Raw genomic sequence first — 288,358 nt, 5'->3', positions numbered from 1 at the left:
CCAAAGGCGTAGCATCAATTCCTCTCAATGGATTAGGATACTGCAAGGGCTCCAAGAAAAAAACCACAGCGCCTAGCATACTCCAAGTCCATCAAATTCAGGGCAGCGCCTGAATCCACAAATGTCATAACAGAATAGGATGACAAAGAACAAATCAGAGTAACGGACAATAGAAATTTAGACTGTACAGTACCAATGGTGTCAGACCTAGCGAACCGCTTAGTGCGCTTAGGACAATTGGAGATAGCATGAGTGGCATCACCACAGTAAAAACATAGCCCATTCCGACGTCTGTGTTCTTGCCGTTCAGCTCTGGTCAAAGTCCTATCACATTGCATAGGCTCAGGCCCATGCTCAGATAGTACCGCCAAATGGTGCACAGCTTTACGCTCACGCAAGCGTCGATAGATCTGAATGGCCAAAGACATAGACCAGCAGGCATGGGAAATCCCACCATGACATCCTTAAGGGCTTCAGAGAGACCCTTTCTGAAGATTGCTGCCAGGGCACATTCATTCCACTGAGTGAGCACAGACCACTTTCTAAACTTCTGACAGTATACCTCTGCTTCATCCTGACCCTGACACAAAGCCAGCAAGATTTTCTCTGCCTGATCCACTGAATTAGGTTCGTCATAAAACAATCCAAGCGCCAGGAAAAACGCATCAACATCACGCAATGCCGGATCTCCTGGCGCAAGGGAAAATGCCCAGTCTTGAGGGTCACCACGTAACAAAGAAATAATGATCTTTACTTGTTGAACAGGGTAACCTGAGGAGCGAGGTTTCAAGGCAAGAAACAATTTACAATTATTTTTGAAATTCAAGAACTTAGATCTATCACCACAAAACAAATCAGGAATTGGAATCCTAGGCTCTGACATCGGATTCTGAACCACAAAATCTTGAATGCTTTGTACCCTTGTAGTGAGATTATCCATCCAAGAGGACAGACCTTGAATGTCCTGAACCACCCAGAGGTAAAGGGGAAAAGAGATACAAAACACACTGCAAAGAAAAAAAAATGGTCTCAGAACTTCTCTTATCCCTCTATTGAGATGCATTAGTACTTTGGGCCACCTGTACTGTTATGACCTGGTGGTCAGGACAATAATGGACCTGGTGGTTAAGAGCACACGGAATGACCTGATAGTTACTGATAATAAAGGACGAGCTCTGGGACGTGGGAACTCTGCTGACTGCAATCCCTAATCCTATCACACACACTAGAAATAGCCGTGGATTGCTCCTAACGCTCCCTATGCAACTCGGCACAGCCTAAGGAACTAGCTAGCCCTGAAGATAGAAAAATAAAGCCTACCTTGCCTCAGAGAAATTCCCCAAAGGAAAAGGCAGCCCCCCACATATAATGACTGTGAGTAAAGATGAAAATACAAACACAGAGATGAAATAGATTTAGCAAAGCGAGGCCCGACTTACTGAACAGACCGAGGATAGGAAAGGTTGCTTTGCGGTCAGCACAAAAACCTACAAAAAGACCACGCAGAGGGCGCAAAAAGACCCTCCGCACCGACTCACGGTGCGGAGGCGCTCCCTCTGCGTCCCAGAGCTTCCAGCAAGCAAGAAAACAATAACAATAGCAAGCTGGACAGAAAAATAGCAAACCAAAGAAAAACAAGCAGGAACTTAGCTTCTGCTGGGAAGACAGGTCACAAGAACGATCCAGGAGTGAACAAGACCAATACTGGAACATTGACAGGTGGCATGGAGCAAAGATCTAAGTGGAGTTAAATAGAGCAGCCAGCTAACAAATTAACCTCTTCACCTGTGGAAGGAAACTCAGAAACACCCACAGCCACCAGAGGAGGTCCATAGATAGAACAAACCGAAGTACCATTCATGACCACAGGATGGAGCCCGACAACAGAATTCACAACAGAGGTGAGTAAGTTCTCCTTCAGTGATGTTGGAGAGGGAGGTTATTAGGGAAGGGCAGAGGTCTGGTATATGGAGTGGTTGGGGTGGTGGAACAGTAAAGGTTTGCCTTGTTTGTTCGATCTTGTTTTTGAAGTAGGTGGCAAAGTCCTCGGAAGAGATGAGGGGAGGTGGAGGTGGCAGTGGTGGGCAGAGGGGAGAGAGTTAAATGTGCTGAACAATTGTTTTGGGTTGTAGGATAATGAAGATACAAGGTTTGTGAAATAGGTCTGTTTAGCAGAAGTGAGGGCTAGTTTGAAGGCAAGTGTAGCTTGTTTGAAAGCAGTGAAGTCATCTGCCAGGCGTGTTTTCTTCAAATGCCGCTCCGCGACCCAGGATGCTTGTTGGAGTTTTTTGGTGAGATTGTTATGCCAGGATTGCCTATTGATTTGTCGCACTTTGCCATGCATGAGAGGGGTGACTAAGTCTATGGCTGATGTGAGGGTGGAGTTGTAGAAAGCGGTGGCACAGTCCACAAGGGTAGAAGAGAGTCTGAGAGTCTGTGAATGTGTAGGTGTGCAAGGTTTCTGCGAGGATGTAGTAGTGGCTGGACATGGGGGTGGGTGAGGAGGAAAAGGATGAGAAGGTGAGTAGATGGCGGTCAGATAGGGGGAAGAGAGAGGTTGTGAGATTAGAGAAGGAACTGTTATGATCCGGTGACCTTGGAGCCGCATGAAACTTTCTCTGGAGTAGGTGGTAACTGTACTGACCGCAAATTCTGAACTAACACCGCAACTAGAAGTAGCCTTGGGGTGTGCCTAACAAACCCTAGACACCTCGACATAGCCGGATGACTAAATACCCCTATAGATGAAAATAGGAATTCTACCTTGCCTCAGAGCAGAACCCCAAAGGATAGGCAGCCCCCCACGAATATTGACTGTGAGTAGGAGAGGACAGACACACGCAGGCAGAAAACAGGATTTAGCAAAAGAGGCCACTCTAGCTAAAATAGGAAAGGATAGGACAAAATACTGAGCGGTGAGTATTAAAACCCTTCCAAAAATATCCACAGCAGAAAATACAAAAACTTCCACCATCTAACTAAAGACGTGGAACGTATATCTGCAACTCCTGAGAATCCAACTAGACTGAGTAAATACTGACACAATCTAAGCTGGACAAGAAAAAACAAATGAATAGCACTGAATTATAAAGCACACAGCATGTGTGCCACAGAATCAAAACCAGACACTTATCTTTGCAGATTTGGCAGCAAGGCAGGAGGAACCAGATGGAGGTCCAACACCTCCCAAAAACCATGGACAACTGGCAAGGACTAACGAATCCTGCACACCTAAATACCCCAGTCAGAACTGCAATCAGCAGATACACCTGTGTTGTGAATTCTGCTCTTGGATTCCCTCGGGTGGTTGTAGGTGTCTGAGTCACAGTCCTGGCCAGGTGTATCTGATGATTACAATTCGGACTGGGATATTTAGGTGTGCAGGATCCTTTAGCCCTTGCCAGTTGTCAATGTTCCTTGTGAAGTGATGGATCACTTTCTGGATTCTCCTGCTTGTCGCCAAATTCAGCAAAGATAACTGTTTGGTTTTTTGTATCTGTGGCACACTGCTGTGTGCTTGTTTCAGTTTTATTCCTGCTCTGATTGTAGGATTCACTGGAGTTGCAGATTTACGCTCCTACATCTATTAGTTAGATGTAGGAAGTTTTTGTAATTTCTGCTGTGGATGTTTTTGAAGGGTTTTATACTGACCGCACAGAACTCTGTCCTATCCTGTCCTATCTAGCTAGTGTGGCCTCCTGTGCTAAATCCTGTTTTCTGCCTGTGTATGTTTTTCCCTCTCCGACTCACCGCCAATATTTGTGGGGGGCTGTCTATCCTTTGGGGATTTTCTCTGAGGCAAGATAGTATTCCTATTTCCATCTTTAGGGGTAATTAGTCCTCCGGCTGTGACGAGGTGTCTAGGTGTGTTAGGTACACTCCACGGCTACTTCTAGTTGCGGTGTTAAGTTCAGGATTGCGGTCAGTACAGTGGCCACCTTCTCCAGTGAAAGTTCTCATGCAGCTCCAAGGTCACCGGATCATAACACCCCTGACCAGGACTGCAACCCAGGGACAACTGCATTACCACCTACAACCACCGGAGGGAGCCCAAAGGCAGAATTCACAACAAGGAACAGAGGCGGGTGAAGATGAGGTCTAGTGTATATCCATCTGCGCGGGTGGCTGTGGAGGACCACTGATTAAGTCCAAAGGATGAAGTAAGGGCCAGGAGCTTGGAGGCTGCTGGCTGGTGGGTGTCAGTAGGGATATTAAGGTCGCCCATTATTATGGTGGGGATGTCAGCAGATAGAAAGTGAAGAAGCCAGGTGAAGAATTGGTCAATGAAGGTAATGGCTGAGCCTGGTGGTCGGTATATGACAACTATTTGGAGATTAGAGGGAGAATAGATACGGACAGAGTGAACCTCAAAAGAAGGGAGGATAAGTGAGGGTGGTGGTTGGATAGAGTTGAAGTAGCAGTTTTTAGAAAAAAGGAAACCCACTGCTCCGCCATGTCAGTTGCCAGAGCGAGGAGTGTGGGTAAAGTGGAGGCCAACGCAACTTAGTGCAGCAGGGGAGGCTGTGTCAGGGGGCGTCAGCCAGGTCTCAGTGAGGGCCAGGAAGGAAAGGTTGCAGTAAGTAAAGAGATCATGGATCACATGGAGCTTGTTGCAGATGGAGCAGGAATTTCAAAGTGCCCAAGAGAGGAAGCAGGGGGTGGGGGTCACTGGCACAGATTTTAAGTGTGAGGGGTTGCGATAGTTTCTCTTAGTGTATGGCTGGAGTCACACTACAGCGAGATACGGCCGAGTCTCGCAGGTTAAAACCAAGCTCTGGCACCGGCACTCCAGAGCGGAGCGTGCGGCTCCATGTATTGATATGCGGCCGCATGCTCCGCTCTGGAGTGCCGGTGCCAGAGCTTGATTTTAACCTACGAGACTCGGTTGTATCTCGCTGTGTGTGATCCCGGCCTGAGAAGGATAGTGGTGAGGATTAGTGGGATGTATGAGGCAGGGGGTGGAGGAGTGGCATGTCGCCAGCAGTGATAATGAGCAGAGAAAGGGAAAGCAAGTGGGTGAAGGAGAGCAATCGGCTTACCGTATATACTCGAGTATAAGCCGAGATTTTCAGCCCAAATTTTTGGGCTGAAAGTGCCCCTCTCGGCTTATACTCGAGTCAAGGTGGGTGGCAGGGTCGGCGGGTGAGGGGGTGAGGGCGCTGAGGCATACTTACCTAGTCCCAGCGATCCTGGCGCTCCCTCTGCCTGTCCCACGGTCTTCGGTGCTGCAGCTTCTTCCCCTCTTCAGCGGTCACGTGGGACCGCTCATTAGAAAAATGAATAGGCGGCTCCACCTCCCATAGGGGTGGAGCCGCGTATTCATTTCTCTAATCAGTGGTAACGGTGACCGCTGATAGAGAAAGAGGCTGCGGCACCGAAGACAGCTGTGACAGGCAGAGGGAGCCGGACGCCGGGACCAGGTAAGTATGTAATATTCACCTGTCCGCGTTCCAGCCGCCGGGCGTCACTCCATCTTCCCGGCGCCTCCATCTTCCCGGCGTCTGCACTCTGACTGTGCAGGTCAGAGGGCGCGATGACGCATATAGTGTGCGCGGCGCCCTCTGCCTGATCAGTCAGTGCAGAGACGCCGGGACCGGACGCTGGGAGCTGCAAGCAAGAGAGGTGAGTATGTGTTTTGTTTTTTTTATTGCAGCAGCAGCGGCGGCACAGATTTGTGTGGAGCATCTATGGGACAAAATGAACGGTGCAGGGCACTGTATGGGGCACAATGAACGGTGCAGGGCACTGTATGGGGCACAATGAACGGTGCAGAGCACTGTATGGGGCACAATGAACGGTGCAGAGCACTGTATGGGGCACAATGAACGGTGCAGAGCACTGTATGGGGCACAATGAACGGTGCAGAGCACTGTATGGGGCACAATGAACGGTGCAGAGCACTGTATGGGGCACAATGAACGGTGCAGAGCACTGTATGGGGCACAGCTATGGGACAAAATGAACGGTGCAGAGCATATATGGGGCACAGATATGGGGCAATAATGAACGGTGCCGAGCACAGTATGGGGCACAGCTATGGGACAAAATGAACGGTGCAGAGCATTGTATATGGGGCACAGATATGGGGCAATAATGAACGGTGCCGAGCACAGTATGGGGCACATCTATGGGACAAAATGAACGGTGCAGAGCACTATATGGGGCACAGCTATGGGGCAATAATGAACAGTGCAGAGCACTATATGGCACAGCTATGGGGAAATAATGATCTATTTTTATTTTTGAAATTCACCGGTAAATGCTGCATTTCCACCCTAGGCTTATACTCGAGTCAATAAGTTTTCCCAGTTTTTTTGTGGCAAAATTAGGGGGGTCGGCTTATACTCGGGTCGGCTTATACTCGAGTATATACGGTATATTATATTTTGGTAGGAGGGGTCTGAGGTTAAAGAGCAGGTCTGCAGATAGAACGAGGTGGGGAGGTAGGAGAAAGGGGGAGATAGGTATGTGGTTTGAGGGTGCAGGGGTTTGGGGTTAGCGAAGGAAAGAGAATTAGTGGAGCAAAAACAGTAAGGGCAAATGTGAGCATGGTTAAAGAGCAGGGGAAGAAAAGAAAGGCAAGTAAAATTAGAAGAAAGTGATTAGTCTTACCATTTGGTCGATTTCTGGACTATTTCTGGTATATTTCCGATGAAAAAAAAAAACACCATAAGAGGAAAAGCCTCCACTATTCTAGACAAAAAAACACCAGTACACAGGCAGAGATGCTTACCTGTCCAGAGTCTCCAAACAATTGCACTAACCAAGGTGCAGCGGACCCAAATAGAGATGGCAAACACACAGATGCAATAATACCGATAAAGCAGCCAGCCTACAATCAGGAATTGGCCGCTTGTACACCTGTGCAAACAAATAATCTGTATATTATTTCTGTATACAGCAAGGGTAGCAGACAAAAAAGTGGAATGTATGCCTAAAAAGCAAGAATTTGGAGACCGGAGATAACAGTATAACAGTATATAACAGTATAATATGTAGCCATTAAAAAAATAAATAAATAAACCGAAAAATTAGTAGACCAAGGCTAGCAAACAAGATACGTAAGCTACTTACCGGTAGCTGTGTTTTTCAGGAGCCCATGACAGCACCATGAGAGAGGGGATCCGCCCTTCAGGGACAGGAAACCTACAGACATAAAAGGGCGGCACCTCTCTCCCGCATCAGTTGGTTTACAGAGCATGAGAGGGCCTCCTAGGTTAGTAGCATAAAATCAACTTAATATATGGAACAATTCACCATGTGTGTGAGCTTAGCACTTAAAGAAAAAGAAGGTGTTGACCCATACGAGAAAATAGGGTAGGGAATATAAGGGTGCTGTCATGGGTTCCTGAAAAACACCGCTACCGGTAAGTAGCTTACGTATTTATTCAGTCGTCATGACAGCACCACGAGAGACTTTCAGAGAAGTAAAAAGGACTAGGGAGGTGCTATGACCTGGTGGTTAGGAGCACCCGGAATGACCTGATAGTTAAACCTCATACAGGACGAGCTCTCTGATGTGGGAGCTCTGCTGACCGCAAGCCCTAATCCTATCACACACACTAGAAATAGCCGTGGAGCGCTCCTGACCAGACCTAAGCGCCTCGTCACAGCCTAAGAACTATCTAGCCCTAGAGAAAGAAAATAAAGCCTGCCTTGCCTCAGAGAAATTCCCCAAAGGTAAAGGAAGCCCCCCACATATATTGACTGTGAGTAAAGATGAAAGTCACAAACGCAGAAATGAAACAGGTTTCAGCAAAGGGAGGCCAGACTTACTAAATAGACAGAGGATAGGAAAGGTAACTTTGCGATCAGCACAAAAACCTACAAAAGACCACGCAGAGTGTGCAAAAAAGACCTCCGCACCGACTCACGGTGCGGAGGGGCCACTCTGCATCCCAGAGCTTCCAGCTAACAAGACAAAATCATGAAAACCAGCTGGACAAGAAAAACGGTGAACAAATAAAGACTATCAGGAACTTAGCTTCTGCAGGAGAAGGCAGGTCAGCAGAGAGATCCAGGAGCGAACTGAACCAATGCAAAAACATTGACAGCTGGCATGGAGTAACGATCTGAGAGGAGTTAAATAGAGCAGTCAACCAAAGGATAAACCACGTCACCTGTGTAAGGAACCTCAGAAGCAGCAGCTTCACTCACATCCACCAGAGGGAGCCCATAGACAGAACTCGCCGAAGTACCATTCACGACCACAGGAGGGAGTTCGACAACAGAATTCACAACAGGGAGGGACAACTGCTTCAAGCACCCTTCTCCCAAACGTGAGATCAGAGGAGCTACCGAGATCTAGTCTATAGTGTTTAAAGAAAGTAGATGGAGAAGACCGTGTGAATATCACAGACATATTCAATGTAAGTGCCCCAAAAAAATAATAATTCACTGACTAAAGCACTAAATAATAAATAATTCAAATACACAATAAAACGTAACATTTACTAATAATATAGATAAAAACAACAACACTCACGACCTAAAAACGTCTAATGTTAGGCTGAAAAAAGGTACAGGGTGCACTCAGTCCCTAATACTCAGGCTATCTGTGCCCTACCTTGCCGCGGAGGTTGGCACCCTATATAACCTGCGCAATGGCGCCCCCACTCAACGTAGGCTCACCCTGACTCACCCTGGTAAACCCTCAAGTGTGGAAATAGAAAGACAAACAGCAGACCATACAAATCAGACAAACAGATAAATATAACAGTCAGATTCACCAATGTGCTATGTAACTAGAGCACATAAAATAATGTGCAAGACAGTGTGCTTTTTCTATAAACAATAACGCACGCTCAGTACATAATTGCACATATCCCCATATAGCCTATATCATTTCTACGGGATTTCTCTCTGCACCTAGATACGCTCTGCCTGCCTGCGGGGGTTGGCACCCTAAAGACCTGCGCAGTTGGCGCCCTAGCTCTTGTCGTCTGGCACTAATACGCCCTAACAATGCCTAATGGCAAAGATAGAAAATTATAAACCAATTGCAGACCGAGCGTACAAATACTAATAATGATTAGTGTTGAGCATTCCGATACCGCAAGTATCGGGTATCGGCCGATATTTGCGGTATCGCAATTCCGATACCGAGTTCCGATATTTTTGCGATATCGGGAATCTGTATCGGGATGAAGATTCATGTGTAAAATAAAGAATAAAAATAAAAAATATTGATATACTCGCCCTCGGACGCGCCCTGGTTGTAACCGCTGCAACCGCCATGCTTCCGTTCCTAAGAATGAGCGCGTGAAGGAACTGCGATGACGTCGCGGCTTGTGATTGGTCGCGTGAGCGGTCGCATGAGCGGGTGAGTATATCAATATTTTTTATTTTTATTCTTTATTTTACACATGAATATGGATCCCAGGGCCTGAAGGAGAGTTTCCTCTCCTTCAGACCCTGGGAACCATTACAGGATACATTCCGATATTTGTGTCCCATTGACTTGTATTGGTATCGGATATTGGTATCGACAATATCCGATATTTTTCGAATATCGGCCGATACAATCCGATACCGATACTTTCAAATATTGGAAGGTATCGCTCAACACTAATAATGATTATTAACCATAGCACATAATCAGAAAGATTTCAAATAGACACATAAAGTATGTTCATCTCATAGATTTCAAATAGACACAATAAGTATGTTCACCTCGACGCGTTTCCCTGAGATCGGTTCATCAGGAGACATACTAAAAAAAACACTTATCTGAATAAAGGGTAAAGAGGTAAATCACTATGGAGAAGTGTGCCCGATATAGTAGTGGGGAACGATATCCATCCAAAACCACAGGTTACAATCAGACCATGTGGCCGCCTTACAAATGTCTTCAATTGACACTTCAGATCTCTCCGCCCAGGATGTTGTCAGGGCTTGAGTGGAATGAGCTTTAACGCCTTCTGGTGCCATCTGCTGTATAAGCCAGAGATATTGCCTCCCTGATCCATCTAGCTAGTGTGTTTTTAGATACTTTAAGTCCCTTTCTAACTCCCTGGAAGGATATAAATAGGGAATTATCTTTTTCCCAAGCGTTTGTAGCTGAGATATATTTAAGAAGACATCTTTTAACATCCAAAGTAAGAAATTTATGTTCCTTATCATTAGTGGGATTAGGACAAAATGAGGGAAGGACAATATCTTGTAACCTATGAAATTTTGAGGCTACCCTTGGAAGATAAAGAGGATCAGGTCTCATAATAACTCTGTCTTCCCTAAACTGCATGTACGGAGGCTGTCTGGACAAAGCTTGTATATCACTAATCCTTCTCGCGGATGTAAGCGCAACTAAGATTTAGGTCTCATGAAACTTCGTTTTGTTTAATGATTGGTCTAGATCTCGTAACCACCTTGAAGAATCTGACTATCTAATGATTGCTGACCAAATTTCTATTGTATAGTGCACCTAGAGCCGATACTTGAACCCTAAGCGTACTTGTGGCAAGGCCCATATCTAACCCTTTTTGCAGGAATTCTAAAATTTGGTTAATACAGGGTTGCTGATCAATCCGTGTTTCTGAAACTGATAAGAATCTTCTCCAAATCCTAACATAAATGTTTGTTGTAGAGATTTTCCTACTTTTGAGTAATGTATTTACCAGGTCCCGCGAAAACCCCCTCCCCCTTAGTAATGACCTTTCAAATTCCATGCCGCTAGATGTAAATTGGCCACTCGTGGATGGAGGATTGGGCCCTGGGAGAGGAGATTTGATATTTCTGAAAGAATCCATAGTTGAGAAATGGACATCTTCCTTAGCCAAGGAAACCATGACCTTCTGGGCCAGAACGGGGCTATCAGGATTATTCGGGCTCCGTCTTCCCGTATTTTCCTCAGAAGTATTGGGATTAGGTTCAGAGGGGGAAACGCATAGGCGAGATTGAAGTGCCATGGGATTAGAAGAGCGTGTACTGCATAAGGATTGTCTCTGGGGTTTAAGGAGCAGAATTGATGTAGCTTTCTGTTTCCTTGGTTGGCAAAGAGATCTATGTCTGGACAACCCCACAATTGTATGATCTGATTGAAGATGGATGAGTTTAGTGTCCAATCTCCCTGTCTGAGTTGGTTGCGGCTTAGATAGTCAGCTATGATATTGTACTTCCCTTTTATGTGAAGAGCCGTGAGTGATAGTAGATGATTTTTGGCCATCTGAAAAATACGATCCGTGACCTCCATTAATGAACCGGACCAAGTACCTTCTTGATGGTAAATGTAGGCTACGGTTACCTGGTTGTCGGAAAAAAGTCTGACGTGCTGACTCTGTAGGGGTATAAGAAAACTACTTACGCGTGTTCTATCACTAATAACGACCACAGCCCCTGGACCCAACTACTTTCCAAGTGTGCCCCCCATCCCCTGGGGCTAGCATCTGTTGTTATTATCTGAGTGATATAATTTATCCAGGGAACCCCCCTAAGTAAATTTGGTACGTGTGTCCACCAATGTAGTGATTGAATAGATTCAACGGACAAAGAAAATTTACTGTCAAGATGAGCTTTCAGGTGATGGGAATTTTGTAAAAGTGCCCACTGTAGTGTTCTGGTACGATATTGAGCCCAGAGAACCGCCGGAATACACGATGTGAGTGAACCCAATAGTGACATCGCCCCTCTTACAGAGACTGATGGATTATTAATCAATCTAGTTGCTAGTCGCTGGATACCATCCACTTTTGAATCCGGCAGACTACACTCCTGCCGACTGGAGTCTATGGTAAGACCCAGAAACTCCTGAACTTTTAAAGGTTGTAGACGAGATTTTTTAAAATCAATAATCCATCCCAATTTGTGTAACACGGATGTCACCTTCTCCAATTGGTTTTTGCAATGTGACTCTGAATGTCCCACAATCAATAAGTCGTCTAGGTAGGGAACTATTAATATGTCCTGTTCGTGAAGGTGTGCTATAACTTCTACCATGACTTTAGTAAAATCCCGGGGTGCAACCATGATTCCGAAGGGTAGTGCACAATATTATAAGTGCTGTACTGAGCCGTTTAGTGAAACCGCCACCCTAAGGAACTGTTGTTGATCTACATGTATCGGGACGTGATAATAGGCGTCTTTCAGATCCAGGACAACCATAAAGCAATTGTTAAAGAGAAGTTTTATTGCCGTCTTTACAGATTCCATTTTAAAAGATGGGACCAGCAAAAATTTATTCAGGCCTTTCAAATTAATGATGGTACGAAAAGATCTGTCAGGTTTATTGACAAGAAAGAGAGGGGAGTAGAACCCTTTACCTCTTTGTACCACGGGCACTTTGATCAGAACCCCTTTTTTCTGAAGTTCCTGAACTTCCAACTCTAGTGCCATTTGTTCTGCAGAAGAAGAATGGATGGGTGTTAAAGTAAATTTATCATGAGGAATCCTTTGGAACTCAAACATTAGGCCAGTTTCAATAACGCTGAGAATTCATGGACTGTTGGAAATTTGTAACCAGGCAGGATAGAAGGCTGAAAGCCTACCCCCTACATGGTCCGGCAGTCATTGAGGTTTTTTATAGTCCCGAGAGGTATTAAACATATATCCTCTACCTCTCCTTCTATTATTATCATATCTGGGTCTCTCTCTATTCAACCTTCAGCGGCTAAACCATCCTTTATTGTAATCCCGTCTATAAGAGGGTCTTCCTAGGTAAGGGAACCGTTTCTTATTATCGCCCGCCTTTTCTAATAGTTCATCAAGAACTGGTCCAAATAAATGTGCCCCTTCACATGGAATGCTACACAGTTTTGATCTGGCTTGCAAATCTCCTGGCCAACATTTAATCCATAGAGCTCTACGGGCTGCATTAGAAAGGGCTGAAGATCTGGCGGCTAATTTAACAGAATCTGCTGACGCGCCTGACAGAAAAGCTGCTGCCTCCTGAATTATAGGTAGAGAGGATAGGATCTTATTCCTGGGAGCCTTATTCTTGAGTTGATCCTCTAAGCAGTCCAGCCACACCATCAATGACCGTGCTGTGGAAGTGGCTGCAATCGCTGGTCTTAAGGATCCTGCCGATGTTTCCCAAGCCCCTTTCAGGAAAACGTCAGCTTTCCTATCTAGTGGATCTTTTAGATTTCCTAGATCTTCAAACGGAAAAGAGGTCCTTTTACACGCCTTCACCACTGCTGCGTCTAGTTTCGGAGCCTTGTCCCATGAGGATAAAGCTTCCTCCTCGAATGGATATCTCCTCTTAAATGCCTGTGGAAGTGAACCTTTCCTTTCAGGTTTTTTCCACTTCTTTGTAATCAATGCATTTATCTTATCCACCACCGGAAAAGACCTTCGGGATTTTCGATCTAGGCCTTTAAACATAATGAATATATTTTTTCAAAACATAATTTGTGAGCACAACAGGACAAAAAAAATTATTAACTAATAATATAAAAACAATGTATATATATATATATATATATATATATCATATATATATATATATATATATATATATATATATATATATATATAAAAAATAAAAAATGGAACATGGTAAGGACTGGCCCAAAAATAAAAATAACCACACACAAATATAAATATACCGCAATACACACATAAAAATGACCGAAAAATAAAAATGATGCCAAAAATTGGTGATGAATAATGAAAGGCAGCAAGGAAAAAAGGGGGATAAAATATAAAAAGAAAAGAGAGGGATTCCAGAGGTAGTATATGGGAGACAACCGCCCTATCTAAAGCGCAACGTGACAATAATAAAATATTTTATATAAAAGGTGCACAAATGAAAAAACGTGCAAAATGAGCAATATTTGAATATAAATTATCAGTCACACAAGATTGTATAAAACAAAGTGGATTAGTGCAAAATAGCAAAAGACCATAAGGTGCACAAAATGGCGGTACATATAACCACAACTAAACCATCCGGCCAGAAGGTATATCCTGATGTCAGCAGACAATCAGCTGAATAACCAGGTAGGGCTGCAGGGAAAGTGCCATCACATAGTGCAAAAAAATGTAATTGATAAAGAAAAGCACACCATGCCTTTAAATAAGATCCAGCCAGAAAATGTATGCTGGTGTCAGCAAAGAAATCTGCTGGGACACCACATGCAGCTACAGGAGAAGTCCAGCAAAAAGGAGTCACACCACGAAGTGCAAAAGATATAATCAGTAGGGAGGCACACCATACCTTATACTGATATAATGAGGGTCAGCCTGGTCCTTGTGAGAACGCACCCCGACACGCGTTTCGGATCGGAGTCCTTCGTCAGGGGGTGGCTATTGGAGCGCCTAAGCGCAATATATATAGTCCCCAAACTAGCCCAGCGGCCCAGGTGTAGGCGGCGCATGCGCGGTCCTTTCGATTCCGGAACTTCCGCCGCCTGCGTCACGCAGCCGGACGTACGGGGGCAGAGTACCTGACGTCTCCATAGCTACGAGGACGCAGTGCGGCCGAGTCCCTTCACGCCGACCGGGCATGCGCACCACCGAGAGCCGCATCTAGAGTGAGTTGAAAACAACAGGGATAACAGCCGCAGCCGCAACAGCTCAAGGATGGTAAAGTTAACTGTTTATGGGCCAGATGATATTTACAGATGGTTAAAACCGAACGTCTCTGCTCTATATACAGAAATAGGCCAGGGATGATGAAATTTACTGCTTATGGGCCAGATCACATATACAGGTGGTTAGAACCAGACATCCCTGCCCTATATAGAGAAGTAGGCTGTTACAATCTAATATATAATTGCCTAGAATACTACTTCCTGCAATTTGTGCCAACTTCCGTGGCTTTGTCCGGAGCGAATGTCCGGAGCTAATGTCCGGAGCTAATGTCCGGAGATTAATTGCCTAGAATACTACTTCCTGCAATTTGTGCCAACTTCCGTGGCTTTGTCCGGAGCTAATGTCTGGAGCTAATGTCCGGAGCTAATGTGCGGAGATAATGTCCGGAGCTAATGTCCGGAGCTAATGTCCGGAGCTAATGTCCGGAGACAAGTGACGTCAACAGTGTCCAGTGTCTGATTGGTTGCCGCCTGCTGCGAGCGACCAATCAGAAATGTGCCGTACTGTGACACACTCCGCCCACCATTTTGGTGTGATTTTTGAATTTTTACCTCACAGCAAGTTTCTACTGCGTGGAGGCGGGCCCAGTGACGTTGCTCTTCAAGCTCCTGCCGAAATTCGTCAAAAAAATGATAATACCATTTACCAAAACTATATATATTTAGTTGTGAAGTGGTTCAGTGACATTTTCACACCAATTTTGAACTTTTGTTTGGTGTTTTCTCCATATACTGCCTATTATTCACTGACTGTTATACTGAGAGACTGCCGTTTATTAACCTCTTCTTTGCCACATTGGGTATATTGCTCTATTATTTGCCACATAAGGACATTGTCCATTATTGCCCAGCAATTTCTCTGCAATATAAACTGCCTATTTATTAATATCTGCATTCCTGCAAAGAACTATTGCCTATTATTAGCTGGCTATTTTCCTACTACCTGACACTGCCTCTTATTAACCTGTTGTTTGCCACCACCACGCTTAAAGCTGTTTAGCTTAGCCAACATGAGCTCTAATAGTAAGGATACTAATGACACAGAGCCCAAAGCTGCTGATGGCGCACGTAAGATTAGGTCTGATAGAAAGTATACTAATAATGCAGAGCAAAAAGACGCCGATGCCGCACGTAAGCGCAAACAGCGTGCTAACAAGAGTACAGAGGATAGATGCAAGCGCATGGACACTGTTAAGTATACTAATGACACAGAGTCCAAAGCTTATGATGGCGCACGTAAGATCAGGTCTGATATAAAGTATGGTAATGATGCAGAGCGAAAAGCCGCCGATGCCGGACGTAAGCACAAACAGCGTGTTAACAAGAGTACAGAGGATAGATGCAAGTGCCTGGATACTGTTAAGTATACTAATGACACAGAGCCCAAAGCTGCTGATGGCGCACGTAACATCAGGTCTGATAATAAGTATACCAATGACGCTGAGCGAAAAGCCACCGATGCCGCACGTAAGCACAAACAGCGTGCTAACGAGACTACAGAGGACAGACATAAGCGCCTGGACACTGTTAATGCTGCTTGCAATAAACGCATTACTAATGAGTCTTTTGAGGACAAAACTAATCGATTAAGTAATAAAGCTGCTGCTGCACGCTCTCAACGTTGCAAACATAATATTTCCACGTCCTCAGTCATAGATTCTGCCCACAATACAGCTTCTTTGTCTCCATTCATAGAATGTGTGCAGCTTGAAGCTCCTTTAACCGTTGGTAAATCTGCACGTAAGCGCAAACACTGTCCTACTTACACTCCAAATGATAAACGCCGTCGCCTGCACACTGTTAAGTCTGCTTATAAGATATGCTTCACACCTGACTCTTCTAAGGCAACAAACAAACCATTACCAAATGCAGCTGGTGCACGCCGTGAATGGCGCAAAAAAACCGCTTGCACCTCCATATTAATAAACTCTGACCAGGATACACCTTCCAACTCCTCAGTGATTGAATCTGTGGACAGTGAAGATCCTCTACCAGGTCCACGCTTTATATATGTTGGCTTACAGAAACATTCCAATGCTCCGTTATCACAACCTGTACCTCAACATCCTACAGGTTTTACTAAGGATGACAGTACCATAGTAGAACACTCCTGTGGTCCTATGAACTATTTATGTGAACATTGTCAAGCATTACATTTTAATGCTGAGATACCAGCAGATAAAAATTTTACTCTGTGTTGTCACAAGAGTAAAGTGCATATACCTATACCCCAATATCCCGAGGTCTTTAAACGATTGCTGACAGGGGAGAGTGAGTTCAGTAAGAATCTCATGGAAAATATTCGTAGTATTAACAGCTCATTTGCTTTCGCCTCCATGGGTGCCAATATATCCCCTCCACCTGGACATGGCCCTTACTGTTTCCGTATACATGGACAAATATATCATCGTACTGGAACTCTACATCCCAGTGATGATCAAGTTCCAGCTTATGCCCAACTGTATATTTTGGATACCGCTACCGCGAATGAACAACGTTTAAACTGTGAACAAAATCAAAAATGTCATCCCACTTTGATGAGTATAATTGCTCTTCAGTTAGACAATGTGAATCCCTTTGTTGGTGCCTACAAAATGTTACGAGATGTGGAACATGAAGAACATCTTAAAGCTGAAGCTAATGGCACTCTCATGCCAAATATCATCATGGCCCTTAAACAAGATCGGAATCAAGACCCTCGCCGATATAATAATCCAACTGTCAATGAAGTTGCTGTCGTATTTGAAAATGACAATGGAGAGCCACCATTTAATCGTGATATTTTAATACATTTACAACCGGACCCCAAAAATCCTTTGGCGCCAAGAACACAACAGGTCAGCATTCTACACAGTAATTTAGATGCTTTACTCTATCCTTTATTTTTCCCTTACGGAGACCAGGGCTGGCATGATGGCCTCAAGCAACAAGGGCAAAGTCCACGCAGAGTTACACAACTGCAATATTACTGCTATGTGCTGTCTGTCCGTAATCAGTTTAATCCACTCCTGAATGGTGGCAAACTCACTCAGCAGTACTTAGTGGATGCTTATGTGAAAATCGAGGCAAATCGCCTAAATTATATCCGTCAACACCAAAAGGATTTGAAAGTAGAGGATTATTGTGTACTCCAGGAACATCTCCAGAAAAAATCCATTGAGAAGGGCATCCCCATTGGAAAAACGGTCATTTTACCATCTTCGTTTGAAGGCAGTCCCAGGAATATGCAGCAGTACCAGGATGCCATGGCTATTGTGACTAAATATGGTCGTCCTGATCTATTCATCACCATGACCTGTAATCTGAAATGGAATGAGATTACTGAGAATTTGGAACCTTGGCAGCGTGTGGAACATAGACCTGATTTGGTGGCACGTGTTTTCAAAATAAAACTGGAAGCACTCTTAAAAGACATTAACAATGGATTATTTGGGAAAGTTTGCGCTATGGTTCATGTAATTGAATTTCAAAAACGTGGCCTTCCACACGCTCACATTTTGATTATTCTGGACAGCAACTCCAAATTAAGGACTGAGGAGGACATAGACAATACAGTGTGGGCTGAAATTCCCAATCCTACCCACTACCCTCAGCTCCATAAAATTGTTCTCCAACATATGATTCATGGTCCGTGTGGAGAACACAACCCAAATTCTCCCTGTATGGATCTGGGGAAGTGTACAAAAGGTTTCCCTAAAGATTTGCAACCAAGAACCATCATAGCTAAGGACGCCTATCCTACTTACCGCAGACACTTTGGACCATCTTTTCAACACCATTCTAACATGATTGATAATTTGTGGGTGGTTCCATATAATTCGTTCCTGCTATTAAAATACAAGTGCCATATAAATGTCGAAGTTTGTGGTTCCATTCAGGCTGTGAAATATTTATTTAAATACGTCTACAAAGGACATGATAAAGCCAATCTTGAAATCTGCCAGACTAACATCTAACATGATGAAACACACCAATTCATGGATTCAAGATATGTCAGTGCACCAGAGGCAGCTTGGCGAATATTCTCATATCCAATGCATAAACAATCTCATAGCATCATTCGCCTTGCTGTACATCTACCGCATTCTCAGCCACTCTATTTTCATGAGGATGACTCTATTGGAAACATCAAACAAAAGCTCCATCAAAATTCTACACTTATGGCCTACTTCAAGCTTAATCAGAACGACCATCATGCTCATATTTATTTATACCGTGAAATTCCCGAAAACTATGTTTGGAAAGAAGGTTCTTGGGAAGTTAGAAAGCGAGCAGGTGGTTCTGTGATTGGACGAATGTATACTGTCAGTGTGAAAGACCAAGAACGCTACTATTTAAGATTGTTATTGTTACATGTCAAAGGTGCAACCAGTTTTGACAGCATAAAAACTGTACACGGAGTCACACATGAAACCTTCAAAGATGCGGCATTAGCTCTTGGCTTACTATTTGATGATAGTCTGTGGAGAAATACATTACTTGATGCCAGTATTCTCAACATGCCAGCAGAGCTACGTGACATGTTTGCCTGCATTTGTATTTTTGGTCCTCGAGCTAAACCTCGGGACTTATGGGATGAATTTAAGGAACACTTTGTAGAAGACTACTGCCATGCATACCACTCCGACACTCTGGAGTGTGTCAATTGTGAAGGCTATGCTATGACAGATGTCCAACATGTTCTTAAAGCTCATGGCAAAACTTATATTGATTTTAATTTGCCACGTCCAGTCAAGAAACAACACCTCCTCCCACAGTATGATAAAGATTATGAGTTATCAGCAGCTGCTGAAATGAAAGCTACTCTAAAAGAGGACCAACTTTTTGCTTTTGATGCTATCACTCAAGCTTTAGAAGACACTAATTCTACAGCAAAGTGTTTTTTCCTTGATGGTCCTGGTGGCAGCGGAAAAACGTACCTATATCATCTACTCCTACATCAGCTAAGAGGACAAGGAGACATTGTGTCACCTGCTGCCACTACTGGAATTGCCGCCAACTTGCTACAAGGTGGACGAACCATTCATTCTCTTTATGGGATTCCAATTCCTGTGAATGAAACATCTGTTTCCAGGATTAAGAATGATACCGATGCAGCAAAAGATTTGCACAGCACTAAACTTTTTATTATTGATGAGTGCACAATGCTATCCAAATATGCAATGTCTTCCTGTCATCCCTCATGTGACAAGAACTGATGTTGTAGAGAGCTGTATAAAATATTCACAACACTGGCAACATTTTACTCGCCTGCCACTTATTAACAACATGCGCTCCATTGATCCTCACTACAGCAGTTGGTTGCTTCAACTAGGGAAATGGTGAACTATCTAATGAACATAACCTTGGAGATGATGTAATTGAAATTCCTCCAGACATGGTATGTACTGGCTCTTTAATAATTGAAATTTTTGGAGATAATCTTTGTATTGATGTGAATGACACCGAAAGTATAAATACAGCTGCATCTCATGCAATTTTATGTCCAAAAAATGAGGACGTTGAGAAAGTCAATTCCCAAGTCATGGATTTATTGATAGGTGACTATACTGAATATATCAGTGATGATTCCATCGATCCTGATGAAGCTGATGACCTCGATCAATACCCACTTGAGTTTTTGAATTCACTAACACCAACTGGTATGCCTTCACATCGGCTGAAACTTAAAATTGGCACCATTGTCATGTTATTACGTAATGTGAACACGAACAAAGGTCTCTGCAATGGTACGCGGCTCATTGTCACTGCCTTACATGCCAATATCATACAGGCTGAAGTAATTAGTGGGTCAGCAGCAGGAAATGTGGTATTCATTCCACGAATTGATTTGTGTCCATCAGAGACTGGATTACCTTTTAAATTAAGACGGAGACAATTTCCCATCAAGCCCGCATTTGCAATGACCATAAATAAATCTCAAGGCCAGACCCTCCATCGAGTTGGCATTTATCTACCAGAACCTGCTTTTGCCCATGGTCAATTGTATGTTGCTTTTTCCAGGGTGAAGCAATGTTGCAATGTGAGGGTTAAAGTGGTTAATACACCACTTCAAGGACAATTATTGGCTGATAGTACTAAAGTCTTCACACGTAATATTGTGTACAAAAATATTTTAGTTTAAACTTAATTTTCTTTTTTTTCATTATTCAGTTTTTCTAATAACATAGACAGCAATAGGCAAATTCTATGTGTAGATCCACTTGGTCTCCAATTTTGCAAGTGGTACACCAATTTCGCCACCACGTTCGTTCAATATGATGGTATCTATTCCCGTAAACTTTAGGCCAGAGGGGTCACAATTGTGGTGAATTCTAAAGTGTTTTGGAAGAGTTTTTAATTCCGATATATCCTCAACCTCATTGGCAGCCTGTATACCACGCACATGTTCACGAACCCGCACCTTAAATTGTCTCGTTGTCATGCCCACATAAATCAGTGAACATGGACACACGGCATAATAAATCACAGCCTTTGTACCACATGTGATGGCATGTTTGATTTTGAATGTGCGGTTCCCGCTAGAATCAGTGAATGTTTCAGCTCTTACCACATTGGGACAGGCTACACATTTCCCACACGCTTTACATCCAGTTTGGCGTCTCCCATTGTCCAAAAAAGTGGAAATTGTTGGTTTAAAGTCATAATGGCTTTTCACCAAACAATCACCCAAATTTATAGACCTACGATACGTGATGTTAGGTCCATCACCTATGTACTGTGACAAAATGGGATCCGCTTGCAAGATCCCCCAAGATTTTAAAAGTTGGGATCTCATCATTTCAGTCTGACCACTATACTGTGTGATGAACTTTACCATCCTTGAGCTGTTGTGGCTGTGGCTGTTATCCCTGTTTTCTACTCACTCTAGACGCAGCTCTCGGTGATGCGCATGCCCGGTCGGTGTGAAGGGGCTCGGCCGCACTGCGTCCTCATAGCTATGGAGACGTTGGGTACTCTGCCCCCGTACGTCCGGCTGCGTGACGCGGGCGGCGGAAGTCCCAGAAACGAAAGGACCGCACATGCGCCGCCTACACCTGGGCCGCTGGGCTAGTTTGGGGACTATATATATTGCGCTTAGGCGCTCCAATAGCCATCCCCTGACGAAGGACTCCGATCCGAAACGCGCGTCGGGGTGCGTTCTCACAAGGACCAGGCTGACCCTCATTATTTCATTATAAGGTATGGTGTGCCTCCCTACTGATTATATCTTTTGCACTTCGTGGTGTGACTCCTTTTTTCTGGACTTCTCCTGTAGCTGCATGTGGTGTCCCAGCAGATTTCTTTGCTGACACCAGCATACATTTTCTGGTTGGATCTTATTTAAAGGCATGGTGTGCTTTTCTTTATCAATTACATTTTTTTGCACTATGTAATGGCACTTTCCCTGCAGCCCTACCTGGTTATTCAGCTGATTGTCTGCTGACATCAGGATATACCTTCTGGCCGGACGGTTTAGTTGTGGTTATATGTACCGCCATTTTGTGCACCTTTTGGTCTTTTGCTATTTTGCACTAATCCACTTTGTTTTATACAATCTTGTGTGACTGATAATTTATATTCAAATATTGCTCATTTTGCACGTTTTTTCATTTATGCACCTTTTATATAAAATATTTTATTATTGTCACGTTGCACTTTAGATAGGGCGGTTGTCTCCCATATACTACCTCTGGAATCCCTCTCTTTTCTTTTTATATTTTATCCCCCTTTTTTCCTTGCTGCCTTTCATTATTCATCACCATTTTTTGGCATCATTTTTATTTTTCGGTCATTTTTATGTGTGTATTGCGGTATATTTATATTTGTGTGTGGTTATTTTTAGGGGTCGCTCCTACCTTTATATATTTTTGGGTCAGTCCTTACCATCTTCCATTTTTTATTTTATATATATATATATATATATATATATATACACATATATATATATATATATATATATATATATATATATGTATATATATATATATATACATTGTTTTTATATTATTAGTTAATAAAAAAATTTTGTCCTGTTGTGCGCACAAATTATGTTTTGAAAAAATATATTTATTTGCCAATCATATATAATAAAGGCATTTTATACCTACTCTCTGCTTGGTGTCTTACCTAGTACTGGTCTATACTTTGGTTGTGGTTGCCCTTGTCCCTTGATAGTGGTTTTGTCCACATCTTTTCTTCCACAGAGCACTGGTCACTCATATTGAACTACTCTAGTGTATAATTGCTATTATGGCACGGGTATAAGTATACAGTGTTGTGGTGTTCTGTGGATGTGTTTAACCTTTAAACATAATGGAATAAAGTGCTAGTTCCATCTTCATAATCATCAAAGAATCCTTGTACATCATGGATGCATAGGCAACGAAAAAGAAAGGTATAAGCAACGTGTTTCGATCAACTAAGATCTTTATCACAGCTATTGTATTCACTGTACGTTGGGTCGTCGTTGGGACGTCACCGCAAGCTATTAACGCGCTCATTTTTAAAAATGAGCGCGTTAATGGCTTTGAAAGACATAGCGGCTTGTGATTGGTCGCGTGGCCGCGACCAATCACAACCCGCTACGTCTTTGAAAGTCATTAACGCGCTCATTTTTCAAAAATGAGCGCGCTAATAGCTTGCGGTGACGTCGCGGCTTGTGATTGGTCGCGGCCACGCGACCAATCACAAGCCGCTATGTCTTTCAAAGCCATTAACGCGCTCATTTTTAAAAATGAGCGCGTCAATAGCTTGCGGTGACGTCGCGGCTTGTGATTGGTCGCGGCCGCGACCAATCACAACCCGCTATGTCTTTGAAAGCCATTAACGCGCTCATTTTTAAAAATGAGCGCGTTAATAGCTTGCGGTGACGTCGCGGCTTGTGATTGGTCGCGTGGCCGCGACCAATCACAAGCCGCTACGTCTTTGAAAGTCATTAACGCGCTCATTTTTCAAAAATGAGCGCGCTAATAGCTTGCGGTGACGTCGCGGCTTGTGATTGGTCGCGTGGCGGTCACATGGGCGGCCCGCGACCAATCAGAAGCCGGGACGTGTTTCTCAGGTCCTAAAAGCGCTGATTTTGAACAACGAAGCCTGCCGGTTACCCGCGCTGAGTTCAGGGGCCGCCGGAGAGGTAAATATATCAATATTTTTTATTCTTTATTTTACACCTCCCTATGGATCCCAGGGCCTGAAGGAGAGTTTCCTCTCCTTCAGACCCTGGGAACCATGAGAATACCTTCCGATACTTGATGTCCCATTGACTTGTATTGGTATCGGATATCGGTATCGGCGATATCCGATATTTTTCGGGTATCGGCCGATACTATCCGATACCGATACTTTCAAGTATCGGACGGTATCGCTCAACACTAGTCGGGACGAGTTCCGCACACCTGTGGTATCGGTGAGCTGGCAGAGGCTTAGCCTCTTTTTCTTTTGTTTTACTTTAAACATAATGTCCTGCATGGAGCATTCTGTCTGGGTCTCCTCAATCCCCATTGTGTTGTTTACAGCTTTAACAAGATGGTTCACTTTGTCTTGAGGCAAGCAGGAGTAACCGGACCCGGTCTCTATAGATGAAGAGGATGACGGAAAGGAATCAGAGATCAGTTCACCCGAGTCCGACCCCAAATCCAAAATTGGGGACCTAATATGTTCGCTTCTCCTGACATCCGTTTTCTGGGACATGGATTTAATAGAACCTTTAACTTCTTGTCTAACCATATACCTTAGAGTGGAAGTTAGGTGAGGGGCTTCTTCCTCAATTAAGCATTGTATGCAGCGTTTACATAGCTTTCTGTCATGGCCATCTGGGAGTGGTTCCCCACATTCGGCGCACTCCCTAAGTTTGGCTTTGGCGGAACATTTTCTCCCCTAACAAGGAGAGAGGGAATATAAGGAGGAACAGGAAATCACTAAGTGAACTTTCATGTTTGTCACTTACCCAAACGTGCAGAGATTGGTACCGTAATCAGTGAGGGGTCTCCCTAGCCGGTGATGTTTTATGGCTTGAGGACATGTTCTGCCTCGATTTTTGGGTATTCTTGCCTCCACCAGTGCAACTACTGCCACTAGAATGCCGCTGGGATATAATTCGAGGCTCCTCAAGGGCTGAATCTGCTGCTGCTTGTCAGGCAGTGGTGCTCCCTGCTCCAGCGACTCCATCATTACAATGAGTCAGAAGCACTCATCAGTCTTCAGACTCCTCATTAAATACCCCCAAGGTACCGCCCCCTGATGGGTGTCAGTAGGCTCCAGGTGATCTGCCCGGTATCGTGATTAAATGTTGGAGTGTCTCCCCCCAGGGCCGCTCCCTGGACTGACCGTAAACAGACCTCCGCCCCCCGAAGGCCTATCCGCAAACCTGCCCCCACCGCATAATCGCCAGGTACCAGGATCAGGTGAGGACGCGATAGCGACGTCATCGGCCGGCGCGGTCCCACTGCGCATGCCCCGCCGCGTCATCAGGCCATGCCACCAGCCGCATCATCCAGACACGCCCCTGCCAGTCACGACCACGGTGAGCGAGTTGACGCGTGGTCAAGAAAGCCAGCGCCACCCAGCCGACTCGCACATAACCACCAGGCCGTGGACAGACCCCGGGAGGACCCCCGGGCGTGGCCATGGCAGAAGACCCCCATATACTCACCTGGTACCTGACAGCGACGGATCACTCAAGAGGCAAGCATTTAGATAAAAGCTGCCCCTCTCTGCTTACACCGACACCAGCAGTTCCCCTGCCATGTGGTGCTTCTGGCGTCCTGGACAAACTGAGGTAGGGGACCCCCGCTACCTGAATCAGCCTGCCATGACTGGGTTATCTTCGTTTCTTCGACCTTCTTCATAAAGCTTGTCTGAAGAGGTTCCTCTGTCAGGGACAGGAAACCAAGTGATGCGGGAGAGAGGTGCTGCCCTTTTATGTCTGTAGGTTTCCTGTCTCTGAAGAGCGGATCCCCTCTCTCATGGTGCTGTCATGGCGACTGAATAAACAATGCAATATACGCTTGCAAAGCGAGTATTTTGACACCACAGATACACCGGACATCTGACGAAGATAACAGACTATTTAAATATGTGGTCTTTTTTAAAAAATGTTTTAAACCACTAAATGCTGAGTAGACCAAGGCTAGCAGACAAAAAAATACAATGTATGCTTGTAAAGCGACTATTTTGACACCACAGATACACCGGGCATTTGACAGAGATAACAGACTGTTTAAATATGTGGCCTTTTTTATTTAAAAAAATTGTTAAAACCACTTATACTGAGTAGACCAAGGCCAGCAGACAAAAAATGCAATATATGCCTTCAAAGCGAGGACTTTGACACCACAGATATACCAGGCGTCTGATGGAGATAACAGACTGTTTAAATATGTGGCCTTTTTGTAAAGAAACAAAAATTTTAAACCACAAAATATTGAGTAGACCAAGGCTAGTAGACAAAGCAATGCAATATATGCCTGCAAAGCGAGGATTTTGACACAACGGATACACCGGGCGTCTGATGGAGATAACAGACTGTTTAACTATGCGGCCTTTTTTTTAAACCACTAAATACTGAGTAGACCAAGGCTAGTAGACAACAAAATATTAAGTATGCCTGCTAAGCGAGGATTTTTACACCAAAGATACACTGGGCGTCTGATGGAGGTAACAGACTGTTTAAATATGTGGCCTTTCTAAAAAAAAAAAAAAAATTAAACCACAAAATAATGAGTAGACCAAGGGTAGCAGACAAAGCAATGAAATGTATGACTGCAAAGCGAGGATTTTGACAGTACGGATACACCAGGCATCTGACGGAGATAACAGACTGCATAAATATGTGGCTTTTGTAAAAAAAAAAATTAAACCACAAAATACTGAGTATACCAATGCTTGCACACAAAAATTACAATGTTTGTCTGCAAAGCGCGGATTTTGACGACACAGATACACCAAGTATCTGACAGAGATAGTTACATATAGTTACATAGTTATTAAGGTTGAAGGAAGACTATATGTCCATCTAGTTCAACCCATAGCCTAACCTAACATGCCCTAACATGTTGATCCAGAGGAAGGCAAAAAAAACCCATGTGCAAAGAGTAAGCTCCACATTGGGGAAAAAAATTCCTTCCCGACTCCACATACGGCAATCAGACTAGTTCCCTGGATCAACGCCCTATCAAGGAATCTAGTGTATATACCCTGTAACATTATACTTTTCCAGAAAGGTATCCAGTCCCCTCTTAAATTTAAGTAATGAATCACTCATTACAACATCACACGGCAGAGAGTTCCATAGTCTCACTGCTCTTACAGTAAAGAATCCGTGTCTGTTATTATGCTTAAACCTTTTTTCCTCCAACCGCAGAGGATGCCCCCTTGTCCCTGTTTCAGGTTTATGATTAAAAAGATCATCAGAAAGGTCTTTGTACTGTCCCCTCATATATTTATACATTAAAATGAGATCACCCCTTAGTCTTCGTTTTTCCAAACTAAATAGCCCCAAGTGTAATAACCTATCTTGGTATTGCAGACCCCCCAGTCCTCTAATAACCTTGGTCGCTCTTCTCTGCACCCGCTCCAGTTCAGCTATGTCTTTCTTATACACCGGAGACCAGAACTGTGCACAGTATTCTAAGTGTGGTCACACTAGTGACTTGTATAGAGGTAAAATTATATTCTCCTCATGAGCATCTATGCCTCTTTTAATGCATCCCATTATTTTATTTGCCTTTGTAGCAGCTGCCTGACACTGGCCACTGAATTTAAGTTTGTCATCCACCCATACACCCAGGTCTTTTTCATTGACGGTTTTGCCCAGAGTTTTAGAATTAAGCACATAATTATACATCTTATTACTTCTACCCAAGTGCATGACCTTACATTTATCCCCATTAAAGCTCATTTGCCATTTATCAGCCCAAGCTTCTAGTTTACATAAATCATCCTGTAATATAAAATTGTCCTCCTCTGTATTGATTACCCTGCAGAGTTTAGTGTCATCTGCAAATATTGAAATTCTACTCTGAATGCCCCCTACAAGGTCATTAATAAATATGTTAAAAAGAAGAGGGCCCAATACTGACCCCTGTGGTACCCCACTGCTAACCGCTACCCAGTCCGAGTGTGCTCCATTAATAACCACCCTTTGTTTCCTATCCCTGAGCCAGCTCTCAACCCACTTGCACATATTTTCCCCTATCCCCATTATTCTCATTTTATGTATCAACCTTTTGTGTGGCACCGTATCAAAAGCTTTTGAAAAGTCCATATACACTACATCCACTGGGTTCCCTTGGTCCAATCCGGAACTTACCTCTTCATAGAAACTGATCAAATTAGTCTGACATGAATGGTCCCTAGTAAACCCGTGCTGATACTGGGTCATGAGGTTATTCCTCTTCAGATACTCCAGTATAGCGTCCCTTAGAATGCCCTCCAGGATTTTACCCACAGTAGAGGTTAAGCTTACTGGCCTATAGTTTCCGAGTTCAGTTTTTGTTCCCTTTTTGAATATTGGCACCACATTTGCTATACGCCAGTCCTGTGGCACAGACCCTGTTATTATGGAGTCTTTAAAGATTAAAAATAATGGTCTATCAATGACTGTACTTAATTCCTGCAGTACTCGAGGGTGTATCCCATCCGGGCCCGGAGATTTGTCAATTTTAGTGATTTTTAGACGCCGCCGCACTTCCTGCTGGGTTAAGCAGGTGACATTTAATTGGGAATTTTTATCACTAGACATTTTGTCTGCCATGGGATTTTCTTGTGTAAATACTGATGAAAAAAAGTAATTTAGCATATTGGCTTTTTCCTCATCCTCATCCACCATCTCACCCAGACTATTTTTAAGGGGGCCAACACTATCATTTTTTAGTTTCTTACTATTTATGTAGTTAAAGAATATTTTAGGATTATTTTTACTCTCTCTGGCAATGAGTCTCTCTGTCTCAATCTTTGCTGCCTTGATTTGCTTTTTACAGAATTTATTTAATTTTCTGTATTTATTTAATGCCTCCTCACTACCTACTTCCTTTAATTCTCTAAATGCTTTCTTTTTGTCCCTTATTGCGCCCCTTACAGCTCTTTTTAGCCATATTGGTTTCCTCCTATTTCTAATATGTTTATTCCCATACGGTATATACTGTGCACAGGTCCTATCCAGGATGCTAATAAACGTCTCCCATTTTCTCTGTGTATTTTTGTGTCTCAGGATATCGTCCCAGTTAATTGCACCAAGATCCTCTCTCATCCGTTGGAAATTTGCCCTCCTGAAGTTTAGTGTCCTTGTAACCCCTCTACTACACATCTTTTTAAAGGATACATGAAAACTTATTATTTTGTGATCGCTATTTCCCAAGTAACCCCCAACCCTTATATTTGATATGCGGTCTGGCCTGTTGGTTAATATTAGGTCTAGCAGTGCCCCCCTTCTTGTTGGGTCCTGAACCAGTTGTGAAAGGTAATTGTCTCTCATGTATGTCAAAAACCGATTACCTTTGCTGGAACTGCAGGTTTCTGTTCCCCAATCTATTTCAGGGTAGTTGAAGTCCCCCATAATAATGACTTCTCCTTGAGTCGCAGCTTCATCTATTTGCTTTACGAGGATATTCTCCATTGCTTCCATTATTTTTGGAGATTTATAACAAACCCCTATTAGTAATTTATTATTTTTTCCCCCTCCCCTTATCTCCACCCACAGGGATTCTACATTTTCATTAAATTCACCTATATTATCGCGCAGGATGGGTTTTAAGGATGATTTTACATATAGACACACCCCTCCCCCTCGCTTATCTGTACGGTCATTTCTGAACAGGCTATAGCCCTGCAAGTTAACAGCCCAGTCATGGCTCTCATCCAGCCACGTTTCAGATATCCCCACCATGTCATAATTATGCTCCAACAACATTAGTTCTAATTCGTCCATTTTGTTGGCGAGGCTTCTGGCATTAGTATACATGCACTTTATGTTCCTCTCTGTACTTCTATTTCTTAAATTATTAACTGTTCTGACCCCACCCCCCATGCCACCGCCACCCCCAACTTCCTTATTTGTGCCCAGGACTCTGTCTGCACTATCTTCCCCTCCTATAAAATGAATACCCTCCCCCCCAATTCCTAGTTTAAACACTCCTCCAACCTTCTAGCCATTCTCTCCCCCAGCACAGCTGCACCCTCCCCATTGAGGTGCAGCCCGTCCCTAGCGTAGAGCCTGTAGCCAACTGAGAAGTCGGCCCAGTTCTGCAGGAACCCAAACCCCTCTTTCCTACACCAATTCTTGAGCCACTTATTAACCTCCCTAATCTCCCGTTGCCTCTCTGGCGTGGCACGTGGTACCGGCAGTATTTCGGAAAATACCACGTTGGAGGTCCTTGCTTTCAGCTTGCAGCCTAATTCCCTGAAATCATCTTTAAGGACCTTCCACCTACCTCTAACTTTGTCATTAGTGCCAATGTGCACCATGACCGCTGGGTCCTCACCAGCCCCTCCCAATAATCTGTCCACCCGATCAGCGATGTGTCGGACTCGAGCGCCAGGTAGGCAGCACACCGTTCGACGATCCCTGTCTTTGTGACAGATTGCCCTATCTGTTCCCCTAATAATTGAGTCGCCCACTACCAGCACCTGTCTGGCCTGCCCTGCTCTCCTATTTCCCTCCTTACTGGAGCAGTCACTCCTCCGGCTTTCAGAGGACATGCCTGGCTGCAGCAGTGCTACCCCTGTACTGGCACCCCCCTCATCTGCCAACTTAGCAAACTTATTGGGGTGTTCCAGATCAGGACTAGCCTCCCTGGCACTCTTCCCTCTACCCCGCTTCCTAACTGTCACCCAGCTTGCTACTTCATTGTCCTGCAGCTCCATCCCACCATCCCCCCCCTCATCTGTCCCATTGAGCGTCTGCTCCGTGAGCAGAAGACTCCTCTCCATGTTGTCTATGGATCTCAGTGTTGCCAGCTGCACATTTAGAGTCAGAATCTGGGTTTCCAAATGCACAACGTGCTCACATCTCGCACAGCAGTATGCACCCTCGATCGGCTGCTCAAGGACTGCATACATGTGGCAAGATGTGCACTGGATGGCATTAACAATCGTGGAGCACATTTCCTAATGGGGATTGCACCAGACAGAACAGTTCAATAAAAAAAAAAATAAATACAAAGTATTAATAAAAATCAGACAGCAATTCAGTAATTCCTCCCCTGAAAACTCCCTGACTCCAAAGTCACTGAATCACAAGTCACACTTACCGCCGTCCACACTTATACTCAGGCCACACTCAGCTCGCTCACACTCGCTCTGCTGAAGATTTATAGAGATTTTTTTTTTTTTTTCCTAGTTCCCCTCAACAGCAATCAACCTTGCTGTTCAAATGCACTTCCAAAAAAGGAACACAGACTGTTTAAATATGTGGCCTTTTTAAAAAAAAAAAAAATGAAACCACTAAATATTGAGTAGACCATTGTTAGCAGGCAAAAAATACAAAATATGCCTTCAAAGCGAGAATTTTGATACCACAGATACACCAGGCATCTGACGTAGATAGCAAACTGTTTAAATATGTGGCCTTTTTGATTTAAAAAAATTGTTAAAAACACTAAATACTGAGAAGACCAAGGCTAGAACACAAAAAATACAATATATGCCTGCAAAGCGAGGATTTTGAGACCACAGATACACCAGGCATCTGATGGAGATAACAGACTGTTTAAATGTGTGGTCTTTTTGTAAAAAAACTAAAATTTTAAACCACAAAAAAAACCCACAAACTACAACCAAAAAAAACACAAAAAAGTAGACCGCCTTTTTTAAAAAAAAAAAAAAAACTAAATACTGAGTAGACCAAGGCTAGCAGACAAAAAAATACAATGAATGCCTGCAAAGCAAGGATTTTGACACCACAGATAAACCGGGCGTCTAATGGAAATAACAGACTGTTTAAATATGTGGCCTTTTAAAAAAAAATATATATATATTTAAACCACTAAATACTGAGTAGACCAAGGCTAGCAGACAAAAAATACAATATATGCCTGCAAAGTGAGGATTTTGACACCACAGATACACCAGGCGTTTAAATATGTGGCCTATTTTTTAAACCACTAAATACTAAGTATACCAAGGCTAGCAGACAAAAAAAAACAATATATGCCTGCAAAGCGAGGATTTTGATACTACAGATACAACTGGCATCTGATGGAGATAACAGACTGATTAAATATGTGGTCTTAAGAATAAAAAAAATTAAACCACTAAATGCTGAGTAGACCAAGGCTAGAAGACAAAAAAATGCAATGCCTCCAAAGCAAGGATTTTGACACCAAAGATAGATCAGGTGTATGACTGAGATATCAGGCTGTTTAAATATGTGGCCTTTTTTTAAACCACTAAATACTGAGTAAACCAAGGCTAGCAGAAGACAATACACAATGTATGTCTGCAATGTGAGGATTTTGACACTAAAGATACAGCGGGCGTCTGACTAAGATAACAGTTAAATTTGGGGCCTTTTTTTCTTTAATTTTTAAAACCACAAAATACTGAGTAGACCAAGGCTAGCAGACAAAAAAATACAATGTATGCCTGCAAAGCCTGGATTTTGACACCACAGGCACATTGGGCGTCTGACGGAGATAACAGACTGTTTAAATATGTGGTTTTAGAAAAATATATTTTTAAACCACTAAATACTGAGTAGACCAAGGCTAGCAGATGAAACAATGTAATGTATGCCTGCAAAGCGAGGATTTTGACACCACAGATACATCAGGCATCTGACGGAGATAACAGACTATTTAAATATGTGGCCTTTTAAAAAAGAAAAAAATGAAACCACAAAACAATGAGTAGACCAAGGCTAGCAGACAAAGCAATGTAATGTATGCCAGCAAAGCGAGGATTTTGACTGGCGAGGACATATTGGTGGCCGCATATGGCCCGTGATGTCGCAGACTATGTTCGGGCATGTGTCTCTTGTGCCAGGAACAAGTCTCCTCATCAACGGCCAGCTGGGTTGCTTCATCCCCTGCCGGTGGCAGACAGACCCTGGGAGATGGTCAAGATGGATTTTGTGGTGGGCTTACCCAACTCTCGTAGCTGCACCATTATTTGGGTTATCACCGACCATTTTTCCAAAATGGTGCACTTGGTGCCTCTTCCACGGTTACCTTCTGCACGGGCTCTGGTGGCATTGTTTATCAAACACATATTTCGCCTACATGGTATGCCGGACAAAATTGTCAGTGACCAGGGTCCCCAGTTTGTGTCTCGATTCTGGAGAGAGCTTTATCGTCTACTCAGCATTGAGTTGAATCTCTCCTCAGCTTATCATTCCGAGACGAATGGGTTGGAAGAGAGGGTCACCCAGACCTTGGTCACATATCTTCGACATTTTGTCTCAGCCAGGCAGGATGACTGGGCATCCTTGCTACCATGGGTGGAGTTTGCGCTGAATAACTCCGTAGCCGACTCCACCGGACAGACCCCATTCCTCCTAAACTATGGTCAGCATCCACGGGTACCTGTGCCCATGCCCATGTCTTCCGCCGACTCCAGGGTGGCAGACTGGGCTGTGGAGGCGCGGGACACTCAGGATGCCATTAGGGCCTCCAAGGAGATGATGAGGTCCTCCGCCGATGCACATCGGTGCCCCGCTCCGACCTTTGCTCCTGGCGACTTAGTGTGGCTCTCCGCCTGTAACATCAGGCTGTGAGTTAAGTCCACTAAGTTTGCTCCTCGCTACTTGGGCCCTTTCAAGGTCCTCAAACAGGTTAACCCTGTGGTGTACCATCTGGCCCTTCCGCCACGTCTGGGTATCACCGACACCTTTCATGTGTCCCTCTTGAAGCCCGTATACATGTCCCAGTTTTCTGAGTCATCTGCCGGGACATCGGGTTCGTCTATGGACGATTATGAGGTGAATGCTATTTTGGGGTGCAAGGTGGTACGTGGCAAAAAATTATATTTGGTGGACTGGAAGGGTTATGGTCCTGAGGACAGGTCCTGGGAGCCTGCCGAGAATATTTGGGCTCCGCAGCTCATTGCTGCCTTCGAGCGTGGTGAGGTCCAGGGAGGGGGGGCCTAGGAGGGGGGGGTAATGTTAGGGGTCAAGTTCCTGCCTCTGCACAGGGGGAATCTCAAGCCATCTCCACTGCGGTCTCCCATTCTTTTCCTGCTGCAGTGGAGCCTGCTCAGCGGAGGCGTCGGTCCCAGCATCATGCTCAGCTCAGTCTGACACTGTGAGAAGGGTTCCTGCTGTCCTTTCAGCTTCTGCCATTGTAGCTAGTGCTGGTCAGCAGCGAGCAGACATCTTTGGGACTAAGTCCTACTTTTCCCCTTCTGAGCATGCCCAGGGTAAGATCTCTCATTGGAGATCAAGGGTCACATGCTCAGATACTGCAGCAAATCCTATTGGTCCTCTAGGAAGGTCCTGTAGGTGTTCAACATCTGTGGCAGCCTCTCATTGGTCCTTCTAGGAAGGTCCTGTACGTGCTGCAGCTATAAGAGGTGCGCATGACCGCACGGCCATACGCTAGTATCAATTTATGTATGAGCTCAGCGCCAGTGTGGTCATGTTTGTATGCAGTCAGGGACCCGGCTGAAATAAGCCCCTTGAATGCTGGCACCTCCGGCGAGGAGTTTCGTGTGTGTATTCAGGGACCTGGCTGAAATAAGCCCCTAGAATGCTGGCACCTCCGGTGAGGAGTTTCATGCTTGCATTTGACTGCATGACCACCATCTGCTCTACTAAGTAGCTGTGTGCCTCTGTGAGTCAAACAGGGCACAGCGTTATCTTTGCTAACAGACTCTCTGAAGTAACAGAGTATGTTCATACTACTATATTGTACCGCCATATCTAGCTGCAGGTGCTTTCCTGCACGGTGGATCCCGGGTTGCGAACGCACCAACTTCTTCTAATAAATATATATTCGGTGCGTTCCACCAACCCTAACAGTGTGTCCAAACTTTTGGTCTGTCCTGTATATATTATACCTATAATTAAATATTATTATGAAAAAAATAAAAGTACACATATTTGGTATTGCCACTTCCAGAACGACTCAATCTATCCCACTATTTAAACCCTTTCGTGAATACCATAAAAAAAACAAAACATGGCAAATAACTATGCTTTATTGTCATACAGCCAATTAAAAAGTGGAATAAAAAGCGTCCAAAAAGACGAATGTAAATAAAAATGCTATTGCTGTCATCTTGTCCTACAAAAATCAAGCTGCCATACAGCTCCATCAGCCCCAAAATATAAGATATAGCTCACAGAACCTAGCGATGCAAAAATAATAACTTTTTCTATAAAATAGTTTTTATTGTGCAAAAGCGGCAAAACATAAAAAAATATATAAATGGGGTATCGCTGAAATCGTGCTGACCCGAAGAATAAAGCTGCTTTATCAATTTTACCACATGCGGAACAGCATAAAAAAACAATTGCTGCATTGTTGTTTTTTGTTTATTCTGCATCTCAAAAATCGGAAGAGAATGCGATCAAAAAATGTCATGAGCTCGAAAATGATATCAATAAAACATCAACTTATTCCACAAAAAACAAGCCCCTATATGAATTTGTTAGCGGAAATATGGTAAAATTAAAGCTTCCAAAATATGGAGATGCAAAAAACTAGTTTTTGAAAACAAAAAAAGTGTCTTTTAGTGTGTGACAGCAGCTAAACATAAAAAAACTGATATAATCTTTGTATCGCTGCAATTGCACTGACCAGAAGAATAAAGTCGTTTAATCACTTATAACGCACAAAGAATGGCGTAAAAAATTAATAAAACCAATTCTTCACCTGCTGTTGATTTGTTCATTCTGCCTCAAAAAACCACAAAAAATGACATAAGGTCTATATCAATTATGAGAACCAACAAATTACAAAAGACCTAAAACAATAACTTTTAATTATAATGATCAAAATCTCATAGAAAAAAAACACAAACAATAATTGGCAGGGTACCTTATAGTGTGGTCCAACACTTGGTAGTACAGCCTAATTGCATATAAACAATATATGTGTATTAAATAGTTACAAGAAAATGGACTAGGGAGGATAGATGTGCCTTTCCCTGATAGAGTCCCTTCCTAACAGCGGAGGTTGGCACCCTGGGATACGATATGGGTGCCCCCGCTCAACGTAGGCTAACTCTAAGAAACCCTGGCAAGGTATCCCTACCAAAAAAGCCACCACCAAACACACCAAAAAATGAAAATAAAAGTGCTGTTAGTAAACAATTTAATATACAATCGCAAAAAATTCTATGGAGTATTTCAAGTTAGGTATCTCCTAAGTATCCTGACTATTGATGGTGTCTAGATATAAGAAAGTAAATTATGCAGATCAGCAAATATTGACACAATTGTCTATTAGTTATTATTAATCATTGCTTCTACTCACAGAGGTATAGCAATTCTTAAATGATATAGTAATTAGTGTAGATACTGACTACAGATTATCTAATGTTTTAAACCCGACTGAAGTTCAATAGATAATACAGTCTTATTGTGCATAGAATAATCTGTGCATTTATCTGAGTAACACAGAGTATTTTGTAATAGTAGAGTTTATAAATACAACAGCATCATCGCCAGAGAACAAAACAAAGTATAATATTGAGTAGACCAATATAGGAGCATAACAGCATCATCACCAGAAATATGGGCATCAACGCAAAAAAATATTCAACTGAAGTTTGCATAGTATCATAAAGCAAATGCACTCATGAATTAATGTAAACCTATATATAAGAACATGGGGGCATCATCGCCAGAAAAAATATGGGCATCATCGCCAGAAATAATAAAAATTGAATCACTTTTGCATATTGTCATATATGAAAGATGAGACCATGTGCAGACATAAAGGCATCATCGCCAGAGATATAAAGCCATTATTGCCAAAGAGATGTCATAGAGATAGATATGCAAATTGCCTCTTCTGAGAAAAAGAGGGCTTAAACTCTATAGCGCCACCTGTTGGAAGTAGCGATCCTACAAGTCACAATCAACCCTTTAACGAGTCGTGTAATATGACTTAGGATAAAAGCCAAATCAGTACCTCAATTCACAGACACGGTGTTCCGAGCTGTTGGCCCTCATCAGTGCGAAGCATGAGAACTGATTTGGCTAGGTGAGAGGCTCTGGACTGGGGTCTAAGGGATAACGTTTCTCCTTATGGAGAGTAACATACCAGCTGGCTTGTCAAGGTAAGGAGGCTTATTCGCAGTGCAATGCTCCTCTGGGAAATTAAATATGCAAATTGCCTCTTCTGAGAGAAAGAGGACTTAAACTCTATAGCGCTACCTGTTGGAAGTAGCGATCCTACATAGAGATAGAGTCATCTCAATCAACGAATGGTGATGTCTATGGGCATCAACGCCAGAAATAGCCAAAATTTTTCAGCTGAAGTTTGCATAGTAATACAAAGCAAATGCACTCATGTATTAATGGAAACCTATGTATAAGAACATGGGGGCATCATCGCCAGAAAAAACATGGGCATCATCGCCAGAAATAACAAAAATTGAGTCACATTTGCATTTTGTCATATATAAAAGATGAGATCATGTGCAGACATACAGGAATCATCGGCAGAGATATAAAGGCATCATTGCCAGGGAAATCATCAGGATGGAATCATCCCAATCAGCAAATTGTGATGTCAACAAAGCACACAAATATCAGCACATCAACCACACCAGTGTGTTTGTCATAATACACTTATTTTAAGGGATTAGTGTCCCATCCTGACGCGTTTCCCCCCATAGGCGATCGCACGGGGTTCATCAGGGGAATGCCAATGATAGGCAACAGGCAGCTAGAAAATGAAAGGACGCTGCACGTGGTCCGATGGTAATCCAAAAGATTGCAGAAAGGCTCAGCTCATATTTATCCTGCATTCTATGCTGAACGCTTGCACCAGGGTTTCTGTGTAAATCTCTGTAATATGTGTTTCAAATGGAACACCCAAGAGAAAATTCCTTACAATGAGGCAGATGGAAGCACTGTGGATGTCGTCTTACCTGTGATCCAGCAGTGTCCATCTTTTTATTAGGAGTGCATAAAAGTGCTGTTGGTCACAGTTTTCTGCACCTCTGATAAAAAGTACAACACTGAACAGAGGCCAGACGGAGTCCAGAGTAATTCTGCTGCCTCATTATAGTGAGTGCCTCCCTTGGGGATTTTATGTGAATTACAGCACTCAAATATTTACAGGGAAACCATGTAAATGCTCAATGTAGAGCGCCGGATAAATGTGATCCAAATTGTTATGTAAAATGTTCCCAATAAAAGCTTCAACTCAATCTAGAAAAAAGAGCACTCAGGTCCGTCATCTGTTAATGGAAATATAGGGGGTTACTGGTAGCTCAAAGGCTCTAGAAAAGTGAAATGGCCTTCGCTCCCAAGAAATTCAGCAAATTATGTGCTCCTAAATCTAAATGCCTCCTCTCTTCTGAGTCCCAGTGTACTTAATCCACATTTAGCATCCACATGTTTGGCATTTCTGTAGTGCTGAGAGACCACCTAATTTACAGGTGCATGAGCTGGGCACAATGTACGGGCACTGCAAAGTACTAGTCACTGCAATGGCAATTTGAAATTTTTACTCGGCTTCCATGGAGTCAAAATCATCACGACACCTGTAGATAAATTCCCAAATGGGTAAAATTTCCAAAATGGGGTCACTTGTGTGTGTGTGTGTGTGGGGGGGGGGATCTGCTCTTCTAGCAGTTAGGGGCTCTGTATATGGAATCCACAAACTATTGCAGAAAATTCTGCACTCCAAGATCCCTCCTGTATAACAGTACTGCTTAGCCAAATGGCGAGACTCGGGAGGGATTGAGTGCTATTTGTCAATAGTGATCCGTCCCTCCCAAGTCTCGCCATATGGCTAAGCAGTACTTGTACAGCCACATTTGGGGTACTTCTACATTCATCAGAAATTTTGATGCCATTTTTACCCATTTCCGCATGTAAAAATGTAAAATCTGGGGCTAAAACAACATTTTGGCTGTAAAAATATAATTATTTTTTTCTTCCTTGCCCTATGGTAAAAAATTCTGTGACTCACCTGTGGTGTCAATATGATCACTGCACCCCTAGATGAATTCATGGAGAGGTTTAGTTTGTATAATGTGGTCGGTCTCTTATAGGGGGTTCTGCTGTTCTGGCACCTCATGGGCTCTGCCAATGTGACCTAGCAACCTCAAACCAGTACAGCAGCATGTGAACTCAATGAACTTCCATTATGAGCTTTGTACTGTGCATCAAATGCAGTTTTCACCAACATATGGGGAATCGACATACTCAGGAGATTTTTCACAACAAATTTTGAAGTCCATTTTCTCCTGCTATAAATACAAAAGTTGGGATAAAAAAACATTTTTTTGTGGGAAGAATGTGCTTATTTTATTATTACGGCTCTATGTTATAAACTTCTATGAAGCATCTGGGGATTCAAGATGCTCACTATACATATAGATACATTCCTTGAGGGGTCTAGCTTCCAAAATTGTGTCATTTGTGGGAGTTTTCCTCTGTTTAGGCACATCAGGGGCTCTCGAAACAAGATATGACACTGACAGACCATTTCAGCAAAGTCTGTGTTCCAAAAAATGTCACTTCTACTTTTCTGACTCCTAGCGTGAGCCTAAGCAGTATTTTACTGCACATATGGGGTATTCGCGTACTCAACAAATTGTATGGTACAATTTTTCTAGCTCACCACAAATCTAGATAAGTTCCCTAAGGGGTCTAGTTTCCAAAATGGTGTCACTTGTGAAGGGTTTCCACTGTTTAGGCACATAAGGGGGTCTCCAAACACAACATGGCGTCTGCTAATTATTCCAGCAAATTTTGCATTCAAAAAGTCAAATAGGGCTCCTAACTGGTGACGAGTGAGCACTAAAATGCTCGGGTGCTCGTTGCTCGGTTTGAGCAGATTGGAATACTCAGGTACTCGGCCAGAACAACGAGCCCAATGTAAGTCTATGGGAGAACCGAGTATTTTTACTGCGATCCCTCCCGGAGGTCCTTTTAAGGTATAAAAATGTCTGAAAATGATGGAAACACTGCTCAAATGACACAGATACATCATGGGGATCGCCCCTGGAAGTATTCCTGACTCCTAGTTCACAGCTGTAAACTTTTTTTTCTGAGATTCATACCATTTTTCCCAGTGCCACAAAAAACACACTAAAACAAAACCAAAACGGATTTTGCTGTAAAATACGTCAAGGTACATCCTTTGCAGGTTAATGACTTGCCTGTAAGGCCAAATATTTAACCCCAGACTGAAAATGTCGTCCCCCACTTAGGCTTAGTTCAGACACAGCGTTTTTGAAAAAAGTTTTTCAAGTTTAACATTGCTTTCAACCACTAAAAATGCATTCACTGGGAAATGTCATTGTAACATTTGACAACCCTAGCTGCCCATGTGGTGTGTGACAAATAAGAAGACCCATCTTGTTTCATTTATGAATTAGGGACTCTTAAAGTCACAGAGCCTATTTTTACTGGTGCATCAGGCAGCATTAATCTTCTTAAAGGGCCATTATTAAACAGTGGGTCTCCTAAGCTGTGAGTGGATGGGCTGCCAAGAATTACGACTTACCACAATAGCCCTGTCATAAGATGTCCTGGGGGGACTCCTGAAAAGTGTTGCATTGAATTCAAGGCCTACCCTGTTACCAATTCATATGCACCCCATTAAGCCTATGAACCCACATACTGGATGGGCCCCTGAAAAGCCACTTCACAATATGCATTTTGTGCTCCGTACTCCTTTGTTGTACACATTGGCAGCAAAGCCAGAACTGCTGCATAGTCAGTCATATGCACCCCATTAGGCCTTGGAACCCACATACTGGATGGGCACATGAAAATCCACTTCACAATATGTATTTTGTACTCCCGTACTCCTTTGCTTTACACATTGGCAGCAAGACCAGATCTGCTGCATAGTTAGTCACATGCCGATAAGGCTGGCGGAACGCACGAGTATACTTAGATATAATTATTGGTGCGTTCGCAGCCCGGGGTCCACCGTGCAGGAGACGAACCTGCTGCTAGCAAATGGCGGCACAATATGGCAGTATAAGCGAACTCTGTTACTTCACAGAGTCGTACTGAAGGGAAAACGCTGTGCCCTGTTAGCGTCACAGGTGAACACAGCTGCCTAACAGAGCAAAAGCAATCAGTGGTCAGGGAGTAGCAAGCACATAAACACCTCCTCTCCAGTGGAGCCGAAATTCTAATGGTTTTACGCCAGCCCTGAATTCACCGTACAAAACTCTTCACTGGAGGTGCCGGTATTCTAGTGGCCTATTTCAGCCGGACCCTGACCACAAGCAGACAAGACCACTGAATAGCAAAAGCTCTTGACATAAGCTGATCCTAGCGCATGGCCATGCCGCCATGCAAACCTTTTATAGCTGCAGCAACTTCAGGACTTTCCTAGAGGACCAATGGGAGCTGTCACAGTATCTGAGCAACTTCAGGACCTTCGTAGAGGACCAATGGGAACTGCTGCAGTACCTGAGCGTGTGACCCCTGACCTCCAATGAGAGATCTTACCTTGGGCATGCTCAGAAGGGGAAAAGTAGGACTGGCTGCAATGGCTGAGCCTGGAAAGGTAGCAGTAACCATCCACACAGTATCAGGCTGAGCCAGACGCTGAGACCGACATCTCCACTGAGCACGCTCCATTGCGGCTGGAGAAGAATGGGAGACCACAGCGGAGATGGTTCAAGACTCCCCCTGTGCAGAGGCGGGAACTCAACCCCTAACACATGCACCCCATTACGCCTTGGAACCCACATACTGCATGGGCCTATGAAAATCCACTTCACAATATGCATTTTGTACTCCATACTCCTTTGTTTTACACATTGGCAGCAAGGTCAGCCCTGCTGCATAGTGTTAGGTGTCGAGTTCCCGCCGCTGCACAGGGAGAATCTCAAACCACCTCCGCTGCGGTCTCCCATTCTTCTCCAGCCGCAGTGGAGCCTGTTCAGCAGAGACGTCGGTCCCAGCGTCTGGCTCAGGAAGATATTGTGTGCTTGGTTACTGCTGCCCTTCCAGGCTCGGCCATTGTAACCAGCACTGATCAGCAGCGAGCAGATGCTCCTGAGACTAAGTCCTGCTTTTCCTCTACTGAGCATGCCCAAGGGATGACCTCTCATTGGAGGTCGGGGGTCACTTGCTCAGGTCCTGCAGCAGCTCCTATTGGACCACTAGGAAGGTCCCGGAGAGCTTCCACTATAAAAGGTTCGCATGGCCTCATGGCCATGAGCTAGAATAACCCTTTTATTGTGTGTGTGTGGATGTATGTTTGATCTGGTAAATGCTCCTTAGCCTTAATCATTCCCATTCCTAGTGTTGCTGAATGCTCGCAAATGTTGGCGCTACCTAGTGCCAGACAGTGCTATCCGACATGCAAGAGCACGATCCTACTGCATCAAACCAATTGCGACTGCCAGTGCAGCGCCGTGCGCAATCAGTGCGCTTTCATAGCCCTAGTTAGGGTGGTTAGTGGCGTCTGCCAGAGTGGTGCTTTACGGACTCTGTGCAGTAATCTTTAATCAGTCCTGACAAGTGGTCAGTGTAGGGTGGGAACTCCCACTTGATCTCAGCATCTGACTCAGGGCGTCCTCAGGTGCGGGCTCAAATGCAACCAATGGTCAGAGCGAGATCAATCAGCAGCATAGTGGGGGTGAGTTTCAGGGAACCCACCAGTGTCTATCTTCTGCACCCTGTGACTGCTAACAGCGCACAGCATTTCCTTTGTTTCCCTGCGACTCTGAAGCAACAGAGATCACATCAGTTCATACCGGGTGACCGAACCCGTGTTTATACTGGCGTAGTATCGCCATATAGCAGGTTCCATCTCTGCACGGTGGACCCCGGGCTGCGAACGCACCTTTTACTATCTTTATATTTATTCGGTGTGTTCCGCCAGCCGTAACACATAGTCAGTCATATGTATCCCATTACGCCTTGGAACCAACATACTGGATGGGCCCAGGGATTCAAGCAAAACCAGGGATTCAAGCTTCAGGAGGCTAATTTGCATATTCCAGGTGCCTTCTGGGAGAAGCGAAGTCTCCCTAAGCTAGAAGATCGTTGGGTACAGCCGGGACCAGCTGCTTCGAAAGCATCACCAAACCAGGGATTCAAGCTTCAGGAGGCTAATTTGCATATTCCAGGTGCCTTCTGGGAGAAGCGAAGTCTCCCTAAGCTAGAAGATCGTTGGGTACAGCCGGGACCAGCTGCTTCGAAAGCATCACCAAACCAGGGATTCAAGCTTCAGGAGGCTAATTTGCATATTCCAGGTGCCTTCTGGGAGAAGCGAAGTCTCCCTAAGCTAGAAGATCGTTGGGTACAGCCGGGACCAGCTGCTTCGAAAGCATCACCGAATTTTTGCCTGTAGGACATTATTGCAAGAGAGCTTGGCTGAGTAGATTACACAAGAAGGAAAACACACAGCAAGTCAGCAGGATCTAGGAGCAACATGGCAGATGTGACAACCTACATGGTGAGCTGCAGCATGTGCTACATGTTCACAGATCGACCAGAAGAAGAATCCAATTTCACCTGTCAGAAGTGTAGACTAGTGGCCCTTTTAGAAGAAAAGGTGCGGGGTCTGGAAGAAAGAATAGCAACTTTGAAACTCATCAAAGAGAATGAAGACTTTCTAGACAGAACAGAAGCATCTCTACTGGTCACAGAAGGTGCAAAAAGTGTCAGAGAACCTCCAAAAGCAGATGAGTGGAAGCATGTGACAAAAAGAAGCAAGAAGACCATGGAGAAATCACCAACCACACAACTGAAGAACCGATATCAAATCTTTGTAGAGGATGAAGATGGCACACCTAAGAATGAAGCAATACCAGCAAGCAAAAAAGAAAAGGGCACACAGCAACAAGTGACAGCAAAAAGTACAGCCAAGAAGCAACGAAGAGTGGTGGTGGTGGGAGACTCACTACTGAGAGGCACAGAAGCAGCCATCTGCAGACCGGACATAACTGCAAGAGAAGTATGCTGCCTTCCAGGTGCGATGATCAAGGATGTGACCGATAGGATACCAAAGCTCTTCAGCTCCAAGGACGTCCACCCATTTCTTCTGATACATGTTGGCACCAATGACACGGCAAGGAAGGACCTACCGACAATCTGCAAGGACTTTGAAGAGTTGGGGAAGAAAGTAAAGGAACTGGATGCACAGGTAGTTTTTTCTTCTATCCTTCCAGTAGACGGGCATGGCACCAGGAGATGGAACAGGATCCTTGATGCAAACAACTGGCTAAGACGATGGTGCAGACAACAAGGATTTGGATTCCTGGACCACGGTGTGAATTACTGGTATGATGGACTCCTCGCCAGAGACGGACTACACCTCAACAAACCTGGGAAACACACATTCGCCAGAAGACTCGCTACACTCATCAGGAGGGCGTTAAACTAGAAGAAGAGGGGACGGGAAGAGAAACATTAGACTCGAACAAAGACGACCCAGGAAAACATACTCAGAAGGGAGGTAAGAACATTTCTAAAACAATCCACAGTGAGGAGATTGGAACAAAACAAAATCCTCTGAACTGCATGCTCGCAAACGCCAGAAGCCTGACAAACAAGATGGAAGAACTAGAAGCAGAAATATCTACAGGTAACTTTGACATAGTGGGAATAACCGAGACATGGTTAGATGAAAGCTATGACTGGGCAGTTAACTTACAGGGTTACAGTCTGTTTAGAAAGGATCGTAAAAATCGGAGAGGAGGAGGGGTTTGTCTCTATGTAAAGTCTTGTCTAAAGTCCACTTTAAGGGAGGATATTAGCGAAGGGAATGAGGATGTCGAGTCCATATGGGTTGAAATTCATGGAGGGAAAAATGGTAACAAAATTCTCATTGGGGTCTGTTACAAACCCCCAAATATAACAGAAAGCATGGAAAGTCTACTTCTAAAGCAGATAGATGAAGCTGCAACCCATAATGAGGTCCTGGTTATGGGGGACTTTAACTACCCGGATATTAACTGGGAAACAGAAACCTGTGAAACCCATAAAGGCAACAGGTTTCTGCTAATAACCAAGAAAAATTATCTTTCACAATTGGTGCAGAATCCAACCAGAGGAGCAGCACTTTTAGACCTAATACTATCTAATAGACCTGACAGAATAACAAATCTGCAGGTGGTTGGGCATTTAGGAAATAGCGACCACAATATTGTGCAGTTTCACCTGTCTTTCACTAGGGGGACTTGTCAGGGAGTCACAAAAACATTGAACTTTAGGAAGGCAAAGTTTGAACAGCTTAGAGATGCCCTTAATCTGGTAGACTGGGACAATATCCTCAGAAATGAGAATACAGATAATAAATGGGAAATGTTTAAGAACATCCTAAATAGGCAGTGTAAGCGGTTTATACCTTGTGGGAATAAAAGGACTAGAAATAGGAAAAACCCAATGTGGCTAAACAAAGAAGTAAGACAGGCAATTAACAGTAAAAAGAAAGCATTTGCACTACTAAAGCAGGATGGCACCATTGAAGCTCTAAAAAACTATAGGGAGAAAAATACTTTATCTAAAAAACTAATTAAAGCTGCCAAAAAGGAAACAGAGAAGCACATTGCTAAGGAGAGTAAAACTAATCCCAAACTGTTCTTCAACTATATCAATAGTAAAAGAATAAAAACTGAAAATGTAGGCCCCTTAAAAAATAGTGAGGAAAGAATGGTTGTAGATGACGAGGAAAAAGCTAACATATTAAACACCTTCTTCTCCACGGTATTCACGGTGGAAAATGAAATGCTAGGTGAAATCCCAAGAAACAATGAAAACCCTATATTAAGGGTCACCAATCTAACCCAAGAAGAGGTGCGAAACCGGCTAAATAAGATTAAAATAGATAAATCTCCGGGTCCGGATGGCATACACCCACGAGTACTAAGAGAACTAAGTAATGTAATAGATAAACCATTATTTCTTATTTTTAGTGACTCTATAGCGACAGGGTCTGTTCCGCAGGACTGGCGCATAGCAAATGTGGTGCCAATATTCAAAAAGGGCTCTAAAAGTGAACCTGGAAATTATAGGCCAGTAAGTCTAACCTCTATTGTTGGTAAAATATTTGAAGGGTTTCTGAGGGATGTTATTCTGGATTATCTCAATGAGAATAACTGTTTAACTCCATATCAGCATGGGTTTATGAGAAATCGCTCCAGTCAAACCAATCTAATCAGTTTTTATGAAGAGGTAAGCTATAGGCTGGACCACGGTGAGTCATTGGACGTGGTATATCTCGATTTTTCCAAAGCGTTTGATACCGTGCCACACAAGAGGTTGGTACACAAAATGAGAATGCTTGGTCTGGGGGAAAATGTGTGTAAATGGGTTAGTAACTGGCTTAGTGATAGAAAGCAGAGGGTGGTTATAAATGGTATAGTCTCTAACTGGGTCACTGTGACCAGTGGGGTACCGCAGGGGTCAGTATTGGGACCTGTTCTCTTCAACATATTCATTAATGATCTGGTAGAAGGTTTACACAGTAAAATATCGATATTTGCAGATGATACAAAACTATGTAAAGCAGTTAATACAAGAGAAGATAGTATTCTGCTACAGATGGATCTGGATAAGTTGGAAACTTGGGCTGAAAGGTGGCAGATGAGGTTTAACAATGATAAATGTAAGGTTATACACATGGGAAGAGGGAATCAATATCACCATTACACACTGAATGGGAAACCACTGGGTAAATCTGACAGGGAGAAGGACTTGGGGATCCTAGTTAATGATAAACTTACCTGGAGCAGCCAGTGCCAGGCAGCAGCTGCCAAGGCAAACAGGATCATGGGGTGCATTAAAAGAGGTCTGGATACACATGATGAGAGCATTATACTGCCTCTGTACAAATCCCTAGTTAGACCGCACATGGAGTACTGTGTCCAGTTTTGGGCACCGGTGCTCAGGAAGGATATAATGGAACTAGAGAGAGTACAAAGGAGGGCAACAAAATTAATAAAGGGGATGGGAGAACTACAATACCCAGATAGATTAGCGAAATTAGGATTATTTAGTCTAGAAAAAAGACGACTGAGGGGCGATCTAATAACCATGTATAAGTATATAAGGGGACAATACAAATATCTCGCTGAGGATCTGTTTATACCAAGGAAGGTGACGGGCACAAGGGGGCATTCTTTGCGTCTGGAGGAGAGAAGGTTTTTCCACCAACATAGAAGAGGATTCTTTACTGTTAGGGCAGTGAGAATCTGGAATTGCTTGCCTGAGGAGGTGGTGATGGCGAACTCAGTCGAGGGGTTCAAGAGAGGCCTGGATGTCTTCCTGGAGCAGAACAATATTGTATCATACAATTATTAGGTTCTGTAGAAGGACGTAGATCTGGGTATTTATTATAATGGAATATAGGCTGAACTGGATGGACAAATGTCTTTTTTCGGCCTTACTAACTATGTTACTATGTTACTATGTTACTATGAAAATCCACTTCACAATATGCATTTTGTACTCCGTACTCCTTTGTTTTACACATTGGCAGCAATGCCAGCGCTGCTGCATACTCAGTCATATGCACCCTATTATGCATTGGAACCCACATACTGGATGGACCCATGAAAATCCACTTCACAATATGCATTTTGTGCTCCGTAGTCCTTTGTTTTACACATTGGAAGCAAGGCCAGCCCTGCTGCATAGTCAGTCATATGCATACATATAGTGATTACGTTATATGAAGATTAACTACATACAGTATACTTACATCATCCACAAGAGGTTTTTAAACATCATCCGTCTGGAATATCAGAGAAGCAAGACCAAGACAGATAACCCCTGTGAGATTACCTACACTGCATGGGCATCCCCAATTATGCAGGTAACAGCACACTATACATGTACAGATACCTCGGTTTTGACATCTGTCTTAGTCATGTTTCTCTGGTCTTCTATAGTGATTTACACTATGTAGTAGCTCTAGTTTCACCCAGCCCTTCAAGTGGCCAGCTTTCAAGGTTGTATGAAACTGAGATATCATAGAGTCAGACGAGGGGCCATAAACCCCTAGAAAATAAAAGCCACAACGATTTAGATCAAACCACCAAAGGCAGAGTTTCAGTAAACCTTAATGTTTTACAATGACAAACAGCAAACATATAGAGGCTTAGAACTGTTTGTGAAGTGAATAAACAAACATTTCTCAAGATTGTGTCACTATGAGCATTTTCTGTCACATCTGTAAATGTTTTACAAGAAATGCAGCTATGTGATTGAATGCATTCGGTATACAGTATTTTAATCTGGATGCCAAATCGCCATTTGTATATTCGCCATTTGTACATTTGAGGCAGCTAAAGTTATGGCTCTCAAGGAGAGAAACTAATATAGTCGACAAAGAAATATCTGCAATGAACTACTGAACCAAACTAACAGCATTGCTTTATCAAATTTATGTGAAGTGTATTGTGTCCAATGTGAGCAACCAGGCAACACAAAAAGGAGCTTTTCAAGTGAGCTTTTTAAGGTACACAAATGTTATGAAGTCTTTGCCAACAAGGATGTGGCTTCATAAATGGGGGGTACCTTTTTTAAAAAATATACTATTGCCATCACAGCCCCCCTTGCTCAAAGTTCTGGGGCCTATAAAAGTACAGAACATATTCATCCAGGTCATGTCGTCGGAGATAAGGAAGACACTTTGCAGGAAACAGAGTTAAGAAGTAGGCCCAATGTATGGGTGTGGGTCTCTGAGACTTGTAATTGAGGGCATGAGCAGACACACAATTCCCCAATATGGGGTCCTTTCTTTACTAAATAAAATAGTGCCATCACAGCCCCTTTGTCCAAAATGCACTGTACAGAGCACGTTCACCCTGGTGATCTAGTGGCAGTTAAAGGACACATTGCAGGAGACAGAGTTAGGAAGTAGGCCCAATTTAATGTCATGCCCAATTCCCCAATGTGGGGTCCTTTTTTACTAAATAAAATAGTGCCATAACAGCCCCTTTGTCCAAAATGCACTATACAGAGCATGTTCACTCTGGTGATCTAGTGGCAGTTAAAGGACACATTGCAGGAGACAGAGTTAAGAAGTAGGCCCAATGTAATGTCATGCTCAATTCCCCAATGTTGGGTCCTTTCTTTACTAAATAAAATAGTGCCATCACAGCCCCCTTCCCCAAAATGCACCGGCCTATAACAGTACAGAGCATGGTCACCCTGGTCATCTAGTGGTTCTGGATGATGAGGATAAGGAGTAGGATAACAGCAAACACACCAAATCTGGAAGCGTATACCCATGTGTGGTTGTGAAGAGGTGCATGAGAAAACATCTCCCCAAAAGAGAGAATGTATTTGAGGTTATGTTTCGCTATTTTCACTTGGTGATACAGTGGGGCAAAAAAGTATTTAGTCAGTCAGCAATAGTGCAAGTTCCACCACTTAAAAAGATGAGAGGCGTCTGTAATTTACATCATAGGTAGACCTCAACTATGGGAGACAAACTGAGAAAAAAAAATCCAGAAAATCACATTGTCTGTTTTTTTATCATTTTATTTGCATATTATGGTGGAAAATAAGTATTTGGTCAGAAACAAACAATCAAGATTTCTGGCTCTCACAGACCTGTAACTTCTTCTTTAAGAGTCTCCTCTTTCCTCCACTCATTACCTGTAGTAATGGCACCTGTTTAAACTTGTTATCAGTATAAAAAGACACCTGTGCACACCCTCAAACAGTCTGACTCCAAACTCCACTATGGTGAAAACCAAAGAGCTGTCAAAGGACACCAGAAACAAAATTGTAGCCCTGCACCAGGCTGGGAAGACTGAATCTGCAATAGCCAACCAGCTTGGAGTGAAGAAATCAACAGTGGAAGCAATAATTAGAAAATGGAAGACATACAAGACCACTGATAATCTCCCTCGATCTGGGGCTCCACGCAAAATCCCACCCCGTGGGGTCAGAATGATCACAAGAACGTTGAGCAAAAATCCCAGAACCACGTGGGGGGACTTACTGAATGAACTGCAGAGAGCTGGGACCAATGTAACAAGGCCTACCATAAGTAACACACTACGCCACCATGGACTCAGATCCTGCAGTGCCAGACGTGTCCCACTGCTTAAGCCAGTACATGTCCGGGCCCGTCTGAAGTTTGCTAGAGAGCATTTGAATGATCCAGAGGAGTTTTGGGAGAATGTCCTATGGTCTGATGAAACCAAACTGGAACTGTTTGGTAGAAACACAACTTGTCGTGTTTGGAGGAAAAAGAATACGACAGGGTCTGTTCCGCAGGACTGGCGCATAGCAAATATGGTGCCAATATTCAAAAAGGGCTCTAAAAGTGAACCTGGAAATTATAGGCCAGTAAGTCTAACCTCTATTGTTGGTAAAATATTTGAAGGGTTTCTGAGGGATGTTATTCTGGATTATCTCAATGAGAATAACTGTTTAACTCCATATCAGCATGGGTTTATGAGAAATCGCTCCTGTCAAACCAATCTAATCAGTTTTTATGAAGAGGTAAGCTATAGACTGGACCACGGTGAGTCATTGGACGTGGTATATCTCGATTTTTCCAAAGCGTTTGATACCGTGCCGCACAAGAGGTTGGTACACAAAATGAGAATGCTTGGTCTGGGGGAAAATGTGTGTAAATGGGTTAGTAACTGGCTTAGTGATAGAAAGCAGAGGGTGGTTATAAATGGTATAGTCTCTAACTGGGTCGCTGTGACCAGTGGGGTACCGCAGGGGTCAGTATTGGGACCTGTTCTCTTCAACATATTCATTAATGATCTGGTAGAAGGTTTACACAGTAAAATATCGATATTTGCAGATGATACAAAACTATGTAAAGCAGTTAATACAAGAGAAGATAGTATTCTGCTACAGATGGATCTGGATAAGTTGGAAACTTGGGCTGAAAGGTGGCAGATGAGGTTTAACAATGATAAATGTAAGGTTATACACATGGGAAGAGGGAATCAATATCACCATTACACACTGAACGGGAAACCACTGGGTAAATCTGACAGGGAGAAGGACTTGGGGATCCTAGTTAATGATAAACTTACCTGGAGCAGCCAGTGCCAGGCAGCAGCTGCCAAGGCAAACAGGATCATGGGGTGCATTAAAAGAGGTCTGGATACACATGATGAGAGCATTATACTGCCTCTGTACAAATCCCTAGTTAGACCGCACATGGAGTACTGTGTCCAGTTTTGGGCACCGGTGCTCAGGAAGGATATAATGGAACTAGAGAGAGTACAAAGGAGGGCAACAAAATTAATAAAGGGGATGGGAGAACTACAATACCCAGATAGATTAGCGAAATTAGGATTATTTAGTCTAGGAAAAAGACGACTGAGGGGCGATCTAATAACCATGTATAAGTATATAAGGGGACAATACAAATATCTCGCTGAGGATCTGTTTATACCAAGGAAGGTGACGGGCACAAGGGGGCATTCTTTGCGTCTGGAGGAGAGAAGGTTTTTCCACCAACATAGAAGAGGATTCTTTACTGTTAGGGCAGTGAGAATCTGGAATTGCTTGCCTGAGGAGGTGGTGATGGCGAACTCAGTCGAGGGGTTAAAGAGAGGCCTGGATGTCTTCCTGGAGCAGAACAATATTGTATCATACAATTATTAGGTTCTGTAGAAGGACGTAGATCTGGGTATTTATTATGATGGAATATAGGCTGAACTGGATGGACAAATGTCTTTTTTCGGCCTTACTAACTATGTTACTATGTAATACTGAGTTGCATCCATCAAACACCATACCTACTGTAAAGCATGGTGGTGGAAACACCATGCTTTGGGGCTGTTTCTCTGCAAAGGGGCCAGGACGACTGATCCGGGTACATGAAAGAATGAATGGGGCCATGTATCGTGAGATTTTGAGTGCAAACCTCCTTCCATCAGCAAGGGCATTGAAGATGAAACGTGGCTGGGTCTTTCAACATGACAATAATCCAAAGCACACCGCCAGGGCAATGAAGGAGTGGCTTCGTAAGAAGCATTTCAAGGTCCTGGAGTGGCCTAGCCAGTCTCCAGATCTCAACCCTATAGAAAACCTTTGGAGGGAGTTGAAAGTCCGTGTTGCCAAGCGAAAAGCCAAAAACATCACTGCTCTACAGGAGATCTGCATGCAGGAATGGGCCAACATATCAACAACAGTGTGTGGCAACCTTGTGAAGACTTACAGTAAACGTTTGACCTCTGTCATTGCCAACAAAGGATATATTACAAAGTATTGAGATGAAATTTTGTTTCTGACCAAATACTTATTTTCCACCATAATATGCAAATAAAATGATAAAAAAACAGACAATGTGATTTTCTGGATTTTTTTTTCTCAGTTTGTCTTCCATAGTTGAGGTCTACCTATGATGTAAATTACAGACGCCTCTCATCTTTTTAAGTGGTGGAACTTGCACTATTGCTGACTGACTAAATACTTTTTTGCCCCACTGTATATGGAAGTCTTTCCCAATCTAGCCCTTGTTCATTTTAAAAGAGTCAGCCTGTCAGCATTTTCAGTTGACAGGCGGATGCGCTTATCTGTTATAATTCCACCAGCGGCACTAAAAATCCTCTATGATATAACGCTAGCAGCAGGGCAGACCAGGACCTCCAAGGCGTAGAGAGCCAGTTCATACCACATGTCCAGCTTGGGTACCCAATAATTAAAAGGCGCAGAGGAATCACGGAGGACATTTGTACGATCTGCCAGGTACTCCCTCACCATCTTCCCAAACATCGCACTTCTTGTGACAGCCCCCTTTGCCTCGGTGCCATCACGATGGGAGGGTCTGAGAAAACTGTCCCAGAACTTGGCAATTGTGCATGAAAGTAACTCCTGTTCTTCCTCCTCCTCCTCATTGCCTACCAATCCACGTTGAGAAGACATGAGTCTGTGCTGAGTTATAATCCCCCTGTATGGTTCCTTGCTCCATGTCCTCGTGCTTTGCCTGCAATGCATCCTCTTTAATAGTGAGCAGAGAGGTTTTCAGAAAACTGAGAAGCGAGATGGTGATGCTAATTATGGTGTCATCGCCGCTCACCATCTTGGTACAGTCCTCAAAGGTTTGGAGGATGGTGCATATGTCGGACATCCATGTTCAGTCCTGAGGTCTTATGTGTCGAGTTGGAACTGAATATCGATGGCCTGGTTGATGTTGGTAGTCAACAACTGCCCTCTTCTGCTCACAAATCCTTTCACAGCGTAGAGTTCCAGCGCGTGGGGACATCACACACCAGCCGGTGAGCTGGAAGCAGAAAACGTTGTTGAAGCACGGCAAGGGCTGACTTTCTAAAACGGGCAGACAGACGGCGTACTTTCACTAGCAGATCCGGCAGCTCCAGGTACCTTTACAGAAAACGTTGAACCACGAGGTTAAGCACATGGACCAAGCAAGGTACGTGTGTGAGCTCACCTTGCCTCAGAGCCGCCACCAGGTTACGGCCATTGTCATACATGACCATGCCTGACTGTGGGTTCAGCGGTGTCATCCAAACATCTGACTGCCGTCCACAACTCTTCTGCATTGTGCAGTTTGTCACCTATGCAGATTAGCTTCAGCACAGCCTGTTGCTGCTTGGCTGAGGCAGTGCTGCAGTGCTTCCAGCTTCTGACTGATGTGTTGATTTCAGAGATGGAGGATGAAGAGGAGGAGGTGCAAGAGCTGTAGAATGTGGGGCAACCCTGATTGACGTAGGGCCAGCAATCCTCGGCGTGGGGAGTATGTGTTCCATCACAAGGTCCGACTGGGTCCTGGCTTCCAGTATATTAACCCAGTGTGCCGTCAGTGAGATGCACCGTCCCTGCCCACAAGCACTTGTCCATGTGTCTGTGGTTAGGTGGACTTTCCCTGTAACAGCATTGTTGAGGGCACAGGTAATGTTGAGGGACACATGCTGGTTTAATGCTGTACCGCACGCCGGGAAAAATAGCAGCGACTGGGGACCGAGTACCTTGGGACGGCTGCCGCCATCAGGTTGCGGAAAGCTTCCATCTCAACGAGCCTAAAAGGCAGCATTTCTAGCGCAAGCAGAAGAGAAATACTAGAATTTAGGACTGAAGCCTGTGGGCCGCTGGCTAAGACTGGGCTATAGACAACTGAAGGCTGTGCTGGGACAAGGACGTGGATGGGTTTGATGATGGTGCTGCTTGACTCTGGGCCACAACAGGTGCAGGGCTAGATGCATCTTCACATGCACGGTGTGCTGGGGATTGGCTTCTACGCAAAACAGTGGAAGAAGCAGTGGTGTGACCTGCAGACAGTGGTCCTGGAGCCTGGGGTTCGGCCCACAAAGTCGGGTGCTTTGCTGCCATGTGCCTGATCATGCTGGTGGTGGTCAGGCTGGTTTTTTGCTACCCCTACTGATGCGGGCAAGGCAGGTGCTGCAAATTACCTATTTGGGGTTATCGGCAGAGTCTTTAAAAAATAACCAGACTTGGAAAGATCTAACAGTTGAAATGGCAACTTCCCTCATGTTGGTGTTACGGGGAACAGATGCACGCTTTCTGTCTGTGGCCAGCACACTGCTTCTTCCTGCCTGTTGGGGTTATATGCCTCCTTCCCCATGTGTGCGGCTGCCCTCGCTCTGCATGTCCTCCTGCCAGGTTGGGTCAGTCACATAGTCATCCACCACCTCGTCTTCCACATCCGCACCCTGCTCCTCCTGATTTTCTGGCAATTGTGTCTCATCATCGTCCACCTCTTCTGACACTTTCCTACCATCGCCTTCGTGTGACCGGGGCTGGTCAAAGCTTTGGGCATCTCTATATGCGATCTCATCTGTCCGAACTTCAATTTGACCTGCCGAGAGTTCTGAATCTTGAAATGGAAAACTGAACAGCTCTTCAGAGTGTCCAAGTGTGGGATCAGCTGTCTCAGGGCACTCAGCATGGTGGGAAGAAGGAGGATCAGGGTGAGGAATATCATGGCCACACTCACGACTACTCAGACTTGACCGTGTGGAACACATGGTGGTGATGGTGGCTAAGTGACTGGAAGCATTATCCGGTATCCAAAAAACAAGCATTTCACACTGCTCTGGCTTCAATAGTGGTGTGCTGCGGTCCCCTAGAAACTGGGACAGGAAGGTAGAGTGAGAAGATGTGGGTTTTTGTTGTTGTCCACTTTCACCTAGGCCTCGGCCTCGTCTTCTGCATGCACCATCATCACGTCCACTTCCACATCCCTTGCCTCATGCCTTGCCCATTTTAAATGGACTACTTCTTTTTAAATGGACTACTATTTTAAATGCACAACACAAATATATTTATTAGTAGCGAAAAATATGTGATCAGTATGCTTGCAAATCTACGATTTTTCAAACCCAAACGCCAGGCAGGCCTCAGCCTGATATAACAGACTGTATTAAATTTTTGGGGGCTTTTTTGTGAAGTGTGTTGTGAAACACACAGATGCATGAGGGCTGTCATGGAAATACCGCACTGGCCAATATGTGGCCTTTTTATATTTTTTATGCAAAATAGTGCTGTATATAATTACGGTAACAGACAGCAAAACAAGTGGTACACCGGCCTACAATGACTAAACTTGGAGCACGCAGATATATGAGCATGCTCGCGGAAATACCACACTGGCAAATATGTGGCCTTTTATATTTTTTAAGCTAAATAGTGCTGTACATAATTACAGTAACAGACAGCAAAAAAAGTGGTCCACCGGCCAACAATGCCCAAAATTGGAACACGCAAATATATGAAGTCTGTCACGGAAATAACACACTGGTAAATATGTGGCCGCTTTATATTTTTTTATGCTAAATAGTGCTGTAAATAATTAGAGTATCAGACAGCAAAAAAAGTGGTCCACCGGCCTACAATGACCAATCTTGGAACACGCAGATATATGAGGGCTGTCACGGAAATACCACACTGGCAAATATGTGGCCTTTTTATTTTTTTATGCTAAATAGTGCAGTGCAGTGTATAATTACAGTAACAGACAGCAAAAAAGTGGTCCACCGGCCTACAGTACCCAAACTTGGAACACGCTGATATATGAGGGCTGTCACGGAAATACCATACTGGAAAATATGTGTCCTTTTTATATTTTTTATGCTAAATAGTGCTGTATATAATTAGTGTAACAGACAGCAAAAAAAAATGGTACACGGGCCTACAATGACCAAACTTGGAACACCCAGATATATGAGGGCTGTCACGGAAATACCACACTGGCAAATATGTGGCCTTTTTATATTTTTTTATGCTAAATAGTGCTGTATATAATTACAGCAACAGACAGCAAAAAAAGTGGTCTACCGGAGAACAATGTCCAAACTTGGAACAAGCAGATATATGAGGGCTGTCACGGAAATGCCACACTGGCAAATATGTTGCCTTTTTATATTTTTATGCTAAATAGTGCTGTATATAATTACAGTAACGGACTGCAAAAAAAGTGGTCCACCGGCCTACAATGCTCAAACTTGGAACACGCAGATATATGAGGGCTGTCACGGCAAATACTGGCAAATATGTAGCCTTTTTATATTTGTTATGCTAAATAGTGCTGCATATAATTAGTGTAACAGACAGCAAAAAAAGTGGTACACTGGCCTACAATGACCAAACTATATATATAGATATATGAGGGCTGTAATGGAAATACCATACTGGCAAATATGTGGCCTTTTTATATTTTTTTTATGCTAAATAGTGCTGTATATAATTACAGCAACAGACAGCAAAAAAAGTGGTCCACCGGCCTACAATGCTCAAACTTGGAACACGCAGATATATGAGGGCTATCACGGAAATACCACACTGGCAAATATGTGGCCTGTTTTTTTTTTTTAAATGCCAAATAGTGCTGTATATAATTAGAGTAACAGACAGCAAAAACAGTGGCAAAACGGCCTAAAATACAAAAACTTGGAGCACACAGATATATGTGGCCTTTTTTGGTTTATTTAAAACACCAAACAAAAAAAAAAGTGGCACAAGGCTAGCACACACAACTACGCTATGTATGCCTGACAAACCATGATTTTTAAACAGGCCTCAGTCTGACAAAACACACTGTATATTTTTTTTTTTGGGGGGGGGGGAATTTTTGGGAAAAAAAATGCAACTACGTATTGTAGCGATTCATCCACTACGTGTCTTGGGGGACACTCGATTGGCAGCAGAATAACCATTGACAGGCACGTTTTTTTCAGATAAACAGTCCATGTGGTTTATTATACTCAGCATAAACCACTGTAGGCCATGTTTCATATCACATACCTCACATAGTCCTTTACTTCATCATATATGGCTTTACAAATCATACATTATTCAAGCCTGTATCTCTCCAGTCACCGGGTGACTGCACAGTTCAGCAACTGTCCTATGTTAGCGCACACAGTTCTTTTCCCCATACCAGGGATTACCTCTTAGGAGCTCCTGCTCCACAGGTTGACTCCATGTCAGTCCAAGGTCCACAACAGGACCCACACCCTGGTCACATTACATACCTGTAACCACTCCCTTGGGTGGGAGTGTGGGTGTTTGTGGCTAGTTTGTCCCGCCCATCTCACACAACTGGCCCTGCCAATCTCCCATTAGAACTTACACATTTACATGTCCTCCTCTGCGACACACATACCGGCCATCTACAATTCTGCCAGTCACTGTTTCATCAGATTTATGCCTCCAAGCACATCTTGAAGCACACACACAGCGCCCCCTGGCTGTAACACTGGTCACTGCACCACAGTATATAGTAAAGAAGCTGCAGCAGCAGTAGCAGACAGTTATGGAGCTTTGGGAAGGATGCAGTGCGAGCTATGTACGCAGATACAGTGCCTGCAAGCTTGCACTGATGTGGATATGCTGTGCCCTGCCTACTTAGTGCTGCAATATTGGCACCCACGAATTAGCCCGAAAAAGGACTGTTGGTTTCTCAGGAGTTGTGGATTTAAGAGTTGCAGATCTACACTAACTCTAAAAACCAAGATTCTGACCCTATCTCCACAGCAACTCTCCCTACTCTCACTGAATCTGTAGCAGAATGCGGCGAGCAGGGCGGCGCCAGGTCTCTTATACTCGGGATGATGCTGTGCGGCCAAGCCAATCACTGCACGACCACAAAGATGGCCTGGCAGACGATCCCTGCAAGCGTGATTGGGTCTCTAAAGTTCGCCAAAAATGTGGGGTGGAGACACCAGTTACCGCCGAATAATCTCGGAAATGCTCGAAGCTCGCCGAGTACACCGAGCATAGTGATACTCGGGCGAGTAACGAGTAGTGGTGAGCACTTTCACTCATCACTACTTCTAACCTTCCAAGCCCTGCTGTGCACCCAAACCTTTTTTTTGCCACATATTGGGTATCAGCATATTCAGGAGAAATTGTACAGCAAACTGTATGGTGCAATTTCTCCTGTTACCCTTGTGAAAATGCAAAATGAGGGGATAAAAAACATTTTTGAGGGGAAAATGAGATGATTTTTTCACAGCTCAACATTATAAACTTGTGTGAAGCATCTGGGAGTTCAAGATGCTCACCACACATCTAGATAAGTTCCCTGAGGAGTCTATTTTCCAAAATGTTGTCATTTGTGGGGGTTTTTATTGTTTAGGCACATCAGGGGCTCTGCTAATGCAACATGGTGTCTGCTAATTAATCCAGCAAATTCTACATTCCGAGCCCTGACGTGTGCCCAAATAGTGGTTTTCCCCCACATATGGGGTATCGGCATGCTCAGGAGAAATTGTTTAATACATTTAGGAGTACCTTTTTTCCCCGTTACCTTTGCAAAAATAACAAATTTTGGGTCTATATTAACATTTTTGTGACAAAATTTAAATGTTCATTTTGGTGGTTTTGAGCACTTTGAGGGGTGCAGTTTTTATAATAGTGTCACTTTTGAGTATTTTTAGTCTTATAGGCAGGTTCTTCAAAGTCACTTCAAATGTGAGGTGGTCCCTAAAATGGTTTTGTAAATGTGTTGGAAAAATGAAAAATTATTGGTCAACTTTTAACCCATATATAACTTCCTAACAAAAAAATGATGTTTCAAAAATTGTGCTTATGTAACACTGACATGTGGGAAATGTTATTTATTAAGTATTTTGTGTGATACCACTCTCTGATTTAAGGGCATAAAAACTGAAATGAAAATTGCAGAAATTTTCAAAATTTTGCCCAACTTTCAATTTTTTCACAAATAAACGCAAGACATATCAAAGGGATTTTACCACTATCATTAAGTACAATATGTCATGAAAAAACTATTTTAGAATCAGTGGGATCCATAGAAGGTTGCGAAAGTTATTATCACATAAATTTACACTGGTTAGAATTGTAAAATTTGGCCTAGTCATGAAGGTGAGAACAGGCTTGGGGGTGAAGGGGTTAAAAAGGCTTTGTTTGCACTACAAAAATCAAACTATTTAGCAGACCCAAGAGGAACTCAGAGTGTTATATACATAGTTTCCAGGAAATTTGAGTTTTTTCAATTCTGCTATTTAATGCAAATTTATTCACTTAAAATGAAATTTCTTGGTGTATTCGACGAAGCCAGCAAATTCAAAATTTCAGAAAACCCGTTTATCTCCAATGGTAAATGTTATTTATTAATTATTTTGTGTTCTATGACCGTTGTAAGGTCAAAACAATTTAAATATTTAAAATTAAGAGTTCTTCTAATATTATTTTCATAAATAAACTCAAATTTTATCAACCTAAATTTAAAGCAAATGCAATGTACAGTGTTTCACAAGAAAACAAAATTATTTGGATATGCAGAAGCATTCCAGAGATCATACCACATAAAATGTAAAATGTCGGATTTGAAAATTTTGGCACTGTCAGGAAGGAGCAAACTGGCCTGAGCAAGAAATGGTTAAGCGGGTTATGATGCTGCTGTGGGCATCTCAACCCTATTGACAACCTGCAGAAACCCCCAAGAAGGTCATATTTCAAGGATGCAGCAGTATAGACAATATGAATATCAAGTAGGGTTAAAGCACTACTTAACAGTAGTGGACTAGCTCAGTATGTTACTTTGATTAGTAATTCATGTTGGTTTTAGCTAAACAAAATATATAAAACTAGATGGTGGCCCGATTCTAACGCATTGGGTATTCTAGAATATACATGTCCACGTAGTATATTGCCCAGCCACGAAGTATATTGCCCAGCCACGTGGTATATTGCCCAGCCACATAGTATATTGCCCAGTCACGTAGTATATTGCCCAGCCACGTGGTATATTGCCCAGCCACGTAGTATATTGCACAGCGACGTAGTATATTGCCCAGCGACGTAGTATATTGCCCAGCCACGTAGTATATTGCACAGCGACGTAGAATATTGCCCAGCGACGTAGTATATTGCCCAGTCACGTAGTATATTGCACAGTGACATAGTATACAGCACAGACACATAGTATATTGCCCAGTCACATAGTATATTGCCCAGTCACGTAGTATATTGCCCAGTCACGTAGTATATTGCCCAGCGACGTAGTATAAAGCACAGAGCCACGTACTATACAGCACAGAGCCACGTAGTATATTGCCCAGTCACGTAGTATATTGCCCAGCCACGTGGTATATTGCACAGCCACGTAGTATATTGCCCAGTCACGTAGTATATTGCCCAGCTACGTAGTATACAGCACAGAGCCACGTAGTATATTGCCCAGCTACGTAGTATATTGCCCAGTCACATAGTATATTGCCCAGCGATGTAGTATACAGAACAGAGCCAGGTAGTATACAGCACAGAGCCACGTAGTATATTGCCCAGTCACGTAGTATATTGCCCAGCCACGTGGTATATTGCCCAGCCACGTAGTATATTGCCCAGCGATGTAGTATATTGCACAGCGACATAGTATATTGCCCAGCGACGTAGTATATTGCCCAGCCATGTAGTGTATTGCCCGGCTACATAGTATATTGCCCAGTCACGTAGTATATTGCACAACGACGTAGTATACAGCACAGACACGTAGTATATTGCCCAGCTACATAGTATATTGCCCAGCCACGTAGTATATTGCCCAGTCACGTAGTATATTGCCCAGTCACGTAGTATATTGCCCAGCCACGTAGTATATTGCCCAGCCATGTAGTATATTGCCCAGCCACATAGTATATTGCCCAGTCACGTAGTATATTGCCCAGCGACGTAGTATACAGCACAGAGCCACGTAGTATATTGCCCAGCTACGTAGTATATTGCCCAGCTACGTAGTATACAGCACAGAGCCACTTAGTATATTGCCCAGTCACGTAGTATATTGCTCAGCCATGTAGTATACTGCCCAGCCACGTAATATATAGCACAGCACACGGAGTATATAACACTGCCTATGTAGTATACAGCACAGAGCCACGCGGTATATAACACAGCCCACATAGTATACAGCAGTGTGTGCACCATATCCCTGTTAAAAAAATAATTAAAATAAAAAAGTTATATACTCACCTCCTGGGATCCAGCGGAGCTCCGGCGGTACGCGCACAGCTGCTGCCATCTTCCGTTCCCAGAATGCATTGCGAAATTAACCAGATGACTTAGCGGTCTTGCGAGACCGCTAAGTCTTCTGGGTAATTTCACAATGCATCGCCGGGAACGGAAGATGGCGGCCGGCGCGAGCGGCTCAGCGGACAACGGAGGGTGAGTATAGCAGTTTTTTAAAATTATTTTCAACATTACATTTTTTTACTATTGATGCCGCATAGGCAGCATCAATAGTAAAAGGTTGGGGACACACAGGGTTAATAGCGGCGGTAACAGGACCGCCGGCATTAACCCTGTGTGAGCGGTGAGTGGAGGGGAGTATGCAAGCGCCGGCCACTGACTGCGGGTAGTAAGGAGCGGCCATTTTCTTCCGGACTGTGCCCATCGCTGATTGGTCGTGGCTGTTTTGCCGCAACCAATCAGCGACTTGGATTTCCAGGACAGACAGAGGCTGCGACCAATGAATATCCGTGACTGACAGACAGAAAGACAGACAGAAAGATGGAAGTGACCCTTAGACAATTATATAGTATATGGTTTAAAAAATACATACATACATGTGTATGTAGTCACTTATTGACTTAGCCATTACTAAAGGTTATCTGAGGCAAGACCCACATCTAAGGTCACTGTTTGCCTAGAGGATTAATTGAAGACAGTGGGACTTGCTACAGCTCATCTCTCATATTTTGGGTCCTAAATGTCTTATAAAAACCTTGCTTCAATTGATTTGTATTTTATAGTGATTTTCGTTATTAAGTATTTCAGTACTTCTCAGCATTATAACTCTATAGTATTTACATGATCATTATTCTAATTTTTTTTATTTATTTGTTTATGTGACCTTAGAAACCACAAGATATTCTGACTAGTGATGATGAGCGAATGTGCTCAGATAATGTCTTATTTGAGCATGCTTGGGTGTTATCCGAGCATTTGGGAGTACTCGTATATTATGTTCAAGTCCCTGTGGCTGTATGACTTGCAAATGTAAGACAGCCCCAACACATGTGAGGATTGCCTGTTTGTTAGGGAATCCCCACATGTTTTCAAGGTGTCTATCAGCTGCAAATTATGCAGTCGCAGGTACTCAAACCTAATATACGAGTACTCCCTGATGCTCGGATAACACCTGAGCGTGCTCAGATAAGACGCTATCCAAGCACATTTGCTCATCACTAATTAAGAGTGCATACAGCAATATTCATCATTTCTCTTAGAAGGAGACAAATTACGCCAAATATTTATTCATAGTATTACAAGAACATACCAATATTCAGAAATAAATTCACAATACTTTATTTATTAGCATTTAGCTACACCAAAATGCATGATGATCATGCCTTAGGCATAAATGACTATCAATTAATGGACCATGAGTCCCCATTAGTGGTTCCCTCTATTTCTGGTATATATTATATGAGATTTGGCCAGTATATACTGTATCTGTGCACATATGATTAACCCATTACCTGCCAAATAAATTTTTTTCACAACTACGGATTTTTCAGAAACGGGCGTCCCAATATTCATTTAAAAATGACAATAACATGATTTCCTATTTTGAAAACATTCATTTTACAAACACAACACAAAAAATGGACCTAATTTGAAAAATTATAAAATCTTAGTTGCTAGAAGCTAAAGATTAGGCGTCCCCAAAAAAGGGCATTGGTAGATAATGGGTTAATAGCAGCTTTATATACCAACATTGGTTCAGCACATAACAATAATAATGATAGTCATAATAACCATGATAATGATATGTATAGCAAGAAACTTTAAAATCAAAGATCAGTGGCACTTTCCATGTTTTAAAAAGGTTATACTTTATTCTACTAAATAGTTACTTTTGTCAGATTGATGTCATTTGTCTAGATAAGGATGGCTTCATATGTGAGATGTTGTCAGTGCTGTTGTTCTGTTCGCTTGGAGAGAAATCCAGAGAAGAAGCCCAAACAAAAATGCCATGTAAATGCTAATAAGGCATTTTTTTCTGGATATTTCTAAGTTATTTCATAATATTAAAATTGTCATGAGTAGCTGTTCATTCAGCATTTTCAGGTTATGTTAGATTGGGCTTTCATGTCATATTTAAACTGCGACTGCAATGTGCCAGCTAATCTTTACTGTAAAAACAAAAACATTCCCTTCGGTATGAGCTGGGCTGCAATACCCTGAGAACAACCGCTCTGCTTGTTCAGCATTGTTCACTGCTTACATTCAGCCACTGTCAAGATAGAAAACAGCTTTCCAACTTTCCAAAGTTGCTGAGTATTTGGTAGTGGTTGAGTGAAATCGATAAGTGTGAAGCATAACTAGTAATGCAATTGGCTGGCTGCAATGATTCCATGCTGGCTTGATCATCTACCATGGATCAGTGAGGGACTGAAGAAGTGAGTTCTGTTTTTAATACCCGTATATTCCGGTGTATAAGACGACCCCCAACTTTTCCAGTTAAAATATAAAATCTTCTCAAAAGTCGGGGGTTGTCTTGTAGGGTGGGTGCGGAGCAATTTGCAGTCAACGTATATAGTGGGGGGGGGGAGTGGTCCCGATGACGAGGTGAGGGAGCGCCTCACCAGGAAGGTGTAAGTGAAGCAATCTGTCAGCGTCTGGAATGCCAGGGGTATGCAAAAAAGAGAGAGCGGTGCTGTGCCTAGAAAAACACTCCTCTTTCACTCATCTGGCTCACCCTTGTATCCTATTATTTCCTTCTCTGCCTCTGCTTTACTTACACCTTCCCGGTGAGGTGCCCCCTCTCCTTGTCATTGGGGTCGCTCCCCCCACAATATGCGGCGACTGCAGATTACTCCGCACCTGCCCTATAAGACGACACCTGGCGTATAAGACGACACCCGACTTTTGAGAGAATTTTCAGGAGTTAAAAAGTAGTCTTATACGCCAGAAAATACAGTAATTTAAAAACTAGATTTGCTACATAAATGCACAATTCTTAAGGTACCATCACACTAAGTGACGCTGCAGCGATACTGACAACGATCCCGATCGCTGCAGCGTTGCTGTTTGGTCGCTGGAGAGCTGTCAGGGCCGCGCTTAGTAACCCGATGTTTACCCTGGTTACCAGCGTAAAAGTAAAAAAAAAAAAACACTACATACTTACCTTCCGCTGTCTGTCCTCCGGCGCTGTGCTTCTCTGCACTGTGTAAGCACAGCGGCCGGAAAGCACAGCGGAAGGTAAGTATGTAGTGTTTGGTTTTTTTTACTTTTACGCTGGTAACCAGGGTAAACATCGGGTTACTAAGCGCAGCCCTGCGCTTAGTAACGCGATGTTTACCCTGGTTACCAGTGAAGACATCGCTGAATCGGCGTCACACACGCCGATTCAGTGATGTCTGCAGGGAGTCCAGCGATGAAATAAAGTTCTGGACTTTCTGCAGCGACCAACGATGGCACAGCAGGATCCTGATCGCTGCTGCCTGTCAAACTGAACGATATCGCTATCCAGGACGCTGCAACGTCACGGATCGCTAGCGATATCGTTCAGTGTGACGGTACCTTTAAGCTATACAGCTAAATTAAATTTGGTGTATCTGATATGTTCTTTTTATAAAACTTTGGAAACATTTTTCCTTTAACATTTGGACTACAACATTTCATTATTTTACTTATGTTTTATCAAACAAGAAAAAATATTTCTATCATATGCAGTTGTAGCCTTAAACCTTACACATGGAAAAACGACTGTTTTATAAATAATTATATAAAAGCGTTTGGTTTCCCACAATGCTAACTGGCCTGCTTGTTCTAATCCTTGCCAGTTTCACATTAGCGTATTATGAGCCTTGTTTTTGTGCCCGTATTATGGTCAGTTTTTTTTTTTTTATCAAGTTACAATATTTATCTTTTTCTCATTTTTGGAAACCTTAATGGAATAAAATGTTACTATATTAATACATATTATTATTAAATATTATTAATGACTATAGCGATGTTTTAACCTTAATCAAAATGTATTTGCTTATTCAATAGGCGGTGAAGAGTTGAAATCTAATTATAAGAAAAATAAGGCTTAATATTTTAATACCACAACTTGTCTATTACCTGATTTTCCTACATAGTTATTTTAAACTAAACCATTGTCTTGTTTCATCATATTATTATCTGTGCAGCACAGTGGAAAAAAATGTATACATTTTGTAGCTGAAGATAATCTGTCTGCTATAAATATAGCTAAATAGTAAATGCTGTTCTTAGACAAACAAAAGCTCTAGGCCAAGTCTACCATGTTGGATGCATGCTTTTCTTAGTAATGGTACCGTCACACATAACGATATCGTTAACGATATAGTTGCTTTTTGTGACGTAGCAACGATATCGTTACCGAAATCGTTGTGCCTGACAGCGACCAACGATCAGGCCCCTGCTGGGAGATCGTTGGTCGCTGGGGAAGGATCAGAACTTTATTTCATCGCTGATCTCCCACTGACATCACTGAATCGGCGTGTGTGATGCCGATTCAGCGATGTCTTCACTGGTAACCAGGGTAAACATCGGGTTACTAAGCGCAGGGCCGCGCTTAGTAACCCGATGTTTACCCTTGTTGCCATTGTAAATGTAAAAAAAAAAAAACACTACATACTTACATTCCCGGTGTCTGGTCATGTCCCTCGCCTTCAGCTTCCCGCACTGACTGGTGAGCGCTGGCCGGCCGTAAAGCAGAGCACAGCGGTGACGTCACAGCTGTGCTTTACGGCCGGCGCTCCTTCAGTGCGGGAAGCTGAAGGCGAGGGACATGACCAGACACCAGGAATGTAAGTATGTACAGTTTTTTTTTTACATTTACAATGGTAACCAGGGTAAACATCGGGTTACTAAGCGCGGCCCTGCGCTTAGTAACCCGATGTTTACCCTGGTTACCCGGGGACCTTGGCATCATTGGTCGCTGGAGAGCTGTCTGTGTGACAGCTCTCCAGCGACCAAACAGCGACGCTGCAGCGATCGACATCGTTGTCTATATCGCTGCAGCGTCGCTTAATGTGACGGTACCTTAAGGCAAAATATTTATTGATAAGTAAATATGTCCCACTGATTTGACTGATAGGACAAGCCCTGCTGCTTACATGTAATTTTTTTGAAATATAAAATATTTAAAATATAGATATATCCTAGGTGTTGTTAGGACTGGAGTCTCAAGAAAATAGAGTATCTTAGTTGTATGATTACTATTGTCTGCTGAGACAATTTTAAACCTACATGTGCCCAGATTAGTGGAATTAAAATGGCCAGACTGCCCCAATATATTCTTGTAACATAGATGAACACTTTTGATGTTGCTTTTTTTTCTAAAATCCAGTAAAGCTATATTATATAGCTTGCTGATTTAGAGTAATTCATCAAATGTACTTGTTTAATCAAAGGTTGCTCAGGTACCCTAAATGATATGTTTGCCACCTAGAAAAAAGACGACTGAGGGGCGATCTAATAACCATGTATAAGTATATAAGGGGACAATACAAATATCTCGCTGAGGATCTGTTTATACCAAGGAAGGTGACGGGCACAAGGGGGCATTCTTTGCGTCTGGAGGAGAGAAGGTTTTTCCACCAACATAGAAGAGGATTCTTTACTGTTAGGGCAGTGAGAATCTGGAATTGCTTGCCTGAGGAGGTGGTGATGGCGAACTCAGTCGAGGGGTTCAAGAGAGGCCTGGATGTCTTCCTGGAGCAGAACAATATTGTATCATACAATTATTAGGTTCTGTAGAAGGACGTAGATCTGGGTATTTATTATGATGGAATATAGGCTGAACTGGATGGACAAATGTCTTTTTTCGGCCTTACTAACTATGTTACTATGTTACTATGTTACTTTGGTAGCAAAAGTACACTGTTTTCTTGAAGCATTGCTCTTCCTTAAGGAGTTATCCCCCTTTATGATTTTGAAACACATACATTTCAACATTTTTCATGTTTCATCTCAAATCACTTGTAGTGAGATACACCTATTGTAACTTGCAACTGAAACTACATTCTTTGAGATTCCTGATGATCTGACGTCTTTTGTGCTTTATCATTCTAATGAAGAAGTCATACTTAGAATCTTTATATAAAACCAAAACATACTGTATATGAAAGGGTATTTCACATGCTCTCATAAAACAAGTAATATGTCATTTTACACCCTTTAGGCTACGTTCACATTTGCGTTGCGGGGCGCAGCGTCGTTGACGCATACCAACGCATGCATCATGCGCCTCTATCTTTAACATGGGGGGCGCATGGACATGTGCCGGTATGCGTTGTACTGCGTTTTGCAACGCATGCGTCATATAGACGCACAAGATAGGGCGCAGAGGACGCTACTTGTAGCGTTTTCCCTGCGCCGAACTTCTTGATCTGTAGGGTCTTATGACAACGCATGCGTCGCAAAACGCTGCGTTGTGTATTTGCGTTGTTGGTTGCGTTGCGTTGCCGACGCTGTGCCTCGCAACGCAAATGTGAACGTAGCCTTAGAAAGTAGATGGTAAGAAATATTTTCGGTTTGATAGAGAATCATGGTTTCATTCAGGTTCAGCTGTAGGTAAAACTTTCTCAAAATTAAAATGACATTCTTAAAACAATTAGCAATTTTTTTCATGAATTGAAATACATAAAATAATCAACCACGGATTGTAGATAAACTTATCATAACCGTGGATCCCTAATTGCTAAATATTTCTGTTTAGTGTTAAGGTACCTTCACACATAACGATTTCGTTAACGATATTGTTGCTTTTTGTGACGTAGCAATGATATCGTTAACGAAATCATTATGCGTGACAGCGACCAACGATCAGGCCCCTGCTGGGAGATCGTTGGTCGCTGGGAATGATCAGGACCTTTTTTTTGGTCGCTGATCACCCGCTGTCATCGCTGGATCAGTGTGTGACGCCAATCCAGCGATGTGTTCACTGGTAACCAGAGTAAATATCGGGTTACTAAGTGCAGGGCCGCGCTTAGTAACCCGATGTTTACCCTGGTTACCATTGTAAAAGTTAAAAAAAACAAACAGTACATACTCACATTCCGGTGTCTGTCACGTCCCCCGGCGTCAGCTTCCCTGCACTGACTGTCAGCGCCGGCCGGCTGTAAAGCAGAGCACAGCGGTAACGTCACCGCTGTGCTCTGCTTTACGGCCGGCCGGCGCTGACACAGTGCAGGGAAGCTAAGGCCGGGGGACGTGACAGACACCGGAATGTAAGTATATACTATTTGTTTTTTTTTACTTCTACAATGGTAACCAGGGTAAACATCGGGTTACTAAGTGCGGCCCTGCGCTTAGTAACCCGATGTTTACCCTGGTTACCCGGGGACTTCGGCATCGTTGGTCACTGGAGAGCTGTCTGTGTGACAGGTCTCCAGCGACCACACAACGACCTAAACAGCGACGCTGCAGCGATTGGCATCATTGTCTATATCGCTGCAGCGTCGCTCAATGTGACATTACCTTAAGTGCAGCCAAATACTGTCTAGAGGAAGCAGCTGAGACCAAGACCGTTCCATTCTCATTATCAAGTCTTTAGATTTGACTACTCATTGCACCTACTAACCAAAGCTAATGGAAAAAGAAAGATTATCTTTCTTTTACTAGATGTGACAGAGTCAAATTTGGTTTATGGTGTTCTTTTTATTGTAATATTACCACTGCTCAACCATTAAGTCAATCAATCTGTTAATATTTAAGTCTGATGAGTCAAAGATGTCGGTAGAGAAAATACTATAATCATTGGGACTCCAAGGACCAAAATTGGAGGCAGATCATGATGTAATGCTTCTACCCAGTCTGCTGGATCAAAAGCCACAGTGGAAGAAGAAGATGAAGATGATGATGGTGACATATTGTTTTCCTAATGATCTGGTAAAGATGGCATTTTAATTTGTTCTTAAGAAAATACAGTGAAAACATTATCCTGGCTTGAAAGTAAATCATAGTTTCAAGGCATAGAGAATTCTAAATTCCAGAACTAGGAATAACTGAGGGTCAGTAAGAATCAATGCGACACTGAATGTTTTTTATGAAAATTAGCATTTTGGCATTCATGTAATGTAACCTCAGATGCTAAACATTTTTGTTTAGTGTAAGTGCAGCCAATATACTGTATAGAAAAAGCAGCTTTGACCATGGCCATCCCATTCTCATCATCATATGTCCTTATATGTGACTAGACTACATACATCTTCTTACCGTGGCTAGCAAAAGCTACAGGTAATAGAAAGATTATCTTTCTTTTATTAGGTGTAACAGAGAGAGATTTGGTGTCTGGTTTCTTTTTTATTTTTATATTACCATTGTTCCACCATTAAATCAATCATTCTGTTGATACTTAAGTCAGGTGAGTCAAAAATGTCAGTTGAGAAAATACTAGAACCAATAGGACTATTAGGACCAAAATTGGAAGCAGATCCTGATGTTAATGCTTCTAGCCAATCTGCTGGATCAAAAACAGCACTGGATGAAGAAGATGAAGACGAAGATGGTGACATATTGTTTTCTTGATGATCTGGTGAAGATGGCATTTCAATTTGATTTGGAGAAAAGACAGACGAAAGACTATCTTGACCAGAAAGGAAATCATAATTCCCAGACACAGGAAATTCTAGGATTCCAGAACTGGGCATAATTGAAGGTGACTCGATGCAACACTGAATCTGATTCACAAAATTATCATTTTGGGCTGCAGGTGATGTATTTTGATGATTGATATCAGTTTGCATATTTTCCATTGAGATACCATCAACATGCATTAACTCATCTGCAAAATGAAGAAGACAAAAGATTTAAATGTTTGACAAAAGAGATACATCATTTAAAACTGAAAAGCAAGGATGCAATGTGACCTCCCTCTGATGGGTCCCTGCTCTACCATACATGCCTCTCTTGGGCTATCAACCTACAACTTATGGACATTCATGTCACTCCAAGGCTAAGCCTCCAATTTATGGGCAGGTAGAACTGATTAGGCTGGAGGCAACCAACATCCAAAAGTTAAATATACAGAAAAACCTGACCAGCACCTCCTAATGTGAACAAGTACATGCTGTCAGACTACATTATATAGAGAAAAAGAGCACAGGAGCACTATGCATGAATCAAGGCCAGAGGGAGGTCACCTTTGCTGTGGTTGATGGACATACATGAATTGGCCAATTTGTGCACTAAGAACTAAGTTTTCATTCATAACTGTAAGTTAAAAATGTGTTTTGAAATTTTCTTTTTTTGAGTCGTAAAATCAAAATTGAATGTTTTTAATGTTGTTCAGAACATAGCCTGAATTCATGCATAGTGCTGCTGTGCTTTCTCTCTCTCTCTCTGTATGTATGTATATATATGACACTTTTTAGATGCACAAGATTAATTAAGATGTGTGCACGTCTTAAAGAATCAGGTGCCTCTGGTAACGCCTCCTCATCAATATCAACGTGAATAACAATAGCCTTAAAAAATCATGGCCTAAGTGTTTTGTGGCTTTTATTTTGCTTATGTAATTATTATAGATACCAACCTGTACATAATAGTGGCTCATCTTCTAATATGTCATCAATCGACTGAGAAATGGCCATCTATAGAGATACAAGATATTTAACATTTAGAACATACCATTGTAATATGTATTAATTCTCTTACATAAATTAATATTGTGCTAATTAATATCACGCTACATAAATTATTATGTCACTTAAAATTGTGTTATATACATTAATATTAATTAACATACCTGTGCTTTCTGTATGGCCTCTTGAAGTTCCTCCTCAAAGGACCGAGGCTTGTGGACAGGACTTTCTGGACTTTGTGTGATCTGCACTGGAAGCTCAAAGTCCTGGCCAATTGCCTCACAAGTGAGAGGATGCAAAACCTGGGATATTAATACATTAACATTTTCATTAATAAAAAAATAGCTTATTGTATGCTGATGGTTGAGAATTGCTAAGATTTCTATGATCTGCTTGGGAAGTTTAAAAAGGACCTATCAGTAAAAATCAAAAATTAACTTTTATTAAAATATAAAATATGTACACAATTATGTACTGTATATACTCGAGTATAATCCAAGATTTTCAGCCCATTTTTTTAGGCTGAAAGTGCTTATACTCGAGTCATTGTCTCTGGGGGGTCGGCGGAGGAGGGAGAGAGGCGGCTGTGACATACTCACCTGCTCCAGGCACTGTCCCTGCATTTCTAGTCTCCGAGCACTGACAGCTTCTTCCAGCGTTGAGCGGTCACATGGTACAGCTCATTACAGTAATGAATATGGACCTGACTCCACTCCCATAGGGGTGGAGCTGCATATTCATTACTGTAATGAGCGGTACCATGTGACTGCTCAACGCTGGATGAAGCTGTCTGCTCCCGGAGACTGGAGATGCAGGGACCGCGCCAGGAGCAGGTGAGTATAATGGGGAGGGGGAGCACTGCGCGATATTCACCTCTCCTGGTTTTATTTTTGACATTTAGGCTATATTCACACTTTGCGGATTTTGCTGCGGATCCGCAGCGGATTTGACCGCTGCGGATCCGCAGCAGTTTCCCATGAGTTTACATTTCAATGTAAACCTATGGGAAACAAAAAACGCTGTGCACATGCTGCAGAAAAATCCGCGCGGAAACGCTGCGGATTACATTCCGCAGCATGTCACTTCTTTTCTGCGGATTTTCACCTGCTCCAATAGAAAACTGCAGATGAAAATCCGCAGAAGAAAACGCAGTAAAAACCGCGATAAATCCGCAGTAAAAACCGCGATGGGTTTTCAATGCGGATTTTGCAATTCTGCTGCGGAAAAATCCGCAGTGGAATCTGCAGAGTGTGAACATAGCCTTACCGGTAGCTGCTGCATTTTCAACTCTAGGCTTATATTCGAGTCATTAAGTTTTCCCAGTTTTTTGTGGCAAAATTAGGGGGGTCGGCTTATACTCGGGTCAGCTTATACTCGAGTATATACTGTATATTTCTTTACTTGTTTTAAATAAATACTGCCTGCTTTGCAAGTCAGTATGTGTTTAAAACCTTTGATGTATATAACTGCTTTTTAAAGGATATGTGCTGCCATCTTTTGGAAGGCACAACTTCTTATCTCTCTGCAGCCACATATTTAACAATGTGTGCATGAAGGTGGAAAAAACATGGAGACATGAAGCACACTGCTGTTGGGAACAAAGTTTTGCTTCATTATAAAAATTTTCACTGCCGCTCTGCAGCAGTTCCTTGTCCATCACTGTCACCCTGCTAATGAAGTTAAACTATGTCCTATCACCACTACACACATTATTATTCACTGCACATTTATTTTCACTGAACAGCAAGGTTTGAAAACCAGTTCATCCACATGTAGTGTATGATAATATGGACACTGTTGTCAGGGGTATAGTTTTACTTATAGTAATTATAGTAATTACTAGATTGTGGCCCGATTCTAATGCATCGGGTATTCTAGAATATGCATGTCCCCGTAGTATATGGACAATGATGATTCCAGAATTCGCGGCAGACTGTGCCCGTCGCTGATTGGTCGAGGCAACCTTTATGACATCATCGTCGCCATGGCAACCATTATGACATCTACGTCGATACTGTGCCCATCGCTGATTGGTCGAGGCGAATTCGCGGCAGACTGTCCCCGTCGCTGATTGGTCGAGGCAACATTTATGACATCATTGTCGCCATGCTGTGCCCGTCGCTGATTGGTCGAGGCCTGGCGGCCTCGACCAATCAGAGACGCGGGATTTACAGGACAGACAGACGGAAAAACCCTTAGACAATTATACAGTGGGGCAAAAAAGTATTTAGTCAGTCAGCAATAGTGCAAGTTCCACCACTTAAAAAGATGAGAGGCGTCTGTAATTTACATCATAGGTAGACCTCAACTATGGGAGACAAACTGAGAAAAAAAAATCCAGAAAATCACATTGTCTGTTTTTTTAACATTTTATTTGCATATTATGGTGGAAAATAAGTATTTGGTCAGAAACAAAATTTCATCTCAATACTTTGTAATATATCCTTTGTTGGCAATGACAGAGGTCAAACGTTTTCTGTAAGTCTTCACAAGGCTGCCACACACTGTTGTTGATATGTTGGCCCATTCCTCCATGCAGATCTCCTCTAGAGCAGTGATGTGTTTGGCTTTTCGCTTGGCAACACGGACTTTCAACTCCCTCCAAAGGTTTTCTATAGGGTTGAGATCTGGAGACTGGCTAGGCCACTCCAGGACCTTGAAATGCTTCTTACGAAGCCACTCCTTCGTTGCCCTGGCGGTGTGCTTTGGATCATTGTCATGTTGAAAGACCCAGCCACGTTTCATCTTCAATGCCCTTGCTGATGGAAGGAGGTTTGCACTCAAAATCTCACGATACATGGCCCCATTCATTCTTTCATGTACCCGGATCAGTCGTCCTGGCCCCTTTGCAGAGAAACAGCCCCAAAGCATGATGTTTCCACTACCATGCTTTACAGTAGGTATGGTGTTTGATGGATGCAACTCAGTATTCTTTTTCCTCCAAACACGACAAGTTGTGTTTCTACCAAACAGTTCCAGTTTGGTTTCATCAGACCATAGGGCATTCTCCCAAAACTCCTCTGGATCATCCAAATGCTCTCTAGCAAACTTCAGACGGGCCCGGATATGTACTGGCTTAAGCAGTGGAACACGTCTGGCACTGCAGGATCTGAGTCCATGGTGGCGTAGTGTGTTACTTATGGTAGGCCTTGTTACATTGGTCCCAGCTCTCTGCAGTTCATTCACTAGGTCCCCCGCGTGGTTCTGGGATTTTTGCTCACCGTTCTTGTGATCATTCTGACCCCACGGGGTGGGATTTTGCGTGGAGCCCCAGATCGAGGGAGATTATCAGTGGTCTTGTATGTCTTCCATTTTCTAATTATTGCTCCCACTGTTGATTTCTTCACTCCAAGCTGGTTGGCTATTGCAGATTCAGTCTTCCCAGCCTGGTGCAGGGCTACAATTTTGTTTCTGGTGTCCTTTGACAGCTCTTTGGTCTTCACCATAGTGGAGTTTGGAGTCAGACTGTTTGAGGGTGTGCACAGGTGTCTTTTTATACTGATAACAAGTTTAAACAGGTGCCATTACTACAGGTAATGAGTGGAGGAAAGAGGAGACTCTTAAAGAAGAAGTTACAGGTCTGTGAGAGCCAGAAATCTTGATTGTTTGTTTCTGACCAAATACTTATTTTCCACCATAATATGCAAATAAAATGTTAAAAAAACAGACAATGTGATTTTCTGGATTTTTTTTTCTCAGTTTGTCTCCCATAGTTGAGGTCTACCTATGATGTAAATTACAGACGCCTCTCATCTTTTTAAGTGGTGGAACTTGCACTATTGCTGACTGACTAAATACTTTTTTGCCCCACTGTATATATAGATTGTCTAAAGGTTTTTCCATCTGTCTGTCTGTCTGTCCTGGAAATCCCGCGTCCCTGATTGGTCGAGGCCGCCAGGCCTCGACCAATCAGTGACGGGCACAGCGACGATGTTGTCATAAAGGACGTAGACATCCCGCGTCTCTGATTCAGCGACGAGCACAGTATCGACGTAGATGTCATAATGGTTGCCATGGCGACGATGATGTCATAAAGGTTGCCTCGACCAATCAGCGACGGGCACAATCTGCCGCGAATTCTGGAATCATCATTGTCCATATACTACGGGGACATGCATATTCTAGAATACCCGATGCGTTAGGCCTGGCGGCCTCGACCAATCAGCAACGGGCACAGCTGTCTCTCTGTCTGTCTGTCCTGGAAATCCCACGTCTCTGATTGGTCTAACGCATCGGGTATTCTAGAATATGCATGTCCCCGTAGTATATGGACAATGATGATTCCAGAATTCGCGGCAGACTGTGCCCGTCGCTGATTGGTCGAGGCAACCTTTATGCCATCATCGTCGCCATGGCAACAATTATGACATCTACGTCGATACTGTGCCCGTCGCTGATTGGTCGAGGCGAATTCGCGGCAGACTGTGCCCGTCGCTGATTGGTCGAGGCAACCTTTATGACATCATCGTCGCCATGCCAGAGACGCGGGATTTCCAGGACAGACAGACAGACAGACAGACGGAAAAACCCTTAGACAATTATATATATAGATGTTCTCTTTGCTCTAAGCATGGCAGATAGGTCATTTCAGTGCTGTGGAGGAGTCTCCTGGTACCGCAAGATGAAGTGCATCGAGAGGGAAAAATTAGGGACATATTTAGTGGGACAGGACCACACTTTGGTACTCTCCTTGTCAGGACAGGAGCCATCGCATGGGGCAGAACAGGTAGTTTATTAGTACCTGTGTCATTATTATCCTTTCCTGAATTCATGCCCATGGGCGTGAAATGCGGTGAATATTCATTCCTCTTAAGTAGTGGCACACGTGACCACCTGGCAGCTGCAGGAAGGCTCTGGCTAACACTTTGCTCACTATTAAAGAGCAATGAATAATCACTGCTCTCGACGCACACAGTCCCGGCATGTAGAGCAGTGAGTATTCCAGAAGCTGCCCTTTGGCTTGCAAGCAGCGCATGATGTCCCTGGCATGTGCTGTTACAAGCATAAACCAGATGCTGGCATCGGAACAAGGCGCTGTGAGGGAGCGCCCGGAAGATAAGTGTAATATGTTTGTTTTTTTAAATATTTTTCTAATGGGGCCATGCATACCAGGATGGGGATGGGGGGCCAATCATACCAGGATAAGGATGGGGCCATGCATACCAGGATGGGGGCCAATCATACCATGGATCCTATTAAAGAGAAATTAACATTCATTACCTTCCATGCCCATGGGCGTGGAATGCAGTGAATGTTCATTTCTCTTTAGCAGCGAACACACAGGAGTTAGCCTTAGCAGCCGGCTCCTGCCTGTGTGACCTGCTGCTCCACCGCTGCTGCTCCCCCACCTCCCCACAACAACCAGAGCGGTACATCCAGACTATAAGATGCACCCCCATTTTCCGCCAAATTTTGGGAGGAAAAAAGGGCATCTTATAGTCCAAAAAATACAGTAAGCGTGAGCGAGGAACCATCAAAATCATACAGCTGGGGTCACCTAATGCATGTCAATTAAGACATGATCAGAGAACAGGACTGTATATGCAAAAAGTCAGGGATAGAGATGGTAGCGCTTCTGATAGCCGTGAAATCATCCCCACCAGTCAGAAAGCCGCAGTTCCCATGCTGTCAAAAGACAGCGTGAGCACTCAGCTGTGATTGGAGGTATAAAGTTTACAGACCACAGATCCTATGGTCTGACACCTGCTGCAGCTAATAACAGTGAGAGCAAGAATGGTGGATGGGAATATTCATCAGCTGCTTCTGCGCTGTAAATAAATAATTTTAAAAGAAACTGGCATGAGTTCCCCTGTATTTTTGATAACCAGCCAGACTAAACTCACAGCTGGGGGATACAACCCTCAGCTGCCAGCTTCAAGAAGGTTGTCAATCAATAATAGACAGGTCCCCATGCCATATTTATTAATTATTTAAATAAATAATATAAAAACGGCATGGGGTCCCCCCCATTTTTGACAACCAGCCTTGCTAAAGCAGACAGCTGGGGGCTCGTATTCTCAGGCAGGTAAGGGGCCATGGATATTGACCCCCAGACTAAAACTAGCAGCCTGCAGCTGCCCAGAAAGGGCACATCTATTAGATATACCAACTCTGGATCTTTGCTCAGCTCTTCCCCCTGTAGTGGTGGCAAGTATTGTTCATATTTGTGGGGTTGATGTCACCTTTGTATTGTCATTTGACCTCTAGCTCAGGGATTACTAATGGAGAGGCTTCTATAAGACACCTTATTCATTCCTAATCCTATAGTTATATTATAAGTAAAGACACAGACAGAACAAAGTCTTTTATTACAATTTAGACTAAACACAGTTTTCCATTTTATTTAAAAATAATAAACACAGTTTTACTCACCTAACACCTAATTCCACCAAAGCCCTTGATCTCCTGTAATAAAACTAAGATAAAAAAAACAACAATATAGCATACCTGTTGGTCGTTATGTCCCACACCGTAATCCATGTCTAGGTGATTAATAGTTTTCAACCTGGACAGTGCCAAGATGTGACTGTCCGAACCACTGGTGAATGAGATGCTGTGAGCGCAGCCTGAGTGACATCACTGAGGTTGAGTTCCCAGCTGGGCTGAACTGCGGTGACCTCAGGACCATGGGAAAATGAGGTCACTACAATGGAGTGGCCTAGCCAGTCTTCAGATCTCAACCCCATAGAAAACCTTTGGAGGAAGTTGAAAGTCCGTATTGTCCAGCGACAGGCCCGAGACATCACTGCTCTAGAGGAGATCTGCATGGAGGAATGGGCCAACATACCACCAACAGTGTGTGTCAACCTTGTGAAGACTTATAGAAAATATATGACCTCTGTCATTGCCAAAAAAAGGATAAATAACAAAATGTTGAGATGAACTTTTGTTAATGACCAAATATTTATTTTACACTATATTTTCCGAAATAAATCTTGCCAAATCAGACAAGGTGATTTTCTGGATTTGTTTTCTCATTTGGACTCTCATAGCTGTGGTCTACCTATGATATCAATTACAGACCCCTCTCATCTTTTTACGTGGGAGAACTTGCACAATTGGTTGCTGACTAAATGCTTTTTTTCCTCACTGTATATATATGTATTCTACTAGCTGAAGAGCCCGGCGTTGCCTGGGCATAGTAAATATCTGTGGTTAGTTATAGCACGTCACTTCTCTTATTTTCCCATCACGCCTCATTTTCCCAATCACATCTTTAATTTTCCCCCTCACATCTCTCATTTTCTCCCTCACACCTCTCATTTTCTCCCTCACTCCTCTCATTCCCCCCTAACACTTGTCATTTCGACCTCACATCTGTCATTTTCCGATCACTACACTATTTTCCCTCACTCCTCTCATTTTGCACTCACACCTTTTCATTTTCACCTCATACCTCTCATTTTCACCTCAGTATATACATGTTTGTCATCTCCCTTATATATAGTATACACCTGTATGTCATCTCCTGTATATAGTATATACCTGTATGTCATCTCCCCTGTATATAGTATATACCTGCTGTGTGTCATCTCCCCTGTATATAGTATATACCTGTATGTCATCTCCTCCTATATATAGTATATACCTGTATGTCATCTCCTCCTATATATAGTATATACGTGTATGTCATCTCCTCCTATATATAGCATATACCTGTATGTCATCTCCTTCTATATATAGTATATACCTGTATGTCATCTCCTCCTCTATATAGTATATACCTGTGTGTCATCTCTCCTGTATATAGTATATATCTGTGTGTCATCTCCCCTGTATATAGTATATACCTGTGTGATCTCCTGTATTAGACCTCGTTAACACGTTATTTGCACAGTATTTTTACCTCAGTATTTGTAAGATAAATTGGCAGCCTGATAAATCCCCAGCCAACAGGAAGCCCTCCCCCTGGCAGTATATGTTAGCTCACACATACACATAATAGACAGGTCATGTGACTGACAGCTGCTGTATTTCCTATATGGTACATTTGTTGCTCTTGTAGTTTGTCTGCTTATTAATCAGATTTTTATTTTTGAAGGCTAATACCAGACTTGTGTGTGTTTTAGGGCGAGTTTCGTTTGTCAAGTTGTGTGTGTTGAGTTGTGTGTGGCGACATGCATGTAGCGACTTTTGTGAGATGAGTTTTGTGTGGCAACATGCGTGTAGCAACTTTTTGTGTGTCGAGTTGCATGTGACAGGTTAGTGTAGCAAGTTGTGTGCAGCAAGTTTTGCGCATGGCGAGTTTTGCGCGTGGTGAGTTTTAGGTCTGGTGCCTTTTGAGTATGTGCAAGTTTTGTGTGAGGCAACTTTTGCATGTGTTGCAAATTTGTGCATGTGGCAATTTTTCCGCGTGTGCAAGTTTTGCATGTGGCGAGTTTTCCATGAGGTGAGTTTTGCACTTGTGGCGAGTTTTGCGTGAGCCTAGTTTTTGCATGTGGCGAGTTTTGCGCGTGGCGAGTTTTGAGCGGCGACTTTTGTGTTTCGACTTTTATGTGGCGAGGTTGGTGTATTTGTGGTGAAATGTGTGCTGAGGGTGGTATATGTGTTCAAGCACGTGGTAGTGTGTGGCGCATTTTGTGTGTGTGTTCATATCCCCGGGTGTGGTGAGTATCCCATGTCGGGGCCCCACCTTAGCAACTGATCGGTATATACTCTTTTGCGCCATCGCTCTCATTCTTTAAGTCCCCCTTGTTCACATCTGGCCGCTGTCAATTTGCCTCCAACACTTTTCCTTTCACTTTTCCCCATTACGTAGATAGGGGAAAAATAGTTTGGTAAATTGGAAAGCGCGGAGTTAAAATTTCACTTCACAACATAGCCTATGACGCTCTCAGGGTCCAGACGTGTGACTGTGCAAAATTTTGTGGCTGTAGCTGCGACGCCTCCAACACTTTTCCTTTCACTTTTTTCCCCATTATGTAGATAGGGGCAAAATTGTTTGGTGAATTGGAAAGCGCGGGGTTAAAATTTCACCTCACAACGTAGGCTATGACGCTCTCAGGGTCCAGACGTGTGACTGTGTAAAATTTTGTTTCTGTAGCTGCGATGCCTCCCAACACTTTTCCTTTCACTTTTTTCCCCATTATGTAGTTAGGGGCAAAATTGTTTGGTGAATTGGAAAGCGCGGGGTTAAAATTTCACCTCACAACATAGCCTATGACGCTCTCAGGGTCCAGACGTGTGACTGTGCAAAATTTTGTGGCTGTAGCTGCGACGCCTCCCAACACTTTTCCTTTCACTTTTTTCCCCATTATGTAGATAGGGGCAAAATTGTTTGGTGAATTGGAACGCGCGGGGTTAAAATTTCACCTCACAACGTAGCCTATGACGCTCTCGGGGTCCAGACGTGTGACTGTGCAAAATTTTGTTTCTGTAGCTGCGACGCCTCCAACACTTTTCCTTTCACTTTTTTCCCCATTATGTAGATAGGGGCAAAATTGTTTGGTGAATTGGAACGCGCGGGGTTAAAATTTCGCCTCACAATATAGCCTATGACGCTCTCGGGGTCCAGACGTGTGACTGTGCAAAATTTTGTGGTTGTAACTGCGACGGTGCAGATGCCAATCCCGGACATACACACATACACACATACACACACACACACACATTCAGCTTTATATATTAGACTAGCTGAAGAGCCCGGCGTTGCCTGGGCATAGTAAATATCTGTGGTTAGTTATAGCACCTCACTTCTCTTATTTTCCCATCACGCCTCTCATTTTCCCAATCACATCTTTAATTTTCCCCCTCACATCTCTCATTTTCTCCCTCACACCTCTCATTTTCTCCCTCACTCCTCTCATTCCCCCCTAACACGTCATTTCGACCTCACATCTGTCATTTTCCGATCACTACACTATTTTCCCTCACTCCTCTCATTTTGCACTCACACCTTTTCATTTTCACCTCACACCTCTCATTTTCACCTCAGTATATACATGTTTGTCATCTCCCTTATATATAGTATACACCTGTATGTCATCTCCTGTATATAGTATATAACTGTATGTCATCTCCCCTGTATATAGTATATACCTGCTGTGTGTCATCTCCCCTGTATATAGTATATACCTGTATGTCATCTCCTCCTATATATAGTATATACCTGTATGTCATCTCCTCCTATATATAGTATATACCTGTATGTCATCTCCTCCTATATATAGTATATACCTGTATGTCATCTCCTCCTGTATATAGTATATACCTGTGTGTCATCTCCCCTGCATATAGTATATATCTGTGTGTCATCTCCTCCTGTATATAGTGTATACCTGTATGTCATCTTCTATATATAGCATATACCTGTATGTCATCTCCTCCTGTATATAGTATATACCTGTAGGTAATCTGCTCCTGTATATGGTATATACCTGTGTGTCATCTCCTCCTGTATATAGTATATACCTGTTTGTCATCTCCTCCTGTATATAGTATGTACCTGTATGTCATCTCCTCCTCTATATAGTATATACCTGTGTGTCATCTCTCCTGTATATAGTATATATCTGTGTGTCATCTCCCCTGTATATAGTATATACCTGTGTGATCTCCTGTATTAGACCTCGTTAACACGTTATTTGCTCAGTATTTTTACCTCAGTATTTGTAAGATAAATTGGCAGCCTGATAAATCCCCAGCCAACAGGAAGCCCTCCCCCTGGCAGTATATATTAGCTCACACATACACATAATAGACAGGTCATGTGACTGACAGCTGCCGTATTTCCTATATGGTACATTTGTTGCTCTTGTAGTTTGTCTGCTTATTAATCAGATTTTTATTTTTGAAGGCTAATACCAGACTTGTGTGTGTTTTAGGGCGAGTTTCGTTTGTAAAGTTGTGTGTGTTGAGTTGTGTGTGGCAACATGCATGTAGCGACTTTTGTGAGATGAGTTTTGTGTGGCAACATGCGTGTAGCAACTTTTTGTGTGTCGAGTTGCATGTGACAGGTTAGTGTAGCAAGTTGTGTGCAGCAAGTTTTGCGCATGGTGAGTTTTGCGCGTGGTGAGTTTTATATCTGGCGCCTTTTGAGTATGTGCAAGTTTTGTGTGAGGCAACTTTTGCATGTGTTGCAAATTTTGTGCATGTGGCAATTTTTCCGCGTGTGCAAGTTTTGCGTGTGGTGAGTTTTCCATGAGGTGAGTTTTGCACTTGTGGCGAGTTTTGCGTGAGCCTAGTTTTTGCATGTGGCGAGTTATGCGCGTGGCGAGTTTTGAGCGGCGACTTTTGTGTTTCGACTTTTATGTAGCGAGGTTGGTGTATGTGTGGTGAAATGTGTGCTGAGGGTGGTCTATGTGTTCAAGCACGTGGTAGTGTGTGGCGCATTTTGTGTGTGTGTTCATATCCCCGTGTGTGGTGAGTATCCCATGTCGGGGCCCCACCTTAGCAACTGATCGGTATATACTCTTTTGCGCCATCGCTCTCATTCTTTAAGTCCCCCTTGTTCACATCTGGCAGCTGTCAATTTGCCTCCAACACTTTTCCTTTCACTTTTCCCCATTATGTAGATAGGGGAAAAATAGTTTGGTGAATTGGAACGCGCGGGGTTAAAATTTCACCTCGCAACATAGCCTATGACGCTCTCAGGGTCCAGACGTGTGACTGTGCAAAATTTTGTTTCTGTAGCTGCGACGCCTCCAACACTTTTCCTTTCACTTTTTTCCCCATTATGTAGATAGGGGCAAAATTGTTTGGTGAATTGGAAAGCGCGGGGTTAAAATTTCACCTCACAACATAGCCTATGACGCTCTCGGGGTCCAGACGTGTGACTGTGCAAAATTTTGTGGCTGTAGCTGCGACGGTGCAGATGCCAATCCCTGACATACACACACATACACACATTCAGCTTTATATAGTAGATGTGTATATATCTGCTCTATCCATTCAATTCAAATTCAAATGAGCTTTATTGGCAGGACTAAGTACATGTTAGCATTGCCATTCTATTCTAACCTGTCGCTCTGTGATTTTACTGAGAGCGGCACATGAATTGCCGGCTGTTAGTCTATCTTTTACCAAATGTTACCGATTTTAAGAAAAATGCTTGTGTTACCGATCACGAATCCGAATGTACCATATTCATGCTGAATTTATGTTTGGCGATCGTTTTCCAAACATATTCGCTCATCTCTAGTCAGTGATCACACTAAAAAAGTCCAAACTCATGGACTACAAAAATCAATCCACAATATAAAGCTCAATACTCATAGTCCTAGCAGCTATAGAATCATAACCATACATACAGCAATGATAAACTGATCAATAGTATTAGTACCTGCATGATCCCTATAGTAACCTATGCCAATATTCAATAAATTTAATAAGCCTATATCAATAAAAAAGCAGTCCAAATGGAATCACTGACCCCACTGAAATGCACACATTCTGTCTTCACAATAAGGATAATGAACATGTGCTAAGGCATAGAAAAAACGGCAATATGAATAAGAAGACAAATAGAACGACAATATATATGAGGAGACAAATAGAGATGATGGCATAGGAAGTGAAAGGGGTTGAAATACTTAGCAAATTTCAAGCAATAAATTCAACCCCATATGCAACCCACACGCATTGACACCTAATGTGTCTTCCTCAAGGTAAGCTAACCTCTGGGAGAAGAATGGGAGACTGCAGCGGAGATGGTTCAAGATTTCCCCTGTGCAGAGGCAGGAACTCGACCCCTAATATTACCCCCCCTCCTTGGACCTCGCTATGCTCGAAGGCCGCAATGAGCTGCGGAGCTCGAATGTGCTCAGCAGGCTCACAAGACCTGTCCTCTGGGCTATAACCCTTCCAGTCCACCAAATAAAATTTCTTGCCACGTACCACCTTGCACTCCAAAATAGCGTTCACCTCGTAATCGTCCGTAGACAAACCCGATGTCCCGGCAGATTACTCTGAAAACCGGGACATGTACAGGGCTTCAAGAGGGACACATGAAGGGTGTCAGTGATACCTAGGCGTGGAGGAAGGGCCAGACAGTAGACCACAGGGTTAACCTTTTCGAAGACCTTGAAGGGACCCAAGTAGCGAGGTGCAAACTTAGTGGACTCAACACACAGCCTGATGTTATGAGCGGAGAGCCACACTAAGTCGCCAGGAGAAAAGGTCGTAGCGGGGCGCCAATGAATATCGGTAGAGGACCTCATTCTCTCCTTGGAGGACCAAATGGCATCCTGAGTGCGGTCACAAATGTCCCGTGCCTCCACAGCCCAGTCTGCCACCCTGGAGTCAGCGGAAGGCACTGACATGGGCACAGGGACACGCGGATGCTGGCCGTAATTAAGAAGGAATGGAGTCTGACCGGTGGAGTCGGCTACAGCGTAGTTAAGTGCAAACTCTGCCAACGGTAGCAAGGATGCCCAGTCATCCTGCCTGGAAGAAACAAAATGACGTAGATATGTGACCAGAGTCTGGTTGGCCCTCTCTACCAACCCATTCGTCTCGGGATAATATGCCAAGGACAGATTCAACTCAATGCTGAGTACACGATAAAGCTCTCTCCAGAATCGAGGCGCAAACTGGGGACCCCGGTCACTAACAATTTTGTCCGGCATACCATATAGGCAAAAGATGTGTTTGATAAACAACGCTGCCAGTGCCCGTGCAGAAGGTAGCCGTTGAAGAGGCACCAAGTGCACCATTTTGGAAAAATGGTCGATGAGTGCCCAAATAATGATGCAGCTACGAGACTTGGGTAAGCACCCACAAAATCCATTCCGACCATCTCTCAGGGCCTGTCTGCCACCGGCCAGGGGTGAAGCAACCCAGCTGGCCATTGAAGAGGAGACTTGTTCTTGGCGCAGGAGACACACGCCCAAACATAGTCTGCAACGTCACAGGCCATATTCGGCCACCAGTATGTCCTCGCCAGTAGCTCTGAAGTCCTTTTGGACACAAAATGTCCACCCACCCTGGACGAGTGAGCCAAGAGAGAACCTCTGGATGCAGACTGGATGGTACAAAAGTCTTGCCTGGAGGCACAGACTCTAGCAAAACCGGGGCCACAGTTCTCAGACTCTCGTTAGGGACAATAAGCCAAGGCTCCTCTTCCTCCTCCTCAGATGATACAACAGAGCGAGAGAGAGCGTCGGCACTAGGGTTGAGCAACTTTTTCCTTTTTTAAGGTCGAGTCGGGTTTCACGAAACCCGACTTTCTCAAAAGTCGAGTCGAGTGAAATCGGCCGATTATCTTGAAAAGTTGGGGTCGGGGGATCGGCCAAAACACGAAACCCAATGCAAGTCATTGGGAAATCTCTATATATTTATATTTACTTCAGCGCGAAATTGCAGAAAAGCCGGTAATTCAATTGCCGGCTTTTCATTTCTCCTTCCTAAACCCGACATGATATGAGACATGGTTTACATACAGTAAACCATGTCATATCCCCATTTTTTTACATATTCCACACTACTAATGTTAGTAGTGTAAAACCAAAAACACATGGGCTACTTGCACAGTGAACAAGTCTGTCCTGTTCACACCACCAAAGAACTTGAAGACACAAAAGCGCACAGAGAGGTAAAAAAATACTCTGTTGTAAAAAAGTCACAGTAAATAAGCAAGTGCTAGTCAAAATATGAAGAAATACAGGGTATTTAGTCAATACGTTTTTTTGCAAAAAAAAAAAAGTATGTTAAGCTGCTCCACCAATCGCCAAGGTATACCCATTATAGAGCAGTCCTGTCTAATGTATATAATCCCTATCTGATGTATTTAAAAACCTGATCATCTGTATAGTACCTGTATGAACAGGGTTCAGAGAGAAAATATCCATCTAGAACTTGCAAGGTGGAACAGCTACAATGCAAATGACCCACAGAGGAGTGGTGGACTCCCCAGTCTTGTAGAAACAAGAGAACAATTATAAAACCAAAAACACATGGGCTACTTGCACTGTGAACAAGTCTGTAGAAACCTGTTCACACCACCAAAGAACTTGAAGACACAAAAGCGCACAGAGAGGTAAAAAGATACTCTGTTGTAAATTTTTTCGTTATATATCTATAATATAGCGCTGGGAGCGTCACTCTGTCCGAAGCCTTTATAGACTGCGCAGGCGCAAGCGCCGGCGCAGTCTGGGCCGCACAGAGTGACGCTCCCGGGACATCGCGGTATGCGTTCACACTGACCGCACACCGCGATCTCCAACAGAGAAGCAGGGACCGCCAGGAGGGTGAGTATCGGCCATATTCACCTGTCCTGCGTTCCACCGCTGAGCGCCGCTATCTTCCCGGTCTTCGGCCTGTGACCTTCAGTTCAGAGGGCGCGATGACGCGCTTAATGCGCGCCGGCACCGCCCTCTGACTGAACAGTCACAGCCAGGAGACCGGGAAGATGGCGGCGCACAGCGCTGGAACGGGACAGACAGGTGAGTATAGTAAGTGCTGGGGGGCCTGAACTGGCGGCGATACCGGCACCTGACTCCCACAGCGCGCCGGTGTCCCCGCCTGCTCAGGCCCCCGGATGGGTGCAGCACATGACAGGATGGGGACGCAGGATGGTTGCAGCACATACCAGGATGGGGACGCAGGATGGGGACGCAGGATGGTTGCATCACATACCAGGATGGGGACCCAGGATGGGTGCAGCACATACCAGGATGGGGGCGCAGGATGGGTGCAGCACATGATAGGATGGGGGCGCAGGATGGGTGCAGCACATGACAGGATGGGGACGCAGGATGGGTGCAGCACATGACAAGATGAGGATGCAGGATGGGTGCAACACATGACAGGATGGGGGCGCAGGATGGGTACAGCACATGACAGAATGGGGACGCAGGATGGGTGCAGCACATGACAGGATGGGGACGCAGGATGGGTGCAGCACATACCAGGATGGGGACGCAGGATGGGTGCAGCACATGACAGGATGGGGACGCAGGATGGTTGCAGCACATACCAGGTTGGGGACGCAGGATGGGGACGCAGGATGGTTGCAGCACATACCAGGATGGGGACGCAGGATGGGGACGCAGGATGGTTGCAGCACATACCAGGATGGGGACGCAGGATGGGGACGCACGATGGTTGCATCACATACCAGGATGGGGACGCAGGATGGGTGCAGCACATACCAGGATGGGGACGCAGTATGGGTGCAGCACATGACAGGATGGGGACGCAGGATGGGTGCAGCACATGCCAGGATGGGGACGCAGGATGGGGACGCAGGATGGGTGCAGCACATACCAGGATGGGGACGCAGGATGGGTGCAGCACATACCAGGATGGGGACGCAGGATGGGTGCAGCACATGACAGGATGGGGATGCAGGATGGGTGCAGCACATGACAGGATGGGGGAGCAGGATGGGTGCAGCACATGACAGGATGGGGACGCAGGATGGGTGCAGCACATGACAGGATGGGGACGCAGGATGGGTGCAGCACATGACAGGATGGGGACGCAGGATGGGTGCAGCACATGACAGGATGGGGGCGCAGGATGGGTGCAGCACATGACAGGATGGGGACGCAGGATGGGTGCAGCATATGACAGGATGGGGGCGCAGGATGGGTGCAGCACATGACAGGATGGGGACGCAGGATGGGTGCAGCACATACCAGGATGGGGACGCAGGATGGGTGCAGCACATGACAGGACGGGGATGCAGGATGGGTGCAGCACATGACAGGATGGGGGAGCAGGATGGGTGCAGCACATGACAGGATGGGGACGCAGGATGGGTGCAGCACATGACAGGATGGGGACGCAGGATGGGTGCAGCACATGACAGGATGGGGACGCAGGATGGGTGCAGCACATGACAGGATGGGGACGCAGGATGGGTGCAGCACATGACAGGATGGGGGCGCAGGATGGGTGCAGCACATGACAGGATGGGGACGCAGGATGGGTGCAGCATATGACAGGATGGGGGCGCAGGATGGGTGCAGCACATGACAGGATGGGGACGCAGGATGGGTGCAGCACATACCAGGATGGGGACGCAGGATGGGTGCAGCACATGACAGGACGGGGATGCAGGATGGGTGCAGCACATGACAGGATGGGGGAGCAGGATGGGTGCAGCACATGACAGGATGGGGACGCAGGATGGGTGCAGCACATGACAGGATGGGGACGCAGGATGGGTGCAGCACATGACAGGATGGGGACGCAGGATGGGTGCAGCACATGACAGGATGGGGGCGCAGGATGGGTGCAACACATACCAGGATGGGGATGCAGGATGGGTGCAGCACATGACAGGATGGGGACGCAGGATGGGTGCAGCACATGACAGGATGGGGCGCAGGATGGGTGCAACACATACCAGGATGGGGATGCAGGATGGGTGCAGCACATGACAGGATGGGGACGCAGGATGGGTGCAGCACATGACAGGATGGGGACGCAGGATGGGTGCAGCACATGACAGGATGGGGATGCAGGATGGAGCAGCACATGACAGGATGGGGATGCAGGATGGGTGCAGCACATGACAGGATGTGGACGCAGGATGGAGCAGCACATGACAGGATGGGGGCACAGGATGGGTGCAGCACATGACAGGATGGGGACGCAGGATGGGTGTAGCACATGACAGGATGGGGACGCAGGATGGAGCAGCACATACCAGGATGGAGACCATATACCAATATAAATGCTCGCCACCCGGGCGTAGAACGGGTTCACTAGCTAGTATATATATATATATATATATATGAGAAAAAAAGGAAAACAGCACACATAGAAAATAATAGAAAAAAAGTGGGCTTTAATGCCTGGACGGATTGAGACACATATATATATATATTTATTTATATTTACTTCAGCGCGATATAGCAGAAAGCCGGTAATTCAATTGCCGGCTTTTCATTTCTCCTTCCTAAACCCGACATGATATGGGACATGGTTTACATATAGTAAACCATGTCATATCCCCATTTTTTTGCATATTCCACACTACTGTTACTAGTGTGTATGTGCAAAATTTGGGCGCTGTAGCTATTAAATTTAAGGGTTAAATCGCGGAAATAATTGGTGTGGGCTCCCGCGCAATTTTCTCCGCCAGAGTGGTAAAGCCAGTGACTGAGAGCAGATATTAATAGTCTAGAGAGGGTCCACAGTTTTGGCCCCCCTGGCTAAAAACATCTGCCCCCAGCCACCCCAGAAAAGGCACATCTGTAAGATGCGCCTATTCTGGCACTTGGCCACTCTCTTCCCACTTCCGTGTAGCTGTGGGATATGGGGTAATGAAGGGATAATGTCACCTTGCTATTGTAAGGTGACATTAAGCCAGATTAATAATGGAGAGGCGTCAATTATTACCCCTATCCATTATTAATCCAATAGCATGAAATGGTTAATAAAACACACACAATATTGCAAAGTATTTTAATGAAATAAGCACACAGGTTGTTGTAATATTTTATTGCACTCTCAATCCACCTGAAGACCCTTGACCTGTAACAAATTAAAAATAATAAACCAACAATATCTCATACCTTCCGTCGATATGTCCCACAATGTAAATCCATCTGAAGGGGTTAAAATATTTTACAGGCAAGAGCTCTGCTATAATGCAGCTGTGCTCGTGCCTGTAAAACCCCGGGGAATGAAGGTAATGTAGGTCAATGACCTGTAGTTACCTTCATTCGCGGTGATGCGCCCTCTGCTGGATGTCCTCATATGAACTCGAGCCTGGGAACTTTTCTGAATATTTTCCCACGCTCGAGGTCATATGAGGACATCCAGCAGAGGGCGCATCACCGCGAATGAAGGTAACTACAGGTCATTGACCTACTTTCCATTCGTTCGCTGGGGTTTTACAGCCACGAGCACAGCTGCATTAGCAGAGCTCCTGGGTGTAAAATTATTTAACCCCTTCAGATGGATTTACAGCGTGGGACGGGACAGATCATCGGAAGGTATGGGATATTGTTGTTTTTTTATTTTTCCTTTGTTACAGAGCGAGGGTCTTCAGGTGGATTAAGAGTCTAATAAAATATTACAACAACCTGTGTCTTTATTTCATTAAAAGGCTTTGTAATAATGTGTGTGTGTGCTTTTTAACCATTTCATACAATTGGATTAATAATGGATAGGTGTCATAATTGACGCCTCTCCATTATTAATCTGGCTTAATGTCACCTTACAATAGCAAGGTGACATTAACTCTTCATTACCCCATAACCCACCGCTACATGGGAATGGGAAGAGAGTGGCCAAGTGCCAGAATAGGCGCATCTTCCAGATGTGCCTTTTCTGGGGTGGCTGGGGGCAGATGTTTTTAGCCAGGGAGGGGCAATAACCATGGACCCTCTCCAGGCTATTAATATCTGCCCTCAGTCACTGGCTTTACTACTCTGGCAGAGAAAATTGCGCGGGAGCCCACGCCAATTTTTTCCGCGATTTCACCCTTAAATTTAATAGCTACAGCGCCCAAATTTTGCACATACACACTACTAACATTAGTAGTGTGGAATATGCAAAAAAATGGGGATATGACATGGTTTACTGTATGTAAACCATGTCTCATATCATGTCGGGTTTAGAAAGGAGAAATGAAAAGCCGGCAATTGAATTACCGGCTTTCTGCTATATCGCGCTGCAGTAAATATAAATATAAATATATATATATACAGTGGGGCAAAAAAGTATTTAGTCAGTCAGCAATAGTGCAAGTTCCACCACTTAAAAAGATGAGAGGTGTCTGTAATTTACATCATAGGTAGACCTCAACTATGGGAGACAAACTGAGAAAAAAAAATCCAGAGAATCACATTGTCTGTTTTTTTAACATTTTATTTGCATATTATGGTGGAAAATAAGTATTTGGTCAGAAACAAAATTTCATCTCAATACTTTGTAATATATCCTTTGTTGGCAATGACAGAGGTCAAATGTTTTCTGTAAGTCTTCACAAGGTTGCCACACACTGTTGTTGGTATGTTGGCCCATTCCTCCATGCAGATCTCCTCTAGAGCAGTGATGTTTTTGGCTTTTCGCTTGGCAACACGGACTTTCAACTCCCTCCAAAGGTTTTCTATAGGGTTGAGATCTGGAGACTGGCTAGGCCACTCCAGGACCTTGAAATGCTTCTTACGAAGCCACTCCTTCGTTGCCCTGGCGCTGTGCTTTGGATCATTGTCATGTTGAAAGACCCAGCCACGTTTCATCTTCAATGCCCTTGCTGATGGAAGGAGGTTTGCACTCAAAATCTCACGATACATGGCCCCATTCATTCTTTCATGTACCCGGATCAGTCGTCCTGGCCCCTTTGCAGAGAAACAGCCCCAAAGCATGATGTTTCCACCACCATGCTTTACAGTAGGTATGGTGTTTGATGGATGCAACTCAGTATTCTTTTTCCTCCAAACACGACAAGTTGTGTTTCTACCAAACAGTTCCAGTTTGGTTTCATCAGACCATAGGACATTCTCCCAAAACTCCTCTGGATCATCCAAATGCTCTCTAGAAAACTTCAGACGGGCCCGGACATGTACTGGCTTAAGCAGTGGGACACGTCTGGCACTGCAGGATCTGAGTCCATGGTGGCGTAGTGTGTTACTTATGGTAGGCCTTGTTACATTGGTCCCAGCTCTCTGCAGTTCATTCACTAGGTCCCCCCGCGTGGTTCTGGGATTTTTGCTCACCGTTCTTGTGATCATTCTGACCCCACGGGGTGGGATTTTGCGTGGAGCCCCAGATCGAGGGAGATTATCAGTGGTCTTGTATGTCTTCCATTTTCTAATTATTGCTCCCACTGTTGATTTCTTCACTCCAAGCTGGTTGGCTATTGCTATTGCAGATTCAGTCTTTCCAGCCTGGTGCAGGGCTACAATTTTGTTTCTGGTGTCCTTTGACAGCTCTTTGGTCTTCACCATAGTGGAGTTTGGAGTCAGACTGTTTGAGGGTGTGCACAGGTGTCTTTTTATACTGATAACAAGTTTAAACAGGTGCCATTACTACAGGTAATGAGTGGAGGAAAGAGGAGACTCTTAAAGAAGAAGTTACAGGTCTGTGAGAGCCAGAAATCTTGATTGTTTGTTTCTGACCAAATACTTATTTTCCACCATAATATGCAAAAAAAATGTTAAAAAAACAGACAATGTGATTTTCTGGATTTTTTTTCCTCAGTTTGTCTCCCATAGTTGAGGTCTACCTATGATGTAAATTACAGACGCCTCTCATCTTTTTAAGTGGTGGAACTTGCACTATTGCTGACTGACTAAATACTTTTTTGCCCCACTGTATATATATATATATATATATATATATATATATATGTGTGTCTCAATGACATATATATATATAACGAAACCCGACTTTGGAGCGAAGATCGCCGACCGCCGACCCGATCCCACAGTGGGATCGGGTCGGGTTTCACGAAACCCGACTTTGCCAAAAGTCGGCGACTTTTGAAATTGGCCGATCCGTTTCGCTCAACCCTAGTCAGCACGAATGTTCTTCTCCCCTGGGCTCGGATGGGATACACCCCCGAGTACTGCAGGAATTAAGTACAGTCATTGATAGACCATTATTTTTAATCTTTAAAGACTCCATAATAACAAGGTCTGTACCACAGGACTGGCGTATAGCAAATGTGGTGCCAATATTCAAAAACGGGACAAAAACTGAACTCGGTAATTATAGGCCAGTAAGCTTAACCTCTACTGTGGGTAAAATCCTGGAGGGTATTCTAATGGATGCTATACTGGAGTATCTGAAGAGGAACAACCTCATGACCCAGTATCAGCACGGGTTTACTAGGGACCGTTCATGTCAGACTAATCTGATCAGCTTCTATGAAGAGGTAAGTTCCGGACTGGACCAAGGGAACCCAGTGGACGTAGTGTATATGGACTTTTCAAAAGCTTTTGATACGGTGCCACACAAAAGGTTGATACATAAAATGAGAATAATGGGGATAGGGGAAAATATGTGTAAGTGGGTTAAGAGCTGGCTCAGGGGTAGGAAACAAAGGGTGGTTATTAATGGAGCACGCTCGGACTGGGTCGCGGTTAGCAGTGGGGTACCACAGGAGTCAGTATTGGGCCCTCTTCTTTTTAACATATTTTTTAATGACCTTGTAGGAGGCATTCAGAGCAGAATGTGAATATTTGCAGAAGACACTAAACTCTGCAGGGTAATTAATACAGAGAAGGACAATTTTATATTACAGGATGATTTATGTAAACTAGAAGCTTGGGCTGATAAATGGCAAATGAGCTTTAATGGGGATAAATGTAAGGTCATGCACTTGGGTAGTAGTAATAAGATGTATAACTATGCGCTTCATTCCGAATATCTGGGCAAAACTGTCAATGAAAAAGATCTGGGAGTATGGGTGGATGACAAACTCATGTTCAGTGGCCAGTGTCAGGCAGCTGCTACAAAGGCAAATAAAATAATGGGATGCATTAAAAGAAGCATAGATGCACATGAGGAGAACATAATTTTACCTCTATACAAGTCTCTAGTTCGACCACACTTAGAATACTGTGCACAGTTCTGGTCTCCGGTGTATAAGAAAGACATAGCTGAACTAGAGCGGGTGCAGAGAAGAGCGACCAAGGTTATTAGAGCACTGGGGGGTCTGCAATACCAAGATAGGTTATTACACTTGGGGCTGTTTAGTTTGGAAAAACGAAGACTAAGGGGTGATCTTATTTTAATGTATAAATATATGAGGGGACAGTACAAAGACCATTCTGATGATCTTTTTAATCATAAACCTAAAACAGGGACAAGGGGGCATCCTCTACGTTTGGAGGAAAGAAGGTTTAGGCATAATAACAGACGCGGGTTCCTTACTGTAAGAGCAGAGAGACTATGGAACTCTCTGCCATATGATGTTGTAATGAGTGATTCATTACTTAAATTTAAGAGGGGATTGGATACCTTTCTTGAAAAGTATAATGTTGCAGGGTATACTAGGTTCCTTGATAGGGCGTTAATCCAGGGAACTAGTCTGATTGCCGTATGTGGAGTCGGGAAGGAATTTTTTCCCCAAAGTGGAGCTTACTATTTGCCACATGGGTTTTTTTTGCCTTCCTCTGGATCAACATGTTAGGGCATGTTAGGTTAGGCTATGGCTTGAACTAGATGGACTTAACGTCTTCCTTCAACCTTAATAACTATGTTACTATGTAATGGAGCGAGAGAGAGCATCGGCACGAATGTTCTTCTTCCCGGAAAGGAAATGGACAGTGAAATGGAACCAGGAGAACAACAAGGACCATCTGGCCTGGCGAGAATTTACCCGCTGGGTTGTCTGTAGCTAAACCAAATTCTTTTGGTCTGTGAATACTTGGAAAGGAAAGCGAGCCCCCTCCAAAAGATGTCTCCACTCAGAGAAGGCCAACTTCATTGCTAGCAAGTCCCTGTCCCCGAGGGAATAATTCCACTCCGCTGGTGTGAAGGTCATGGTAAAGAAAAAGCAAGGATGCTTCCGACCTTGAAAAGCATCCTTTTGAAAGAGGACTGCTCCAGCACCGATGGAAGAAGCATCCACCTCCAGTATAAACGGCTTATCTACATCGCGCGATGTAGGATGGGAACGCTAGCAAAATGGGACTTAACAGAAGTGAAGGCTTTGGAGACCTCCTCAGACCACAATTTGGGATTTGCTCCCTTCTTGGTGAGGGCTACCAAGGGAGCTACCAAAGCTGAAAAATGAGGAATGAACTGGCGATAATGGTTAATGAACCCCATAAAGTGCTGCACCGTTTTAAGAGAATGGGGTTCTTGCCAGTCCATCACAGCCTGTAGTTTGGCAGGATCCATAGCCAATCCCTGGGCGGGGATGATATAGCCCAGGAAAGGTAATGACTCCTGCTCAAACACACATTTCTCCAACTTGGCGTAGAGGGAATTAGCTCGTAAGAGGTCGAAGACTTTGCAAACATCTCTCCGGTGGGAGTCAATATCTAGAGAGTAGATGAAGATATCTTCCAGATAGACTATGACCGAGGTGGAGAGCATATCCCGGAAGATATCGTTTACAAAGTCTTGGAAAAAGGATGGGGCATTACAGAGCCCAAACGGCATCACTAGATATTCATAGTGCCCATCCCTGGTGTTAAAAGCCGTCTTCTATTCTTCCCCCTCACGGATGTGAATCAGGTTGTAAGCACCCCGCAGATCGAGTATAGTAAATACCCTTGCTCTCGAAGCCTATCAAAGAGCTCAGATATCAGGAGCAGGGGATATTTAATCTTAACGGTGATGGCGTTAACACCCCTGTAGTCTATACATGAACATAGTTCCCCGTTCTTCTTCTGCATGAAGAAAAACCCGGCCCCTGCAGGTGACACTGATTTCCTAATCCCCTTGCCAGATTTTCCTGGATGTACTGAGACATTGCCTCCGTCTCCGGGAGAGATAACGGATAGATCTGTGGGTACCTTGGTAGTAGCTACCTGATCGTATTCCCTCTGACATCTACCCCCACAAGATTCACCCCATCCCAAAATTCTGCCTCTGGACCACTCAATATGAGGAGAGTGGTACCGTAGCAAAGGTATCCCTAACAGGACGTCATCAATTCCCTCAGGAATGACGAGCAGAGATATTATCTCCTGATGAGATGGTGACATGGACAGAGTGAAAGGGATGGTCTGGTGTGTTATCTAAGAGGGCAGTGTCGACCCATTCACCACTCGTACGGTAACTGGTTGAGCTAGCATTACCACTGGTATTGCGTGACGTTGGGCAAAGGCAGAAGACATAAAATTGCCCTCCACCCCAGAATCCACACAGAGCTCTACCGAGTGGGAGAATGAGCCTATAGTAATTGTCCCCTAAAAGGACAATTTAGAGGCAAATGTGTCTAGTGTACCTCCACCTACTACCACTAGACGCTGACGTTTCTTCGACCGCTGGCAACATCTGGTGGCAAGATGTCCTGACTGCTGGCAAACATGACAGACCTTAAGTGTACGAGTGGTCAGGAACTTAGATGTCGCTCGTGACACCTCCAAGGCCTCATGTGAACCAGGGACCAGGACCAGAGATTCCAAAGGTTTGGCGAAGGTGGGAGCCAGCCAAAACTTCTGCCTACACTGGGCTACCTCTAACTTCCGCTCGTAAAATTGGCAGTCAAAACGAGTGGACACAGCTATTAACTCCTCCAGTGTGGCGGGAATCTCCCTAGTGGCCAGAGCATCCTTCACGTGGTTAGCCAACCCTTCCAAAATATTGGGATAAGGGCTTTAACCCGACCACTCCCACTCAGATGCTAGGGTACGGAAGTGGACAGCAAAATGGCTCACCAATTGTGTTGAGCGATACCGTCCGATACTTGAAAGTATCGGTATCAGATAGTATCGGCCGATACCCGAAAAATATCGGATATCGCCGATACCGATATCCGATACCAATACAAGTCAATGGGACATCAAGTATCGGAAGGTATTCTCATGGTTCCCAGGGTCTGAAGGAGAGGAAACTCTCCTTCAGGCCCTGGGATCCATAGGGATGTGTAAAATAAAGAATTAAAATAAAAAATATTGATATGCTCACCTCTCTGGCGGCCCCTGGACTTCACACTGCTAACCGGGAGGCTTCTTTGTTTAAAAAGCGCGCCTTTCGGACCTGTGAATGACGTCCCGGCTTCTGATTGGTCGCGTGCCGCCCATGTGACCGGCACGCGACCAATCAGAGGCCGCGACGTCATTCGCAGGTCCTCAATTCCTAGAATTAGCAGTTTTGTGAATGAGAATGACGTCGCGGCTTCTGATTGGCCGCGTGCCGCCCATGTGACCGGCACGCGGCCAATCAGAAGCCGCGACGTCATTCTCATTCACAAAACTGCTAATTCTAGGAATTGAGGACCTGCGAATGACGTCGCGGCCTCTGATTGGTCGCGTGCCGGTCACATGGGCGGCACGCGACCAATCAGAAGCCGGGACGTCATTCACCGGTCCGAAAGGCGCGCTTTTTAAACAAAGAAGCCTCCCGGATAGCAGCGTGAAGTCCAGGGGCCGCCGGAGAGGTGAGCATATCAATATTTTTTATTTTAATTCTTTATTTTCCACATCCCTATTGATTCGATACCGATACCCGATATCACAAAAATATCGGATCTCGGTATCGGAATTCCGATACCGCAAATATCGGCCGATACCCGATACTTGCGGTATCGGAATGCTCAACACTACTCACCAATAACGAGCCCTGAGTCAATGCCAACAGTTGGAGCGCCGTATCATGGGTGACTCGAGATCCTAGAAAGACCTGTCTCAGAGTGCTCAGGAACAATGAAGCACTCTGCACCACATGATCGCCATGCTCCCACAGCGGCGTAGCCCATTCCAACGCTCTGTCCGACAGGAGAGACACTATTAAATCCCACCTTTGCCCACTCTGTGGGGAAACGTGCGGCCAGAAGCTTGAGATCTATAGAGCACAGGCTCACGAAACCCCTACAAGATTTACTATCTTCAGAAAATTTCTCTGGCAGCGGGAGGCGAGAAAAAGTCGGACAAGGTTGCTGCAGCCACGCTAGCAGCCTGAAAAGCAACTGCGGTAACATCCACTGTTGAGGTTGAGTGCTCAAGAGCTGCCAACCTACCCTCCAGCTGCTGGATGCACCGCAAAGATTGCTGTTTATCCGCCATTTACTAGCCAGACCTTGGCGCTAGTATTATGTTAGGGTTTGGCGGAACGCCCTAAATATATATTTATAGAGAAATACGTGCGTTCACAACCCAGGGTCCACCGTGCAGGAGTAAAACCCGCTGTTAGTAACTGACGGTTCTATATGGCAGTAGAAGTAAACTCTGTTACTTCACAGAGTCACTTAGGACAAGAGAACGCTGTGCCCTGTTAATCTCACAGAGGAACACAGCTACCAAATAGAGCAAACAGTGGTCATGCAGTCAGAATAGCACACGCAAAACTCCTCATCGGAGGTGCCGGTATTCTAGGGGCTTATTTCAGCCAGGTCCTGAATCCACTCACACAAAACTCCTCACCGGAGGTGCCGGTATTCTAAGGGCTTATTTCAGCCCAACCTTGAAAACACATACAAATGACCACACTGGCACTGAACACTTAACTTAGTTGATACTAGAGCATGGCCGTGCGGCCATGCAAATTTTTTATAGCTGCAGCAACTTCAGGACCTTCCTAGAGGACCAATGGGAGCTGCTATAGTACCTGAGCAACTTCAGGACCTTCCTAGAGGACCAATGGGAGCTGATGCAGTACCTGAGCATGTGACCCCGACTTCCAATGAGAGTTCTTACCCTGGGCATTCTCAGAAGGGTTAAAGCAGGACTTAGTCCCAGAGATGTCTGCTTGTCGCTGACCAGTATTGGCTACAATGTTTGAGCCTGGAAAGGAAGCAGTAACCATCTGCATCGTATCAGGCTGGGCCACATGCTGGGACTGACGTCTCCGCTGAGCAGGCTCCTCTGCGGCTGGAGAAGAATGGGAGACCGCAGCAGAGATGGTTGGAGATTCCCTCTGTGCAGAGGCGGGAAATTGACCCCTAACAGGGGGTCCTTTTGTATCCATTACTGAGTCAATGAGGCGTGTCATGGAGGCGATCGGCCTGTGACACTGCTGAGGTGTTATGGAAGCCTAAATAGCATCCTTCAGCTCGTCTGCATTGTTGAGCCTGGGGCCTCTCATATTCATCTTGACTATACCCCATAGATTCTCTATGGGGTTAAGGTCAGGCGAGTTTGCTGGCCAATCAAGCACAATTATACTGTTGTTTTTAAACCAGATATTGGTACTTTAGGCAGTGTGGATAAGTGCCATGTCCTGCTGAAGAATTAAATTTCCATCACCAAAAAGCTTGTCGGCAGAGGGAAACATGAAGTACTCTAAAATTTCCTGGTAGATGGCAGCGCTGATTTTGGTCTTGATAAGACTCAGTGGACCTACACCAGCAGATGACATGGCTCCCCAGACCATCACTGATTGTGGAAACTTCACACTAGAGCTCAAGCAGTTTGGATTTTGTGCCTCTCCACTCTTCCTCCAGACTCTGGGACCTTGATTTCCAAATGAGATGCAAAATTTACTTTCATCTGAAAACAACACTTTGGACTTCTGCGCAACAGTCCAGTTCTTTTTCTCCTTGGCCTACGTAAGATGCTTCTTCTGGCATTGTCTATTGGCCATGAATGGCTTGACACAAGGAATTCAAGACTTGAAGCCCATGTCCAGGATACATCTTTGTGTGGTGGCTCTTGTGAATATCCCCCAAATTTTTGAATGGCCTTTTCTTAGCAATCCTTTCAAGGCTGCGGTTATCCCTGTTGTTTGTGCACCTTTTTCTACCACCCTTTTTCCTTCCACTCAACTTTCCATTAATATGCCTGGATACAGCATTCTGTGAATAGCCAGCTTTTTTTGCAATAACCTTTTGTGGCTTACCCTCCTTGTGGGGTATGTCAATGACTGCCTTCTGGACATCTGTCTAGTCAATAGTCTTCCCCATGACTGTGGAGCTTACTGAAACAGATGAAGGGACCTTTTTAAGTGCTTAGGAAGCTTTTGCATGTACTTTTTGTTAATTATTATAATATACTGAGATAAGTACTTTGGGGTTTTTATTGGCTGTAATGCCATAATAATCAACATTAATATATGAATTTCACTTTTTGTGTGGAAGAACTAAAGTAAATTAACTTTTTGATGATATTCTAATTTTGTGAGAAGCACCTGTATCAGTAGTGATGATCAAATAGTGAAATATTCGGATTAAGAAAAATCGGTCGGAATAATCTATCTATATAATCATCTAAGGGTCACTTCCGTCTGTTTGTCTGTCATGGAAATCCCACGTCGCTGATTGGTTGCGGCGCGCCTTTCCCACACCTAGCGACGCTCCGGTCCCAAGAATGCATTGCGGCAATGACCAGAGAAGATGTCTCGTGTTTTTGCCGCAATGCATTATTGGAACCGGAGCGTCCCGAGGAGCATCGCTAAACGCCTGAACTGGATCCGGGGGCTGCCGGAAGGTGAGTATATAACTACCGAATATACTCGAGTATAAGCAGAGATTTTCAGCCCAAATTTTTGGGCTGAAAGTGCCCCTCTCGGCTTATACTCAAGTTATAGTCAGTGGCAGGGTCGGCGGGTGAGGGGGAGAGAGGACTGTCGCATACTCACCTGCTTCCGGGGCTCCTAGCGCTGTCCCTGCCTGTCCCATGGTCTTCGGGTGCCGCAGCTCTTCCCCTGTTCAGCGGTCACGTGGTACCGCTCATTAAAGTTATGAATATGGACTCCACTTCCATAGGGGTGGAGCCGCATATTCATTTCTGTAATGAGCGGTGCCAGTGACCGCTGACAGAGGAAGAGGCTGCGGCACCCGGAGACCATCTGTCCGGGATAAGGAGCCAGGGATGGCGGGAGCAGGTGAGTATTACATATTTACCTGTCAACGTTCCACCCACCGGGCGCCGCTCCGTCTTCCCGTCCTCTGCACTGACTGTTCAGGTCAGAGGGTGCGATGACGTACTAATCTGCACTCCGCCCTCTGCCTGAACAGTCAGTGCGGAGAGACGCCGGGACGGGACACTGAGGAGCTGCTGGCAGCAAGAGAGGTGAGTATGTCATTTTTTTTTTATTGCAGCAGCAGCAGCATTATATATTGCACAGCTTTATATGGAGCATCTTATGGGGCCATAATGAACGGTGCAGAGCATTCTATATGGCACAGCTTTATATGGAGCATCTATGGGGCCATAATGAACGGTGCAGAGCATTCTATATGGCACAGTTTTATATGGAGCATCTTTGGGTCCATAATGAATGGTGCAGAGCATTCTATATGGCACAGCTTTATATGGAGCATCTATGGGGCCATAATGAACAGCGCAGAGCATTCTTTATGGCACAGCTTTATATGGAGCATCTATGGGGCAATAATGAACAGTATGGAGCATTATATGTGGCACAGTTTTATATGGAGCATCTATGGGGCAATAATGAACTGTACGGAGCATTATATGTGGCACAGTTTTATATGGAGCATCTATGGGGCCATAATGAAATGTATGGAGCATTCTATATGGCACAGTTTTATATTGAGCATCTATGGGGCCATAATGAAATGTATGGAGCATTATATGTGGCACAGCTTTATATGGAGCATCTTATGGGGCAATAATGAACGGTGCAGAGCATTATATATGGCACAGCTTTATATGGAGCATCTATGGGGCCATAATGAACGGTGCAGAGCATTATATATGGCACAGCTTTATATGGAGCATCTTATCGGGCAATAATGAACAGTATGGAGCATTATATGTGGCACAGTTTATGTGAAGCATCTATGGGGCAATAATGAAATGTATGGAGCATTATATGTGGCATAGTTTTATATGAAGCATCTATGGGGGCATAATGAAATGTATGGAGCATTCTATATGGCACAGTTTTATATGGAGCATCTATGGGGCCATAATGAAATGTATGGAGCATTATATGTGGCACAGCTTTATATGGAGCATCTTATGGGGCAATAATGAATGGTATGGAGCATCTATTTTTATTTTTGAAATTCACGGGTAGCTGCTGCATTTCCTACCCTAGGCTTATACTCGAGTCAATAAGTTTTCCCAGTTTTTTGTGGCAAAATTAGGGGGGTCGGCTTATACTCGGGTCGGTTTATACTCGAGGATATACAGTATTTTTTATTTTAATTCTTTTTTTTTAACAGGGATATGGTGCCCACATTACTATATACTACGTGGACTGTGTTAGATATGACGTGGGCTGTGTTATATACTGCATGGGCTGTGTTATATACTACATCCCTGTGCTATATACAACATGGGCTGTGCTATATACTACTTGGCTGGGCAATATACTATGTGGCTGTGTTATATACTACGTGGGATGCGTTATATACTACGTGGGCTGTGTTATATACTGTGTGTGCTGTGCTATATACTACTATACATATTCTAGAATACCCGATGCATTAGAATCGGGCCACCATCTAGTTTCTAATATTTGGGTATTCATATCAAATACCGAATACAATGCAAGTCAATGGGAAAGCCGAATATTTTTCTGCTGCACCAAACAAACAGATCTGGGGCCTGAGAAAAAAGCTGAAATGAATGGGAAAGTCCTACAACTAAATGGAAATAGCATGGAGAAGATGCCTAGATGCCTTTCTGACTCACATATGGTATCTGTGATTAATGTTGTCAGACTATTGCACCGGTTTTATAGAATTTTTAAGACCTACCAAACCTAAATTGTTTTTTACAGGGAAAAATGCTAAGAAACATTTTTCATTTATAATTACTTGTATATAATGCAATGTATAAATATATATAAAATATATATATATATATATATATATATATATACAGTGGGGCAAAAAAGTATTTAGTCAGTCAGCAATAGTGCAAGTTCCACCACTTAAAAAGATGAGAGGCGTCTGTAATTTACATCATAGGTAGACCTCAACTATGGGAGACAAACTGAGAAAAAAAAATCCAGAAAATCACAGTCTGTTTTTTTATCATTTTTTTGCATTTTATGGTGGAAAATAAGTATTTGGTCAGAAACAGACAATCAAGATTTCTGGCTCTCACAGACCTGTAACTTCTTCTTTAAGAGTCTCCTCTTTCCTCCACTCATTACCTGTAGTAATGGCACCTGTTTAAACTTGTTATCAGTATAAAAAGACACCTGTGCACACCCTCAAACAGTCTGACTCCAAACTCCACTATGGTGAAGACCAAAGAGCTGTCAAAGGACACCAGAAACAAAATTGTAGCCCTGCACCAGGCTGGGAAGACTGAATCTGCAATAGCCAACCAGCTTGGAGTGAAGAAATCAACAGTGGGAGCAATAATTAGAAAATGGAAGACATACAAGACCACTGATAATCTCCCTCGATCTGGGGCTCCATGCAAAATCCCACCCCGTGGGGTCATAATGATCACAAGAATGGTGAGCCAAAATCCCAGAACCACGCGGGGGGACCTAGTGAATGAACTGCAGAGAGCTGGGACCAATGTAACAAGGCCTACCATAAGTAACACACTATGCCACCATGGACTCAGATCCTGCAGTGCCAGACGTGTCCCACTGCTTAAGCCAGTACATGTCCGGGCCCGTCTGAAGCTTGCTAGAGAGCATTTGGATGATCCAGAGGAGTTTTGGGAGAATGTCCTATGGTCTGATGAAACCAAACTGGAACTGTTTGGTAGAAACACAACTTGTCGTGTTTGGAGGAAAAAGAATACTGAGTTGCATCCATCAAACACCATACCTACTGTAAAGCATGGTGGTGGAAACATCATGCTTTGGGGCTGTTTCTCTGCAAAGGAGCCAGGACGACTGATCCGGGTACATGAAAGAATGAATGGGGCCATGTATCGTGAGATTTTGAGTGCAAACCTCCTTCCATCAGCAAGGGCATTGAAGATGAAACGTGGCTGGGTCTTTCAACATGACAATGATCCAAAGCACACCGCCAGGGCAACGAAGGAGTTGCTTCGTAAGAAGCATTTCAATGTCCTGGAGTGGCCTAGCCAGTCTCCAGATCTCAACCCTATAGAAAACCTTTGGAGGGAGTTGAAAGTCCGTGTTGCCAAGCGAAAAGCCAAAAACATCACTGCTCTAGAGGAGATCTGCATGGAGGAATGGGCCAACATACCAACAACAGTGTGTGGTAACCTTGTGAAGACTTACAGAAAACGTTTGACCTCTGTCATTGCCAACAAAGGATATATTACAAAGTATTGAGATGAAATTTTGTTTCTGACCAAATACTTATTTTCCACCATAATATGCAAATAAAATGTTAAAAAAACAGACAATGTGATTTTCTGGATTTTTTCTCCTCAGTTTGTCTCCCATAGTTGAGGTCTACCTATGATGTAAATTACAGACGCCTCTCATCTTTTTAAGTGGTGGAACTTGCACTATTGCTGACTGACTAAATACTTTTTTGCCCCACTGTATGTATATATATATATATATATATATATATATATATATATATATATATATATATATATGCCTTTACCTTATACCTTTCACGTAGCGTTTTGGCTTTAGTTTTTCCTTTTACATTTGTAAGGGACCTCACTTATATATTTGGGAGGTCCCTCCCTCATTCAAAATTGTTAGCTAGGAGGTGGAATACATATTCCTAGCACTTGACAATGCCTTCTAAAACATGCACATTTGAATTTTGGGCTTCACTCGCCACCATCACTACATGCCCAGCCATGTCATATGCGGCCCTCGCTTCACATTTTCAGAGGACCTGCAAGTGCCGTGAAAAATGAGTTTTGAGAGCTACATAGTTCATTTTGGCCTCTGGATCCCAACGGAGCCACTGTCATAGCTAGTGAAGCCGTTGTAAGGTGAATATAATATAGGAGTTGGGGAAGCTGTATGATCAATGTCAGTAAATTGGATTCTACCAGACACCAAAAGTATTTAAATGAGATTCTTTATGCAGTGTATGCAAGCAAGGGCCTGTACTGTGCTCAGTCTGTCAGGCCTGAAGCCCATGCCAGGGACATATACAAACCTCATTTTACTTTAAAGCAGCCTTCTCAAGAAAAAGAGACAAGAGTGACCAATCGGCACAAGCCTATCCACTTCTTCTGGAATCTACCCAACCAGGCAGAATGTATCCTTTGCATGGCTCTGAGCAACAATGAAGTAATTACTGGATATGTCCCAGAGAGTGACTACTCAGGTGACAGGTAGTATATGCTGGTACTGAGGAATATTATTTAACTGTAAAAAAGTGGTTTAGTATATACTGGTACTGAGGAATATTATTTAGCTCTAAAAAAATGTTTAGTATATGTTGATACTGAGGAATATTATTTTGCTCTAAAATGAGCTGTTAAGGATATTCTGCCACTGATTATGAAACCCTGCATCTCTCTCTCTACTTCCACTATCTGTTCATACACTATACACAATGTAACCTAGCAGAGATCTGCAGCATGTGATATTATCCCTGATATTGCAGCATCCCTGATATTAAATCTCTCGCCCTACGCTATCTCAACCTAACAGAGAACTAATCTTCATTCTAAGCATCTCCACTTTGCACTGACGAGGGGCAGTACCCCGAAACACAGTGTCTGCAAATTGAGATTCTGGTTTGGCTATTATCCTAAGTCATGGGACAGGGCGCATTAAAGAGTCGGCATTGACTGTTAGGATTGCTACTTCCAATAGGTGGCACTAGAGTTCTAGTCCTCTTCCTCTCTGAAGAGACAATTTGCATATTTCCCAGAGGAGCATTGCGGCTTTAAGTCTCCTCACCTCGACATGCTTATCATGTCACACTCCACAATGAGAAACGATACTTCATGGATCCTGGTCAGACGCCTCTCAATCAGCCAAACCAGATCTCCACTTTGCACTGACGAAGGGCAGTACCCCGAAACACAGTGTCTGCAAATTGAGATTCTGGTTTGGCTATTATCCTAAGTCATGTGACAAGGCTCGTTAAAGAGTCGACATTGACTGTAAGGATTGCTACTTCCAATAGGTGGCACTAGAGTTCTTGTCCTCTTCCTCTATGAAGAGACAATTTGCATATTTCCCAGAGGAGCATTGCGGCTTTAAATCTCCTCACCTCGACAGGCTTATCATGTCACTCTCCACAAGGAGAAATGATACTTCTTGGATCCCGGTCAGACGCCTCTCAATCAGCTAAACCAGATCTCCACTTTGCACTGACGAGGGGCAGTACCCCGAAACACAGTGTTTGCAAATTGAGATTCTGGTTTGGCTATTATCATAAGTCATGTGACAAGGCTCGTTAAAGAGTCGACATTTACTGTTAGGATTGCTACTTCCAAAAGGTGGCACTAGAGTTCTAGTCCTCTTCCTCTCTGAAGAGACAATTTGCAAGCAGCTCTTAAAAGAGTTTTTGGAGTCAGAAACTCTCCCTATATGCTGCTTTCATTCTCCCCACGCTGACACTAAACTAACAATATGCTATTTCCATGCAATGTGCTCAAGTTGGCACTGCAGGGCTTAAATATCGCCATATGGTGCTGTAAGGCCAGCCAATCACAGTAATGCCACAACAAAGATGGCGACGGCATTACTGTGATTGGCAAGCAAGCCCAGCATGTTCATTGGCTGCAAATAAAGCATCAAACTTGCCAAGTGGGTCACTCGAATATACCGAGGTGAATACCTAATTACTTGCCAAATAACGAAAAGCCCGAATAGCGTGCTATTCGTGTGAGTAACGAATAGTGCCAAATGTATTTGCTCATCAGTAACTATCAGTTAATTTATGCCAGCTGATCGATGGTGAGCAAGGAAGCTCTCATATCTGTCTCCTTTTTTCCCTGCCCGCCATTAGACTTCAGTCTTTGACTCATGGGTCACTCTTCCCCTTCCTGAGATTATGCACAGGCACTGAATCATTGAGCAGGATTGTCTCATCAGATGGGGGGTGCCCATGCAGATTCCTAGTGAGAGCCAGCCTTTTGATCTGCACATGTGCCACCCCTCTGATGAGACAACTCCAGGCAGATGCACAGGCACTGAATAATTGCCCTGGCTTTTCTCCATAGGGAAAGTGGTGCATGTGCAGATTGGTAGACCAGCTGATGCGATGTCATCAGGAACTTACTGTGTGCACCGCCTCATCTGATGAGATGATCAAGGACAATGATTCAGGTTCTGTGCAAAATCTTGGGCAAAGGAATAAAGTAGAGTGACCTGTCAGTCAAAGATTGAAGACTGACGGTGGGCAGGGAAATAAGGCAACAGGTATGAGAGCTGGAAGTGCAGTGTCCACCCACTACACTTGCAATTAAAACTTCCGAGATGGATTGCTCTACTATTTCAAAACTAAATACTACAAGATGGGTATGCATTTAAAAGTATTAAAGGGCATTTAAGTGGCTTTAATAAGGGACCTTACTTCCTGATGACAAGTTACCTTTTAAAAAAAAAATAGTGATAAATTGTGAGCTAAAATGTTTTGGTATTTAACTCCATAAAAAACTAGACGGCACTGAGAAAAAATAAATTTTATTGTCTATTTTTGCATTCATTTCATGCTTTTATTCTATTCAATATTACATACATGCAGTTACTGTATGTAAATTAATCACTACATGATACTAAAATTGTACTTACCATATAGTTTTCATTAATATCCGGACTCATCAGTTGCTCCTGCACAGGGGGTCCTAATTCTGGGCTGTCATTGTTGAGACCATACAGATATTGTGAGTCTTCAGTTTTTACTTTAGCACAAGAAAGTGTCACAGATTCATCTATTTCCGTTTTAATAGCTATCCTGGCATTCAACTTTTCATTCTTTCTTCTGTTTTTTAATCGTTTGTGCATTTCTAATTCTACTCGAAGGTCTTCTGCCTGTTTTTGTTCTTGGAGTAATTTCCACGTCAGATTTTCAATCACTTTCTGCTTCTCAAGAAGAACTTGGTCATCATCAATTCCCTGCATTGCCATTTCTTTGTCTTGAATTGTTGTCTGTGTATCAGAACTCTCCATAACAGTGCAAGTTGTCTCAGATGTCTCTTGAAGATTCTCAGTAAAAGATGGTGATGTGGATTTCTGAAATGTGCAAAGTGTCGTGGAGCTAGTCTCTAGTGTTGATTGATTTTGTAGTGAAGGTAATTCAATGACTGGAGTTAACAAGCCCGCACTTTGAATGGGGGCTGGAATGGTCTTTGTTCGGGGAATCTGGTAAGGCCTAAGTCGTTCCAATAGAGCTGGCTTTGTTCCTGACACAGGTAGTCCTCTCTTTCGTAGATGTTGGCGTAATTCAGAAACCTTTCAAAGTTAATTGTATAAACAAATTTTAAATATTAATCATATCTCTCTAATAGTTAACTTAGTAAGTAGGTGACAAATAAAGATAAGTAATATGAAAGCATGAATACCCTGAAATCTAATATATATTTATCAGAATACGCTGTCATGCGTGTTTGTAAGGAATAAAACTATTTCGGGCCATTATATGACTTGCATACTACATATTTAACCAGTTTTGCTCTCTGCATGCCCTACCATTTGAAATGGACTGTAAGGTAGTGAGTGGCGACCAGCTGCTATAAGGTCTCCAACACACAGCACACACAGAATGACAGAGGGATTCCTACTCTTCTTTACTAAGGCGGCACACACAGAGAGAAGCAGCAGAGGAATGGAACTGATCAACTGTGAATCCAGCACTGTGATCAGGTAAACTGCAGCAGGATCTGCAGTATGTTCCCTATCCTACAACCCCAAACAGTTTTTCAAACTTTTAACTTCCTCCTCCGCCAACCACTGCCCCCCCTCCAACCTCCTTCATCTCTGCTGAGGACTTTGCCACACACTTCACAAATAAGATGGACCAAGCAAGGCAAGTCTTTATTGTTCAACAACCACAACCCCTTTGTATACCAGACTAATGCCCTTCCCCCATAACCTCCCTCTCCAACATCACTGAACGGGAGCTTAATTGTCTCCTCTTCATAACAGACTTCAACTCACCACTTGTGCACTAGACACCATCTCACCTCCTCCCCAACCTCACCACCACACTTATCCCTTCCCTAACCTTGCTCTTTGACAATCTACAATCTGGTTTCCATCCCCATCATTCTACTGAGACTGCCCTGACCAAAATTACTACCAACATACTTACAGCCAAAGCTAACAGACAATACTCCATACACTTCCTTCTAGACCTGTCCTCTGCTTTCGACACAGTAGACCACTGCCTCCTACTACAGATCCTCTCTTCCTTTGGCATCAAATACCTCGCCCTCTCCTGGATCTCCTCATACTTTTCCAACAGCACATTCAGCATCTCTAACTCCCACACTACCTCCTCATCGCACCCTCTCTCATTTGGCCTGGGACAACTCATAAAGTTCCATGTACTCCAGTACCACTTTATGCTGATGACACTCAGATCTACCTCTCTGGCCCAGATGTCACTCTCTGCTGTCCAGAATCCCAGAGTGTCTATCAGCCATATTCTCCTTCTTCTTCTCTCCTTTCCTCAAACTCAATGTGGACAAATCTGAACTCATCCTCTTTCCTCCATCTCACAAATCTTCCTTAGCTGATCTATCTCTCACAATAAATGACATCACGCTTTCCCCTCTACCGGAAGTCCGCTGCCTTGACCCTTGACTCTGCCCTGACCTTCAAACCGCACAACCAAGCTCTTTCCACCACCTGTGGCCTCCAGCTCAAAAATATTTCCAGAATCCGTCAACCCTCAATCTACTAAAATGCTTGTGCATGCCCTCATTATCTCCCACCTTGACAGCAACATCCTATCTGTGGCCTCCCTGCTAACACTCTTGTACCTCTCCAGTCCATCCTTAACTCTGCTGCCCGACTAATTAATCTCTTTCCTCGCTACTCCTCCGCTTCTCTCCTCTGCAAATCTCTTCACTGGTTCCCATTCCCTCAGCGTTTCCAGCTCAAATTACTTATACTGTCCTACAAAGCCATCCATAACCTGTCTCCTCCATATATCTCTGAACTAATCTCCTGATATCTTCCCCACGTAATCTTTGGTCCTCCCAAGACCTCCTTCTCTCCTCCACACTTATTCACTCCTCACCTAATCACCTCCAAGACTTCTCCCAAATATCCCCCCATCCTCTGGATTTCTGTACCCCAACACGACCGGCTATCAACCACATTCGGATCCTTCAGATAGAACCTGAAAACCCATCTCTTCAGGAAAGCCTACAGCCTGCGCTGACCCCGCTGCCTCCTCATCACTACCGGAGCTACCACCTCACCAACACAGGAGCTGCTGCAACCCCCCAACCTACTGTCTCCTTGCCCACCATCATGTAGAAAGTAAGCCCACAAGGGCAGGGTCCTCTCCCCTCTGTATCAGTCTGCCATTGTTAGTTTGTTTACTGTAAGTGATATCTGTAACTTGTATGTAACCCCTTCTCATGAACAGCACCATGGAATCAATGGCGCTATATAAATAAATAATAATAAGTCTCTCTGTCTGTTTCGGCTCCTCTCTCCTCCTCAGCACCTGTGCCCTTTCCATTGACTTCAATACACATAGTAATCTGGCAATCATCTTGTCCTGAACAAAACAGATTACAGCTATTTTTTGGAAAGGGGGAAAATGGGCTCATAAGTGGAGAGACGTTCATTTCTCTGATAAAATATATTAGAAAGTTTCTTATATTTGATTGCACTGTTAGTGTATGCAAAGTTTTTGAAAGTATATTTGACTTATACAGATTGATCAAAACTGGTCAAAACGTAAATATTTATTCATTTTTCTTTGTATAAATAGATCAATGTAAATTATATGGCTGTAGTCCATATGTTTTTTCTGCAATGTTATTGTAGTGCATATTTTGTCCCCTCTTTTTTCTTATAACTTGGTACTTATTTGGCCCTGGTGTTTTCATTTAGATGGGGAGTGCATAAGGTATCAATTTTGTCTACTATTGGTGCCATGCGGATAGAGGCCTGTAGACTAGAGCTACAGGGACTTAGCCTGGAAGTAAGGGTATGTTGGGCTGCTGGGTTGCCCATCTGTGTGCAGTGTTATAGCATGGACAGTTGCAGTGCCGTAATGTATTGAATCAATTAGATTGCATACCTTTTTTATAACTGTCAAGAGGCAGTAAGTTATACATTTTAATGATAATAATGTATACTATGAACTCCATCTTAATTTTATAAAAAAAGTTAATATATTGAATTACTATGCAGAATATTATTGTAACATACTTGTCTTACAATGTTGGTGTATTTATTTCATATTGGTTTTCTTACTTAGCATAAACTTACAGTGGTTGTATTTGCATTAGATAAGTTCAACAACATCCGTTGCCAAAAAAATAAAGTAGCAGACACTGTGGAACCAGAGTTTGGGATCTAGATATCATTGTACAAGTGAGTAAATTGTTCAATATTACATAAGATCATAGATGATTTAAAGGAGAAAGAGAAAATGTTTTCACACTTACTGTGAGATCATCCAAGTTTGCTGGCAACATCTCTGGTTTCAAAGTAGAGTTTGTGGGTGAATTGGAAACATGGGCCATGGCTGTGCTAGGTGCAGATGAGAGATTAATGGTGGGTGCACCAACTTGTGTAGTGCCCGTAAAGCTGATCACCTGTTCAGCTGAGATACTAAAATAAATTGAGAAAAAAAATATTTTAATTCTATTGTGTCCAGGAAATTGTTGTAAACACACATTCCGATCCATTCAGAATTGTCCTTATTTCGGGTAGGACATACCTAGTTGTCAGAGGGTGAACTGTTTGAACACAAAAGGTTTGGTTTTGCTGCTGGTTGAGGATCTGCAACTGTAGGAATATCTGTTGCTGTTGCAGCAACCGAGAATAGGCTGCATCCATTGCAACCGGGGATCTGTCTGCCTTCTGGTCTGGTGGAATGTATTGATGATACTTGAGTTTCTTCACCTTGGGTTTAGAATCTTTGGGCTTTTTTTGCCTTTGGCTTTTTCCCATGTCAGATGACTTTACTGGAACCTTAATTAACAATATGATAATGTAATTATTTTTGTGAAGGCACAGTTCTCATTTTAGTTCTCCTAAGACAGCTATTAATAATGTCACTGACAGCCATGGTATACGAGTGCATGTACTTTTGCACATGGCACTCATTTGATACCAAATAAATCGAGATGTTTTGACATTTTTTGCTTCCATTTTTTCATAGTTTCATAATAATTTACATGTCTATCATTCAGGTGATTTTCATAATTCCAGGACTTTTCCTTAGTTATGTTGCAATTTAAATGTTGAATGTATTATATTGTACATATATACATTATCCAATGACTATATAGCCATTTTATTTTCCAAAGCATGAATACACAATTCCTCAAGTCACATATTGACTACATAAGTACAGAGTGGGCCATGTATATGGATACACCAAATGTGAATGTTTGGTGATATCAACTTCCTGTTTATGGCACATTAGTATATGGGAGGGGGGAAAGTTTTCAAGATGGATGGTGACCATGGCGGCCATTTTGAAGTCTGCCATTTTGCATCCAACTTTATTTTTCCAATGGGAAGAGGGTCATGTGACACATCAAAATTATTGAGAATTTCACAAGAAAAGCAATGGTGTGCTTGGTTTTAACGTAACTTTATTCTTTAATGAGTTATTTACAAGTTTCTCGTTGTTTACAGCCATTGACATGTCACAGAGGTTAACACATGAGGAGTGAATAGAAATTGTGTTGATGTCTAGTGAACGCAGTACCCGGGTCATTGCAGCAGATTTCATTGCAAGATATTCTACGCAAGAAACCTGTCACCATTCCCATGTTATTTAGGTGTATCCATATAAATGGGCCACCCAAAAAAGCTTGCCTCATCACTGAACATAATGTTCTGTTTAACTGAGGGTCCTGTTCCAATTTTTGTTTTGCCCATTTGTATGGATACACCTAAATAACATGGTAATGGTGACAGTTTTCTGGCGTAGGATGTCTTGCATTGAAATCTTCTGCAATGACCCGGGTACTGCTTTCACCAGACATCAACACAATTTATATCCGCTCATCACGTATTTAACCTCAGTGACATGTCAATGGCTGTAAACATAGAGAAAATTGTAAATAACTCATGAAAGAATAGAGTTACATTAAAACCAAGCACACCATTGTTTTTCTTGTGAAATTCTCAATAAGTCTTATGTGTCACATAAGCCTCTTCCCATTAGAAAAAATAAAGTTGGATCCAAAATGGCTAACTTCAAAATGGCCAACATGGTCACCACCCATCTAGAAACGTTTTTCCCCTCCCATATACTAATGTGCCACAAACAGGAAGTTGATATCACCAACCATTCCCATTTTATTTAGATGTATCCATATACATGGCCCACCCTGTATATTACATTTGTAATATAGGACAAAAATATATAAAATGGTGACTCCAGAAAAACTTGAGTTTTCTATAACATATACCTTAGGAACATCAGATGAAGCCTGTGCTGAATGATGGATAACTGCCCTATTGGTTGCCAATGGGTCAGCCTCTACAATAGCTCCTGCAATTGGCTGGGTCACCTCAATTATTTGAGGAAAATCCAACTATAAGAAAATGGAAGAAATAGTATTAAAAATACTACTACTGTTTAACATGTTAAACTTTAACAAAAATGTATTTGGTCAAAATATTACATCTGCACAGTTTCAGTTAAGATTTTATCAATAAATTACAACAAAAGAAAAGTACATTTTCTGCTGTTGTTAATGGTGTTCCTGGTCCCTAATAAAATGATAAAATATAGTTTTTCAGCAGCATTAAATTCAGAATATTTTAATGCAAGAAAGATTTATTTCATATTCGGTTTGTCAAACTGTTTTCAATCAAGCTGTAACAAGTCCAGTGTACCACTTTTCCTGTTATGAACCACTGTCATACCTGAAATGCATTGCTCATGGGTGTTGGGGACAGGTTAACTGAAAGACCAGGAGAAGGAGCAAAGCGAGGTGAAGAAGAAGTGGATGAAGAAGAAGAAGAGTTGGTGATGTCATCATCAAAAGAAAAAGTATCAGAAGATGAAGAGATCTTGATCTGATCTTTAAAAAGAAAATATGTATTATCTAAATGAAAATTAGATGGGTTCCCGTCATGTTTGTTTTTTTTTATAAATAATGATGATACATGCTTGTTTTGATTTTAAAAGGGCTATTGCCACAATCATATTATTATTCACAAAGCACAGAAATACAGATAAACATAATGTTTCTTTCTTGTACCTTTGTTTCATCTCAATATGCTCATCGGTGCGTCGAGCTACACATTGCTGAATGAGCAGTATTATGTGCTAGAACTACAATACATTTTCAGGAGCACTTGCTTTTTCTTAGTACAGCAGACCTCTCTTCCTCTCAACTGCTCCTGACCAAGCCACACTATTCAGACAGATGTAAAGATTTCACAAATAGTAGAGTCAATCATTTCCAGGGTATAGTTACAGATTGCACTCAGTATGTACAGAGCAGTGACTGAAACCACGCCGGCTGCACACTTATGACTGAAAGCCCAAGGCTGCTAGGGGAAATAAAGTTCAATTCTCTTGGCAGAAGGGCTCTCAGTGCAGGTGCTGGGCAGCTTCAGAATTCTATTAACCTGCAGATTAACCCCATATCTGCAAGTTAATTACATTTTTTACATGGCAGTTTCCTTTTAATATCAATTAGTAGTGCTATAAAAAGTTCAAATGTAGCCCATGCCTTGGACCTGAAGAGGCTAGTGCTATTACTTTGAAAATGAATGTCACAATACCTGCAAAAGCCTTTCTAAAAATGTATCTGCCCCTAATCAATATATATATAATTGTCTAAGGTCCATTTCCGTCTGTTTGTCTGTTTGTCTGTAACGGAAATCCCGCATCGCTGATTGGTCGTGCCCGGCCGGCCGCGACCAATCAGCAATATTGGGGCAGGATTTAAACACCGCTTCACTTTTTACTATTGATGCTGCCTAAGCAGCATCAATAGTAAAAATATATAATGTTAAAAAGAATAATAAAAAAAAAAATCGTGAGATTCTCACCCTCTGGCGTCCCCGGCAGCTTTCCCCACTCCTTGTGATGCTACGGTCTCAGTAATGCTTTGCGGTAATGAACCCAGATGACGTAGCGGTCTCGCGAGACGGCTACATCATCACGGGTTATTGCCGCAAAGCATCACTCCTGGCAGGAGCATCGCTAAAGGTGTGGGCTGGATCTGGGGGCAGCCGGAAGGTGAGTATATAACTATTTTTTATTTTAATTCTTTTTTTTAACAGGGATATGGTGCCCACACTTCTGTGTACTATGTGGCTTTGTTATATACAACGTAGGCTGTGTTATATACTGCGTGGACTGTGATATATACTACGTGGGCTGTGCGATATACTACATGGGCTGTGTTATATACTACGTGGACTGTGTTATATAATGCGTGAGCTGTGCTATATACTGCGTAGGCTGTGCTATATACTACATGGATGTGCTATATACTACGTGGGCTGTGTTATATACTGCGTGGGCTGTGCTATATACTACGTGGGCTGTGTTACATACTATGTGGGCTGTGTTATATACTATATGGGCTGTGTTATATACTACAAGGGCTGTGCTATATACTACGTGTGCTGTGTTATAAGCTACGTGGGCTGTTATATACTACATGACTGTGCTATATACTACGTGGCTGTGCTATATACTATGTGGCTGTGCTATATACTACATGGCTGTGCCATATACTAAGTGGGCCATGTTGTATGCTACGTGGGCCGTGCAATATAATATGTGGCTGTGTTATATACTACGTGGCTGTGTTATATACTTCGTGGCTGTGTTATATGCTACGTGGCTGTGCTATATACTACGTGGTCTATGTTATATACTACGTGGACTGTGTTATATAACTACGTGGGCTGTGCTATATACTTTGTGGCTGTGCAATATACTACATGGCTGTGCAATATACTACCTGGCTGTGCTATATACTACGTGGCAGTGTTATATACTATGTGGCTGTGCTATATATTACGTGGGCTGTGTTATATGCTATGTGGGATGTTATATACTATGTGGCTGTGCTATATACTACGTGGGCTGTGTTATATGCTATGTGGGCCCTGCAATATATTATGTGGCTGTGTTATATACTACGTGGCTGTGCTATATGCTATGTGGCTGTGCAATATGCCACCTGGGCTGTGTTATATGCTATGTGGCTGTGCTGTATATAGTACATGGCTGTGCTACATACTACGTGGCTGTGCTATATACTACATGGCTGTGTTACATACTACGTGGCTGTGCTATATACTATGTGGCTGTGTTATATGCTACGTGGGCTGTGTTATATACTATGTAAGCTGTGTTATATGCTACGTGGCTGTGCTATATTTGCTGCTGTATCTGTGCATCATGAATCGTGGTATGTGTTAAAGGGGGGCCCACTGAGACTCTTTCGCCCGGGGCCCTCAAAAAGCTGGAGCCGGCCCTGGCTTCACTGATTGGTCATGGCCGGCCGGGCGCGACCAATCAGCAACAGGCTCTGTCCGGCCACGAATTGGCACGGGATTTTAACCACGCTTCGCTGATTGGTCGCGCCTGGCCAGCTGAATCCTGTGTATTCATTGCATTATTCTTAAATCTTCATATTCTAGAATACCCGATGCGTTAGAATCTGGCCACCATCTAGTATTGTAATAAATGTAAAATGCTCATTTCAATTTCAGGATTATACCGCTTTTCTGGCATGGATTTTCATAATAAATGTACCAGCCTCCCAAGTACTAGATGTATTTATTATTATTTTACTCACTTATATAGCTCCATTACTTCCAGAGTGGCACTCTCCCCATTGGGGCTCACAATCTACATTCCCTATCAGTATGTCTTTAGAGTGTGAGAGGAAACCGAAGAACCTGGAGGAAACCCCCTGACTGATGGGCGTGAGCCAAGGGGCTTTGTGGCCCCACTGTGCCACGAACCAGACTACCCTGGAAGGGGCATGACTATGACAGCTGCCTTGGTTTTCACCGGAGCCTCTGATGGTGAGGTCAGGCTTGTGCGGCAGGCAGCTGCCCGGTGCTACTCCAGGGTGATGTCTGGCTGTGGCTGCTGATCCCACTTGGAGAACAGAAACACTAGGACAGGTGTGGGCATCAGGCAGGACTATCAGATGAGCACGGATGAAACTCAGATGAGTAGGCTGGCATGGCTGAGACACAATGCTGGCAGAGACAGGACTGGCAAGAACGGCAGAGACACAAAGCTGGCAGGCACGGCAGAGACACAAGGCTGGCAGGAACGGCAGACACACAGGGCTGACAGGAATGGCAGAGACACAGGGCTGGCAGGAACGGCAGAGACACAGGGCTGGCAGGAACGGCAGAGACATAGGGCTGGCAGAAACGGTAGAGACACAGGACTGGCAGGAACGGCAGAGACACAGGGCAGGTTGCTGTGATGTATGAAGGAACAGGTAGGGACCTGTTCACACAGGAGATGCAGGTACGGAAACAAGCCAGAAGGAAAGGAGTATGAAGGAACAGGTAGGGACCTGTTTATACAGAAGATGCAGGTACCGAAACAAGCAGGAAGGAATGGAGTGTGAAGAAATAGGTTGGGACCTGTTCACACAGGAGATGCAGGTACGGAAACAAGCAGGAAGGAATGGAGCGGAAGGAACAGGTTAGGACCTGTTCACACAGGAGAGAACTGCAAGGCTGCAGATAGCAATGGTAGAGCAGCATGAGATGGAGCAGCAACAGAAGCTAAGAAGTGCGGAACCGCAAGGAATGCCTGGAGGAGCTGCAGCAAGAGGTCTCTGCAGTAGCAGAGCATAGTAGAACGGAGCAGAACCGCAGGAGTGCGGAGCAGAGGCAAAGCTGCAAGAGAGCAAAGCCCAGGCAAAGTCACAAGGGTTCAGAGCAGGCAGAGCTGCAAGAGTGCAGAGCATAAGCAGACTGAGAACACAAGGAAAGACACAGCAGGGAAGGAAGTCACAGACAAGGAGATCGATATAAGACTAAGTTCAGACAAGGAAATGGAACAAGACAAGAAACAAGAACGAAGGATATTCTGCCTCCTGGAGGACGGAAAACAAGATCAAGGCAAGGCAAGGAGAAAAGCCTCAAGAGAGGGAGTAACACAGAGCAAGGCCTGACAAACTCAGAAGCTAAGCACAAACTGAGCTAACACATTACACAGACCCAGTCCACTGGGTGGAGCTGAACTAAATACTGGAGGCCTCTTGGTAATTGGTCAGGAACAGATTAGACAGGTGCACCTGATTCCTATGAGAACCAGAGAGTTCAGGCGCCGGCCCCCTATGCACACAGCCAGGAAGCAGGCAGAGAGCAGAGGAACAGAATATGGAGCTGGCAAGAAACAGAAACCACATCATGGCCTGGAGCAGTGGGTAAGATATTGTGAGAGATGAGAGGCCAATGCCGTGATGCCAGCAGAGTTGTTACGCCCACACAAACACGGGGAGAACATAAAAAATTCATGCAGATGTTGTCCTTGGTGGGATGTTATTTATCAATGTATGCCGTTTGTATTGTAGTATACGGTAAAGACACAAAAGAGAATAGTAAAACCAAAAACACTCAGTTTGAAAAAATGTTGCAGCTTAGTATACATTTTTTGCAAAAAACGTATCAACCAAATACCCTGCTTTTTACATCTTTTACTAGCACTTGCGGATTACTGCAACATTTTTTCAAACTGAGTGTTTTTGGTTTTACTATTCTCTTTTGTGTCTTCAGGTTTCTTGGTGGTGTGTGAACATGATCTTACAGACTTGTTCACTGTGCAAGTAGCCCATGTGTTCCTGTTTCCATAATTGTTCTCTTGTGTCTACAAGACTGGGGAGTTCCACCACTCCTCTTGGGCTATCTGCACAAAAGCTGTTCTACCCTGTATGCACACATGGATTTTTCCTCTCTGAACCCTGTTCACACAGGTTATATACAGATGATCAGGTTTTTAAATACATCAGATAGGGATTGCATACATTAGTTAGGACTGCTCTGATAAGGGTATACCGTGAAGATTGGTAGAGCAGCTTAGTATACATTTTTTGCAAAAAACGTATCAACCAAATACCCTGCTTTTTACATCTTTTACTAGCACTTGCGGATTACTGCAACATTTTTTCAAACTGAGTGTTTTTGGTTTTACTATTCTCTTTTGTGTCTTCAGGTTTCTTGGTGGTGTGTGAACATGATCTTACAGACTTGTTCACTGTGCAAGTAGCCCATGTGTTCCTGTTTCCATAATTGTTCTCTTGTGTCTACAAGACTGGGGAGTTCCACCACTCCTCTTGGGCTATCTGCACAAAAGCTGTTCTACCCTGTATGCACACATGGATTTTTCCTCTCTGAACCCTGTTCACACAGGTTATATACAGATGATCAGGTTTTTAAATACATCAGATAGGGATTGCATACATTAGTTAGGACTGCTCTGATAAGGGTATACCGTGAAGATTGGTAGAGCAGCTTAGTATACATTTTTTGCAAAAAACGTATCAACCAAATACCCTGCTTTTTACATCTTTTACTAGCACTTGCGGATTACTGCAACATTTTTTCAAACTGAGTGTTTTTGGTTTTACTATTCTCTTTTGTGTCTTCAGGTTTCTTGGTGGTGTGTGAACATGATCTTACAGACTTGTTCACTGTGCAAGTAGCCCATGTGTTCCTGTTTCCATAATTGTTCTCTTGTGTCTACAAGACTGGGGAGTTCCACCACTCCTCTTGGGCTATCTGCACAAAAGCTGTTCTACCCTGTATGCACACATGGATTTTTCCTCTCTGAACCCTGTTCACACAGGTTATATACAGATGATCAGGTTTTTAAATACATCAGATAGGGATTGCATACATTAGTTAGGACTGCTCTGATAAGGGTATACCGTGAAGATTGGTAGAGCAGCTTAGTATACATTTTTTGCAAAAAACGTATCAACCAAATACCCTGCTTTTTACATCTTTTACTAGCACTTGCGGATTACTGCAACATTTTTTCAAACTGAGTGTTTTTGGTTTTACTATTCTCTTTTGTGTCTTCAGGTTTCTTGGTGGTGTGTGAACATGATCTTACAGACTTGTTCACTGTGCAAGTAGCCCATGTGTTCCTGTTTCCATAATTGTAGTATACGGTGACAAATTCGCTTTAAGGTAGGACCTTATAGAAAAATGATACATACGATTTTAAAAACATTATTCACCTTTTACTCCATTCTTCATCCCATTTGCCAGAGGCAGGATGTTTTTCTTTACAAGTTCTAAAGGTCCAGGCCGATGTAAAATTTTTTCATTCAAATCTTCAGCCAAGCGAGCTTTCTTCTCTTTAAGCTGATCAGATTCAACTGCACCATCTATAATGTAGTATATATTGGTTTAGGTTAAGAAAATAAATTGGCATCAATGCAGAAATATTGATCAGTTAATGGACACAGAATGGTCAGTTTTTGGCAAGACAAAAGTTTTGTCGCCTGGTCATATAATGCACCCAATCCTAGTTTACATATCATCACCTGTGCTTAGTAAATGATCGATTAAATAGTGTGTGTGTATAAAATTAAACTCAGCACCCAAGACCTTCACTTGAACTGCAACTTGAGCTCTGACAACATGCCAAAAATCCACCCTGCGACCAAAGCCTGGATTATCAAGAGGCTGAAGACCAGATCCACTGCGGAGGTGGCAGGCACCTTTAATATGTCTCAGTGTCAAGTGAAAATAATTCAAAAAAGATTTGAAGAGACTGGAGATGTGTTTGACAAGCCCAGGTCCAGCAGACTTTGCAAGACAAATGCTTAGGAGGAATGTTTGTTGGTTAGAAAATCCAGTGCGAACCCCTCTTCCACTGCAGCAGAGCTCCAACAGGCCTGGTCACCTCAAGTCCCTGTGTCAACTAGAACAGTTTGTATGATTCTGTCTCAAAATGGCCTCCATGGTCAAATCAGTGCCCAGAAGCCAGCACTAAACAAAAGGCAAATAAAAAAATGTGTGGCATTTGCAAAATTTAACAGCCTGCTAAACAGATGGATGCTGGAAATGTGGCAGAAGGTGGATTTCTCTGATGAATCTTCAGTAGAATTACACCACAGCCACCGCAAACACTGCAGGAGACCTACTGGAGCCAGTATGGATCCAAAATGCACCCAGAAAACAGTTAAATTTGGTGGTGGAAAGATCATGGTCTGGGGTTACATTCAGTATGGGGGTGTGCAAAACATTTGCAAGGTGGAAGGCAATATCAATAGCCTAAAATACGAAGAAGTATTAGCTACCTCTTATATTCCAAATCATAAAAGGGGTCAAATTCTGCAGCAGGATGGTGCTCCATCTCATACATCCATCTCTACAACAAAGTTCCTCCAGGCAAACAAGATCAAGGTGCTCAAGGACTGGCCAGCCCAGTCACCAGACATGAACATCATTGAGCATGTTTTGGGTAGGATGAAAGATGAAGCTTGGAAGACAAAACCAAAGAATCTAGATGAACTCTGGGAGGCATGTAAGACTGCATTCTTTGCTATTCCTGATGACTTTATTAATAAATAGTATGAATTATTGTTGTACCGCATGGATGCAGTCCTTCAAGCTCATGGAAGTCACACAAAATATTAAATATGACTCTAATAGCACCACAAATTCATTCACAATGTTAGGCAACATATATTTGTATTTTAAGTTAATTATTTGTTTGAATATCACATTACTTTCTGTGGGCGACAAAACTTTTGTCTTGCCAAAATCTGACCATTCTGTGTCCATCAACTGATCAATATTTCTGCATTGATGCCAATTTATTTTCTTAACCTAAACCACATTTCGGAGGGTTTCAGCTTTCAAAAAAATAATTTATACAACCAATGGATTAATTTAACATCAGGTTATAAGCTTTTATTTACATAACATGGATAAGCGACATAACTTCTGTCAGGGAGTGTACATTGAAAGCTGTAGTTGAACAACTGGTTTTCCATGGCATACTGAAAAATATCTATTATGGAGTAAAGAATTGCAAGAAAGACTTGTGAAATAAATCATGACTTACTTGTCAGATAGAACTGTGGTATCCTCATGTATGTCATTAACTATAATTGTGAATTGATTTTAGATTATGTGAACATCAAAAGTTGGTCTTATTTCAGAATACAAAATTAAAATAATTAGAATTATTTCTGGACACCACTAAACATATACTATAAAAATACATAAAATTATTTAAAAATTATAGATTTTTTGAATCTATTACTTGTTTAGGGCAGTACATATGGAGCTTAAAACTTTTATAGAAATTATTTAGCCATTCAGCCATGTTCTCTAACTTGCATGTTCCACTTCAGAGCTCAATTATCAAGACATCACACACCCACCTCCCAAGTGTCATAAAAATAAATCTAACCTTCAGAAAAAGGCATTTTCATAGCAGCTACTTTGTGGGCTTTGTTCTGAGTCTTACACTTCATGAAATCCTCTGTCTGTAAAACAATTTAAGTAAAATGAATATAACATTTGTATTCTTAAATATTGCGTGCCATAGACTGGAAGATTTATCTCAAATCGGTCTGATGACTAAATATTCCTTTGTGTTAGGTTTGCAATGCATTATTATTTATTTAATGCACAGACTAATGTGAGAGAGTTGTTTGTGTGTCAAATGTCCCTAATGCCACCCTGTTAGCAAACCTACTGAACACCAACGGCAGTTATGGCAATGCCCTACATCTGACTTTTGTTTAATACTTGGCAAATCAAACAGGATGGGGCAAATTTATAGCCTCAGTATTCAAAACCTAGAAAATATCATAGAAATATATTAAAATATATTAAAATGAAAAGACACACTATCTATCCATGATTTATCTATACACTACAAATGTTCTAAATGATTTCTATTGGTGTCATGGCTGCCGATTGTTACAATTGTTGGTAGAGTTCTGTTCAAGTCTGTGAAATCATATCCTTGGACATGGACTTTACTGTTTAAGTAATGCGTTTTCTCTGGTTATCCATATCTTGTAGCTGGGGTGTGTGGGGTGCTGGAGGAGGCAGATATGCTGCAAAGTAGTTGCAGGGTGTTAGATCTAGCGATCATTGAGGTTAGTTTTGGAAGATACGGTATGCCTTGGTTTGCTGCAACTATAATTCCATACAAGTCTGTCTGGTCGACTTTCTAGGACTACACTCATACATGGCTCGAATCTTGTTCCTGTCTCTTTCACAGTCTTCAGGTGACCCAGTCTTACTACATGGTATAAAAAACAGTGTTTTGGAATTGCTTCACATTGCGCAAAATGCAGTTTCTATGCAGACCACATTTACCAAATTGATTCTGAAAGTTCCACTGTGCTATCACAAAAGATCCAATTGTTACAAATTCCAAACACCTAGAAAGATTTTTCTTGCTTCAATATCACCATGTTATATTACACTTAGTAAGCACCTTTTAAATTTGGCTCTTGAACAATGAAACTTGTGCTGTGATTGGTTGTCATTGGCATATTAACTAGTTTTTCATTGATTTTCAGTCACTAGCCATTTGCCAATGATGATACTTTGACTTCTGGCCTTTATTATGCACCATCCATTTTGAATCATCCTGTACTATGCTATTTTTTTAACTTTATTATGCATAGATATGTATAATAACATGTGATGGCTCACTATGTCTGAATCCACCACAACAAGCAAAAGATTTATTGTAGTTTTTAAAATCTTCTCCAGTCATAGCACGTTTCTGGTGTGTACATTTGCAGATATGCTGTGGATTTTCAGATTCATATGTTTATTGCAGATGCCTATTGCAGAATGAGTGTTACAAATTTACTGACACCACCTTTGCAAATGGTGATCTGATGGTGATGGTCTCTGGTAATCCCGTTTGTCACACATCCATGACGTCTGATGTGCTATAGCACTATAAACCCCAATCCTCCAAACTAATCTGATCCACAAACAACAATCTTATTATTTTAAGAAAAAAGCATGGGATCCAAGAAATATTGTTTATCCTTGCGGAGAGTGACATGTCAAGCATGCTGAGATGAGGAAACTTTTAAGCTGCAATGCTTCTCTGGGAAATATGCAAATTGTCTCTTCAGAGAGTAAGAGAACTAGAACTCTAGTGCCACCTATAGGAAGTAGAAATCCTAGTATTCAATGTCGACACATTAACGAGCCCTGTCACATGACTTAGGATAAAAGCCAAAACCAGAATCTCAATTTGCAGGTACGGTGTTTCTGAGTACTGCCCCTCACACAGCCAAACCAGTTATCACACTTTGTACTGATGAGGGGCAGTACCCTGAAACACAGTGTCTGCAAATTGAGATTCTGGTTTTGGCTTTTATCCCAAGTCATGTGGCAAGGCTCGTTAAAGTGTCCACATGACTTCTAAGATTGCCACTTCCTATAGGTGGCACTGGAGATCTAGTCCTCTTCCTCTCTGAAGAGACAATTTGCAAGAAAAAGTGTCTAACATTTATAGAACAGACCACACACTGACAAAAATGACACTTACTTTATTTTGTCCCAAAGTTCCATTTTGCTCTGCCAAATTTGTATGGGTTTTACTGACAGCTAGGAAAATATTAAAGTGTGTTAGTTGTTTCACTTCACAATATATTACAAAACTTTAGTTGTTCAAAAGATGAATGATAATGTGTTTATAAAAAGCAGTCAGCATTCACACCAGTCTATTGCAGACATTTAATGACCGCCAAATAGCTACAGGTGGGCCGATTGATGGATGCTTATTTGCCTGTTTAGACAGGCTGATTGCTTGCTATGCACATATAATGATAGATAAGGGGAACTTGTCATTAGATTCATACTGCACAGACAGTATAAATCAGAACCTGTGATTGCAGCCAGAAATGTTCTACCCTAAAACTATAATACATGTCAGAAAAAATATTGCTTAAAAATCCAACCTGGGACCATAAGTAGAGACCTGACTAATCTGATGCAGTCCCTGGCTGGCTTCTCCCTGCCCTACTCCAGGTGATTGACAAGTCATTATCTTTAACACAGGGTTATGTGCTGCCAAGAATGATAATTTTTTAACAAACTTAAAAATCATTTTACCCCATGAACAAAAGTTTTAATTAGTTGTTGGGTGATTTTCAGCCTGTTTAGCTACACACGTGGTCACAACTGTTGGTACCCCTCGGTTAATGACAGAAAACCCCACAATGGTTACAGAAATAACTTGAATCTGACAAAAGTAATAATAAATTAAAATTCTATGAAAATGAGCAAATGAAAGTCAGACATTGCTTTTCAACCATGCTTCCATAGAATTTTTAAAAACTAAAACTCAGAAAATAGGCCTGGACAGGAATGATGGTACCCCTAAAAATAATGTGACAAAAGGGACATGTTAAATTACCACAGAAAAAAAAGATAAATTAAGCTCACCCTTAAGATGAATTTCCTTATGAGTCCAGGAAATATTGAGCACAGGTTTGCGCCTCTGCCAGATGCCTAGAGATGCACATGTGGAAAAAAGGAATCCATCTCCAAGAGATAAAATCACTTACCGTATATACTCGAGTATAAGCCGACCCGAGTATAAGCCGACCCCCCTAATTTTGCCACAAAAAACTGGGAAAACTTATTGACTCGAGTATAAGCCTAGGGTGGAAATGCAGCATTTACCGGTGAATTTCAAAAATAAAAATAGATCATTATTTCCCCATAGCTGTGCCATATAGTGCTCTGCACCGTTCATATTTCCCCATAGGTGTGAACCATATAGTGCTCTGCACCGTTCATATTTCCCCATAGGTGTGAACCATATAGTGCTCTGCACCGTTCATTGTGCCCCCTAGCTGTGCCATATACGGTGCTCTGCACCGTTCACTGTGCCCCATAGATGTGCCATATACGGTGCTCTGCACCGTTCACTGTGCCCCATAGCTGTGCCATATACGGTGCTCTGCACCGTTCACTGTGCCCCATAGCTGTGCTGTGCCATATACGGTGCTCTGCACCGTTCACTGTGCCCCATAGCTGTGCCATATACGGTGCTCTGCACCGTTCACTGTGCCCCATAGATGTGCCATATACGGTGCTCTGCACCGTTCACTGTGCCCCATAGATGTGCCATATACGGTGCTCTGCACCGTTCACTGTGCCCCATAGCTGTGCTGTGCCATATGCGGTGCTCTGCACCGTTCACTGTGCCCCATAGCTGTGCTGTGCCATATGCGGTGCTCTGCACCGTTCACTGTGCCCCATAGCTGTGCTGTGCCATATGCGGTGCTCTGCACCGTTCACTGTGCCCCATAGCTGTGCTGTGCCATATGCGGTGCTCTGCACCGTTCACTGTGCCCCATAGCTGTGCTGTGCCATATGCGGTGCTCTGCACCGTTCACTGTGCCCCATAGCTGTGCTGTGCCATATGCGGTGCTCTGCACCGTTCACTGTGCCCCATAGCTGTGCTGTGCCATATGCGGTGCTCTGCACCGTTCACTGTGCCCCATAGCTGTGCTGTGCCATATGCGGTGCTCTGCACCGTTCACTGTGCCCCATAGCTGTGCTGTGCCATATACGGTGCTCTGCACCGTTCACTGTGCCCCATAGCTGTGCTGTGCCATATACGGTGCTCTGCACCGTTCACTGTGCCCCATAGCTGTGCTGTGCCATATACGGTGCTCTGCACCGTTCACTGTGCCCCATAGCTGTGCTGTGCCATATACGGTGCTCTGCACCGTTCACTGTGCCCCATAGCTGTGCTGTGCCATATACGGTGCTCTGCACCGTTCACTGTGCCCCATAGCTGTGCTGTGCCATATACGGTGCTCTGCACCGTTCACTGTGCCCCATAGCTGTGCTGTGCCATATACGGTGCTCTGCACCGTTCACTGTGCCCCATAGCTGTGCTGTGCCATATACGGTGCTCTGCACCGTTCACTGTGCCCCATAGCTGTGCTGTGCCATATACGGTGCTCTGCACCGTTCACTGTGCCCCATAGCTGTGCTGTGCCATATACGGTGCTCTGCACCGTTCACTGTGCCCCATAGCTGTGCTGTGCCATATACGGTGCTCTGCACCGTTCACTGTGCCCCATAGCTGTGCTGTGCCATATACGGTGCTCTGCACCGTTCACTGTGCCCCATAGCTGTGCTGTGCCATATACGGTGCTCTGCACCGTTCACTGTGCCCCATAGCTGTGCTGTGCCATATACGGTGCTCTGCACCGTTCACTGTGCCCCATAGCTGTGCTGTGCCATATACGGTGCTCTGCACCGTTCACTGTGCCCCATAGCTGTGCTGTGCCATATACGGTGCTCTGCACCGTTCACTGTGCCCCATAGCTGTGCTGTGCCATATACGGTGCTCTGCACCGTTCACTGTGCCCCATAGATGTTCCACATAAATTTGTGCCGCCGCTGCCGCAATAAAGAAAAAAAAACACATACTCACCTCCCTTGATTGCAGCTCCCGGCGTCTCGTTCCGGCGCCTCCATCTTCCCGGCGTCTCTGCTCTGACTGATCAGGCAGAGGGCGCCGCGCACACTATATGCGTCATCGCGCCCTCTGCCTGAACAGTCAGAGAGCAGAGACGCCGGGAAGATGGATCGGCGCCCGGCGGCTGGAACGAGGACAGGTGAATATGCTATACTCACCTAGTCCTGGCGATCCTCGCGCTGTCCCCTCCTGTCTTCGGTGCCGCAGCTTCTTTCTCTATCAGCGGTCACCGGCACCGCTGATTAGAGAAATGAATAAGCGGCTCCGCCCCTATGGGAGGTGGAACCGCTTATTCATTTCTGTAATGAGCGGTCCCACGTGACCGCTGAAGAGAGGAAGAAACTGCAGCGCCGAAGCCCGTGGGACGGCAGGGACAGCGCGAGGATCGCTGGGACTAGGTAAGTATGCCTCAGCGCCCTCACCCCCTCACCCGCCGACCCCACCGCTACCGTGACTCGAGTATAAGCCGAGGGGGGCACTTTCAGCCCTAAAATTTGGGCTGAAAATCTCGGCTTATACTCGAGTATATACGGTAACTTTAATAGTATTCATTTAAAATAGAAATAGGCTATAAGACATACAAAACCGGATATATCGGAAGGAGAGTGCCTGTATAATCTGTATGCGGTTTCAAACACACAAGTGCTCTTAGTCTCAGTGTATCTGGTTTTTGTATGTCTTACAGCCTAGTGATTTTATCTCTTGGAGCTGGATTCCCTTTTTTTCCAAATGTACCTATTGACTCACGGTGTGTCTACTAACTAGCATCACAGGTGTCTACAATCTTGGGATCAGTGAGTGGGCCTCTATATAAGGCTACAGATACTCACCGTGCTGTTTGGTGACATGGTGTGTATCACACTCAACATGGACCAGAGGAAGCGAAGGAAAGAGTTGTCTCAGGAGATTAGAAGGAAAATTATAGACAAACATGTTAAAGGTAAAAGTTATAAGACCATCTCCAAGCTGCTTGATGTTCCTGTGACTAGACTACAGTTGCGTATATTATTCAGAAATTTAAGATCCATTGGACTGTAGCCAACCTCCCTTGACGTGCGCGCAGTGTCAAAATTGATGACAAATCAAAGAGACGGATAATACGAATGGTAACAAAAGAGCCCAGAAAAACGTCTGCACAGATTAAAGGGGGACTTCAAGCTCAAGGCACATCAGTGTCAGATTGCACCATCCGTCATTTTATGAGCCAAAGTGGACTTCGTGGGAGACAACCAAGGAGGACACCATTGTTGAAAAAAATCATAAAAAAGCCAGGCTGGAATTTGCCAAACTATATGTCGACAAGCCACATAGCTTCTGGGAGAATGTCCTGTGGACAGATGAGACAAAAATAGAACTTTTTTGCAAGGCACCTCAGCTCTAGGTTCATAGACAGAAAAATGAAGCATATCAAGAAAAGAACACTGTCCTTACTGTGAAACATGCAGTACGCTCTGTTATGTTCTGGGGCTGCTTGGCTGCATCTGGTACAGGGTGACTAGAATCTGTGCAGGGTACAATGAAATCTCAAGACTATCAAGGGATTCTAGAGAGAAATGTGCTGCCCAGTGTCAGAAAGCTTGGTATAAGTCGCAGGTCATGGGTCTTGCAACAGGATAATGACCAAAAACACAGCTAAAAACACCCAAGAATGGCTAAGAGGAAAACATTGGACTTTACTGAAGTGGCTTTCTATGAGACCTGACCTAAATCCTATAGAGCATCTTTGGAGAGAGCAGAAACCTGCCGTCTGGAGAAGGCAACCTTCAAACACGAGACAACTGGAGCAGTTTGCTCTTGAGGTGTGGCCCAAAATACCTGTCGAGAGGTGCAGAAGTCTCTTTGACAGTTACAGGAATCGTTTGATTGCAGTGATTGCCTCAAAAGGTTGTGTAACAAAATACTAAGTTAAGAATACCATCATTTCTGTCCAGGCCTATTTCATGAGTTTTATTTTTTTTTTAAATTCTGTGGAAGCATGGTTGAAAAGCAATGTCTGACATTCATTTGTTCATTTTCATAGATTTTTTATTTATTATTACTTTTGTCAGATTCAAGTTATTTCTGTGACCATTGTGGGTTTTTCTTTCATTATACGAGGGGTACCAACAATTTTGACTGTGTGTATGCCTATCGTAGGGAAACGAGTTTTCATTTGATTTTAATTTCAGGTTTATTGGCACGTGTAAATGCACCTTAGATGTTGTCCTCATATGTCCAGCATAAAAATCTTTGTAAAAGCTAAGACTGAAAAAAAAAAATTTCTTTGGCCCCTTTTCACCGTAATAATGTACTGTAGTTGTCGCCAGGTTACTACATGTGAAAATCACTTAAAGTGAATCTGTCATCAAGATTTTGCTAAGTAAACTACAGACAGTGTTAGATTGGCACTGTTTCACTGATTAAAATGATACCTGGAATGACAAAATCCATCTTGTGATTCTTGCTTAATCTGTGTTAGAAGCTTTCAGTTAATGAGATACTTGCGCTTTGGGGCAAGCCTGTGGGCAACTCTTTTTTTTGTGCTCTGGCCTCATCTAGCAGCACATGTGCAGTAGCATCTATTGCTTGCTGATAGATTCTACTTTGCATGCATTGCCACCATTTTGTTGGGACCAATTTTTTTTCTCCAAGAAAATGGCAGCAGTGCATGCGCAGTAGCATCTATTGGCAAGTGATGCTCTCAATCAGCACAATCGCCACCCTCCAGTGGACTGTATATATAATGTAATCCGGAATATATCTCAGTGTACCAGAAGGCAGAGGAGATTTGAACATAACCCAGAGGAGGGAGACACATCAAGGGTTATGTTCAAATGTCCACTGTCTTTTGGTACACTGAGATATATTCTAGATGACATTATATATTTTACATAATCACTATCATATATTATATGACTAAACTGATTTGGCTCTGTGTTTGGACAGATACAAAGATAGATGTGACTCTTGGATAGACCCAGCACTGGCTTTTTGAACCCCATCTATAATGTAGATCTTCTGTGAAAGAAGAAATTGAATACAGAAATACCAAAGTCATGACTAGATAATAATTTTTCATGGAATTAAATAATTCTGAAATTCTTAAGATTTTGGACAGAATGTTATCATTAATGTTCTTATTTATGAGCATCTTTATCAGTATTATAATTTCTGATGTACAGACATCCTTGAAAAAGGCATAATTGCCAAAACGTTGTATCTGAATTTTCTGTTATTCTCATGTGTCGGCTGTAAATAAAATTTCACCTTACTTCACCTTTACTCAAAGTTTCTTACCGTTTTAGTTTATTATTAATGTATTCTTCTTCAGTGCACCAACTGTAATCTATAAGTAGCGCAATACGTCTGATTTTTGATATACAGAATTTAATCAGTGTAACAGCGCCAACCTGGCAAAGCCTGTAGCATACATAGCAAAATCCTGATGACAGGTTTGCAATAATGTTCTGCCATCATTGCCATACATACTATATGCCTTAAGATTATCATAGAGTCTTAAAGGTAACATGTCAGGAAAAATAATGCTACTAACCTGCTAGTATGGGGTTGATCTGCAGGTTACCAATGTTCTGGCACTATGCAGCACCCACACTGAGAGCCCCACTGCCAGAAGGAAATTAACTTTATTCTCCCTGGCAGGCTTTCTATTTCAGTGACGGGTGACATCTATACAGTTTCTATCACCGTTCTGTGCATAGAGGGTGGTGGCTGTAACAGAGCCCCTGGCACTGATTGACAGCTGGCTTTAATGCTGATCTCTAAGGGCTCATACTCACACCGGGTGCGGTGTCGAGGATTGACGTGCGAGACTCATCCGAGTTTCTCGCATGTGAGTATGAGCCCTCATACTGAGCATACTGTAAGTCAGAGCTGGGACACGATTACAGCCACAGTCCTCTATACACTGAGCAGTGACTGAAACCATGCCGGCACCACCCCTGTAACTGAAATAGTGATCCTGCCGAAAAGAATAAATTTAATTTCCTTGGGTAGCGGGGGTGCTCAGTGCAGGTGCCACATGGTGTCAGAAAACTATTAGGGTATGTTTCCACATGGGCATTTTCTGCAGATTGGACACTGTGTACAGCCGCAATTTCCAATCTGTAGCATACAGATGTTACAGCATAGTGGATGGGAAATTATGAAATCCCATATCTAATATGCATACAGAGACGCAGGTGACAAACCTGCGTATACGCACCTGCGGTGCATCTTTATAGACCGCAGCGTGTCTATAAATAGCACCGTTCTATGTATAGGATGCGGTGATTCCACGTGTGTTCAATGAAACACCGGGCGTACAAAAGCCAGCAGCGCTTTGGACGGGGCGGGTGTCCGCTGTGTCCAAAGGATTTAGAATACGCCACGTGGAAACATACCCTACACCTGTAGATTAACCACTCATTTACAGGTTAATAGTGTAATTTTACATGACAGGTTCCCTTTAGAGAGAATTTGTCACCATGCGAGGATAGACAGAGCTTTTGAATATCACGGACTACATAGCTGCAGGTTTACTAGTCATTTCAGTGATTGTCTCCTGCTAATAAAAAAAACTGTTTTTACAAAATTACAGCAAACAGCCAAGTAAGTGATATCCCACGTGAATCACATTCTCGATCTTACACTATGGTGCTCTCAGATAAGGTATATAAACCTGGTGACAGATTTTATTTAAAACCAGTTTTACATGTGTGCTACAATCATAATTCTGCTCTATCACTATGACAAGAATTCCTGCCCTGAGGGTTTAATCACCCAAAATAAGTCAAATATACCATCTGTTGAGTTCATTGGAGTATTTATGATATATACTGAATATGGTCATCATTGGCACATATGAGAATTCTAATACATTATTTATTTTTAATTATAACTATCAAGGTCAACAGCAACCTAACCTACATGGCATCAGGTTCCGTTCCGACATTTGTTCTTGTGAGCGACGATGCTGCATTCGCAATTGAAGAACTGAAAAAAATATTAATGAAGATTAGCTGATAGCATTGAACTTTTTATAAATCAGTAATCTTGTGCTTATCATGGACCTTCGTTCATGGATTTTACCATTTTGTAACACTTTTTAAATGTGTCTGTCTCTCTGAGTTACAATACGCATAAATCCTTTGGCTCAAATTCACAGCACTTTTTAGGAATGCACTAACACTTTTATGATTAGATTGTGTTTTTTTAAACTAATGCCTGTAATGTCATGGAAGAATTGCATTTTTTTGCTAAACCACCACATTTTGCGTTGTTCACAGCAAATGCTAAATTTAATTAAAATGTATAAATGAATCCAAGTGCCTGGTAGGGCTTTCAGGTCCTTGTACTTTTGCATTAATTGCTAACTATTCTTGAGCGAGTCTCAACCAAGTATTAGCGGTGCGCGGATGCGATGCTCAGATCCATGCCCTGCATGTTGCAAAGCTTAAGAAAGATGCAGGGATTGCCTGCCATACACGAGTAAACTGTAACCATGTTTATTGGCGGTATTACAGCCACGAAACATGCGGGGCAGGGATCCAAGCATCGCATCTGAGGATCGGCAATAATTGGTTGAGAGACTCGATCATCACTCATCACTCACTCATCACTCATCACTATTGCTAACCTCTCTCTCAACCATCTTTGTGAATATCATAGGATTTTCCTTCTGCTCGTCCAGTTTCAGTGCAAGGTTATATGTTCCCTAGATATGTATTAAGTAGCATTAATAGAATCCAAATGAAACACAGAAATTACATCTGAAGCTTATAGATTACAGAAAATCTGTCTGATTTTCTGCTAATTTAAATGTGGGAAAACACATTTAAAAATAGCAGTATTCACCAAGAACTGGTGATGGGCGAGCACTAAAATGCTCGGGTGCTCGTTGCTCGGGTCGAGAAAATTGGAATACTCGGCCAGAACAACGAGCCCAATGTAAGTCTATGGGAGACCAGAGTATTTTTACCACGATCCCCGGGGGAACTTTTAACCCCTTTACCCCTAAGGGTGGTTTGCACGTTAATGACCGGGCCAATTTTTTCCTCCACTGAACAAAGCTGAGCCTCAATTTTCATCCTGTTTCGGATATTAAACTGCATTTGGCCTACTTGTTTGTTTGGGCCTACTAACGGTGTCTGCCGCTCCTTGCTTTTCTCCTCCACTGAACAAAGCTGAGCCTCAATTTTCATCCTGTTTCGGATATTAAACTGCATTTGGCCTACTTGTTTGGTTGGGCCTACTAACGGTGTCTGCCGCTCTTTGCTTATCCCCTTCACTGAACAAAGCTGAGCCTCAATTTTCATCCTGATTCGGATATTAAACTGCATTTGGCCTACTTGTTTGGTTGGGCCTACTAACGGTGTCTGCCGCTCTTTGCTTTTCCCCTTCACTGAACAAAGCTGAGCCTCAATTTTCATCCTGTTTCGGATATTAAACTGCATTTGGCCTACTTGTTTGGTTGGGGCTACTAACGCTGTCTGCCGCTCATTGCTTTTCTCCTCCACTGAACAAAGCTGAGCCTCAATTTTCATCCTGTTTCGAATATTAAACTGCATTTGGCCTACTTGTTTTGTTGGGCCTATTAACGGTGTCTGCCGATCCTTGCTTTTCTCCTCCACTGAACAAAGCTGAGTATCAATTTTCATCCTGTTTTGGATATTAAACTGCATTTGGCCTACTTGTTTGGTTGGGCCTACTAACGGTGTCTGCCGCTCTTTGCTTTTTCCCTCCACTGAACAAAGCTGAGCCACAATTTTCATCCTGTTTCGGATATTAACCCCTTCGCGACATGCGCCGTACTAGTACTGCGCTGCCGGCACTGCATTAGTGCCAGCAGCAGTACTAGTACGGCGCACCGATCACCGCGGTCTCGCGCTGAGCGCCGCGGTGATCGGGTGCGGGTGTCAGCTGTATACGACAGCTGACACCCCGCAGCAATGCCCACGATCGGCGCTATCGCCGATCGCGGGCATTTAACCCCTCTGCTGCCGCTGTCAGTAGTGACAGCGGCATAGAGGGGGATCGCGCAGGGACGGGGGCTCCCTGCGCTCTCCCACCGGAGCAACGCACTAAGATCGCGTTGCTCCGGTGACCCGGAAGGAGTCCCCGGATCCAAGATGGCCGCCGGACTCCTTCCGGGTCATGAAGTGACCTGGCTAGCCGGCGCCTGCTGAGCTGCCTGTCAGCTAAGCTGCTAACAGCTAAGCTGCCTGTCAGATCGTTGATCTGACAGTGTGCTATGCACAGTGTCAGATCAACAATCTGATCTAATATAGAGATGTCCCACCCTGGGACAATGTTAGAAAGTAAAAAAAAAAAAAAAATAGAATGTGTAAAAAAAAAAATAAAAAAAAATCCCCAAGTAAAAAAAAAAAAAAACATTTCCCAATAAATCCATTTATTTATGTAAAAAAAAAAATATATAAATGTACACATATTTGGTATCGCCGCGTCCGTAACGACCCGCTCTATAAAACTATCCCACTAGTTAACCCCTTCAGTGAACACCGCAAAAAAAAAAAAAAAAAAACAATGCAAAAAACAACGCTTTATTATCATACAGGCGAACAAAAAGTGGAATAACACGCGATCAAAACGACAGATATAAATAACCATGGCACCGCTGAAAACGTCATCTTGTCCCGCAAAAAAAAAGCCGCCATACAGCATCATCAGCAGAAAAATAAAAAAGTTATAGCTCTCAGAATAATGCGATGCAAAAACAATTATTTTTTAATATAAAATAGTTTTTATTGTGTAAAAGCGCCAAAACATTAAAAAAATTACATAAATGAGGTATCGCTGTAATCGTACTGACCCAAAGAATAAAACTGCTTTATCGATTTTACCACACGTGGAACGGTATAAACGCCCCCCTAAAAGAAATTCAGGAATTGCTGGTTTTTGTTCATTCCGCCTCCCAAAAATCGGAATAAAAAGCGATCAAAAAATGTCATCTGCACGAAAATGTTACCAATAAAAACGTCAACTCGTCCCGCAAAAAACAAGACCTCATATGACTCTGTGGGCCAAAATATGGATAAATTATAGCTCTCAAAATGTGGTGATGCAAAAACTATTTTTTGCAATAAAAAGCGTCTTTTAGTGTGTGACAGCTGCCAATCATAAAAATCCGCCAAAAAAACGCTATAAAAGTAAATCAAACCCCCCTTCATCACCCCCTTAGTTAGGGAAAAATAATAAAATGTAAAAAAATGTATTTATTTCCATTTTCCCATTAGTGCTAGGGTTAGGGCTAGGGTTAGGGCTAGGGTTAGGGCTAGGGTTAGGGCTAGGGTTAGGGCTAGGGTTAGGGCTAGGGTTAGGGCTAGGGCTAGGGTTAGGGTTGGGGTTAGGGTTTCAGTTATAATTGGGGGTTTCCACTGTTTAGGCACATCAGGGGCTCTCCAAACGCGACATGGCGTCCGATCTCAATTCCAGCCAATTCTGCTTTGAAAAAGTAAAACAGGGCTCCTTCCCTTCCGAGTTCTCCTGTGTGCCCAAACAGTGGTTCCCCCCAACATATGGGGTATCAGCGTTCTCAGGACAAGTTGGACAACAACTTTTGGGGTCCAATTTGTCCTGTTACCCTTGGGAAAATAAAAACATAGGGGATAAAATATCATTTTCGTGGAAAAAATTTTTTTTTTTATTTTCACGGTTCTGCGTTATTAACTGTAGTGAAACACTTGTTGGTTCAAAGCTCTCACAACACATCTAGATAAGTTCCTTGGGGGGTCTAGTTTCCAATATGGGGTCACTTGTGGGGGGTTTCTACTGTTTAGGTACATCAGGGGCTCTGCAAATGCAACATGACACCTGCAGTCCATTCCATCTAAGTCTGCATTTCAAACGGTGCTCCTTCCCTTCCGAGCTCTGCCATGCACTCAAACGGTGGTTCCCCCCCACATGTGGGGTATCAGCGTACTCAGGACAAATTGGACAATAACATTTGTGGTCCAATTTCTCCTGTTACCCTTGGGAAAAAAAAAATTGCGGGCTAAAACATCATTTTGTGGAAAGAAAAAATGATTTTTTAATTTTCACAATGCTACATTCTAAACTTTAGTGAAACAATTGGGGGTTAAAAGTGCTCACCACACATCTAGATAAGTTCCTTAGGGGGTCTTCTTTCCAAAATGGGGTCACTTGTGGGGGGTTTCCACTGTTAAGGCACGTCAGGGGCTCTCCAAATGCGACATGGCGTCCGATCTCAATTCCAGCCAATTTTGCATTGAAAAGTCAAATGGCACTCCTTCCCTTCCGAGCTCTGCCATGCGCTCAAACAGTGGTTTATCCCCATATATGAAGTATCGACGTACTCAGGACAAATTGCACAACAACTTTTTGGGTCCAATTTATCCTTTTACCCTTGGGAAAATAAAAAATTTGGGGCAAAAAGATCATTTTTTGTGAAAATTAATAAAAAATTTTTTTTTATGGCTCTACATTATAAATTTCTGTGAAGCACTTGGAGGTTCAAAGTGCTCACCACACATCTAGATTAGTTCCTTAGGGGGTCTACTTTCCAAAATGGTGTCACTTGTGGGGGTTTCCACTGTTTAGGCACATCAGGGGCTCTCCAATCGTGACATGGGCTCCGATCTCAATTCCAGCAAATCTTGCATTGAAAAGTCAAATGGCGCTCCTTCCCTTCCGAGCTCTGCCATGTGCCCAAACAGTGGTTTACCCCCACATATGGGGTATCGGCGTACTCAGGACAAATTGTACAACGACTTTTGTGGTCCAATTTCTCCTGTTACCCTTGGTAAAATGAAACAAATTGGACCTAAAGTAAAAAATTTTGTGAAAAAAAAGTTAAATGTTCAATTTTTTTAAACATTCAAAAAATTCCTGTGAAGCACCTGAAGGGTTAATAAACTTTTTGAATGTGGTTTTGAGTACCTTGAGGGGTGCAGTTTTTAGAATGGTGTCACTTTTGGGCATTTTCTGTCATATAGACCCCTCAAAGTCACTTCAAGTGTGAGGTGGTCCGTAAAAAAATGGTTTTGCAAATTTTGTTGCAAAAATGAGAAATCGCTGGTCAACTTTTAACCCTTATAACGTCCTAACAAAAAAAAATTATGTTTCCAAAATTGTGCTGATGTAAAGCAGACATGTGGGAAATGTTGTTTATTAACTATATTATGTGATATAACTCTCTAATTTAAGGGCATAAAAACTAAGAGTTTGAAAATTGCTAAATTTTCATAATTTCCGACAAATTTTTGTTTTTTTCACAAATAAATGCAAGTCATATCGAAGAAGTTTTACCACTATCATGAAGTACAATATGTCACGAGAAAACAGTGTCAGAATCACCAGGATCCGTTGAAGCGTTTCAGAGTTATGACCTCATAAAGTGACAGTGGTCAGAATTGTAAAAATTGGCCCTGTCACTTAGGTGAAAACAGGCTTTGGGGTGAAGGGGTTAAACTGCGTTTGGCCTACTTTTTTGGTTGGGCCTACTAACGGTGTCTGCCGCTGCTTGCTGTTCTCCTCCACTGAACAAAGCAGTACCGCCTGTTTACTCCTGTTACCAATTTTGAACTGCATTTAGCCTACTTTATTATTTGGGCCTACTAACTGTGTTTCCTTCTCATCCTGCCCATTGCCCTACCACTGCTAGATGAGTCTGCTGGTACATTGATCCAGACCACTACATTCCCCTTGCACTCTACACAGCCAGAATCTGACCCTGCTGAAAGTCACGTTCCCCTTCCCGCATACTATACCACCTTACACGGGAACAAAGAGGAAGGTCCAGATGAAAGTGCAGGTTCCTTCATCAGGTGGGGGGGCATACTCATTGGCGACGTCACTGGCACATTGCCCCTCATAGTACGCAAGTGTCTATGCCGGTGAGAGGCGCCACTGCCGTCAAACTCACCGTCGTACTTTGAGGGGCCCTGTGCCAGTGCCAATGCAAATGAGTGGGCCCCCCTGCTTGCTCAGGATCACAGCACTTGCAAAGTTGAAATCCTTACCTCTCCGTGACGTAATCCGCGTTTCCTGGGCCCACGAAAAACTTGAACCAGCCCTACCCCCCCACAACTTAAGCCAAATTACCCCAATTTTCAATGCCTAACTATTATTATAAGGTAAATTAACATTGACAAGCTTAAGTAACAAGAATTGATGTTTTTGGCATTAAAATGGGCACTGTAGGTGTTTTCCTGTCCTCCACTCACTGCCGACTTTGATTCCCCATTGACTTGCATTGGGTTTCGTGTTTCGGCCGATCCCCAACTTTTCGCAAAAAATCGGCCGATTTCACCCGACCAGACTTTTGAGAAAGTCGGGATTCGCGAAACCCGACTCGATCCTAAAATAGTAAAAGTAGCTCAACTCTAGTTATGAACGTATTCACACTCACACGAGGGAAACGCTGCACCTACACCCAACTGGTCCATGTACAGAGCAGAAAGGCCCTAGATACACAACTAAAAAGCACCACCTCAGACCTAGTTCCCTAAAAGGTTATTGAGGGGTTTTTCGTACCCCCTGAGGAACCAGAGTGCAGACTACTAACAAGGGGAAAGGAAAGTATGAGGAGAAATATGAGAACTCAAGGTGAAGGAGTGGTGAAGGTTAAAGAGTTGCAAGAATAAAAGGAACAAGAAATGCCTCCCAAGAACCTAATAGTGGTAAAAGAAAAATGTGGTATGAGAGAAAGCAAACCAACTTGCAGCAAGAATACAATCTGAGTTTACCCAGCAAGGTAACCCCCTAGGATGAAGAGCTGGAACTCCAAAGTATACATCTACCTGGAAAAATAGCCAGTGAGGAAGTGAAGAGAACTGTCATGCTCACGCCCTGACTGGTGGACATGAGCCAGGGGGTTTGTGGACCCACTGTGCCACAAACCAGACTGCCCTGCCCTGGAAGGGGCGTGACTAGAACAGCTGCCTTGGTTTTCGCTGGAGCCTCTGATGGTGAGGTCAGGCTTGTGCGGCAGGCAGCTGCCAGGTGCTACTCCAGGGTGGTGTCTGGCTGTGGTTGCTGATCCCACTTGGGAAACAGGAACACTAGGACAGGTGCGGGCATCAGGCAGGACTGGCAGATGAGCACGGCTGAAACTCGGATGAGTAGGCAAGCAGGTACGGCTGAGATACAGGGCAAGCAGGCACTGCTGAGATACAGGGCAGGCAGGCACGGCTGAGACACAGAGCAGGCAGGCACGGCTGAGACACAGGGCAGGCAGGCATGGCTGAGACACAGGGCTGGCAGGCATGGCTGAGACACAGGGCAGGCTGGTGTGTATGAAGGAACAGGTAGAGACCTGTTCACACAGCGGATGGTAGCACTGGAACAAAAAGGAGCAAGTGGAGTATGAAGGGACAGGTTAGGACCTGTTCACACCGGAGGAGAACCGCAAGGCTGCGGATAAGAGTGGTAGAGCAGCAAGAGATAGTGCAGCAACAGAAGCTAAGCAGAGCGGAACTGCAAGAAATGCAGAGAGGAGCTGCAGCAAGAGATTTCTGCAGCAGGATCGGAGCAGAGTAGAACGAAGCAGAACCGCAGGAGTGCAGAGGAGAGGTAAAGCTGCAAGAGAGCAGAGCACAGACAAAGTCACAAGGGTACAGAGCAGGCAGAGACGCAAGAGTGCGGAGCATAAGCAAACAGAGAGGACACAAGGACAGATACAGCAGGGAAAGAAGCCACAGACAAGGAGACAGAGGTAGGACAAAGTTCAGACAAGGTAATGGAATGAGACAAGGTACAAGAACAAAGACACAGGGACAAGGATATTCTGCCTCCTGGAGGACGGACAGAAAAGTACAAAGCAAGGCTAGAACAAAGACACTGAGACCAGGATATACAGTCTCCTGGAGGGCAGACAAACAAGACAAGGCAAGACAAGGAAAAAAGCCTCTAGAAGGCAAAACATAGAGCAAGGCCTGGCAGGTCAGAAGCAAGACACTAACTAAGTTTAGACATTCCACAGGCACGTTCCACAGGGTGGAGCTGCCCTAAATACTAGAGGCCTCTTGGTAATTAGTCAGGGACACATTAGACAGGTGCACCCTGATTCCACAAGAATCAGAGAGTTCTGGCACCGCTCCCCTATGCACACAGCCAGGAAGCATGCAGAGAGCAGAGGCACAGAACATGTAGCCGGCAGCAGACAGAGACCACAACATGACCTGGTGTGTGAGGGATGGGTGGCCATGCAGTGATGTCGTCAGAGTTGTTACAAGAAGGTACAGTATACTATATAAAGCCCCACCGAGAACGTAATAGGGCTGTCACGAGTGTGTCATGTCAACCTGGGAGATCTGGGGGTAGAAGATCTCTGCGTATTGTGAATCACAGATCTTCCATTTAGCCTGTGTGTTTAGGTGCCATATTAAATTAATTTAGTTTCCTTTGGAGCTGAAGAGGTTAGCGACCCTTTCTATGTTGGTCAAAAACTTGCAGCTCCATTTTCAGCTGCTCCATGGACTGGGGAGGGGACAGATCGGGGATTAACAGGATCATAGTAAGGTCAGAGACCATCAAGAGTACCCCTGGTATAGGAATAGTTAGGGTCCCAGTTCCAAGGACAGTTTGAGGCCCCCCTCCCCTACCTATGACTGTCACAATAATTTTCAATGGCCCACATTTTGTACCTTGGTATGGATCCCATTGTAGTCCTTGCCCAACAAGGACCTGCAATCTAGGGTCTCTCAGCAGCACACTGCTGATTTGGTGGTCGGTCAGGCTGAACCGAACCTAAGGTGACTCTCTTGGATAGGTTTTCCATTAGACGGGATAAATTTATGTTTTTCCATGAAGCTTGTAACATGCATTTTAGGCTTTGTCCTTGTTCATCTGGGAATGAGGAGCAATTCATCTGGGAATGAAGATCAATGGGTTGGAATAGTTATTTCTGTTCTTCAAGGAGAATCTAAATCCTGGGCATTTTCACTTCCGTCAAACTTTCTGTCTCTCTGGTCGATTGATGGGTTTTTTGAGGCTCTAGGCCTCGTATATGATGATCCAGAATGTGTCTCCCTTGCTGAGTCTAAGACTGTCCAGCAGAGTTCTGTAGATGGGCTACTGACACCTGGTGGAACGATCCTGCTCTTAGGGGTAAGTTTTGTCAGGAATTGTCTGAAAGATTAAAAGTCACAATAGCGTCTCCTGTGTCATTGAAGGCCACCATGACTCTAACCATGCGCATTGATAGACGCCTCAGGGGTAGACCTGTTGTGACTATGCCCCCATGGTACTCCCTAAAACTGAGGTTTTCCCTGTGTGTTCTGAAGAAACTATGCAGATAGCAGGGGTTCCCCTCAGTAGGAGTCTCTTACGATTCGCCGCAAAACGAGGTTGTGTTTTTTCAGTCATCAAAAGGGGCAAAAAAAATCCACAGTGTGTTCTGAACTTGAGGGCAAGGTATTGAAGGCATAAAATGATGCCCCTGCTGGTCTTTCAGGGAAATTGTTTGTACTTGTACATTTGCATCTCAAAATTTTGAAAGCTCACCATAACTTCACTCTGGCTGGTCACCCAGGTAATGATTTGACCTTGGACCTCCTTTCTCATCATTTTTAGTGGCCAATTTTGCATAAGGATGTAGTTGACTTTGTGTCTTCGTGTTGTGTCTGTGCGGATTCCAATACATTGAATACTCATCCGTCAGGGGCTCTTTTACCATTAACCATTCATTACCGTCCATGAACACATTTGTCCATGGGTATCATTATTGATCTTTTTTTATCTTCTGGTAAAACAGGTATCTTAGTTGTGGTGGATAGGTTTAGTATAATGACACACTTTATTGCTTTACCTGCTCTCCCTAACGCCAAGATACTGGCTCAGGTATTTGTCACTGAGATTGCGATCAGGGGACCCAAATTGTATCTAAATTTTGGAGGGCCTTTTGTGCTCGTTTAGGGATGCATCTATCTTTTTCTTCGGGGTTCCATATTCAAACTAAAGGCCAGACTGAATGCCTAAACCAAAGTTTGGAGACTTAACTCAATGTTTGGTGTCAGATAACCAGGAGGATTTATCTTCTTCTCTACCAATGGCTGAATTTACATTAAACAATTGTCGTAGTGAGTCCACTGGCATGTCGACAGTTTTTGGCACAAATGGCTTCCATCCACAATTCTGTACCTTATGTAAAGATGAGCCTTTGGGAGTTCAGGGGGAGGAACAATTTTCTTCTTGTCTGTATATATGGCTGATAAGAAACATTTGTCAGGTCTGTACCTGGTGGTGAATGATAGAATATGGCTATGCACCAAAAAAATTAAACTGAAAGTTCCTTCTTGGAAATTAGGTCCTAGGTTTAGTGGTCGTCGTAATCAACCCTGTAGCTTTTTGTCTCAAGCTTCTGGCAACTCTCAGGATCCAAAATGTTTTTTACAGGTCTATGCTCAAAAAATTTGCTGCACCTTTGAAACCATCACCTTTATCGCCACCATCAGATGTTGTTGATTGCAATTTGGAATTTCAGGTAGCAAAAATCATAGACTCCCGTATGGTTTGCTGCTCTGTACAGGACCTGGTACATTGGAAAGGATATGGGCCGAAGGAGAGGATGTGGCTGTCAGCATCTGAGGTTAATGACGGTAAGTTGATACAGTCCTTTCATTTGGCTCATCTGGGTAACCTGGCCATGAGGGTTGTGGGGCCCCTGGAAGAAGGGAATATACTGTCACGAGTGTTTCATGTCAACATGGGAGATCTGGAGGTAGAAGATCTCTGTGTATTGTGAATCACAGATCATCCATTTAGCCTGTGTGTTTTGGTCACATATTTAATTAATTTGATTTCCTTTAGCGTTGAAGAGGTTAATGACCTTTTCTATGCTGATCAGAAACTTGCAGCTCCATTTTCAGCTGCTTCTGATTGGATCTTTACCTCATCCTATAAAACCTGGCTATACCCTCTCTGTCTTGCCAGTGAAAGCTCTGCTTCCTTGCTCTGTGGAGATGTGCTGAATAGAAGTATATTGTTGCTATTGGAGATTTATTTTCCTGTGCTGTGTGCTTAAGCTAATTGTTTTTAGATAAGTTGTTGTGGAGGTGCTCTGTAGTGTTTTTATTTCATGGTCATTTAGTTTATTTCTCACTATCCCTATCCTACTCCCTATTGTTGCTTAGTGCTTTTGTATGATATATGTTTTCTGTTATCCATCTGTTTTGTCTTTTGTGTCTTGTTCACATTATATTTCTGTCCCATACTCCATGGTGTGGAAAAGGGGACAGACCAGAGATTAACAGGAGCAAAGTAAGGTTGGAGAATCGGGCCTGTCTACCATCAAGAGTGCTCCCAGGACAGGGATAGTTAGGGTCCCAATTCCAGGGACACTTTGAGGCCCCTCTTCCCTATCTATGACCGTCAAAGCGTGACAAGGGCAAACCAAAATGGGAAAATGAAAAACAACTGGAAAGAAGCAAACCGAGAAGGGAGAATAATGACAAAGGAAGAATCAGCATTTGGACAGGGAAGGAAAAAAGCCAGAGCTAAACAGGCAGAAAAACTGACCACAAAGCAAAAGGCCACTGGATCGAATCGTCAGGCTGCCGTCACACCTGCAGTATTTGGTCAGTATTTTACCTCAGTATTTGTAAGCCAAAACCAGGAGTGGGTGATAAATGCAAAAATGGTGCATATGTTTCTATTATACTTTTCCTCTAATTGTTCCACTCCTGGTTTTGGCTTACAAATACTGATGTAAAATACTGACCAAATACTGCTAGTGTGATGGCAGCCTCAAACTGTCCATGACAAGGGTTTACCATATAAACATTATACCTGAAAGAACAATTGGGTGAGAGCATATATGTAAAATAATAATAATAAGAAGAGACATGATACCTTTGAAGGTAAAAAGGAAATACTTGCAACAATGGGTTGGTCATTGCTCTTATCCATGAGGGGTTGACAACAGCAGGGAGGAGAACAGATTATACCTGTGATCTAGGAATTATACCTAAGATGTGGAATTGAGATAAAAACTAGGGAAGCAATACAATCTGGAATTGTGCAAGCTACTTGGGATGGAGAGATATTACGTCAGAGGTTGCTCATCATGGATGGTGTCATCATCATCAATTCCACGATGACTGTCAGCCTAATCCATTGTCTGTGCATGGATTTACTCATTGTTCCTCTCTACATCCATCCACAGCTTTCTGCTCCTCCACATATTGCTGCATGTTGTAATGACCTTTAGGCTATGTGCACACGTCAGGATTCCTTGCAGAAATGTCCTGAACAAAACCGGACATTTTCTCCAAGAAATCTGCATGCGTTTTTTTTTTGCGTTTTTCTCGCTGATTTTTTGCATTTTTTTCCGGAGGTTCCCAATGCAATAATATAGTTGGAAATCTGCAAAAAATCTGCAAAATTAATGAACATGCTGTGTTTTTTTCCGCGATGCGTTTTTTTTGCAGAAAATATGCGCAAAAATTGCGGACTGCATTATAAATGATGGGATGCATATGTATGCGTTTTTAAAGTGTTTTTATCGCGTTTTTAAAGCAAAGAAAAGCAAAAAATCCTGAACGTGTGCACACAGCCTTAAAGTCCCCAACAACCCCAGGGTGGCCATGAGTAAGAATGCAATAATGTTCTTCCTCCATCCATATAATTGTGAGTGCTTTTTCCAAGATAAATATGAATTTAGGCCACAGTTATCCCCACAGACAAATTTAATAGAGCCTTCAAATGGATTCAAAGAAACCAGAGCTCTAGTTTGCCTGCTACATGATATAGTTTGTTGCTACTTTGCTTTGCTCATTGAGATATTTCAACATATGCAGCATTGAATTCCAGCAGGTTCTACATCAAAAGTCAGGCAGCCCTTTTGAAGTCTGTTCTGCTTTGCAAAGCCAGGAGAGAGAACTTCACCAAATAAGAATGGTTGAAATGATCAAAAACTTCCTTTGCCATTGCCACCACCTTCACCACATAGGTACATTTCTTTAAGAAATTTTACTTGATTATGTGTAGGACTTAAGTCATGCAGGGAACTTGAGTTACTTTGTGCAATTGTAATGCAGCCATAATGTTCTGGGCATTGCTGCTCATGACAATGCTGTGGTGCAGTTGATAAGAAGCCATACAGCATGAGATTTGCTGCATGATTCACAGCAGCAACTCTTCCGCTGTATGGCGTTTGTTGTTCATGTTCTCAAGCAGTAAAACTGTTTGGCTTCGTTTTACCTTGCATGAATGAACAGAATGAGAGCAGAGGGTGGATAATCACTGCCTGATTGTGGAACAAGATATCTGTGGAGGCTTCACTACCTGTACTGGTTACATGGTGTATTGCTGCCACTCAAAACATTCACCCAGTGAACCATAAGGCTATATTCACACTTTGCGGATTTTGCTGCGGATCCGCAGCGGATTTGACAGCTGCGGATCCGCAGCAGTTTCCCATGAGTTTACATTTCAATGTAAACCTATGGGAAACAAAAAACGCTGTGCACATGCTGCAGAAAAATCCGCGCGGAAACGCAGCGGATTACATTCCGCAGCATGTCACTTCTTTTCTGCGGATTTTCACCTGCTCCAATAGAAAACTGCAGATGAAAATCCGCAGAAGAAAACGCAGTAAAAGCCGCGATAAATCCGCAGTAAAAACCGCGATGGGTTTTCACTGCGGATTTTGCAATTCTGCTGCGGAAAAATCCGCAGTGGAATCTGCAGAGTGTGAACATAGCCTAAAAGACAAGTACTCCATCCACCTCTCGTGTCTCCCCTTTTCCCCATAGTTTGTAAGCTTGTGAGCAGGGCCCTCATTCCTCCTGGTATCTGTTTTGAACTGTATTTCTGTTATGCTGTAATGTCTATTGTCTGTACAAGTCCCCTCTATAATTTGTAAAGCGCTGCGGAATATGTTGGCGCTATATAAATAAAAATTATTATTATATTATAAGTACTCTACCCTTCCATAGATGCCTACTGTTCTCTGCACTTTGAAGGTGAAAGACTAGTCAAGAGAGCATCCCATGTTCTTCTACATGTGAGAGCACAGAATGTTCAGCCTTTTCTAGGAGAAATAATAGCAAGCTGGCATCTTACAGTGAGGTTGAGTGTACTTTATCATTTTTCAAAAGGCAACAGAGTCCACTAAGTGATATGGCAAACTGCACAACCAACAATCAAGTGGATGTTAGCCAGCCAGCAGCTGTCAGTTTTGCCATGTTGGTTATCAAAAATAGAGGGGAACCTACACAATTTTTCTTAAAAATGGATTTATTTATAGTGCAGGCAATGGCTGATGAACACTCCCCTCAGCCGCCACCTGCTCTTGCTGTTATTGGCGAAAGCAGGTGGAAGCTGGTGGGGTTAGTATTACCATTAGCCAACGCCTGTGACTGGAAGTAAACTTTCTGCCTCTGGTCACAGCTGCTGGCTCACGTTGTCATCTGACAGTGTGGGAACTGCAGCTATGTGGCCATCGTTAATAATCTTACCACTGATCAGAGCTGGTGTTTGCCACGCTGTCATGCAGATGACAATAGATGTTACAGCCCCCCCTTTATCTGAATGGGGTCTGGGTTCAAACATCCAAAGGTTCGCCCATCACTAATTAAAATATTACAAAAATCTACATATGCCAAATAATTGTAAATTGCTTATGCACAGATTCAGCAAAATGTAGTAGCAGACTACAGTCAATTTAGACTAGTAAAACAGGAATGCACGAAGTGTAGCTTTTTAAAAATATTTTTCTTTATTTTAAACACTATTTGCCCCTCCAGTCTGACAAAAAGATGTAATCAAATGCTACATTGATAGGTATAACCCCAGAAAGCAACAGGCCTCACTATTTTCATGGCATGTACAATTGTCAAACTAGACTACTAAAATAGGCATGCAAAAAGTTAAATGGGAATTTTTTTAAAATATTTTTTAGCAAAATTCAACTCTGCTAAAAGGACAGTGCTTGGGAAGTTTGTGTCCCAAAAGACAGGCTTTGCAAAATGGTACTGTATCGATGTAGCATGTACAAATGTAAAATTTGACTAACAAAACAGATGTGCATAAAAAAGTCTATGATGCACACACTTTGTAAGATAGACAATTACATTTAAATGCCTGAATTTGAAGGGCATATTCTTCTGGTTTTTTTTTTAAATAAACAATTAACCCAACTGTCCCTTGTCAAAAGGTCTCCAGTCTCCACAAAATAATGTAAAAACTCAATAGAGTCTCTTGTGATAAGCAGCTAATTTTCTGTGGCTAATGAAGATTTCTGATTTTTTTTCTCTGTTAAGAAATTTTCAACTGATTAGTTGCTGCTTTCTAGTGCATGAAGTATGATGAAAAAAATGTGTTACTCAAATGCAGCAGGACAGATGACCGCTTTCCATATATGCTCGCTCACATGAGCGTATAATACGTCCGAGCACTATCCAATGTTTTATCGGATAGCATTTGGTCTAATGTTATTCTATGATGTAGCGCAGATTGAAATTATTTTCTTACGCTGATTCGGAAAGAAAAAAAATCACAGTAGGCTCTGGATTTTGGATTACATGCACCCTACAAATCAATGGGCGTGTGTGAAGCACCGGACTGCACACGGATGTCATCTGAGTTCAATCCAACCTCCGCAGACTCAGACAATGGCTCTGAAAGCTTGCAAACATATTATTTTCTGGTTAGCCAATAAAGGTATCACTCCTAGAATACTTCTGTCACCATTGGGCAGAAAAATATTCACTTCAAAGAATGTAGAAATTATCTTAATTAGCATAAACCTGTGATTGTGAGGATTTTATATTATTAATACATTAATATATACACTATATCAATTAGAATCACTCCCAATTGTGAAGAAACTAATTACAGGTTCTATAACTGGTCACATTGCCACCAGTGTGTTAAATTCTCTCCAGCAGATTTCTTTAGCTCTGAGATGACATGGAAGACCAAGGGGACATACTAAGACTGGGTCATGTTCTATTTGCAGCAGTTTCATGCCCCCCCCGCAGTTGTCCCTGGCCAACGTTTGTGCTGAGCAGCTGAATGATTTTTAGTGACGGGGACTTCTATTTATTCTAGTAATTCAATCAGACACCCACTCCCTTTTCTCTCACTCTTCTCCGAAACACGGAATGGAAAACAGATGATACAATGTATTACTTCTCAAATGTCAGAACTGTGGATATTTGTACGATTACATTGTTTTTGATTAGACAGCTGAATAACACATGCCCACAATGTAATGTTTTGGTTTTTTCTTCCATGTTTGTAATTTTGGAATGCCAGATTCATCAAGTTATTCAAGCCAGTGCTGAAATCTGAGGTATCAGATTCATTAAGAGATCCAAGCCTCATTTTTTTTAATTTAACTTTTCTGTCTGGTGCAATCCCCATTGTTAATGCCGTCCAGTGCACATCTTGCCACATGTATGCAGTCCTTGAGCAGCCGGTCCAGAGTGCATACTGCTGTGCGAGATGTGAGCACATTGTGCATTTGGAAGCCCAGATACTGGATCTAAATCTGCATCTGGCAACACTGAGATTCATTGAGAATATGGAAAGGAGTCTTCTGCTCACGGAGCAGACGCTCAATGGGATAGCTGAGGCGGGGGATGGTAGGATGGAGCTGCAGGACAGTGGAGCAGCAAGCTGGGTGAGAGAAGGCCGGGTAGAGGGAAGAGTGCCAGGGAGGCTAGTCCTGATCTGGCACACCCCAATAAGTTTGCTAAGTTGGCAGATGAGGGGCATGTCAGTACAGGGGTAGCACTCCTGCAGCCAGGTATGTCCTCTGAAAGCCGGAGGAGTGACTGCTACAGTAAGGAGGGAAATAGGAGTTCAGGGCAGGCCAGACAGGTGCTGGTAGTGGGGGATTAAATTATTAGGGGAACAGATAGGGCAATCTGTCAGAAAGACAGGGATCGTTGAACAGTGTGCTGCCTACCTGGCGCTCGAGTCCAACATATCGCTGATCGGGTGGACAGATTACTGGGAGGGGCTGGTGAGGACCCAGCGTGTTGTGAATTCTGTTGTCAGGCTCCCTCCTGTGGTCATGAATGGTACTTCGGCTGGTTCTGTCCATGGACTTTCTCTGGTGGCTGTGGGTGTTTCTGAGTTTCCTTCCACAGGTGACGAGGTTAATTCGTTAGCTGGCTCCTCTATTTAACTCCACTTAGATCTTTGCTCCATGCCACCTGTCAATGTTCCAGTATTGGTCTAGTTCACTCCTGGATCGTTCTTGTAACCTGTCTTCCCAGCAGAAGCTAAGTGACTGCTTGTTTTTCTCTGGTTTGCTATTTTTCTGTCCAGCTTGCTATTTGGATTGTTGTCTTGCTTGCTGGAAGCTCTGGGACGCAGAGGGAGCGCCTCTGCACCGTGAGTCGGTGCGGAGGGTCTTTTTGCGCCCTCTGCGTGGTCTTTTTGTAGGTTTTTGTGCTGACCGCAAAGCTACCTTTCCTATCCTCAGTCTGTTCAGTAAGTCGGGCCTCACTTTCCTTAATCTATTTCATCTCTGTGTTTGTATTTTTATCTTTACTCACAGTCATTATATGTGGGGGGCTGCCTTTTTCTTTGGGGAATTTCTCTGAGGCAAGGTAGGCTTTATTTTTCTATCTTTAGGGCTAGCTAGTTCCTTAGGCTGTGCCGAGTTGCATAGGGAGCGTTAGGAGCAATCCACGGCTATTTCTAGTGTGGTTGATAGGATTAGGGATTGCGGTCAGCAGAGTTCCCACGTCCCAGAGCTCGTCCTATATTATCAGTAACTATCAGGTCATTCCGTGTGCTCTTAACCACCAGGTCCATTATTGTCCTGACCACCAGGTCATAACAGTACAGGTGGCCCAAAGTACTAATGCATTTCAATAGAGGGATAAGAGAAGTTCTGAGATCATTTTTTTTTCTTTGCAGTGTGTTTTGTCTCTCTTTTCCCCTTTACATCTGGGTGGTTCAGAACACAGGTGTAGACATGGACATTCAAGGTCTGTCCTCTTGTATGGATAATCTCACTGCAAGGGTACAAAACATTCAAGATTTTGTGGTTCAGAATCCGATGTCAGAGCCTAGGATTCCAATTCCTGATTTGTTTTTTGGTGATAGATCTAAGTTCTTGAATTTCCAAAATAATTGTAAATTGTTTCTTGCCTTGAAACCTCGCTCCTCAGGTGACCCTGTTCAACAAGTAAAGATCATTATATCTTTGTTACGTGGTGACCCTCAAGACTGGGCATTTTCCCTTGCGCCAGGAGATCTGGCATTGCGTGATGTTGATGCGTTTTTCCTGGCGCTTGGACTGCTTTATGACGAACCTAATTCAGTGGATCAAGCAGAGAAAATCTTGCTGGCTCTGTGTCAGGGTCAGGATGAAGCGGAGATATATTGTCAGAGGTTTAGAAAGTGGTCTGTGCTCACTCAGTGGAATGAATGTGCCCTGGCAGCAATCTTCAGAAAGGGTCTCTCTGAAGCCCTTAAGGATGTCATGGTGGGATTTCCCATGCCTGCTGGTCTGAATGAGTCTATGTCTTTGGCCATTCAGATCGATCGACGCTTGCGTGAGCGTAAAGCTGTGCACCATTTGGCGGTACTATCTGAGCATGGGCCTGAGACTATGCAATGTGATAAGACTTTGACCAGAGCTGAACGGCAAGAACACAGACGTCGGAATGGGCCATGTTTTTACTGTGGTGATTACACTCATGCTATTTCCGATTGTCCTAAGCACACTAAGCGGTTCGCTAGGTCTGACACCATTGGTACGGTACAGTCTAAATTTCTATTGTCCGTTACTCTGATTTGTTCTTTGTCATCCTATTCTGTTATGGCATTTGTGGATTCAGGCGCTGCCCTGAATTTGATGGACTTGGAGTATGCTAGGTGCTGTGGTTTTTTCTTGGAGCCCTTGCAGTATCCTATTCCATTGAGAGGAATTGATGCTACGCCTTTGGCCAAGAATAAGCCTCAGTACTGGACCCAATTGACCATGTGCATGGCTCCTGCACAACAGGAGGATATCCGCTTTCTGGTGTTGCATAATCTGCATGATGTGGTCGTTTTGGGGTTGCCATGGCTACAGGTTCATAATCCAGTATTGGACTGGAAATCTATGTCTGTGTCCAGCTGGGGTTGCCAGGGGGTACATGGTGATGTTCCATTTTTGTCTACTTCGTCTTCCACTCCTTCTGAAGTTCCAGAGTTTTTGTCGGATTATCGGGATGTATTTGATGAGCCCAAAGCCAGTGCCCTACCTCCTCATAGGGATTGCGATTGTGCAATTAATTTGATTCCTGGTAGTAAGTTTCCTAAGGGCCGATTGTTCAATTTATCTGTGCCAGAACACGCCGCTATGCGGAGTTATATAAAGGAATCCTTGGAGAAAGGCCATATTCGCCCGTTGTCATCACCATTAGGAGCAGGGTTCTTTTTTGTGGCCAAGAAGGATGGTTCTTTGAGACCTTGTATTGATTACCGCCTTCTCAATAAAATTACAGTCAAATTTCAGTATCCTTTGCCGTTGCTGTCTGATTTGTTTTCTCGTATTAAAGGGGCTAGTTGGTTCACCAAGATAGATCTTCGAGGGGCGTATAATCTTGTGCGTATTAAACAAGGCGATGAATGGAAAACAGCATTTAATACACCCGAGGGCCATTTTGAGTACCTGGTTATGCCATTCGGGCTTTCCAATGCTCCATCAGTATTTCAGTCCTTTATGCATGACATCTTCCGAGAGTACCTGGATAAATTCCTGATTGTGTATTTGGATGATATTTTGGTCTTTTCGGATGATTGGGAGTCTCATGTGAAGCAGGTCAGAATGGTGTTCCAGGTCCTTCGTGCGAATTCCTTGTTTGTGAAGGGGTCAAAGTGTCTCTTTGGAGTTCAGAAGGTTTCATTTTTGGGGTTCATTTTTTCCCCTTCTACTATCGAGATGGACCCTGTTAAAGTCCAAGACATTTACGATTGGACTCAGCCGACATCTGTGAAGAGCCTGCAAAAGTTCCTGGGCTTTGCTAATTTTTATCGGTGCTTCATCGCTAACTTTTCTACTGTTGCTAAACCGTTGACTGATTTGACCAAGAAGGGTGCTGATGTGGTCAATTGGTCTTCTGCAGCTGTAGAGGCTTTTCAGGAGTTGAAGCGTCGTTTTTCTTCTGCCCCTGTGTTGTGCCAGCCAGATGTTTCGCTCCCGTTTCAGGTTGAGGTTGATGCTTCTGAGATTGGAGCTGGGGCTGTTTTGTCGCAAAGAAGTTCTGATGGCTCTGTGATGAAGCCATGTGCTTTCTTTTCTAGAAAGTTTTCACCTGCTGAGCGCAATTATGATGTTGGTAATCGAGAGTTGTTGGCCATGAAGTGGGCATTCGAGGAGTGGCGTCATTGGCTTGAAGGAGCCAAGCATCGCGTGGTGGTCTTGACAGATCACAAGAATTTGACTTATCTTGAGTCTGCCAAACGGTTGAATCTGAGACAGGCTCGATGGTCGTTATTTTTCTCCCGTTTTGATTTCGTGGTTTCGTACCTTCCGGGCTTTAAGAATGTGAAGGCTGATGCCCTGTCAAGGAGTTTTGTGCCTGACTCTCCGGGTGTTCCTGAGCCAGCAGGTATTCTCAAAGAGGGGGTAATTTTGTCTGCCATCTCCCCTGATTTGCGGCGGGTGCTGCAAAAATTTCAGGCTGATAGACCTGACCGTTGCCCAGCAGAGAAACTGTTTGTCCCTGATAGATGGACTAGTAGAGTTATCTCTGAGATTCATTGTTCAGTGTTGGCTGGGCATCCTGGAATCTTTGGTACCAGAGATTTGGTGGCTAGATCCTTTTGGTGGCCGTCTTTGTCACGGGATGTGCGTTCTTTTGTGCAGTCCTGTGGGACTTGTGCTCGGGCTAAGCCCTGCTGTTCTCGTGCCAGTGGGTTGCTTTTGCCCTTGCCGGTCCCGAAGAGGCCCTGGACGCATATTTCTATGGATTTTATTTCGGATCTCCCCGTCTCTCAAAGGATGTCGGTCATTTGGGTGGTTTGTGATCGCTTTTCTAAGATGGTCCATTTGGTACCTTTGTCTAAATTGCCTTCCTCCTCTGATTTGGTGCCATTATTTTTCCAGCATGTGGTTCGTTTACATGGTATCCCGGAGAACATCGTTTCTGACAGAGGTTCCCAGTTTGTTTCGAGGTTTTGGCGATCTTTTTGTGCTAGGATGGGCATTGATTTGTCTTTTTCCTCGGCTTTCCATCCGCAGACAAATGGACAAACCGAACGAACTAATCAGACTTTGGAAACATATCTGAGATGCTTTGTTTCTGCTGATCAGGATTATTGGGTGTCCTTTTTGCCGTTGGCTGAGTTCGCCCTTAATAATCGGGCCAGCTCGGCTACTTTGGTTTCGCCGTTTTTCTGCAATTCTGGTTTCCATCCGCATTTCTCTTCAGGGCAGGTTGAGTCTTCAGACTGTCCTGGTGTAGATACTGTGGTGGATAGGTTGCAGCAGATTTGGACTCATGTGGTGGACAATTTGACATTGTCCCAGGAGAAGGCTCAACGTTTCGCTAACCGCCGGCGTTGTGTGGGTCCCCGACTTCGTGTTGGGGATTTGGTTTGGTTGTCGTCTCGTTATGTTCCTATGAAGGTTTCCTCTCCTAAGTTTAAGCCTCGTTTCATTGGTCCGTATAAGATTTCTGAGGTTATCAATCCTGTGTCATTTCGTTTGGCCCTTCCTGCTTCTTTTGCCATCCATAATGTGTTCCATAGGTCGTTGTTGCGGAGATACGTGGCGCCTGTGGTTCCATCCGTTGATCCTCCTGCCCCGTTGTTGGTTGAGGGGGAGTTGGAGTATGTGGTGGAGAAGATTTTGGATTCTCGTATTTCGAGACGGAAACTCCAGTACCTGGTCAAGTGGAAGGGTTATGGTCAGGAAGATAATTCCTGGGTTTTTGCCTCTGATGTTCATGCTGCCGATCTGGTTCGTGCCTTTCATTTGGCTCGTCCTGGTCGGCCTGGGGGCTCTGGTGAGGGTTCGGTGACCCCTCCTCAAGGGGGGGGTACTGGTGTGAATTCTGTTGTCGGGCTCCCTCCTGTGGTCATGAATGGTACTTCGGCTGGTTCTGTCCATGGACTTTCTCTGGTGGCTGTGGGTGTTTCTGAGTTTCCTTCCACAGGTGACGAGGTTAATTCGTTAGCTGGCTCCTCTATTTAACTCCACTTAGATCTTTGCTCCATGCCACCTGTCAATGTTCCAGTATTGGTCTAGTTCACTCCTGGATCGTTCTTGTGACCTGTCTTCCCAGCAGAAGCTAAGTGACTGCTTTTTTTTCTCTGGTTTGCTATTTTTCTGTCCAGCTTGCTATTTGGATTGTTGTCTTGCTTGCTGGAAGCTCTGGGACGCAGAGGGAGCGCCTCCGCACCGTGAGTCGGTGCGGAGGGTCTTTTTTCACCCTCTGCGTGGTCTTTTTGTAGGTTTTTGTGCTGACCACAAAGCTACCTTTCCTATCCTCAGTCTGTTCAGTAAGTCGGGCCTCACTTTGCTTAATCTATTTCATCTCTGTGTTTGTATTTTCATCTTTACTCACAGTCATTATATGTGGGGGGCTGCCTTTTCCTTTGGGGAATTTCTCTGAGGCAAGGTAGGCTTTATTTTTCTATCTGTAGGGCTAGCTAGTTCGTTAGGCTGTGCCGAGTTGCATAGGGAGCGTTAGGAGCAATCCACGGCTATTTCTAGTGTGGTTGATAGGATTAGGGATTGCGGTCAGCAGAGTTCCCACGTCCCAGAGCTCGTCCTATATTATCAGTAACTATCAGGTCATTCCGGGTGCTCTTAACCACCAGGTCCATTATTGTCCTGACCACCAGGTCATAACACCAGCGGTCATGGTGCACATTGGCACAAACGACAAAGTTAGAAGTAGGTGGAAGGTCCTTAAAGATGATTTCAGGGAATTAGGCTGCAAGCTTAAAGCAAGGACCTCTAAGTTGGTATTTTCCGAAATACTGCCTGTACCACATGCCATGCCAGTGAGGCAACAGATTAGGGAAGTTAATAAGTGGCTCAAGAATTGGTGTAGGAAGGAGGGGTTTGGGTTCCTGGAGAACTGGGCCGACTTCTCAGTTGGCTACATGCTCTACGCTAGGGACCTCAATGTGGAGGGTGCAGCTGTGTTGAGGGAGAAAATGGCTAGAAGGTTGGAGGAGTGTTTAAACTAGGGGTTGGGGGGAGGGTATTCATTTTACAGGAGGTGAAGATAGTACGGATAGTAACCTAGGCACAAATTAAGAAGTTGGGGGTGGCGGTGGCATGGGGGATGGGGTTAGAACAGTTAATAATCTAAGAAAGAATAGAGATACATAAAATGTATGTATACTAATGCCAGAAGCCTCACCAACAAAATGGACGAATTAGAATTAATATTGTTGGAGCATAATTATGACATGGTGGGGATATCTGATACATGGCTGGACGAGAGCCATGACTGGGCTGTTAACTTGCAGGGTTATTGTCTGTTCAGAAATGACCAAACAGAAAAGCGAGGGGGAGGGGTGAGTCTATATGTAAAATCATCCTTAAAACCCATCCTGCGTGATAATATAGGTGAATTTAATGAAAATGTAGAGTCCCTGTGGGTGGAGATAAGGGGAGGGGGAAAAAATAATAAATTACTGACAAAGGTTTGTTATAAGTCCCCAAAAATAATGGAAGCAATGGAGAATATCCTCATAAAGCAAATAGATTAAGCTGTGGCTCAAGGAGAAGTCATTATTATGGGGGACTTCAACTACCCTGAGATACATTGGTGAACAGAAACCTGCAGTTCCAGCAAAGGTAATCGGTTTTTGACAACTATGAGAGACAATTACCTTTCACAACTGGTTCAGGACCCAACAAGGAGGGGGGCACTGCTAGACCTAATATTAACCAACAGGCCAGACCGCATAGGAAATATAAGGGTTGGGGGTCACTTGGGGAATAGTGATCACAAAATAATAAGTTTTCATGTATCCTTTAATAAGATGTGTAGTAGAGGGGTTACACGGACACTAAACTTCAGGAGGGCAAATTTCCAACAGATGAGAGATGATCTTGGTGCAATTAACTGGGACGATATCCTGAGACATAAAAATACACAAAGAAAATGGGAGACGAATATTAGCATCCTGGATAGGACCTGTGCACAATATATACTGTATGGGAATAAACATACTAGAAATAGGAGGAAACCAATATGGCTAATTAGAGCTGTAAGGGGCGCAATAAGTGACAAAAAGAAAGCATTTAGAGAATTAAAGGAAGTAGGTAGTGATGAGACATTGAATAAATACAGAAAATTAAATGCATTCTGTAAAAAGCAAATCAAGGCAGCAAAGATTGAGACAGAGAGACTCATTGCCAGAGAGAGTAAAAATAATCCCAAAATATTATTTAACTACATAAATAGTAAGAAACTAAAAAATTATAGTGTTGGCCCCCTTAAAAATAGTCTGGGTGAAATGGTGGATGAGGATGAGGAAAAAGCCAATATGCTAAATGACTTTTTTTCATCAGTATTTACACAAGAAAATTCCAAGGCAGTCAAAATGACTAGTGATAAAAATTCCCAATTAAATGTCACCTGCTTATCTCAGCAGGAAGTACGGCGGGGTCTAAAAATCACTAAAATTGACAAAACTCCGGGCCCAGATGGGATACACCCCTGAGTACTGCAGGAACTAAGTACAGTCATTGATAGACCATTATTTTTAATTCCTTAAAGACTCCATAATAACAGGGTCTGTACCACAGGACTGGCGTATAGCAAATGTGCCAATATTCAAAAAGGGGACAAAAACTGAACTAGGAAATTATAGGCCAGTAAGCTTAACCTCTACTGTGGGTAAAATCCTGGAGGGCATTCTAAGGAATGCTATACTGGAGTATCTGAAGAGGAATAACCTCATGACCCAATACCATCATGGGTTTACTAGGGATCGTGTTCCTGTCAGACTAATCTCATCAATTTCTATGAAGATGTAAGTTACGGACTGGACCAAGGGAACCCAGTGGATGTAGTGTAAATGGCAAATGAGCTTTAATTAGGATAATTGTAAGCTCAATCACTTGGGTAGAAGTAATAAGATGTATAATTACTGTTTGTGCTCAATTGTAAAACACTGGGCAAAACCGTCAATGTAAATGACCTGGGTGTATGAGTAGACGGCAAATTCACATTTAGTGGCCAGTGTCAGGCAGCTGCTACAAAGGCAAATACAATAATGGGATACATTAAAAGAGGCATAGATGCTCATGAGGAGAACATAATTTTACCTCTATACAAGTCACTAGTTCGACCACACTTAGAATACTGTGTACAGTTCTGGTCTCCGGTGTATAAGAAAGACTAGTGATGAGCGAACATGCTCGCCACTACTCGTTACTCGCCCAAGTATCACAATGCTCGGTGTACTCGGCGAGCAGTGAGCATTTCCGGGTTTAACCGGCGGTAACTGGTGTCTCCACCCAGCATATTTGGCGGACTTTAGAGACCCAATCACGGTGCAGGTATTGTCTGCCAGGCCATGAAACGCCACAGCCATCTTTGTTGTGGTCATGCAGTGATTGGATTGGCCGCACAGCATCATCCCAAGTATAAGAGACCTGGTGCCGCCCTGCTTGCCGCATTCTGTTCCTGTTTCAGCAAGAGTAGGGAGAGCTGGTGCCTAAATAGGGTCAGAATCCTGGTTTTTAGAGGTAGTGTAGGTCTGCAAATCTTACATCCACAACTTCCGAGAAACCAACAGTCCTTTTTAGGGCTAATTCGAGGGTCCCGATATTGCAGCGCTAGGCAGGGCACATCATATCCACATTAGTGCAAGGACTGCAGGCATTATATGTGCGTCCATTGCTCCCACTGCATCCTTCCCAAAGCAGCTGCAGCTTCTTCACTACATACCTTTTTTTTTTCAAAAATTCACCCCAAAAAACAAAAATATCGTCTGTTTTGTCAGACTGAGGCCTGTTGAAAAATCCTAGTTTGTCAGGCATACGTAGCATAGTTGAGTGTGCTAGCCTTGTGCCACTTTTTATTTTGTGTTTTAAATTCACCGTAAAAGGCCTCATATATCTGCGTGCTCCAAGTTTTTGCATTTTATTCCGTTTTGCCACTGTTTTTGCTGTCTGATACTCAAATTCTATACAGCACTATTTAGCATCTTTAAAAAAAAGGCCACATATTTGCCAACGTGGTAGCCCTCTACATTTTTTTGCCTGTATAATTCACAAATCTTGAATAGATCTATACAGTATATTAGCAATTGATTTTGCTGGGAAGGACTACATTATATCACTTACCCATGTGACTTGTTATTTGTTATTATTTTTTGAATGGGTTTACATAATAGTAAATGACTGTTTGGTATGAAGTTACCACCTGTATCCATATTTATTGAAGGTTCCCCATTTGGACAAGTTATTAAAATATTTTTATATATGTAGACATACTTCTTTGGGTAGATCCAAGAATTCTCAGGCAGTGGGGTTTTGTAGATTAGTGCAAGTATGTATGTTTTTTGAACAATGTATGTGTAACTTTTGTAGCCTGTCATGCACCATTTAGATTTTTGTCATGAATCCATGTCCGGTTATGACCATTAGGGATCCTCATAAATAATTGTTTTGAGTTTATTTATTGTAGTATTGCAATACCACAATCATTGGCACTTGATTCATGTGTCCGGTTCCTAGGGGGCTCTACCTCTCTATGGGGTTGCTTGTTTATTGTTTTTAATGTTTTTAATGTATTTTTGCTGTGTGTTATTTTGGAATTTAATAATACACTTTGTATTGAGGGTGTTCCCCAGTTTATGTTATGTCTCTTTTCTCTTAGTTGTACTCTAATTCTAAACAGCAGTATTTTGCATCTTACAAAAGAAAAAGGTTTGTGCATTGTAGGCCGGTGTACCTCTTTTTTTTGCTGTGTGATACTCTAATTCTTTTCAGCAGTATTTTGCGTCTTAAAAAAAAAGGCCACATATTTTACAGTGTGGTATTTCAGTGACAGCCCTCATATATCTGTGTGCTACAAGTTTGTGCATTGTAGGCCGGTGTACCTCTTTTTTTGCTGTCTGATACTCTTATTATATACAGCACTATTTAGCATACATTTACTTCATCAAAAAGCCCCCAAAAATTGAATACAGTCTGTTAGATCAGGCTAAGGCCTGCCTGGTGTTTGGGTTAGAAAAATCTCAGATTTGCAGGCATACTGATCAGATATTTTTTCGCTACTAATAAATATATTTTTGTGAGCATTCGAAATAGTGCAGTAGTCCATTTAAAATGGGCAAGGCAAGGGATGGGGAAGTGGACGAGATGATGATGGTGCATGCAGAGGACGAGGCCGTGGCCAAGGTGAAAGTAGGCAACAACTAAGACCCACATCTTCTCGCTCGACCTTCCTGTCCCAGTTTCTAGGGGACCACAGCACACCACTATTGAAGCCAGAGCAGTGTGAAATGGTTGTTGGTTGGATAGCGGAGGAGCAGGGTGCAGATGTGGAAGACGAGGTGTTGGATGACTTAGGCTACGTTCACACTAGCGTTCGGCTAGTGTGCGTCGCGCTAGCGTCGGGCGACGCAGCGGCGACGCACGCGTCATGCGCCCCTATGTTTAACATGGGGGACGCATGCGTTTTTGCTTGTTGCGTTTTCCGACACGTGCGTCTTTTTTGACGCTAGCGTCGGACCAAGAAAACGCAACAAGTTGCATTTTTCTTGCGTCCGATTTTCGTCAAGAAACGACGCACGCGTCGAAAAACGCAGCGTTTTTCGGTGCGTTGTGCGTCGCGTCGCCGGCGCAGCGGCGCACAACGCTAGTGTGAATGTAGCCATAGTGAGTGACCCACCCTGGCAGGAGGACATGCATAGTGAGGACAGCAGCACCCAGGGAAAGGAGGCAAATCCCCCAACAGGCAGGAAGAAGCAGTGTGGTGGCCACTCTTGTCTTCTGCTTGCGCTAGAAATGCTGCCTTTTAGGCTCGTTGAGACAGAAGCTTTCCGCAACCTGATTGGGACAGCCGTCCCAAGGTACTCGGTGCCCAGTCGTCACTATTTCTCCCGTTGTGCCGTACCGGCATTACACCAGCATGTGTCGCACAACATTACCCGTGCCCTCCACAATGCTGTTACAGGGAAATTCCACCTAACCACAGACACGTGGACAAGTGCTTGTGGGCAGGGACGGGACATCTCACTGACGGCACACTGGGTTAACATAGTGAAAGCCGGGACCCAGTCTGACCTTGGGATGAAACACACACTGAGGATTGCTGGCCCTACGTCAATCAGGGTTGCCCCCACAGTGTACAGCTCCTGCACCTCCTCCTCCTCCTTTTCATCCTCCATCTCTGAAATCAACACATCAGTCCAAAGCTGGAAGCACTGCAGCACTGCCTCAGCCAAGCAGCAACAGGCTGTGCTGAAGCTAATCTGCATAGGTGACAAATCGCACAATGCAGAAGAGTTGTGGACAGCTCTGCAAGAGCAGTCAGATGTTTGGATGACACTGCTGAACCTACAGCCAGGCATGATCTTGTGTGACAATGGCCGTAACCCTGTGGCGGCTCTGAGGCAAGGTGAGCTCACACACGTACCTTGCTTGGCCCATGTGCTTAACCTTGTGGTTCAATGTTTTCTGAAAAGCTACCCGGAGCTGCTGGATCTGCTAGTGAAAGTACACCGTCTGTCTGCCCATTTTAAAAAGTCAGCTACAGCTTCAGCTGCCCTTGCCGTGCTTCAGCAGCGTTTTCAACTTCCAGCTCACCGACTTTTGTGTGATGTCCGAATGTGCTGGAACTCTACGCTGCATATGTTGGAAAGGATTTGTAAGCAGAAGAGGGCCGTTGACTATCAACATCAACAAGGCAGTCGAATTTCAGGTCAGACTCCACACATAAGACCTCAGGAGTGGACATGGATGTCAGACATATGTAACATCCTCCAAAACTTTGAGGACTGCACCAAGATGGTGAGCGGCGATGATGCCATAATTAGCATCACCATCCAGCTTCCCAGCATTCTGAAAACCTCTCTTCTCACAATCAAAGAGGATGCATTGCCGGCGGAGCACGAGGACATGGAGCAAGGAAACATACAGGGGGATTACACTCAGCCCAGCCTCATGTCTTCTCAACGTGGATTTGTAGGCAATGAGGAGGAGGAGTTGGAAGAACAGGAGCTACTTTCATGCACTATAGACGGTACTACAAACCTGTGTATTAGCGTCTGTTCAGCGGATATGGTTTGAGGACAGGGAGGAGGAGAATGAGGAGGAGGAGGACAGCATGGTCAGTCGTCCTGTTGGTGAGGACACAGAAGTCTTGCCTGTTAGCAGTCTGGCACACATGGCTGACAATGTTGCGCTGCATTTCACGTGACCCTCGCATTATCAAAATTTTGGGTGACACTCATTACTGGTTGGTGACACTTCTAGACCTATGCTACAAGGAGAACTTACAATCTTTTCTGCCTGAGGCAGAGAGGTGTACTAAAATGTTGCAGTACCGGAGGGCCCTTGTAGCGGAATTGCTTAGAAAATTCCCATGTGAGAACGCTGGCAGCAGACATCAGAGTTTGTTGTACAACCAAGGAGTCCAAGTGAGAGAGACAGAAGTACAATCCAGTTCAGGCTGGGGAACAATGGCCAAGTACTGGGACAGTTTTCCCAGATCCTCCCATCGTGGCGGCACAGAGGCAAGGGGTGCTGTTACAAGAATTAGAATGCTTGGGAAGATGGTGAGGGAGTACTCCGTGATTCCTCTGTGACTTTTAATTATTGGGTATCCAAGCTGGACACAAGGCATGAACTGGCTCTCTACCCCTTGGAGGTCCTGGCCTGCCCTGCTGCTAGTGTTCTGTCAGAGACGGTTTTAAGTGCCGCTGGTGGAATTATAACAGATAAGCGCATCCGCCTGTAAACTGAAAATGCTGACAGGTTGACTCTTATAAAAATGAACAAGGCCTGGATTGGGAAAATCTTCTGTACACCACCAAGTGAAAACAGCGAAACATAACCTCAAATACATTCTCTCTCTTTGAGGTATGCATGGGTATACGCTACAATATTTGGTCTGTTTGTTGTTATCCTCCTCCTTTTCCTCATCCTCATCATCCAGAACCACTAGATCACCAGGGCAAAAGTGCTCTGTAAGGTGCATTTTGAGCAAGGGGGCTGTGATGGCACTCTTTTATTTTTAAAAAAATGGACCCCACATGGGGAAATTGGGCATGACATTACATTGGGCCTACTTCTCCATTCTGTCTCCTGCAATGTGTCCTTTAACTGCCACTAGATCACCAGAGTTAACATGCTCTGTATGTTGCATTTTGGGCAAGGGGCCTGTGATGGCACTCTTTTATTTTTTTGAAAATGGACAACACATTGGGGAATTGGGCATGACATTACATTGGGCCTACTTCTTCATTCTGTCTCCTGCAATGTGTCCTTTAACTGCCACAAGATCACCAGGGTTAGAGTGCTCTATACGGTGCATTTTGGGCAAAGGGGCTGTGATGGCACTCTTATTTTTTTTTTTAAATGGACCCCACATTGGGGAATTGGGCATGACATTGCATTGGGCATACTTCTTTATTCTGTCTCCTGCAATGTGTCTTTAACTGCCACTAGATAACCAGGGTTAACGTGCTCTGTACGGTGCATTTTGGGCAAGGGGGCAGTGATGGCACTCTTTTATTTTTTAAAAAATGGATTAAACATTGGGGAATTGGGCATGACATTACATTGGGCATACTTCTTCATTCTGTCTCCTGCAATGTGTCCTTTAACTGCCACTAGATCACCAGCGTTAAAGTGCTCTGTGTGGTGCATTTTAGTCAAGGGGGCTGTGATGGCCCTCTTTTATTTTTTTAAATATGGTCCCCACATTGGGGAATTGGGCATGACATTACATTGGGCCTACTTCTTCATCTGTCTCCTGCAATGTGTCCTTTAACTGCCACTAGATCACCAGGGTTAACATGCTCTGTACGGTGCATTTTGGTCAAGGGGGCTGTGATGGCACTCTTTTATTTTTTTAAATATGGTCCCCACATTGGGGAATTGGGCATGACATTCCATTGGGCCGACTTCTTCATCTGTCTCCTGCAATGTGTCCTTTAACTGCCACTAGATCACCAGGGTTAACGTGCTCTGTACGGTGTATTTTGGGCAAGGGGGCTGTGATGGCACTCTTTATTTTTGTAAAAATGAACCTAACATTGGGGAATCGAGCGTGACATTGGGCGTGACATTGGGCCTATTTCTTCATTCTGTCTCCTGCAATGTGTCCATTACCTGCCACTATCTCACCAGGGTTAACATGCTCTGCACGGTTCATTTTAAGTAACATAGTAACATAGTAACATAGTTAGTAAGGCCGAAAAAAGACATTTGTCCATCCAGTTCAGCCTATATTCCATCATAATAAATACCCAGATCTACGTCCTTCTACAGAACCTAATAATTGTATGATACAATATTGTTCTGCTCCAGGAAGACATCCAGGCCTCTCTTGAACCCCTCGACTGAGTTCGCCATCACCACCTCCTCAGGCAAGCAATTCCAGATTCTCACTGCCCTAACAGTAAAGAATCCTCTTCTATGTTGGTGGAAAAACCTTCTCTCCTCCAGGGGTCAAGGGGGCTGTGATGGCACTCTTTTATTTTAAAAAAATGGACCTCACATTGGGGAATTGGGCATGACATTCCATTGGGCCTACTTTTTCATGTTGTCTCCTGCAATGGGTCCTTTAACTGCCACTAGATCACCAGGGTTAACGTGCTCTGTACGGTGCATTTTGGGCAAGGGGGCTTTGATGGCACTATTTTACTTTTTTAAAAATGGACCCCACATTGGGAATTGGGCATGACATTACATTGGGCCTACTTCTTCATTCTGTCTCCTACAATGAGTCCTCTACCAAACACTAGATCACCAGGGTTAACTTGCTCTGTACAGTGCATTTTGAGCAAGGGGGCTGTGATAGCACTATTTTACGTTTTTAAAAATGGACCCCACACTGAGGAATTAGGCATGACATTACATTGGGCGGACTTCTTCATTCTGTCCCCTGCAACGTGTCCTTTAACTGCCACTAGATCACCAGGGTTAACGTGCTCTGTACGGTGCATTTTGGGCAAGGGGGCTGTGATGGCACTCTTATTTTTTTTAAAAATGGTCCCCACATTGGGGAATTGGGCATGACATTCCATTGGGCCTACTTCTTCATTCTGTCCCCTGCAACGTGTCCTTTAACTGCCACTAGATCACCAGGGTTAACGTGCTCTGTACGGTGCATTTTGGGCAAGGGGGCTGTGATGGCACTCTTTTATAAAACTTTTTTAAAAATGGACCCAAAATATGGGAATTGGGCGTAACATTACATTGGGCCTACTTCTTCATTCTGTCCCCTACAATGTGTCCTTTAACTGCCACTAGCTCACCAGGGTTAACATGCTCTGTATGGTGCATTTTGGGCAAAGGGGCTGTGATGGCACTCTTTTATTTCTTTTAAAAATGGACCCCACATTGGGGAATTGGGCATGACATTACATTGGGCCTACTTCTTCATTCCGTCTCCTACAATGAGTCCTGTACCAGCCACTAGATCACCAGGGTTAGCGTGCTCTGTACGGTGCATTTTGAGCAAGGGGGCTGTGATAGCACTATTTTATTTTTTTAAAAATGGACCTCACATTGAGGAATTAGGCATGACATTATATTGGGCCGACTTCTTCATTCTGTCTCCTGCAATGTGTCCTTTAATCGCCCCTACATCACCAGGATTAACATGCTCTGTGCTCTGTATGGTGCATTTTGGGCAAGGGGGCTGTGATGGCACTCTTATTTTTTTTAAAATGGTCCCCACATTGGGGACTTGGGCATGACATTCCATTGGGCCTACTTCTTCATTCTGTCTCCTGCAACGTGCTCTTTAACTGCCACTAGATCACCAGGGTTAACGTGCTCTGTACGGTGCATTTTGGGCAAGGGAGCTGTGATGACACTCTTTTATTTTTTAAAAAAATGGACCCAAAATTGGGGAATTGGGCATGACATTACATTGGGCCTATTTCTTCATTCTGTCTCCTGCAATGTGTCCTTTACCTGCCACTAGCTCACCAGGGTTAATGTGCTCTGTACGGTGCATTTTGGGCAAGGGGGCTGTGGTGGCACACTTTTATTTTTAAAAAAATGGACCAAACATTCGGGAATTAGGCATGACATTACATTGGGCATACTTCTTCATTCTGTCTCCTACAATGTGTCCTTTACCAGCCACTAGATCACCAGGGTTAACATGCTCTGTACGGTGCATTTTAGGCAACGGGCCTGTGATGACACTCTTTTATTTTTTTAAAAATGGAACCCACATTGGGGAATTGGGCATGACATTACATTGGGGCTACTTCTTCATTCTGTCTCCTACAATGTGTCCTTTTCCAGACACTAGATCACCAGGGTTAACGTGCTCTGTACGGTGCATTTTGAGCAAGGCGGCTGTGATAGCACTATTTTATTTTTTAAAAATGGACCACACATTGAGGAATTAGGCATGACATTACATTGGGCCTACTTCTTCATTCTTTCCCCTGCAATGTGTCCTTTATTCGCCCCTAGATCACCAGGGTTAACATGCTCTGTGCTCTGTTTTAAAAAATGGACCTCACATTGGGGAATTGGGCATGGCATTACATTGGGCCTACTTCTTCATTCTGTCTCCTGCAATGTGTCGTTTAACTGCCACAAGATCACTAGAGTTAACATGCTCTGTATGGTGCATTTTGGGCAAGGGGCCTGTGATGGCACTCTTTTATTTTTAAAAAAATGGAAAACACATTGGGGAATTGGGATTGACATTACATTGGGCCGACTTCTTCATTCTATCTCCTGCAATGTGTCCTTTAACTGCCACTGGATCACCAGGGTTAACATGCTTTGTACGGTGCATTTTAGGCAACGGGCCTGTGATGACACTCTTTTATTTTTTAAAAAATGGAACCCACATTGGGAAATTGGGCATGCCATTACATTGGGGCTACTTCTTCATTCTGTCTCCTATAATGTGTCCTTTTCCAGCCACTAGATCACCAGGGTTAACATGCTCTGTACGGTGCATTTTGAGCAAGGGGGCTGTGATAGCACTATTATATTTTTAAAAAATGGACCCCACATTGGGGAATTGGGCATGGCATTACATTGGGCCTACTTCTTCATTCTATCTCCTGCAATGTGTCCTTTAACTGCCACTAGATCACTAGGGTTAACGTGCTCTGTACGGTGCATTTTGAGCAAAGGGGCTGTGATGGCACTATTTTATTTTTTTTTAAAAATGGACCCCACATTGAGGAATTGGGCAAGAAACTACATTGGGCCTACTTCTTCATTCTGTCTCCTGCAATGTGTCCTTTAACTGCCACGAGATCACCAGAGTTAACATGCTCTGTATGGTGCATTTTGGGCAAGGGGCCTGTGATGGCACTATTTTATTTTTTTAAAAATGGAAAACACATTGGGGAATTGGGATTGACATAACATTGGGCCGACTTCTTCATTCTGTCTCCTGCAATGTATCCTTTAACTGCCACTAGATCACCAGGGTTAACATGCTCTATATGGTGCATTTTGGGCAAGGGGGCTGTGATGGCCCTCTTTTATTTTTTAAAAATGGACCCCACATTGGGGAATTGGGCATGGCATTGCATTGGGCATACTTCTTCATTCTGTCTCCTGCAATATGTCTTTAACTGCCAGTAGATCACCAGGGTTAACGTGCTCTGTACGGTGCATTTTGGGCAAGGGGGCAGTGATGGCACTCTTTTATTTTTTAAAAAGTGGACCAAACATTGAGGAATTGGGCATGACTTTCCATTGGGCCGACTTCTTAACTCGGCCTCCTGCAATCTAAAATGTACCTGCCCCTAGATCACCAGGGTGAACGTGCTCAGTACTGTTATAGGCCATTGATGTTTGAGCTAGGGGTATGCAATGGCACTAGTGTATTTTTAAAAAAGCTACCCCCATTGGGGAATTGTTTGCCAGATCATGCACTGCATTACAAGTCTCAGAGTCCAACACCACTACATTGGCCCTAATTCTTAACTCTGTTGCCTGCAATGTCTCTTGTTTAACTGCCACTAGATCACCAGGGTGTACGTGCTGAGTACTGTTATAGGTTGGTGAAGTTTGGACAAGGGGGGCTGTGAAGGCAATAGTCTATTTTTACAAAAGGTACCCGCCATTGGTGAAACCATATCCTTGCTGGCAAACAGTTCATAACATTTTTGCAGCTTAAAGCGCTCACTTGAAAAGTTCCTTTTTGTTTTGCCTGGTTGCTAACATTGGACACAATAGACTATATAAATTTTATAAAGCAATGATGTTAGTTTGGCTCAGTAGTTCATTAAAAATATAGCTTTGTCCACTATATTAGTTTCTCTCCTTGAGAGCCATAACTTTGGCTGCCACAAATGTACAATTTGTAAACAAGATTGAAATACTGTACACCGAATGCATTCAGACAATCGGATAGCTGTATGTCTTGTAAAACATTTACAGATGTGACAGACAATGCTCAAAGTGACACAATCTTGATAAATGTTTGTTTATTCACTTCACAGACAGTTCGAAGCCTCTATATGTTTGTTGTTTGTCATTGTAAAACATTAAGGTTTACTGAAACTATGCCTGTGGTGGTTTGATCTAAATCCTTGTGGCTTTTATTTCCTAGGGGTTCTTGTCCCCTCGTCTGATGAGTCCATGATATCTCAGTTTCATCCAACCTTGAAAGTGGCCACTTGAAGGTCTGGGTGAAAGTAGAGTTACTACATAGTGTAAATCACGATATAAGACCAGAGAAACATGACTAAGACAGATGCCAAAATTGGGGTATCTGTACATGTATAGTATGCTGATACCTGCATAATTGGGGACGCCCATGCAGTGTAGGTAATCTCCCAGGGGTTCTCTGTCTTGGTGTTGCTTCTCTGATATTCCAGATAGATGATGTTTAAAAGCCTCTTGTGGTGAATTAAGTATACTGTATGTAGTTAATCTTCATATATATGTAATCAGTATATTTATGTAATCCTTACATGTACTTATTAACCTTTGCATGTTATTGTTAACATATACAAAAGTGTACACACTCACATTCTTAATATTCCTTGACTTTTGCAGATTGCAATGAAATTGCTTTGTCTTGCAAGGATTAGCCTTTTTTAGAGCCTTATCTGAACCTTAGTGTTAAAAACATGGCAAATACAATTGCCAAATTCTCCTGTAAATAATTCTGCAAAGAGGGAACCATCATACCATTAAAAAATACTAGTGGATTTTCATGAGCCCATCCAGTATGTGGGTTCCAAGGTGTAATGGGGTGCATATGCCGATGCAGCAGGGCTGGCCTTGCTGCCAATGTGTAAAACAAAGGAGTACGGAGTACAAAATGCATATTGTGAAGTGGATTTTCCTGGGCCCATCCAGTTTGTGGGTTCCAAGGCCTAATGGGGTGCATTTGACTATGCAGCATGGCTGGCCTTGCTGCCAATGTGTAAAACAAAGGAGTACCGGCATTCAAAATGCATATTGTGAAGAGGATTTTCATGGGGCCATCCAGTATGTGGGTTCCAAGTCGTAATGGGGTGCATATGACTATGCAGCAGGGCTGGTCTTGCTGCCAATGTGTAAAACAAGGGAGTATGGAGTACAAAATGCATATTGTGAAGTGGATTTTCACGGGCCCATCCAGTATGTGGGTTCAAAGGCTTATTGGGGTGCATATGAATTGGCAGCAGGGCAGGCCTTGAATTCAATGCAACACTTTTTCAGGAGTCCCCCTGGACATCTGATGACAGGGGTATTGTGGTGTGTCGTAATTCCTGGCAGCCCATGCACTCACAGCATAGTCTACAACAGCTTAGGAGACCCACTGTTTCATAATGGCCCTTTAATAAGATTAATTCCACCTGATGCACCAGAAAAATAGGCTCTGTGACTTTAAGAGTCCCTTCTTCATAAATGAAACAAGATGGGTCTGCTTATGTGTCACACCTCATGGTCAGCTGGGGTTGTTAAATGTTACAATGGCATTTCCCAGTGAATGCATTTGTAGTGGTTGAAAGCAATGTTAAAGTTGAAAAAACGCTTTAAAACGCAGCGTCTGAACTAAGCCTAAGTAGGAGAGGAAATTTTTGGTCTGGGGTTAAATATTTGGCCTTACAGGCAAGTCATTAACCTGCATAGGATGTACCTTGACATATTTCTAATCAAAACCCGTTTTGGTTTTGTTTTTATATATTTTTTGTGGCAAAAGGAAAAATGGCATGAAACTCGTAAGGAAAAATGGCATGAAACTCGTAAAAAATTGATTAAAGCTGTGAACTCGGAGTCAGGAATGCTTCCAGGGGCGATCTCCATGATGTCCCTGCATCATATGAGCTGTGTTTCCATCATTTTCAGATGTTTTTAGACCTTAAAAGGACCCCCGGGGGATCTCGGTAAAAATACTCGGGTCTCCCATAGACTTACATTAGGCTAGTTGTTCTGGCCGAGTACCCGAGTATTCCAATCTGCTCGACCCGAGCAACGAGCACCCGAACATTTTAGTGCTCACTCTTCACTAAGAAAGACATAGCTGAACTAGAGCAGGTGCAGAGAAGAGCGACCAAGGTTATTAGAGGACTGGGTGGTCAGCAATACCAAGACAGGTTGTTATACTTGGGGGTATTTAGTTTGGGAAAGCGAAGGCTAAGGGGTGATCTTATTACAATGTATATGTCACGTCGTTTACGGCGATAAAGGGGCAGGACGGCCTACTAGGACCTGCACCTGTCCCTGCCACTATAATGGGGCCCTGGCTTTCCCTTATCTCAATGGTACCTATAATGGTTAGGAGGCCTGAGCCGCCAGCGTATCCCTGTCTCCTGTGCAGGCCCTATCAGTGCCTATCAGCTCCCTGTTACCAATATCATAATTCCTCTCATTAGGAGATAATTTTTTCAAAAAAATGCACATGGACGTCACTTACTCGGAGAAATCCCCTGAGACAATACAGCTTCCACTCCCACCTCAGAGGCATCCACCTCTACCACAAATGGCTGCATGATGTCAGGCTGTATTAGTATGGATGCAGTGGAAAAACACTTTTTCAAAGTCTCAAAAGCCTGGCAGGCCATACTGGACCAGACAGAGAAGTCCGTGCCTCTCTTGGTCATGTCTGTTAAAGGTTTGGCTACTACTGAAAAGTCTTTAATAAGTTTGCGATAGTAGTTTGCAAAACCTAAAAACCTCTGTAAGGCCTTAAGGTCCTCAGGATGCTCCCACTCCAAGATCGCCATGACCTTAGCCGGATCCATACAAAATCCTGTGGAGGATAAATAACCCAAAAACGGAATCTCTTTGACCGCGAACATGCATTTCTCAAGTTTGGCAAACAGTTTATTGTCCCTGAGTATCTGAAGGACCTGCTGTACATGATCCTGATGGAACTCGAGGTCAGGGGAATAAATTAAGATGTCATCGAGATATACCACCACAAACCTACCTATTAGGTGACTAAGTATATCATTGACAAAGTGTGGAAACACATCAGGAGCATTACTTAACCCAAAAGGCATAACCAAGTTCTCGTAATGTCCCTCTGGAGTATTAAACGCCGTCTTCCATTCATCCACCTCCTTTATCCGAATGAGATTATATGCTCCCCTGAGATCTAATTTGGAGAACCATTTAGCCACCACAATTTGATTAAATAGGTCCGAAATAAGAGGGAGCGGGAAAGAATCCCGGACCGTAAATTGGTTTAATTCACGGAAGTCTAAGCATAGGCGTAAACCCCCGTCCTTCTTCTTAACAAAGAAGAACCTGGCAGCAATGGGTGATGATGAGGGTCTGATATGACCCTTGGCCAGACTCTCTGTGATATAGTCCTTCATGGCCTGTCGCTCTGGGGCAGAGATGTTGTATAGCCTACTCTTAGGCAGTTTAGCACCAAGAATGAGACGTATGGCGCAATCATAAGGACGGTGTGGAGGTAGCTCTTGACTCCCCTCCTCAGAGAATAAATCCTCAAAATCTGAGATGAACTCTGGCAAAACCTGAGAACTCAACCCGGCCAGCCGAGTGCCCAGGCAATGTTCCTGACAAAACTCACTCCATCTAGTAATCTCCCGAGTCTGACAGTCTAACATCGGGTTGTGTTACGTGAGTCATGGTAAACCGAGAACTACAGGCGACGGCAAACCCCCCAACACATAACAATCTATTGACTCAGAGTGCAATGGCACTATTTGTAGGCTCACCCCACAGACGATCTGAGTGAAAGTCCCCTGGCTCAAAGGTGCAGAATCAATAGCAATTATAGGTATGGGTCTAGACAACTCTTGAGTTTTAAGCCCATGTGCCTGAACAAACCCAGCATCAATTAAATTAAACCCTGCCCCAGAGTCCAGAAAGGCAGAGATATTGAGCCTACTTTCACCAAGATGAATCTCGGCTGGTAGGAAAAATTGTGGTTTACCTAAGGAGGAAACTAGTACACCCGAGTTGCCAACCTCCCCGAAACCCGAGCTCAATAGTTTTCCGGCCGTTGTCTTCTAGAAGGACACACATTCACATAATGACCCCTTCTGCCACAAAAAAACATGCACCTCCCTTACGCCGTACTACTGCAGCCCCCTTAGAACGAGAAGCGCCACCCAACTGCATAGGATCCCCTTTTAGGAGCGATACTACAATTCCAACCCTCTGCTCCTCTGAACCTGAAGTGTAAGGACGCAACCTAAAATACAAATTACAGGCTTCCCTGAATGTAACAAATTTGTCGCGCCCCCCAGAGAACCTGTCAGGTAACGCAATTCTAGGCTTCAGCAAAGCTTGTGGAGGTGTAGCAACCCCCGCAGTGGCCACTGGAGTGCGCTGTACAACCGCCGAGCAGAGGTCAGTCACCTCTAGACTGAGTTGCTGCAATTGTCCAGCTAAAGCAGCAATGGGGTCCATATTGGACCAAGAAAATTTTTAAAGTCAGTGATACTGTCACGCCGTTTACGGTGATAAAGGGGCAGGACAGCGTACTGGGACCCGCACCTGTCCCTGCCACTATAATGGGGCCCTGGCTTTCCCTTATCTCAGGGGTACCTATAATGGTTAGGAGCCCTGAGCCACCAGCGTATCTCTGTCTCCTGTGCAGGCCCTGTCAGTGGCCCCCTCTCACCCCAAGGGAGGTGGACTGCACCAGTGTATAAATACGACAATTAAACAGGGTATACAGACAAGGTAACTTAAAGTCTCAAACTCACCAAATGCTCACACAACCACAGAGGAAGCACAGAGAAGGGAAGAGAAGGAAAAAACTAGGAAGGAAAACAGGTTAAACATGCAACCAAAACAGCAGACACCAATCTCTGTAAATAAACCTCCAAGCTCCTAATACCATGCTCCTTCTCACTCCAAGCCAGGCAGCAGAACTGATCACTGACAACAGTTGTAGACAAAGCTGAGTCTATAAAGGAGCAGAGATTACCAAAAGCAAATCAGCTGAGAGACATAGCTCTCAGTAACTTCAGTAACAAGGTTTAACTCCTGCCCTGCTGGCAAGACAGCCAGGTCAGAATTCAGGAGAATAGCTTCTGTTCATCATGTGTGAACGAGGCCCAGAGTGCTGCGGTTCTCTGGAACCTCTCTGTCGCGGTAGCCCCGTGACAATATAAATATATGAGGGGACAGTACAAAGACCTTTCTGATGATCTTTTTAATCATAGACCTGAGATAGTGACAAGGGGGCATCCTCTACGTCTGGAGGAAAGAAGGTTTAATCATAATAACAGATGCAGTTTCTTTACTGTAAGAGCAGCGAGACTATGGAACTCTCTGCCATATGATGTTGTAATGAGTGATTCCCTACTAAAATTTAAGAGGGGACTGGATACCTTTCTTGAAAAGTATAATGTTACAGGTTATATATACTAGATTCGTTGATAGGGCGTTGATCCAGGAAACTAGTCTGATTGCCGTATGTGGATTCGGGAAGGAATTTTTTTCCCCAATGTGGAGCTTACTCTTTTGCCACATGGGTTTTTTTTTGCCTTCCTCTGGATCAACATGTTAGGGCATGCTAGATTAGGCTATGGGTTGAACAAGATGGACTTAAAATCTTCCTTCAACCTTAATAACTATGTTACTATGTTACTACAATAATCATAATAATTTTTATTTATATAGCGCCAACATATTCCGCAGCACTTTACAGTTAAGTGGGGACATGTACAGACAATAAATTCAGTACAAGTTAAGACAATTTAAACAGTGACATTAGGGGTGAGGTCCCTGCTCGCAAGCTTACAATCTACAAGGCAATGGGGGGACACAATAGGTGAAAAGTGCTTGTTATTTTAGGTCTGGCAATTATAATAAATAGGGATTTTCATATAAAGCTTCATGATCCGGTCATCAGCCCATGTGTTTAAGTGCCATAGTCAAGTATCAAGTGCAGTTATCGTGTGCATGGAGGGTGTGGAGACAAATGAATAGTATGGTGCAGATTCACATACAGATAATATTTGGAAGGCGGGAACAGGACAAAGTTAGTTTACTGAGTAGTTGATGTGGTAGGCTTGTTTGAAAAGATGGGTTTTTAAAGCGCGCTTGAATTGGTCGGGGCTAGGTATCAGTCTGATCATCTGGGGAAGTGCATTCCAGAGAGCTGGCGCAGCACGAGAGAAGTCTTGGAGACGGAGGTGTGAGGTTCGGATTACGGGGGATGTTAGTCTTAGGTCATTTGTAGAATGGAGGGCACGCGTAGGGCGATAGACAGAGATGAGAGAGGAGATATAAGGCGGTGCAGAACTGTGAAGAGCTTTGTGGGTGAGAGAGATGAGTTTATACTGGACCCTGTAGCGAATGGGTAGCCAGTGTAATGACTGGCACAAGATGGAGGCATCGGTGAAGCGGCTGGACAGAAATATGACCCTGGCTGCCGCATTCAAGATGGATTAGAGAAAGTTTGGAAAGAGGGAGACCGATCAGAAGAGAGTTGCAGTAGTCCAGACGAGAATGAATAAGACCAACAGTAAGAGTCTTAGCAGTTTAAAAGGTGAGAAAAGGTCGGATTCTGGAGATGTTTTTAAGATGCAGGTGACAGGAGCGAGTGAGTGATCGGATATAGGGAGTAAAGGAAAGTTTGGTGTCGAATATGACCCCAAGACAGCGGGCATGCTGTTTGGGAGTTATGGTTCATCCCTCCAGGGTAATTTCGATGTTGGGTAGAGTGAGGTTAGTAGAAGGGAGAAACACAAGAAGTTCAAGTTTTGGAAAGATTTAGTTTCAGATAGAGGGAGGACATGATGTTAGAGACAGAAGACAGACAATCCTTGGTATTTTGAATTAGAGTGGGGGTGATGTACTATGTAGATAAGTTCCTTAGGGGGTCTAATTTCCAAAATGGTGTCACTTGTGGGGGGTTTTCATTGTTCAGGCACATTAGGAGCTCTCCAATTGCGACGTGGAGTCCGATCTCAATTCCATCCAATTTTGCATTGAAAAGTCAAAAGATGCTCATTCCCTTCCGAGCTCTGCCACGCGCCCAAACCAAACAGTTGTTTCCCCCACATATGGGGTATCTGCATACTCAGGACAAATTGCACAATAAGTTTTGGGGTCCAATTTCTCCTGTTACCCTTGGGAAAATAAAAACATTTGTATCTGAAGTAATTTTTTAGTGAAAAAAAGTTAAATGTTCATTTTTTTAAAACCTTCCAAAAGAGGCTAATAAGCCTCTTGAATGTGTTTTTGAGCACCTTGAGGAGTGCAGTTTTAGAATAGTGTCACTTTTGGGTATTTTCTATAATATAGACCCCTGAAAGTGACTGCAAATGTGATGTGGTCTCTAAAACAAAATGGTGTTATAAAAATGAGAAATCGCTGGTCAACTTTTCACCCTTTCAATTCCCTAACAAGAAAAACAATTTTGGTTCCAAAATTGTGCTGATGTAAAGAAGACATTTGGGAAATGCTACTTATTAAGTATTTTGTGTGACATATCTGTATCTGTGCGATTTAAGGGCATGAAAATTCAAAGTTGGAAAGTTTTGAAAATTTCTACATTTTCGCCGAATTTCAGATTTTTTCACAAATAAACGCAAGTCATATCAAAGAAATTTTACCACTATCTTGAAGTACTATATGTCATGATAAAACAATTTCAGAATTACCGGGATCAATGGAAGCGTTCCAGAGGTATAACCTCATAAAGGGACAGTGGTCAGAATTGTAAAAATTGGCCCGTTCATTAACATGCAAACCAATCTTGAGGGTAAAGAGGTTACGATACGTCGACATGAATTAGAGAGCGTGGAAAAAATGCCAAAAGTCACATATTTTTTTGTGACTCGAGGTTGCTCGAAACATTCTGTGACTTTGTAAAGTGCTTTACCCAAGAGCCTTGTCTGTTCGTACATAGAGAAAAGTGCTGTATTTATTTTTTGAATGTTGTACGACTGTCTAATTTGCTTTCAGAATTTCAAAACTATTAGTTGGCCAGTGCGAAATTTTCACACATTGTATGTCGGGGGGGGGGGGGGGGAGGGGGGGCAGGCAATTTCAGGAAAATCAAGCTGGTCAAATGTTAATGTATTTAATGAGATGATGAACATAGAGAGGTATTTATATGAGTAGATTGGTAATACATTAAATTGGTTTGATAAGTAGAGGCTAAAAAATTGTCTTGAGGTTGTGGTGCCACCTGCAGGTTATTGTTTTTTTCTGCAGGTTTCTGAAAATTAATGTTTAAACTGTATTTATTGATCAAATCGTGAATGTGTGGTTTGCTTGTGTCTTTTCTTGTTGAAGGGGGCAAGTTTACCTTTCAAATGGTGTATTATTTGTGTGTGGGAGCGAAGTAATCACTGAATAAGCAGTGCATGTTTACAAATGTGTTTGCATATGTGACTTACCTGCAGTGAAGTGTGCAATCCTCGAACTTGCCTGAAATAGGCTAGGCAAGCACTTTGGCAAGCCGGAAAGATCCCTAGGCAAATGCCACCTGCAGGTAATTTGACCTTTGAAATGGTGTATCATTTGTGTGTGTTGGTGGAGTATAAATGGAGCAAGTGTGCAACTGAATAGGCAGTGCATGTTTACAAATGTGTTTGCATATGTGACTCACCTGCAGTGAATACTGCAGTATGTAATACTCCAATGTGCCTGAAATTGGCTGGGCAAGGAGTTCGGCAAACTGGATAGCCCCTAAGTCAAATGTTAGGATTTGTTTGTGATGTCTGTAAGCAGCTTTGTGGTAGTGTGCTTTGGGGTAGTGTGGTGCCACCTGCAGGTCATTTTTCCTTACTGCAGTTTTATGAAAATTAATGTTTAAACTGTATTTTATGATCACATCGTGGATGTGTGGGTTTTTTGGCTATTTTGTTGCTGAAGGGGGCAATTTACCTCTCAAATGGTGTATCATTTGGGTCTGTGGGTGCAGTATAAACAGAGATACAAAGCAATCACCTAAAAAGAGTGTTTTGAAATAGTATAGAAGGATGTTTCCAATGTACGCTACAGTCACATAACTAAAAACTGGGGAAAAGTGGCAAACATGCTATTCTTCCACCTAGTATTGCTCCGAATAGTGTGGCATCTGGGCCCCTTGTACCAGTGTGGGCCTAAATGCCAGAAGAGGAGAACAGTTTTGTAAGTGGCACAGAAAAGTAGGCCCTACAACTAATTTAGAATTTGGATCTAGGAGCTGCCAGATAAAGGGAAACTGTCACTAGGTTTTTGCTGCTTCTTCTAAATGCAGTGTGATGTTCTGGTAGAAACATTAATTCTAGTGACATATTACTTACTGGGCTGCTTGCTGCAGTTTTTAAGAAATCACTGTTTTATTTGCTGCAAATCTACCAGCTCTCTGAATGCTGAGCTCTCTAAAACCCCACCCACACCGCTGATTGACAGCTTTCTGTGTACTCTATGCATAGGCAGAAAGCTGCCAATCAGTTTTTAGGGTCTGCTAAATTCAGAGCTCCTGAGTACAGAGGACTACATGCCAACAGGTTTACTAGTCCTCTATGGATAATCTCCAGAGGATAAAAGTGATTTCATCAAACTACAACAAGCAGTCCAGTAAGTCATGCAGTACTGAAAGCAGGGCCTCTATCTATCTTTCTATCTATCTCTCTATCTATCTCTCTATCTATCTATCTATCTATCTATCTATCTATCTATCTATCTATCTATCTATCTATCTATCTATCATTATTATTATTTATTTATAGCACCATTAATTCCATGGTGCTGTACATGAGAAGGGGTTACATACAAAGTTATAGATATCGTTTACAGTAAACAAATTTACGATAACAGACTGGAACAGAGGGGAGAGGACCCTGTCCTTGAGGACTTACATTCTACGAGATAAGGTCGGGGGTGCAGCAGCTGTGGTGGTGATGAGGTGGCAGACTGGTTATTGCAGGCTGTAAGTTTTCCTGAAGAGATGGGTTTTCAGGTTTCGTCTGAAGGATCTGAGGGTGGTGGATAATCGAACGTGTTGAGTCATGGAATTCCAGAGGATGGGTGATATTTGGGAGAAATCTTGGAGGCGGTTGGTGAGGAATGAATAAGTGTGGAGGAGAGTAGGAAGTCTTGTGGGGATTGAAGATTATGTGAGGAAAGATATTGGGAGATTAGTTCAGAGATATAGGGAGGGGACAGGTTGTGGATGGCTTTGCAGGTCAGTGTTAGTAGTTTGAATTGGATTCGTTGGGGAATTGAGAGTCAGTGGAGGGATTTGCAGAGGGGAGAAAAAGGGGAGTAGCAAAGAGAGAGGAGGATTATTCAGGCAGCGGAGTTGAGGACAGACTGGAGTGGTGCAAGAGAAGTAGCGGGGAGGCCACAGAGGAGGGTGTTGCAGTAAGCGAGGCAGGAGATGATGAGAGCATGCACAAGAGTTTTAGTAGAATGAGGGCTGAGGAAGGGATGGATTCTGGAAATATTTTTGAGTTGGAGGCGAGAGGAGGTGGCACGAGTTTGGACGTGCGGTTTGAAGGACAAGGCAGAATCGAGAGTTACTCCGAGGCAGCGGATTTCAGGTGAGGGAGAGAGCGTGATGCCATTTACCATAATAGATAGGTCAGGTAGGGGAGGTACGTGAGATAGAGGAAAGATGATGGTTTTGTCTACATTGAGTTTTAGAAAGCGAGAGGTGAAGAAGGAGGATATGGCTGATAGACACTCAGGGATTCTGGACAGCAGAGAGGTGACATCTGGACCAGAGAGGTAGATCTGAGTGTCGTCTGCATACAAGTGGTACTGGAAGCCATGGGACTTTATGAGTTGTCCTAAACCAAAGGTATAGATGGAAAAAAGTAGGGGCCCCAGGAGAGAGCATTGAGTGACTCCAACAGAGAGAGGGCAGGATGAGGAGGTAGTGAGGGAGTTGGAAATGCTAAATGTGCTGTCGGAAAGATATGAGGCAATCCAGGACAGGCCAAGGTTTTTGACGTCAAGGGAAGAAAGAATCTGTATCACTAGGCAGTGGTTGACTGTTTCGAAGGCAGAGAACAGGTCAAGGAGGAGGAGGATGGAGAACTGTCTGTTAGCTTTGGCTGTGAGTAACTCATTAGTAATTTTGGTCAGGGCTGTTTCGGTGGAGTGGTGAGGTCAGAAGCTAGATTGGAGGTTGTCAAGGAGAGAGTTAGATGAGAGGTGGGAGGAAAGTTGAGCATGGATATGCTGCTCAAGGAGGTTGGAAGCAAATAGGAGCAGTGATATGGGGCGATAGCTGGGCTTAGCGGTTGGGTCAATGTTAGGTTTAAATATAGTTACGTTAAAACCAAGCACACCATTGTTTTTCATGTGAAATTCTCAAAAAGTTTGATGCATTGGAAAAAATAAAGTTGGATCCATAATGGCTGACTTTAAAATGGCCGCCATGGTCACCACCCATCTTGTAAAGTTTCCCCCTCCCATATACTAATGTGCCACAAACAGGAAGTTGATATCACCAACCAATCCCATTTTATTTAGGTGTATCCATATAAATGGCCCACCCTGTATATATTGTACATGCACACATTTTTTTTGCTCTTGCATCCTGGTAAAATTAGTCATTAAAGTTGTGTATAGTCAGCGGGTTCACATGTGTGAATTTAGGTATACCAAAAAAATTCAAGTTTTGTTGTGCATGACTAAAAGAGGGTGACCAAGTATATATATAATAATTTTCAAAACATAGTACTCCTCAAACTCTCATGCGGTGTCATTGTACTATAACTGTACTTGCTCATTCCAGAAGACTAACACTTGTCAAGGTATTTTTTCTACATGATAAACATTAAATCGCTCTGGTATGTCAGGGGAATCCTGACTAATCCTGGTGCAGTAGAGAGGAAGAAAAAAAGGCTACTTAAAAAAGAAAATCTACAGTGAGTGAGGTAATAGTGCAGTGTTTGGTTACAGCCAAGTCAGGATTTACACAGATCTAATGGCACAGGTGCCAAAAGTTGATTGACAAGCCCAACCGTTCTTTCAGATATGACATCATTAGTCATCCAGGGACAGTGAGGTTGTGAAGACCAAAGCATTATTGTTAACTGGCATGTGCTACGTGTGACGCACATTGAAAAAAATCATGTTCTTCAGACCACGGATGCACATTTTTTTGTCCAAAGGCCGCACATTATTGGATTGCATGGCTACCAAGGGCTGCACTAAAACTTCAACTTCATCTGAGTTATATAATGACAGTTCAGTATGTGCCTTAAATACATAATAACTGGAGATTTCATTTATAGAACTATCACTTTTCTAGATAGTGGGGATCCTCTGATTTCTTGCTGGGAATTCCCTACTGCCAAGCGCTTCAATTTCTCCAGAATCTACAAATGGAGAGTGCCACATTGATACACAACCATCAGTACCTCTCAAAAATACAGAACAGAAAGGTCTCTCAAATATGAGGATGCCAGAAATGTTTGGGCGCTTCAAAGCATGCCATTGCAGGCTGCATTTGGCCCTTAGAGCATAGTACAGTATATGCCTCCATGCTTTAGACATAGATCCTAAATTAAAGGGAACCTGTCACCCCACCCAGGCGTTTTTAAATAAAGGAGCCTACTTGTGCAGCACTAATGCTGCATTCTGTCAAGGTGGCTCTTTTAGTTGTGGTCCCTTTCAATGCTATAATAATTGCTTTTATAATTTGTCCCTGATACCTCGAATTTGTCTGGGGGCATGTCTTTTCCCCCAGATGCAAACGCCTCCCAGCCGTCACTCAATACTCTACGCGCTGAGCTCCGCCTCCTCTGCCTTCATTAATGTCCCACTGGGGCTCCCGGATTTACTGCCTTGTCGGTGACCAACACGGTGCGTCGCTCGCTTCACAGATGACCTTCTGCGGTTGGAGCAGCAGCCGCAACAGCGACCACTTTGAGGAAGTCAACACGCAGCAGTCGCCCGTGTGTTCTGCTGCGGCCCCGGCGCCTGCGCTGTAAGTTCAAAGGGCAGCGCAAACTGTGCATGCCCGAAAAAACTTACAGCGCAGGCACCGGGACCACAGCAGAACACATGGGCGATTGCTGCGTGTTGACTTCCTCAAAGTGGTTGCTTTTGCGGCTGCTGCTCCGACCGCGGAAGGTCATCTGGGAAGCGAGAGACGCACCGCGGTAAATCTGGGAGCCTCAGGCGGTAAATCTGGGAGTCTCAGGCGGTAAATCTGGGAGCCTCAGTGGGACGTTAATGAAGGCAGAGGAGGCGGAGCCCGGTGCGCAGAGTATTGAGTGACGGCTGGGAGGCATTTGTGTCTGGGGGGAAAAGACATGCCCCCCGGAAAAATTCGAAGTATCAGGGACAAATGATAAAAATTATTATTTTAGCATTGAAAGGGACCACAACTAAAAGAGCCACCTTGACAGAATGCAGCATTAGTGCTGCACAAAATGGCTCTTTTAGTTAAAAATGCCTGGGGGTGTGTGACAGGTTCCCTTTAATGGACTTTAATATATACTCGTCTGTAAACACCAAAATTCATTATTGTGAGATATAACAGTAAGCACTGTTGAGTGGCTTCTCATTAGAACGTTAGTTTGTATGTGAGTTGTTTTAGGATCCCAGTTAGCAGTGAGTGCTATTACAGTGTTATATCATACCAGGAAGTGCCAGGAAGACATTTTGTACTGCCACAAGTTGTTCCTGTATGTTACTGGATTTTATGATTTTGTTTTGTAGGCCTAACTTGGTTGCAAGTGTATACTGTATATCTGCATATTACTGGTAGCTTCTGCATCTCAATAAATGCATTATAAATATTACTCCAGACAGGTACCCAATCTACTGACAATCTATAAAAAGGTGTAAATATATTTTGCAGAACTTCCACTAGATATGCCATGAAAGTCAAACAAAAATAACTGATCCAGGGAACAGGGATGCCCAGTCTCAAAATATCTCTAATAGAGTGCTGGCTCTAAAGTGCCTAGGATATGAGCACCAACTCTCAGATTTATGTAAAGATTATGTGCTGTCAGGCTGCCTCTAATCAGATTAAAAGGCATATGCCATTCATTTTATTTTCCATAAAAATACATTTAGCTATCAAACACAAAGTGGATTTGTCACCAGCTATCACTGTACAAACTGCATGCATTAATAAATAGATATCTTACTCCTAATGAGGCTGGTGTACTTATTGTGAAAATCCATATCTGCATAATTCTTGTTGAAAGTTTCACTACTTAATATTTAGCCATTGATAAACTCATAATGTGCTGCTCATTTTAAAAATCAGAGTTATACATCCAATATGACATGAATTTTCAAACTAAGTACATTAGCCTCACAAAGTCTAATTAATAATGTATGTAATTTGTATTGGAATATCTAGTAACAGATCTACTTTAATCTGTAATATATTCATAAAGACAAATACCTATTAGAACAATTTTCATATATGACCTTACTAATCTTATTGATCTACAGATTGATTTATAAATGCTGTACATAAAGGAACTGAAAGTAAACTAATTAAATTTGCAGACAAAGCAAAGCTAGGAGGGATTGCTAACATTAGAGAAGACATAGAAAGGATTAAGAAGGATCTATATAAGCTTGAACAATGGGCAGCGAATAATAGAATGGTATTTAACAGGGAGAAATGCAAGATACTACATCTGGACAAAAAAACTATAATTACGTCTTACAGAATGGGAGGAATAGAACTAAGCATCAGCATGTGTGAAAGAGATTTAGGTATACTAATAGATCACAGACTGCACATGAGTCAACAGTGTGATGCAGCAGCAAAAAAAGGCAAACACTGTTCTAGGATGTATTAAGGCTACGTTCACATTAGCGTTTTGCGTGTTTGCGTCGGGCGACGCAGCGGCGACGCATGCGTCATGCGCCCCAATATTTAACATGGGGGACGCATGGACATGCGTTGTGCTGCGTTGTGCGACGCATGCGTTTTTTTTTGCCGCAAGCGTCGGGCGCAGAAAACGCAACAAGTTGCATTTTTTTTGCGTCCAAATTTTGGCAAAAAACGACGCATGCGTCGCAAAACGCAGCGTTTTTGCGTGCGTTTTGGTGCGTTTTTATTTGCGTTGTGCGTTGCGTCGCCGACGCAGCAGTGCACAACGCAAATGTGAACGTAGCTCAAGAGAAGCATAGAGTCTAGATCATGTGAAGTAATTATCCCCCTCTACTCCTGCTTGGTCATGCCACATCTGGAATACTGTGTCCAGTTCTGGGCACCACATTTTAAATAAGACATTGAAAAACTGGAGCAAGTTCAGAGAAGAGCTACCAGGATGGTAGCGGACTGCAAAGTATGTCATATGATGAATGGTTAAAGGATCTGGGAATGTTTATCTTGCAAAAAAGAAGGCTAAGTGGAAACTTAATAGCTGTCTACAAATATCTGAAGGGAAGTCTCAGTGTAGAGGGATCATCATTATTCTAATTTGCACAAGGAAATATGAGAAGCAATGGAATGAAACTGAAAGGGATAATATACATAACAGATATTGGAAAAAAACTTTTTAACAGTGAAGGTGATTAATGAGTGGAATAGGCTGCCATGAGAGGTGGTGAGTTCTCCTTCAATGGAAGTCTTCAAGCAGAGACTAGACAGACAAGTCTGAGATGGTTTAGGAAATCCTGCATTGAGCAGGGGGTTGGACACGAGGACTCTTGAGGTCCCTTCCAACTCTAACATTCTATGATTATATTTATATGTTATTATTTGTGATAACTTTTATAATAATTCTGGCAATAAAAATATAGATAATAATGATTACTGTAAATATGAGAATTAATGCTAAGCATTTGTTCCATCCTATGAACTATTGTCTTGTTTTGTCATATTTTTCAAAGCAATTTTGTAGGAAATCCAGAATTGAAGCATTCATTGATTTCCATACTAACTATAAATGTGTGCAGTGCAACAGTCCTGGAGGCGAATAGAGGGTACATGGGCCTTATGCACACTTCCGTGTTTCAAATGGCTAGCACGCAGCTGCAACGTGGATATCATCCGTTTTCTGTACAATTTATAAGAATAAACAAACTGGGTACACAGATGTAACAAAAGTAGGACACGTCTCTCTCTTGTGTTGACGAACTGTCAATTTACAAAATAATAATAATGTAAAAGATCATTTGAAAATAATATTTTGGCTATGTGTATTTAAAAACAGATAGCAGACCAGGAATGGATGCAGACTGTCCAAGGACGATATATGAGTCCTTTGCAGTCCGATACTCATAATGCTCAATCACACATGCTTTGGACAAGGAAATGGTCCCCTTACATTTTTACCCCTATTCAGCTGCACAGGTTACACCAATGCTATTTCTGCCCTTGTAGCAGACATACAGCAATAGTAGACATGTGACAACGGGGGCAATGCATCAAAGCTTTTTCACAAATAAATCTTTGAAAAGTTGCACCTTTTTTGCCCAAAGCAAAGTTGCATAAAAAATGTGACTTCTGATGCTTTCACGCCATCTACAACAAAATGAGTGAAGCTAGGTAGGGTTGGGTGCATGATGGGACATGGTGACCCTTATATCAAATGCCTGACAAGCAGTGACATTCTTTATGCCAGAGTAAGATTTGTGGCATGGTGCACAAAGCAGCACACATCACTATGTACCCCCCCTGGTTCATTAAGAGGTACATGCCTTTTTAACCCCTTAGTGACAGAGCCAATTTGGTACTTAATGACCGAGCCAATTTTTGCAATTCTGACCACTGTCACTTTATGAGGTTATAACTCTGGAACGCTTCAATGGATCCCGCTGATTCTGAGAATGTTTTTTTGTGACATATTGTACTTCATGTTAGTGGTAACATTTCTTCGATATTACTTGCGATTATTTATGAAAAAAACGGAAATATGGCGAAAATTTTTAAAATTTTGCAATTTTCAAACTTTGTATTTTTATGCCCTTAAATCAGAGAGATATGTCATGAAAAATAGTTAATAAATAACATTTCCCACATGTCTACTTTACATCAGCACAATTTTGGAAACAAAATTTTTTTCTGTTAGGGAGTTATAAGGGTTAAAAGTTGACCAGCAATTTCTCATTTTTACAACACTATTTTTTTTTAGGGACCACATCACATTTGAAGTCATTTTGAGGGGTCTATATGATAGAAAATAATGAAGTGTGACACCATTCTAAAAACTACACCCCTCAAGGTTCTCAAAACCACATTCAAGAAGTTTATTAACCCTTTACGTGCTTCACAGGAACTGAAACAATGTGGAAGGAAAAAATGAACATTTAACTTTTTTTTGCAAACATCTTAATTCAGAACCATTTTTTTTATTTTCACAAGTGTAAAAACAGAAATGTAACCATAAATTTTGTTATGCAATTTCTCCTGAATACGCCAATACCCCATATGTGGGGGTAAACCACTTTTTGGGCGCACCGCAGAACTTAGAAGTGAAGGAGCGCCGTTTGACTTTTTCAATGCAGAATTGGCTGGAATTGAGATCGGACGCCATGTCACGTTTAGAGAGCCCCTGATGTGCCTAAACAGTGGAAACTCCCCACAATTGACACCATTTTGGAAACTAGACCCCTTAAGGAACTTATCTAGATGTGTGGTGAGCACTTTGAACCCCCAAGTGCTTCACAGAAGTTTATAACGTAGAGCCGTGAAAATAAAAAATCGCTTTTGTTTACACAAAAATGATCTTTTCGCCCACAAATTCTTATTTTCACAAGGGTAACAGGAGAAATTAGACCACAAAAGTTGTTGTGCGATTTCTCCTGAATACGTCGATACCCCATATGTGAGGGTAAACCACTGTTTGGGCGCACCGCAGAGCTTGGAAGTGAAGGAGCGCCGTTTTACTTTTTCAATGTAGAATTGGCTGGAATTGAGATTGGACGCCATGTCGCGTTTGGAGAGCCTCTGATGTGCCTAAACAGTGGAAACCCCCCAAAAGTGACCCCATTTTGGAAACTAGACCCCTTAAGGAACTTATCTAGATGTGTGGCGAGCACTTTGAACCCCCATGTGCTTCACAGAAGTTTATAACGTAGAGCCGTGAAAAAAAAAAAAATTGCATTTTTTCTACAAAAATGATCTTTTTGCCCACAAATTTTTATTTTCACAAGGGTAACAGGAGAAATTAGACCACTAAATTTGTTGTGCAATTTCTCCTGAGTATGTCAATACCCAATATGTGGGGGTAAACCACTGTTTGGGCGCACCGCAGAGCTTGGAAGAGAAAGAGTGCCGTTTTACTTTTTCAATGTAGAATTGGCTGGAATTGAGATCGGACGCCATGTCGCGTTTGGAGAGCCCCTGATGTGCCTAAACAGTAGAAATCCCCCACAAGTGACCCCATTTTGGAAACTAGACCCCCCATGGAACTTATGTAGATGTGTGGTGAGAACCTTGAATGCCCAAGTGCTTCACAGAAGCACAAAAAGCTCGCCAAAACCTCGAAACAAACTGGGAACCTCTGTCAGAAACGATGTTCTCTGGAATGCCATGTAAACGAACCACATGCTGGAAGAACAATGGCACCAAATCAGAGGAGGAAGGTAATTTAGACAAGGGTACCAAATGGATCATCTTAGAGAAGCGATCACAAACCACCCAAATGACCGACATTTTTTGAGAGACGGGGAGATCCGAAATAAAATCCATAGAGATATGTGTCCAAGGCCTCTTCGGGACCGGAAAGGGCAAAAGCAACCCACTGGCACGAGAACAGCAGGGCTTAGCCCGAACACAAATCCCACAGGACTGCACAAAAGAACGCATATCCCGCGACAGAGACGGCCACCAAAAGGATCCAGCCACTAAATCTCTGGTACCAAAGATTCCAGGATGACCAGCCAACACCGAACAATGAACCTCAGAGATAACTTTAATCGTCCACCTATCAGGGACAAACAGTTTCTCCGCTGGGCAACGATCAGGTTTCTTAGCCTGAAATTTTTGCAGCACCCGCCGCAAATCAGGGGAGATGGCAGACAAAATTACTCCCTCTTTGAGAATACCCGCCGGCTCAGACAAACCCGGAGAGTCGGGCACAAAACTCCTAGACAGGGCATCCGCCTTCACATTTTTAGAGCCCGGAAGGTACGAAACCACAAAGTCAAAACGGGAGAAAAACAGCAACCAACGAGCCTGTCTAGGATTCAACCGTTTGGCAGACTCGAGATAAGTCAAATTCTTGTGATCAGTCAAGACCACCACGCGATGCTTAGCTCCTTCAAGCCAATGACGCCACTCCTCGAATGCCCACTTCATGGCCAGCAACTCTCGATTGCCAACATCATAATTTCGCTCAGCAGGCGAAAACTTCCTGGAAAAGAAGGCGCATTGTTTCATCACCGAGCAATCAGAACTTCTCTGCGACAAAACAGCCCCCGCTCCAATTTCAGAAGCATCAACCTCGACCTGGAACGGAAGCGAAACATCTGGTTGACACAATACAGGGGCAGAAGAAAAACGACGCTTTAACTCTTGAAAAGCTTCCACAGCAGCAGAAGACCAATTGACCACATCAGCACCCTTCTTGGTCAAATCGGTCAATGGTTTAGCAATACTAGAAAAATTACAGATGAAGCGACGATAAAAATTAGCAAAGCCCAGGAACGTTTGCAGACTCTTCAGAGATGTCGGCTGAGTCCAATCATAGATGGCCTGGACCTTAACAGGGTCCATCTCGATAGTAGAAGGGGAAAAAATGAACCCCAAAAATGAAACCTTCTGAACACCAAAGAGACACTTTGATCCCTTCACAAACAAAGAATTAGCACGCAGGACCTGGAACACCATTCTGACCTGCCTCACATGAGACTCCCAATCATCCGAGAAGACCAAAATATCATCCAAGTATACAATCAGGAATTTATCCAGGTACTCTCGGAAGATGTCATGCATAAAGGACTGAAACACCGATGGAGCATTGGCAAGTCCGAAAGGCATAACTAGGTACTCAAAATGGCCCTCGGGCGTATTAAATGCAGTTTTCCATTCATCGCCCGCTTAATACGCACAAGATTATACGCACCACGAAGATCTATCTTGGTGAACCAACTAGCCCCCTTGATCCGAGCAAACAAATCAGATAGCAGCGGCAAGGGGTACTGAAATTTGACCGTGATTTTATTTAGAAGGCGGTAATCTATACAAGGTCTCAGCGAACCATCCTTCTTGGCCACAAAAAAGAACCCCGCTCCCAATGGCGACGATGACGGGCGAATATGACCTTTCTCCAAGGACTCCTTCACGTAACTCCGCATAGCGGCGTGCTCAGGTACAGATAAATTAAACAGTCGACCTTTAGGAAACTTACTACCAGGTATCAAATCGATAGCACAATCACAATCCCTATGCGGAGGTAGGGCATTGGACTTGGGCTCATCAAATACATCCCGGTAATCAGACAAGAACTCTGGGACCTCAGAAGGGGTGGATGACGAAATAGTCAGAAATGGGACATCACCATGTACCGCCTGACAACCCCAGCTGGACACAGACATTGATTTCCAATCTAATACTGGGTTATGGACTTGTAGCCATGGCAACCCTAACACGACCACATTATGCAGATTATGCAACACCAGAAAGCGAATATCCTCCTGATGTGCAGGAGCCATGCACATGGTCAGCTGGATCCAGTACTGAGGCTTATTCTTGGCCAAAGGCGTGGCATCAATTCCTCTCAATGGAATAGGACACTGCAAGGGTTACAAGAAAAACCCACAACGCCTAGCATACTCCAAGTCCATCAAATTCAGGGCTGCACCTGAATCCACAAATGCCATGACAGAATAAGATTACAAAGAGCAGATCAAAGTAACGGACAAAATACATTTTGACTGTACCATACCAATGGTGGCAGACCTAGCGAACCGCTTAGTGCGCTTAGGACAATCGGAGATAGCATGAGTGGAATCACCACAGTAGAAACACAGCCCATTCTGACGTCTGTGTTCTTGCCGTTCAACTCTGGTCAAAGTCCTATCGCACTGCATAGGCTCAGGTTTATGCTCGGATAATACCGCCAAATGGTGCACAGATTTACGCTCACGCAAGCGTCGACCGATCTGAATGGCCAAAGACATAGACTCATTCAGACCAGCAGGCATGGGAAATCCCACCATGACATCCTTAAGGGCTTCAGAGAGACCCTTTCTGAAAATAGCTGCCAGCGCACCTTCATTCCATTGAGTGAGCACTGAGCACTTTCTAAACTTCTGACAATAAATCTCTATCTCATCCTGACCCTGACACAGAGCCAGCAAATTTTTCTCTGCCTGATCCACCGAATTAGGTTCATCGTACAGCAATCCGAGCGCCAGGAAAAACGCATCAATATTACATAATGCAGGATCTCCTGGCGCAAGGGAAAATGCCCAGTCTTGAGGTTCGCCACGTAATAAAGAAATAATGATCCTAACTTGTTGAACTGGGTCACCAGAGGAGCGAGGTTTCAAAGCCAGAAACAGTTTACAATTATTTTTGAAACTCAGAAATTTAGCTCTATCTCCAGAAAACAAATCAGGAATAGGAATTCTTGGTTCTAACATAGAATTCTGAACCACAAAGTCTTGAATATTTTGTACTCTTGCAGTGAGATGATCCACACATGAAGACAGACCTTTAATGTTCATCACTACACCTGTGTCCTGAACCACCCAAATGTCTAGGGGAAAAAAAAGGCAAAACACAGTGCAAAGAAAAAAAAATGGTCTCAGAACTTCTTTTTTCCCTCTATTGAGAAGCATTAGTACTTTGGGCCTCCAGTACTGTTATGATTAGGTAATTCGGAACCACAATGGACCTTGAAGTTCAGAGTACACAAAGTGACCTGATAATAACCAAAAGACATAGGACGAGCTCTGAGACGTGGGAACGCTGCTGACCGCAATCCCTAATCCTATCCAACCACACTAGAGGCAGCCGTGGATTGCGCCTAACGCTCCCTATGCAACTCGGCACAGCCTGAGAAACTAGCTAGGCCTAAGATAGAAAAATAAGCCTGCCTTGCCTCAGAGAAATACCCCAAAGGAAAAGGCAGCCCCCCACATATAATGACTGTGAGTAGAGATGAAAATACAAACGCAGAGATGAAATAGATTTAGCAAAGTGAGGCCCAACTTACTTAACAGACCGAAGATAGGAAAGATAACTTTGCGGTCAACCCAAAACCCTACAAACAACCACGCAGAGGGGCAAAAGACCCTCCGCACCGACTAACGGTACGAAGGTGCTCCCTCTGCGTCCCAGAGCTTCCAGCAAGCAAGAAAAACCAATTAAGCAAGCTGGACAGAAAAAATAGCAAACAAAAATAACACAAGCAAACTTAGCTTATGAAGAGCAGACAGGCCACAGGAACGATCCAGGAGGAAGCAAGACCAACACTAGAACATTGACTGGAGGCCAGGAGCAAAGCACTAGGTGGAGTTAAATAGAGCAGCACCTAACGACTTCACCACATCACCTGAGGAAGGAAACTCAGAAGCCGCTGTACCACTTGTGACCACAGGAGGGAGCTCTGCCACAGAATTCACAACACCACAGGGACTCTACATTTTCATTAGATTCACCTATATTATCACGCCGGATGGGTTTTAAGGATGATTTTACATATAGACACACACCTCCCCCTCGCTTATTTATACGGTAATTTCTGAACAGACTATAGCCCTGCAAGTTAACAGCCCAGTCATGGCTCTCATCCAGCCACGTTTCAGATATCCCCACCATGTCATAATTATGTTCCAACAAAATTAATTCTAATTCCTCCATTTTGTTGGTTAGGCTTCTGGCATTAGTATACATGCACTTTATGTATCTCTCTGTACCGCTATTCTTTCATAAATTATTAACTGCTCTAACCCCACCCCCCATGCCACCCCCAATTTCTTTATTTGTACCAAGATCACTATCTGCACTAGCTTAACCTCCTATAAAATGAATACCCTCCCCCCAATTCCTAGTTTAAACACTGCTTCAACCTTCTAGCCATTTTCTCCCCCAGCACAGCTGCACCCTCCCCATTGAGGTGCAGCCCGTCCCTAGCGTAGAGCTTGTAGCCAACTGAGAAGTCGGCCCAGTTCTGCAGAAACCCAAACCCCTCCTTCCTACACCAATTCCTGAGCCACTTATTTATCTCCCTAATCTCCCTTTGCCTCTCTGGCATGGCACGTGGTACAGGCAGCATTTCAGAGAATGCCACCTTGGAGGTCCTTGCTTTAAGTTTACAGCCTAATTCCCTGAAATCATCTTTAAGGACCTTCCACCTACCTTTAACTTTGTCATTTGTGCCAATGTGCACCATGACCGCTGGGTCCTCACCAGCGCCTCCCAGTAATCTGTTCAACCCGGTCAGTGATGTGTCGGACTCGAGCGCCAGGTAGGCAGCACACCGTTCGACGATCCCTGTCTTTGTGACAGATTGCCCTATCTGTTCCCCTAATAACTGAGTCCCCCACTACCAGCACCTGTCTGGCCTGCCCTACTCTCCCTTTTCCCCCCTTACTAGAGCAGACACTTCTCCGGCTTTCAGAGGACATGCCTGGCTGCAGCAGTGCTACCCCTTCACTGACACCCCCTCATCTGCCAACTTAGCAAACTTATTGGGGTGTGCCAGATCAGGACTAGCCCCCCTGGCACTCTTCCCTCTACCCGGCCTTCTAACTGTCACCCAGCTTGCTGCTTCACTGTCCTGCAGCTCCATCCTACCATACCCCACCTCATCTATCTCATTGAGCGTCTGCTCAGTGAGCAGCAGACTCCTTTCCATATTGTCTACGGAGGGCTATTTACCTCCTGGAACGCAGATTTTGCTAGAATAGTTTGCGGATTCCATATAAACAGCCTCTAAGTGCTAGAATAGCAGAATCCCCCCTAAAGTTATCCCATTTTGAACATCTTAACCCTTTGGCAGTGGCGTATCCAGGGGGGGGAACAGCCGGGGCATGTGCCCCGGGCGCAGCTGACAGGGGGGGGCAAGCGGGCCGCCTGATGTGATGCGGCATTGCAGCTGTCAAAAGCCAGGCTCCTCGTCGGCAGCATTCTGCCGGCCCCACAGACCAGTGAGATAATAGTCCCGTGCTGCTGCGCTAGTACCCAGCGTTTGTGGTTCGCTTTCTTGCCTTGTGAGACAAGAGGAGTCCCTTCCTTCTCTGTTTAAAGCCTGCTGCCTGCGCACTGGGCCGGACCCTGACAACCGCTGAGAGGCGCTCTGACCGCCGCTGGCACTTCCGCATCAGGGAAGTGCCAGCAGCGGCTGACGTCACAGAGCGTGTGACAGGCTGCTGCTGCCTTGTTCGTCGTTGCGCCGCAGCGCCCGTGACTAGGTTCGTTCGCGGCCACGGGTGTCCTGTGTGTTTAGTCAGTAGTCACTCACAGTGTGTAGGTGCTGTTGTTGCGTGGTTGGATGGTGACGTCTTCGGTGGTAGGTCAGGTCAGGGTCAGGACAGGTGCGTCGTGCTCCACTACTCCAGACCACGGCCGCGGGGACCACCGGGTGACTCCAAGTTCCCTGATTGTCATAGGCAGCTAGAGCCCACATCCCAAGAGACACTGTAATATACACTGCACAGCAGAACTGTGTTGGTGTGTTTGATTTTTCACAGGCAGCCGAGCTGAGATTGTGTGAGGCAGCCGAGCTGAGATTGTGTGAGGCAGCCGAGCTGAGATTGTGTGAGGCAGCCGAGCTGAGACTGTGTGAGGCAGCCGAGCTGAGATTGTGTGAGGCAGCAGAGCTGAGATTGTGTGAGGCAGCAGAGCCAAGATTGATGCAGCAGGGCTGAGATGGTGTGATGCAGAGAGCTGTTATGTTCTGATGCAGCAGAGCTGAGATGGTCTGATGCAGCAGAGCTGTTATGTTTTGATGAAGCAGAGATGATATGGTATGATGCAGCAGAGCTGAGATGGTCTGATGCAGACCATCACAGCTCTGCTACATCAGACCATCTCAGCTTTGCTGCATCAGACCATCTCAGCTTTGCTTCATCAGACCATCTCAGCTCTGCTGCATCACACCATCGCCGCTCTGCTTCATCAGACCATCTCAGCTCTGCTGCATCAGAGCTGAGATGGTCTGATGAAGCAGAGCTGAGATGGTCTGATGAAGCAGAGCTGAGATGGACTGATGAAGCAGAGCTGAGATGGTCTGATGAAGCAGAGCTGAGATGGTCTGATGAAGCAGAGCTGAGATGGTCTGATGAAGCAGAGCTGAGATGGTCTGATGCAGCAGGGCTGAGATGGTCTGATGAAGCAGAGCTGAGATGGTCTGATGAAGCAGAGCTGAGATGGTCTGATGCAGCAGAGCTGAGATGGTCTGATGAAGCAGAGCTGAGATGGTCTGATGCAGCAGAGCTGAGATGGTCTGATGCATCAGAGCTGAGATGGTCTGATGAAGCAGAGCTGAGATGGTCTGATGAAGCAGAGCTGAGATGGTGTGATGAAGCAGAGCTGAGATGGTCTGATGCAGCAGAGCTGAGATGGTCTGATGCATCAGAGCTGAGATGGTCTGATGAAGCAGAGCTGAGATGGTCTGATGAAGCAGAGCTGAGATGGTCTGATGAAGCAGAGCTGAGATGGTCTGATGAAGCAGAGCTGAGATGGTCTGATGAAGCAGAGCTGAGATGGTCTGATGAAGCAGAGCTGAGATGGTCTGATGAAGCAGAGCTGAGATGGTCTGATGAAGCAGAGCTGAGATGGTCTGATGCAGAAGAGCTGAGATAGTCTGATGCAGCAGAGCTGAGATGGTCTGATGCAGCAGAGCTGAGATGGTCTGATGCAGCAGAGCTGAGATGGTCTGATGCAGCAGAGATGTGATGATCTGATGTAGCAGAGCTGAGATTGTCTGATATTGTAGAGCTGAGTTTGTTAAGTGCCACCTATCTAAATTTGTGAAATGTAGCAAACCTGAACCTGTCATTCACATGTAGCAGCTCTTGTAGTCCTGATATGTCAGATGTAGCAGAGCTGTTATGTTTTGATGAAGCAGAGCTGATATGGTATGATGCAGCAGAGCTGAGATGGTCTGATGCAGACCATCACAGCTCTGCTACATCAGACCATCACAGATCTTCTTCATCAGACCATCACAACTCTGCTACATCAGACCATCCCAGTTCTGCTGCATCAGACCATCTCAGCTTTGCTGCATCAGACCATCTCACCTTTGCTTCATCAGACCATCTCAGCTCTGCTTCATCAGACCATCTCAGCTCTGCTGCATCAGACCATCTCAGCTTTGCTGCATCAGACCATCTCAGCTTTGCTTCATCAGACCATCTCAGCTCCGCTGCATCACACCATCGCCGCTCTGCTTCATCAGACCATCTCAGCTCTGCTGCATCAGAGCTGAGATGGTCTGATGAAGCAGAGCTGAGATGGTCTGATGAAGCAGAGCTGAGATGGTCTGATGAAGCAGAGCTGAGATGGTCTGATGAAGCAGAGCTGAGATGGTCTGATGAAGCAGAGCTGAGATGGTCTGATGCAGCAGAGCTGAGATGGTCTGATGCAGCAGAGCTGAGATGGTCTGATGCAGCAGAGCTGAGATAGTCTGATGAAGCAGAGCTGTGATGGTCTGATGTAGCAGAGTTGTGATGGTCTGATGTAGCAGAGTTGTGATGGTCTGATGTAGCAGGGCTGTGATGGTCTGATGAAGCAGAGCTGTGATGGTCTGATGTAGCAGGGCTGAGATGGTCTGATGAAGCAGGGCTGAGATGGTCTGATGCAGCAGAGCTGAGATGGTCTGATGCAGCAGAGCTGAGATGGTCTGATGCAGCAGAGCTGAGATGGTCTGATGCAGCAGAGCTGAGATGGTCTGATGCAGCAGAGATGTGATGATCTGATGTAGCAGAGCTGAGATTGTTTGATATTGTAGAGCTGAGTCTGTTAAGTGCCACCTATCTAAATTTGTGAAATGTAGCAAACCTGAACCTGTCATTCACATGTAGCAGCTCTTGTAGTCCTGATATGTCAGATGTAGCAGAGCTACAGTTAATGTTCAAATGGGGAAGGTGGGGAGCGCCGAACTGATAATAATAATAATAATCTTTATTTTTATATAGCGCTAACATATTCCGCAGCGCTTTACAGTTTTGCACACATTATCATCACTGTCCCCGATGGGGCTCACAATCTAAATTCCCTATCAGTATGTCTTTGGAATGTGGGAGGAAACCGGAGTGCCCGGAGGAAACCCACACAAACACGGAGAGAACATACAAACTCTTTGCAGATGTTGTCCTGAGTGGGATTAGAACCCAGGACTCCAGCGCTGCAAGGCTGCTGTGCTAACCACTGCGCCACCGTGCTGCCCAACTGATCCTTTGCCCCGGGTGCAGGAAAGGCTAGATACACCTCTGCCCTTTGGGAATTTTTCTTCAGATGTTGTGTCGATTTTGACTCCATGGGTGTTTTCCAGAAACAAGCAGCAGTGGATTTTACTGAGTGAAAATTGCAGACTGCCGTACAAAGGAGGGCATCAAAATTAATCAAGGGGATGGGAGAACTACAATACCCAGATAGATTAGCGAAATTAGGATTATTTAGACTAGAAAAAAGACGACTGAGGGGCGTTCTAATAACCATGTATAAGTACATAAGGGGACAATACAAATATCTCGCTGAGGATCTGTTTATAACAAGGAAGGTGACGGGCACAAGGGGGCATTCTTTGCATCTGGAGGAGAGAAGGTTTTTCCACCAACATAGAAGAGGATTCTTTACTGTTAGGGCAGTGAGAATCTGGAATTGCTTGCCTGAGGAGGTGGTGATGGCGAACTCAGTCGAGGGGTTCAAGAGAGGCCTGGATGTCTTCCTGGAGCAGAACAATATTGTATCATACAATTATTAGGTTCTGTAGAAGGACGTAGATCTGGGGATTTATTATGATGGAATATAGGCTGAACTGGATGGACAAATGTCTTTTTTCGGCCTTACTAACTATGTTACTAACTATGTTACTATGTAGTGACCAGTGCATTATGCCCAGATCATGCTTATGGAGACACGCACCTCTAAATTAGGCAGGCTATCATCACTACAGAAATGCTAAAAATGTGGGGGTTAAATGTACTGTAGTTTAGGCACACTGGGGCTCAGTGGTGATGGGGGGCCTTTGGATTTGAGAGCGGAGAATTTGCTGAATATCTTTTGGGGGATGAGAAGCCATTTCGCTTTTCCAGAGCCTTTGTGCTAGCAGTAATGTGGAAGACCCCTATATTTCCGTTAACAGTTGATGGACCTGAGTGAACGACTTGTTTTTTTTTTCTGGATTAAGGTGAAGCTTTTTTGTGAACATTTTACATAACATTTATGATCACATTTATCCAGTGCTCTACACGCTGAGCACTTACATTGTGATTTCCATCTAAATCTCCGAGTGATTTGACATATGAAATGGATCCATTCACTATAATGAGGCAGCAGAGTTACTCTTGTCTCTGTCTGGCCTCTGTTCAGCGGTGTCTTTCTTTTCAGCAGTGCACCCAACTGTGGCCGGCGGCACTTTTATGCAATCCTAAAAAGTCGGATACCGCCGGATCACAGGTCCTATGGCTTCCACAGTGCCTCCATCTGCCTCATTATAGGGAACCTTCTGCTGGAGCTCTGTCTGAATCACGTATTTAAGAGATTTACACAGAAAGTCTGGTGTAAGCGCTCAGCGTAGAGTGCAGGATAAATGTGCGCTGAGCCTTACTGCGATCTTTAGGAGGCAGAATGAAAAAGTCAACATGTGAAGAATTGGTTTTATTTATTTTTTATGTGGTTCCTCGTGCGGTTTAAGTGATATAGAGACTATATATTTCGGGTCGGTGCGATTACAGCGATACCAGATTTACCATATATACTCGTGTATAAGCTGAGTTTTTCAACACAGGTTTTTGTGCTGAAAACGCCCCCCTCGGCTTATACACGAGTCATTGTCCCAGAAGATGACAGGGAAGGGGAAGCAGCGGAGCAGGGGGTCAGAGGGGCAGGAGCCAGTGGATGCAGCTAAACCCTGTGCCTGCTACTAAAGAGAAATTAATATTCACTGCACTAGCAATGAATACTCATTTCTCTTATAGCGCGCACAGTTACAGCTGAAGCCTCCGGCTTCCAGCAGCTGCCGGGCTGTCACAAATGCCCGCTCATTAAGGTAATGAATATTCAGCTCTCTCCACTCCCATAGGCGTGAAGAGAGGTTAAAATTTCTCCCAAGCGGGAACACGTGATCGCTCAGCCACAGGAGCTACTGGCACCAGAACGAGTAGCTGCGGGGGCACGCCGGGAAGGTAAGTATGATTTTTCGCCTCATTGGGGGACACAGACCATGGGGTCTTATGCTGCTGCAACTAGGAGGCTGACACTAAGTTGAAACAAAAACGTTAGCTCTTCCTCTGCAGTATACACCCTCCTGCTGGCTCCCAGAGAACCAGTTCTTGCTTAGTGTCTGTAGGAGGCACTTGGGTCTGGTTTTTCAGACCCCAACGTTTTTATGTTATTTTTTACTTTTCTGTAAATTTTTATTTTTTATTTAACGGAGTGAAGGGGGCGATGGATGCTTTCAAGGTTCTGATCTCCCCCGAATCATCAACAGGCGAGAACGCGGAATGTCGCCTCCCCGTACCCTCTCCTGCGATGTGGGATGCCATGCCTGAGCTTACTTTAAGGGCGACGGTTCCTTTGGGTCCCGATCTCCCCACACCAGCAACAGGCAAGCACATAGAGTGTCACCTCTATGTATCCTCTCCTGAAGCCAGGCCTACAGCCGGACAACTTGTCCAGTCCACCCGGGGGCTTGAACTCTGTGGATGTACAGAGGCACCCTCGCTTTGGCATCCGAGCAGCCCTCACTGTCCCACCACTGTTAAAGCGAATGGCACAAGGAGGCGGACGGTTCCTCTCCACCTCCCTAACAAAGGGATAGTGGATTGAGGATTACCCCTTTATCCCTGCACTGTCCACGCTGCAATACCTGACTTGCAGCAGAACAGTATAGTGCGCGCACTTTCCTCGGCACTGAAACACAGTCATCTGCGACGGCTCCATGCTGGGACGCGCACTGATGGTGAGTGGATCCAGTCAGCGGTGGGCCTCTGCAGCGGGATATTCACACGCTGACAGGGGCTTCCATGTGATCTCCCTGAGGTAACGCGCCGGCCACAAAAATTTAGTCCCCGGCTTTGGCCGATGTGTAGGTCCTGCTCCACCTGCCTATTAAAGGCATGGTGGATTGAGGGTGATTCATCATCATCACCTGCCGCATATAGCTGGGTTACCGGCCAACCGGCAGCTTCTCCGGTTAAGCGCCGGGGCTGGAGGGCTCTGGACAGGCGGTCCAGGGCAACGCTGGCAGGTGGGCTCACTCTGGCAGCGAGGGCGTATTTCTGGATCCCTTTTTTCTATCGGCAACGGCTAGCATCGAAAAATTTAGGTCCTGGCTTCGGCCGATGTGTAGGCCGCATCCCGGAAGCCGCGGCTGTACTATGGTGCACTAAGTCGGCTCTGCCCACTTTTCTGGCGCTTCTCGCCTGGGATGAGATCGCTCACTTCTCTCAGCCCCTTCCTCCCCCCAACGCCCCCAACACTTCTAACCCTGGTAACGCTCCCACTGGCTGCAGAAATTTAGGCCCCTGCTTGGGCTTATTCCTGGAAGTCACGAGGCTCCGCCCATTAAATGATATTGCGGCTGTGGCTCCGCCCCCGAATCGGCTCCTCTCACTCTCTGCAAGACTTTACCAACTCCCGGTGACCATCTTGGTCCACCTGGCCGACTCACAGAGGGATGATGGTTTTGCATTAAAGGGGAATAACGACTCTGCATGCAGTTTCCCCCTGCAGTATTTCCTGGCTTTAAAGGTGCCATGACACTTTGTCAAGGTCCAAGCTTCCAAAGGGGTCTAATAAGACTATTATTCTTATTTAACTTGCAAAGCCCGTGACTTCAAATGCGTTCATGAGCCCTCCACTGCCCCAATCTCAGTGTACCTAGTTTCCCGGAGTGGGCTTCGTCACTGAAGCAATCCGTGGCTTCTCTCACCAAAGAGATTGAATCCCTCCATGCTTCCTCTGTGGATCGGAGCGTTTAGCAGGTCGGATATAAATGAATCCTCTCCTACACGGGAGTCATCGGCTAGCAGGGGCTGCAAGCATTCTAGAAACGTATAGGCGTCTAGAAATCGGATCCATGGTACAATTACCCGAGCAATCTCGGGCCTTTATGCCTGTGAGCTCTGTTTCTCGCTCTCCCTCACCAGAGATCTGCAGAACAAGACTCTAATTTTGAATTGGATGTTTCCCCGGATCTGCACTCGGCAGAGTTCCAGAAAATGGGGGACTCGAATATTGAGGCAGTCAATCAGACTCTAAAGATTGATGAGGATTCCAGTTCTGTACTTGAACACCCAGTGCCCTTCAAGAGGACTAATCACCCTCATACAGCGTTTACTATTCACCCGGAGGTCCGGGTTATACTTAGCCGGTGCTGAGAGCGACCTGATAAACGCCTCACAGGTCAGCAGCATCTTGAGGCGAGATACCCCCCTGTTTCAGCTGATCTACAGAAAAGATTGAGTTGAATGTCCTGCTGTGAACCCGCCAGTATTTTGTCTGGTATTCAGAATCCTTCTATCCTGGCCGGATGGATCATCACACACGGACTGTCAGAGAATCTGACTCGCTCTGTCTTTGAGGCCTCGGGTTTAGCACTATCCATTGTTTGCCACGGCGGGGGTAGCTAGAGCCATGGTCTCCATGGATGCTTCTTCAGATGTGGCTAGCTGCGTTGGCACTAACAGCGGCAAATGCTATCACGTTCAGAAGAACATTATGGCTCAGTGAATAGAAAACGGACTCTGTGTGAAAAAAGTCTCTGACATCTCTTCCTTACCAGAGTGGCCGTTTATTTAGAGTGAAGCTGGCTCAGCTAGTCTCTGATGCTACAGGAGGAAAGAGCAATTTTTCTCCATGGCAAGGCTTAGACGTCCTTTTTGGCGTCAACAAGAAATCCTTTTTCGGACACCATAGATTTATGAAGGGCTCAAAGGGTTCTACTCAAACCTGTTTGAAGTTTGGTCACCACTTTGGCTGCATGGGGTCCTGGGATCAAAATTCCACCATAGTTTATTGGACCTGCAGCACCCTTGGGCAACAGTCTGGGTAAGTGCTCCAACCCTGAGGCCCCATCGATTTTCTCTGCAAAGGATGCAGGGATTAATGTGTCATGCAGTATTTTGTGATACAGCCTCTCTTTGTTGGGGCTGGGATCTAGACTGCACTATACCCTCTGTCACCCCCGCCCCCCGACTGGGTTTTGTCGCTGTCGCAGCTCATGGCGTCACTGGTCACAGCGATGCAGTCCCTTCATGATCCTTCCTCTATCAGTCAGGGTCTTTGCCAGTCTGAAATGGATGATTCCTCCTTCTCTAGCATTGGCTCAGTGTTTAGCACTACAACCTTGCACCAAGGATCATGCAAACTCGTTTACAAAAGAGGGGTGTTTCTAGCATCCATTGACAATGGGATGCTTTCCTCCATATTCCGATTTTCCCCTCTCTAGACATTCCTGTACTTAGCCATTCCCGGACAGCATTTTCAGTTCTCAAGGTGCTCCCGAAGGTCAGGACAGCCGTCTTGTCTATCTTGCACTCTCGGAGCGTGTTCGTTCTGCCCTACTCAGATGACCTTCTAATCAGGGGTCCGTCCTTCCAGGACTGCGCGAAGTGCCTTCGCATCACTGTCGATATTCTTCCTCATCTGGGCTCACTGAAGAACGTGTACCTTGTTCCAGCTCAGTGGATATTCTTTTTAGGAATGATCCTTGATACCTCCGAGGGTTAGTGATTCTCCCTCAAGACAGGGTCCGAGCTCTTAAACAAGGAGCCCGCGCACTTAACCACTCATCCCGTCATTCTATCCGGTTTGCCATGAGGGCACTGGGGAGAAATGGTGGCAGCAACAGAAGTGATCTCTTTTCGCTCAGCTACATCTCCGTCCCCTGCAGCATGAACCCATTCTCCCTCGATCGCCGGTGCCGCTTGCCCCGGTAGGTCAGGCAGCCATTCAGGTGGTGGACATTGAGGTCTTCTCTCTTAAAGGGAAAATACTTTCTCCCTGTTTATTGGCTTTAATGGTTAGTGGTGACAACCGATGACAGTCCTGGGCTGGGGAGCAGTCTTCGTCACCTCATGGCTCAGGCCAACTTGGGAGTCAAGCCTTCTGATTAATGTCCAAAAAAGCAGAGCAATCAGGATAGCCCTGCAGCAGTTCCATTATCTCCTAGCATGTCACCCCATCCGAATTCAATTGGACAAAGTCACGGCTGTCGCATGTATCAATCATTAACAGGGATGCCCACAGCAGGGTGGACATTAGGTATTCATTTAAGGACTCCGGACGTGGATCTGATGGCTTCAAATTTGAACGCCAAGATACTCCACTTCACAACTCGGTCTTGGGATCCCTAGACCATCAAGGTGCATGCATGTGTCTCCCCGTGGCTTCAGTTTAGTCTTCGGTATATATTTTTTCCCGGCTTTCTGTACTTCCGAGGGTCATCAGGAAGATCTAAGCGGAGGGGACTCCAGTAATCCTTAGCGCCCAGGTTGGCCACGCTGGGCGTTGTGACACAACACTCCGGGATCGCCTTTGCTGGGGTCAAAGGCCACGTGGTTTGTGCATTGAATCTGAGGCGTACAGCAGGTTTTCTGAGCAGGCTGACCTCAGGTCAGATTTATTAACGTGAAAGCAACATAGATAAAACAAAACATAAAAATAAATCCTAGCCTGTCCGGCGCTAACTAAACCAACACGTTGCTATCTCAACAACTGGGGGGGCTTCTCCCACCCAGCTAACATCACACAATTCTTGAGCACAGCTCTCACTCACGTTTGTCTCACACAGACAGGCAATCTGTGTGCCCCAGGCTGAAGCTGGAAACCCCCAGCTGGTCATCCTTTATTCCTGCACTTGTTAACCCATTAGCATCCTGAAGATACTGAGTGGCCTAATTCACATAGGACAAATGCCTGGGCGAGATATACCTGCCCCCAACTACCACACCGACATGAGTCTTACATATCCTCCCCCCCTTGCTCAGACCACTCCGGTCGAGCAAGAACACTCTTGAAACAGTGCACTCGGGACAGGGCATCGGCGTTCCCCATCTGCACCCCAGGTCGGTGCTCCACCGTAAAAGAGTAAGCCTGCAGGGCAAGGAACCACTGGGTTACCCGACTATTACGGTCCTTGTGGAGGTGCATCCACTTGAGAGGGGCATGGTCCGTGACCAGCCTAAACTTCCTACCGGCCAGGTAATACTTGAGGGAGTCGAGAGCCCATTTAATGGCTAGGCACTCTTTTTCAACCACTGCATACCTCTGCTCATGTACATTCAGTTTCCGGCTGAGGTAGAGGACCGGGTGTTCGACTCCGTCCCTCACCTGGGAAAGTACAGCTCCGACACCAGTATCAGAGGCATCAGTTTGTACCACAAACTCGCTGCTGAAATCAGGAGTCACTAGTACGGGCTGAGAGCACAAAGCCCGTTTCAGGCTGTGGAAGGCCTCTTCAGCAGCTGAGGTCCATTTTACCATGACGGAACCCCTCCCTTTGGTAAGATCCGTCAAGGGGGTAGCCATGGCTGCAAAATTGGGTATGAACCGGCGATAATAGCCGGCAATCCCCAGGAAAGCTTGTACTTGTTTTTTGTTCACTGGTTGTGGCCAGCCCTGGATTGCCTGTATTTTGTCAATCTGGGGTTTAACCACTCCTCTGCCAATCACGTAGCCCAAGTATCGGGCTTCTTCAAGCCCGATGTGACATTTCTTGGGGTTTGCCGTTAAGCCTGCATCTCGCAGGTCATCAATCACCGCTTGTACCTTCCGGAGGTGAGCTTCCCAGTCCATGCTGTAAATTACGATGTCATCCAGGTAGGCAGAAGCGTACTGTCTGTGGGGCCTCAAGACTCGATCGATCAATCTCTGGAACGCTGCGGGAGATCCGTGAAGTCCAAACGGCATGTAGACATACTGGAACAGACCTTCCGGTGTAGCAAATGCCGTCTTCTCTCTGGCCGCCTCGGCCAGAGGGATCTGCCAGTACCCCTTTGTTAAATCCAGGGTCGTAATGTATCGGGCTTTACCAAGCCGGTCGATCAACTCATCGACCCGGGGCATAGGGTACGCATCAAATTTAGAAACCGCATTCAGTTTCCTAAAGTCATTACAAAACCGTATGGAGCCATCCGGTTTAGGTATCAACACGATTGGACTGGACCAGGCGCTGTGCGACTCCTCAATGACTCCTAAGTCCAACATTGCCATCACTTCCCAGGAGATGGCTTCACGGCGTGCTTCCGGAATCCGGTAGGGCTTCACATGAACTGTGACGCCAGGCTCTGTGACAATCTCATGTTTCACTAGCTTAGTCCGGCCAGGTTTTTCCGAGAAAAACTGTCGGTTCTGTAACAAAAACTGCTTAACCTCAGATTTTTGTCATTCCGAGAGAGTCTCGGCAACCTGCACCTCCGGTACGGTAGGTGAACAAACCGGACGGGGCAGATCCGCCGTTAGGGCAGAGCGGTCTTTCCAGGGTTTTATCAGATTCACATGATAAATCTGTTCTGGTTTTCTCTTACCAGGCTGGTACACTTTATAGTTCACTTCACCAACTCTTTCCAGGACCTCAAATGGGCCCTGCCATTTCGCCAGAAATTTACTATCCACTGTAGGGATTAGGACCAACACCCTATCCCCGGATGCAAATGTACGGACCTTAGCGCCTCTATCATAACTTTGCCTCTGGGATCCCTGGGCCTGTAACATATGGTCCCTAACAATGGGCATGACAGCGGCAATACGATCCTGCATTTGTGTTACATGGTCGATCACCGTTTTAAAGGGAGGGACTTGACCTTCCCAGGTTTCTTTTGCGACGTCCAACAGTCCCCGGGGACGACGGGCGTACAACAGTTTGAAAGGCGAAAACCCTGTGGAAGACTGGGGAACTTCCCTAATGGCAAACAGCAAATAGGGTAACAAGTTATCCCAGTTCTTCCCATCTTTGTCTATCGCCTTCCGGAGCATCTGTTTTAAGGTTTTGTTGAACCGCTCAACCAGGCCATCTGTTTGAGGGTGATAGACAGACGTACGCAACGGGTCTATTTGTAAGAGTCTGCAGAGCTCCTTCATTACCCTCGACATAAAGGGAGTCCCCTGGTCGGTGAGTATCTGTTTTGGAATTCCCACCCGACTAAACACTTGTACCAATTCCTTGGCGATCGTCTTGGTAGCTGTGTTACGCAAAGGGATGGCTTCCGGATAACGAGTGGCATAGTCCACGATGACGAGGATATGTTGGTGCCCACGTGCGGATCGGGGAAGGGGCCCAACCAACTCCATTCCAATTCTCTCAAAGGGGACTCCAATGATAGGAAGGGGTACCAAAGGGCTACGGAACCGAGGTTTAGGTGCAGAGATTTGGCACTCTGGACAGGACTCACAATAGTTACGCACATCATTATGTATTCCAGGCCACACAAAACAATGCGATATCCTTTCTGTGGTTTTCTGTACCCCCAGATGTCCCCCCATTATATGTCCGTGGGCCAAGTCCAGTACCTTTCGCCGATAAGGTTTGGGTACCACTAACCGTTGCACTGTGTCTTGCCCTTTTTTTTTCTACCTGGCAGAGCAAATCATTTTCAAGAACCATATACGGGTACGCTAGCTTAGTGTCAGGTTCTACGGGTACCCCATCTATCATTTTTACATTTTTCCTAGCCGGGGTCAGGGTAGGATCTTTCATTTGCTCGCTGTGGAAGTCATCCAACTGGACTCCCAAATCTGGCAGGCAGGATGCCGGATGGCTGTCTGCCTCCGCCTCTCGCTGTTCCTGTTCCTCCGTTTCCCCCGTCATGACGGAGAAGGGGTACTGAAGGTTAGATTCACTAACCTCCCCAGCAACATCTTCCTGTGGGGTCTCCTCTAGGGACTCGGGACCACCAGATGGCATGGGAGAAGATTCACGGGTACAGCTACCGTGAAGGAGCAACTGATTCTCCCACAACTGCCAGAAATAGGGAAAATCCCTGCCCAGGATTACATCCTGTAACAATGCGGGAACGAGTCCCACTTTGTGCTGCACTGACCCATAGGGAGTGGAAATCCATATGCTGGGGTCAAAGGCCACGTGGTTTGTGCATTGAATCTGAGGCGTACAGCAGGTTTTCTGAGCAGGCTGACCTCAGGTCAGATTTATTAACGTGAAAGCAACATAGATAAAACAAAACATAAAAATAAATCCTAGCCTGTCCGGCGCTAACTAAACCAACATGTTGCTATCTCAACAACTGGGGGGGCTTCTCCCACCCAGCTAACATCACACAATTCTTGAGCACAGCTCTCACTCACGTTTGTCTCACACAGACAGGCAATCTGTGTGCCCCAGGCTGAGGCTGGAAACCCCCAGCTGGTCATCCTTTATTCCTGCACTTGTTAACCCATTAGCATCCTGAAGATACTGAGTGGCCTAATTCACATAGGACAAATGCCTGGGCGAGATATACCTGCCCCCAACTACCACACCGACATGAGTCTTACAGCGTGATATGGAGATTTAGTGCAGATAGTCACTGATGTCCCGTGGTGACTGCCAGGTCATCCAGATCTGCTCTGCCAATGTCCATTTTGACATGAGAACTCAGGGGCCCTGTGTTTAACGGCTTGGCTGTTGAAACCTTGAGCGATCTCAAGCTGGATTCTCTCATCAGGGGTTTCGCACCATGATTAGTGTTGGGAAGCCTGCATCAGCCAGCATCTGTCAGCACACCTGATAATAATAATAAATAATAATAATTTTTATTTAAAAAGCACCAACATATTTCGCAGCACTTTACAATTAAGCGGGGACATGTACAGACAATAAATTCAATACAAGTTAAGACAATTTAAACAGTGACATTAAGGGTGAGGTCCCTGCTCGCAAGCTTACAATCTACAAGGCAATGGGGGGACACAATAGGTGAAAAGTGCTTGTTATTTCAGGTCTGGCAATTATAATAAACTAGACTGTGGCCCGATTCTAACGCATCGGGTATTCTAGAATATGCATGTCCCTGTAATATATGGACAATGATGATTCCAGAATTCGCGGCAGACTGTGTCCGTCGCTGATTGATCGAGGCAACCTTTATGACATCATCGTCGCCATGGCAACCATTATGACATCATCGTCGCTGTGCCCATTGCTGATTGGTCGAGGCCTGGCGGCCTCGACCAATCAGAGACGCAGGATGTCTACGTCCTTTATGACATCATCGTCGCTGTGCCCGTTGCTGATTGGTCGAGGCCTGGCGGCCTCGACCAATCAGAGAGCCGGGATTCCCAGGACAGACAGACAGACAGACGGAAAAACCCTTAGACAATTATATATCAAACTGCATGATCCGGTCATCAGCCCGTGTTTAAAGGGAACCTGTCACCTGAATTTGGCGGGACTGGTTTTGGGTCATATGGGCGGAGTTTTCAGGTGTTTGATTCACCCTTTCCTTACCCGCTAGCTGCATGCTGGCTGCAATATTGGATTGAAGTTCATTCTCTGTCCTTGGTAGTACACGCCTGTGCAAGGCAATCTTGCATGGAGGGTGTGGAGACAGATGAATAGTAGGGTGCAGATTCAGAATAATATTTGGAAGGAGGAAACAGGGCAAAGTTAGTTTACTGAGTAGTTGATGTGGTAGGCTTGTTTGAAGAGATGGGTTTTTAAAGCGCGCTTGAATAGGTCGGGGCTAGGCATCAGTCTGATCGTCTGGGGAAGTGCATTCCAGAGAGCTGGCGCAGCACGAGAGAAGTCTTGGAGACGGAGGTGCGAGGTTCGGATTATGGGGATGTTAGTCTTAGGTTATTTGTAGAGCGGAAGGCACGCGTAGGGCGATAGACAGATGAGGGAGGAGATATAAGGCGGTGCAGAACTGTGGAGAGCTTTGTGGGTGAGAGAGATGAGTTTATACTGGACCCTGTAGCGAATGGGTAACCAGTGTAATGACTGGCACAAGATGGAGGCATCGGTGAAGCACCTGGACAGAAATATGACCCTGGCTGCCGCATTCAAGATGGATTGGAGAGGAGAAAGTTTGGTAAGAGGGAGACCGATCAGAAGAGAGTTGCAGTAGTCCAGATGAGAATGAATAAGAGCGACAGTGAGAAAAGGTGAGAAAAGGTCAGATTCTGGAGATGTTTTTAAAATGCAGATGACAGGAACGAGTGAGTGATCGGATATAGGGAGTAAAGGAAAGTTCGGTGTCGAATATGACCCCAAGACAGCGGGCATGCTGCTTGGGAGTTATGGTTGAACCCTCCAGGGTAATTTCGATGTTGGGTAGAGTGAGGATAGTAGACGGGAGAAACACAAGTAGTTCCGTTTTGGAGAGATTTAGTTTCAGATAGAGGGAGGACATGATGTTAGAGACAGCAGACAGACAATCCTTGGTATTTTGAATTAGGGTAGGGGTGATGTCAGGGGAAGAAGTGTATAATTGGGTGTCGTCAGCATAGAGATGGTACTGGAACCTAAATCTGCTGATTGTTTGTCTAATAGGGTCAGTGTATAGAGAAGAGGAGGGGGCCTAGGACTGAGCCCTGCAGAACCCCGATAGAAAGGGGACGAGGAGAGGAAGAGGAGCCGGCAAAAGATACATTGAAGGAATGGCCAGAAAGGTAGGAGGAGAACCAGGAGAGGGCTGTGTCCTTGAGGCCTATAGAGCGGAGCATAGTGAGGAGGAGCTGGTGATCCACAGTGTCGAATGCTGCGGAGAGATCCAGGAGAATCAGCAGGGAGCAATGACCTTTGGATTTAGCTGTTCTTGGATTATTAGAGATTAGTGAGGGCAGTTTCAGTGGAGTGTAAAGAGCGGAAACCAGATTGTAAGGGGTCGAGAGGAGCGTTATCCGAGATAGCGGATTAGACAGGAGTGGACCAGGCGTTCCAGGAGTTTAGAGATGAAGGAAAGGTTAGAGACATGTCTATAGTTAGCAGTACAGTTCTGGTCCAGGGATGGCTTTTTAAGTAAAGGGGTTATGATTAGTGTTGAGCGATACCGTCCGATACTTGAAAGTATCGGTATCGGATAGTATCGGCCGATACCCGAAAAATATCGGATATCGCCGATACCGATATCCGATACCAATACAAGTCAATGGGACATCAAGTATCGGAATGTATCCTCATGGATCCCAGGGTCTGAAGGAGAGGAAACTCTCCTTCAGGCCCTGGGATCCATATTAAAGTGTAAAATAAAGAATTAAAATAAAAAATATTGTTATATTCACCTCTCCGGCGGCCCCTGGACATCAGCGGGAGGATCCGGCGTCCGGCACGGCTTCTTTCTTCAAAATGCGCGCCTTCAGGACCTGTGGAATGACGTCCCGGCTTCTGATTGGTCGCGTGCCGCCCATGTGACCGCCACGCGACCAATCAGAAGCCGCGACGTCATTCCTCAGGTCCTAGAAGGCGCTCATTCTAGGACTTTAGCTGAGGAATGACGTCGCGGCTTCTGATTGGTCGCGTGGCGGTCACATGGGCGGCACGCGACCAATCAGAAGCCGGGACGTCATTCCACAGGTCCTGAAGGCGCGCATTTTGAAGAAAGAAGCCGTGCCGGACGCCGGATCCTCCCGCTGATGTCCAGGGGCCGCCGGAGAGGTGAATATAACAATATTTTTTATTTTAATTCTTTATTTTACACTTCCGATACCGATACCCGATATCACAAAAATATCGGATCTCGGTATCGGAATTCCGATACCGCAAGTATCGGCCGATACCCGATACTTGCGGTATCGGAATGCTCAACACTAGTTATGATTGCATGTTTAAATGAGGAGGGAAAGATACCTGAAGAAAGAGAGAGGTTAAATATTTTAGTCAGGTGAGTGGTGACCACTGGTGAGAGAGTCTGCAGGAGATTTGAAGGAATGGGGGTCACTGTTGCAGGTTGTAGGCCGAGTAGAAGCGAGGAGCTTGGAAACTTCTTCTTCTGAAATAGGCTCAAAGATGTCTAGTGAGCTTGAGGTGCGGCAGGGAAGGGGATCCAGGCACTGAGGAGATTGGGCTGGGATATCCTGATGGATGTGGTTAATTTTTTATAGGAAATAAGTGGCCAGATCCTCACCGCTGAGATTGGTGATGAGGTCCTGTACTTCAGGTTTCAGGAGGGAGTTTAAGGTTTCAAAAAGTTGTTTTGGGCTGTTGGATAGTGAGGTGATGAGGATGGTGAAGTAGGATTGTTTGGCCAGATGAAGGGCAGAGTTATAGGTTTTGAGCCTGAACTTATAGTGGATGAAGTCTTCTGCTAAGAGAGATTTTCTCCACTGCCGCTCTGCACACCTTGAGCAATGCTGAAGAAAGTGTGTTTGCATAGTGTGCCAGGGCTGCTGTTGTCTGTGACGGGTCTTTCTGCACGTAGAAGGTGCTGCTTCATCTAGGGCATTCTTCAGTGTATTATTGAAGCGTGACAATGCTAAGTCTGGACAGAAGAGGGAGGAGATGGGGGCTAAAGAAGTGTGGAGATTGTCCATAAGATGCTGGGTATTAATGGTACGTGTATTCTGATAAGTGTGGTAAGTGGGGGTGTCCCGGGTGGGGAGACAATTCTTGACAGAGAAGGAAAGAAGGTTGTGCTCTGAGAGCGGGAGAGGGGAGTTAGTAAAGTCGTGCAGAGAGCCGGGACGGGATAAAACCAGGTCCAGAATATTCCCGTCCTCATGCGTAGAAGAATTAGTAAACTGTGAGAGGCCGAATGATGAAGTTAGAGAAAGAAGATGAGAGGCAGATTGGGAGAGGGGATCATTGATGGGGATGTTAAAGTCTCCCATGATGAGAGCAGGGATCTCACAGGATAGAAAGTGAGTAATCCAGGTGGCAAAGTGGTCTAGAAACTGGCAGGAGGAGCCTGGAGGGGGATAAACAACAGCCACTCGCAAGGAGAAGGGCTTAAAGAGTCTGACGGTGTGGACTTCGGAGGATGGAAATGTAAGTGAGGGAAACGGGGGGATGACCTGGAAAGCACATTGTGATGAAAGGAGCAAACCAATACCTCCACCATGTCTTTTCTCAGGTCAGGCGGTATGTGAAAATTTCAGCCCACCAAATGAGAGAGTGGCAGCGGCGGTTGTTGTGAATTCTGTTGTCGGGCTCCCTCCTGTGGTCATGAATGGTACTTCGGCTGGTTCTGTCCATAGACTTCCTCTGGTGGGTGTTTCTGAGTTTCCTTTCACAGGTGACGAGGTTAATTCGTTAGCTGCTGCTCTATTTAACTCCACTTAGATCTTTGCTCCATGCCACCTGTCAATGTTCCAGTATTGGTCTAGTTCACTCCTGGATCGTTCTTGTGACCTGTCTACCCATCAGAAGCTAAGTTCCAGCTTGTATTTCTTTGGTTTGCTATTTTTCTGTCCAGCTTGCTATTTAATTTGTTGTCTTGCTTGCTGGAAGCTCTGGGACGCAGAGGGAGCGCCTCCGCACCGTGAGTCGGTGCGGAGGGTCTTTTTGCGCCCTCTGTGTGGTCTTTTTGTAGGTTTTTGTGCTGACCGCAAAGTAACCTTTCCTATCCTCGGTCTGTTCAGTAAGTCGGGCCTCACTTTGCTAAATCTATTTCATCTCTGTGTTTGTATTTTCATCTTTACTCACCGTCATTATATGTGGGGGGCTGCCTTTTCCTTTGGGGAATTTCTCTGAGGCAAGGTAGGCTTTATTTTTCTATCTTCAGGGCTAGCTAGTTTCTTGGGCTGTGCCGAGTTGCATAGGGAGCGTTAGGCGCAATCCACGGCTATTTCTGGTGTGTTTGATAGGTTTAGGGATTGCGGTCAGCAGAGTTCCCACGTCCCAGAGCTCGTCCTTTATTATCAGTAACTATCAGGTCATTCCGTGTGCTCTTAACCACCAGGTCCATTGTTGTCCTAGCCACCAGGTCATAACAGTATAGGTGGCCCAAGGTGCTGATGCATTTCAATAGAGGGATAAGAGAAGTTCTGAGACCATTTTTTTTTCTTTGCAGTGTGTTTTGTCTCTTTTTCCCCCTTTACCTCTGGGTGGTTCAGGACACTGGTGTAAACATGGACATTCAAGGTCTGTCCTCTTGGATGGATAATCTCACTACAAGGATACAAAACATTCAAGATTTTGTGGTTCAGAATCCGATGTCAGAGCCTAGGATTCCTATTCCTGATTTGTTTTTTGGTGATAGATCTAAGTTCTTGAATTTCAAAAATAATTGTAAATTGTTTCTTGCCTTGAAACCTCGCTCCTCAGGTGACCCTGTTCAACAAGTAAAGATAATTATTTCTTTGTTACGTGGTGACCCTCAAGACTGGGCATTTTCCCTTGCGCCAGGAGATCCGCATTGTGTGATGTTGATGCGTTTTTCCTGGCGCTTGGATTGCTTTATGACAAACCTAATTCAGTGGATCAGGCAGAGAAAATCTTGCTGGCTCTGTGTCAGGGTCAGGATGAAGCGGAGATATATTGTCAGAAGTTTAGAAAGTGGTCTGTGCTCACTCAGTGGAATGAATGTGCCCTGGCAGCAATCTTCAGAAAGGGTCTCTCTGAAGCCCTTAAGGATGTCATGGTGGGGTTTCCCATGCCTGCTGGTCTGAATGAGTCTATGTCTTTGGCCATTCAGATCGATCGACGCTTGCGTGAGCGTAAAGCTGTGCACCATTTGGCGGTACTATCTGAGCATGGACCTGAGCCTATGCAATGTGATAGGACTTTGACCAGAGCTGAACGGCAAGAACACAGACATCGGAATGGGCTATGTTTTTACTGTGGTGATGCCACTCATGCTATCTCCGATTGTCCTAAGCGCACTAAGCGGTTCGCTAGGTCTGCCACCATTGGTACGGTACAGTCTAAATTTCTATTGTCTGTTACTCTTATTTGCTCTTTGTCATCCTATTCTGTTATGGCATTTGTGGATTCAGGCGCTGCCCTGAATTTGATGGACTTGGAGTATACTAGGCGCTGTGTTTTTTTTTTGGAGCCCTTGCAGTATCCTATTCCATTGAGAGGAATTGATGCTACGCCTTTGGCCAAGAATAAGCCTCAGTATTGGACCCAATTGACCATGTGCATGGCTCCTGCACATCAGGAGGATATCCGCTTTCTGGTGTTGCATAATCTGCATGATGTGGTCGTTTTGGGGTTGCCATGGCTACAGGTTCATAATCCAGTATTGGACTGGAAATCTATGTCTGTGTCCAGCTGGGGTTGCCAGGGGGTACATGGTGATGTTCCATTTTTGTCTATTTCATCTTCCACTCCTTCTGAAGTTCCAGAGTTTTTGTCGGATTATCGGGATGTATTTGATGAGCCCAAAGCCAGTGCCCTACCTCCTCATAGGGATTGTGATTGTGCAATTAATTTGATTCCTGGTAGTAAGTTTCCTAAGGGCCGATTGTTCAATTTATCTGTGCCAGAACACGCCGCTATGCGGAGTTATATAAAGGAATCCTTGGAGAAAGGCCATATTCGCCCGTCGTCATCACCGTTAGGAGCAGGGTTCTTTTTTGTGGTCAAGAAGGATGGTTCTTTGAGACCTTGTATTGATTACCGCCTTCTTAATAAAATTACAGTCAAATTTCAGTATCCTTTGCCGTTGCTGTCTGATTTGTTTGCTCATATTAAAGGGGCTAGTTGGTTCACCAAGATAGATCTTCGAGGGGCGTATAATCTTGTGCGTATTAAACAAGGCGATGAATGGAAAACAGCATTTAATACGCCCGAGGGCCATTTTGAGTACCTGGTTATGCCATTCAGGCTTTCCAATGCTCCATCAGTATTTCAGTCCTTTATGCATGACATCTTCCGAGAGTACCTGGATAAATTCCTGATTGTGTATTTGGATGATATTTTGGTCTTTTCGGATGATTGGGAGTCTCATGTGAAGCAGGTCAAAATGGTGTTCCAGGTCCTTCGTGCGAATTCCTTGTTTGTGAAGGGGTCAAAGTATCTCTTTGGAGTTCAGAAGGTTTCATTTTTGGGGTTCATTTTTTCCCCTTCTACTATCGAGACGGACCCTGTTAAAGTCCAGGCCATTTACGATTGGACTCAGCCGACATCTGTGAAGAGCCTGCAAAAGTTCCTGGGCTTTGCTAATTTTTATCGGCACTTCATCGCTAATTTTTCTACTGTTGCTAAACCGTTGACTGATTTGACCAAGAAGGGTGCTGATGTGGTCAATTGGTCTTCTGCTGCTGTAGAGGCTTTTCAGGAGTTGAAGCGTTGTATTTCTTCTGCCCCTGTGTTGTGCCAGCCAGATGTTTTGCTTCCGTTTCAGGTTGAGGTTGATGCTTCTGAGATTGGAGCAGGGGCTGTTTTGTCGCAAAGAAGTTCTGATGGCTTGGTGATGAAGCCATGTGCTTTCTTTTCTAGAAAGTTTTCGCCTGCTGAGCGTAACTATGATGTTGGTAATCGTGAATTGTTGGCCATGAAGTGGGCATTCGAGGAGTGGCGTCATTGGCTGGAAGGAGCCAAGCATCGCGTGGTGGTCTTGACCGATCACAAGAATTTGACTTATCTTGAGTCTGCCAAACGGTTGAATCCGAGACAGGCTCGATGGTCGTTATTTTTCTCCCGTTTTGATTTTGTGGTTTCGTACCTTCCGGGCTCTAAGAATGTGAAGGCTGATGCCCTGTCAAGGAGTTTTGTGCCTGACTCTCCGGGTGTTCCTGAGCCGGTGTGTATTCTCAAAGAGGGGGTAATTTTGTCTGCCATCTCCCCTGATTTGCGGCGGGTGCTGCAAAAATTTCAGGCTGATAGACCTGACCGTTGCCCAGCGGAGAAACTGTTTGTCCCTGATAGATGGACTAGTAGAGTTATCTCTGAGATTCATTGTTCAGTGTTGGCTGGGCATCCTGGAATCTTTGGTACCAGAGATTTGGTGGCTAGATCCTTCTGGTGGCCGTCTTTGTCGCGGGATGTGCGTTCGTTTGTGCAGTCCTGTGGGACTTGTGCTTGGGCTAAGCCCTGCTGTGCTTGTGCCAGTGGGTTGCTTTTGCCCTTGCCGGTCCCGAAGAGGCTCTGGACGCATATTTCTATGGATTGTATTTCGGATCTCCCCGTCTCTCAAAAGATGTCGGTCATTTGGGTGGTTTGTGATCGCTTTTCTCAGATGGTCCATTTGGTACCTTTGTCTAAATTGCCTTCCTCCTCTGATTTGGTGCCATTATTTTTCCAGCATGTGGTTCGTTTGCATGGTATCCCGGAGAACATCGTTTCTGACAGAGGTTCCCAGTTTGTTTCAACGTTTTGGCGATCCTTTTGTGCTAGGATGGGCATTGATTTGTCTTTTTCCTCGGCTTTCCATCCTCAGACAAATGGCCAAACCGAACGAACTAATCAAACTTTGGAAACATATCTGAGATGCTTTGTTTCTGCTGATCAGGATGATTGGGTGTCATTTTTGCCGTTGGCTGAGTTCGCCCTTAATAATCGGGCCAGCTCGGCTACTTTGGTTTCGCCGTTTTTCTGCAATTCTGGTTTCCATCCTCGTTTCTCTTCAGGGCAGGTTGAATCTTCAGACTGTCCTGGTGTAGATACTGTGGTGGATAGGTTGCAGCAGATTTGGACTCATGTGGTGGACAATTTGACATTGTCCCAGGAGAAGGCTCAACGTTTCGCTAACCGCCGGCGCTGTGTGGGTCCCCGACTTCATGTTGGGGATTTGGTTTGGTTGTCGTCTCGTTATGTTTCTATGAAGGTTTCCTCTCCTAAGTTTAAGCCTCGTTTCATTGGTCCGTATAAGATTTCTGAGGTTATCAATCCTGTGTCATTTCGTTTGGCCCTTCCTGCTTCTTTTGCCATCCATAATGTATTCCATAGGTCGTTATTGCGGAGATACGTGGCGCCTGTGGTTCCATCCGTTGATCCTCCTGCCCCGGTGTTAGTTGAGGGGGAGTTGGAGTATGTGGTGGAGAAGATTTTGGATTCTCGTGTTTCGAGACGGAAACTCCAGTACCTGGTCAAGTGGAAGGGTTATGGTCAGGAAGATATTTCCTGGGTTTTTGCCTCTGATGTTCATGCTGCCGATCTGGTTCGTGCCTTTCATTTGGCTCATCCTGGTCGGCCTGGGGGCTCTGGTGAGGGTTCGTTGACCCCTCCTCAAGGGGAGGGTACTGTTGTGAATTCTGTTGTCGGGCTCCCTCCTGTGGTCATGAATGGTACTTCGGCTGGTTCTGTCCATGGACTTCCTCTGGTGGGTGTTTCTGAGTTTCCTTCCACAGGTGACGAGGTTAATTCGTTAGCTGCTGCTCTATTTAACTCCACTTAGATCTTTGCTCCATGCCACCTGTCAATGTTCCAGTATTGGTCTAGTTCACTCCTGGATCGTTCTTGTGACCTGTCTTCCCAGCAGAAGCTAAGTTCCAGCTTGTATTTCTTTGGTTTGCTCTTTTTCTGTCCAGCTTGCTATTTAATTTGTTGTCTTGCTTGCTGGAAGCTCTGGGACGCAGAGGGAGCGCCTCCGCACCGTGAGTCGGTGCGGAGGGTCTTTTTGCGCCCTCTGTGTGGTCTTTTTGTAGGTTTTTGTGCTGACCGCAAAGTAACCTTTCCTATCCTCGGTCTGTTCAGTAAGTCGGGCCTCACTTTGCTAAATCTATTTCATCTCTGTGTTTGTATTTTCATCTTTACTCACCGTCATTATATGTGGGGGGCTGTCTTTTCCTTTGGGGAATTTCTCTGAGGCAAGGTAGGCTTTATTTTTCTATCTTCAGGGCTAGCTAGTTTCTTGGGCTGTGCCGAGTTGCATAGGGAGAGTTAGGCGCAAACCACGGCTATTTCTGGTGTGTTTGATAGGTTTAGGGATTGCGGTCAGCAGAGTTCCCACGTCCCAGAGCTCGTCCTTTATTATCAGTGGCTATCAGGTCATTCCGTGTGCTCTTAACCACCAGGTCCATTGTTGTCCTGGCCACCAGGTCATAACAGGCGGTGGTGTCTAAATGCTGGATCCAGCTTTCTGTAGAGCCAGAAGGTTAAGGGAAGAAATCGTGAATATAAGTTAGTTTGTTACACACAAACACGCGTTCCAGAGAGCACAGTTGAAAGCGATAAGAGAAGGCACGCACTGAATGATAATAAGATTAGCAGGGTTTCTATATGCAGCCGGAGGAGAGTAATGTATGCTGGTGGAGGGAGGCCCAGGGTTGGGGGAGCAGGTGGTGGGATGATTTGTCTGAACGTTTTGAGTGCTGCATGGAGGTATTTGATGGTTTGGAGTGGGTAAGAAATGTCAGTAGAGCCTCAGAGTTATACATGGGAGAGTGGAGAAGGGAGCTGTGGATATGGAGAGCGTGCACAGAATGTGTTAAAGGGTGGGCAAGTTGTGAGAAAGCAGAAATAAAAACAAATAAGAAGCAGATGGATATGATAAATGCATAATGTAGTATGACTGACCAAGAAGCATGATTGTTTGGAAAACTTATGCACTTTACCCGTCTCCTGCCCTGTCCAACTACCATTGTCTAACTGCCAAGCACTTGATCCTGTTGCACTTATTATCTGTTGCACGTGCGACCCCGCGCTCGTGCTATCCCAACCAGACTAAATAAATATGAAATGAAATGACTGCTGCTACCATCAGGCACCAAATGGCCACAATCAGCAATTAACCAATTAGCATAAGGCCAGAGCAGGCATTACTATGCGGGGTAAACAACCAATGCTCTACAAGGCCATAAAACAGTGGGGAAAAAAAAACAAAGAAAAAACCTTTCAACACTTTAAAGCAGAAACCAAAAGAGAAGAAAAAAAACCCATAGGAGTGATGGATTAAAATACCATGAAAAAAGCTTACTAGATATGGTTCTGGTCGCACTTGTCAGACACAGCACACAAACGGATGATGGATTAAAATACCTGTGTGAAGAAGAGAAGAGAGGAACATCAGCTTCAATGCCATTGTCTAACTGCCAAGCACTTGATCCTGTTGCACTTAATATCTGTTCCACGCGCGACCCCGTGCTAACCCAACCTGATAACCTTTTTCACACTGTGCAGGTGCCGCGGACGTTCTCCTGCCTGCTCTGTTCCCTCCATTTTGGGAATTTCTCCCGACTGATCTGGAAACAGGTTTGACGCTCAGCTCTCTTTCTCTCTCTCGCTCTCTCTCAAAGGCCAGATCTTGGCCTTACCTGTTTTATTCCAGCTCAGGATTACTTCCATTCTGTAAGTGAGCATTTTCCTTCAGGGAGTCTCCCATGTGGTATTCCCCTGTAGTATGCCTTTAGAGGCCAGGGACCTTATATTGGTCCCAAGTGCTTTTTTTTAGCAGAAGTCTTCTCGAACCGTTGCAGGATGTCTCTGAACGTCTTCTTTTTCTTGTTGCAGTGTTGTTTATTAGACAAGTCTCAGACCTAGCCACTCTGTCCGGTTGAGTTCCTTTCCTGATTTTCCCCCAGGACAAGGTGGTCATCGAATCGTCTACATTCTCTGTTTTCCAAGGTAATCTTGTCTTTCCACCTTATCGAGGAATTCGTCCTTCTCTCTTTTTGTCCATCACTGGTACATTGGGTGTAATGAGATCTTCACACCCAGGACATAGTAAGGGCTCTCAGAAGGTGTGTCTCAAAGACGGCACCCTTCAGTAGGCCCTATCCTTGCTTCCTGAGGGTCTCAGGCAGGGTTTTGCTGCTTCAGGACCACAATACCAAATGTATTCGCTTGGCTATTCAGAAGTCCTACCGCATCAGAGATAATCCTATCCCAGCGGGGATTAAGGCACACCTTACTCGGTCAGTGGACGCTTTTTTTGAGCCATTCGGCATCGAGTGTAGACAGAACAGGTCTGCAAGGCTGCGACTTGGTACAGCCTACGCTCTCAAACTTCTGCACATGCAGCCCTTCGCAGATGTAGTAGCGCAATATTAGTCAGTTGGGACATGGGGGTCGATCTATTATGTTGTTCCCCACCCATGGACTACTTTGGGACATCCCATGGTCTGTGTTCCCCAATGAGGCAAAGGAGAAATGGGGAATTTGTGAGTAATCACCGTAAAATCCTTTTCTCCGAGCCAATCATTCGGGGACACAGCACCCACCCTGTTAATCTTTTGGCTTGCGCTTGTTTTTTTCTGATATGAAGTTAATGATCTCCTACTGTTTTTGCACTAAACTGGTTGTCTGGGAGTCAGCAGGAGGGTGTATACTGCAGAGAAAGAGCTAACTTTTTTGTTTCAACTTAGTGTCAGCCTCCTAGTGGCAGCAGCATAACACCCCATGGTCTGTGTCCCCCAATGATTGGCTCAGATTGGCTCAGAGAAAAGGATTTTATGGTGAGTACTCACAAAAATCCCCATTTTTTATGCTTTTCTCATGGGGGCCACGCATGCAAGAATAGGGATGAGGAACCATGTTTACAAGGATGGACATTAGGAGCCATGCATGCAAGGATAGGGATAAAGAGCCACACATATAAGGATGGGAATAAGGAGCCATACATAAAGGATGGGAATAAGGAGCCATGCAGACAAAGATGGGAATAAGAATCCATGCAGACAGGTATGGGAATAAGGAGTCATGCAGACAAGGATGGGAATAAGGAACCAAGCAGACAAGGATGGGAATAAGGAACCAAGCAGACAAGGATGGGAATAAGGAACCAAGCAGACAAGGATGGGAATAAGGAACCAAGCAGACAAGGATGGGAATAAGGAACCAAGCAGACAAGGATGGGAATAAGGAACCAAGCAGACAAGGATGGGAATAAGGAACCAAGCAGACAAGGATGGGAATAAGGAACCAAGCAGACAAGGATGGGAATAAGGAGCCATGCATACAAGGATGGGAATAAGGAACCAAGCAGACAAGGATGGGGATAAGGAACCAAGCAGACAAGGATGGGAATAAGGAACCAAGCAGACAAGGATGGGAATAAGGAACCAAGCAGACAAGGATGGGAATAAGGAACCAAGCAGACAAGGATGGGAATAAGGAACCAAGCAAACAAGGATGGGAATAAGGAACCAAGCAGACAAGGATGGGAATAAGGAGCCATGCATACAAGGATGGGAATAAGGAACCAAGCAGACAAGGATGGGAATGAGGAACCAAGCAGACAAGGATGGGAATAAGGAACCAAGCAGACAAGGATGGGAATAAGGAACCAAGCAGACAAGGATGGGAATAAGGAACCAAGCAGCCAAGGATGGGAATAAGGAGCCATGCAGACAAGGATGGGAATAAGGAGCCATGCAGACAAGGATGAGGATGAGGAACCATGCATACCAGGATGGGGATGAGACGACAATGCATACCCGGCGCATACTCGAGTCAATAAGATTTTGCATCTTTTTGTGACAAAATTAGGTACCTTAGCTTATACTCGGGTCGGCTTATACACAAGTATATGTAGTATATCATTTTTTATGTTTGACTGCTGTCACACACTAAAAAACGATTTTTATTATGAAAACTAGTATTTTGAGAGCTATCATTTTTCCATATTTCGTCCGACAGAGTCATGTTCAAGCTTATTTTTTTGCGGGACGAGCTGACATTTTTATTGGTACCATTTTAAGGCATATGGCATTTTTTGATATATTTCTATTCCAATTTTTGGGGAACAGAATGAAAAAACCCAGAAATTCAGAAATTGCTTTTTGGGTTTTATTTTACAGCATATCATTCCGCATGTGGTAAAATTGGTAAGGCAGCTTTATTCTTTGGGTCAGTATTACAGAGATACCCAATTTATATCTTTTTTTATATTTTAGCGCTTTTACACAGTAAAAACTATTTTATAGAAAAAAAATATTTTTGCATCGCTTTATTCTGAGAGCAGCTTTTCTGCTGATGGAGCTGTATGATGGCTTTTTTTGCAGAATAAGATGATGTTTTCAGCGGTATCAATTTTATTTACATTCGTCTTCTTGATTGCATTTTATTCCACTTTTTGACCATCAATATAATGATAAAGCATTGTTTTTTGCCTATCTGTTTTTACAGTTTTCATTAAAATGTTTAACTAGTGGGACAGTTTTAAATAGGGGGCGTCGTTACAGATGCGGGAATACCAAATATGTGTAATTTTATTGTTTTTTTTATTTATACAAATAAACATATTTATTGGAAAAATATTTGTTTATTTGTTCTTTATTTGGGGATTTAAAAAATATATTTATACACTGTTTAATACTTTTTTTTTACTTTTTTACATTGTCCCATCCTGGAACTTCACTGTGTAGTGTCAAATCGCTGATCTGATACTCTTCAATGCTTCTGCACTGCAGGTCATCAGAGCAGTGTCTGACAGGCAGGGAAGGAGGCGTCTCAGGTCATGCTCTCTGCAGGCACTGTGAAGCCACCATCTCTGAAGGACCCTGTGGCCATCTTGCGGCCCTGGGTCTCCAAGACCATCAGGACAATGCAATCTCTTCGCATTGTCCCGATGGAAGCGTGTAGGGAACTCATTTCCTGTGCGAATCTCTTCTATGTTGCTGTCACTACTGACAGCGGCATCAGAAGGGTTGAATGCCTGTGATCGGTCCTAACATGAAACCGCGCAATCGTGCCGCAGTACATATACTGCTGATTGCGGGATCACAGCTCCCTCAAAGCCGTATATGTACGGCGCATGTCGGGAAGGGGTTAAAAGTATAGAGATATGGTTTTCCAAATAAAAGAGACATTTTCACACATAGGAGAAGCAATAAATAAATTAGTTTTGTTTGTGAATCCTTCCTAGTAATTAGAAGGTGGGATGTTTGCAATTCTAAATTACATTATTCCATATATTCTTATGTATTATTGAACATTAAAAATGTTCCTTGGCTCCAAACGCAAAAATGCAAGATATTCTCAGCAATTTCTGCCTTAAAAAAACCCATACCTTAAAATCATATTTGCCTTACATTGCAATCAAAGCCGTGAGAAATACATGATTTTGTATCATGATGATGTATCAGTCATTTCCCCCCACCTGCTCCCATCATTTCTGAGTCTAGCAATAACGCAACTGGCTTCAGCATGAGCCTTCTCCACTGCTCAGTCTGCAATGGGAGAACAAGAATGATAAGAATGACCTCCTTAGATTGGACCAGCCCCTCAGATGTCTGACAGCCCAAAATAGAAAGGATTAGGAGAAAATTAACACCTGTGTTCTAAGTGGGATTTCTACAAGACTGTTTAACCCCTAAAGCCCCAACGGTGGTTTGCACGTTAATGACCGGGCCAATTTTTACAATTCTGACCACTGTCCCTTTATGAGGTTATAACTCTGGAACATTTCAACGGATCCTGATGATTCTGACAGGGTTTTCTCATGACATATTTTACTTCATGACAGTAGTAACATTTCTTCGATATTACCTGAGTTTATTTGTGAAAAAAATGGAAATTTGGCGAAAAATTTGAAAATTTCGCAATTTTCCAACTTTGAATTTTTATGCCCTTAATTCACAGACATATGTCACACAAAATAATTAAGTAACATTTCCCACATGTCTACTTTACATCAGCACAATTTTGGAACCAAAATTTTTTTTTGTTAAGGAGTTACAAGGGTTAAAAGTTGACCAGCAATTTCTCATTTTTACAACACCATTTTTTTTAGGGACCACATCTCATTTGAAGTCATTTTGAAGGGTCTATATGATAGAAAATACCCAAGTATGACATCAGTCTAAAAACTGCACCCCCCAAGGTGCTCAAAACCACATTCAAGAAGTTTATTAACCCTTCAGGTGTTTCACAGGAATTTTTTGAATGTTTAAATAAAAATGAACATTTAACTTTTTTTCACACAAAATTTAATTCAGCTCCAATTTGATTTATTTTACCAAGGGTAACAGAAGAAAATAGACCTCAAAAGTTGTTGTACAATTTATCCTGAGTACGCCGATAACCCATGTGTGGGGGTAAACCACTGTTTGGGGCACATGCCAGAGCTCGGAAGGGATGGAGCGCTATTTGACTTTTCAATGCAAAATTGACTGGAATTGAGATGGGACGCCATGTTGCGTTTGGAGAGCCACTGATGTGCCTAAACATTGAAACCCCAAACAAGTGACACTATTTTGGAAATTAGACCCCCTAAGGAACTTATCTAGAGGTGTTGTGAGATATTTGAACCCCAAGTGTTTCACTACAGTTTATAACGCAGAGCCGTGAAAATAAAATAAAAAAGTTTTCCCACAAAAATTATTTTTTAGCCCCCAGTTTTGTGTTTTCCCAAGGGTAACGGGAGGAATTGGACCCCAAATGTTGTTGTCCAATTTGTCCTGAGTATGCTGATACTCCATATGTGGGGGGGAACCACCGTTTGGGTGCATGGCAGAGCTTGGAAGGGAAGGAGCGCCATTTGGAATGCAGACTTAGGTGGAATAGTCTGCAGGTGTCACATTGCGTTTGCAGAGCCCCTAATGTACTTACACAGTAGAAACCCCCCACAAGTGACACCATATTGGAAACTAGACCCCCAAGGAACTTATCTAGATGTGTTGTGAGAACTTTGAACCCCCAAGTGTTTCACTACAGTTTATAACGCAGAGCCTTGAAAATAAAAAATCATTTTTTTTCCACAAAAATTATTTTTTAGCCCCCAGTTTTATATTTTCCCAAGGGTAACAGGAGAAATTGGACCCCAAAAGTTGTTGTCCAATTGGTCCTAAGTATGCTGATACCCCATATGTGGGGGGGAACCACCGTTTGGGTGCATGGCAGAGCTTGGAAGGGAAGGAGCGCCATTTGGAATGCAGACTTAGATGAATTGGTCTGCAGGCATCAAGTTGCATTTGCAGAGCCCCTGATGTAACTAAACAGTAGAAACTCCCCACAAGTGACCTCATATTGGAAACTAGACTCCCACGGAACTTATCTAGATGTGTTGTGAGAACTTTGAACCCCCAAGAGTTTCACTACAGTTTATAGCGCAGAGCCGTAAAAAGAAAAAATCATTTTTTCCAACAAAAATGTTTTTTTAGCCCCCCAAATTTTTATTTTCCAAAGGGTAACAAGAGAAATTGGACCCCAAATGTTGTTGTCCTATTTGTCCTGAGTATGCTGATAGCCCATATGTTGGGGTAAACCCCTGTTTGGGCCCATGGGAAAGCTTGGAAGGAAAAGAGCACTGTTTTACTTTGTCAATGCAGAATTGGCTGGAATTGAGATTGGACGCCATGTCGCGTTTGGAGAGCCCCTGATTTGCTTAAACAGTGGAAACCCCCAATTTTAACTGAAACCCTAACCCTAACCCCAACCCTAACCCTAGCCCCAACCCTAGCCCTAACCCTAGCCCTAACCCTAACCCTAGCCTTAACCCTACCCCTAACCCTACCCCTAACCCTACCCCTAACCCTACCCCTAACCCTAACCCTAGCCCTCGCCCTTATCCTAACCCTAGCCCTAACCCTAATGGGAAAATGAAAATAAATACTTTTTAATTTTATTATTTTTCCTTAACTAAGGGGGTGATGAAGGGGGGTTTGATTTACTTTTATAGCTTTTTTTAGTGGATTTTTATGATTGACAGCCGTCAAAGACTAAAAGACGCTTTTTATTGCAAAAAATAGTTTTTGCGTCTCCACATTTTGAGAGCTATAATTTTTCCATATTTTGGTCCACACATTCAAGTGAGGTCTTGTTTTTTGCGGGACGAGTTGACGTTTTTACTGTTAACATTTCCGGGCACATGACATTTTTTTATCGCTTTTTATTCCGATTTTTGTGAAGCAGAATAACCAAAAACCAGCTATTCATGAATTTCTTTTTTTTTTGGGGGGGGGAGGGGGCGTTTATACTATTCCATGTTTGGTAAAATTGATAAAGCAGTTTTATTGTTTGGGTCAGTACAATTACAGCGATACTTAATTTATATCATTTTTTTATGTTTTGGCACTTTTATACGATAAAAACTATTTTATAGAAAAAATAATTATTTTTGCATCGCTTTATTCTGAGGACCATAACTTTTTTATTTTTTTGCTGATGATGCTGTATGGCAGCTCGTTTTTTGAGGGATTAGATGACGTTTTCAGCGGTACCATGGCTATTTATATCCGTCTTTTTGATTGCGTGTTATTCCACTTTTTGTTCGGCGGTATCATAATAAAGCATTGTTTTTTGCCTAGTTTTTTTTTTACTGCGTTCACTGAAGGGGTTAACTAGCGGGACTGGTTTATAGGTGGAGCCGTTACGGACGCGGCTATACTAAATATGTGTACTTTTATTGTTTTTTTATTATTTAGATAAAGAAGTGTATTTATGGGAACAATATTTTTTTTTCTTTTTTTAGGATTTTTTTTACACATGTGAATATTTTTTTTTTACTTTACAACATTGCCCCGGGGGGAAAGAGGGGGGGGGGGAAAGGGCATCATGTTATAGGGTCAGATCGCTGATCTGACACTTTGCAAAGCACTGTATCAGATCAGTGATCTCACATGCAGGGCTGCAGGCTTACCAGAGCTTGCTCTGAGCAGGCGCTGGTAAGCACCTCCCTGCAGGACCCGAATGCAGCCCCGCGGCCATTTTGGATCTGGGGTCTGCAGGGAGAAGACCCTCGGAGCAATGTGATCACATCGCGTTGCTCCAAGGGTCTCAGGGAAGCACGCAGGGAGCCCCCTCCCAGTGCGATGCATCCCTATGCCGCCGGAACACTGCGATCATGTTTGATCGCAGTGTGCCGAGGGGTAATGTGCCAGGGGCGGTCCGTGACAGCTCCTGGTACATAGTGCCGGATGCCAGCTGCGATAGTCAGTCATATGACATACTATCCCATCACTGGGAATTAAATCCCAGGTCACCTTGAAGGGATAGTACGTCATATGGGATTAAGGGGTTAATGAGAATACAGAAACTAATGCGGAGTGACACAGTGGAAGAAAGTGTCTTTGCCAATAACTTTTACTATCCATTTCTTAGGCTAAACGCCAGACACAGCATTTACACCCCCAAAAAAACTTTTTTGCATTGTTTTTCCTAAGATTTTAGCTGTGCTTTTTTTATGAAAAAATCCTACAATTTAGGTGTCAGCTAGAAATAAAAAGGAAAAATATGAGATGCAATATACATATTCAGGGTTTTATAGCAACTTTTCTGTATTATTTGAGTATTTTACCCTTTTTTAAATACAGCAGTGTCTAGGTATAATAATTTTTCTTCTGCTTTCTCATGAACTTCTCTAAAAGGAAAAAAGAAATCTGGAAATATGTCATGCCAAAAACCCACTGCTCAAGGGAGCACTTAAACAACACAATGTAACTCCAAGTCAATCACACTTCTGTGAAATCAACCTGTCCAGTTATGAAGCAACACTGATTGTGAATTAGTTTCCCCTGCTGCTGTGCAAATGGAACAGACCACAGATAGAAATGATAGGCAATTAGCAAGACAACCCCTATAAAGGGGTGGTTCTGTGGGGGTGACCACAGACCATTCCTTATTTCTCTGTTATCATCCTTTTGGCTGTTGTTTTGGTCACTTTTGCATTTTGTCATTCCTCACACCCCTAGAGGTACTGTACAGAAGCATGAGGAGGTGTCAACAATCCACCAAAGTTACTCAGGTAGTACAGCTCATCCGGGATGGCACATCAATGCAAGCTGTGGCAAGGGTTGATATGTCTGTCAGCATAGTGTCTAGAGCATGGAGAAGATACCAGGAGACTGATCAGTACACCAGGAGACATGAAGGGGGTCATAGGAGGGAAACAACCCAGCAGCAGGACCGTTGCTTCCTCCTTTGTGCAAGGAGGAACAGGAGGAGCAGTGCCAGAGCCCAGCAAAATTAAATCTAGAAGGCAACTAAAATGCATGTGGTTTCTCAAACTGTCAGAAACAGATTCCTTGAGGACACAACAACCACAAGTGGGTGTTGAGCTTGCAGCCCAACACCACGCAGGGCGATTGGCATTTGCCAGAGAGCACCAAGATTGGCAGATTTGACATTGGCGCTATGTGCTCTTTACAGATGACAGCAGGTTCAAACTGAGCATGTATGACAGACGTGACAAAGCCTGGAGATGCCATGGAGAACGTTCTGCTGCCTGTAACATCCTCCAGCATGACCGATTTGGCAGTGGGTCAGTAAGGGTATGTTCACACGTTCAGGATTTCCATCCTTTTTTTTTCCTGACTGTTTTTTTAAAAAACTGCAGCTCTTGGCAGAAAACGCAGGTCCTTTTTTTGGTCCTTTTTTGGTCCGTTTTTGATGCGTTTTTTGATGCGTTTTTTGATGCGTTTTTTTGATGCAGTTTTCTAGCCAGAGTCTGTGTGTTTTCTAGGAATTTTTTTAGGGTTAAAATGGCTGAAAATACCCTAACCCTACCCCTACCCCTAACCCTACCCCTAACCCTACCCCTACCCCTAACCCTACCCCTAACCCTACCCCTAACCCTAACCCTAACCCTACCCCTAACCCTACCCCTAACCCTAACCCTACCCCTAACCCTACCCCTAACCCTACCCCTACCCCTATTCTAACCTTAGTGAAAAAAAAAAAAAAAAATTCTTTATTTTTTTTATTGTCCCTACCTATGGGGGTGACAAAGGGGGGGGGGTGTCATTTACTATTTTTTTATTTTGATCACTGAGATAGGTTATATCTCAGTGATCAAAATGCACTTTGGAACGAATCTGCCGGCCGGCAGATTCGGCGGGCGCACTGCGCATGCGCCCGCCATTTTGCAAGATGGCGGCGCCCAGGGAGAAGACGGCCGGACGGACACCGGGACGCCGGGTGAGTATAAGGGGGGGAGATTAGGGCACGGGGGGGGGCATCAGAGCACTGGGGGGGGCATCGGAGCACTGGGGGGGGGCATCGGAGCACGGGGGGGCGGGATCGGAACACGGGGGGGGCAGCCACACTCCGCCCACGCACTTCCGCCCGCTCCCCGCACTTCCTGCTGCAGCGGTTCTGCACATCAAACCGCAGTAAAACCCGCAGATATATTTTTGATCTGCGGGTTTTACTGCGGTTTGGACCTCACAATGGAGGTCTATGGGTGCAGAACCGCTGCGGCTCCGGAAAAAGAATTGACATGCTCCTTCTTTTTTCCGGGAGCTATTCAGCGCGTCTTTTTTTTTACAATTTCCGGACCATGTGCACAGTGTGTCCTGTTTTCCATAGGGTACAGTGTACTGTACCCTGCATGGAAAACAGCTGCGGAACCGCAGCGGCAAAACCGCCGCGGTTCCGCGGTAAAAAACGCACTGTGTGAACATGGCCTAAAGCTGTGGGGAGACATTTCCTTGGAGGCCCACACAACGCTCCATATGCAGCCAGAGCTACCCTGACTGCCATTAGTTGTCGGGATGAGCTCCTCAGACCCAATGTGAGATCATATGCAGGTTCACTGGGCCCTGGTTTCCTTCTGATGCATGACAATTAATTGCTGAGTCACAAACAACAATCCAAAATACCACGGTCGAGGAGAACCAAGGTCTCGCTGCCGAAATAAACGCATAAATGCAGAGTACATGCGAACAGATGGAATACTCCTATCAGATAAGAAACACCAGAAAAGTTGAGGTACATAGACCACCACAAAATAGATAAAATCTAAGAAGTTTATTGAATCAATACAAACAGTAAGAAACATACATATTGGCAACAAGGAGGAGAATAGGTGTAGAGACACACTGGTACAGCAAAGGAGATAGGCAAGGACTCAAAAGTAACCAGGGGTATAACAAGACAAAACATGTAGAAAATCCATATGATCAGCAAAGTCAATAGGTAGATCACCCACACCATATACATATAGTTACATAGTTACATAGTTATTAAGGTTGAAGGAAGACTTTAAGTCCATCTAGTTCAACCCATAGCCTAACCTAACATGCCCTAACATGTTGATCCAGAGGAAGGCAAAAAAAACCCATGTGGCAAAGAGTAAGCTCCATATTGGGGAAAAAAATTCCTTCCCGACTCCACATATGGCAATCAGACTAGTTTCCTGGATCAACGCCCTATCAAGGAATCTAGTATATATACCCTGTAACATTATACTTTTCCAGAAAGGTATCCAGTCCCCTCTTAAATTTAAGTAACGAATCACTCATTACAACATCATATGGCAGAGAGTTCCATAGTCTCACTGCTCTTACAGTAAAGAATCCGCATCTGTTATTATGCTTAAACCTTCTTTCCTCCAGACGTAGAGGATGCCCCCTTGTCCCTGTCTCAGGTCTATGATTAAAAAGATCATCAGAAAGGTCTTTGTACTGTCCCCTCATATATTTATACATTAAAATAAGATCACCCCTTAGTCTCCGTTTTCCAAACTAAATAGCCCCAAGTGTAATAACCTATCTTGGTATTGCAGACCCCCCAGTCCTCTAATAACCTTGGTCGCTCTTCTCTGCACCCACTACTGTTCGCTATGTCTTTCTTATACACCGGAGACCAGAACTCTGCACAGTATTCTAAGTGGGGTCGAACTAGTGACTTGTATAGAGGTAAAATTATGTTCTCCTCATGTGCATCTATGCCTCTTTTAATGCATCCCATTATTTTATTTGCCTCAGTAGCAGCTGCCTGACACTGGCCACTGAATATGCGTTTGTCATCCACCCATACACCCAGGTCTTTTTCATTGACGATTTTGCCCAGAGTTTTAGAATTAAGCACATAGTTATACATCTTATTACTTCTACCCAAGTGCATGACCTTACATTTATCCCCATTAAAGCTCATTTGCCATTTATCAGCCCAAGCATCTAGTTTACATAAATCATCCTGTAATATAAACTTGTCCTCCCCTATATTGATTACCCTGCAGAGTTTGGTGTCATCTGCAAATATTGAAATTCTACTCTGAATGCCCCCTACAAGGTCATTAATAAATATGTTAAAAAGAAGAGGGCCCAATACTGACCCCTGTGGTACCCCACTGCTAACCGTGACCCAGTCTGAGTGTGTTCCATTAATAACCACCCTTTGTTTTGTATCCCTGAGCCAGCTCTCAACCCACTTACACATATTTTCCCCTATCCCCATTATTCTCATTTTATGTATCAACAACCTTTTGTGTGGCACCGTATCAAAAGTTTTTGAAAAGTCCATATACACTACATCTACTGGGTTCCCTTGGTCCAGTCCGGAACTTACCTCTTTATAGCAGCTGATCAAATTAGTCTAACATGAACGGTCCCTAGTAAACCCATGTTGATATTGGGTCATGAGGTTATTCCTCTTTAGATACTCCAGCATAGCATCCCTTGGAATGTCCTCCAGGATTTTACCCACAGTAGAGGTTAAGCTTACTGGCCTATAATTACCGAGTTCAGTTTTTGTCCCCTTTTTGAATATTGGCACCACATTTGCTATATGCCAGTTCTGTGGCACAGACCCTGTTATTATGGACTCTTTGAAGATTAAAAATAATGGTCTATCAATGACCGTACTTAATTCCTGCAGTACTCGGGAGTGTATCCCATCCGGGCCCGGAGATTTGTCAATTTTAGTGATTTTTAGACGCCGCTGTACTTCCTGCTGGTTTAAGCAGGTGACACTTAATGTGGAATTTTTGTTATCACTGATCATATTGTCTGCCATGGGATTTTCTTTTGTCAATGCTGATGAAAAAAAGTCATTTAGCATATTGGCTTTTTCCTCATCCTCATCCACCATTTCACCCAGACTATTTTTAAGGGGGCCAACACTATCATTTTTTAGTTTCTTACTATTTACGTAGTTAAAGAATATTTTGGGATTATTTTTACTCTCTCTGGCAATGAGTCTCTCTGTCTAAATCTTTGCTGCCTTAATTTGCGTTTTACAAACTTTATTTAATTTTCTGTATTTAGTTAATGCCTCATCACTACCTACTTCCTTTAATTCTCTAAATGATTTCTTTTTGTCACTTATTGCGCACCTTACAGTTCTATTTAGCCATATTGGTTTCCTCCTATTTCTGGTATGTTTATTCTCATACGGTATATACTCTGCACAGGTCCTGTCCAGGATGCTAATAAACGTCTCCCATTTTCTTTGTGTATTTTTATGTCTCAGGATATCGTCCCAGTTAATTGCACTAAGATCATCTCTCATCCGTTGGAAATTTGCCCTCCTGAAGTTTAGTGTCCGTGTAACCCCTCTACTACACATCTTATTAAAGGATACATGAAAACTTATTATTTTGTGATCACTATTCCCCAAGTGACCCCCAACCCTTATATTTGATATGCGGTCTGGCCTGTTGGTTAATATTAGGTCTAGCAGTGCCCCCCTTCTTGTTGGGTCCTGAACCAGTTGTGAAAGGTAATTGTCTCTCATAGTTGTCAAAAACCGATTACCTTTGCTGGAACTGCAGGTTTCTGTTCCCAATCTATTTCAGGGTAGTTGAAGTCCCCCATAATAATGACTTCTCCTTGAGTCACAGCTTCATCTATTTGCTTTACGAGGATATTCTCAGTTGCTTCCATTATTTTTGGAGATTTATAACAAACCCCTATCAGTAATTTATTATTTTTTCCCCCTCCCCTTATCTCCACCCGCAGGGATTCTACATTTTCATTAAATTCACCTATATTATCACGCCGGATGGGTTTTAAGGATGATTTTACATACAGACACACCCCTCCCCCTTGCTTATCCATTTGGTCATTTCTGAACAGACTATAACCCTGTATGTTAATAGCCCAGTCATGGCTCTCATCCAGCCACGTTTCAGATATCCCCACCATGTCATAATTATGCTCCAACAACATTAAAGGGAACCTGTCACCCCGTTTTTTGAGATTGAGCTATAAATACTGTTAAATAGGGCCTGCGCTGTGCGTTACTATAGTGTATGTAGTGTACCCTGATTCCCCATGTATGCTGAGAAATACATTACCAAAGTCGCCGTTTTCGCCTGTCAATCAGGCTGGTCTGGTCAGGTGGGCGTGTTCACAGCGCTCTTTTCTTCCCCAGCTTTCCGTTGGTGGCGTAGTGGTGTGCGCATGTCCAGAGTTCCGACTTCCCTGCGCCCACGTGAAGACACAGCGCGCGATCTGCGCTGTAATCCCTTGCATCGGTGGGGGCGGCCATCTCGGCTTTGGGAAAATGGCCGCCGCGATCTCTAATGCGCACGCGCGGCATCCCGCGGCCATTTTCCTGAAGCCCCGTGCAGCAGAGCACTCCATCTGCGCACGCGCGGCCCCAGGAAGATGGCCGCCCCCACCGATGCAAGGGATTACAGCGCAGATCGCGCGCTGTGTCTTCACGTGGGCGCAGGGAAGTCGGAACTCTGGACATGCGCACACCACTACGCCACCAACGGAAAGCTGGGGAAGAAAAGAGCGCTGTGAACACGCCCACCTGACCAGACCAGCCTGATTGACAGGCGAAAACGGCGACTTTGGTAATGTATTTCTCAGCATACATGGGGAATCAGGGTACACTACATACACTATAGTAACGCACAGCGCAGGTCCTATTTAACAGTATTTATAGCTCAATCTCAAAAAACGGGGTGACAGGTTCCCTTTAATTCTAATTCGTCCATTTTGTTGGCGAGGCTTCTGGCATTAGCATGCATACATTTTATGTATCTCTCTGCACCTCTATTCTTTCTTAAATTATTAACTGTTCTAACCCCACCCCCCATGCCACCGCCACCCCCATCTTCCTTATTTGTGCCCAGGTCTCTATCTGCACTATCTTCCCCTCCTATAAAATGAATACCCTCCCTCCAATACCTAGTTTAAACACTCCTCCAACCTTCTAGCCATTTTCTCCCCCAGCACAGCTGCACCCTCCCCATTGAGGTGCAGCCCATCCCTAGCGTAGAGCCTGTAGCCAACTGAGAAGTCGGCCCAGTTCTGAAGGAACCCAAACCCCTCCTTCCTACACCAATTCTTGAGCCACTTATTAACCTCCCTAATCTCCCGTTGCCTCTCTGGCGTGGCACGTGGTACAGGCAGTATTTCAGAAAATACCACGTTGGAGGTCCTTGCTTTCAGCCTAATTCCCTGAAATCATCTTTAAGGACCTTCCACCTACCTCTATCTTTGTCCTTCCATGACCGCTGGGTCCTCACCAGCCCCTCCCAGTAATCTGTCCACCTGATCAGCGATGTGTCGGACTCGAGCGCCAGGTAGGCAGCACACCGTTCGACGATCCCTGTCTTTGTGACAGATTGCCCTATCTGTTCCCCTAATAATTGAGTCGCCCACTACCAGCACCTGTCTGGCCTGCCCTGCTCTCCTATTTCCCTCCTTACTGGAGCAGTCACTCCTCTGGCTTTCAGAGGACATGCCTGGCTGCAGCAGTGCTACTCCTGTACTGGCACCCCCCTCATCTGCCAACTTAGCAAACTTATTGGGGTGTGCCAGATCAGGACTAGCCTCCCTGGCACTCTTCCCTCTACCCCGCTTTCTGTCACCCAGCTTGCTACTTCACTGTCCTGCGGCTCCATCCTACCATCCCCCCCTCATCTATCCCATTGAGCATCTGCTCAGTGAGCAGAAGACTCCTATTGTCTATGGATCTCAGTGTTGCCTGCTGCACATTTAGATCCAGAATCTGGGTTTCCAAATGCACAACGTGCTCACATCTCGCACAGCAGTATGCACCATCGACCGGCTGATCAAGGACTGCATACATGTGGCAAGATGTGCACTGGATGGCATTAACAATAGTGGAGCACATTTCCTAATGGGGATTGCACCAGACAAAAGCTTTAAATAAAATAAATACAAAGTATTAATAAAATACAGACAGCAATTCCTCCCTTGGAAACTCCCTGAATTCAAAGTCACTGAATCACAAGTCACACTTACCGCCGTTCACACTTACGCTCAGATCACACTCAGCTCGCTCACACTCGCTAAGCTGGAGATTTAATGATTTTTTTTCTTTTTCCCCTCTGCAGCAATCCGCCTTGCTGTTCAATGCACCTCCAAAAAGGCAGTTAGTCCTGCTCACCCATAATGAGCACAGTCCTTGCATATCCTTGCTGACCCCTTGACACGCTTTCATATGTCTTGCACTGAGGAGAGGATTCGGTCGGACTACTTTGCCATAAATGTGTGGCGCCCCAGGGCCCTGGTTGTCACAGTAGCATTGTTTCCCTCACGGGGAAGGTGATGTTACGCTTGAAGGCAAGAAGGAATAACTGTAACCAGGTAACACAAGCATGCAACACATTCACACTCCAGGCCACCAGGGGGAGGTTTTGATCCTATTTACTAGGTGACTTCCCATATATAAGGTACTTTAGGAGGGAAAAGAGAGAACAGTTCTTGCCAGGAAACAGACTGGATCAGTCTGAGGCAGAAGAGGGTTTACGGAGCTGTGTAGCCGCAGTGCAGCAGTTCCTGGAAAGAGACATTGAGAAAGCCAAATTGATTGCAGTGAACATGCAGGAGAGCAAAGCACAGGAGAGGATACCAAGGGGAGACCAGCCCCGAGCAGGCTGCCTCCTTCTGAGGCGCAGATAACCGGTAGCCGGAACACCGACGTTGTAAGGGCCTCTACGACTTAGAGCAGAGACTGGCAGGACAGCTGAACTTCACATTACCTGTCCACCTTAATACCCAGGAGACACGGTGACACCTTTAGAGCCCAGGGCGTGCTAGAGTCTCTATAAACAGACTCAAGTCACCAAGCATGCTGGTTATGTCCTATCCTATGAGGGACAGAGAGAGAGAACATTTGTGATGACCTTATCTGAAGCCATGGGCAGTAAGGGACTACAACACCACGGCACTAGAGGAAGGCTTTGATTTCCACCTGGATAAGGGGACTCCTAACTTGCTTCCAAACCGGCCGGACCCTGCCTGCCCTGTGATTTGGTGCCCTGGACTGTGGCTGCCTGAATTTGACAGTAAGCAAGGTAAAGAGACTGCAACCCTGTATCCTCATTCTTTACTGCGCCATCCACCATCTACCATCTACACACCGGGAGCCCTGGGGATATACTTCACCTGTGGGAAGGTATACCATCTAGCTGCCATAACAACACCCAAGAGGACCCTTTAAAGCTGCATCGGTCCTCACTGACCGAATACCACAGGTGGTGTCACGAACATGAACTTTATTTTCTTTAAATATCTTTCCCTTTTACATGGGCGCCCAGGGCCATGGATCGGGTCACCACTGTGACATCCCCCTGTGAATGCAGGACCCGGTACCGAGTATCCCACGGCTCTGGCGGGCACCTCAAATGCCTGACTGGTGGAGGGTTGCAGTGATAGTTGACTTTGTGGAACTTTCTCCCATCTCCCTACTGTATCTCTGGAGCACAGCCACAGTGATTTTGGCCTCTTTCACCAAGGCTCTTCTCCCACGATCGATTGCTCAGTTTGGCAGGGCAGCCAAGTGTAGGAAGACATCTGGTGGTCCCAAACTTCTTCCATTTAAGAATTATGGAGGCCACTGTGCTGTTAGGAACCTTGAGTACTGCAGAAATTCTGATGTAACCTTGGTCAGATCTGTGCCTTGCCACAATTCTGTCTCTGAGCTCCTTGGCTAGTTCCTTTGACCTCATGATTCTCATTTGGTCTGACATGCACTTTGAGCTGTGAGGTCATATATAGACAGGTGTGTGCTTTTCCAAATGAAGTCCTATGAGTTTAATTGACCTCTTCATGACCCAGCTTATTTTGACCTTAATGACCTGGCAATTTTTTGCAATTCTGACCAGTGTCCCTTTATGAGGTAATAACTCAGGAACACTTCAACGGATCCTAGCAATTTTGAGACTGTTTTTTTGTAACATATTGGGCTTCATGAAAGTGGTAAATTTAGGTTGATAATTTTTGTGTTTATTTGTGAAAAAAATAGAAATTTGGCGAAAATGTTGAAAATGTCACAATTTTCAAAATTTGAATTTTTATTCTGTTAAACCAGAGAGTTATGTGACACAAAATAGTTAATAAATAACCTTTCCCACATGAATACCTTACAACAGTACAATTTTGGAAAAAAACATTTTTTGTTAGAAAGTTATAAGGGTTAAAATTTGACCAGCAATTTTTCACTTTTACAACAAAATTTACAAAACCATTTTTTTAGGGACCACCTCACATTTGAAGTCACTTTGAAGGGTCTATATTGCAGAAAATACCCAAAAGTGACACCATTCTTAAAACTGCACCCATCAAACTGATCAAAACCACATTCAAGAAGTTTCTTAACCCTTCAGGTGTTACACAGCAGCAGAAGCAACATGGAAGGAAAAAATGAACATTTAACTTTTAAGCCACAAAAATGATCTTTTAGCAACAATTTTTTTTATTTTCCCAAGGGTAAAAGGAGAAAGTTGGCCCCAAAAGTTGTTGTGCAATTTACCTGAGTATGCTGAAACCCCATATTTGGGGGGAAACTACTATTTGGGTGCATGGCAGGGCTAGGAAGGGAGGAGCGCCATTTGACTTTTTGAATGGAAAATTAGCTCCAATCATTAACGGACACCATGTCGTGTATGGAGAGTCCCTGTGTTCCTAAACTTGGAGCTCCCCCACAAGTGACCCCATTTTGGAACCTAGACCCCCAAGGTAGTGTGTGGCCTCCACGTTCCTGTATGACCTCCCTACAATGCCTGGGCATGCTCCTGATGAGGCAGTGGATGGTCTCCTGAGGGATCTCCTTCCAGTCCTGGACAGTGTAGGGAGGTCATACAGGCACGTGGAGGCCACACACACTGCTGAGCATCATTTCCTTGTCTTGAGGCATGTCCACTGAAGTTGGATCAGCCTGTAACTTAATTTTTCACTTTGATTTTGAGCATCATTCCAAGTCCAATATCCGTGAGATATTAGTTGTGATTTACATTGATAATTTTTAGGTTTTATTGTTCTCAACACATTACACTATGTAATGAATAAAGATTTACAACTTGAATATTTCATTCAGTGATACCTAGGATGTGGGATTTTAGTGTTCCCTTTTTTTTTGAGCAGTGTATATAAACTGGTTCAGTCACTAGTGGTTCTCAGCCAGGACGGTCCCATCTTGGCACCATCCAGGTTAAAAACTATTTCTCCCACAGACATGGATTACAGCGTGGGACACAACGACAGACAGGTTTGGTATGTTGTTGTTTTTTTTTATTTTAGCTATATTACAGGAGAATGAGGGCTTCGGCGGAATTAGGCAAGGTTGTAAGTATGGTTTAATTAAGATTATTAAAGGAGTCTGTGTCATTTTTACAATTAAAAGACTTTATTCTTGGTGTATGTGTGTATTTATACAATGTGACTATGGGGTTAGTAATGGGGGCGTCTTATTGATGCCTCTCCGTTACTAACCTTGGAGCTTGATATCACCTGGCAATACAAAGGTGACATCAACCCCACAAATATGAACCCCACTTTCCACTGCTACAGGGCAAGTGGGAAGAGCCAGGCAAAGCACTAGAATTGGCACATCTAATAGATGTGCCTCTTCTGGGCAGCTGCAGGCTGCTATTTTTAGGCTGTGGAGTCAATAGGCGCTATTGATCTGTGTGGCAACTGGCAGGCGAAGGGAGATAAGTGATTCAGTCCTTTTTATACTGGATATATTTGATATGTGGACATTTGAATAGCTGTGTGGGGCGCTCTAATAGATTTCCCCATAGCTAATATGATGGCCCTATAAATATCTAGGCCAATAACTCCTTTGCCAACACGCCATTATCTTTGCCTACTGTGTTCCTAACTATGCTATGTTTTTATGCGTGTGGGGATCTAGGGTTCCTTTAGTATAGGATTATCTCTGTCTATCTACAGCGGTTCCCTTAGTCTGTGGGTAGTGGGCTTTCCCAGGGGGATATAGGGCATTACAGGGCCCATAGGGATAGCCACCGTGGAGTGTGGGCGCCATATCGTTTCCCTCATAGAGTGCCAACTCCCGCAGATAGGAAGGTGCGAGAATAGCACACATCAGAGACACCTAGTTACCCCACTTTTAATTAAGTGTTTACATGTGAGCACAGTGTATTTCTTTTTTGGATATTTTTTGGTCATTTTTTGTGGTGTGAACCAATAGGTAGGTTCCTGTTATCAATAAAGATTTATAGTTTTTAGGGATTTAATACGATTATATACTTTGAGACCCTGGTTACAAATTTTCTTTGAATATCAATATCCATGGACCCTTACCAGCCTGATAATACCAGCCTGTTGTGAATTCTGCTTTTGGGCTCCCTCCGGTGGTTGTAGGTGGTAATGCAGTTGTCCGTGGGCTGCAGTCTTGGTCAGGTGTATCTGCTGATTGCAATTCTGACTGGGGTATTTAGGTTTGCAGGATTCATTAGTCTTTGCCAGTTGTCAATGGTTATTGGGAGGTGTTGGACCTCTGTCTGGTTTCTCCTGCTTAGCTGCCAATTCAGCAAAGATAAGTGTCTGTTTTTTTTTTTCTTTGGCACACATGCTGTGTGCTGGATTTTTTATTGTATTTCTGCTCTGTGTGTAGGATTCTCTGGAGTTGCAGATATACGTTCCACGTCTTTAGTTAGAAGAAGGAATTTTTTGTATAATCTGCGGTGGATATTTTTGTAAGGGTTTTATACTTACCGCACAGTATTCTGTCCTATCCTTTCCTATTTTAGCTAGAGTGGCCTCTTTTGCTAAATCATGTTTTCTGCCTGTGTGTGTCTTTCCTCTCCTACTCACAGTCAATATTCGTGGGGGGCTGCCTATCCTTTGGGGTTCTGCTCTGAGGCAAGATAGTATTCCTATTTCCATCTCTAGGGGTATTTAGTCCCCCGGCTGTGACGAGGTGTCTAGGGTTTGTTAGGCACACCCCACGGCTACTTCTAGTTGCGGTGTTAGATCAGGATTGCGGTCAGTGCAGTTACCATCCACTCCAGTGAAAGTTATTCATGCGGCTCCAAGGTCACCGGATCATAACACCAGCCCCAGCTGTCTGCTTTAGCAAGGATGATTGTCAAAAATGGGGGGACCCATGCCATTTTTTACAATTAGTTATTTAAATAATTAAAAAAACTATGTGGGGACCCCTGTATTCTTGATAACCAACCTTGCTAACGCTGAAAGCTGGGGGTTGTAGCCCCAAGCTGTGAGTTTTGCCTGGCTGGTTATCAAAAATAGAGTGGTTGATATTTGTGGGGTTGATGTCATCTTTTTATTGTCAGGTGACATCCAGCCCACGGATTACTAATTGAGATGTGTTTATAAGACACTTATCCATTATTAATCCTATAGTTACATGGTAAATAAAGACACAGCCAGAATAAAGTCCTTTATTAGAAATAAGAAATAAGACTAGACACAGTTTTCCATTTTATTTAAACATAACAAACACAGTTATACTCACCTAACGCCTAATACCACCGAAGCTCTCGTTCTCCCATAACAAAACTAAAATAAAAAAGCAACAATATTTCATACCTGTCTGTCGTTCTGTCCCAAGCCGTAATCCATGTCTGGGTGATTAATATTTTTCAACCTGGATGGTGCCAAGATGCGACCATCCAAGCTGAGAACCACTGGTGAATGAGCTGCTGCGAGTGCGGCCTCAGTGACTAGTGGGGACGTCATCGAGGTTACCTCCGGTCACTGAGGCTGCGCTCCCAGCAGGGCAGATCTTCCGTGATGCGTTAGCTCATGGGAGTAGCACTCATGCAGATGACAGTGTGGCAAACAACAGACATTCAGACCCAAGTTCGAGTTCTGGTTTGGGTACTGTTCTGGTACCCGAACCAAACTTTTTTAAATGTTCAGCTCAACCCGCCGGACCCGAACATCCAGGTGCTCACCCAATAATGAATGCTTATGAACAGGATTCCCTGTTATAAAACAAAGGCTTTTATTATAATGTGAAACCAGTCCCTATTTTCAGAAATGCAGGACATCTTTCGTGTTTTCACGTAATTCATAGTTAGAGGTTAGGTATGATAATTTACAAGTTCATAAAAATAATATAGTAATACGTAAATTTAATGTAATTTGTTCTGTGCTCAGACTGTCTGGAGTTTACACCTAAATAGAGCTTTAAATATTATTACAGTTACATACATTGATGGCAAACAATAGCATTGCTCTCTTAAAAAAAGCACAAGAGTTTTGATAATAAAGCTGGGTATATTTCTATGCAACGTAGTGTCAGTGTGTTATTATACTCACCTACCACTGCCTTCTCCGGGATTCAGCACCCTTCAGTTCCTCTTCTCAGTGACATCACCTCTCTCCAGAGTCACTGGGCCACATGGTGCTCTGTATCACCTGCAAATGGCTTTTACAATGTAAGTCTATTGCGTTCCAGCTCAGGGCATCATAGGCTTATATTGTAAAAGAGATTTCTGACTTAGTAACTTTGTAATTTGTAATAACTTAATAGGAATGCTTCTTAAACTAAATCAAGGTCTATATTTCTTCCCAATGTAACCATTCAGATACCACCATAAAACTGAGTAATTGGTCATTTGCCAATAACCATTTGTACTTTGAATGTTATCTTATCTGGATTAAAAAGGAGGTTTGCTTTAAAGGGTAACCAAATGTTTAGCACCAGCTGGTGATTCTAAAGGTACCGTCACACTCAGCAACTTTGCAACGAGAACGACAACAATCTGTGACGTTGCAGCGTCCTGGATTGCGATCTCGTTGTGTTTGACACGCAGTAGCGATCTGAATCCCGCTGTTATATCGCTGGTCGGAGCTGGAAGTCCAGAACTTTATTTGGTCGTTAGATCGGCGTGTATCGTCATGTTTTACATCAAAAGCAACGACGCCAGCAACGTTTTACATGGAGCGAGAACGATAAGTGAGTCGCCGTTACGTCACTGGATCGCTCCTGCATCGTTCTGGAGTTGCTGTGTTTGACATCTCTACAGCGACCTAAACAGCGACGCTCCAGCGATCTAGTTTAGGTCGGATCGTTGTCTATATCGCCGCAGCGTCGCTGAGTGTGACGGTACCTTAAGGCTAAGTCATTTGATTTGACACTCACAAATATCAGTAATTAAATTTCGGCATTTGTATGAAGTTCCCAAACAGACAGACAGCAATGCTGACAAATTCTGGGAATTTAAATACATTTGGACATCCTAATCTCATCGATCAAAAGGTATTTGGAACTTGGGAGATTATTGCATACATGCCACATGTATTTTGAATAAATGGAATATTAATACAAAGAGGTGATTGAAGCAACTACTAGTTTAAATATCATTATGACCTCGATTTTCTGACCCCCCAAAAAAATTATAAACTGCTGTATTATTCAAGATACTAGAATAGAAATAAACACAAGGCTAAACATCTTATTTAAAAAATAAATAAAGTCTTCTGATCTTTTTACCTGTATTTCTCTTTTTTAATTATCTTTAGTCCCTGTCTTCAGTAGGGCTTAGTCAGTTCTCACATAACACACTAAGGTTGGTTTCACATTTGCGTCGGGCAATACTAATGTTTTAGCTCAGTTCAGAAATCAATATTTTGTGGAATAACCATGATTTTTAATCACAGCTTTCATGCGTCTTGGCATGCTTTCCATCAGTCTTTCACACTGCTTCTGGCGCAAAAATTTAAGCAGTTTGTCTTTGTTTGATGGCTTGTGTCTATCCATCTTCCTCTTGATTACATTCCAGAGGTTTTCAATGGGGTTCAGGTCTGGAGATTGGGCTGCCCATGACCGGGTTTTGATGTGGTGGTCTCTTCATTTTTGCATATATATATATATATATATATATATATATATATATATATATATATATATATATATATATTGTAAGATTGATCTCACTAAGTGTATATATATTGTAAGATTGCTCTCACTAAGTGTATCGGGGGACACTCGCTTGGTATGGGATTAATGTAGTCAGGCACGATTTTTCGCTTAAACACAGTCCATGCGGTTTATTAAAGGGTCATAAACCGGGTTATGCACAGTTCATTATGTACATTTCTTAGAAACACAACAGGCACCAACTGGTGATATTAACTTGCAGCTTTATCTTAACACTTTATTTACGGCTTTGACTCACGGAGACTAAAAATGCTGGACCTCTCACTTCGCCCAGTTACCATGGGTGTCCGTACGCCATACAGTTCACCAATGTCCCAAGTCACATACAGCGCATAAGACACTGGGTTGCGGTCTCTAAACACGCTGAACCTCACTCCGTTCACTCAGTGTGGGAGACCACACAGTTCATAGAACATTACAAGCACCAACAGTCTGTATAGGTACCTGATGGGAGATCCTGCTCCACCTGATGACTCCTTGTCAGTCCATTCCTCCGGAAAAGATGCCTTACAGGGATCACCAACTTGCCTGGCAGCATACGTTAGTCAGTCCAGACCCACCGAAGGACGGTAGCTTCCCCCACACAGACCATCCAGAACCATAGTCTTTCTGTGCGCTATTCAGGGATCCGGTCCTAGCCCCAGGACCTCCCAACACACCAGCATGTACTATTCAGGAAGCCTCCTCCCAGGTCTTCCAACGCAGGTTGCCCAGTGTGCTATTTAGGATTCCTACTCCCAGGAAATCCAACACACTGGCATCTCCTCCTCACATGAACCGCACATGTGACCTGTCCAGGTGCTATTCAGGACCTCGTCCAACACCCCAGGCATATAACCTGTCCAGATGCTATTCAGGACGTCAGTCCAATACCCCAGGCATATGACCTGTCCAGGTGCTATCCAGGACGTAGTCCAACACTCCAGGCCACTAGCAAGTCCAAAGCCCCACCATGTGCTCTTCAGGACTCCTACTCCCAGGAAATCCAACACAGGTTGTTAAGTGTGCTATTCAGGGATCCGGTCCTACTCCCAGGGCCTACCAACACACAAGTATGTGACCTGTCCAGGTGCTATTCAGGACCTCTGTCAAACACCCAAGGCCACCAGCTCCAAAGCCCCACCATGTGCTCTTCAGGATTCCTACTCCCAGGAGATCCAACACATAGGCTCTCCAGGACCTTCCACTGGAACCACACAGGAACATGTGACCCACACCCTGATCACATTATACATAGTTACATAGTTATTAAGGTTGAAGGAAGACTATAAGTCCATCTAGTTCAACCCATAGCCTATTATATACCCTTAACCACTCCCCTGGGTGTGAGTGTGGATGTGTTGCTAGTTTGTCCTGCCCATCTCACACAACTAGCCTAGTAAGTCTCCCTTACAACTACACCATACAGGTCCCAGAACAACATCATTGCATCAGACTTACCACGCAAACTCCCTCTGCGACACATATCAGCCACTCACAATTCTGCCAGTCACTGTTCCACCATGATTATCACAATAGATATGCCTCCATGCACATCCCAAGGAGCAGACACAGTGCCCCCTAGCTACCACAGGGGTCACTGCACCACTATATATACAGTATATATATGTATATATATATATATATATATATATATATATATATATATATATATATAAAAACGGAACAGCACAAATCCTATACTTTTCTTCGGGTGCAAGGCCCCAGACAACCCGTCCACTGGCTGTCTCTGGTCCGTACAATTCAAAAAAAGCAGGCAGCACTCCATATTCCTTTAGTGATATGCAGGATCTATTCAGACCCACATGTCTGTCTGTGGGTCTGAATAAATCCTGCATATCACTAAAGGAATATGGAGTGCTGCCTGCTTTTTTTGAATTGTATATACAGTATATATATATATATATATATATATATATATATATATATATATATATATATATATATATGTATATATATATATAGAATGTAAGTCCGTAAGGACAGGGTCCTCTCCCCTCTGTACCAGTCTGTCACTGTGAACCTGCTTACTGTAATTGATATCTATAACCCTGTATGTAACCCCTTTCTCATGTACAGCACCATGGAATTAATGGTGCTATATAAATTAATAATAATAATAATAATAATAAATATGTACCTTACATAGTCTCCTTTTTTATGTGTATTGCCTTCCTTTATTACATAGTGCCCTCTTTCCTCTTTTGTTATTTACAGCATCGTCCCTTACATATCGGATTATATTGCGCCCTGTTCTTTACATACCGTCCATTCTTGTTAGATATATAATGTAATGATGGCTGATGGAGCATGGGAAAGCTTCTTTTCTAATGGAGAAGCTGATGGACTAGTCGTCTGGTCACTGACTGCTCCATCAGCAATAATTTTATATCTAACAAGAGAGAGGACAATGCAATAAAAGAGGGCGCTGTCAGCAACAAAAATAACAAGAATACACTATGTAAGAGACAGTGCTGTACATGACAGCAGAGGAAGCTATATAATAAGGGACGGCACCATAAATAACTAAGGATGGCGCCATACACAATAAATGAGTACACTATAAACTAAGGGACTCTGCTATACAAAATAAGTGAGTACGTTATATACAATGGGACTGTGCTATACATAAAAAGTGAGTACACTATATATTAAGGGACTATGCTATACATAAGTGAGTACGCTATATGCTAAAAGACTGTGTGTTACATAATAAGGCTACAGTCCTGTATTTGTGTGTTGTGCTGCGATCTTCTACAGACGCCTTGAGCATGTCGTATTCTTATGTTTAAAATCTGATCAGAACATTCTCTCTGACCCTCACGGATCTCATTCTCAGATCTATGATTTTTATGTATGTGTGAATGGACTTATAAAACTCTACAAGTGTGTGTGCCATCCGATAAGAAAATCTGTATTGGAGCACTGGGTGGTCTGCAATGCCAAGATAGGTTATTACACTTGGGGCTATTTAGTTTGGAAAAACGAAGACTAAGGGGTGATCTTATTTTAATGTATAAATATATGAGGGGACAGTACAAAGACCTTTCTGATGATCTTTTTAATCATAGACCTGAGACAGGGACAAGGGGGCATCCTCTACATCTGGAGGAAAGAAGGTTTAGGCATAATAACAGATGCGGGTTCTTTACTGTAAGAGCAGTGAGACTATGGAACTCTCTGCCGTATGATGTTGTAATGAGTGATTCATTACTTAAATTTAAGAGGGGACTGGATGCCTTTCTTGAAAAGTATAATGTTACAGGTTATATATACTAGATTCCTTGATAGGGCGTTGATCCAGGGAACTAGTCTGATTGCCGTATGTGGAGCTTACTATTTGCCACATGGGTTTTTTTGCCTTCCTCTGGATCAACATGTTAGGGAATGTTAGGTTAGGCTATGGGTTGAACTAGATGGACTTAACGTCTTCCTTCAACCTTAATAACTATGTTAATATATTACTAATGCATAAAGAACAAGTAGTCACGAAAAATATGGTGGTCAAAATGTCAGTATTGTCTTTTGCTTCCTCCCCTGCCCAGGAGATGTGGTAAATTTTTAAAATGAACGTTTGTGGGGAAACCCCTTTAATGTGACCGGCTTCCTCTGCCTATAGACACGTTGCGCATCTGCCGCTGGGATCAGCTGAATGATTCACTGCGCCTGCGCGGAATTTGTGCAGACACAGTAAATCAGACCGCTGCCATCTTTGTGCAGACAGATGGTAGTGGTCACATTAAAACTGCGCATGCGCTCCTCCTGTACAAAGATGGCGGTGGTCAGTGAATAATTCGGCTGATCCCGGCAGCGGCGTGTTCACGACGGTGTTTCACTGGTGGTACCGTGCAAGAGGCTGCATACGGCATATACAGTGTGTGTGTGGTGTGTATGATGTATACAGTGTGTGTGTGTGTGGTGCGTATGGCATATACAGAGTGTGTGTGTGGTGCGTATGGCATATACAGTGTGTGTGTGTGTGGTGCATACGGCATATACAATGTGTGTGTGTGTGTGTGTGGTGCGACGTTGTTCCGCTGGTGGCACCGCGCAAGAGGCTGGTTCCACCAGTAGTTTCTATATTGAGACACCCATCACTTGGGTGTCCCAATAAGGAGGTCGGTGAACTCCCGCCACTTGGAATTCTGGGATCCAGACACATCTGGACGGAACAGGGTGTGAAGACATTACAAGGTAAGAATACATTAAGACTATAGCCAAGCATAACGGTGATTTTAGATAGAAATGTCCATTTAGTTTTGCACAAATGGCAAATAAAATGAAGCTTGCACCAGGCTCCGGGAACACTAGAAATTGATTCTGAAGAGGATATATACTGTGTTTTCAAGTACAGGTTGCTGTGAATAAGGTTACTGTGAGTAATCTGCCGAAAAGGAGGTCATAGAGACATTTACTACATCATATTAATAAGAGCTTGCACATTCAAAGACTTGTGCTCAAATCCCCATAGAACTAAGGTTGGTTTCACACTTGCGTTTTTTGCCGCTGCGTTTTAGCGCAAAAAACGCATGCTTTTTTTCCCTATACTTAACATTAAAAACGCATGCGTTTTTTTGCGTGCATTTTGCCGCGTTTTGACGATGCATGCGTCGTTTCCACGCATGCGTTTTGTTGCAGAAATGCAACATGTAGTCATTTCTAGCGGCGTTTTTTTGCGGCCAAAAAAACGTATTGATGTCTATGTAAACGCATGCATTTTAAGGCACATGCGTTTGCATGCGTTTTTAAACGCATGCGTTTTAATAGAAAAACACAAGAATACACACTGATAAGCCACCCCCCAACCCTAACCCTAAGGGATCCTAACCCTAACCCTAACCCTGAGGGTAAGGGTTAGGGTTAGGATCCCTAGGGTTAGGGTTAGGATCCCTAGGGTTAGGGTTAGGGTTAGGATCCCTAGGGTTAGGGTTAGGATCCCTAGGGTTATGGTTAGGATCCCTAGGGTTAGGGTTAGGATCCCTAGGGTTAGGGTTAGGGTCCCTAGCGTTAGGGTTAGGGTTCCTAGGGTTAGGGTTAAGGTTTGGATCCCTAGGGTTAGGGTTAGGGTCCCTAGGGTTAGGGTTAGGATCCCTAGGGTTAGGGTTAAAGTTAGGGTCCCTAGGGTTAGGGTTAGGGTTAGGATCCCTAGGGTTAGGGTTAGGGTCCCTAGGGTTAGGGTTAGGGTTAGGATCCCTAGGGTTAGGGTTAGGGTCCTTAGGGTTAGGGTTAGGGTTAGGGTTAGGATCCCTAGTAACCCTAACCCTAGCTATTTCTGTTTATTGTGGGTTTTCTAGTTGATTTTGATGATTGGCAGCTGTCACACACTTCTCATCATGCGTTTCAAAAACGCAAACGCAGGAAAAAACGCATGTAAATGGGTCAAAACGCCGTGTTTGTTTTTACACATTCAAAAACGCATGCGTCTAAAAAACGCAGCATTTAAACGCGTTTAAATGCGTTTTTTCGCCAAATGCGTTTGCGTTAAAAACGCTGCGTTTTTAAACGCAAATGTGAAACCAGCCTTAATCCTAACTTTCATTCACAAAAAATCACAGTTTTTTAGACTGATAGTGATTTTCACATACACTTCTCTCCCTCATATCTTTGAAATCTCAGAAAATCATTCTTGCTTCACTGCTTCCGTTCCTTTAAGCCTAATTTCCACATCAGTGATTTCCCTGGAGGACAAAAAAGGATAAGGTTGTGGATTATTCATTCCTCTCAGGTTCCTTTTTTACTATCACCGATTTTCTTGTATGTAAAAATAAATAAATGTACTGCAGAAGTTACAGTATCCATTACAATTGTGAAAACTGACAGCACACGGCTTGGCCATGGATGATAATGTGTGCTTGTCACTGATTTTACACTTGTACTGTATGGGCAATTTTCATCTGCGACTCTTAACAAAAAATGAAAATATATCAATGATTTATTTTTGTGCACAAATGGTCCTCAAAAACTCAGACAGTTGATCAGCTCCTGAGAATATAATGGATATGTGTTCTGTGCATAATAGAACCATGGATAAAACACATACATTACTCACAGACGTCTGAATGAGGCTTTAATAGCGGCCTATATTATTATTTTTTATGGCTGTGGAAAACGTGAATGTCAGATTCTCCAGCACTCATTCATTAGCAAGATTCCAGGAAATTAATAAAACAAAACTAACAATAAAGAAAAATAACTATAATAGGTATCAGAATACAAGGATTATTGACTGTGACTGTTAACCAAGGGGAATAGTGAGAATTTGTATTTGTTGTGCGCAAAAACTCCCGCCCCCCTTTTTTTGTTTTTTTAAAATATTTTAATGCCATGAACATTTCATAAAGTTTATCACTGACTTTTGCATTTATGCTGTCTCATATTCTCATTCATTTTTGGATTACTAGCTCCTCTTCCACGCCATTCCCCTTCTTGTTAGGCTATGTGCACACGTTGCAGATCTGACTGTGGAATTTTCTGAATTTCATGGAAGAAAACGCAGGTCAGAATCTGCACCTTTTCTTGGTATGTGCACGAGTTGCAGATTTTTGTGCGGATTTCTTTGTTTTTTCACCCCTGCAGATTTCTATTATGGAATAGGTGCAGAAACGCAGCAGATCTGCAAAAAGAATTGACATGCTCCTTTTTTGAATCTGCTGCGTTTTCTGTGCAGATTTTTCCGCACCATTAGCACAGCATTCTTTTTTGCCATTGATTTACATTGTACTGTAAGTCACTTGCGGAACTGCAGCGTTTCTGCACGGAAAAAAAAGCTGCAGATCTGCAGGAAATCCGCAACGTGTGCACAAAGCCTAAGACTGCCCAGAGGTGCAAAATCATTCATGAAGTTTAATGTTTTTTTTAATTCCAAGATTATGAAAATTGTAAGGTTATTCATTCCCAGTGTGTCCAGAAACAATGCTCTCAATTTTCTCATGAAGCCTGCATTTAAATGCGGCAGGTTTGCAGTTTTCTTGCTACTTTTAGAAATTTACAATATGTCTCAGAAGGAGGCCGGAGTCACACTAGTGAAGAATATGGATGAGTGCTATGCGAGAAAAAAATCATATAGCACTTGGACCAATGTTAATCTATGGGGCAGCTCTCATTATTTGTTTTTTTTCTCGTCCGTATTATACGTGCGAATGAAATCGATTTTCACCGTATATCGAGACTCGCCAATGCAAGTCTATGGGTGCAAGAAAAACTTGTACACCACACGGACCATCAGTGTCACATCCGTATGGCATCAGTATGCATTGTCAGTTTAACATGAGCTTTTACATAGAGAGAACTTCTGTATGTAAAAGCTAAAAGCTCATGTTAAAATCGCAGTGCATACAGATGCCATACGGATGTCACACTGTTATTAGATGCGAGGAAATCACATCCTCGCATTGAAAAACGGATTACATACGGATCACTGTTTGGGAACATTTGTACGATTCTCGGCCATCAAAATCGGTCCAATTTTTATACTGTAAGTGTGACTCCAGCCATAGGCAAATGTTACCTTCCAGTCAGAAGCCAAATGTTACCTTCCAGTCAATTAGATTTATATATAATTTCATACACACAGTGCACCTTTAACACAGGATTCTCCCCCTTGACTCTAATGAGGGATGTCGCAGCACTAAAACAATGTGAAAATTACTGTGGCAGATATTTTTTAATATGTTGTTGCTCCAGTAAAATTTGTCTACATTTGTCCCTTTAAAAAAAAATCTTTGTGCATTGAAAAAAGGCAATTGAAAATGTCAGTAATCAAATAGTGTTTCAGGGTTGGTTGTTGGAAAGCTGCAATGGTCTGATATTGCATTTAGAATACACTGTTCAGTAAGAACAACATGACATCTACCATACTACTATTGCCCCAATGCATTAATTTCCAACAGAATTCTGATGTAAAACTGAAATGGCAGAAGTACATTACTTTCAGTGTCATATGGCCAATGAACTTAGGGCGTAATGACCACAGGGACCGAGCTCAGCGGGTCAGCAGCCTGCCGACACAGCAGGAGCTTCAACTGGATGTGCATCATCAGTCGCACATCCAGTTGAAATGTATCGCGGCACACAATTGCTCTTCTTTTTTTGTTCATACCATTCTCTTAGCAAAAATGAGGGATTCGGGTTGATTGTTGTGAATTCTGTGGCAGAGCTCCCTCCTGTGGTCACAAGTGGTACTTCGGCTGATTCTCTCTGTGAGCTTCTGTTGGTGGAGGGAAGTGGTACTGCGGCTTCTGAGTTTCCTCCCTCAGGTGATCTGGTGAGGTCGTTAGGTGCTTCTCTACTTAACTCCACCTAATGCTTTGATCCTGGCTTCCTGTCAATGTTCCAGTGTTGGACTTGCTTTTCCCTGGATCATTCCTGTGGCCTGCTGCTCTGCATAGCTAAGTTCTTCTTTGCTATTTGTTTGCTATTTTTTCTGTCCAGCTTGTCTAATTTGTTGCTGGAAGCTCTGGGACGCAAAGGGTGTACCTCCGTGCCGTTAGTTCGGTACGGAGGGTCTTTTTGCCCCCTTTGCGTGGTGTTCTTTAGGGTTTTGTGTAGACCGCAAAGTTACCTTTTCTATCCTCGATCTGTTAAGAAAGTCGGGCCTCACTTTGCTGAATCTATTTCATCTCTACGTTTGTCTTTTCATCTTAACTCACAGTGATTATATGTGGGGGGCTGCCTTTTCCTTTGGGGTATTTCTCTGAGGCAAGGTAGGCTTATTTTCTATCTTCAGGCTAGTTAGTTTCTCAGGCTGTGCCGAGTTGCATAGGCAGAGTTAGGCGCAATCCACGGCTGCCTCTAGTGTTGTTTGGAGAGGATTAGGGATTGCGGTCTGCAGAGTTCCCACGTCTCAGAGCTCGTTCTATGATTTTGGCTTATTGTCAGATCACTGTATGTGATCTGACCGCTATGTCCATTGTAGTACTGAATTGCCTTTCATGACAGTTGATATGTTTGTTCCTGTGCATCCATGGTGTGTTTTATACATTTTTTATGGATAGTTGTGGCCCTATTTTGGATATTCTGCATGTATTTGAATATTTATTCTCTTTGCATTGTTTTAATATTTTTAATAAAATGTATATTTTATGAAGGTCATTAGCACCTCCTTTGCTCCCTGTCAGTATTGATTATATTATATGAAGGATATGGGCTGTGTATTTTACTAATATGGATGACTATGGACTATGCATTATACTACATGGATGACTATGGACGGTGCTGTGAAATATATGGAGGACTATGGAGGGGTGCATTATACTATATGGAGAACTATGGGGGGCGCATTATATTATATGAATTTGAACCAGTTACAGAAGAAGAAGTAATCAGGCTCCTTGCATCTTCTCGCCCGACCACTTGCACCAGTGACCCCATTCTGTCACATGTCCTCCAGTCCCTTTCCCCGGCTGTCACCTCTCACCTAACAAAACTATTCAACCTTTCTCTCACTTCCGGTATTTTTCCCTCCTCATTTAAGCATGCCATCATACATCCATTACTTAAAAAACCATCCCTCGACCAAAACTGTGCCGCTAACTATAGACCTGTCTCTAATCTTCCCTTCATCTCTAAACTCTTCGAACGCCTGGTCCACTCCCGTCTTACCCGCTATCTCTCAGATAACTCTCTTCTCGACCCTCTTCAATCTGGCTTCCGCTCTTTACACTCTACTGAAACTGCCCTCACTAAAGTCTCTAATGACCTACTAACAGCTAAATCTAATGGTCACTACTCTATGCTAATTCTCTTGGATCTCTCCACAGCATTCAATACTGTGGATCATCAGCTCCTCAATATGCTCCGCTCCATCGGCCTCAAGGACACCGTTCTCTTCTAGTTCTCCTCCTATCTCTCTGACCGATCCTTCACTGTATGTTTTGCTGGTTCCTCCTCCTCTCACCTTCCCCTTACTGTTGGGGTTCCTCAAGGATCAGTCCTAGGCCCCCTCCTCTTCTCTTTGTATACTGCCCCTATTGGACAAACAATCAGCAGATTTGGTTTCCAGTACCATCTCTATGCTGACGACACCCAATTATACACCTCTTCTCCTGTTATCACGCCGACCTTTTTAGAAAACACCAGTGATTGTCTTACCGCTGTCTCTAACATCATGTCCTCCCTCTATCTGAAACTGAACCTGTCAAAAACTGAACTCCTCGTGTTTTCTCCCTCTATTAACCTACCTTTGGCTGACATTGCCATCTCCGTGTGCGGTTCCACCATTACTCCAAAGCAACATGCCCGCTGCCTTGGGGTCATCCTTGATTCCAAGCTTTCATTCACCCCCACATCCGATCACTGGCTCGCTCTTCTTATCTGCACCTCAAAAACATTTCTAGAATTCGCCCTTTTCTTACTTTTGACTCTGCAAAAACTCTTACTGTTTCACTTATTCATTCTCGTCTGGACTATTATAGTTACATAGTTACATAGTTATTAAGGTTGAAGGAAGACTATATGTCCATCTAGTTCAACCCATAGCCTAACCTAACATGTTGATCCAGAGGAAGGCAAAAAAAACCCATGTGCAAAGAGTAAGCTCCACATTGGGGAAAAAAATTCCTTCCCGACTCCACATACGGCAATCAGACTAGTTCCCTGGATCAACGCCCTATCAAGGAATCTAGTGTATATACCCTGTAACATTATACTTTTCCAGAAAGGTATCCAGTCCCCTCTTAAATTTAAGTAATGAATCACTCATTACAACATCATACGGCAGAGAGTTCCATAGTCTCACTGCTCTTACAGTAAAGAATCCGCGTCTGTTATTATGCTTAAACCTTTTTTCCTCCAACCGCAGAGGATGCCCCCTTGTCCCTGTTTCAGGTCTATGATTAAAAAGATCATCAGAAAGGTCTTTGTACTGTCCCCTCATATATTTATACATTAAAATAAGATCACCCCTTAGTCTTCGTTTTTCCAAACTAAATAGCCCCAAGTGTAATAACCTATCTTGGTATTGCAGACCCCCCAGTCCTCTAATAACCTTGGTCGCTCTTCTCTGCACCCGCTCCAGTTCAGCTATGTCTTTCTTAAACACCGGAGACCAGAACTGTGCACAGTATTCTAAGTGTGGTCGAACTAGTGACTTGTATAGAGGTAAAATTATGTTCTCCTCATGAGCATCTATGCCTCTTTTAATGCATCCCATTATTTTATTTGCCTTTGTAGCAGCTGCCTGACACTGGCCACTGAATTTAAGTTTGTCATCCACCCATACACCCAGGTCTTTTTCATTGACGGTTTTGCCCAGAGTTTTAGAATTAAGCACATAATTATACATCTTATTACTTCTACCCAAGTGCATGACCTTACATTTATCCCCATTAAAGCTCATTTGCCATTTATCAGCCCAAGCTTCTAGTTTACATAAATCATCCTGTAATATAAAATTGTCCTCCTCTGTATTGATTACCCTGCAGAGTTTAGTGTCATCTGCAAATATTGAAATTCTACTCTGAATGCCCCCTACAAGGTCATTAATAAATATGTTAAAAAGAAGAGGGCCCAATACTGACCCCTGTGGTACCCCACTGCTAACCGCTACCCAGTCCGAGTGTGCTCCATTAATAACCACCCTTTGTTTCCTATCCCTGAGCCAGCTCTCAACCCACTTGCACATATTTTCCCCTATCCCCATTATTCTCATTTTATGTATCAACCTTTTGTGTGGCACCGTATCAAAAGCTTTTGAAAAGTCCATATACACTACATCCACTGGGTTCCCTTGGTCCAATCTGGAACTTACCTCTTCATAGAAACTGATCAAATTAGTCTGACATGAACGGTCCCTAGTAAACCCGTGCTGATACTGGGTCATGAGGTTATTCCTCTTCAGATACTCCAGTATAGCATCCCTTAGAATGCCCTCCAGTATTTTACCCACAGTAGAGGTTAAGCTTACTGGCCTATAATTTCCGAGTTCAGTTTTTGTCCCCTTTTTGAATATTGGCACCACATTTGCTATACGCCAGTCCTGTGGCACAGACCCTGTTATTATGGAGTCTTTAAAGATTAAAAATAATGGTCTATCAATGACTGTACTTAATTCCTGCAGTACTCGAGGGTGTATCCCATCCGGGCCCGGAGATTTGTCAATTTTAGTGATTTTTAGACGCCGCCGCACTTCCTGCTGGGTTAAGCAGGTGACATTTAATTGGGAATTTTTATCACTAGACATTTTGTCTGCCATGGGATTTTCTTGTGTAAATACTGATGAAAAAAAGTCATTTAGCATATTGGCTTTTTCCTCATCCTCATCCACCATCTCACCCAGACTATTTTTAAGGGGCCAACACTATCATTTTTTAGTTTCTTACTATTTATGTAGTTAAAGAATATTTTAGGATTATTTTTACTCTCTCTGGCAATGAGTCTCTCTGTCTCAATCTTTGCTGCATTGATTTGCTTTTTACAGAATTTATTTAATTTTCTGTATTTATTTAATGCCTCCTCACTACCTACTATAACTCTCTACTACTCGGCCTCCCTCTACCAAACTCTCCCCGCTCCAATCGGTGCTGAATGCTGCAGCCAGAATCATATTCCTCACCAACCGTTACACCGATGCCTCTACCTTGTGCCAGTCATTACACTGGCTACCCATCCACTCCAGAATCCAGTACAAAACTACTACCCTCATCCACAAAGCACTCCATGGCTCAGCAGCACCCTATATCTCCTTTCTGGTGTCAATCTACCATCCCACCTGTGCCCTCCGCTAATGACCTCAGGTTAGCATCCTCAATAATCTGAACCTCCCACTCCCGTCTCCAAGACTTTACACGTGCTGCGCCGATTCTTTGGAATGCACTACCTAGGTTAATACGATTAATCCCCAATCACCACAGTTTTAAGCGTGCCCTAAAAACTCATTTGTTCAGATTGGCCTACCGCCTCAACACATTAACCTAACGATCCCTGTGTGGCCTATCATAAAAAAAAACATAATCAGGTTCCTCGCATCATGTTCTCATACACTTTATGCAGCTAATAGCCCTCTGTGTCTGTACTGTTACATACTTAGGCAGTTAACTGGTTCATGCTGCTTTACATGAACACCCGAGCCTTACACTATGGCTGGTCCGAACAACTAAAGCAATTGTTACCATCCACCTCTCGTGTCTCCCCTTTTCCTCATAGTTTGTAAGCTTGCGAGCAGGGCCCACACTCCTCTTGGTATCTATTTTGAACTGTGATTTCTGTTATGCTGTAATGTCTATTGTCTGTACAAGTCCCCTCTATAATTTGTAAAGCGCTGTGGAATATGTTGGCGCTATATAAATAAAATTATTATTATTATTATATGAAGAATATGGACTGGGCATTATACTAATATGGATCACTATGAGCTATGCATTATACTACATGGATGACTATCGACTGTGCAGTGTCATAAACAGTGTTGAGCGATACCTTCTGATATTCAAAGGTATCGGTATCGGATGGGATCGGCCGATATCCAAAAAATATCGGATATCGCCGATACCGATACACGATACCAATGCAAGTCAATGGGACACAAATATCGGAAGTCATCCTGGATGGTTCCCAGGGTCTGAAGGAGAGTAAACTCTCCTTCAGGCCCTGGGATCCATATTCATGTAAAAAATAAAGAATAAAAAAAAAAATATGGATATACTCACCCCTCTGACGAACCCTGGCTGTCACCGCTGCGAGCGTCTGCCTCCGTTCTTAAGAATGCAGTGAGTGAAGGACCTTCGATGACGTCGCGGTCAGGTGACCAGTCACCTGACCGCTCACGTGACCGTGACATCTTTGAAAGTCCTTCACTCACTGCATTCTTAGAAACGACGCTTGCAGCGGTGACTGCCAGGGTTCGTCGGAGGGGTGAGTATATCCATATTTTTTATTTTTATTCTTTATTTTTTACATGAATATGGATCCCAGGTTCTGAAGGAGAGTCTCCTCTCCTCCAGACCCTGGGAACCATACACACCGTACACGCCGAAAATGACTAGGAACATATAGGAACTTCCGATTCTGATTTCCGATATCGCAAAAATATTGGAACTCGGTACCGGAATTCTGATACGGTGAGTATCGGCCGATACCCGATATTTGCAGTATCGGAATGCTCAACACTAGTCATAAATGAAGTCATAAATGAAGGACTATGGGTGGTGCATTATACTATATAGAGAGCTATGGGGGTGCATTATATTATATGAAGGATATGGACTGGGCATTACAGAAATATGGATGACTATGAGCTATGCATTATACTACATGGATGACTATGGACTGTGCAATGTAATATATGGAGGACAATGGGGAGATGCATTATGCGATACGGATAACTATGGGGGGTGCATTGTACTTCTGCTATGAAGCCCCAAGACTTCTCTGTATGCCCCTGGTGAATATAATGGTTTATTTTTTTTATACATTAAGGAACAGTGGCAGAACGGGGTGACATATACCAAGATGGGGGATAGAGCACTCTTCTAAACCCTGCCACTGCAAAACGGCAGCTGTAAATGAATCAGGGTAAAGCCGGTTTCACACGTCAGTGGCTCCGGTACGTGAGGTGACAGTTTCCTCATGTACCGGAGCCACTGACACACGTAGACACATAAAAATCAATGCATCTTTTCAGATGTCATTGATTTTTTGCGGACCGTGTCTCCGTATGCCAAACACGGAGACATGTCAGTGTTCGTGGGAGCGCACGGATTACACGGACCCATTAAAGTCAATGGGTCCGTGTAAAACACGTACCGCACACGGACGTTGTCCGTGTGCAGTCCGTGTGCCGTGCAGGAGACAGCGCCACATTAAGCGCTGTCCCCCCCACTAGTGCTGAAGCCGCGATTCATATTTTCTCTCCAGCAGCGTTTGCTGTAGAGAAGATATGAATATTAGTGTGTAAAATGCAGATCCAGGTCAAACCCCCTCCCACCCCCTGTGCGCCCCCCCCCCTCCCCCGGCTGTGATTAAAATACTCAACTAGCTTCCGGATCCCTCGCCGCAGCGTCCTCTCCTGGCCGCAGCTTCTCCTGTATGCGGTCACGTGGGGCCGCCGATTACAATCATGAATATGCGGCTCCACCTCCCAAAGGGGCGGAGCCGCATATTCAGTACTGTAAATGAGCATTTTACACACTAATATTTATATCTTCCTTACAGCAAACGCTGCTGCAGGGAAGATATGAATGGGGCTTCAGCACCATGCCGGGGACAGAGCTAAACTTTAGCGCTGTCTCCGGCACGGTGCGTGTGGTACCCAGTGGGCACACAGGCGGTACACGTGTGCCGCCCGTGTGCCACACTGATGTACCACAGAAACGCACCGGCACACGGACACGGATAATTCCGGTACCGGAATTATCTGGACGTGTGAGACTGGCCTAAACGTGTATATAAGGGCTTGTTCTGACAAGGGCATAATATAGACGAGTAAAAAATGGACAGCACACTGATCAATGTAATTCAATAGGGCTGTTCAGATGACAGTTTTTCTCTGTCATGTTTGAGATGAGAATGACCCATTCAAGTCTATGGGTGTGCAAAAAAAATGTCCAATTATGGACCATCCATATTGCATCCAATTTTTACAGATACATTGCCATTATTGTAACCTAAGATACTGTATTTCATCAAGTATGTTTATAAACTGTTGATGAACAAAACGCAAGTCACATAGATATAAAAATGGAAACAAGGATGATAATATGGATGAAACTTGTCTTGAGTTCTGTGAGTAAAACTGAGAAAAAAAATGTTGTACACTTGTCTGACCACAGTCTTACGACAACTGCAGCTAGAGTGAAAGAAGCCATTCCTATAAGCAACAGAAAGCAGCTGTTAAAACTTGCTTCAGTGAGGCTACTAAGCATAATAAGGGGTTCAGCAAATTTCATGCAGATCAATTCTTACTTTGGACACAGAATTAGTTATGATTTGTTGTTTTTTTTTTACTTTGCATGTAGACTATATGTGTTAAATAATCATTCCAGCTTAAGATCAGTCTCCACTGCTCTTTCACTGAGGAATTAATTTATATTAAAAAATCATCCAACATGAAGCCAAACCTACACAACTTGTGTATTCAGACAGCTGCGCCAAAACCTATGCAACAGCATGCTAAAGAGAAAAACAACTAAACAGTTATTATGCCCGCAGTTACCAGCTGTTAAGTGTGATTTACTACAAAAACTTCTTACCAAAAGTGAAAACATTGAAATTACACATATTTCATATAGCGCTAGCACAGAAATGCTTTTAGATGTATGCACATCCAGAAAAACAGTACTGTAGGTATCTATTGTTATTTGAAAGTCAGAATAAACGGCTTTGTAAAAACAAAGAATACATAATAATAAAGTTTATGTTCCTGAAACTGGTAAGATTAATGTATAGAAAAAAGAAAACACTTTACCTGACCGGAATTTGCTTCTGATGAGTAGCGAACGCTCCGATGCTAACAAGGTCATTTTTGGTGGTGAAATCCTGGTTGTCCCAATGGACGGAATAAAAGGTATAGAGACAGACGTAATTGCTCCCTTTAAATAACAAACTTACTAAAGAAAAAAATTCCGAGAGTGGAAAAGAAAGATAAATAACTATGGTGAAAAATAAATAATTATAGTATGATTTCTAATAAATTAAAATAAATATGGTTCTCAAAAATTTTCTCAAAAAGGCCTTAAAAATCTTTACAAGATCTACAAGATTCAAAAGTTTGACTTCTGTTTGCTGTTGGGAATTGCTCCAGTTGTTCAACCTGTTGTTTGGCTTACTTAATTGTGTCTTTTTTTCTTGCAAAGGCTCCAAGAACGATCTGTGGCCTGGAAGGAAAAGTTAATGAAAGGTGCAGGGAGTGAGTCCAAAGAGATTCTCAAACTATATTTGCTTAGAGAGCAAGATGTAATCATTAGTGAAAAGTTCTCCCTTCTCACTGACTATGAAATACAGACGTTTTCTCTGTACTCCAAGGCCTACTGCCCTCCCCTTCTGCTGGACTGTCCCCTCCATGTGTGCTAAAATGCCATATGCTTTGACACTTGACACCCCACAATTCTACAGCTGGCATGCAGTGCTGCATCAGCAGGGCTCTTCTTTCATACAATACTCATAAGCTCACACACCCCTGTCTAGCCCCAAGTTACTGATACATTTCTGTTCTGGGTTCATTGTTGCACTAAGGCTTACTTAGAGAAATGAAAAGGTTTCAGTTGATACATAATTCTAGCATATTGAGTAAACTACATTATACATTAAAGTAAAACAAATGTGATGTTGATATACAGTACAGACCAAAAGTTTGGACACACCTTCTCACTTAAAGATTTTTCTGTATTTTCTTGACTATGAAAATTGTAAATTCGCACTGAAGGCATCAAAACTATGAATTAACACATGTGGAATTATATACTTAACAAAAAAGTGTGAAGCAACTGAAAATATGTCTTATATTCTAGGTTCTTCAAAGTAGCCACCTTTTGCTTTTATGACTGCTTTGCACACTCTTGGCATTCTCTTGATGAGCTTGAAGAGGTAGTCACCGGAAATGGTTTTCACTTCACAGGTGTGCGCTGTCAGGTTTAATAAGTGGGATTTCTTGCCTTATAAATGGGGTTGGGACCATTAGTTGTGTTGAGCAGAAGTCTGGTCGATACACAGCTGATAGTCCTACTGAATGGACTGTTAGAATTTGTATTATGGTGAACGGATGGACTCTACATGCCTGGTTCTCACCGTGGAGCATGGAGAGGGAGGTGTGATGATGTGGGGGTGCTTTGCTGGTGACACTGTTGGGGATTTATTCAAGATTGAAGGCATACTGAACCAGCATGGCTACCACAGCATCTTGCAGCGGCATGCTATTCCATCTGGTTTGTGTTTTTTTTTTGGACCATCATTTATTTTTCAACAGGCCAATGACCCCAAGCACACCTCCAGGCTGTGTAAGGGCTATTTGACCAAGAAGGAGAGTGATGGGGTGCTACACCAGATAACCTGGAATCCACAGTCACCAGACCTGAACCCAATCGAGATGGTTTGGAGAGAGCTGGACCGCAGAGTGAAGGCAAAAGGGCCAACAAGTGCTAAGCATCTCTGGGAACTCCGTCAAGATTGTTGGGAGACCATTCCCGGTGACTACCTCTTAAAGCTCATCAAGAGAATGCCAAGAGTGTGCAAAGCAGTCATCAAAGAAAAAGGTGGCTACTTTGAAGAACCTAGAATATAAGACATATTTTCAGCTGTTTCACACTTTTTTGTTATGTATATAATTCCACATGTGTTAATTCATAGGTTTGATGCCTTCAGTGTGAATGTACAATTTTCATAGTCATGAAAATGCAGAAAAATCTTTAAATGAGAAGGTGTGTCCAAACTTTTGGTCTGTACTGTATATATATATATATATATATATAAATATATATATATATATATACACTGCTCAAAAAAATAAGGGGAACACTAAAGTCCCGCATGCAAGATATCACTGAATGAGATATTCCAGTTGTAAATATTTATTCATTCCATGGTGAATGTGTTGAAAATAGTGATGAGCAAGCACTAAAATGCCCGGGTGCTCATTGCTCGGGTCGAGCAAATTGGAATACTCATGTACTCGGCCAGAACAACGAGCCCAATGTAAATCTAAGGGAGACCCGAGTATTTTTACCGTGATCCCCCGGGGGTCTTTTTAAGGTCTAAAAACGTCTGAAAATGATGGAAACACTGCTCAAATGACACAGGGACAACATGGGGATCGCCACTGGAAGCATTCCTGACTCCTAGTTCACAGCTTTAAACATTTTTTCCGAGATTCATGCCATTTTTCCTGGTGCCACAAAAAACACATGAAAACGAAACCAAAATGGGAAATATGTCAAGGTACATCCTTTGCAGGTTAATTACTTGCCTGTAAGGCCAAATATTTAACCCCAGACCGAAAATTTCCACTGCCACTTAGGCTTAGTTCAGACGCAGCGTTTTTGAAGCGTTTTTCAACTTTAACATTGCTTTCAACCACTACAAATGCATTCACTGGGAAATGTCATTGTAACATTTAACACCCCTAGCTGGCCATGTGGTGTGTGACACATAAGCAGACCCATCTTGTTTCATGTACGAAGGAGGGACTCTTAAAGTCACAGAGCATATTTTTACTGGTGCATCAGGCGGCATTAATCTTCTTAAAGGGCCATTATGAAACAGTGGTTGTTACGTGTTACGGAACCACTCAGCACCCAGAATATGTTGTGCAGTTATATGTATGTATAATAGGTTCCATGTGAGATGCATGTCCCTAATGCATCAGCCAACAGGCTGCGCCCCTGGGCAGAGGGGACACAATATTCCCCTTTTGTCTGCCCCCCCACCTTTGTAATTCCCACAGTAAATATCGGCCGGCTCCGGCCACCTGCGGCTATTGTAATGTATTTCTGGCCTGCCGCTTTTCTATTGGCCTGCCCTCTGTATCTGTGTTATATATTCTGTGTCCTGTGAGTAAAGTGTTGTCAGACTGGAAATACGTGGAGAAGCAGTGATCTTTTATATGCGCCCATGTTACCAAGGAATTCCAGCCAGCGTCCTTCATTCAGACTCCAGCCAAAGCAGAGTGGACCTCCGGAAACACGGGGTGGTACTGAAAGAGGTACCCCAGATTGGTAGACCCTGTTACACTGGTGGCAGACAGCGGGATATGATACCCCTTCTACAGGAGGAAAGGAATGAATGGAAAACAACGATCAGAAGTTAAAGAGGACTACATTAAAACATCTGGTGGAAGCCCGAGGGTTTATCGCCAGCAACAAAACAAAAGCGGATTTGATAGTAGCCATCATGGAACACGACAGTGCAGTGCCCCCCAATGTGAACGTGGAGGAGACTGAATTCCAGAGGGAGGTAAAGAACAGACTGGCGTTCAATTGCCCAAACCCTGCAGTAGAGATCATACGAGAGGTGATGGCTGATGTGCGTACTGATCTGAAGGAAAAGATGGCCGAGCGGACCAGGATAGAGCTAGCCAAGATGGAGATGGCAGAGTGGACCAAAGTGGAGCTGGCCAAGATGGAGATGGCAGAGCGGAGAGAGGAGAGTCAGCGAGCAGGGGGAGCCCTGGCCTTCGACCAGGTACCTTCTTTTCTTTTCAATGTTCTTTTTATTAAGAGTTTTACAATAGGTACAAAAGTGTATACTTGAATAATAAATGGAGAGTATAACATTAATCACTCTTGAATAAAAACATCATGAATGAAGCTTCTTTTAAAATAGCAATCAGTTCCAGTGATATTACAATAAACTAGAACCATATACCCCGCTAAGGATTATGTTGCAAACAGTATACCCTTAAAATCTAATACAATAATATAGAACAATCAAAGGATAGAGGGGGAACATATCCATGGAACTACGAGAGGTAAAGAGGGAGAAAAGTAGTAAAGAGAAAGGCAGAGATAGAGGAAGGAAGAGTGTGGGAGGGAGTGGGGAGGGGGGGTGCTAATATGGTGGATGAGTGGCATCATATTTTCTATTATTTGGTGTAATCAATCCTCAGCAGCCTTCCATCTGGCAGTCGACCTGTATGTGATCCAAGGAAGCCAGATTCCATCAAACTTAGGTTGCGAATGGTTAACCAAGGCTACCAATTCAGCCATGTGATATAATTGATCTATCTTCTTCAGCACATGTCGATATGTCCGAACTTCCGTGGTTTTCCAGACTGTGGGTATTAACAGTTTGGCTGCTGCTAAAATATTTTGAGCTAGTATGGTGAGCCATGCATATCTCGGAAACACGGGAAAATTCAAAAGTGCTGTTTCTGGGGATAATCGGATCTTTTTCCCAGTCACGTCCCTTATTAATTGTTCTATCATTGTCCAAAAACCACGGATTCCCGGGCAGGACCACCAAAGATGAAGATATCCGCCCTCTCCTGATTCACATCTCCAACAGTTAGCATGGGGACTCAATCTAAACGTCCAAAGTTGCGTTTGGGAGATGTACCACCTAGAAACTATTTTGTAAGAATTTTCCTGGGTTTTAACACAACTTGTGGGTCCGTGTGAGTATTTATAAATGTGTGCTACTTGTGCTTGTATGAAGGTGTATCCTAAATCTTTTTCCCACCCTAAGATATATGCTCTCTTGAGACTTAGTTCGACTAGTGTAAGTGCTTGGTAAATTATGGAGAGTGTTTTAGTGGGTCTGGACGTCTTGGCACATAGAGATTCAAATGTAGTGGGTTTGCGTGTAATATCCGAAAAATACCTTATTCTTCTCAGTGTTTCTCTAAGTGTTGAATACTGTAAGAAATTTAGATTTGTCAGACCGGGTCTTTCACGTAATTCTGTTAGTGTAGGAAGCGTTCCTTCAGACATCATTTGGTCTATTGGGAGGCATTTAGCTTGGGTCCCAATTGCTTGGGTTATGACATCAGAGAGGATTAATAACGGGGAAGAGGGCGGTGTAAGAATGCTGTGTGTTTTCGACCATATTTTTATAAGAGTACGGGTAAGCGGATTAGGATGCGGGGGAGATGGGCGCCCCCCCACAAAGGTCAATAGGAATGGCCTGAGAGGGAAGGGTGAAATTATCTTCTCTATATCTATTGCCAGACTTCCTTGGGATTGCCTAATTAGATTCACTGACCGAGATAACACTGCGGCACAGTAATATTTCTTTATGTCTGGAGCTCCAATTCCCCCCGGCTCCTAGGTAGAGTCAATGTGCGGAAGGCAATGCGTGGTTTCTTACTTTTCCAGATGCAATTAGAAAATAGGGAGTTTACTTTGGATAGGAAAGTAGACGGAACGTGTATAGGAAGCACCTGAAATAGATGAATTTGGGTAATATCAGGCTTTTTATTAGATTTTTCCTGCCCGTCCAAGAGAGATATGGGTCCCTCCAGGATCGTATGGTTGCAGTTGCTTGTTTAAGCAGAGGATAATAATTAATTTCCAATAGCTCTTTATCTGATCTGCATATTTTAATCCCCAGATAGTTAATGTGTCGTTTGGGCCATGTGAATGGGAATAAGTTTTTCGCTTTTTTAAGAATATTCTGTGGAATATTTAGATCTAAAGCCTCGGATTTGGACATATTTACCTTGAAATTTGACATGTCTCCAAAGCTATTCAGTATCCTTGATAGGGCGGCCAACCCCTTAAGAGGTTTGGTCATCAAGACTAAAAGGTCGTCAGCAAAAGCTGCTGTTTTATGGTGTGTTTCCCCTACTTTGATGCCTTCTATTTCTTGGCATTGTTGTATAGTGGACAGCAGTGGTTCCATTGTTATCACGAACAGCAGTGGGGATAGTGGGCATCCCTGACGTGTGCCGTTTCTAATAAAGAATCTGTCGGTCAATGAGCAGTTGATTTTTATGCGAGCTGATGGGTCTCTATACATTTTCATTATCGTGGAAATCAGTTGGCTCGGAAAACCGAAGCTACTCAATGTCTCTTCAAGATAGGTCCAGTCCACTCTGTCAAAGGCCTTTTCCGCATCCGGGTTTGTTCTGTTTTCCCCATGATATGGCTGCTGGCCCTTTATTATATTTGCATCTTTGGTGGCAGAGTGCGCATGGTCGCTAGCTCTTCTCTGGTATATTAGTTACTTTTGTCCATAGTGCGGATATTTTTCTTTTCCCCCCTCTTTTTTTAGCGATGCTTTATCTTGGATGTTAATATAATGAGTTAATATTACCCTGGCTTAGTATATGAGCTGTACGGCGTTCTGCGCATGCGCCGTGTGTTTTACCGGTGTCTTTTAGGACTTTGCGTTCCCTGATGACGATCTGCGCAGGCGCGCACTTTCGTTTTGTCTCTACGCTTTTTTCACACTCCGTAGTAATTGTATACCGGATATTACGTCAGCACATTACTGCACTTATACCCCGCTTTGCGGCCTCTGGTTGTACGCCATCCCCTGTCTTTGTTTGACACACGCCGATTGCGTGCAGAGCTACAGGTATGTCACGGTCTGCTCCTCAGTTTCTGTGGATATTGGGATGATGTTTCCCTATGTGTTTTTGATTTTCCTGTGCCTTGTTCTTTTTACATAGTGCCAGTATAAGTGTGAGCCGGACGGCTTTATGGTACATTTTGGCAGCTTATCCTTGTGAAATAGGTAGTTATGATCTATCTTGTTTTGCTGTGCTACCGTGGTTGTAACAGGTCTAATAATGGTCTCATGGGATTTCTTCTTAGTTACACTATATATCACTGTTCACCTCACGGTGGTCCATGTGATGGGATCTGGTTTTACTTGGTGTAGACTGGGTTTTTCTTACACTAGTTACCTCTATAAGGATAATGAGGGTTCTGGGTCCTCTTATTTCTTATCTATTGAACACTACTTTTTTTCTTTATATTTATCTTCACGTCCTGGGTGGACTTTTTTCTTTTCTTTTCTCGACCTATGTCATTGAGTATTGTATATATTATTATTTATACTTTTTTTTAATGTTGTAGACTTCCTTGAAAAAGGCAAAATTTGCCGAAACGTTGGATACTTTTGATGTCTATTTTTCATGAATATCGGCTGAGTGTTGAAGATATTTAAATAAAATATTCTTTTTTCAAGAAAGAAACAAGTGTGGAATTGATTTTGAATTGATTTTGAGTGCCGGAGGTTATTTTTTCTTATTATATGGCTCCTAGGTAGAGTCAATGTGCGGAAGGCTATGCGTGGTTTCTTACTTTTCCAGATGTAATTAGAAAATAGGGAGTTTACTTTGGATAGGAAAGTAGACGGAACGTGTATAGGAAGCACCTGAAATAGATAGATGAATTTGGGTAATATCAGGCTTTTTATTAGATTTTTCCTGCCCGTCCAAGAGAGATATGGGTCCCTCCAGGATCGTATGGTTGCAGTTGCTTGTTTAAGCAGAGGATAATAATTAATTTCCAATAGCTCTTTATCTGATCTGCATATTTTAATCCCCAGATAGTTAATGTGTCGTTTGGGCCATGTGAATGGGAATAAGTTTTTCGCTTTTTTAAGAATATTCTGTGGAATATTTGGATCTAAAGCCTTGGATTTGGACATATTTACCTTGAAATTTGACATGTCTCCAAAGCTATTCAGTATCCTTGATAGGGCGGCCAACCCCTTAAGAGGTTTGGTCATCAAGACTAAAAGGTCGTCAGCAAAAGCTGCTGTTTTATGGTGTGTTTCCCCTATTTTGATGCCTTCTATTTCTTGGCATTGTTGTATAGTGGACAGCAGTGGTTCCATTGTTATCACGAACAGCAATGGGGATAATGGGCATCCCTGACGTGTGCCGTTTCTAATAAAGAATCTGTCGGTCAATGAGCAGTTGATTTTTATGCGAGCTGATGGGTCTCTATACATTTTCATTATCGTGGAAATCAGTTGGCTCGGAAAACCGAAGCTACTCAATGTCTCTTCAAGATAGGTCCAGTCCACTCTGTCAAAGGCCTTTTCCGCATCTGTCCCTAAGTGGACCAGAGGGAGTTTTTTCATTTTCGCGTAATGCATCAAGTGCAGTATTTTGTGTGTGTTGTCCTTCCCCTCTCTTCCTCCCACAAAACCCGTCTGATTCAGAGAAATTAACGTCGGCAAGAACCTGGCTATTCTGTGAGCTATTAAACTAGCAAATAGCTTCAAATCTACATTCAGTAGTGAAATTGGTCTGTAGCTACTGCAGAGCTCCTGGTCCTTACCGTCTTTGTGAATTAATGAAATCCGCGCTTCCAGCGTCTGTGTGGGAAAACAATCATCCCTTTGTATATCATTGTACATTTTCAGTAGGTGTGGGAGGAGAGAAGGTGAAAAGGATTTATAATAACCTACTGTGAGCCCATCCGGGCCAGGGGCCTTCCCAGGCTGACTCCCCGACAGAGTGGACTGGAGCTCCTCCAGGCTAAAGGGTCTAGTCAATTGGTGTTGCTGTGTTTCTGTAAGTTTTGGTAAGTTCAGGTGTGACAGAAAGGCTCTAATATCGTGTCTCCTCTCCAGGTTTCCTGCATTAGACTCATTTGGGCGCAAATTGTATAACTGTTTATAGTAGTTTAAGAACTCTGTTTCTATTTGTGAGTAGTTGTGGGTGCTTTGCCCGTTGGGTTTTTTAACAGCATGTATGTAGGTGCGGGCCTGTCGGTGTCTTATTCGAGAGAGCATAAGTTTGGAGGCCTTGTCTCCATGCACAAACATCTTAGTACGCCATGAAGCGTACCATTTTGCTGATTTTTTGTTTAGTATATCTTTCAACTTCTGTCGTTTTATCGTTAGGGAAGACATCACCTGTGCGTTCGTTTGTTTCTTGTGTTGTTTTTCCAGTGAGTGTATTTCATTATAAAGTTCTGTTATTTCTTGCTGCTTCTTTTTGTTTATGTACGAGGTGATCGAAATAAGTTCCCCCCTGATAACCGATTTATGTGCTTCCCAAACTATTGGGGACGGCAATTCCCTTGTGTCGTTCAATTCATAGTAACATAGTAACATAGTTAGTAAGGCCGAAAAAAGACATTTGTCCATCCAGTTCAGCCTATATTCCATCATAATAAATACCCAGATCTACGTCCTTCTGCAGAACCTAATAATTGTATGATACAATATTGTTCTGCTCCAGGAAGACATCCAGGCCTCTCTTGAACCCCTCGACTGAGTTCGCCATCACCACCTCCTCAGGCAAGCAATTCCAGATTCTCACTGCCCTAACAGTAAAGAATCCTCTTCTATGTTGGTGGAAAAACCTTCTCTCCTCCAGACGCAAAGAATGCCCCCTTGTGCCCGTCACCTTCCTTGGTATAAACAGATCCTCAGCGAGATATTTGTATTGTCCCCTTATATACTTATACATGGTTATTAGATCGCCCCTCAGTCGTCTTTTTTCTAGACTAAATAATCCTAATTTCGCTAATCTATCTGGGTATTGTAGTTCTCCCATCCCCTTTATTAATTTTGTTGCCCTCCTTTGTACTCTCTCTAGTTCCATTATATCCTTCCTGAGCACCGGTGCCCAAAACTGGACACAGTACTCCATGTGCGGTCTAACTAGGGATTTGTACAGAGGCAGTATAATGCTCACATCATGTGTATCCAGACCTCTTTTAATGCACCCCATGATCCTGTTTGCCTTGGCAGCTGCTGCCTGGCACTGGCTGCTCCAGGTAAGTTTATCATTAACTAGGATCCCCAAGTCCTTCTCCCTGTCAGATTTACCCAGTGGTTTCCAATTCAAAATATTGTGTGATGGTTTTGGTGATGCGTGCGCATATTTTTGGGTAAGCTAGTATTGATTTGTTGAGTTGCCACGTTCTGTTGATTTTGAAGGGTTTTGATAATGTTATTTGTAATGTGATTATTGAGTGATCCGAATGTATGTTAGGAAGGATGTTAGCACTTCGGGCATTGGGGAGAAGCTGTCTGGGGATAAATATATAGTCCAGTCGATGGTAGGTCTTATGGGGATGAGAGTAGTAGGAATAGTCACGTACAGTCGGGTGTAGATAATAATAATAATAATAATCTTTATTTATATAGCGCCAACATATTCCGCAGCGCTTTACAGTTTAACAGTTTCAAACACAAAAGTCATAAGTAACAACGTTAACAATACAATAATTAAAGCAAAATAAGACGACCCTGCTCGTGAGAGCTTACAATCTACAATGAGGTGGGGGAGATGCAAAGTACAGGTGTGTGTTTACAATGATGTATTTACAATCATGGTCCAGCCATCTTCAGGGGTTGGGGAATAGATGGGGATAGTGAATGGGCTACACACACACAAACATAACATAACTTTGATTAGTGAACGTGATAGGCCGCTCTGAACAAATGTGTTTTGAGCGAGCGCCTAAAACTATGCAAATTATGGATGGTCCTAATATCTTGGGGTAGAGCATTCCAGAGGATTGGCGCAGCACGGGAGAAGTCTTGAAGTCGGGAGTGGGAGGTACGGAATAGTGCAGAGGTTAATCGAAAGTCATTTGCAGAGCGCAGTGGTCTGTTAGGCTGATAGACAGAAATGAGGGAGGAGATGTAAGGGGGTGCCGCACTGTGGAGAGCTTTGTGGGTGAGAACAAGTACTTTGAATTGTATCCTGTAATGAATGGGTAGCCAGTGTAACGACTGGCGAAGAGCAGATGCGTCCGAGTAATGATTAGCCAGATGGACGACCCTGGCTGCTGCATTAAGGATGGAGTGGAGAGGGGAAAGTCGAGTGAGGGGGAGGCCAATTAATAGAGCGTTACAGTAGTCCAGGCGGGAGTGGATCAGGGCGACAGTGAGGGTTTTAGCTGTCTCCATGGTGAGAAAAGGGCGGATTCTAGAGATGTTCTTTAGGTGTAAGCGGCACGAGCGGGCAAGAGATTGTATATGGGAGGTGAAGGAGAGATCGGAGTCAAACATAACACCCAGACAGCGCGCCTGTTGCCGGGGTGTTATTATGGTGCCACCCACGGAGAGGGAAATGTCAGATTTAGGGAGGTTAGTAGATGGTGGGAGCAGAAGAAGTTCAGTTTTGGAGAAGTTGAGTTTCAGATAGAGAGCGGACATGATGTTGGAGACTGCGGACAGACAGTCAGTGGCGTTCTGTAGTACAGCGGGGGTAAGGTCAGGGGATGACGTATATAGTTGTGTGTCGTCGGCATAAAGATGGTACTGAAAGCCAAATCTGCTGATGGTCTGTCCAATTGGGGCCGTGTAGAGAGAGAACAGAAGGGGGCCAAGGACTGAGCCCTGAGGTACCCCAACAATGAGAGGAAGAGGAGATGAAGTGGAGCCAGAGAACAGAACACTGAAGGAGCGGTCAGAAAGGTAGGAGGAGAACCAGGAGATATCTCCAGACGTCTAGCGTCTGCATAGCGCTAAGTTGAGTCTTGATTCTATTAAGGTCCTTGATGGATATTGCACTTCTCTTCGCCGTGGAGTCCAACAGAGGCTCCAGCACAATATTTAGATCTCCCCCTATGATAAGAGTTCCTTCTCTGAAGTTTTCTATTATCCTAAGTGTTTTTAGTATCCATTTCAGATGTTTTTTATTTGGGGCGTATAGACTACAAATGGTTATTAGACTCCCGGCGAGTAGGCCTTTAACTAAGATATATCGACCGCAGGGGTCTTCCAAGGTTTTATGAGCCTGGAAGGGCATTCCCCTAGCTATTGCTATCGATACTCCTCTTGAGCCCACTTGTGTTGTAGTAGCGTGGAACCAGGTATCATAGTAGTTGTTTTCAAAATTGGGTAATTTTTCGGGTTTAAAGTGAGTTTCTTGGATCATTAAAATGTCAGCTTTCTGTTTTTTGAGATAGTCTAGTGTGTGCCGCCTAGGTATTGGCGAGTTGAACCCATTTACATTGAGGGAGGCGAATAAGATTACCTAATCCTGTGTAGCCATTGGTGATGGTTTGGTATTGGAATCGGAGGGCATCGTCTGCAGGTCTGCCAGGATTCTAGGAGACTCATGATGCCAGGAGAAGGACATTGAAGGGAGGGGTAGGGGGAGGGGTAGAAGTTGAGAGATGAAGAGGGGTAGAAAAAGAAAGTTAGATTAAGTTTTTTAAGAAACAAATTGAACATTAACCAACTAATAGGAGTCATGGACTAGCACAGAATCCATGCCAGCCTGAGAGAGAATATAATGGAATTATTTTCACCTCAAACCAATCCATAAACTGCAGAAAGAAAGATAACAAATAAAGAGATGAACTTATTCTAATTTAACAAACAGCTCTTGAGTGGCTTCCGGATTGGTGTTAAGACATGAGGAGTTGAGTCCTCCTAGTGGATCATCTTAATGTGGTGGGATCTTCGGAGGGAATTCCCTCACCCCACCTCTTCTCCATCACCTTTTGAAGACGGAGATTTAGTGGCTTTCCTCTTCTGCCTCTGTGATTTTGGGGTTCCAGCTAGTTGCCACGGAGTTGGGTTCGTCAAGGGAGGCAGATGGGAGGCCACGTGAAAGGATTCCAAGTCGGGGTAGGGTTCCATGGAAATGTCTAAAGCCTTGCATACCTCCCTGATCTCCGAGGATGTTCTAGCTTGAAATTTCCTGTCACCCGCAGTGATAAAGATCCTGAACGGAAATAGCCAACGGAAGCGATGACCTTTTTGGAAAAGAGCCTCTGTAAATGGTTTTAAGAGTCTGCGTTTTTTGAGGGTAGTGGCAGATAAGTCTTGGAAAAGTCTTATTTGAGAGTCTTCATATTTAACTTCCTGTGTTTCCCGTGCTCTACGGAGGATCAAGTCCTTTGTTCTGAAATCAAGGAAGCGGCAGATTACATCCCACGGGGATCGCCCTGTCTGGGCTTGGGGCGGAGAGATCTATGTATTCTGGTGATCTCTATGTCATGCGGGTCGCCTTCTAGTAATAGTTTGTTAAAGATCTCAGTCGAAGCTTTGGTTAATGCTTCAAATGCCACTGATTCCAGCTGACCTTTGATACGAATATTATTCCGCCTCTCACGATTTTCGTGGTCTTCTAGAGTGGAATGGATGGAGTGAATTTGGGTTTCATGTTCCTTAAGGCAGTCCAGTAGGTTGTTGGTCTGTTGTGACAGGGTTGTTTGGAAGTTTTCGACTGATTCAATTCTGTGGCCTTGTTGCGTTAGGTCTTGTTTTATCTTTGCTAACTCTCTGCCTATGGGCTCCATAGCTTGTGCTAGGATTCTTTTGATGAAAGAACGGGTCACCAGTTTCTCTCTTATAGTGCTACCTCTATCTGAGTCACTCTCGAGATCTGAGTCCGTATCTTCCTCCATTTGAGAGTCAAATAGCTTTGCATCCTTGTTGTGATCTGGATATGTTGTTTGCTTTTTTAAGAAGTTGTCTACATCAGCTTGTGTTACTGATTTAGAGATTTTAGATGATCCTTTTGGGGTTTTAGCTCCTGTTTTTCCCATGTCTTTGGTGAGGTTCAATATATTGTAAAGAAGATATAGTTCTCTTTCTGCTGGCTGTATGGCAGGTTCAGCACATCATTTTTCATTCTGTTATTAGTCTATATGAAAGGTATGACCTTTGTTTTATTGCATTAAAAGGTTTACCCCAGTAGCTGGATAGATAGGGGAACAGATCTGGACCTGTCAGGGGGGGGACTGGTGATTGGTCTACACGAGATATCTGGCCCCCAGACTGATCCACCTCAGTGTGTTATGAGGCGTATTGAGCTGGTCCCAATCCCCTGATCCAAGGAAGGGACCAGTTCTGTTTGTACTGTCTGGTGGGGCAGTGACAAGTAACCGCTTGCAGGCGGTTGTGCCCAGCAGCGTGCTCCGTTCTGCTCTGTGTTGCTGCACACAACTTTCAAGATGGCGGCGGCCCGGGAACAAGAGGAAACTCCCGCCCGGACTCCAAGCGCCGCCCCGGGGTCCCCAGCGAAATGCGGTCAAGTCCAGCAGGTACCTGACTCACCGCCGCAGCCAGGGGTCTCAGCGCAGCTCTCTGGTGGCTCCACTCCTTTAATGCGGGGCCTCAGTCAGATGCGCGTGCGCAAGTCAGGCACGCTCCTCTAGAATTCCCCGCAGCCGCTTGGAACAGGTCGGGGCCCCAGCAAGTGATCCGCAGCACCAGGAGTGCTCGGAGCAGGGAGGTCAGTCCACGTTAGATGTCGGGGCGCCGCTGTTACCTTTGCGGCTTAATTCTCCCGACCGATTCTCCCGCCGGTAACGGCCCCTCTGTTATTAAAGATGGCGCCTGTCTTCACTCCCCGCAGCCTCTAAGGCTCGCCGGACCGGCACAGATCGCTGGCTCCTTCCCAGTCGCTCCTGTGTCGCCGCGTTGTGCAGGTACCACTAGGGCACACACCTGGGGTCTTTGCTGCCGTTTAAGACCGTCAGAACTTTGGCTATCTCTGGTCTTAGCAGGAGCTATCTTTAGGCACGTCTTTCCCTCTCGTGTAGGTAGGCCACCGACCAGGTACCTTCAACAGTAAGCCACAAAAAGATCCAGTATCATGCCTTCCGACAGTTGGGGGAGGCAGAGGAAGACATTGATGGCTTTCTGCAGTACTTTGAGCGGCAGTGTGCCCTTCATCAAGTGAAGCAGGAGGAACAGGTTCAGATTCTGGCCAGCAAGCTGACAGGCCGGGCAGCGGACGCCTATCGCACGGTACCTGATGAGGACTGTATGGACTATGAGCGGATCAAAGAAGTGATCTTGGCTTGGTATGCGCTGACACTAGAGGCATACCGCCAAAAGTTCCGCGGACTTATAAAACACGTAACCGATACCCACTCTGAATGCGCCAGTAAATTATGGAGGTCACTGCTACAGTGGGTACAAGGGAGCCAAGCAACCACTAAGGAGGACGTCCTCCAGCTCTTCTTGTTAGAACAATTCTTTAATGGACTAACCCCCGAGACACAGGAATGGCTTCGGGACAGCCGGCCAAGGTCTCTTGAGGAAGCCGCTCGTCTGGCCGATGAACATCATGATGCCAGGAGGCCGCAGTTTTCCGGATCAAAGATGGTCACTAGGGGCCCGCCCATGTTGTCTGCATTCTCGGTTGCCCCTCTGGCTGAGACATATCCTGTGACCACCCAGAGACAAGCTCAAGCTGCGGAGGCGGAATCACACTCAGAGGAGGCCTGGTAAGACATCCCAGCCCTACACGTATTCCCATAGCCAGACACATTTCTAGGGCCACCCCAGATGAATTTAAAAGGGAGTTACTTTAGGATCCTTCATTGGAGGGATATCGTGGGAAGGCACAGAAGGGGAGAGGGGTACTGGAAGGGGAACAGTTTGTATGGAAGCATGGAGTCCTCTACCAGATCATAGAGCAGCACCACACAGGGACGAGCCCCACTATAAAACGACAGCTGGTAGTTTCCAAGAAGTATAGGCAGGAGTTACTGCGAATCTCTCATGACATACCCTGGCCGGGCACTTCAGCATCAGTCGCACCAGGCATCGTCTGACACAAAACTTCTTTTGGCTGGGAGTAACCTATGATGTTCGTCAGTACTGCCAGACCTGTGACAGTTGCCAGCGCATTGGCAAGAGGGGGGATCGATGCAAGGGCAAATTACGCCCCCTCCCCATTGTGGAGGAACCATTTAGCCGAGTAGCGGTCGATCTGATAGGGCCATTAGCCAAAACCAGTCCGTCAGGGAAAAGGTATATATTGACAGTGGTAGATTATGCCACACGGTATCCAGAGGCGGTTGCGTTACCTAACATACTGGCAGAGACGGTGGCGGCCACCCTGCTCCAGCTTTTCTCACGGGTTGGATTTCCCCGAGAGATTATCTCGGATCAGGGTACCCAGTTTACAGCAGAGGTGACCAACCAACTGTGAAAGCTGTGCGGCGTAAAGTCCATTAGAAGCGCCCCGTACCACCCGCAAACCAATGGGTTGTGTGAACGCTTTAACGGGACATTAAAACAGCTCATTGGGACTTTGACCAGGACCTACAGGGACTGGGAGAAATTCTTGCCACACCTCCTGTTTGCCTATCGGGAGGTGCCCCAAGAATCCACGGGGTTCTCCCTATTCGAGCTGGTATATGGGAGACCGGTAAGGGGACCCCTAGACTTAATGCTAGAACACTGGGAAGGGGAGGGCCTGATAGAAGGGGTACCTATTGTACCCTATGTGCTGGAATTCCAGGACCACCAGGACCCAGGCTGTACGTGAGAACATGCAGGCGAACCAGCGGCGCCAGCGCGTATGGTACAATCGGAGGGCCAGAGAGCACACCTTGGAAATAGGACAGAAGGTCCTGGTGTTAGAGCTCACTATGCAGAACAAGTTCCAAGCTTCATGACAGGGGCCCTACCAGGTAGTGGGGAAAATAGCCGACACAACCTATAATGTCGCTGATTGTGGCGACCCCAGGGTTATCCGCATGTTCCACGTGAATATGCTGAAGCCCTACCGGGAGCGCCCTGAAGAGGTAGTGGCCATCTGTGCACTTGAAGCAGAGGATTTAGGCAGACTTCCCTTGCCAGATGTCTTAGGGGAAAGGACTCAGTTTAAAACATGGGACCAGGTACACTTGGGTGAAGACCTAGGCCCCCGGGAGAGACAGCAGGCGGAGGAGTTGTTGAGGCAGCGACAGAGAATGTGTTCGGGGAGACCAGGGTACACTCGCCTGGCACAACACAAGGTTGAGACCCAGGATCAGACCCCCTGCGACAAAACTCCTTCCGTGTCCCTGAGTCTGTACAAGAGGGAATGCGACAAGAGATACAAGAGATGTTGCGTTTAGGGGTCATTGAAGAGTCAGATAGTCCCTGGGCATCCCCCGTAGTGTTAGTGCCCAAGAAGGATGGGACTACACGGTTTTGTGTAGACTATTGTAAGCTCAATGAGAAAACAGTGACGGATGCATATACCATGCCGCGTGTGGATGAGTTGTTAGACCGGCTGGCGGGGGCAAAGTATTTGACCACCATCGATCTATGCAAAGGCTACTGGCAGATTCCCCTTAGTCCTGATGCTATTCCCAAGTCGGCATTTGTCACCCTGTTCAGCTTATTCCAGTTTCGAGTTATGCCATTTGGGATGAAGAATGCCCCGGTGACCTTCCAAAGGCTGGCTGACCGGCTTCTGGATGGTCTCCAGGACTATGCTTGTGCCTACCTAGACGACATCGCCATCTACAGTGCGACATGGGAAGAGCATCTAAATCACCTAGAGACAGTATTGGACAGGATCCACCAGGCCGGAATCACCCTGAACCCAAACAAGTGTCACGTGGGCAAAGCAGAGGTTCAGTATTTAGGGCATTGGGTGGGAAGTGGGAAACAGCGACCAGATCCAGCCAAGATTTAGGCCATAGCCAAATGGCCCACCCCACGCACTAAAACCCAGGTCATGGCGTTTCTAGGGACAGCGGGGTATTACAGGAAATTTGTTCCCAATTACAGCAGTGTAGCCAAGCCCCTCACTGATCTGACCCATAAGAACCAACCCCGCCAGGTATCCTGGACCCCAGAGTGTGAGGAATCCTTCCGCCAACTAAAGGACGCCCTCACCAATACATAGTTACATAGTTATTAAGGATGAAGGAAGACTATAAGTCCATCTAGTTCAACCCATAGCCTAACCTAACATGCCCTAACATGTTGATCCAGAGGAAGGCAAAAAAAACCCATGTGGCAAAGAGTAAGCTGCACATTGGGGAAAAAAATTCCTTCCCGTCTCCAGATACGGCAATCAGACTAGTTCCCTGGATCAACGCCCTATCAAGGAATCTAGTGTATATACCCTGTAACATTATACTTTTCCAGAAAGGTATCCAGTCCCCTCTTAAATTTATGTAATGAATCACTCATTACAACATCATACGGCAGAGAGTTCCATAGTCTCACTGCTCTTACAGTAAAGAATCCGCGTCTGTTATTATGCTTAAACCTTTTTTCCTCCAAACGTAGAGGATGCCCCCTTGTCCCTGTTTCAGGTCTATGATTAAAAAGATCATCAGAAAGGTCTTTGTACTGTCTTTCATATACTGTATTTATACGTTCCAAACTAAATAGCCCCAAGTGTAATAACCTATCTTGGTATTGCAGACCCCCCAGTCCTCTAATAACCTTGGTCGCTCTTCTCTGCACCCGCTCCAGTTCAGTTATGTCTTTCTTATACACCGGAGACCAGAACTGTGCACAGTGTTCTAAGTGTGGTCGAACTAGTGACTTGTATAGAGGTAAAATTATATTCTCCTCATGAGCATCTATGCCTCTTTTAATGCACCCCATTATTTTATTTGCCTTTGTAGCAGCTGCCTGACACTGGCCACTGAATATGAGTTTGTCATCCACCCATACACCCAGGTCTTTTTCATTGACGGTTTTGCCCAGAGTTTTAGAATTAAGCACATAATTATACATCTTATTACTTCTACCTAAGTGCATGACCTTACATTTATCCCCATTAAAGCTCATTTGCCATTTATCAGCCCAAGCTTCTAGTTTACATAAATCATCCTGTAATATAAAATTGCCCTCCTCTGTATTGATTACCCTGCAGAGTTTAGTGTCATCTGCAAATATTGAAATTCTACTCTGAATGCCCCCTACAAGGTCATTAATAAATATGTTAAAAAGAAGAGGGCCCAATACTGACCCCTGTGGTACCCCACTGCTAAACCGCTACCCAGTTCGAGTGTGCTCCATTAATAGCCACCCTTTGTTTCCTATCCCTGAGCCAGCTCTCAACCCACTTACACATATTTTCCCCTATCCCCATTATTCTCATTTTGTGTATCAACCTTTTGTGTGGCACCGTAACAAAAGCTTTTGAAAAGTCCATATACACTACATCCACTGGGTTCCCTTGGTCCAATCCGGAACTTACCTCTTCATACGATCTGATCAAATTAGTCAGACATGAACGGTCCCTAGTAAACCCGTGCTGATACTGGGTCATGAGGTTATTCCTCTTCAGATACTCCAGTATAGCATCCCTTAGAATGCCCTCCAGGATTTTACCCACAGTAGAGGTTAAGCTTACTGGCCTATAATTTCCGAGTTCAGTTTTCGTCCCCTTTTTGAATTTTCGCACCACATTTGCTATACGCCAGTCCTGTGGTACAGACCCTGTCTTTGAAGATTAAAAATAATGGTCTATCAATGACTGTACTTAATTCCTGCAGTACTCGAGGGTGTATCCCATCCGTGCCCGGAGATTTGTCAATTTTAGTGATTTTTAGACGCCGCCGCACTTCCTGCTGGGTAAAGCAGGTGACATTTAATTGGGAATTTTTATCACTAGTCATTTTGTCTGCCATGGGATTTTCTTGTGTAAATACTGATGAAAAAAAGTCATTTAGCACATTGGCTTTTTCCTCATCCTCATCCACCATTTCACCCAGACTATTTTTAAGGGGGCCAACACTATCATTTTTTAGTTTCTTACTATTTATGTAGTTAAAGAATATTTTAGGATTATTTTTACTCTCTCTGGCAATGAGTCTCTCTGTCTCAATCTTTGCTGCCTTGATTTGCTTTTTACAGAATTTATTTAATTTTCTGTATTCATTTAATGCCTCATTACTACCTACATTCTTTAATTCTCTAAATGCTTTCTTTTTGTCACTTATTGCGCCCCTTACAGCTCTATTTAGCCATATTGGTTTCCTCCTATTTCTAGTATGTTTATTCCCATACGGTATGCACTGTGCACAGGTCCTATCCAGGATGCTAATAAACGTCTCCCATTTTCTTTGTGTATTTTTATGTCTCAGGATATCATCCCAGTTAATTGCACCAAGATCCTCTCTCATCCGTTAGAAATTTGCCTTCCTGAAGTTTAGTGTCCTTGTAACCCCTCTATTACACATCTTTTTAAAGGATACATGAAAACTTATTATTTTGTGATCGCTATTTCCCAAGTGACCCCCAACCCTTATATTTGCTATGCGGTCTGGCCTGTTGGTTAATATTAGGTCTAGCAGTGCCCCCCTTCTTGTTGGGTCCTGAACCAGTTGTGAAAGGTAATTGTCTCTCATAGTTGTCAAAAACCGATTACCTTTGCTGGAACTGCAGGTTTCTGTTCCCCAATCTATTTCAGGGTAGTTGAAGTCCCCCATAATAATGACTTCTCCTTGAGTCGCAGCTTCATCTATTTGCTTTACGAGGATATTCTCCATTGCTTCCATTATTTTTGGAGATTTATAACAAACCCCTATCAGTAATTTATTATTTTTCCCCCTCCCCTTATCTCCACCCACAGGGATTCTACATTTTCATTAGATTCACCTATATTATCACGCAGGATGGGTTTTAAGGAGGATTTTACATATAGACCCACCCCTCCCCCTCGCTTATCTGTACGGTCATTTCTGAACAGGCTATAGCCCTGCAAGTTAACAGCCCAGTCATGGCTCTCATCCAGCCACGTTTCAGATATCCCCACCATGTCATAATTATGCTCCAACAACATTAGTTCTAATTCGTCCATTTTGTTGGCGAGGCTTCTGGCATTAGTATACATGCACTTGTTGCTCCTCTCTGTACCTCTATTTCTTAAATTATTAACTGTTCTAACCCCACCCCCATGCCACCGCCACCCCAACTTCCTTATTTGTGCCCAGGTCTCTATCTGCACTATCTTCCCCTCCTATAAATTGAATACCCTCCCCCTCAATTCCTAGTTTAAACACTCCTCCAACCTTCTAGCCATTTTCTCCCCAGCACAGCTGCACCTTCCCCATTGAGATGCAGCCTGTCCCTAGCGTAGAGCCTGTAGCCAACTGAGAAGTCGGCCCAGTTCTGCAGGAACCTAAACCCCTCCTTCCTACACCAATTCTTGAGCCACTTATTAACCTCCCTAATCTCTCGTTGCACCCTAATAAGCCTTTGAACCCACATAGTCGATGGGCCCATGAAAATCCACTTCACAATATGCATTTTATGCTCTATACTCCTTTGTTTTACACTTTGGCAGGAAGGCGAGCCCTGCTGCATAGTCAGTCATATGCACCCCATTAGGCCTTGGAACCCACATACTGGATGGGCACGGGAAAATTCACTCATATTTTTTAATGGTATGATGGTTCTCTCTTTGCACAATTATTTACAAGAGAATTTGGCGATTTCATTTGACATGTTTTTAACACTAAGGTTCAGATACGGCTTTAAAAAAAGGCCAATAATTGCAATGCATTGCAATTTTATTGTATACTACAAAATTCAAGGAATAGTATGATTGAATAGTGTGAGTGCGTACACTTTTGTATGTGTTAACATACACAAGTTAATAAGTACATATAAGGATTAAATATAGTGATTACGTATATATGAAGATTAACTACATACAGTTTAGTTAGATTATCACCAAGAGGCTTTTAACCCCTTCATGACCTTGGGATTTTCCGTTTTTCCGTGTTCGTTTTTCACTCCCCCATTTCCAGAGCCATAAGTTTTTTATTTTTCCATCAATATGGTCATGTGAGGGCTTATATTTTGCTGGACGAGTTGCATTTGTGAACGACATCATTGGTTTTATCATGTTGTGTACTAGAAAACGGGAAAAAAATTCCAAGTGCAGTGAAATCGCAAAAAAAGTGCAATCCCACACTTGTTTTTTGTTTGGCTTTTTTTCTAGGTTCACTAAATGCTATAAGTGACCTGATATTATGATTCTCCAGGTTATTACAAGTACATAGACACCTAACATGTCCAGGTTCTCTTTTATCTAAGTGGTGAAAAAAAATTCCAAGCTTTGCTAAAAAAAAAAAATTGCGCCATTTTCCAATACCCGTAACTAGGGTTGAGCGACCTTGACCTTTTTAGAGTCGAGTCGTGTTTCGCGAAACCCGACTATCTTAGAAGTCGAGTCGAGTGGAATCGGCCGATTATCGCGAAAAGTCGGGTATCGCCCGAAACACGAAACCCAATGCAAGTCAATGGGGGAGCATAGTCGGCAGTGAGTGGAGGCCAGGAAAACACCTACACTGCCCATTTTAATGGCAAAAACATCCATTCTTGTTACAGAAGCTTGTCAATCGTAATTTACCTTATAATAATTGGAAGGCATTTGAAATTGGGGGTCATTTGGCTAAAGTTGTGGGGGGTAGGGCTGGTTCAAGTAATTAGTGGGCCCAGGAAATCTGGAACACGTCACGGCAGTGGAGCAGGGAGAGGTAAGTATTTCAACTTTGCAAGTGCTGTGATCCTGAGCAAGCAGGGGGGGCCCACTGGTTGGCATTGGCACTGGCACAGGGCCCCTCAAAGTACAGCGGTGTGTTTGCACGGTGGGGGCGCCTCCCACCGGCAGCAACACTTTTACGTACTATGAGAGGCCCTGTGCCAGTGACGTCGCCAACTAGTATTCCTCCCCCCACCTGATGAAGGAACCTTCACTTTCATCTGCACCTTCCTCTTTGTCCCCGTGTAAGGTGGTATGGTATGCGGGAAGAGGAACCTGACTTTCAGCAGGGTCACAATCTTGCTGTGTAGCGTGCATGGGGAATTTTGCGTTATGGGTCAATGTACCAGCAGACTCATCTATCTCTGGCTGGGCAATGGGCAGGATGAGGAGGAAACACAGATATAGGCCCAAAGAATAAAGTTGGCTAAATGCAGTTCAAAATTGGTAACACAGGACTAACCAGGGGGCATTGCAGTGGAGGACAACTGGAATGAGAGGCTGACACAGAGAGTAGGCCCAAATCATTAAGTAGTCGAAATGCAGTTCAAAATTGGCAACCGTATTAAACAGGCGGCACAGCTTTGTTCAGTGGAGGAGAACAGCAAGGAGTGGCAGACACCGATAGTAGGCCCCAACCCAACTAGTAGGCCAAATGCAGTCTAACATTAACAACTACTTAAGGAGAGCCTGAAAATGGAATTTCAGTACAGGAAACCAGGAGAACCGCAAGGAGCGGCAGACACTGTTAGTAGGCCCCAAACCAACTAGTACGCCAAATGCAGTTGTTCCATTTAACCACTATTTAACAAGAGCCTGAAGATAGAAGCTCAGGAAAGGCAACCTGGAGAACACCTTGGAGTGGAACACACCGTCTCTACACCCCATACCCAATTTGTAGGCCTAATGCAGTGTAGTTTCCAACAACTACTAAACGAGAGCATTAAGATCGAAGCAATGGAGAGGAAACCTGGGGAACACCTTGGAGTGGAACACACCATCTCTCTACACCCCATACCCAATTTGTAGGCCTAATGCAGTGTAGTTTTCTACAACTACTAAACGAGAGTCGGAAGACCGAAGCAATGTGGACGAAACCTGGGGAACACCTTGGAGTGTAACACACCATCTCTCTACACCCCATACCCAATTTGTAGGCCTAATGCAGTGTAGTTTCCAACAACTACTAAACGAGAGTCGGAAGACCGAAGCAATGGAGAGGAAACCTGGGGAACACCTTGGAGTGGAACACACCATCTCTCTACACCCCATACCCATTTTGTAGGCCTAATGCAGTGTAGTTTCCAACAACTACTAAACGAGAGCCTGAAGATAGAAGCTCAGGAAAGGCAACCTGGAGAACACCTTGGAGTGGAACACACACCGTCTCTACACCCCATACCCAATTTGTAGGCCTAATGCAGTGTAGTTTCCAACAACTACTAAACAAGAGCATTAAGATCGAAGCAATGGAGAGGAAACCTGGGGAACACCTTGGAGTGGAACACACCATCTCTCTACACCCCATACCCAATTTGTAGGCCTAATGCAGTGTAGTTTTCTACAACTACTAAACGAGAGTCGGAAGACCGAAGCAATGTGGACGAAACCTGGGGAACACCTTGGAGTGGAACACACCATCTCTCTACACCCCATACCCAACTTGTAGGCCTAATGCAGTGTAGTTTCCAACAACTACTAAACGAGAGCCAGAAGATCGAAGCAATGGAGAGGAAACCTGGGGAACACCTTGGAGTGTAACACACCATCTCTCTACACCCCATAACCAATTTGTAGGCCTAATGCAGCGTAGTTTCCAACAACTACTAAACGAGAGCATTAAGATCGAAGCAATGGCGAGGAAACCTGGGGAACACCTTGGAGTGGAACACACCATCTCTCTACACCCCATACCCATTTTGTAGGCCTAATGCAGTGTAGTTTCAAACAACTACTAAACGAGAGCCTGAAGATAGAAGCTCAGGAAAGGCAACCTGGAGAACACCTTGGAGTGGAACACACCGTCTCTACACCCCATACCCAATTTGTAGGCCTAATGCAGTGTAGTTTCCAACAACTACTAAACGAGAGCATTAAGATCGAAGCAATGGCGAGGAAACCTGGGGAACACCTTGGAGTGGAACACACCATCTCTCTACACCCCATACCCAATTTGTAGGCCTAATGCAGTGTAGTTTTCTACAACTACTAAACGAGAGTCGGAAGACCGAAGCAATGTGGACGAAACCTGGGGAACACCTTGGAGTGTAACACACCATCTCTCTACACCCCATACCCAATTTGTAGGCCTAATGCAGTGTAGTTTTCTACAACTACTAAACGAGAGTCGGAAGACCGAAGCAATGTGGACGAAACCTGGGGAACACCTTGGAGTGGAACACACCATCTCTCTACACCCCATACCCATTTTGTAGGCCTAATGCAGTGTAGTTTCCAACAACTACTAAACGAGAGCCTGAAGATAGAAGCTCAGGAAAGGCAACCTGGAGAACACCTTGGAGTGGAACACACCCTCTCTACACCCCATACCCAATTTGTAGGCCTAATGCAGTGTAGTTTCCAACAACTACTAAACGAGAGCATTAAGATCGAAGCAATGGCGAGGAAACCTGGGGAACACCTTGGAGTGGAACACACCATCTCTCTACACCCCATACCCAATTTGTAGGCCTAATGCAGTGTAGTTTTCTACAACTACTAAACGAGAGTCGGAAGACCGAAGCAATGTGGACGAAGCCTGGGGAACACCTTGGAGTGTAACACACCATCTCTCTACACCCCATACCCAATTTGTAGGCCTAATGCAGTGTAGTTTTCTACAACTACTAAACGAGAGTCGGAAGACCGAAGCAATGTGGACGAAACCTGGGGAACACCTTGGAGTGGAACACACCATCTCTCTACACCCCATACCCAATTTGTAGGCCTAATGCAGTGTAGTTTCCAACAACTACTAAACGAGAGCCAGAAGATCGAAGCAATGGAGAGGAAACCTGGGGAACACCTTGGAGTGTAACACACCATCTCTCTACACCCCATACCCAATTTGTAGGCCTAATGCAGCGTAGTTTCCAACAATTGCTAAACGAGAGCATTAAGATCGAAGCAATGGCGAGGAAACCTGGGGAACACCTTGGAGTGGAACACACCATCTCTCTACACCCCATACCCATTTTGTAGGCCTAATGCAGTGTAGTTTCCAACAACTACTAAACAAGAGCATTAAGATCGAAGCAATGGCGAGGAAACCTGGGAACACCTTGGAGTGGAACACACCATCTCTCTACACCCCATACCCATTTTGTAGGCCTAATGCAGTGTAGTTTTCTACAACTACTAAACGAGAGTCGGAAGACCGAAGCAATGTGGACGAAACCTGGGGAACACCTTGGAGTAGAACACACCATCTCTCTACACCCCATACCCAATTTGTAGGCCTAATGCAGCGTAGTTTCCAACAACTTCTAAACGAGAGCATTAAGATCGAAGCAATGGCGAGGAAACCTGGGGAACACCTTGGAGTGGAACACACCATCTCTCTACACCCCATACCCATTTTGTAGGCCTAATGCAGTGTAGTTTCCAACAACTACTAAACGAGAGTCGGAAGACCGAATCAATGTGGATGAAACCTGGGGAACACCTTGGAGTGGAACACACCATCTCTCTACACCCCATACCCAATTTGTAGGCCTAATGCAGCGTAGTTTCCAACAACTACTAAACGAGAGCATTAAGATCGAAGCAATGGAGAGGAAATCTGGGGAACACCTTGGAGTGGAACACACCATCTCTCTACACCCTATACCCATTTTGTAGGCCTAATGCAGTGTAGTTTCCAACAACTACTAAACGAGAGCCTGAAGATAGAAGCTCAGGAAAGGCAACCTGGAGAACACCTTGGAGTGGAACACACCATCTCTCTACACCCCATACACAATTTGTAGGCCTAATGCAGTGTAGTTTCCAACAACTACTAAACGAGAGCCTGAAGATAGAAGCTCAGGAAAGGCAACCTGGAGAACACCTTGGAGTGGAACACACCGTCTCTACACCCCATACCCAATTTGTAGGCCTAATGCAGTGTAGTTTCCAACAACTACTAAACGAGAGCATTAAGATCGAAGCAATGGCGAGGAAACCTGGGGAACACCTTGGAGTGGAACACACCATCTCTCTACACCCCATACCCATTTTGTAGGCCTAATGCAGTGTAGTTTTCTACAACTACTAAACGAGAGTCGGAAGACCGAAGCAATGTGGACGAAACCTGGGGCACACCTTGGGGCGGCAGACACCGTTAGTAGGCCCTACCAAAGTTGTACCCCCAATGCAGTTTTAAAATTCCTAGAGGCTGAAAACAAGACTATTGATGCTCAGCTTTTTTCAAAGGAACACAGCTGAATTGAGTGGCGCAGACAGACACAGGTAGTAGGCCTTAAACCAAAAATGTGGCTCACTGCAGCTTAAAAAAGGTTACAGGGGTACACAGGCAGCATTGCTCTAGGCAGTGGAGGACAATTTCAATAGTGGACCGCAGACAGACTTTGTACGCCTACTATTAAAAAAAGGATGCTCTATGCAATAAAAAATAGGTTCCAGGGGTACACGGGCAGCAGTGGTCTGGTCAGTGTAGGAGTAGTAGAAAGAAGGGACCGCAGACAGGCTTCGAAGGCCTAACATAACAAAATAGGGCTGTTGGCAATTTAAAATTGGTTCCAGGGGTACACGGGCAGCAGTAGAATGGTCAGTGGAGGCTTTGTGGAAGGAGGGACCGCAGACAGGCTTCGAAGGCCTAACATTAAAAAAATTGGGCTGTAGGCAATTTAAAATTGGTTCCAGGGGTACACGGGCAGCAGTAGAATGGTCAGTGGAGGCCTAGTGGAAGGAGGGACCGCAGACAGTCTTCGAAGGCCTAACATAAAAAAATTGGGCTGTAGGCAATTTAAAATTGGTTCCAGGGGTACACGGGCAACAATGGTCTGGTCAGTGTAGTATGTTATGTTTGCTAATGACAGGTGTTATGAAGGCAATCCAGAAACACAGTGTGCTTAGCGATCAGAGCGCACACAGTGATCTGACAAATACCCAAAAATACAAGAACGAGCTCTGAGACGTGGAAACTCTGTAGACTGCACACCTGATCCTATCCTAAACACAACTAAAAGCGGCTGTGGATTGCGCCTAACAACTACCTAGGCAACTCGGCACAGCCTAAGAAACTAGCTAGCCTGAAGATAGAAAAATAGGCCTGACTTGCCCCAGAGAAATTCCCCAAAGGAAAAGGCAGCCCCCCACATATAATGACTGTGAGTAAGATGAAAAGACAAAACGTAGGGATGAAATAGATTCAGCAAAGTGGGGCCCGATATTCTAGGACAGAGCGAGGACAGTAAAGCGAACTTTGCAGTCTACAAAAAACCCTAAAGCAAAACCACGCAAAGGGGGCAAAAAAAACCCACCGTGCCGAACTAACGGCACGGCGGTACACCCTTTGCGTCTCAGAGCTTCCAGCAAAACAAAAGACAAGCTGGACAGAAAAAAAGCAACAAAAAAGCAAAAAGCACTTAGCTATACAGAGCAGCAGGTCACAGGAACAATCAGGAGAAGCTCAGATCCAACACTGAAACATTGACAAGGAGCAAGGATAGCAGCATCAGGCGGAGTTAAGTAATGAAGCAGATAACGAGCTCACCAGAACACCTGAGGGAGGAAGCTCAGAAGCTGCAGTACCACTTGTGACCACAGGAGTGAATTCAGCCACAGAATTCACAACAGTACCCCCCCCTTGAGGAGGGGTCACCGAACCCTCACCAGAGCCCCCAGGCCGACCAGGATGAGCCACATGAAAGGCACGAACAAGATCGGAAGCATGAACATCAGAGGCAAAAACCCAGGAATTATCTTCCTGAGCATAACCCTTCCATTTAACCAGATACTGGAGTTTCCGTCTAGAAACACGAGAATCCAAAATCTTCTCCACAATATACTTCAATTCCCCCTCCACCAAAACCGGGGCAGGAGGCTCAACAGATGGAACCATAGGTGCCACGTATCTCCGCAACAACGACCTATGGAATACATTATGTATGGAAAAGGAGTCTGGGAGGGTCAAACGAAAAGACACAGGATTGAGAACCTCAGAAATCCTATACGGACCAATAAAACGAGGTTTAAATTTAGGAGAGGAAACCTTCATAGGAATATGACGAGAAGATAACCAAACCAGATCCCCAACACGAAGTCGAGGACCCACACGGCGTCTGCGATTAGCGAAAAGTTGAGCTTTCTCCTGGGACAAGATCAAATTGTCCACTACCTGAGTCCAGATCTGCTGCAACCTATCCACCACAGAATCCACACCAGGACAGTCCGAAGACTCAACCTGTCTTGAAGAGAAACGAGGATGGAACCCAGAATTGCAAAAAAATGGAGAAACCAAGGTAGCCGAGCTGGCCCGATTATTAAGGGCTCCTTGTACTGTTATGTTTGCTAATGACAGGTGTTATGAAGGCAATCCATAAACACAGTGTGCTTAGCGATCAGAGCGCACACAGTGATCTGACAAATACCCAAAAATACAAGAACGAGCTCTGAGACGTGGAAACTCTGTAGACTGCACACCTGATCCTATCCTAAACACAACTAAAAGCAGCTGTGGATTGCGCCTAACAACTACCTAGGCAACTCGGCACAGCCTAAGAAACTAGCTAGCCTGAAGATAGAAAAATAGGCCTGACTTGCCCCAGAGAAATTCCCCAAAGGAAAAGGCAGCCCCCCACATATAATGACTGTGAGTAAGATGAAAAGACAAAACGTAGGGATGAAATAGATTCAGCAAAGTGGGGCCCGATATTCTAGGACAGAGCGAGGACAGTAAAGCGAACTTTGCAGTCTACAAAAAACCCTAAAGCAAAACCACGCAAAGGGGGCAAAAAAAAACCACCGTGCCGAACTAACGGCACGGCGGTACACCCTTTGCGTCTCAGAGCTTCCAGCAAAACAAAAGACAAGCTGGACAGAAAAAAAGCAACAAAAAAGCAAAAAGCACTTAGCTATACAGAGCAGCAGGTCACAGGAACAATCAGGAGAAGCTCAGATCCAACACTGAAACATTGACAAGGAGCAAGGATAGCAGCATCAGGCGGAGTTAAGTAATGAAGCAGTTAACGAGCTCACCAGAACACCTGAGGGAGGAAGCTCAGAAGCTGCAGTACCACTTGTGACCACAGGAGTGAATTCAGCCACAGAATTCACAACAGTAGTAGTAGTAGAAAGAAGGGACCGCAGACAGACTTCGAAGGCCTAACATAAAAAATTGGGCTGTAGGCAATTTAAAATTGGTTCCAGGGGAACACGGGCAGCAGTAGAATGGTCAGTGGAGGCCTAGTGGAAGGAGGGACCGCAGACAGGCTTCGAAGGCCTAACATAAAAAAATTGGGCTGTAGGCAATTTAAAATTGGTTCCAGGGGTACACGGGCAGCAGTAGAATGGTCAGTGGAGGCCTAGTGGAAGGAGGGACCGCAAACAAGCTTCGAAGGCCTAACATAAAAAAAAAATGGGCTGGCTGTAGGCAATTTAAAATTGGTTCCAGGGGTACACGGGCAGCAGTAGACAGGTCAGTGGAGGCCTAGTGGAAGGAGGGACCGCAGACAGGCTTGGAAGGCCTAACATAATAAAATGGGCTGCCTGTAGGCAATTTAAAATTGGTTCCAGGGGTACACGGGCAGCAGTGGTCTGGTCAGTGGAAGCCTAGTGGAAGGAGGGACCGCACACAGGCTTCGAAGGCCTAACATAATAAAATGAGCTGGCTGTAGGCAATTTAAAATTGGTTCCAGGGGTACACGGGCAGCAGTAGACAGGTCAGTGAAGGCCTAGTGGAAGGAGGGACCGCAGACAGGCTTCGAAGGCCTAACATAATAAAATGGGCTGGCTGTAGGCAATATAAAATTGGTTCCAGGGGTACACGGGGAGCAGTGGTCTGGTCAGTGGAGGCCTAGTGGAAAGAGGGACAGCAGACAGGCTTCGAAGGCCTAACATAATAAAATGGGCTGGCTGTAGGCAATTTAAAATTGGTTCCAGGGGTACACGGGCAGCAGTAGAGAGGTCAGTGGAGGCCTAGTGGAAGGAGGGACCGCAGACAGGCTTCGAAGGCCTAACATAATAAAATTGGAAGGCTGTAGGCACTTTATAATTGGTTCCAGGGGCACACGGGCAGCAGTGGTCTGGTCAGTGGAGGCCTAGTGGAAGGAGGAACCGCAGACAGGCTTCGAAGGCCTAACATAATAAAATGGGCTGGCTGTGGGCAATTTAAAATTGGTTCCAGGGGTACACGGGCAGCAGTAGACGGGTCAGTGGAGGCCTAGTGGAAGGAGGGACCGCAGACAGGCTTCGAAGGCCTAACATAATAAAATTGGAAGGCTGTAGGCACTTTATAATTGGTTCCAGGGGTACATGGGCAGCAGTGGTCTGGTCAGTGGAGGCCTAGTGGAAGGAGGGACCGCATACAGGCTTTGAAGGCCTAACATAATAAAATGGGCTGGCTGTAAGCAATTTAAAATTGGTTCCAGGGGTACACGGGCAGCAGTAGACAGGTCAGTGGAGGCCTAGTGGAAGGAGGGACCGCAGACAGGCTTCGAAGGCCTAACATAATAAAATGGGCTGGCTGTAGGCAATTTAAAATTGGTTCCAGGGGTACACGGGCAGCAGTAGAGAGGTCAGTGGAGGCCTAGTGGAAGGAGGGACCGCAGACAGGCTTCGAAGGCCTAACATAATAAAATTGGAAGGCTGTAGGCACTTTATAATTGGTTCCAGGGGCACACGGGCAGCAGTGGTCTGGTCAGTGGAGGCCTAGTGGAAGGAGGGACCGCAGACAGGCTTCGAAGGCCTAACATAATAAAATGGGCTGGCTGTAGGCAATTTAAAATTGGTTCCAGGGGTACACGGGCAGCAGTAGACGGGTCAGTGGAGGCCTAGTGGAAGGAGGGACCGCAGACAGGCTTCGAAGGCCTAACATAATAAAATTGGAAGGCTGTAGGCACTTTATAATTGGTTCCAGGGGTACATGGGCAGCAGTGGTCTGGTCAGTGGAGGCCTAGTGGAAGGAGGGACCGCATACAGGCTTTGAAGGCCTAACATAATAAAATGGGCTGGCTGTAAGCAATTTAAAATTGGTTCCAGGGGTACACGGGCAGCAGTAGACAGGTCAGTGGAGGCCTAGTGGAAGGAGGGACCGCAGACAGGCTTCGAAGGCCTAACATAATAAAATGGGCTGGCTGTAGGCAATTTAAAATTGGTTCCAGGGGTACACGGGCAGCAGTAGACAGGTCAGTGGAGGCCTAGTTGAAGGAGGGACCGCAGACAGGCTTCGAAGGCCTAACATAATAAAATGGGCTGGCTGTAGGCAATTTAAAATTGGTTCCAGGGGTACACGGGCAGCAGTGGTCTGGTCAGTGGAGGCCTAGTGGAAGGAGGGACCGCAGACAGGCTTCGAAGGCCTAACATAATAAAATTGGAAGGCTGTAGGCACTTTATAATTGGTTCCAGGAGTACACGGGCAGCAGTAGACAGGTCAGTGTAGTAGTAGTTGAAAGAACGGGCCGCAGACAGGCTTCGAAGGCCTAACATAATAAAATTGGACAGGCTGTAGGCAATTTAAAATTGGTTCCAGGGGTACACGGGCAGCAGTGGTCTGGTCAGCGGAGGCCGATTGTAATGAGTGTCTGCCAGTTAGTAGTCCAAAACAATAAATAAATGTGAATGTCTCGCATTAAAACAAAACGAAAACACTAAAGGGTGCAATCATTAGGTTCAGGGGTGGGATCCTCTGCGTAGTTTCAGACCTACTAATTTAGCGCAAAGTATTTACTGTGGTAAATAGAGGACACTGCCCCTGACTATGTTAAGTACCATCATACATGTCAACACAATGGTATTGTCAGTGGCAGGAATGGAAGGATGTCAGCGCATAGACTAAACATTGGTGGAAGTGTGAGAGATAACTGTGGAAGTGGTAGAGCAATGTTTGACCTGGGGGTGGGTGAACTCTCTTGTGGCCGGCGGTACAGGCCCAGGGCCCCTCATGTTACAACAGTGTGTCTGACGTTGGGTGCGCACCACCACCGCCAGAGACACTTTATTGTACTACGAGGGACCCAGTGGCAGTGCCGTCGA

General features: G+C 44.1%; 1 protein-coding gene across 1 annotated transcript; it reads right to left on the bottom strand.

Annotated features, from left to right (window-relative positions):
• Nucleotides 1–69,277: 69,277 nt before the first annotated feature.
• Nucleotides 69,278–256,588, bottom strand: LOC138652296 (myocardin-like). The gene is made up of 13 exons (XM_069743083.1): nt 256,025–256,588; nt 131,449–131,514; nt 123,589–123,647; nt 121,471–121,546; nt 119,282–119,431; nt 112,962–113,119; nt 112,502–112,627; nt 110,794–111,047; nt 110,519–110,684; nt 106,680–107,339; nt 70,760–70,897; nt 70,547–70,604; nt 69,278–69,796 (listed from the first exon to the last, which is right to left on the bottom strand). The coding sequence occupies exons 1-13, from the start codon at nt 256,077–256,079 to the stop codon at nt 69,327–69,329; spliced, it is 2,436 nt and encodes an 811-aa protein (XP_069599184.1). The 5' UTR covers nt 256,080–256,588; the 3' UTR covers nt 69,278–69,326.
• Nucleotides 256,589–288,358: the final 31,770 nt, after the last annotated feature.

This window comes from Ranitomeya imitator, chromosome 10 (genome assembly GCF_032444005.1).
Source record: "Ranitomeya imitator isolate aRanImi1 chromosome 10, aRanImi1.pri, whole genome shotgun sequence".
In the NCBI taxonomy this organism is placed as follows: domain Eukaryota; kingdom Metazoa; phylum Chordata; class Amphibia; order Anura; family Dendrobatidae; genus Ranitomeya; species Ranitomeya imitator.
Note: the sequence above shows the minus strand (reverse complement) of the source record. Positions and strands in the feature narration are given on the sequence as shown.

Coding starts and splice junctions, on each gene's coding strand:
- LOC138652296 (XM_069743083.1), bottom strand. CDS start 256,079: ATGACCTTGTTAGCATCGGAGCGTTCGCTACTCATCAGAAGCAAATTC. Junction 112,628..112,961: donor CCATGAGCAATGCATTTCAG/GTATGACAGTGG, acceptor ATTTTCTTATAG/TTGGATTTTCCTCAAATAAT. Junction 111,048..112,501: donor CTTCATCTGATGTTCCTAAG/GTATATGTTATA, acceptor TTGTTAATTAAG/GTTCCAGTAAAGTCATCTGA.